A 288358-nucleotide genomic window follows, 5' to 3' on the forward strand; every position below is an offset into this window, starting at 1 on the left:
TTTTAGTCAATTCTCTTATTTTTTCTGTTAATTCTAAGGTTGTCTTTGCTAGTTCTGCTGAATATTCACCATTTATTCTACTTTCTGACTTCCTCTCTACCTTTCTAATGGAATTATTTTTCTCTAAATCTTGGAACTCTGGTTCCGATTTTATGATTCGTAAAGTTTCTTTCATTGGAGCACTTGGTGTTAATATTTCTGGTTCTGGCTGATATGGGGGTGGATTTTTATAGAACATGTCATCAAGAACATCATCTTCTGATTCGTTCACTCCATACCCTCTCGATTCCTCATTATATCTTTTTCTGCGCATTTTCTTCCTCCATTTTCTTCTGCAGTTCTTACGGGAAACAAACCCTCAGTCATACCTGCATTCCGCCACCTTCTCATTCGATCATCATGATTCTCATATCCGTATGATCTACCAAATATGTACCTATATCTTCCGCCACTCCTCTGTCTTTCTCGGTCATGCATCTCATCTTCCCATTCTGTCAATGCTTCAAATTGTGTCGGTCTAGGTCTCGGTTCTAGATTCATCATTTTCTCTCTTAAATTTCTCAAAACTGCTAAATTAAATGAACCATGTTCTGGAAAAGCCAAAACTCTGTCATCTCTAGTGTACTTAACCCAATTGTATAAACCAAATACAGGTGTGATATCCATATTTCGCAACCATAAAGGATGCGGGGGTTTTTGGTGGAGGAACTAATTGTCCTTCTGTAGTCACAATTGGTTTGTCCTTCTTAAACCACTTTTTAATTCTCCCAAACCAGGACTTCTTCTGCTTTTCTGGTGGATCGTAATACATCTTTTCTGTCTTTTCGTGTATCACTAGTCTCTCCTCTCAACTGCACGACTATTCTGACCAATTGTAGCGTGACTCACACTATCGCACCAATCCAGAGCGTCTATGTCACCTTTGCAATTCTCCAATCCCAGCGCGACTCACACTAACGCACCAATCAGGAGCGTCTACGTCACTCTGTGACTCTCCACTCCCAGCGCGGCGTACCCTAACGCACCAATCCGGAGCGTTTACGTCACTCTGTAATTCTCCACTCCTAGCGCGATTTACACTAACGCACCAATCCGGAGCGTTAATGTTTCTAGCTGACTGGCCAATCCCAGCGCGGTCTTTCTGACGTCAGCAGCCGCTGCCGCAGCTGCTGCTCCTGTCTACCCCTCCTTTACAAAATTCACTCTGTAAGTTTTGTTTCAAATTTACAAATCTGTTAGTAACAACACAAAAACACCACCATGGTCCGCTTCGCTAACCAAGGAATAGCAATAGACCTTTCTCACGAGAATTCCGTCTTTCCCGGGAGCAGCGCTTACCTCTGCCCTACTACGGAATCGTTACTTCCGTTAATAAAGTAGCACATCCCTCTACCTTACCCTTCTAACAAGCATTAGCTAATCGTTTCTCCAGAATTAAGACACTTAGTTGGAGACCCAATGCTCCTAAGAAATAAAACCAGAGTTTCACAATTAACCTGAATGCCTTCTCATTCACGCACTTTCACACGGAAAAATGTAGTACATTCACACAGAATTCTGTCTTTCCCGAGAACAGCGAACAGTCTGTCCTACTACAGAATTATGACATACGTTATTAAAGTAGCACTTCCCTCTACTTTATCCTTCTAGCAAGCTTAGGGAGCACCTATTACCTTTCTAGTGATAAGCGTTCTCAAGGCGCCTTTTGCGCTCCCGGTACCTAAGACCAAAATTTCACAGGTGACCTTCGCTACCATACACTTCTTTCATACAGGAGATATCTCTAATGGCAACACACGACGATGTCACCTAATCGAACCCAGACAATGCGTTGTGCAACTTCAATCGTTACACGTTTTCCCTGTGTACCTACAGGGCAACAACAATTCTGTCTTTCCCGAGAACAGCGCTTACCTCTGCTCTACTACGGAACTGTTACAAACTTCCGACTTCCTACATCCCAGAAGCCGTGCAAACAACAAAAAACCTGACGCGACTCAACATAGAGTGTTAATACATAAACCAATACCAATCAATAATCAATAATCGATAAGCAATGTACAAGCAATAATCACCAAACCAAAACAAAAACAACCATCATTCTGCTACCAGAAAAACTGATGCAGCGTGGAATTTTAAATCCTCCCTTCGTCACAGACCAAATATCATACTAGCATATTCACTCAATACATTCATTGGTGGGGCCCATAACACCAACACTCACACTTCATTGATCCGTTCTCACGGGAGAGATACATTTTCCAAACGCTGACATGAAAGGAATACCTTTTCACCTAAAGAACTTAATTTACATGAAGATACATTGAATACCTTTATTAAACTCTACTCTTCGAGGTATTCCCTCCATTTAGTCGATAGATCAGTTAGTTGAAATTGGATATTTGGTGACTCAATTCTTTAATCTACATTTAATCTTATTCTAATCTCTTCAAATAAATCACCCAACACATTTGTTTGTTATAATAATAATTTTGTTTATCTAATTAATCGCAAATTTTATAAATCATAAACCAAACCACGGAACATCATATTTACCTAATCTGGCTATTAGTCGTCCTCTAAGTCAATCAAGTCGTGAAAAGTCTTTAATTCATCAAAGTCAGGCAGCAATTCAGTCTGTCAAAGATTCAGGAAACAGCTGTCCAGCAGTGTCACCGTCCTCTCCGTCAGCATAACATCAAGAATCAGGAAAGATCTGCATCTGTCTCAGTGACTAATCCGCTTTGTCTACCAACTTTTATAATGAAATTAACGTCAAAATGTAACAAAAATCAGCTTTAGGCAGTCCTGATTGGTGGGTTTGGGGTCGTTCGGTGAAGTTCTCACATAGTCTATTTGGTTAGGTCCTCACATTTGCTGGTTCCGGTTTTAAAGACAGTCTTTTGTTTAATAGTCTTGGCAACTCTCCCAGTACGACCTTGATGGGTATATCTTGCATGGGGTCAGGACGAGGCCACTTGTTGCTGGCTGTGGCGCAGGCACACTTCACCTTTCAACGATGTCATCTGGTGCAACTTACAATTACGTCACAAAAGCAACATATATCATGCAATATTCTAATTTTCTACCACTAATATGCGTACATATATTAGTATACAAATTATTTCAGCCATGCAAATGCAAATCCCACGTGTAATTCTTTCATTAATAAAGTTAATTAGATATCACTTCAAACAGATTAATATTATTATAATTAATAGATTACTCGGATTAATATGAACATGCAGAAATGGGGGGAGTATACAAAATTTTGTACTACCCGCTCCATCACTCCTAGTATAGAACTTTCAGGCTGTTCTAACTGATGTCAGCAACTCATTACTCCTCCTACTTGTTGACTGTGCATTTTCTGTATGACCATCTATGTGTGTAACTCTTCTTGTGCGTACTTGTACAGCCTTCTTTTGAGCCCCTGTGTGGGTATATAAGGCCCCTGTTCTCTTTACTCCTTAGAATGCCTCCTACAGTGACTTGAGGGTACTGTGTGACACAATCTCCCTCTTCTGAGGCTTAATAAATGCATTGTTTTTATATTACAGCTTCTGTGCCAATCTCTTCTTTGTTGGTTTAAAAGGACCAGGTGTATCAGTGAAACCCCTGAGAAGGTTTTGATTTCTTCAAAGGGGCCAAGTCCACTATTGCTGTACCCGTTAAGTCTTGCTGAGTCATTTCTGGAGTCACCTCCCCCCCATGTTTGTTTTTCCTCGGGGCTTTTGCTGGTTTCGGTCTCTGCGGCCCCCACCCCTCTTTCTCTTTTGGACGACATCCGTATTATTCTTCACAGGTTTTTTCATGGCTGCCACCCTTGAGGAGACTCTTTGTTGGGTGCCACCCACTGCCACATTGTGGGGTATGAATCCCATGCTTACAGTATCTTCTTTACCCCTATCTAGTGGCGGGGTTTCGCATAGGATGATGTTAGGCTCTGACCCTCTCATTGATAGTCTTTTATGGTTTAGGGTTCCAACGATAATCGGCGTTCTGTTACTTCGATTTCATGTGCCAAAACTGATATTGCCCGGGTCAGGAAAGAGTCCAGAGTCCCTACTATGCTTTTATCCCCTCGTTTACTCATCCCTGCTTGCTGCTATAATCTGAAATATAATTCCAGTGTGCACAGTCAGTGACATGAGGGCAGGCTTTGAAAGCTATTCATAGATAATTATATCAGGTAAACACTGGGTAAATCTCAATCGGGCACTTTACCTTAGCTGCTTTGCTGGATGTTAGAGGGGGGGCCAGCACAGCCTCCTCTGGGCTCCGAGGGGCATGGACGGGGACTCCCTTGGCACGGGCTTTGCCTGGGGGCGGCGCGGGCGCGACCCCGCGCGCGTCCCGAGCCGCGGGTCAGCACCTCGCTTTTCAGCACGACCTCCGCGCTGCTGGTGCTGGGAGTGGTAGTCCCTGGTGCGTTGGCGGTCTCGAGTGCTGCTTTCCCCCCGCTCCTCAGGTCCTGCAAAACAGTAGCCCTTGGACTCCACAAGATGAGGGCAAGTCAGTGTCTCAGGCAAATCCCAGCAGTTGTGGCATTACCTGGTCGTTCGGCCTGGGGGTCCTCCTAAGGCTCATCCTGATTTCTGTTGAGCTTTCCTGGTTCTCCAGCTGTGCCTTGACTCCCTATTGCTTGGTGAGTCCCCTGGACCTTGCTGGTCCACACCGTAACCTGCTTGACCTTCCTGCATGGGTTGCTTTTGCCAAGGCTTGTTGGTACTCCAGCTGGACACCAACCCCTCAGCACTCGACATCCTTCATGGGACAGCTCGCATCTGGCTCCTGCTCATCGTTGCCATCTCCTGGTCCTCGTAGCTGCAGAGTCAAGCATCCCTTCTTCGCACCTGAAGCACCCGACATCAGTGGGCATTCATCTCCCGAGCCCCTGGTCACTCTGAACTGACCCAGACTCTGTCCCCTCTGCTTTCAGGTTCTTTCCTTCCAGAATCCAGGCTTTGATTCCACTGGTCCCTTTTTACCTTCACAGCAGCAGAACGACGCCGGTTTCCGACACCACTCCAGACCTTTGCACCCGGTTCCTCTGGAATAGGTAACTCGGGTACTATGGTATCCACGGGTTGGGTGGCTCTCCAACCTCTTAAGTTCCAAAGGGTTTCCTTGAAGTCCTCCTAGAAGGGTCTTTAAACTATAAAATTGCAACCGCGACTCCCACATAGAATTGTACGGAGCCCGCGGTCCTGTTAGCACACTGCACCCGTCCTCCGTGGTGTCCCGATCTACTCACCTTGGGTGGTTCCTTGGGGTCCCAGCGATTCTACGTGCTCCAGACCTTGTCTTGACCCGAGTCGTGGTTGTTGTACCACTATTTTAGTATATGATTTGGTTTCCGCCTGGAGCCCACTGTGTATTGTGCTACTTACAACTGTTCTATTGATCACGTATTACATGCTTTGTGTTCTATCCTCCTGTTGGGGATACTAGAGAGTGTTATATTAATGAATACATATTTTTATATAACTACTGTGTGGTTCCCCTTTCATTTAGTCAATATAGGTGGTGATATTCTGGTAATACAAACTGCTTTACATTCCTTCAAGATTAAACCTGAAGGCTGCTCTCCACAGCTACCACTAGGATAGCTTTCTAAAGGTTATCTTTGACCTCTTACATCATACGTGTCGTTTGAACTGGTGCAAGGTGCCCACTTTAATTAGTGGACAGCATATACCAGGCCAACTTCTCACAGGGACTCATTAGTGTAATGACACCCATGGCAACACAGCTGGGCAGCTAGCTGGCATGCCCTGCCTGAAAGGGTGAGTGCAGGTAAGGGCTCAATTTTACATATTGGTTTGCTGATCTTATTTCAGGCTACAGTGATGTTTCATTAACTTGTTGACACCAGTGCTGAGAACATTGCTGCATGTCAACAGGGTGCCTGCATTCCCTCTAGCCATCAGTTAGCCCACAGCACTGACCAAGTAAAGGTATTTTGTAATCGATCATATATAATCCTGCACTCTGCCTTTTGCAAAGTACAACACACCAATCTGACTTGCTGTACTGTCTTGCATGCAATTTTTGCTATATTGTTGCCTGCGGGTCATACTTGGCCAACATCCACACTACTCTACACAGCAGACAGCTTTGCTACACAGCAGAAATGTATGAGAGTATGTATTTACTGTATTTTACTTTTTTTGTGTGGAATACAAACAATGTTTCCTATCACACACAGTCTTCTCCAGGGTCCTGGACAGTAGGCATTGAGAACCATCTCTGAAGGGTATAGCCACAGTCACACTTAGGATTATGCAACGGCTCACGTATACTCCATTTCCTCAGAACCCAATGTGTTCGTCTGCAGAGCTGGGCACATGACTTCACTCAGCCCCACTCCCTTGTGCTTGTACATGGCTCCACTGGCAATCATCATTCAGACCCAGGGACTGAACTTCTTCCCACACACTGATGACACCCATATCATACAATGACTCTCAGGAGAAACCAACACCGCAAACATTTGTTTTGATATGCAAGTTCCCAACATACCTACCTGCATGTAAGAGTTGTGGCTCAAACTGTACTTCACAAGGTAGTAGTGATGATATCCTGTCACATGTACCCACCCTGGTTGCCAACATGATTAGGCCCAAACATCTCACCCTCCAACCATTCCAGAAACCTGCGCATTCTCCTCAACACCTATCTCGCCCAGACACTTCACATTTCCTTGATTCACATCCACCTGCTTTCACACATCATTCATAGTCAAACTTTTCTTCTTATGACTCCCTCCTGACACCTGCAGCACCATCACCCAGACCCTCAGGACATGTAGATTGTGGTACATCAGTGACCTCTACCATGGCATCTCTGCACAGCTGTTACACAATTATCAAACTATCATACACAGCAGTGGCTGATATAACTCAGCCTACCTTGCAGCAAACATAACACACCTCGCCTCCTTGAGATACAATAGCTGCCCATTCTGTGACCCTCAGCTACACCTACAAGGCACTACGCTACCAGGGGCCCACCTGGCTCACACACCATGTACGGTTCCAAAACACAACCATGGATGTCTGCTGTCCATAACTAGCACTTTCCCCCACCTCCAATATCCATTTAAGCAAGGCTGGGGGTAGGGTGGTCTCTTACATGGCAGGCAATACCTGTAAAAACTTCACATTGAGCACATCAGGACAGCTGCGTGCAAAATGGTTTAGTGCTAGTGACTGTGCATGATCCTACTTGTAGAGGCGTCACATACTCAGCACTTAGATACCCATTTGGGTGAGGAGTTTACCATCTTGCACACTGCATTCCATTACATTTCACTGTTGGGTGCCTGGCACCTGGACAAGCACACTTTCTTCATGGTGCAAGGGTGCCTGCAATGTCATAGGCATATCTGCAAAGTTTCCAGCCCAAGGTTTTTGCTTGCCATTGTTGGACTTGTAGTCTTGGTCAATCATGTTGTACCAGGATCAGTCCCAGGATTCAAAGGACAACCTTGACTGGACCAGCACATCACACATGACCCGGAGAAACTTGTCAGGTATGGACTGGGCTGAATGAATTATCACTACCCAAGTAAATTACATTTACGTGATGTATTATTTAACACGCGAGACATTCCTGCCCTTTCCCTTGCACACAGGATCGCAAAGTGTGCTGCTGCACTGCATTGCGTAACAGTTTTGGCAATTTGGTCCCTTGTTTTGACTCAACCTGTAGTTCTTCCTGGTCCTCGACCACAACACTGTCCTATTCTTCCACTCCTATCACCAACTCTGTTGGGATGAATGCAGCCACCTACTCCTCATGTGGGTCCAACTTCTCCTGGAGATCGCGTCCTCCTCTGGTCCTCATAGCTGCTGTCAGGCTCTTGGCCAGTTTCTCTTTGGTCCTGCCCTGCTAATCATGCCAGCGGCTTCTTGCACTCCGGCACTGTCCTTTTTGCCTGGCCTACACTGTTGAAAAGGGTCGGCTTCTCCACTAAGGCGGAGAATTGTTGCCCCACTAAGTGGAAAAAGAAAATGATAATAATACAACGTTAATAATTATTTTCTTTTTCTGTAATAAGAGAGCCAGTTTGGGGCGGGGCTGGGCTTGTCACAAGGAGAGGGAGGAGAAGTGGTTGCTCCTGCAACAAGCGCTCATGACGGTTTGGCTGGCCATCTTGGGCCAGCAAAACTGTCATGAACACTCAGCATGTTCTCCACCTGTTGTGTTGTTCAGCCTGAACATGCACAGGCTCTCAGTCCCCATCTGAGCACCGAAACACGGTGCTGAAACCAATCAGCACGCAGCTGTCACGGTGACAGCAGCGTCGTGATTGGCTTAGGGGACCCTTGCAGCTGTCAGGAGAACAGTGAGTACCGAGAAGAGGCTGCAGCTGGTGACCGTCAACAACAAGGTCAATCTTCTGTTTTTTTTCCTGGATCCCCCTCCCCTCCTCACCCCTCGCCACCATTCCCTACAAGCCGCCACTGCTGTTGATGTTATCAACTATGGACTGCCAAAAGGCTTCCTTCTTATCTAATGTCAATTTGGAGGTGACAATGAGAAAGTGTTTATTCTTTGCATCATTTTACAACACACTCCTGTGCTTTCAATATGGCGTGCCATACCATAAATTCCATATCGCACAAAAGTAATGCAATGCAGCGCAACTTTTTATAATGCACCGCTGCCGAAACGCAGCTCTGTTTCATTTCTTGTAAACATGCCCCATAATTAGTGCTCAAACCCATAGTTCAAAGACCCCATCCGGCGTTCTATGTAGCACACACAATTCATTTTTGAGACTATCTGTCACTAAAAAGAGAGAGGAATATGCTATGCGAGACACTCAAACTTCTACTAAAAATTTACATAAAATGTTATTCCATAATGTAACAATTGCCAACACTAATACGCATTTTTAAATTTAGAAACTTACACATACAAAAAATAATATCCACCCTCGTTCATCCTCATTCGCATCTCATTGACATATACATTAAGAAAAACCAAACATTGAAAGTGCTCTACAGTGTATCACACAAACAGAACTTTGCTGAGATTTCAAAATATTCATTTTAACACTATGATTTGGAAGACGTCAGGATAGTCTGGGTTATATTACAATACAAGTTGTGGATCATAAACAAATTCTCTATTTCTGGGGAGACACCTCACTTTATTAAAGTGAACATTTATGCACATTGGTTCCTTAATATTTTTAGTGTACTTTTTGAAATATTTTAATTTAACTGCATGTTTACATCTCTATCAGGTACAAACACCTATCTTTTTTTAAGTGTCCTTGTTTGCACCTTTCCACTCTATGCTCTGCTGTGTCTGTAAAGCGCAATTTAAAGTGGCAGGAACCCGCAAACAGTAGTTTGTTGAGCCTGCAATTAATCAATAAAAGTATGCCCATGATGTCGTTTTTTAATTTATTTATTTATTTATTCACAATTTTGTTAAGTGTGTAAATACCTTGTAAGACGTCCTGGCACTAGGTAGAGACTGAGGGGCAAATTTACAAGCCTGTTGCGCCGACTTTACTCCGCCGTTGCGTCACTTCTGTGACGCAGCGGCGTCATAAACAATGCACCACGCTGCGACATATTTACAACGTGACGCATCTAGGGAGATGCGTCACGTTGTAAAGCCCTGCGCTACATTATACCTGCATCAGGTATAATGTATGCAGGGTGGGCGTTCCGTCGCAAGGAAGCCTTGTAAAAGTGACACAGTGAAATCTACAAGATTTCACTGAGTCACTTTTACGACGCCACTGCATCAAAACCTTGCGCCTGCTTGAAGCAGGCGTGAAGAGTTATGCAGCATGTTAGGAATAGGCATTCCTAATCATTGCTGGAGTTGCGTCGTACTTGCAACATGACTCCAGCAATGCGCTGCCGTTACGCTGACAAGATGCATAACGCATCTGTCTATCCTTGCGCCACGGTGTGCTGCATTGTAAATGCGGCGCATCCATGGTGGTGCAGGGCTATTTTCCAGTCACGCAAATTAAATAGCGCATCCCTGCTAATACGCAGGAATGCGCCAGTTCTTGTAAATCTGCCCCTGAAAATGCAGACAGCTTCTTGCTCTATGAAATGATAGAAAATTCAGATCGGTCCAGGCACTGGAAGAGACAAAAAATGCAAATATTAATGCTGAACCAGCCAGGTTTTCAGGAGCTTTCAAATGATCAGATGTTCAGAAGTAGCACAAACTGACTGAGGTAGAGTTTTCCAAGGAATTACGAATAGACAATCTAAATGTTGTTTTGGGTCTATATTGGTAAGAATAATGCTGTAATTTCAGTGATTCAAAGTTAAGGTAAGCCCTTATTTACAGCAAATATGAAGCCATTCAGGCACTGAAGATAGTGACCCTGGGGTGCTATTGAAAGATCTTATTGCGAGAATGCCAATTGGGTTCTCACACATCTGTAGATTCTTGTGAGTCTATTCAATTAAAGTATTCTGCCTTTACCAGAAGGATCACGAAAGCTACTGCAGTTTCTGATTCAAAATGGATGCCCATATGGATGAATAAACTGGTTAAGCAAGCTATAACCTGGCAACAATCACCCTAGGCCCTGCTGAAAACTGATCCCCTACTGCACTGATAGACTCTTTCCATTGCCTTCATCGTTCACTACTTTCTTTCTCCAGATCGAATAAGTTGCTATGGCTGTAGAACATCATAGTAAGTGTAGTTGCCCTTGAAGCACAGCTGAATCTAATGTCCTATTACTTACTGGTAATCTTCATTACTCCTGGTCCCATTGTCCTCATCCCCTTCAATATAACAAGTGAGATAATCCTATCTCACCAACAGAAAAAAAGAACAAAGGAATACTGGTACTACCCCCCCTCCCTCTGGGAGTACATAACCGTACCCTTCCCAACATTCCCCCTGAACCACCAAAACCCAGATGAAGGCCAGTAAGTCTGGGAGGGAGGGAGGGATGCAAGGAAGGGGTCAAGGACAACCGAACCAGGAGTAATGAAGATTACCGGTAAGTAATTGGACATTACCCCCAGTTACCTCCTGTCCTCATCCCTTTCATTATAACAAGTGAGAATACCCAAGCAGCAACCAGCCATCATCCCACAACAAACCACCAGAACACAGGACAACCATCAAAACCAGTGATTTATTGAAAACCAAACAGAAAACAAGGGAAATCAGGAGCAGACAGCCTGAAGAACCCCGAAACCAAAATTTGCATCATCCCCTAGAACATTTTGAATGTGATAATGGCTCACAATGGTATTAGAAGAAGCCCAGGTAGCTGCCCTACAGATCTCAGACAGGTACACACCACGAACCTCAGCCCAAGAGGCCGCCATCCCATGAGTAGAACGCCCCTGAATCCCATCCGGATGAGGGAAGCCAGAAAGGGAGTTGGCCAACATGATAACCTGCTTCAGCCAGTGACCAATCGATGAAGAAGAAGCCCTGCACCCACAAGAGGAAACACCAAAAGACACAAAAAAGGGAGTCAGACTTCCAAAAAGGATGTTTGTGGCCCAAATAGATCCGTAACACCCGGCAAACATCCAGCAAAGCCCACGGGAGATCACCATCCGCCACCTGCTCTGAGCACAAAGCTGGCAGCACTAGCTCCTAAGAGCGATGAAATTGAAACGGAACTTTGTGAACAATCCAACCGCAGGACCACTCCATCATCAGTATAGGACAAAAAAGGCTCATGAGCCATCAAGGCCACCAGTTCCCCAAGGCACCAGGCCAAAGTAATGGCCACCAAATAGACAATCTCGAAAGTAACACATTTCATATCCACATCCGACGAAGGCTGAAAAGGAGAAGCCACCAAAGCCCGCAACACCAAGGGGAGGTCCCAAAGAGGAAAAGAAGGAGTCAGACAAACCCTTCTCAAACCCCTCCTAGAGAATGTGAAGGACATCAGGCAGGGGACAAAGCAGAGGAGACAACGCCAAAGCCTGACACAAACGCTGGAAATTACCCCAATGACGATCATAGGATTTGAGAGCAGACAGCTTCCTGGACTGCTGAATGGCCAAAGCTAAATGTTAGTGGAGACTCCGACATCTCCACCCCTGCCTCTCAACTTCCAGACCGGCAGACCGACAGACAAAGCTGTTAGAGGGACAACATCGGTGATGACCGCAGGGTAGACGTAAGCAAAGGGAACAACTAAGGGCCCTGAACAGCCAACAACCAAAGATTGGGAAATCAGGAACACCAGGGCCAAAAGGGCAACACCATCTCCCGATCCTCCAACATCAGATGCGACAGAAACCTGGGGATCAGAGCAAGGGAGGAAATGGCATACAGCAGGCGAGACGGCCAAGGAATGGTCAGAGGATCCACCCCCAAAACCCCCTCATGATGGACCCGGGAGCAGAAGCAGGGAAGCTGAGCATTGTGCTGGGAAGCAAAGAGGTAGAGAAAAGGAAGACCAAACCTCTCAAACACAAGATGAAAGGCCACTGGAGTCAGAGACAACTCCAGGGAGGCGGGAACAAAATGACTGAGGGCATCCTCCACCCCATTGTCCAGCCCCCGGATGTGAACAGTCGATAGAGACAACAGGTGCCCCTCCGCCCAAAAAAACAACAGGAACACTACTGCTTTCAGGGACTTGGACCATATACCGCCCTGATAATTCAGATAGGCCACCATTACCATGTTGTCCGAACAAACCACCAGATTGTGATTCAACAACCGATCCCAGAACCCCATGACAGCCCGACAACTCGCGCCAATTCGAAGACCTTCTCCCTTCCAAAAGGGACCAATGACCTTGAAGGGATTTTGTCCCCAAAGTTGTCCCCCACCCCAAAGCACTGGCATATGTTGTGAGGACAACCGGAGGAGAGGGTTGCATAGGCAGACCCCGGGCAAGATTGCCTGACACTGTCCACAAGCGCAGGGCACGAACTAGAGGGACTAATTGCGAGACTAAGGATCCCAAAGAGACAACAGATGTCATCAAAGAGCCTGCAGATGAAACCGTGCCCAAGGCACCAGAAAATCTGTTGCAGCCATAAGAGCCAGAAGCTGTAACCAGAGATGTACCAGGAAGGAACACCCCTCCAGAAATCAACGAGCAAGGGGACACAAGGTCATCGACCGAGACACAGGAAGGAAAACCCGATTCAGATTGGCGTGGAAATTAGCCCCTATGAATGTCAAGTCCTGGGAAGGCACCAGCTGACATTTGGGGAGATTCAGCAGAAGCCCATGGTCCCTCAAAACTCAATACACCAACTGATCCTTCAAAAACAGATCCCGGGAGAGAGCATGGATCAGCCAATCATCCAGGTTAGGACAAATCAGGACACCCTGAAGATGAAAGAAAGCCGCCAATTGTGCCACAACCTTGGTGAAAACCATTGGAGCTGTTCTCAGGCCAACGTAGCCTGGATCCCCAGACATAGCTCTGATCTCTTGCTCAGACAAGATAGCCAGGGAGTCGGGCGGACACCAGAGTCCGAAGGAGGCTCAGAGAATTTGATGAGATGCTGCAGTCTCACAATGTATGGGAAACACATATCGGAATAGGATTGCACCCAAGATAGGAGAAAGTGCCGAAGCCGACCTCCAACCAAGAATCCGGCATCAGCTGCCAGATAGTCAGGAAACAGGCTTCGCAGGTGGAGACTTAGCCTTCTTGTCCCTGCCCCTACAAAAAGAAAATCTCCCACGGCCACGAGAAAACTGCCTCCTAGAGGGGGGTTGGAAGAAGGACTTGGGTTTAGAAGGAACTGAAATAGAAGATGACTGCTTAAAAGAGGAGGAATGCCTCTGTTCCTTAAAATGTCTATGCAGTTTGCCCTCCAACTCCTCACTAAACATCATGGTACCCTGAAAGGGCAACCAAAGGGCCGAGGACTTCTGGGCCGAATCTGTCTTCTAATCCTTCAGAAGCAAATTGCGGCGAGCCGGCACACAAGCCCCCCCAGCAAGGGCCGACAATCTCACCACGTCGAAAGAAACATCAGAAAGAACTCCACCTGTCTTTCAATATGTTCCAAAAGTTGCATGTGGCCCCTGATCAACACCAGCACTGGGCTGCTCTTTACTCAACTCAGGAGTAAAATTAAATAGAAGTTTAATAAACAGGCAAGTTTTTATTTGAATGCTCATGGAAGTAAAAGAAAGGAAGTAACTAGGTTTTCCTACACCACCTAACTCTAGGATCACCTTCATTTTAAAGACATCTTGCAGTGAACAAAGTTAAAAGGTCTCTTCAAAATTCAAAAAGTGTATTTTATTTACATGCAGAACCATTTCTCCTTTGTACATCAGATTATATCAGTGCATAGAGAAGATTATTTGTTTAAAGCGATAGTTTTCAAACATTAATTTAGAACTTGGGGCGAGTACAACTCGCACAAGTCCATGTAGAGTAATTATGCAGAACTACCCAGGAATTCCACGAGATTACACTGAATTATGCAAGAAGAGTGATTCTGCGTTTATCACTATTTCGAAGATCAAAAATGCCCCTTCACATCCAAAGTGAAAGCATTTTGAGCTAGGAAAAAGTGCTAAATGCGACAGAACACAAATAGATGGCATGAGCAGCCACTTGAGCTCGCTATATGTGCTCATGGGGTAGAATTTTCCCCAGACTTACTCCCAACATTTAGCAATATTTTCTTGTTGCAGAATTCACACTTGCATCCAAAATGGGCAGGAGGTTGCATTTTGTGCTAAGAAACATCACTAAATGCAGCAGATCAGAAATAACAGTGCAAACAGCTGCTCACTACACGTGTTCTTGTAGTGGGATTTTCCCCCACAAATGAATCTTTATTAATTTAGGAGGAGTAATTGCATAATTATTGGTAATTCTGCATCAAAGAGTAATGCAAATCTACTAGAATTACTAAAATTACTCTGTCATAATTGAAATTCTGCCCAGTCCTATACTTAGAAACATTAATTATTCCCCCAACCCTGACAACAATGCCAATGGTGAACCAAGAGCAAAGTCAGTTGTTATGTGCACTCTTAGGGTGTCTTGGCCTCCTATTATATATGAACAACATTATAGTTTATTAAATCGAAACACAGAAGAAGGTTTTGTACAACACACATACTTAAGTCATGTATTTCCAGGTACTCTTGTATGTGATAATTAAGAAAAAGGAATCAAAGTGAAATACAACAATTGCCTAGGATCACACACTTTAGTAAAGTGGGGAAGCTGAGATTAATCCCAGGTTTTCTGGTTTCATATTGTGCAATTCAGCCACTACATAGATATGCTTTGCTTCCTCTGCACCCACCTTACCGCCCATCGGGCAAACCTCCCCCTCTCCAGCCCACACCGCCACACTGCTGGCATCGATGTGGCCCTTGGTCACAACACAGGGTAAACTTTGGCGCCCCAGGGAAAATATTTGTGAGTACCCATGTTTATGAAGACAGATCAGTAGGTACCCTCTCTGTGTGCAACTCTTTGTATCCTGTCCCTCAATTCCCCTGAACTCTGCCCTGAGCCCTGCATAATTCTTTCAGGAAAAAAGAGCAACATAGAACATAATTATAGAACAATCAGGACTTTCTTAAGAGAGTAAGCGAAAGAAACACCCTGGCTCCTGTCCATGCCAGATTTTATTCACAGGGAAAAGTCTGGCAGTAAAATAGGTAGGGAGATATTTACTAAGAAGTGACAGAGTGCAGAGTTAGCCTTCCTGGCTTAACACTGCATTCCGACACTTCTGAAATGGGGGGCTGCACCATATTTACAGCTACATGGTGCAGCCCTGTGTTTCCCCCCGCGCTGGTGCTAACTTTAGCAGCTTAGCGCCAACGCAGACACCTTTGCACCATAGTGCAAGGGTGTTTGTGTTGAGGGGAATTATTTGCAGGAAGGTCTCCCTTCCTCTACATAAACAACCTTTAAATGGCATTTTGTAACTTCTATGTGTGATGCAGCATACATAGAAATTGCAATACGTCATTTATGTTTTTTTAAATGATTGTTTATGTGTAGAAAGGGACACCTTCCTGCACATCAAAAATCAATGGTGTCTTGCTAGTTTCTATGTGTGCTGCACAATGCAGCACACAAGGAAACAGCAAAAACGAGGAGAAATTAAACATTTCTCCTCGTTTCGCCAGGTTAAGACCAGGTTTTTCCTAGTCTTAATTTTGGCACTGCCTCTTATTTACGCCGCTCAGCGCCAAAATCAATAGCCTTGTGAATAGGGCGAAGCCCCTAGTGCCGCTGCAACGTCCTGAAAAGTCACGCTTCTGTGGCTATAGGGGCTTGTAAATATGCCGGGAGACATCGTTTGCAATGAATGCGCTGCAACGCATTCTATTACAACGTGGTCATTACAACAACCGCGTTGTTACAACACAAACTATTATATCGCAAGTCGTTACAACGACTTGAAGTAGGGGGCAGAAGGTGTTGGATTTACAATCCAACACATTCCCTGCTGTTGTACAAACTAGAGTAGGAATAGTAAATTATACTATTTCTAAGTCCAGCTCGCCCCTACAGCTAATTGTTGTAAAGACTTGCGATGTAATGGTTTGCGTTGTAACAATGCAGTCGTTGTAATGACCGCATTATAATGGAATGCGTTGCGCATTCGTTGTAAAGAGATATATTCAAATATGCCCCGTAGTTTCTTCTTGAAGTATACCCCTCGTCTTCTCTCCTGCAAGGTGGGGGAATTATTCTCACCTCGGGCCGTTTGCTCCTTCCTATCCGACCCTTGCGCTTCCTAACTTGCCCCCTGATTGGGGGGTGCTCTCTTTGTCTATGGGGGCCAATCCTGGCCCTCTCCGGCCCAGCCGGCATGCTAATAGAGACGGGGGTGGGCTCCCACCTCCAGCCGGCATTCTACCCGGCCCCTTTCGGGTCTGGCTTCGCCTTCCCAGCCCGGGTCCAAACCAATCCTAGCAGGCGTCGAGCCTTCCCATCGACGCTAACGTTATGGAGGTCGCATGTGGGCAGCAAAAGCAAGTGGCGTAGCTAGGGTGGGGCGGTGGGGGCGGTCCGCCCCAGGCGGCACTATTTTGGGGCCAAAGGCATTCAGATAAGGCTCGGCTTGCTTTCGTGGACGTTCGGGGACGGGCAGAGAAGGAATAGGACTCGGGCAATGTCCTCTTCTTTTTTGTGCTGGCAGCTGTCCCCCCCTCTCTTCCTATTATTCCCTCTCTTTCTGTCTTGCTGCTCACTTACTGAAAACCGTGACTTGAAGCAACGGTTCACAACCTCTCTTTCCTTCTTTCATTTAGTTGCTTCCCTGTGAAATGGATCCAAAAAAGAAAAACACTCTTGTGAGACATGCCCTTTTTCTGACATTTTTCTATTCCAAAGTGCAGCGGGATGGAGAGAAATAGAAGGTTTTAAATATGAAAAATAAATACATAACTAAATAAAGCAAGACAGAGTGGTTGCAAAGTGGCCAGATTGGTTTTATTTACATCCAAATCCATCAGCATCACTTTACAGAGTTTGCCAGTGAAGCGCTACTTTTGTTTTCTCGTCTTTCTTTGAACTGCATTGTTGTTCCCAGGTGGGAAAGTGTACCATTCCTGGAGGTACTGCAATACCTGGTTGATGGGTGGATTGGAAAACAAAATGTGTACCATGGCTCTGTGTTTATGGATGTAGTCTTTTTAAACCATACTGCTTACGTTTTGTAAGAATATAAGCAATGGACATTGAAACGGTTCCCTTCAGCGCCCTCTAGTCATGTCCTTAACTTTTCAGGTAAAACCACTCGCTGATTTCTGAATAGTGAGTGAGAGATCGTTAAAGCAACCATGTTGTTTCTACTTACATTTCACATGCTTTACTTAATCTTGCATTCCCTATGAGTGGTTGCTTTTACTTTTTTTTTAGGCAGCATATTACTCTTATGAAGTGCATAATTTGAATTGAGCCACATCCAAGTGTTTATAGCGGGCACAATTAGGTTACAGCTGAAGGCAGTGCGAGTTTCAGTGGGCAAGTATGGTGTTCAGTGGGGGAGAGGATGTGGCACTATGGCCAGAGCTGTCCAATTTGGAACTGGGGAACCGGGTTCAGCCTTCATGACCAGTCCACCAGACCACTCTACTGAGGGAGCACATTCCCATGCTAGACCCTAGAAGGCACCACTAGACCTTAGAAGGCTTGATGTCTTAACACAAGCAGGTGTACCCTAGTAGTGTCAATTGTGGGTTAACCTTGAAGGCCTGTCCACCACAATCCATACTGAAGTTCATCTCCAGTCTTTTGGGCAGGCCTATGAAGCAGCACACCCTAGAGCAACAGTGATCCAGTCGCTGTGACCCTGTCACTGAGGTCACATGAACCTTGAGCAGGTTAGTGCGATGCGAACGGTGTGACCGCACTGGGTACCTATTTCGCGTGGGTGCATAGTGTTTGAAAGTATATTATGGTTTAAAAATACCTTGCTGCCTCCTTCCTGGCCTCCAGCAATTTTCAGAAACAATAAAAATGTCATGATAACTTCGGTGATTAATGTTCTTCCTAGAGAGAGATCTGAGTTTTGTCTAGTGGAAGGGTTGACTCCTGGAAAGATAGCACAGAGGGTTAATGTGCCTGCTACAAAGAACATGTACCATGCAGATCACAAAGTGCACTGCTTTAATGGGGGGACCATGATGAATGGTCATTTGATGTCAGCTGTAGATGATGGATCCCTGAACAGTGTCATGTATGTGCATGTTTGCATTGTGCTGAGGGGATTACCAGGTAATTATTCACGCAGCTCTCTGATGGATGTCACATGCGGTTTTTCTGAGTCCCCAGATAGATCATGCAGTCTGTGTGTTCTCTTTTGTACTGCCAGTCACCGGTGTTTACAACTGTGTAGCCTTGGACCGTGTCATGTATGTGCATTTAACTTGCACGATCGAGGTAGCTATTAGCAGCGATACTACGTGTCTCTCGGACCTCTTTCAAGTGCTCGCCGTCCTTTTTCCCCAGCAACCCCCCTCCCCAGGGACGGTAATCTGAGGGATAGCCCCGGGCGCCACAAGCTCTAGCTACGCCTCTGGCAAAAGCTCATCTGAAAGGTCAAGTTCCACTGGGCAGAAGTCATGGACATTATAGATGGCTTACTGTGTGCAGCAGTGCTGATTTTATTTTCCATTTATAGTAAATGCATGACTTTGGTCGTTGACACTTTGTAACGTCGGTTGTTGCTCTACGCTGCTTCACGTATACCGGGGCTAGTCAGAAGTTGAGCGTCATTCTCCTTCTCCCCTTTTTCCGAAAACAGCTCTCTGCTCCCTGTCCCTGTCCTCCTACCATTTGCTTTCCTCTTCTCTCCGTCAGCCTCTTCCCTTCGCCCCTCACCGCTGTTATGCCCTCTCTTTCCAACCCTCTTCTTTGTCCACCTCACCTTCTTTCCACTCTGCTTTTCTCCTCCCTCTTTGTTACCCTTTTTTTATCTCTTCTTTTCCTCCTAAATGCTGTCTTTTCTCCCTCTCTTTGTTGCACCATCTTCCCTTTCCTTCTGTTCTTTTGTTTCCTTGTCTCTTTTCTTCATTTTCTCACTCTCCCTTTGCCTAGTCTTTCCCCTTCCCTCCCTCTCTTTTTCTCTCGCTCTTCCACACACACACACACACACACACACACACACACAGGTTGATACATACGATGTCGGGACACACATGCACTTCCCCAGGCACACTCTGCTCTGTATTTCTGCCCAATTACTGACACGTTGTGCAGAAGTCCATCACGTGTTGGTCGCTTTGTTTTGTCGGATTCCAAACCCAGGGGACCTGGCCCATTTCCAAGCTCGTGACAGTATTTTACTCGAGAACAGCACTGTAACTTAACCAAGGAGCATGGCTATAACTCACTGTTTACGTCCTGTGTAAAGATGTCAGTATAGTTTCCTACATGCCTAGGAGCACATTCTCAGAAAAAGAAAGGACATACAGAGCGGGCGGGTTGTTCAATCCATTGAGCATCCCCAGAGACTCGCACGAGTCCTGCCTGCCTGTTTCAATATACAAACAGGCGACCTGCTGAATCCCTGATTAAAACCAAATAAGGACCCCCAATTGCCCTCGTCCCCTACAATCCCCCACAGCATTTTCTGTGGTGGTGAGGGAGGGGGAGGTATGCATCCATTTACCTGGAATGCAAGCAGAATGCAGCCCCCTCGAATGCGACAGTCCAGGAAGAGATTCTAAAATGTGCTGGAGTCTGGTCCCACCTAATGAGAGAGGCCTAGGGTTGAATGGGCTCACAGGTTGACCCTATCCCTGAGGGTCTGAATACAAACATCAACATGTGCCCCAAATATTCAGAAGAAGCTGATCTGGTGCACACCAAATGGTGCTAGGGCTGCATGGCACTAAAAATTCACCATTCAAAAGACATATTCATATATTTTGACGGACATGGCAATGTGGCTGATTGTTTAAGGTGAGTGGATGTATTAAGTTCCCGGTAGTCAACCATGATCAAAGTACAGCTTTAGTCACAATATATGGAAGCACCTATCAATTAACATCCCATGCCAGGGGTGGAACTGGGCAGCATGCTTCCTAAGAAAAATGTTGGCTACCTGCACTTGTCTTCTTTTAATACATATTAAGCTCTGCTCCTGTGCAGCACTACATTGCCTTGTAGCTAGATTTGCTCTATAGAAAAGTAGCCAATGTAGGTACATATCAATGGGATGTGTGGTGAGGCTGCCCTAGTCATTACCAAAGGAAACTCCCAAAACACTACTTACTCACAGCGCCTGGTCCCTTCATTGTTTGACCTCAGACGGATGCTTCCTGGCAGACCAGTATCTGAAAGTCCTGTAGACTCGAGGCCGAGTCAGTGGTATGTGAGGCACCCTGGAAAGTTGGATTACAGTGTTGCTTATGTTTCTTATTCACCTAACAACCATTGGCACATCCAATAGTCCTGGCTTCTTGTAGGTGTAATGTTAGTGGTTGTATTTCTGGATGTAATCACAGAAGTAGCAAAATACCAGTCTGCGGCACTATGCTAATCAAAGATTTTAGTTTAACTCTTTTTAAGCCACGCCCTGCATTACGTCAGCCGCGCCACAGTCTTTTTCATCGAGGTTTCCAGGGCTTTAAGTGGGGCCGGGTCCTGCCAGTCCTCAGCACCAACAGTTCTAAAAAATCTTAACTCTGCAGCAGTGCCACCCTTCACTGCGTTTGATGTTACTTCAAAGAGACTCGTTATAGTTCTTTCAGTCTCATCATTTCAAAACGTAAGCATTTTCAAAGCTCTATACAACGAAGCCATAGTTGTTGCATATCTATCTTAGACAACGAACAACCATTGACAATGCTGTTGTGGCTTGTTGTAGGTGTATTGTTACTTGTTTTATTATATATCTGACAGAGGCAGCAAACTACCAGGTGGGTGGGACACTATGCTAAGCACAGATTTTTAACTTAGGTATTTTTAAGCCACGCCCTTCTTACACCAGCCACGGCCCTTGGTGAGACCCCTACCCCCCTCCGTCCCCTCCGTCCCCCACCCGCCAGTTGTGTTTTTTATTCCATTCAATGCCCAGGGGTATCTAGTATTGAAATGGTGACATCCCCATGTATTTCCAGCCTTCTATCTGTTCGGCACTGGAGACGTGTCTGTACAATGACTGGTGAAGTCGTGCAGATATGACCGCTGAGTACTGACAGGAGCCACGGACGGCCCTTTTGCGCATGTCGGCCCTCAGCTTCCTACCGAGCGCGAAATAAATAATGAGGTGGCGATGGCATGCGAGCGAAATCCATATTGTCAGGGAAAATGAACTGAGAGAGCAGTCTTTGTGAGTACACTCGTGTGTGCTGGAACATATACATCCATAGTACCGCGCGCACAACGTCCAGGCACTTTCACACTTAACCAGTGCGCGCGGGTACACCCACAGGCACACTTCACTTTCTCATATCCAAGCTTGGGCTTGGAAACACCCCCGTTGTATATAAACAGCCGCTCGCGTGCAGCCAGCATGCAGAGTTGCGTAGACAGAACACTGTCCTCTCCAGCAAGCACACTCCCTGGTTTGGAAGTAAAAAAACAGCCACTAATTTGGGACGTGGTCCCCTATTACCGTGGAACCCGGTGCCACGGCACTTATTGCACTATTGATAGCTACTCTTTTGTGCACGCACACTAAACGCACAAACATATAACCCTTCCCACCACAGGCACACAAAAACCTCGGACTCGTCTTCAGAACACACACGTGACTAGCCTGTCTTCAGCTCCATCGAGGAGCACCAAAGAGCTATGTGGGCATTACGACCCAAATAGCGCCTGAAGTGAGGGTTATAGGTCGCTGCTGTACCACATAAATTATCGATGGAGTTCAGATGGAGAAGTGACAATGAAGAGGCGTACCTTCATTTCAGACTGTCGGGTGATGGGCAACTTCGAGTGACTAAATACAGCTAACCTTTTGTAATAGGAGAGTCGCGTTTACTGTTCCTTTCTCACTGCACGCTTAGGGTATTTTGTACTTGTAACTAGTGGCACGCTTCCGGGGTGCAGGTGAAAGGAGAATGCCACGGCTTCCCACAAGTTGTCTAACACACAGGCAAATAAAGAGGGGTTGTTTAGGAAGTGCATATATCTTGATATGTATATATCAGCTGCGCAGGAAGAGCAATCAAGGCACTTAGGTCAAGTGACGTCGAAGGCCAGCACTCCAACTCTGAAAATGTTATCAGCACCGCTGGCAGCCTTCCCCATGCAATTACAACGTGTTCTGCTGTGACTCGCTGTAATAACCCTCGGCCCTCACCCCACCCACACACAATAATATTTACCAGTCAGCCTTGCCACTGTGTGTCCTGGATAATAACTGACACGTGGGGCTATAAAAGGTCTGCCTTGCAGAGAGTGCTGCTGGGGTTTTCGGTTTCTAGAGAGGGGCTCATCTTTTCCAGGTCCTCCGCGGCATTATTCCGCTTCCCAGAGATGCAGCTATAAAAAAGTGCAGCTGGTGCAGCGGTACCGCGGCCCAGGGGTCCCGCTACACCTCAATTATAGCTGCTCTTACTACCAAACCAGGGGATAGGAGGGTATCCGTTGCTTGCACGTGCGCAGTTTGACTCTTCGTTCGTTCCTGGCGCTTCCCTTGTGCTTGTCTGCAGCAGTAGGTAGGGTTTGTGGTTGGGGATGGGACGAGCTCACTGCGGGGAGGGGGCGCCCGTGCATCAGTTGCTATCTGACCAGGCTGCTTGCTTATTCTGTGCCTGCAGGCAACGCAGGCTGCAGTGAGAGTGGGGCATTCTCCAGGACGCCGCCTGTAACCGGGATGGGACCTAGTTAGCAATTCTTTTTTGTGATTGCCGGGGTTGCCATGTCCTTGGGGGCATCGCTGCCCACCTTGCTTGCGTATTCGCATTGGGCTAACGTTTTGGGTTAAATGCACACTTTGTCCCTAAATGCTCTGATCATCGCCAGGGCTGATGCTGGGGTGTAGCAACTCCCTCCCCTCTCCTGTCTAGTCCCCGCAGCCTCCCTACAGCTATTTAGTTACCATCCGATGAGTCGCCTGCTTCCAGCTGCGTCCGGGGCTCCTCTCAGAGAGACGCAGGCAGGTGAAGCCGGAGGCTGGTGACACAGGGGCTCTCCGTGTGAGCCTAGAAGACAGTAGATGGGCTCCGAACACTTTAACAGTGTGGACCAGCGTCACCTACCGGGGGATATCTGTGAATGACCCAGTGCGTCAAGAGCCTCTCTGCCTACCTGTGTGCGAGGAGCGCTAAGGAACCAAGCTGCCAACTTTCGCCAACTTCTCCCCTCTGCCGCTCACTTTAAAGGAAGGATTGAGAGTACATTCTTCGATGACTCGGACGCCCAGCTGCAGCCACATCCCAGCTGCTGCTTTTGTGGCAGAGACGTGGGGTGGCCCGCATCTGCGGATGCCAACCACCGACGCTGGCCGCGAGGACCACACGCAGCTCTAGCAGGTACTGTGACACGACTTCCAGAGTACTGACCCTTCTCTCATGTGGTGTACATGGCAATTAAGTCCAAACTTAAGTACATGCTAAACAGTTTCATATATTCAGATATATATTAGCACTTTGTTGATAAGCCACTGGCACCTTAATACCCAAATGACGCACATCGAATGAGTAGGTCCCAGGGTATGCAACCAGAACCGTCTCCAGTCTCTGACGATTTTTGGTAGAGAACAGATCGGCTGCAAAGGAGAGGAATTGATTTGCTCAAGATCATACTATTTTGCGCAGAGGGTAACGCCAATTCAACCAATAACTCCCTAAGGTGCCACGTGATACCTGCACAAATGCCATCCTGGCGTGGAGCGGGCTTGCATGTTGTTTGTGGTCGCTAGAAAGGGCATGGATCGGGGAGGACGTGGGGCAGGAGTAGAAATGACGAGGAGAAAGAATATTGGAGCAGTTTAAATAAGAATAGGGTAGTGAATGTTAGCCGAGGGACACATGCTTTCCCCAAATATGCTAAACGCGCACCCTGACTGGGGCTCACTCTGACGCTTCTGTTTTGATAACACGATGCGCAGGCGGCTGCACGGGTTGGAACAATCCGCCTTCGTGCGCATATTTTACCAATCCTTTTATAGACCGTAGTACAAAAAACAGGATAAACAACATACAGAGCTGGAAGGGTTCCACGCCACCACCCTGGTAATATCCGGCTGGAACTTCCTGGCATCGGTCTAATGGAAGCCACTAATACGGAGATTAATAACTCACTGCACCTTCAGAGAGAGCGGACCCCAAACCCCGTTCTCAACAGCATCACGGGCGCCTATTTGAAATGCCAATGCCACAGTGTATTCCATTTTAGTAGCGGTTATGTTAACATTAATATTAACCTTGAATCTAAGAACAGTGGTGTTGAGTGTCTCCAGTCACTATGGGGTGCTCTGCTGGAAACCTATGTTAGATCCTGATGTCCATACTCCAAGTAGTGTCATCTGAAGGATTTTGGGGACCCAGGCAAGACATATTTTGAGGGCTCCTGTTAGGAACAGATTTGGACTTTATCACCCATTTTAGATAATTCAAGCTCTCTGTTACCTAACACTTGTTATCTATGGCTTAAAGAGTTAAGCTATATAGGATAACTCTCAACTCTCGTAAAGCCCTGTCTCAAGGCAAAAGCTTGAGTGCTCTTTATTCCGCCACAGGGAGAAGACACTTTGCTTTTTTACTCGAGGTTTATACGGCAAAAATTCCTTCAACCCTCCTATATGGAATAGAATTGGTTGACTTAAAACACTGGGGCTTTCTACATATGATTGAAGGAAAACTATTAAGGTCTTTAACCACTCTGAATTCCGCTTGCTCTACAGCTGCTCTTAAACTTGAATTTGGTCTACGTAGCAGTTGGGTACAGGGCCTGTCTGCTTTAGTACGTTGGGTTGCCAGCCTGGCTAGAGGAGAAATGGGGACGCTGAGATCCCTTCTCAAGAGAGAACTATTGGGAAGTTTTAAAGAACACTCTCAAATCGTTAGGAATTTCAGAAAGGCTGTGGCACTACTTGAATTAGATGAGAGTTCTATCTTTACTATTTCTTCTTCCCAACTAATATCTCTTTTGAAACAGGCTTCCCGGACTCTTTGCTTCATGCTGGACAAAGAATCCATGACAGCTAAGAGGCGAAGCGTCCTTTTGTTGAATACATATTCAAGGAAGCTTGTTCAACCTTACGTATTTTGGAATTTACCACACGGCATTCGGAGATTTTGGTTTCTCTTGAGGCAAGATCTATTGCCGCTTAATTCTCTCTTGGCTAAATGGTATGGGTCTTCCCCCTTATGTAATTTTTGTAATATGTCTGCACAGGATTGTACTCACGTATTGTTTATTTGTCCTGCATTGCGTTCATTGCGTTTAAAGTGGCTACGATCAATTTGTTTACAATTGGGAATTCTTGATGCGAATTCTTTTTTAAAGGCTTTATATACTCCTCCCAATGAAATGTTTTGCTTCAATATTTTTAACTTTTTTAAAGGTTTTTTAGATATTTATTGATGAAATAAGGAGGACTGTGTCGTAGTATGTCCTTTTTAATGGAGAGTGTTGTAATTGTTTTCTTTTCTTTTTTATGATGGAATATGTAAATGTATTTTGTGCATTTTGTTTATGTGGCCTTCTTCGGAGTGCCAAAACATAATAAATAATTGAAATAAATTGAAAATATATAGGATAACGTACCCCTGCTGTACATTATAAGGATACTGCTAGTCACAGAGGAGTTCTATGAGCATAGAGAGAAACAAGTCTAAGGCTGAATTCCTTAATAAGGTTGTGGCACTCCAAAGCAACTTGCAGTAGTATCCTTATCATGTACAGCAGGGGGTACTTTATTCCTTCTAATACATAATCACACCATCACATTTTCCTCAAACCACTTACATCCTTTTTGCATAGCTCTTTCATATGAAAGAGAGAGTATATTTGCAATTATGAATAATAAAAATGGAAACTCAAGTTCAAACTTAAACAAATCAAAAAGCTGTTAGATATTTGTTACAAAAAGATATAAAAATCAGGTAAATGCAACTAATTATTTCCCAAAAAGGATCAGTTGCTCTAAATGTGTTTTAAAATTCTAGCTTTTAATAATGATATGCTAAAAAAAAATGTAGCCATGAATATCTCCCATAGAGCTAGAAAAACAGAGCAGAAGAAAGAAAAGCAGCGCTTGGTGTTGTTCCTTCATTAGTGCTTTAATTATGCTCCTTGCTGCTGGCTCCGGCATCAGGCATTGGGGCGTCAGAAATCAACTGCGATAAGATATTACAGTTGAGTTCTCCTGTCATGTCTTTAAAACACTTGAATGGGGTCATTTCAAATCACCTGTTATAAAGAAACAAGAGACAGGTTTTTATACAGCGAGTGCAGATTCCCATGAGTTATACACACATATACAGAAGTGAGATAGAGAAAGAATTCACATTCACAGGGGGCTCTTTGGAGGTGGGGGCAAATGCCCACTTTGCCCATGCCATAAAATGTCTCTGGCTCCAAGTCAATTCTCTGATATATGTCAAATGTGAAATATTTACTGTTCTTCAAAAACAATTATTGGAACTAGGATGTCTCTTTCTTTGTCTACGTTTCTGAAAGATCCTCAAGAGACCGAGACTGGGTGTTAACCAAGCCACTCATGGCTGTAATTGACAGGGAGAATTGTAATTTGTTGTCTGCAAGTTCATTTTGTGTCAAGGGCCGAAAGCCTCCCCTTGGCACTGATTTATCTTCCTGTCAATTGGAAATACGTACAGCAACAATCACGGGATCGATGCTTCTCAATGCAGTCAGGATTCTCATTTAATAGGGAACCAAACACCTCATCCAGGCACAGTCATTGCTCTGTCCAGGTTCACACTTTCGGTTTGATTTGCCATTTATCCAGTTACAGTAAGAACATTTAACGTAGCAACAAGATGGGCTCACGCTGACAAGACAACTGGAATCGTCTGCCTTTAACAGTTTGCTCTTGTACTGCTTTGTAGGGACTCTCCTTTCCAGGCCTTCAGAACAGAGAGCAGAGGCCGAAGGCGCCGGATTTAGGCAGCAACTGAGGGCCAAATTATGTGGCGGGTGAACCCAACTGTGCAACGGGCAGAGGCGGCTCCTCCTCTAAGGCGGAGGAGCATCGCCCCACTGAGCAGGCGAGAAAGGAAAGAATAAAATGATAATAACTCAATGTTATCATTTTTTTTCCGTCCTAGCTCAGCTGGGTAGGGGTAGAGCAGGGCTGCTTTGCTCACAGAGCAGGGAAGAAGTGGCTTGCCCACTCAAAGTGCGCAGGACGCTTTGTCCGGCCATCTTGGGCCGGCCAACCATCATGCGTACTGTGCATGTTCTGCACCAGGTTGTATTACAAACTGGGTGCAGAACATGCCCAGCCTCCCATTCCCTGGCTGAGCACCGAACCACAGTGCTCAGACCAATCACAATGCTGCAAAGCAGCATTGTGATTGACTATGGATAGCCTTGGAGCCAGGTGCTTCCTGCTTCCTGCTCTGGAAGTGGGCGAAGAGGACTGAGAGGCAGCAGCGGCAACAGGTAAGTGTTATCATTTTTTTCATTCCCTTCTCCTCCCCTCAACCCACAACCTGCCCCCCCACCGCCGTTAAACACCAGCCGCCGCTGGCAACGAGAAAGGCCAATTATGTAAAAAGCATACAGAATATCCTGCAAGAGTATTAATTTACAATCTTGTCATTTGAACACAGACCATTAATGTGAGGGCCAGAGTTTCACCCTATTAGCACCAGTTTAACCCCAGAATCCAACAACAAAAAGGTGACCGGTTACAAAGGGTCTGTCTCTGCATTGTACCACTTGTGGTGGTTATTTAGTAGCTTTTGTTCCGCTTCATCAAGAAAAAAAAAGTTTTCGGTTACAATTTCAAATTATACAGAAGATTGCAGCCTATATAGCAAGTTCAGAAAATCTATAACATTATGTGGTAAACGCTACAGTTAGAGAATTGCATAATCCCAGTATCTTGATTATACCCACACCAAAACCGGATAGCTCCAGAAGACCTCCCAATATCCAATCTAGGCTTTGCACTGAGCACTTTCTGGCTACGAACTCTTGCACCTGGTAGCCAGTCCAGACTGTCTTGGTCACTGCTCCAACAGAAGTAGCGGCTGAGCACCTTGCACTTTCGAACCATGAACTCCTGCTTCTTTTGCACTTGGGATTTGATCTCAAGTCGGACAAGCGTCTCTGGTTCCCACCTTATGCGAAGCAGCACATGAACCCCTTGATTTCAACCCTCAGCATTTGAACATAGCATTTTCTGCTTGTGAACTGTTGCACCTGCCCCATATAGCCTCAAAGGGGTCATTTGATATTTTGGGCACTTTCACATTTGGCACTTTGGCTGCAAGAAAGACTTCTATTTGTGGCAGTGCAAAATATTTTTTAATACTGACATGTATGGTTTTATGTTTAGTGCTGCTATTACAATGATTTTTTAGTAATTGTAACTGGTTATAGTATTCGAGAATGATTTTGTTCTGACATATGTGTAACACAGTGTTAGAAGTGGGGGGTCTAGTTGGTAGTGGTTTGCACCCAGTCCAAGTATGGATCCTTCCTTCTAGTCAAGGTAATGGGATTTTACAGCTAAGATAACCCCTGCTCACCCCCTTGGTAGCTTGAAATGAACAGTTAGGTCTATCTCAGAGGCAATGTGTAAAACATTTGTACATCAACACACAGTAACACAGTGAAAACACTACAAATGGCACCACACCATTTAAGAAAAATAACCAAACTTTATTTAAATGAAATAAGACCAAAATGACAAAAATCCAACATACACAAGCACAGATATCACTATTAAAAGATTTAAAATAGTTCAGTCATATAAAACTGTGGATGCATCACTTTTAGCACAAAGCACCTGGGATACGTCAATATCAAAGATGAAAACAGGCACATGGGAGGTGAGGCACCCGATAAGCAAAATTATGCATCAGTTTTTTACTCTCAGGAAGGTGATGCATCGGTTCCTTGCTCCTAGGGTAGGTGATGCTTTGGTTCCTTACTGATAGGCAGGGGAGGTGATGCATCAGTTTCCTACTGTGAGAAGAGGTAATGTGTCAGTTTCCCACTGTGAGGGAAGCTGCTGCATCAGTTTCTTCCTGCGAGGAGAGGTGATGCATCGGTGCTCTGGATACACAGCCTTGGTTCCTCTACTGAAGCCCAGCGTCGATGCAGACTTGGCGCAGAGGTGTGATGCATGGAAAATTCAGGCACGCTGAGGTCGATACGGTGGTGATGAAACAGGCCCTCGATTTTCCAAGCTGTGTGCAGGTGATGCGTCAAATCTTCAACCGCACAGCAGGGCCTTTGTTGAAGCCAGAGCGGGGGTCTCAGACATCGGAGACACGGTGCTCAGGACTGAGGCTGCGACGATTTATGTGCCGCATGGCAGGTGCTTCATCGATTCTTCGGCCACACTTCAGAGATGCATTGGTTTTTCAATCGCATGGCAAGCTCGAATTAAAAAAAAACACAGGTGCTGAAGATCAGTGTATGGATTTTCTATTTTTCTTGCAGCAAAACCCACCTCCAAGGGCCCAGAACTGGAATTGACACCACTTCGCACATCAGAACTTACAGCAGAAGAGTTCAGGGGCTGCAGGTGAAGTCTTTGATGGCCCTGAGACTTCCTACCAGGAGGCAAGCAAACACAAGCCCTTGGAGAACCTTGGTAAGCAGGATGATGAAAATAAAGTCCAGTCCTTTCACTCTCCAAGACAGAAGCAGCAGGCAAGCACAACACAGCGACAAGCAGAGTAGCAGTTTCCCTCCTTCAGCTTCTCCAGCTCTTCTTGGCAGAATCTCCTCTTAGTCCAGAAGTGTTCTAAACATGTGGTGTCACAGGTCCAGCACTTATACCCCTTTCTGCCTTTGAAGTAGGCATACTCCAAAGGATATTCTTTGTAGTGCACAGATCCTACCTTGACCTGACCTGGCTACAGACACACTACAGGGGTGTGGAGACAGCTTTGTGTAAGGACAGGCAAAGCCCTATTTAGGTGTCAGTGACAACTCCTCCTACCACTATACCTCAGGAAGACCCATTAGCCTGGCGATGCGCAATCAGGATATGCAGGGCACATCTCAGTTCCCTTTGTGTGACTGTCTAGAGTGAATGCACAAACAGCCTAACTGTCAGTCTAAACCAGACATGGATTTCACAGGAAAACAGAGGTACAGAATGATAAAGGAAAAAAATGCCTACTTTCTAAAAGTGGCATTTTCAAACACACAATTTAAAAACCACCTTCACAGAACAATGTGTTTTTACATTTTGAGTATACTACACCCTTGCCTTGAGGCCTACCTTAGGGGGGCCTGACATGTAGAAAAAGGGAAGGGTTGGGCCTGGCAAGTGAGTGGGTGCACTTGCCAGGTCAACATGGCAGTTCAAAATCGCACACACAGACACTGCAGTGGCAGGCTTGAGACATGGCTGCAGGGCTACTCATGTGGGTGGCACAATCAGTGTTGCAGGCCCACTAGTAGCATTTGAATTACAGGAGCCTTCGAACATTACCTTTGTTGTGCCTGGATTGCCAGCTAACAGCCCGCTAACAGCTGATCGCCGGATCGCCGGATTGACATTTTCAGCGTGTGGGGTCTGAAACTGCATTTCCCTGCAAACCTCACGGCGCGCACGCGGACAATGCCGAGGAGAGCGCCAGGAGGCGTTCAAATAGATGATAGGGCTCCCGCACTCCGGGACTCGCGTGGGCGTGCCTGGGCCGCACCCAGGCAAAGTCCGGGCAGGGCCGTCTGTGCCCGTCAGCTGCCGAAAGAGGCTGGGTTGGGCCATCCCCTTGACAGTTGGTCATCGCCTCTAGATTATGCCACCTAGGCTACAGGTACTGATTCACATACTTGTATTATTTTCTATTTGTCTGAGACTAGTATTTGTGCTGCATCATCATATTGTGTGGAGGTTACCGAACTATTCAAGGCTCTTATTTCCAACATGAGTAAGAGCAAGAGCAAGCGCAAAGGAGTAGCGGGCACTTTAGACGCATTTATTGTTAGGGCAGAATCGCTGTTGTCTCATGAAATCGAAATGACAGAGCGGCGTCTTTCATCAGATCCATCAATATTACAGAGACGCTCATCATTAGGTATCCCCAACTTGGTGGCCTTATCACAACCGCTTCTGCCAGTTACATGGCAAAACATGCCCATGACTTCTCCTGTGCCAGTTTTGGACATACCTTCAATATCTCCAATAGCTATATCAAATTGGTCAAATCGGCCAAGTATAGCTACCAGAACACGGGTCTCTAAGCCACCAGAGGAGATTAAGGGGAGAGAACCCCCAGTCAAACAAAAGCGGGGCGCTGGCCCTCAAAAGACCATGAGCACAAAAGGAACTCAACCCGCTGACCAAGCAATAGCTCACGTAGCTGATCCAGTAGTTCCGTTGACCAACTCTGCCAGCACACAGACAGATGTAGGTCTGTTTTCCTCTTCGTTACTAAGACAAGAGAGTATTGGGGACTCTGCCCTTGCTTCTGCGGTGGAGTCTGCTCTGGAAACTGTGTTAGCTCACATTAAAGAACTAGTTGACAAGAACTTTACTCTGCTAAGGGAAAAGTTAGAATGGTTGAATATTGGTATGGACAATCTAAGTGGCAGTATTGTAAAATTACACTCTGATGTTGCTGAAGGGGAGGGCTCATCAACTCCAGTAGATGTGAAATTAATTGCTAATTCAGTTACTCTTGGAGATTACATAGAGTAACCCAAATAAAGTCACTATAGACGGCCCAAAGAAAAACTGTCCAAAACCAAACACTGATGTTCTGAGTTTATCTCCAGCCGCTTGTCCTTACATACTAATTTTGGCTGGTGTCTCTGTCCTTAATGGTGACCAGAAGGAGTCTTGGGCCAATCTACGTAACAACAAGGTGGATTGGTTGAAAAAATACAAAAGATTCCGCCCATCGAATATGAAAGAGATCCTTATGGTCCGCAGAGTTGGGTGGGTTGGCCAATCCCCTAAGAGCATTGGTGGCGACTGCGTAGTGATTAATTTTCACAGGCCACAGATGGTCCGTTGTTTATTAAGTTTAAGTGAGCAAACATTTACCCAAAGCTCCAGTATTTGTGCTCTTCCTCTAGGTTATTTTTATAAACCACCATTTAGGAATATTGTACATGGTTGTGTCCCTACCCCTTTATCAAATAGGTTTCAGGCCCTATCAGATTTAGATGCCCTGGAATGACAATCATTCATAGTAGAACATGAATTATATTCTCTTGATAAGTCTCAGGCTCCCATATCTCCTTCCCCTACTGATATGCCTGATGATCGGTTAGCCTTATTCAAAACCAAGGCAGGCATAGATGCATGTATTTCGAGTGAGAGCTCAGAAGGTTCTCATGTGAGGAATGGCGACACAGATCAACTATACTTATTAAATAAACAAGGCATAGCCAGACCTCATGAGTCCTTAAATACACCATTGGTGTCGGGCCCAGCGAACAAGTGGTCGTATCTGAGTCATATCCGTTGTTTCACAAAAATATAATATTCCCCCTCGATTTGGTCACTGAACCCCATGTAGTTCATGAAACTCAGACTGAGTTGGACACTGTACTGAATCTGGGAATAAGAGAAAAAGAACAACTGGATACTATACTGAATCTGAGAACAAGGTAAAAAGAGCAACTGGAAATACGACTCACTTCATGGAATATTGGGGGGCTGAAAAGGAACCTAAGGGATGCAGAATGGCAGGAGTATATAGAACAAAGCAATATATGTATTTTGCAAGAGGCCTGGGCTCTAGAAACCCCCCATAAGGTTGGGTACAAAACATATAGTGTTAATGCTATCCTCTCAGTTAGAGGTAGGCCCTTCGGTGGCCTTGTTATAGGGGTAAAAATCACCCTTGGTATTAATATAATCTAGTTGTACATTTCATTGCAGGATATAGTTGGTGTGAAGATTTGTACATGGGATAAAACTGAAATATATCTATTAAATATCTATAATAGACCAAGTCCATCTACCAAGGAATCTTTGGTGCTAGATCAGCTTGATCTTTTTTTAGCTCCAATTGACTCGAGGGCAATGGTAATTGTGGGGGGTGACCTAAATTGCAAATTTGAGCCAGTTGTGGGTCTTGAAAATGTCTTCGAAGAAGAAGACATGGCAAATAATATCCCCCTTTTAGAAAGCGGTCCGTCAGTTCAGTTGCTCAAATGATGAGACTTGTGTCAGGGCACAGACTCAGAGCCTGCAATGGTCAATTACCCTCAGATAGCCCAAATGTCACCACATTTAACAGGGGAAATTGTAAGAGTAGCATTGTTAGATTTGGGGGTCTCTAGTGGGCAGAGGTAGGTACCTTTGACCAAATAGGGACCCTTGCGTCTAGTCAGGGTAAGGGGCTACACTCTCAGAGGCAGAGTGTAAAGCATTTGTGAACACATACAGTAATACAGTGACAACACTACTTATGGACACCACATAGGTTGTATTATAAAAATAAGTAGACCAAACGACAAAAATCCACAATACTGTACTCAAAAATAGACTTTAAAATGGTAAGAAATAGCTCAGTTCTCTTAAGATTGTAAATGCGACATTTTACTCTCAAAGTACCTTGGATGCGTAATGCAATTCAAACAAAAGGGTTCCAGGGAAGGTGATGCGTCGGTTCCGTACACTCAGGGGAGTGGATGTGTCGGTTCCTTACTGCTGTGCAGGGGAGTTGATGCTCGCTTCCTTACTGTGTGGGGAGGTGATGCGTCGGTTTTTTACTGCTCTCCGGTACGATGTGACAAGATGGTGCGTCGATGTGATACTTCTCTCCGGTGCGATGCCACAAAATGGAGTCTTGGTTATGATGCGACAACATTGATGCGATGCATGCACGCCCAACGGCGACTCAATGATCTTTGGAGCCGCGACAGGCCCTGTGACACGCTTCTCCGGTGATGCAACGGCAACCTCTGCGGCAGCGGCACGCTTCTCCGGTGATGCACCACGCTTCGGCGATGTGATGGCTACAGCGGCAGCGGCGACAGGCTTCCTTGGTGATGCGACAGCAACTGCTGCGGTGGCGACACGCTTCTCGTCGTTGAGTCGCGCTTCCAGCTCCCAGCGACACACAGTCTTTCAAAAGGCCCAGCACAATAGAAAGCACTTCAATTCCCAGCAAGGGAATTCAGGGGGGAGCTGGGTGGTGAAGTCTTGTATCCCTGAGACTTCAGGCAGGAGGCAAGCTCAAAGTTCAAGCCCTTGGAGATTCTTCTTCAAGTTGATGAAAAGCACACTCATTCCTCTTCTCCCTTCTTTGGCAATGAAGCAACCAACCCCCAAACACACAGCACAGGGGTAGTCTCCTCCTTCAGCTTCCTGGTTCTTCTCCTCAGCAAAGGGTCGCCTTGATTCCCAGAAGTGATCTAAAGTTCTGGGGTCTGGGTCCCCCCTTTTATACACCAAAGTCCTTTATCTCTGAAGGAAGAGTCCAAACCAGTTCTGTGCAGTCCTGGAGCACTTTGTTTACAGGACTCCTTCTTTCCTTTGACAGTGTGGGCCAGGGTCATCAGACACACCACAGGAGGTGGAGCCAGCATTGTGGAAGGCAGGCACAGCCCTATTCAGGCCCAGGTGTTACTCCTCCCACCACTCCTCATGGAGATATGTCTATTCAGCCTTGTGCTGACTCACCCTGTCTCCTGAAGCCCCCCAGCCCCTGTCACTCAGAAACCAGACATGGAATACACAACCTAGTAGAGGCAGGCTTGGATAGTTAGGCAAGAAATACCTAATTTCTAAAAGTGGTATTTTCAAACACTGAATGTTAAAACCAACTTCACTAAAAGATGTATTTTATCATTCTGAGTTCAGGCATACTAAACTCGAATTTCTACCCTGTTCCCGGGGTCAGTTATGATTATAAGGTGTTATAATCAAACTGCCCATTCTGGCCTATGGGAGCAGGTAGCCTTGCAATAGTGAAAAACAAAAATGGCTGTAATTCACTATTAGTACATGCCATACACATGAGGGCATGTCATACCTTTTACCTACAATGCACCCTGCCCTTGGGCCTACCTTAGGGGTGTCTGATATGTGGGAAAGGGAAGGTTTGGGAACTGGCAAGTGGGTGCACCTGCCAAGTCAACATGGCAGTACCAGACTGAACACAGGCTCTGCAATGGCAGGCCTGAGACACACTTTACAAGCTGCTCCAGTGGGTGGCACAATCAGTGCTGCACTGTACTAGGGTCTGACAGGTAAACCTAATAAGTCAATCATGGAGTCACTAATCCATACATCAATTTACAATAGGGAGAGCATATGCACTTTAGCACTGATCAACAGTGGTAAAGTGCCCAGAGTCATAAAACCAACAAAAACAGGTCAGAAAAAATACAGGAGGAAGGCAAAAAGTTCAGAGATGACCCTGCAAAAAGCATCAAGTCCAACAAGCATAGACTACATTTGACATCCATCGGGTTCTGGCCAAATGTACATGACTTAGTAGTTAATGCCAGAACTGGTAGTGACTATTACCCCCCACATCTGACATTAGCAGCTCATCCTTTTCAACCAACTTCTTGGAGCAATAGAGATATTAATACTATCCCAGAGGAACCCCTAGTAAGTAACAAACTTAGAGCTTTAAAATGGCCACTCATAGTGGGTAATAACGAGGCCATGATGCCGATTTATGACACCTTTACAGATGTCATCTCTTCATACATTGATCTACCTGCCGCAGAATTCCCAATATTGACTGTACACCACGTATTGGTAAAGGCACTAAAACCTATTTTGAGCAGAATCCCTAAAGAGTGTAGCGGGGGAAAACCGATAAAGTAATTTAGTTAAACCCTGATACAATAAGGAGTGCCGTGAGGCTAAAACTGAGCTTATATCGCCAACAAAAAAATAACAATGTTACGGCCTTAAGGGAGAAAAGGATTAAATATAAGAGACTACTTGTACAAACAAAGAAAAATTGGGATGATAACATCTAGACGGAATTAATTAGTACAGTAAAAATCAAAGATCACGCTGGTTTTTGGCGATTGATAGCAAAAGGTAATAAAACAGGAAGATGTAGTAAAGACCTCCTTCTAGACACCAATACCTGGGTTAATCACTTTTCCTGCCTGTATTCTGCAACCTAATTGAAACAACACGTAACTAGCAAGATTGTGTAATCATCCCTACTACAGTTCACCTGCACTTTAGTTTGGAAAATACGCTGGCAGCAATTGAAGCAGTAAAACCTGGAAAAGCACCAGGTTCTGACAAGATACCAGGAGATTTACTGAGGCATGACAGAAGTGTTTGCGGCCCTTATATTAATTTTCTTTGTAACTCAATAGCTGCGGGTGCACCAATCCCCGAATCATGGAAAGGGGCAGAGATAAGTACTATTTAAAAAAAAAGTAACCGCCAAGACCCTTCAAATTATCGACCAATTAGTTTAATTGATATTTTACAAAAAAAAATTGCTAGGCAAATTTTAACAAAGCTAAATGACTGGATTGAGGAGAACTGTATTCTCTCAAAGTTCCAGGCTGGATTTAGAGCTAGAACCAGCACTATCGACCAGGTCTTTAGATTCCTTTGTATGAGCTGGAAATATACAACCTTAAAAAAAGGCCATCTGTATATTGCCTTTGTCAACCTGAAGGCCGCATTTGACCTTATCCCTCGAAATTTTCTATGGAAATCATTAAAAGATCAAGGGGTGCTAGGTGAACTCCTCGTGAAAATAATAAGATTGCACAAGGAAAACTATGCAACAGTCAGATGGGGTCCGAGTGGCGAACTTACTGAGGCAATTCCAGTAAAAAGAGGTGTAAGGCAAGGGTGCGTGCTGGCGCAGACCCTATTTTCATTATATGTTAACAATATTCCAGAATATTTAATGGGTTGTGCACATGATTCACCCAAGTTAGGGGGGGCCAGTACCAGCCCTATTATTCGCAGATGATACCATTCTAATATCCCAAACCCCAAAAGGTCTACAATGTTTATTGGGCTCTTTTTGTGCATACTGCGATATTAAGGGCCTAAAAATAAATTCCAGCAAAACCAAATATATGGCAATTGACGCGGACAGATCTTTTAAAAAGAATATAATGGTCAAAAACCAAAAGCTAGAATACTTGCTAAATTTTAATTATTTCGGTATAACTTTGGACACAAAAATGACCTGGAAACCGCAAATGGAGAAAAGTAAGACTGTCTTGCTCCAAAATTCCCTACCCATAGTGAAGAAACACGGGAGTAGTACTTCTAAGGCTGTGTCCCCTGCCCTTGAGGTATACAAATACAGGGCACAATCTGTTTCCCTTTATGTGGCAGAATTATTAGGGCCCTCAAGTAAGAATACCTTTGCGGTAGGAGAAAACAATTTTTTCAGAAAGCTATATGACTTCCAGTGCGTACACCCCTAATCCCCATTGTTATGGACCTAAATAATAAACGTATAGATCACCAAGCCATATTGAGACAATTACTATTTTGGGTGCGACTGTGGTCCACAATAGAACTTGCCCATTACAAAGATGGCCTAGAAGAAAGGTTTGATTACAGTACGAGTCTCCAGTGGCTTAAGCATGTTTCTTATTGGTTTGGTAAACTAGGGCTAAAGCACTTCTGGGAAGAACCAACCCAATTGACACTGGCTTCTAAGAAAATATTAAAATTTACCTTCTGGGCGTTCATCTAAATTAGTGTGTCCCACAACTCTGCTATTGGCACACCAACAACCCAGTTTCTTCATATGAAGCTAATAGTGAGCTTTGAGTAATTTGGGATGAAGTGCAGCCACAGTTAGCAAAATCACTATACATGAAATTTCAATATGGTGTTCTGCAAACCAACTTGAACACATCGAAATGGGTCAGTAAACAAGGGGAAAATAATAGCGAGTGCTGTGTATTATGCCAAACTGATACTCAAGAAAATTACCTACATATAATATTCTTTTGCCCCGCTCATGTTAAACCAAGGAAGAAATGGATCAAACCCATTTGCCGACACATGGGCATTAGGTCCTGTTTGGCGACTGAAAGAATATTGAAAACTGACACTTCTCAAATAATTGTCTTTAGTGTTAGTAGCTATCTGTTTAATGTGGGTATAATAAGAGTAAAAGTAGGCTTGGAATGTTAATGATTTATGCAAACATGTATCTGGAATTATGGTTTTAACAAGCTACGCACTTGCACTTTAGAAATTAATGATAGACCCCAAGGAATGCCCAGTTAGTTATATTATCGCTCTCAAAGAATCTGCACTTTTTCGATTAAAATTTCACCTGAAAGTTGTACTCAAGGAATGTATAGACAGTCATCCACAGCCATGGCTATTTAAAAGCACTTGCACTTTTTGAATAGATCCATTCCAGGAAGTTGTACTTAAAGGACGCAGAGATACTCAAGTTTTTGTCGATTATTGTAAGGGTAATTGATTCAAGTACTCCTCAAATGCCTTTTATACATTTAATTATGCCTAGCTTGTTAATGTATTTATTATATTTATATATTTTAAACTGTCATACAGATAAGTCTTGTCTATAACGAACCCTTTCCCTCTTTGTCGAAAATGGTCTAAAGCAGCACCTTTGGAAGGCTCAAATGTATCATATGTATTTTATTAATATGGAATGTGATTAATTATTGTGTATCTTTTATGGTTTAAACTAAAACCGAAATAAAGAATTGAATTGAATTGAATTGAATTACAGGCCCTGGACACACACAGTGCACTTTACTAGGGACTTGTCAGTAAATCAAATATGCCAATCCTGGATAATCCAATCACCATTACAATTTAGAGAGAGAGCATATGCACTTTAGCACTGATCAGCAGTGGTAAAGTGCCCAGAGTACTAAAGCCAACAAAAACAGGTCTGCAAAAAGGAGAAAGAAGGAAAAAAGCTTGGAGATAACCCTGCAAAAAGGGCCAGGTTCAACAAACAGCATTATATATATATTCAAGGTTTTATTGTTTGGTGTTATATTTCAATGGATTAAAGTAAGTATGCAAATAAATTAAACTTGATACTCGAAACAAACCGGATAGCACTATTTAGAGCATGGATGAAAACATCCTCATCATGTGATTGATTTGTGGATTTGTGGAAAATGTGTTGGCCCTGCAAGTGTTTGTGCAAAGCTGTGAAGTTTTTCTTCTGAAAACTTCATGGGGTGTTTTTCAATCTTTGCATCCTTTCTTGAAAGTTAAAACTAAATTGTGAAGCAAAAACTCAGCAAATTTCAGATTTGCAGAAACGATCTCGAAAAACATTCTCTTTTAGTGAAAGATTTCATCTGCAACGTAAGATTTACAAAGTTTACAAAATGTAACAATGTTTGCAAAATTTGCAAACTTTTCAAAAATTTGCATGCAGAATATCGCCCAACACGATTGATAAATTGAGAATTCCCACCTTAAAAGAGTTTAATCCAGGTATCCATTAAAGTAAATTAGCATTGAGAAAAGCCATAAAACATTCAATGCCAGAGTTTTAGTCGGGTAACTCTGTATAAGAAAGCTGATTTATAAGGTGATTTGGTTAACTAGTGAGTGAGATTGGTCTCACTGAAGAGAGTTACCTCAGTTAGTCATTTGGAGGTGTTAACATTTCTCCCTCTGAATGAGAGCAGTTGCTGGAGGTGTCTGCAATAGGAGTAATGACCTTGGCCTAACTTTGGAATTATGCAGTGCAACCTACTGTGGCCGGAATTAGATACGGGTTTGTTTTACATAAAGCTTGATCTAAGTCGTAATTCTAATTCAAGTTCCCAGACTTACAAACTCACAATAAAGGTTTTCTTCCAATGTATTATCAATGTTAAAAGTTATATAGAACTACCAACATGTATTCGCTTATTTGAGTTTCTTGTTCTCCGTCTTCTGCATGACACCAGTATAAGTTCAATGCCTCTCCCTCATGCTTGAGGTAGATGTCTCAGATCATCATTTACCTGGTTGACACAGGTCAGATGTTTTCCAACAAATCATGAAGGAACAACCAGACCTTGCCATGCGCATGTAACAGCTGGCTCAAGAGGTGCACTGATGACTCCAGAGGCAGGTGGACCTCTGTCTGGAGCTGAATATTGTGTGAAATACAATGAGTGGTTCAGACTATTTACAAGCATTCCTCCTATCACCTTTTGGGCACTCATCTGACTTCTGCCCAGAGCCTGGAACTAACTGGATCACGGATTCTAGAAACTGCTGAAAGACCCCTCCAGAGTTGACTGATGAACCTGTCTTGAGCTGTTTTAGTTCCCTGCTGACAGGGCCGGACAGATTGTTTATTCTATGGGGCATTTCCCCGGTAGACTCGAGCCATTGCAGACCAGTTTTGAAAGCCATGGTAACTCCTGGTGCCTCTGTCACTTCCCCCAGCCACCCAAGATCTATTGCAGTAGGAAAGAGGAGGCTTCAAGTCAGAGAGACAGAGACAGAAGGGTAAAGTAGAGAGAAAGCAACAAGCAAGAAAGATTGTAGAGAGAAGCAAAGAGAGCGAATGGATGGATGGAAAGATACAGATAGTGTGAGGAGACAAAGGGAGCGTGGTTGGTTTGAGCATTTTTACCAGAGCTTCGGGCCCCCAGTCTGGACTTGCCTGCTGGCATCAAGCCACCACACACTCTTCCCTGATAGTCTCTAATAGTTGGCTTTTAGTGAAGCAGATCAATCAACAAGACACATACCATTGTTGAATCTGGCTTGGTTTGAAGTATTCCAGGGAACCTATTTTGAACCTACTCTTTCCTGGACTCCTGGCATGGGCTTCTGTAATCCTTTCCCTTCAGCGTGTGGGCAGTATTCCTGAGTGATCTGGTTTATGTCCACAGAACCATCAACCTATTCAACGAAACTTGGCTCCAGAATTTCTGGAAGCTTTAAAACCTTTAAATGAACTGTCTGTAAAATTCCCAAAATGAATCACCCTGTATTGGTTGGGGGGAGGATGGGGGAGGAAATGTGAGTTTCACACAAAATAGGTCCCCTAAGAAAGGGCACACCTAGTTGTTGCTATCACCCACATCGCTTTAAGACAGAAGAGGTAATTGGAGAGCAGGATTTCTGTGGCCTGCAAGGCCTCCTAGACTTTTTTCGTTCACACATCACACACACAATCGCACTATATGTTTGGTGAAGTGTAACACAGCTACATGTATTTTAGATTTTTTTCTTATATATGTTTATTTCACAATCGTGGTCTGCTTTTAGGTCATAGATACTTTACAAATGCCATTTAATACCCTTAATGTAATATTACCGTTAATTGCAGAAGAAAAAGGTAAGAACCTTAATTTATGTTGAAGATTCCTAAACCCTGCACTTTAGGTTGAGTAGAACTAAAATGCACGGATGTGGGACTTTATTATAGATTCAAAATCTTAGCACAATTTAAAAACAACGTTTTGGGGGATAAGTGGCACTTATTTTATTTTCTAAATGCATACACTCTGGACAAGACACAACATGGCTGGCCTACTTAAAGAATACTTTCTAGACATGATTTGGTCGACCTGCTTAAGCAGCATGCCTTCCATATTCAGAGCTGTCGTATGTTTTTGCTCTCAGCTGTCCGATTGGACTTTAGAGTGGACCACTTGTTCATATGCAAGAGATAGATTGCGGGGATTTTATTTTTACTTCAGGTTTTGACAAGACACTTTAAAGGAAGGAAGCAAAGAACGAATTGGTGTATTCGTTTAAAATTCTAGGACGCATGCCTTCCATAGCATCAAGTCAGAGCGGAATCTCGCTAGCCCGTGCCAGTGAGTCTCCCTCATTAACACATTATGTGGACAAGCACAGTGGGACTTTCTCAAGCGGTGGTGGGAGGGGGAGTAGTGTGTTTGACGCCCCCCCCCCCATGAAGCAACATATGACAGGAGCAGAAGATGTGTGTTTTCTCATATACCATGATACTTATCTTAGCAGGGAGCAAACCTCACCTTCCTTTTTGGAAGCAATGGTTAATTTAGAAAGCCAGCAGTTCCCTTTATTTTTTATGTTGTATATTTTAGATTTGCTAGCTAAGTTAAACAGACCTGCTGCAGAGAAGTTGCTTCAAATGATTCACAAGACTCTAAGAGCTGATGTTCACAAAATATTAATCAGAAGGGGAGGTGGGTGAGCCATTCGGGCATGGAAGACAACGAGTTGTGATTGAACACAATATTAAATATAGTAATGACCCATTTACCAGGAAACAGGGCTGTAAGTAGGTCTTGCACACGACAGTAATTCAAATCTGACTTTAACACTGATCACTGTCGGGCTCTATATAGATGTGCTTTATAGGGAAAACACTGATTGATTTCTCAATATGGAAATCAAAATAATGACTCATAAAACTATTAAGGAGGTAATACACTTCGGGTGAAGTAGCTCCTGTGTACATTTGACATATTTTACTTTATGTCTGTCCTTAACAGCATTTCATCCGGGGAAGCGGTTTTTCATGCAGGATATTACTCTTGTACCATGTGCACTGAAAACTTGGGTTTCCATAGTGGTCTGTATGAGCTCGGGTTGTGGGTGGATGTTTATAATGGGCCACCTGTGATAGCTCTGACTTTGAGACTGAGGGCAGAGCTAGGTTCGCACAGTGCCTGCCAGTAGGTCATAGAGGTGTTCAGCCAGTTGCGGCTCCTCCGCTAAGGCGGAGGAGCATTATTCCACTGTTTTTCAGCATAGTAAACAAGGAAAAATAAAATGATAATAACACGAGGTTGAAGCAGTTTTGCCGGGCGGGGCTAGGCTGTTCTGCACAGGGGTAGGAGTGGTGAGCACTTATAAGTGCGCATGACTTTTTGGCCGTCCGTCTTTGGTCAGCCAAAAAAACATGCGCACTGTGCATGTTCTCTACCTAGGCTGTATTACAGCCTGGGTGGAGAACATGCCCAGGCTCCCAATACCTGTTGGAGCACCGAACCACGGTGCTCAGACCAATCACAACGCTGCCTTGCAGCATTGTGATTGGCTCAGAGGAGTCTGGGTGCTTCCTGCTTGATTGCGGCCAGAAGAGACCCCGAGATATGACCGAGGAGGGAGCAAATAAGTGAATTTTTATTTTTCTCCCCCCTGCCCTGCCACCCACAATACGTGCCAGCTGTCACTGTTCAGAACACATGCTCAAACAGTCCTTTGCCCCTCTGCACTGCACATAAAGCAATGGTGACATGTGCCACTTGTAGTTGTGACTATATGTGAAAGTTTGCGAAGAAGGTACAAAACTGTTGAACTACTTACAGAGTGAAAGTGAAGTGCTTACAGGTGAATGTGTGTGGGGGAAGTGAAGTGAGGGAGATGCAAGGAACTACATGCAGAATTAAAGAGTAAGGCACTACTTACAAAATTAAAGAGTGAAAGAAGTTTCAAAAGATATGCAGAGGGAATATTTCAAAAAGATGTGGACAGAAAAAGCGTGTAAGTGTCCTACCGAGGTTGGAGAGGAAAGTGGTGTGAAAGGGAGAACAAGAATGATTGCGAAACTTAAGATCACTACCCATTCCACAAACCTAAGTAATGTTTAATTTCGCAGTCTCATGTTTTGAATTCTAATTTGTCACTACGATATCACTGTCACTCATTTATATACAACACCCAGCTCCTCCTTACCTTGGATAAAAACAGACCTGATATACAACTCATCATTTCTGAGGGCATGAAGACCATTGCGGCCTGGATGAGGACCAACTTCCTCCAACTGAACGCCGAGAAATCGGAGATCATGCTGTTTGGACTCCCAGATGGTGGCTGGAGGAGCTGGGCTAGGCCCCTTCTCCTAAGGAAGTGGTCAAGAATTTAGGAATCAGGATTGACCAGAACCTCACACTCGATGCTCACGCCACTACTACTGCTGGCACCTGCTTCCACACACTCAGCTTACTCAGAAGAGTCTTCCCACTGTTACCTTCCTCCACTAAAAAAACATTGATGCAAGCCCTAGTACTAAGCCGTCTGGACTATTGTAACGCACTGTTAGCCTCGGTCAACGAAGCCTCCTTAAATAAGTTACAAATTGTACAGAACACAGCTGCCCGTCTAGTAGCAATGCCCCACCCAGAACGGCTTTTATCCCACTTCTTAATAAACTCCACTGGCTCCCTGTGAGAAAGCGGGTGAAATTTAAGATAGACTGCACTGTTATTAAAGCCCTTAATGGACAGGGGCCTTCCTACTTGTCTGATAAACTTAAGAAGTACACCCCCCACGGCCCCTTCGATCAGGCTCCAAGCTACTCCTTTGCACCCCTAGAATTAAGAAGGCTCGCAAGGGTGGCAAAGCATTTACACACCTTGCCCCTACTTTCTGGAACAAATTGCCCCTCTAGTTTCGTGATTGCCAGTGCCTCTCTCAATTCAGGAATGTTTTAAAAACCATTCTTTTCTGAGTCCCTGGGTCTGGCTGCAGCACACCGTCCTAAGCGCAGAGATACCCCTTTGGGGTGATTCAGCGCTTTAGAAATTATTATTAATAATAATAATAATAATTATAATAATATAATACTGATAACAATTATTGGAAAAGACAATAGATATGGCTTGCTATAGGCACATGTCTGTTATTGTGTGCCTGGATGCAATAACAGAAGAAACACAGAGAAGCACTCAAATACTAGTCAAGTGGTACACAGTGTGAAGCAGAGGATTTTGGTTTACATGTTGTAATCCACTCTTTCACTTACACAGGCCATCCCTCTTGGAAATAATTCATAATCAAGCTTCTTGGCCATGTCCTTTAAGAGCCCTCACAATTTTTCATCCAACTTAAAGCCCTGGCACGTAATAATACTATTTGCATTTAGTGAAAAAATTCTTGACAACTTTTAATATTACTTGTTTATTTATGCAGTTCCAATGCAAACGTAAAGTGCATCAAGTTGTGAATTAGGAGGGACACTCTTGAATAGATGGTGTAGGTTTTCATGTTTAATTGCTGTCATCTAACAACTAATGACTGAAATACAATACAAATTGCATATTAAACCAATTACCATCACACGAGAGACCGAGAGTTAATGCAGCATTTAGCAACAGAGGCAAGAGTGTCAAGAGACAAGTGCTTTCAAGGAAGATAATTGCTCTCATTCCCCAAGAGGAATTAAGGCAGTCCTGATCAGGAATAATTCCTTTATGCATTCAAATTGCAATGAACAGGATGAGTCATCTAATGCAACATATTTCATCTTCAGTTCACATTACACATTTCCAAATTTTATGGTTCAGATATACAGATAGCTGAGCTAATTATAACTTGTGCCCCCACAATGCACTGCTTATGACCTCACATATTATATCAGTCATGACTTTGCAAATGCCCCTCTCGGCACACTACTAATTCGGGGATATAGTACCCATGGCTCCAGAGGGTCCTTGGGGTCCAACAAGTCCTCCTGTTACCTCCAGTATGTCCCACACACTTGGTTTGCAGATAGGTTTTCTGTGGCCACAATGCCTTTCTCCTCCACTTTGCAAACGCGTCTCCTGGCGCACTACTAGTTGGGGGATGAAGTCCCCTTGGCTATTCAGGGTCCTTGGGGGCCAACTAACCCTCCTGTCACCTCCAGTAAGACCCGCACAGTTGCATCATTGAGAGGTCATCAGAGGTCATGCGACCTTTCTCCACCACTCTGCAAACACAGCTCCTGGCGCACTTTAGCCCTGAGGCCCCAGGAGGCAAGTGGACCTCATCCCCCACCAGCAGTGCGCCAAGAAGAGCATATGCAGAGTGGTGGAGAAAGGGGGCGTGGCCTACAATCACCTCTCAGCAATCCCACTGTGTGGGGCATACTGGAGGTAACAGGAGGTCTGGTTGGCTCCTGAGGACCCTCAGCAGCTGAGGGGACCTCATCTCAGGAGGTGCATTTGCAGAGTAGTGAGGAAAGGAAGAGGGCATTCCACGAGTTGACTGGTTTTTTTTCTTTTTTAGGAAGGGGGGCCATGTGGTGGCCCCCCTTCCATAGACCATTTTGGGCTCCGGGGACCCCCGTCCCCTGGGGCCTCAACCTTCTAAAAAAAATCCATACAAAAACAGGAGGGGGCTGCTCGGCTGTCCTCCAGGGACAATTTTGGCCCCGGGGTAAACATCCCTCGGGCCTACCTTTTATTTTAGTTTTATACTTCAGAGGGAGTGGGGCAGAGTTGACCTCTCCTGGGCCATTTTCAGCTCCGGGGACCCCATACCCGACGATATGGCCTTTTAAAAAATGTATTTGTTTAGAACAAAATGGAGGGGGCTATGTGGTCCCCCTCACAAAGCCGATTTCAGCCCCAGGGTCTCCATCACACGGGGCCAGGCCTTCTTTTTTTTAACAGGGGAGGGGGCAGCCAGGCCCCCTCCCCAGATAAACAGCAGCCCGGAGACCCCACCTCCCAGGCCCTGGCCTCTCTGTTGGGGATCACTGGGCAGCCTCAAGGCTCCCAGTGTCCCTGCTGACTCCCCGCCTCCTGCGGAAGCCGGCATTGCTTTTGATAAAGGGAGATGCTAACATGCAGCTCTCTCTGTCCAAAAGCAATTCTGTCTGATCCGTGGAAGCGAGAGCATTTTACATGCTGTGTTCTCTCCTGCCAAGCCATAGCAAAATGTAGTGTGCCAGGGTGGGCACCCCGGGAACATTGCTCGAGCCAGGACTGGGGGGTGGCGCTCCACAGGGCCATGTAGGGCTCCTGGAGGGGAGCAACGCGGCCCCTCTCCTTTATTCAAATTTGGCCTGGGTTGGTGGTGGTCCCTGAGGCCGGGGTCTGCAATGGACCCCCTTGGTTTTTGTATGTTTGTCCTGTGGAGGTGAGGGTCCGCTGGGTTGCGGGAGGGGATATGCCCCCCACATTTTGTGGGTTTATTTTAGCCCCAGGGAGGTGGCGGTCCACGAGGCAGCAGGGGAGTCCTACGGCCATTCCGCATTACTTAAAAAAAAGTGTGCCCCATGGAGGTAGTGGTCCACAAGACCCCAACATATTATTGAAATTAGCCCAGGGGAGGTGGCAGTCCCCAGGGCAGGGAGGGTCCACGAGGCCCCCTCATATTGTTATTGTTGATAAGCCCTAGGAGGGGGGCCTGTGTGCCCCCCTCCTATATTTACATTATGCCTGCAGGACCTGGCCCACTTGGTGGTTATTTAAAAGCAAGCACAGGAGTGTGTGCTTGCTTTTTAAATAAAATGTTTGCTGTGAATTTGCGAATACTGTGGTTTAGCGGCAATTTAAAATAAATGCTTTTATGCTGTGGCAGGGTCCCAGGGGGGACCCAAGACTATGGCTTGGGGGTCAGGTTATTCCTACCCTGCCGTTTTCTTTATTTTCACTTGGGAGGGGACTCGGTGAAGCATTTCCCTGCACAAGCTCGTCTTTTTTTGTGAAGGCTTTGCGACCAGGGATATCACTATCATTTTTAACTTACATTTCTCAAAAATTACTGAACAGATTTACACCAAAAAGCAATAGGTACTTCCTTGAACCAGCATCTACCTCCCTGCCGAATTTGGTATAAGTCCGTTCAGCGGTTCAGGCTCTAACTGTAGCTAAAGGTTCCTATGGAAATTAACATTACAAATGCACCCTTATTGGGAGCCCCAATTTCTCATTCCTCATTGCACTGATCACCCCCAAACCTTCCAAGACACACAGAACCTACCTTGAAACATTTTTGGGAAAATGTTATGAAGACTAGTCAAACGATGCCAAAGTTATAGCCAAGTCAAAAAATGCTTTTCTATAGAAACTAGCTTCCAACTATAACTATCTACTGGCAACCTGAATTTTCTGTAAAATAGATTCCCAGCTATTAATGAGTATGAGAAAAATCAATCATATTTACTGAAATTGGCTTTCATGCACTTTAAAATGTTATTGAATATGATGTGATAATTCTGTAAATGTAGAAGTTGCACATGAGGAGAATTGGGTGCTGAGTATGTCTTTTATGTCATTTGGATGAGGTAATCATGTGACCTTGAGCCCTGCTATTTTAATAGTTACTGGTAAAAGCACATTTGTTGTGTGAGCATGGCAGGAAATGCCGAAACGCGTCATAGCTTTAAACATAAATGAAGAACATATGAACGATCTAAGCCCCTGTGTCAGTGTCCGTTTCTAATTGGGGAGACTGGAACTCGAGTTTTTGTTTGAGCCACTATTGCTGGAAAGCGGCCACACCGACACGCCCTCGATCAGGCACTTCCAGGAATCTAGCAAGATGGCAGACGTATGCAGCGCCTAGCTGGAAGCACCCCCGTAGTACCTGAGGAGATGTAGAATACAACCGTGAGGTAAGGAGTGTCTGGTAGCAGTGGGTTGGAGGACGCCTGTGACCTGGTAAGCCCTTGCCTGATTGAGCGGTTTCCTGTAAACTGAGACGGGTAGAGGAGCTGGGGAGGTTACCTGGTGGAGCTTGATTGTGTCTCTTCATTTCACAAAGCTAATACTTTCTTAGAAACAAGCGTTTCAGTAAATAGTGGATAGTAATGGATACCTGGATTAAAGAGAGAGAGGAAGCGGCAAACTCTGTATTTGATGAAAAGGAGATGGACATAGTGAGTCGCAAGCATAGCTCAGAAACCCCTGCAAATGAAGTGATTCACAAACCCTTATGGGAAAGATAGAAAAGCTCAAACAAACAGAAGTCTCCAAGTGGTGGGAAGTTAAGTCACTGGAGAGGTATCTCGAGGTTGGGAGAGTCCTGCAGGGGATAAGAATACTTATAGCTCCCATGTTTGAAAATCCAGACCCCGAGATGTTAGAGGAGTGGGCGGCCAACAATGTGGACTCCTCGCAAAATATGATGAGGATATTGGTCAAATACACCAAGAGAGATCGAGAGAAGATACAGGAAGAAATTAAGTGTGTGGATATTGAACTGGTAAAGCCTGGAGAAATTTGAGGCTGATTTACAGTGCAGGGTAAAGAAACATGAACAAACGATACGAGAAAGGAAAGCGACTAAATTCTTGAGAGATAGGTTGGATTACCAACAAGGGCAGATCTTCACAATTGCCCGCCGCTTTGATAACATACGGAGACAGTGCGAGTGTGGAAAAAACACGGATTGAGCGACATCATGGAGTTGACAACAGCTCAGACGTGAGCTCCAATATAAGTTCAGAAGTAGAGACTGGATCTGAGGAAGGGACAAGTAGCTCCATTAGCAAAAGGGACCAACATGAGCCTTCATCAGTAATTGAAGAGCTACGTTTTTTACGGCTAGACAGGACTCAGAATATCAGACAGAAAAGGCAGCGAAAAAGAAAAGAATACCTAGGAAGTGCAAATCTTGGCAGGGAGGGAATGGAGCTGCGATCAGGTGCCAAAGTGAAGGCGCCCTATCAATGAAAATAATGGACAATCCTGGCACAGTCATTAATTTGTAGGATTTGAATCTTACTGAAGAAGAAATAAACATACTTTCAATGGGCTTATCATAATATATAAGGACAAATTTTAATTATAGCCAAACCCGCATTGACTTTTTCAAGTTTGTGGGGAAATTAAAATTAAAGAAATTTTAATTTTTTAGAAAACAATCAAGCACCATGCAAGAAGCTCCAGAAGATGCCTTTGATTTATAAGTTGGTGATCTTAACATCCTTCATGAGTAGAACAAACTTGAAAGAGGGTGTGAGGGCTTACCTATCTCAGACTCTTTAAAAAAACGTCTGGTGGATTGGGGCTAGATATTTTTTAGAGTATCCAAACCACATTCTAACCGAAATCGGTCTTCATTCCTAATGTCCTGAATGATTCAATTGACATATTCTCTGAACTAGTCATAAAGGCCTGAAAGATTTGTCTCTAACATCCAGCCAGGGTTTCACAAGAGGCAGCAACCCCAATGACAAAAAATACACAATGGTGATGAATAAAATCAAAAATAGGAAAGACATAGTTGTCTGACAATCGGAAAAAGGAGGAAACATCGTCCTGTGGCCACTTAAAATGTATAATGAAGAAGCCAAGACCCAATTGAGGTATAGTAGATGTTATCTAAAGGTGCCGCAAAGTAACTTCCTAGTGGTAAAGAATACATTTCATAAAGAATTTGCACGATAAAGGGGGTTGGGTTTGCTGTCCCAGGGGGAGTACATGTATTTAGAAGTAGAGTATCCAGTACACCGATTCTGTATCTCATCCCAGAGGTGCACAAAAATAAAGAGGTACCACCCGGCAGGCCCATAATTTCTTCAATTGGAAGTCTTTTTGAACCCACCTCCAGATACTTAGATCGCTTTTTGCAGGAGTTTGGCAAAAAACGTCCTGCATACATACAGGACACAAGAGATTTTTTTAATAAGATTGACTATTTGGTATGAAAAGAGTTGTTCATTCTGATTACGCTCGATTTAACATCTTTGTATACAAGCGCAGCTCATGATGATGGGCCTTGAGGCACTATCTGGACACCCGACTAATCACATTGCACCAGCATTCTGGAATGCTGGTAGAAATGGGGAGATTGTGTTTGGAAAACAACTTCTTTATGTTTGGGGGTGATACTTTCAGACAGATGAGAGGGACTTCGATGGGAACCTGTTTCACCCCCAGCTATGCAAATTTGCATATGGGCTGGTGGGAGGAGCAGGTGCCCATAATTTCTTCAATTGGAAGTCTTTTTGAACCCACCTCCAGATACTTAGATCGCTTTTTGCAGGAGTTTGGCAAAAAACGTCCTGCATACATACAGGACACAAGAGATTTTTTTAATAAGATTGACTATTTGGTATGAAAAGAGTTGTTCATTCTGATTACGCTCGATTTAACATCTTTGTATACAAGCACAGCTCATGATGATGGGCCTTGAGGCACTATCTGGACACCCGACTAATCACATTGCACCAGCATTCTGGAATGCTGGTAGAAATGGGGAGATTGTGTTTGGAAAACAACTTCTTTATGTTTGGGGGTGATACTTTCAGACAGATGAGAGGGACTTCGATGGGAACCTGTTTCGCCCCCAGCTATGCAAATTTGCATATGGGCTGGTGGGAGGAGCAGGTGCTCAAAGTAAAACATGCCAGGGAGTGGAGAGAAAATGTGTTTGTAGTATGGATGAGATTCATCGATGATCTCTTTTTAATCTGGGAGGGGACGTTGGAATCTGTTCAAATTTTCATCATTCAACTTAATGATAATTCATTGAATCTCAAATTCATGGATACTGTTAGCAGATCACAAGTCTCCTTCCTTGATCTAGAAGTGTACATAAAAGACAATACACTACATCCTCGCATATTTAGGAAGTCTATGGCTGGCAATTCCATTCTGCTCGCCAGAAGCTTTCACCCTGTCAAACTCAAGAGTAGCATACCCTACGCTGAACATCTTAGAATGAAGAGAAATTATGGCAGGGGAACAGCACTGAAAGAAGCCCACAAAAGCCTCAATGAGAGATTCACCCAAAGAGGCTACAATGCCCAGATGTTCGCTCAGGCACTTAAGTAAGTAAATGGAATCAGAAGAGAGGAATTACTTAGACCTCATGAACCCAAAATAGTTGACAACAGGCAGGCCAGTGAGGAAATATGGATGATTACTGGATACAGTTCTTACCATACTAGGCTGAGAGACTGTTTGAGTTTTGAGTAAGCACTGGTATCTAGTAAAGAGAGATTCCATCTTGAGTGCTGCGATCCCGTGCAGACCTCAGGTTACATTTAAGAAGGCAAGGTCAATGAGGCAAGACCTGGTGGACTGTAGTCCAGAAATTGGAAGAACAGAGTGTTGGCTGAAAGCAGGCCCTGGCTTCCACAAATGCCTCAAATGTAAGGCCTGTAAGATTGCACAAAATGAAAAGCAGGTTATGTCACCACTAATGAAGAGTCCTTGGAAGATCAGGAGCTTCCTGAATTGTAGCAGTGAATATGTGGTGTACATCTTGCAGTGCTCGTGTCCCGACTCCCAAGATGTACATGGGAAGCACCATTCATTAGGTGCATTTACGAATACTTCACCACTTAAGGGCAGAAAAGAATAATGACAAAAGCTACCCTGTTGCCCGCCATATCAATTAGGAGCATAAAGGCAATATGAACGAGCTTACATATTATGCGATTGACCAAGTGGCAAAAATGCGAAGGGAGGCAATCAAGAGCTTAAATTACGACAGCTAGAATCAAAATATATATTTTTATTTAACACCAAGATCTCGTCAGAATTAAATTCGGAGGAGGATTTACATGTACGTTTAGTGATATCCATGGTCAGGATTTTAGATGTTCGCATGGCTCAATAGGTGAAAAGATACCACAATGGAAAATGTGGAAATTATTTTATATTATGGGAATCAATATATACGATGAGTTTGATGATGTTTAAAAAATCTTTGGAACTTAATCAGGGTCAACTCTGGAGGAGGTGGCTTTGAAGTAAAAGTCCCTCGTGAGTATTTGTCATTAGTCATTTGATTCTCTCAAAAATAGATGGGAGAATCAAGTAATATATTCAGTATGCAGAAAGGAATAAGGCAATGATGATCGTATACCCCAGAATGACCACTTGGAAGAGAATGAGATGCTCTTTGTGTGTTGGCCCATATCTTCCATTGCAATGAGGAAGGATCTAAAAGCACTTGCACTTTATATGGGCTGTTTTGTACACGGATCATATCAACTCAAGTGAAACAGTTTGACAACTGAGTTTATAATTAATCATTAATAGAGCCTTACAATGTTGCACGAGCACTTTATACAACTGCACTTTACTAGTTACTAAGAGAGATAACAGTTGAGAGTGAAGAGAAAAAGAACCAAAAACAGTGTAAGCACTTGCACTTTACATTGTTTTAAATCTTGCACTATTCATAATGTAAATACTTGAGAAGCCATAATTTATTAGTACATTATACAACCGTTTTCCGTTAGCACTTTAATTGTTGAGAGGTATGGGTCTTCATACCAGAGATGCGCAGGTCATGGGATTGGGATGTGGCAGAGCCAAGATCCAATGTGAGAAATTTAAACAACTGACCCATGATTAAGGTATCTTGGTTGCTATCATGATTGGCCTGACTGTGCTGCAAAGTCGATATTTAAGGTATGCAATGACATGAAAATTGGAAACTCTATGTTTACTTATAATTTTTTTTTTAAATGTTCAGTCTAATTATATTGTCACCCTGAGTATTGTGGATATGAGTGAACTTCAAAATGTTAAATTACCCTAGCACTTGCACTTTTGAATATTAACATTTTCTGTAAAATAGAATCCCAGTATTAATGAATTTTTTAGTCAGTAAGTATGTGAAAAATTAATCATATTTACTGAAATTGGCTTTCATGCACTTTAAAATGTTATTGAATATGATGTGGTAATTCAGTAAATGTAGAAGTTGCACATGAGGAGAATCGGGTGCAGAGTGTGTCTTCTAAGTCATTTGGATGAGGTAATCATGTGACCTTGAGCTCTGCTATTTTAATGGTTACTGGTAAAATGACATTTGTTGTGTGAGCAAGGCAGGAAATGCCGAAGTGCATCATAGCTTAAAAAATAATGAAGAACGTATGAACGATCTAAGCCCCTGTGTTGGTGTCTGTTTCTAATTGGGGAGACTGGAACTGGAGTTTATATATATATATATATATCATGCTCCGTGGGGTGTCCGACAAGCGAGCAGCACTCGAAACCACAGACCGCTTTTTCCCCAATAAAAAGCCTTTATTGGTATGAGCAGTACATATTTCAGTCCATTAAAAGCAGCCGACCGCTGCCTGACGCGTTTCGAGATTAACTCTTCCTCATAGGCACTGGCGGTCGAGAGAAGGCAAGGAGGGCTGCCACTTCCTACTTATGCTAAATCGTGGGATCTGATTGGTCCGCTCTGGATGAGCAACACGTTGCAGTCTGGGAAATGCAGTCCTCCGTAGGTCCTCTGATGGATGCCTTCTTGTTAAATGCTCGATAAAGCCCTCAGTGAGCCCTGGAATGCGTCACTGCTCTAGATCCAAGATCTGTGCTCCACAATTGAGTCCCGTGTATCGAGCTCAGTGGCCCCCTGTTTCTGGGATGGTGCTTGCTCGGCGGCAGGACGGCCGCCAATAAATCATGCTCCGTGGGGTGTCCGACAAGCGAGCAGCACTCGAAACCACAGACCGCTTTTTCCCCAATAAAAAGCCTTTATTGGTATGAGCAGTACATATTTCAGTCCATTAAAAGCAGCCGACCGCTGCCTGACGCGTTTCGAGATTAACTCTTCCTCATAGGCACTGGCGGTCGAGAGAAGGCAAGGAGGGCTGCCACTTCCTACTTATGCTAAATCGTGGGATCTGATTGGTCCGCTCTGGATGAGCAACACGTTGCAGTCTGGGAAATGCAGTCCTCCGTAGGTCCTCTGATGGATGCCTTCTTGTTAAATGCTCGATAAAGCCCTCAGTGAGCCCTGGAATGCGTCACTGCTCTAGATCCAAGATCTGTGCTCCACAATTTATTGGCGGCCGTCCTGCCGCCGAGCAAGCACCATCCCAGAAACAGGGGGCCACTGAGCTCGATACACGGGACTCAATTGTGGAGCACAGATCTTGGATCTAGAGCAGTGACGCATTCCAGGGCTCACTGAGGGCTTTATCGAGCATTTAACAAGAAGGCATCCATCAGAGGACCTACGGAGGACTGCATATCCCAGACTGCAACGTGTTGCTCATCCAGAGCGGACCAATCAGATCCCACGATTTAGCATAAGTAGGAAGTGGCAGCCCTCCTTGCCTTCTCTCGACCGCCAGTGCCTATGAGGAAGAGTTAATCTCGAAACGCGTCAGGCAGCGGTCGGCTGCTTTTAATGGACTGAAATGTGTACTGCTCATACCAATAAAGGCTTTTTATTGGGGAAAAAGCGGTCTGTGGTTTCGAGTGCTGCTCGCTTGTCGGACACCCCACGGAGCATGATTTATTGGCGGCCGTCCTGCCGCCGAGCAAGCACCATCCCAGAAACAGGGGGCCACTGAGCTCGATACACGGGACTCAATTGTGGAGCACAGATCTTGGATCTAGAGCAGTGACGCATTCCAGGGCTCACTGAGGGCTTTATCGAGCATTTAACAAGAAGGCATCCATCAGAGGACCTACGGAGGACTGCATTTCCCAGACTGCAACGTGTTGCTCATCCAGAGCGGACCAATCAGATCCCACGATTTAGCATAAGTAGGAAGTGGCAGCCCTCCTTGCCTTCTCTCGACCGCCAGTGCCTATGAGGAAGAGTTAATCTCGAAACGCGTCAGGCAGCGGTCGGCTGCTTTTAATGGACTGAAATGTGTACTGCTCATACCAATAAAGGCTTTTTATTGGGGAAAAAGCGGTCTGTGGTTTCGAGTGCTGCTCGCTTGTCGGACACCCCACGGAGCATGATTTATTGGCGGCCGTCCTGCCGCCGAGCAAGCACCATCCCAGAAACAGGGGGCCACTGAGCTCGATACACGGGACTCAATTGTGGAGCACAGATCTTGGATCTAGAGCAGTGACGCATTCCAGGGCTCACTGAGGGCTTTATCGAGCATTTAACAAGAAGGCATCCATCAGAGGACCTACGGAGGACTGCATTTCCCAGACTGCAACGTGTTGCTCATCCAGAGCGGACCAATCAGATCCCACGATTTAGCATAAGTAGGAAGTGGCAGCCCTCCTTGCCTTCTCTCGACCGCCAGTGCCTATGAGGAAGAGTTAATCTCGAAACGCGTCAGGCAGCGGTCGGCTGCTTTTAATGGACTGAAATGTGTACTGCTCATACCAATAAAGGCTTTTTATTGGGGAAAAAGCGGTCTGTGGTTTCGAGTGCTGCTCGCTTGTCGGACACCCCACGGAGCATGATTTATTGGCGGCCGTCCTGCCGCCGAGCAAGCACCATCCCAGAAACAGGGGGCCACTGAGCTCGATACACGGGACTCAATTGTGGAGCACAGATCTTGGATCTAGAGCAGTGACGCATTCCAGGGCTCACTGAGGGCTTTATCGAGCATTTAACAAGAAGGCATCCATCAGAGGACCTACGGAGGACTGCATTTCCCAGACTGCAACGTGTTGCTCATCCAGAGCGGACCAATCAGATCCCACGATTTAGCATAAGTAGGAAGTGGCAGCCCTCCTTGCCTTCTCTCGACCGCCAGTGCCTATGAGGAAGAGTTAATCTCGAAACGCGTCAGGCAGCGGTCGGCTGCTTTTAATGGACTGAAATGTGTACTGCTCATACCAATAAAGGCTTTTTATTGGGGAAAAAGCGGTCTGTGGTTTCGAGTGCTGCTCGCTTGTCGGACACCCCACGGAGCATGATTTATTGGCGGCCGTCCTGCCGCCGAGCAAGCACCATCCCAGAAACAGGGGGCCACTGAGCTCGATACACGGGACTCAATTGTGGAGCACAGATCTTGGATCTAGAGCAGTGACGCATTCCAGGGCTCACTGAGGGCTTTATCGAGCATTTAACAAGAAGGCATCCATCAGAGGACCTACGGAGGACTGCATTTCCCAGACTGCAACGTGTTGCTCATCCAGAGCGGACCAATCAGATCCCACGATTTAGCATAAGTAGGAAGTGGCAGCCCTCCTTGCCTTCTCTCGACCGCCAGTGCCTATGAGGAAGAGTTAATCTCGAAACGCGTCAGGCAGCGGTCGGCTGCTTTTAATGGACTGAAATGTGTACTGCTCATACCAATAAAGGCTTTTTATTGGGGAAAAAGCGGTCTGTGGTTTCGAGTGCTGCTCGCTTGTCGGACACCCCACGGAGCATGATTTATTGGCGGCCGTCCTGCCGCCGAGCAAGCACCATCCCAGAAACAGGGGGCCACTGAGCTCGATACACGGGACTCAATTGTGGAGCACAGATCTTGGATCTAGAGCAGTGACGCATTCCAGGGCTCACTGAGGGCTTTATCGAGCATTTAACAAGAAGGCATCCATCAGAGGACCTACGGAGGACTGCATTTCCCAGACTGCAACGTGTTGCTCATCCAGAGCGGACCAATCAGATCCCACGATTTAGCATAAGTAGGAAGTGGCAGCCCTCCTTGCCTTCTCTCGACCGCCAGTGCCTATGAGGAAGAGTTAATCTCGAAACGCGTCAGGCAGCGGTCGGCTGCTTTTAATGGACTGAAATGTGTACTGCTCATACCAATAAAGGCTTTTTATTGGGGAAAAAGCGGTCTGTGGTTTCGAGTGCTGCTCGCTTGTCGGACACCCCACGGAGCATGATATATATATATATATATATATATTTTTATATATATATATATATATATATATATATATATATATATATATATATATTTTTATATATATATATATATATATATATATATATATATATATATATATATATATATATATATATATATATATATATATATTACCTACTGGCGGTCGCCAGTAGGTAGTTATAGTTAGGACCACGTTTCCATAGGAAATCCGCAACATTCTATTTTGAATAACTTTGGCGCCGGTTGACGAACCCTCGCGAATTTTTCAAAATAGGTGGGGCGCTATGCTCCGCTCCTACCCTGAAAGTCTCGGGGGGATTCGTCAAGCGGGGGCTGAGATAAAAGGGGGGTCCCAAAACGCGTTTTTCCCATGCATTTTTCCATAGGACCTTTAGACACAGCTACAGCCCGAACGGCTGAACAGAATTACTTGAAATTTGGCAGAGAGGTAGTCCTCAGGTCAAGGAAGTGCCTTTTGTAGGTTTGGTGTAAATCTGTTCAGTAGATTCTGAGAAAATAGCCTTTAAATCAATATATATATCTGAGCCAGCTTACGGTGCGCTTACGGTGCGCTTACCGTACGCGTACGGTGGCGTGTGTGAGCGCGATTCTGATTGGCCCTTAGATCTTAGTAAACATTCGAATCGGTCGAAAGCAGGAAGCGGCGGCCGCCATTTTCTCTCTCGCACTCTGACAGGGGGTTGAAAAACAAAGTGCAAATCATGTAAAGGGGCTGTTTACACAGCTCCCAAGCACCTAGCCATGTCGAGGGAGTCCCCAACGATCCCCCAAGTGAAAAAAGGCAATTTTAATTTTTTCGAAAATTTCGCCGATTACGCTTACCGTACGCGTACGGTAAGAAATAATAAAAAAAAAAAAAATATATCCACATTCTCCCCACCCCGTGTGCAAAAGGTGCCCGAAGGGCACCTTTTGTGCATGGTTCATCAGACAGAAACAAAACATATATTTTACCTGTCACAACGATGCTCATCATATGACCTCCATGTGCGCACGGTGCGCGAAGCGCATCGTGCGTTCATGGCCCATCTAGCGTAACGTGGGCACGCGGTGCGCGAAGCGCACCGCGTGCTCACTGTGCGCGCACGGTGCGCGAAGCGCACCGTGCGCGCACGGAACGAACTGCGTTAAGTGGGCGCGCACGCCACAAATGGGGTAAAGTAACTTAGCATTTAAAAAACCGTACAAATTCACTGAAAAAATCATAGGTTTCACACACGTTATAGTTAGGAATTAGCATTTAAAAAACCTTGCAAATACACTGAAAAAACCATAGGTTTCACACATGTTATAGTTAGCTGGACATTTTACTGATAAAAAACCAATGAAATTCCCCCGTTATAGTTACTGTAAGCAACTATAACTCACGCGACCGTAATCCTCTGCTGATGACATATGTGTCTTTATGAAAAAAAAATATTTGTAATATATGTATAGCTAAAATTTAATGGAAGAAGACATGGGCAAATAAGTGTCTAAATACAGTATTAGCATCAGCAGAGGATTACGGTCGCGTGAGTTATAGTTGCCTACAGTAACTATAACGGGGAAATTTCATTGGTTTTTTATCAGTAAAATGTCCAGCTAACTATAACATGTGTGAAACCTATGGTTTTTTCAGTGTATATATATATATATAGATATATTACCTACTGGCGGTCGCCAGTAGGTAGTTATAGTTAGGACCACGTTTCCATAGGAAATCCGCAACATTCTATTTTGAATAACTTTGGCGCCGGTTGACGAATCCTCGCGAATTTTTCAAAATAGGTGGGGCGCTACGCTCCGCTCCTACCCTGAAAGTCTCGGGGGGATTCGTGGACCTTTAGACACAGCTACAGCCCGAACGGCTGAACAGAATTACTTGAAATTTGGCAGAGAGGTAGTCTTCAGGTCAAGGAAGTGCCTTTTGTAGGTTTGGTGTGAATCTGTTCAGTAGATTCTGAGAAAATAGCCTTTAAATCAATATATATATCTGAGCCAGCGTACGGTGCGCTTACGGTGCGCTTACCGTACGCGTACGGTGGCGTGCGCGAGCGCGATTCTGATTGGCCCTTAGATCTTAGTAAACATTAGAATCGGTCGAAACCAGGAAGCGGCGGCCGCCATTTTCTCTCTCGCACTCTGACAGGGGGTTGAAAAACCAAGTGCAAAAACATGTAAAGGGGCTGTTTACACAGCTCCCAAGCACCTAGCCATGTCGAGGGAGTCCCCAACGATCCCCCAAGTGAAAAAAGGCAATTTTAATTTTTTCAAAAATTTCGCCGATTACGCTTACGGTAAGAAATAATAATAAAAAAAAAAAATATCCACATTCTCCCCACCCCGTGTGCAAAAGGTGCCCGAAGGGCACCTTTTTTGCATGGCTTATTAGAGCTAAACAAAACATATATTTTACTTGTCACAACGATGCTCATCATATGTCCTCCATGTGCGCACGGTGCGCAAAGCGCATCGTGCGTTCATGGCCCATCTAGCGTAACGTGGGCACGCGGTGCGCGAAGCGCACTGCGTGCTCACTGTGCGCGCACGGTGCGGTGTCCACTTAAGAAACGGATACTAGAACACCTAAGAGCTATCCACAATAAAGATTTAACATATTCTATTTCCAAACATCTCCATGTTCAACACAAAACTAATTGGGAAAACATTCGGTATTTTGGAATTGCTACTGTGCCTGCCAATGAAAGAGGCGGGAATCGAACAATGAATCTAAGAAAACTAGAATCACGCCTCATTATTCGCTTCAGAATCAAGACCCCATTTGGCCTAAATGGAGATGAAGAGTTACATGTACATCTGTAAGGCATTGAGTTAATGGGTACTATACCCAATAATAATATCGCACCCTTTGACTCTGCTTTTTGTAATTAAATACCTTGAATGAAAGCAATTAACTAAAATGTATTTAAATAATTGCATTAATATGGTACTATACCTAATATGAGGAGGAGAATTTTCAATAATCAATCATCGCAGAGATTGGGGACAATTAAAATCAGCAATGCCATTTAAAACTCCAACAATTAGCCAATTGTAAAACGAAATAAAGCGATTCCGAAAACTACATATCCCATAATGCCTTGCAAAGGCAAAAGACACTATAAAGGGGTGAAACTGAAATAGGACTCACTGAACCGTGATAAAGAACATTTCTTGTTCGAAACGTTGGTGGTGGTGTTTGGAGGCGAAATTATGCTTAAATAAATACGCTTCATCACATTCTGGAGTGCGGTGTAATCTTTGGCTTAGCACATATATATATATATAAACATTTTTTTCACAAGAAAAAAAAGGTTACAGGGACGTTATAGTTAGGGTCAGATTATACTCATACAAAACCAGAGAAATTCATCCGTATAGTTACCTGAGTTAACTATAACTCACGTCTCGCCAATGCACTGCTTATTACCTCATATGTTACATCACTTATGACATGGTCAGTGACATCAATGATGACATTATTGATGACATCAGTGATGACATCGCCCACAGCATCTCTGATGCACCCACTCACACTCCAATAGAATCTTTTATACACCCACTGCATTTAAATATTTGAGCCCTGGGGTGGTTGCAGTCCCTGGGGCAGAGTGGGGGGGGGGCTGGAGCCCCCCCTCCACATCATATTTTCATATAGCCCCAGGGAGAGGACGGACCTCGGGCAGCAGGTGGCACGTGGCCCCCACCTTTTATTATATTAGCCCTGGGGGGTGGTGGTTACCGTGGCTGCATGGGGAAGCTGGAGCCCCCCACACATTTTAATTTGCATTAACCCCATGTAGGTGGTGGTCTCTGGAGCTGTAGGGGCACGCACGGCCCCAGCATTATTTTTTTAAACTGCCCCTGGGACCTGGCCCACCAGGGGGCCTAATTAAATGAAGCACAGGAGGCCACGCTGAGGGGCAGATTTACAACTTCTGGCGCATCTCTGCAAATCAGCAGGGATGCGCCAGAACAGATGCGTCACATAATCCCCCCCTTGCGCTACCATGGATGCGTCTCATTTACAATGCAGAGCACCAAGGTGCAAGGAGGGGAATATGCGTGACGCTTCTTGTGGCGTACGGGTGGTGCATTACTGGAGTTGCGTTGCAAGCGTGATGCAACTCCTGCAATGCACAGGGGCTGCCCATACTTCACGTGGTGTGTCACTCCTTACGCCTGCTTCAAGCAGGCATAAGGATTTGACACAACAGCGTCGTAAAACTGACTCAGTGAAATCTTGTAGATTTCACTGCGTCACTTTTACGGGGCTTTCCTGTGAGGGAATGCCCACCCTGCGACAGAACGCCCACATGAAACCTGACACAGGTTTCATGTGGAGCAGGGCTTTACAACGTGACGCATCTGCCTAGATGCATCACGTTGTAAATAAGTTGCAACATGGCGCATGGTTTACGCCGCCGCAGCGTCACAAAAGTGACGCAATGGCGGCATAAAAGTGTCGCAAGGGGCTTGTAAATCTGCCCCTTAGTTTTTAAAAAACATTTCGGTTAGATTTGATGATCCACCGCTACTCCAGCTGAATAAAAAAAAATGCTTTTTGGGGCCTGTGTGACCCCGCCCCCTCCCCCCCCCATGAAGCCCAGGGGATCAGGGTGTTTCGACCTTGTCCCTTATCTTTTTTTAAATGTTTTTTCTTGTGACTCAGTCACAATATGGCTGCCAAAACGTCCTGGTTTGAAGTGTTGGCAGTTAATCAGCTCTCAGGCACAAGATCGGGAGGCTTCACAGATCCACCGTAACCACAGTTGAATATCTGAGAAATCTTTACATTTCTCAGAAAGTGCTTTCTGTACCAAGAGCTACCTTTTTCAGAATTTGGTGTAATTCCGTTCAGCAGTCCGGGCTGTAGCCATGTCTAAAGTTTCCAATGAAAATTTACATGGAGAAAATCGTTTTGGGACCCCCCCTTTATCTCGGCACCCACTTGACGGATCACCCCGAAATGTTCAAGACAGGAGCTGAAGTGACTATATATATATATATATATAGGTAGGTATGTATGTAAGTATGTATGTATGTATACATATATATATTTAACTGAAAAAACAAAGGCTGAAGTCATGTACTAGATAGGTAAATATGTCATATTGAAGTGTTTAAATGCACAAAACCACTAAAGTTTACCAGGTATAGTTATCTCAAGTAACTATAACTCGTTCCTTTTGCCTTGCACCGTTGCCTCATCAATAATTTCATTGTAGCTGTGGCAGTGACATTATCAATGTTGTCATAGAAGATGTCATGAGTGATGTAATATGTGGGGTAATTAGCAGTGCATGGTGAGGGCATAAGTTAAAGTTACCTTAAGACACAAGTTATAGTTACTTGAGATAACTATAACTGGTGAATTTCAGTGGTTTGGTACATTCAAAATAGTGAATTTTATCTGACTTCTTCACCTAAGTATAATGTCACTTTGCCTTTGATTTTCCAGTGAATGTCTAGTCTGTTTTTATGTTAAGTACTATTTTATTACCATACATAAAGCCAACCCCAGCTGCGCATGGCCTCTGGCCTTGCGGCATAGAGGAATGGCCGCAGGGTCTGATCTGCGTCCAGGCCCTGCATCCAACCTCCTAGTGGGCAGCCAACCTTCTGCTGTACACGGCCAAAGGTAAAACCTCCACCTCCTCAGGCAATCAACTCCAATATACACAGCAGATCAATAATTGTTCTACAAAACTCACCAATAATTTTAATCAAATGGAAATTCCAATAATACACATGCAAGGTTTATTAATATTGATTACTTAAAACATATGTCATCATGTTTTATTAAACTACCTGTCTGCAACTCTTTCTTTTTACATAGTTTTTATTATTACATTTTGTGAGTGAAAAATGTGAAAATAAATGGTAAGACAAATTAAACAAAAAAAATGTAAACGAACATGTCTCAGAGTCATTGTTTAAACAATTTTCAGCCTAAAAAATGCAGTACACAAAACAGCCACATCTTCTAGCCAAAGAAAACTCATTCATAAGACTAACTCCTAGAGGGCGCTGCACTCCCAGCTGTAGAGTAAAAGCGCCAGTATGAGAAGTTCATTAAAAAATACGATAACTTCTCCTGGGGTCATGGTTTTAATGACCCAGGAGACAAAATCCATTTATTTCTTTGTAATGTTGCTGGCGAGCTGCAGAACTCCCTGCAGCCCACCACAACATGAAAAAAAATAATTGGTGCCTTGCCCATTTTAAGGATATCACCAAAAACAAAAATATATAAATAGCCCTTGCAGGGCATTATAAGGTGCTCCTTGAATGAGAAGTGAATATAAAAAATGGTCTGTGGTTGCTCATTTATTATTCACTTTTCGTGGGGGTTTAAAAAGAAATTCTGACTGTCCCCGTCCCACTATGTTTTTTTTTATGGGGCCACAGGGGGAGCCCCAGGGCCTCTGTGGCCCTGCAATCTCTCTGCAAACGGCCCCATTTATTTGGGTCAAGCAGGAGCCGGCATTGTTTTTTAAATTTAAGGGTTGGCCTAGTGCCCATCCTTGGCATACCTGACCATTATTCTTGTTAAGGGCTGTGAAGGGAGCCCCAGGGCCAACGCAGCCACGTCAGCTCCCTTCTCCTGCAGGAGCTGGCTTTTTTTCTTTTTTGCACCCCACAGCTGCTTTCTCATTGGTGGCTGTGGGAGGAAGCCAAGGGCCCCTGAGCCGTACCTGCTCCCCTGCCTGCACCCATACAGCTGCAGAGGAAGCCACCATCACTCCTGCCCAGCGCTGGCAGTTTTCTTTTGCTCCTGCTTGGTGGGAGCAAATCTGTGTTTTTTTTCTTACCTGAGGGCATGGGCAGTGATAAGTTTTGTTCTCCCACTGGGCGGGAGCCACTGTGTGTTCCCGCCCAGAGGGAGATCATTGCACTTTCCCTGGCCGCACTCTTTGAGAGGGAAATAGATGGTCTCCTGAGGTGGGCTCCTATATTGCAAAGATGTCTGCGTCATGGCTGGCATAGGTTTCATACTGAAAGAATACCACTCCAGTGCAAAATACTAGGCTTAGGCCCTGATTACGAGTGTAGGTGCTATTTAGTGCACGTGATAAATAGCGATACCTGGGGTACGTTATGTATGGGTGTGATAAATAGCACCTATTAAGAGTTCATGGTGAATAACATGCAGATTTTAGTGTTTAACGTACCAAAACCTGCATGGTAAATGCCGTATACTTTTCCCCTGTTAAATTTTGGGAGGTTTGACCTGCCAAAACGTAATGAGCCTTGAGGTATTTAACGCATCTGATAATTATCGGATTTGTTAAATATAACAAAATTCTTAATTGCCACCCATGCTTAAACATAGGTTTATGCATGGTTTGGAATTAACCACTCCACTCATAAGCAGGCAGCTAGACTAACTTCTCTCACTTCGGATGTGTGCTGTACCGTGCAGCACACAACACAAGCAGAGGGGGAACAATTATAAGAAATAAAAGCATTTCTACTTTTTATGGCTACTTAAAAGTGGTCTTAGTTTTTGGTGCAAACCTACTTTTCTATTGTTAGGAGATAGAGTTTTGCATAAAAAATCATGAGTGATTACATGGGAACGCATGTGTACCCTCCACGGAACACCCCCTTGATGCAGAGTAATGCAAAGCACCCCTTTGTGCTGCTTTGTGTTACTTTGAGGCAACTTTCCAGAGTAAAACAAGTTTTTCACTGGATCATAGATCCTCAAAAACATTTTGTGCGGGTTTGCATCACTTTTGTGATGTAAACCCAGAGCAAAATGTTTCTTATCCCTCTTTTAATATCTCACTGTAATGTGCTTAATGATTCTCCCCCAGATCCCAGAAGGGGAGTTGTAGTCACTGTTGGACCTTGCCATTTTTGCAGACTTTTCCCCAAACGTTTTTTATGTAAACTTTATTTATCATTTTATAAACAAAACACATGGATCATGATACATAGAGTTGCAGGTACATTGCTCACAGGCTCGATAAAAAAAACCCCAAGTATAATACAAACAAACATAGATACACAGATACATTCCCTTATCTAACATGTCTGATGGTCATCTTTAAGGGTGTCACATGAATTCCTACTTCCCTGATCCTACGTCCCATTGGCCGGTCTAATGCCTGTGTGTTGCCATAAACAAAACTGTAACCTCATTAAGCTCCGCTACATCACTCCGCTAATTGTGCGCCCTGATTTGCTCCTTGTTCCTCTTGATCTGGTAGTGTGTCCGGTGTCGCCTATAAACTGAGGTATTCCCTAAGGGGTTGCCGTATATCTTTGGGTCGTGAAGTGGGCGGTTGTAGTTCTGTGTATAGTTTGCACGTGGTATCGCAGTATGACATGCTCTGAGACTTTTAGCCAAAGAATCGATGGCTCACACTCTGACTCCACTACAGGCCCTGCTGTGCTGCTGAAGAAATCAACAGAGCAACTGCATCGCTGCTTGGAAATTGACACAGTGCCTGTTCTGCAGCAGCCAACACATCGACCTAGCACATCTGGAATTTCGATGCATTGTACTGGGGCACCAAGTTCTTCATCGACATGGCCAAGCAGTAAGGAACTGAGGCTTTGTATCCGGAGATTGACACAACACCTCCCCTCACAGTAAGGAACCAATGCATCACCTACCCTGACAGTAAGGACCCAATGCATCACCTCCCCTGCGCTGCAGTTAGGAACCGACACATCACCACCCGTGGCAGTAAGGAACCAACACATCACCTCTCCAGGGAGTAAGGAGCAGATACATTGCTTTGCTTTTCCGATGCTTCACCTCCCCTGTGCCTGTTTTCGTCTTTGATTTTGACGCATCCTAGGTACTTAGTGCTAAAAGTGACACATCCAAAGTGATATCTTGATTTTGTATGTTAGAATGTTGTCATTCTGGTCTTGTTTTGTTCAGCTAAATATGAGTTATTTTTCTAAACTGGTGTGGTGTCCTTTTGTAGTGTTTTCACTGTGGTACTGTGCATGTATGTACACATGCTTTACATATTGCCTCTGAGATAAGCCTGACTGCATGTGCCAAGATACCAAGGGTGGGAGGAGGAGCCTAGCGCGCAACCAAGATGGCCGCGTAGGTGCGAGGCTCCCGAGGACCTCCGTGACCTCCTACACATATCCTGCAAATATCCTGTCCTAGATGAGGGGACTGTTTTGGTGAGCCCGAGCTGAGGTGACACCCGTTTTCCGCTTCCAAATTGGACCTCGGACACCGGCGGGAACATCGATCGAGGTTTGCGGCCTTCTCCACGCCGGACCCCGGATTAGATCTGTGGGGCTATCCGGAGACAAAGTGAACAACAGCGGCGGGCAGGGCTCGGCGACTCGCGTACCCCGCACTTTCACTTTCGCTTTTGCACCCTCCTTGCTGTCTTGGCGAGGTTGGGTTGCGGGGCACTGTGAGGTGGTGTGGCCTCGTTGGGGTGCCTTGCCGGCCCGCCGGCTGTGATCCACCCCGCGGGTCTGCGGCGGCCCCCCCCCCGGAGCCCGTGACCCGGCTTGCCTGCCCTTTACGACGTGATTGGCACGATTTGGGGACTGGAACCATGTCCACAAAGCAAGATGGTGACCGGGCAAAGGTGAAATCGACTCGACGTGGCGCAACCCAGCAGTCTAATAGTATGGACCGCTACACCCTCCAGAAGGGATCTCCTGAGGTGCCGCGTAGGTCCCCTGAGGGCCCGGCTGATGCTCCTGCTCTGCCCGCGGATCTGACCCTGCGGGATGTCATGGGTGCTATCGCCGAGATGAAGGCCTCGGTGGGCCAGCGTTTTGATACACTGGCGCAGAAGATAGACTCGGTCCTCGTGGATGTTGGCTTGGTGAGGGCCGATCTATCCAAGACCAATGATCGGGTCGATTCTTTGGCCCACACCACATCGGGCCTCACAACAGATGTGGCGGCCCTCCAAAAGGAGGTGCGCCGGCTGGGCCAGGCGAGTGCGCTGATGGACCGCCGCTTGGAGGATTCCGAGGGTCGGGCCCGGAGGAATAATGTCCGCATTATCGGGGTGCCTGAGGGACGTGAGGAGGCGGCGGCGGACCTATTCGTGGAGGACTTGATTCTCACTCATCTCCAGCCCCGGGGGCTGAGTAAATTCTTTGCGGTGGAATGGGCCCACAGGGTTCCCGGGGGAAGGCCTAAGACCGGAGCCCCTCCGCGGCCTCTTATTGCCCGGATTTTCAACTTTCGGGACAGAGATGCTATTCTGCAATCCTCCAGACTACAGGGACCGGTCAGACTCGACAACATGGACATCAATTTTTATCTGGATTTCACTCCAGCGGTCCAAAAGCAGAGACTGAGCTTTCTCGGAGTCAAACGTCGTCTACGGGACCTTAACCTCAAGTATGCGATGCTTTTCCCAGCTAAGCTGCGGGTGGAGGTGGATGGCCGCACGCACTTTTTTGATCGTCCCGAAGCGGCTGGGGACTGGCTGGATACTTTGTCCGGGGATCGGGCTCGGGGAGGTGGGGGGGGAGCGGTTGGGGGAGAGGGCTCGCCGGATCAGGACTGAGGGACTAATATTAGGCCTCGCTCTGGACAAAATTGATGTCACTTTGGACTGTTCGTCTGTTCGAGTAAGTTCCCCTCCTGTGGAGGTCGTGTGGGGTCTCTTGGGGGTTCTCCCTCCTCCTCTGGGGGCTTAGTTAGTTTAACCATCTATGGGGCGACAGGCACACTGCACTTTGGGGGGGCTGTTTGGGCTCATGCAGGGGTGCAGGGAGGGGGGAGTTCCGTTGGGGTGGGTGGGTTGGGGTGGGGTGTTGTACGTTTATACCACAAGGCAAACCCTTTTTTGTATTGATCTTAAGGTGCTCTCCGGGGGACGAATGATGGCTTTTGTGTGTGATGGGGGGTAGGGACTTGACTTTGTTGTCCTGGAACGTTAATGGACTGGGGGATAGGATCAAACGAGGTGTGGTCCTGCAGTATTTGAAACGAATCTCACCCGACGTAGTCTTTCTGCAGGAGACACACCTTATTGGTAATTCTTTTTGTGCCATGAATCGGCGTGGCTACCGTTTAGTGGCCCACTCGGGCTTCACGTCGGGCTCACGGGGTGTGGGCATCATGGTGAAGAACTCGCTCCCGTTGGAAATCGATGAGGTGCTCCATGATGATAGGGGACGTTACACTGTCTTGGTGGGAAGAATGGAGGGCAAAGTAGTTGTCTTTGTATCAGTATACGTCCCACCGGGGCTACAGTCGACCACTTTTGCAGACCTGGGGCACCTCCTCCTTGGCCTTCCGGGGGGGCTTCTGGTGATTGGGGGGGACTTCAATGCGGTGGTTTCTGGGACTGTGGATCGTCACCCCCCTAGGGACCTCCCCCGGGTACAGGCGTGGCTGTCCGGCCTCTTAGATACACTGGGATTGGTGGACTGCTGGCGCTTAAAACATCCCACGCAGCTGCAGTACACTTTCCACTCCGGGGCCCATGGTAGCCTCTCACGGCTTGATTATGTCCTTGTCCCGGCGGCCTATGTTGGGAGAGTAGGAGAGGTGCGCCATTTGGCGCGGGGTATTTCAGATCACTCCCCGCTCCTGTTACACATTGATGTCTGCCCGAGGGGTGAGGGCAGGGTAGTTCCAATCAACGCTTGGTACTTGCGCGACCCCATCATTCGCGCTGACTTGATTAAATCCTTACAGCGATACTTCGATGAGAATGTGGGGTCCGTCCCTTCGGCTATTTCCCTGTGGGAAGCCTTCAAGACAGTTCTCAGAGGGGAGGCCCTATCCCTTATTTCTCATGCCCGGAGGCGCGAGCGGGAGGAGGTGACCCGGGTGGAGGCCGAAATTGTCGAATTGGAGGGTGATCTAGAGGGTGGGGTGACAGATGCTGCGCTACATGTCCTACAGCTTAGGCAGGCGGCCTACAGGGCCCTCGTCACGGAGGCGGCCAGGGGCCTCAGTAGGGAGCAACAGGGGCGACTGTATGATGTGGGCGATAAGGCTGGTAAACTGCTCGCGTGGTTGGATAAAAAGGAGAGAGCGAATCGTGTGGTCCCGCTGATTGAGAGGATGGATGGTGTGAGTGTAACCGAGCCAGAAGAAATTGTCTCCTGTTTCGCGGATTATTTCCGTGAAGTGTATTCCCCGGTTTCTCCCTGCTCGGAGGAGGATTCCCATGCCCTGCTTAGGGATATCGCGCTCCCTTCCCTTTCGGAGGAGGACAGGGTGTCGTTGGATGCCGCTCCCACCTCCGACGAAATTGCCCTCGCAATACGCTCGGTCGCCTCTGGCAAGGCCATGGGCCCGAATGGCATCCCTATCGAGTTGTATAAGTTGCGACCGGATGCATTGGCACCCCACCTTCGCGCGATGTTCCTGGCGGCCCACTCGCTGGGCTCCCTCCCGCTGGACCAGCGTCTGGCTACAATCGTGGTGATCCACAAGGAAGGGAGACCTCGGGACCGGGTTACATCCTACCGGCCTATCTCGCTCTTGAATGCGGAGCCCAAAATTCTCGCCAAGGTGCTGGCCAATCGGCTGGTCGGCGTGGTGGGCGATCTGGTCCATCAAGACCAGTCCGGCTTTATTCCCCATCGCAACACAGCCCTTAATCTGCGGCGCTTGCACGGGGTGCTCGCACGTGTTCCATTCGTGCGGGAGCCGGCCATACTGGCGTCCTTAGACGCCACCATGGCGTTTGACACGCTTGAGTGGCCATACATTTGGGCGATGCTGGCGAAGTTTGGATTTGGCCCGGGTTTCATCAGTTGGGTCAAATTGTTGTACTCGGGCCCATTGGCGCAGGTGGTGGTAAACGGAAGAGTATCGGCCCCATTCGAACTGGGCCGGGGCACGCGACAGGGCTGTCCCTTGTCGCCGCTCCTGTTTGCGCTGGCCTTGGAGCCCCTGGCGGAGTGGCTGCGGTGGGAGCCTTCCATCCGTGGTCTCCGTTGGACCCCTGAGTACGAGGACCGCGTGTCCCTATACGCTGACGACATCCTTTTGTACCTAGCCTCCCCACGTAAATCACTAATAGTCCTGGTTGATGTTTTACGTTCATTTGGCCGCAACTCAGGCCTTGTCATCAACTGGGCTAAATCATGTGTGTATGTGCTCTCCGGGGAGGCTCCCGTTCTCCCGCGGGGCTGTCCGATCCAGATTGCCGCTCAGGGGTTTAGGTACCTGGGTGTCTACATTACTCTGGACCCGGAGGCCTGCTACGAGCGGAACTTGCTTCCCCCCCTCCAGCGTTTGAGGGAGGACGTCGCGCGCTGGCGGCGCCTGCCGCTTTCGCCGCTCGGCCGGGCGGCGCTGTTTAAAATGATGTCGTTGCCACGCTTCCTGTACGCTCTCCAGAACACTATGGACTTAGTCCCGGCGCGCTACTTCCGTGAGGTGGAGAGTTTACAGCGCCGCCTGTTCTGGGACGGGAGGCCGCGTATTGCCCTGGCGAAGTTGACGCTCCCATGGTACGACGGGGGGATTGCCCTCCCGGATATTAAACGGTATTACTGGGCCTCCCAGTTAGCTGCAATCAACCATGGCCTCTACGGGCCCGCCTTGAACCCGGCATTTGAAATGGACAAGATGCTCCTGCCCGGTGGCGACTACAATCGAGCGCTCTACTCTTGCGTGCCCGACGCTCGCCTGACGGGACCTACGCGTGTCATGGTGCGAGTATGGCACGCGGCTAATGCAGCTATGGGGTGGAAGGACCGTTTGACCCGGGCGTCACCGCTGTACGCATCGGAGAGGTTGGGCTCCCTGTGGACCTCGAAGGGCTTCGAGAAGTGGGACATGATAGGCATCAGTAAAGTCGTGGATCTCTGGACGAGATTAAAACATTCGAGATGCTGCAGACGGAGTTTCAGCTGCAGGACAGTGAATACTTTCGGTACCTGCAGGTCCGTCATGCACTGGGCTCCGTCTTCCCAGACGTTGCCTCCATCCCGGAGTCTTCCCCCCTGGAGGACAGAGTACTAGATGGCCATGTCCCAGACAGCACGATCTCCCTTATTTACAAAAACCTGATCAATGACCGCTCGGGCTTGCTAACTGGCCTCCGAGAGGCCTGGGTTGCCGATGGGCTGGAGTTGGACGACGAGGACTGGACCTCCGCGGTGGCCTCTCCCAAGGAGGTGGCCATACCGGCTCGCCTTCGCTTCGTCCAGCTTAAGATACTCCACCGGGTCTACATGACGGGGCCAAGGCTTCTGCGTATGGGCTATGCTGAGGATGGGCTGTGTAAGCGTGGGTGTGGTGCTTTGGCGACCTTTCTGCATATTTTGTGGGAATGTCCGAAGGTGGAGCGATTTTGGCGTGGTGTGCATGAGGTCCTGCGAGTGGTTACGCGTGTCGCGCTGCTGCCTGAAGCGAGGAGGTGCCTGTTGAATGTGTGGGAACCAACTGACTACTCGGCTCCGCAGATGTGGTGGGTGACTCTGGGATATATGGTAGCTAAGCGTGATATTGCTCAACTGTGGGGATCCCAGAAGCCCCCGGCGGTGTCGGCCTGGAAAGAACACATGGACTGGTGCATGTTTCGAGAAAAGGTGGTGTATGTGGCGAGGGGTAAGCCTGGGACATGGGTGAAAGTATGGGGCCCCTGGAACGCCTATCGTGGGGGTATCTGCGCGCCACCACTGCTGCCTGCTGCCTCACCAGCCCCGTCCCCTTAGCTGACTCTTTCCCCCAGCCCCGGGCACAGGGTTCCCCCAGTCCTTGCTCTGTTCCCCTTCCCCTCTTTAGACTCCTGTGTCTACTTGGGGTCCCCCATTCGGGGAGCACGTGCTGCTACTGTCGATTGCGGGTTGCCTTGTGGGTGTGGTTTTTTCTTGTTGTTTGTATAAAATGAAACCTTATTGTGGGGTCTGACTGATATGGCCCACGGCATTGATACCTCCTGATTATGCTCCTCTGCACACCAAGTGTTTTATGAACGTATGTCATATGCTCCTGTCATCCTAGCGGCCGGCCGGAAGGTTGTAGGCCCATACCTGTATATTCTTGAGATTTGTAATAAACGGTTTAAAAAAAAAAAAAAAAAAAAGTTCAGGGAAAAACTGGAAAGAACAAGTTTTGAAAAAAAATGAAGACTATAGGATGACTCCACATAGTTCAACGGGTCAGTCTCCCTTTGTTCTTTTTAAAGGGAGGGCTCCTTGTACTCGTGTTGAACCCTCATGGGTTAGACGTTTGGAAGACTCTGTTTCTAGCTCTTCATCTAAAAAGAACACTGAAGGGTGGAGGAAAAGAGAAGTGAACAAATGTCTCGATAGGAAAGCCAATTTTGATGCAAGAAAGTCTACTAAACATATGAAAGTAAACATCGGAGACAAGGTAGTTATTAGACTTCCAGGTTCAAAAGTGAATTTCTCTAAACCTATGTATGTTGTTAAAGTATTTAATAATGCTGTAAGAACCAATGATCATAAGATTTGGAATTTAGGAAGAATCTCTTTGTGTTCTGATCTTCATGTGGAGGAGGAGAATACATCAAGAGATAGTAGGGTCTTGTTTGACTCATCACGGAAATCCTCTAGGGTTGTCAGGAAGCCAGAATATTTAAAAGATTATATTTCTTGATCTTGTGTTTTCTTGTATTTTCAATGCTACTTTCTCTTACTTACATGTTTGATTACTCTTGCATTAATTTATTTTATTTTACTGTTAGCGGGGGGAGGTGTGTGGTATTCTGGGTGTCATTGTGATCATGGTGTCATGGTGTTCTTTGGCTGTGGCACCTAGATCTCTATGGCTCCTTGTTATGGCATGGGAATGTTCTATGCCGTGTTTCCTAGGTTTTAGAATGTATCTATTTGAAGTGTCATTCCAACTGGAGAAGCTGTTATAGATTGAGAGCTGGCTGTGGTTTTGGATGGGTCCTAATACTCTTTGGATTAAACCTGCATGTTCCTGTTGAAAAAAAAAAAAAAAAAAAAAAAAAAAGATACCAAGGGTGTAAGCAGGGGTTATCTATGCTGTGTAATCCCTTTACCTTGACTAGAGTGAGGGTCCCTACTTCGACAGGGCGCCTACCACTGCCAAATAGAGCCCTCAATTTCTAACATTGGTGGTCAGTGGTGAGGGTAGGACTTGTGTTTGTACCTTGCATACAGTGATTGGTGTGCACTACTCCATATAGCAGACCACTATGCAACAACATACTGTTTTTGAGGTTCCTCTTCTCTTCAACTCTTGAGTTTGGCCCACAATCATGTCTCAGTCTGGTGATCCATCAGCAGCACCTGCAGAGTTAGTGTTTGAACGGGATATGTTGGTGCCTAAGCTCAAACAAGTCTACAGGGATGCCTAGTGTTCTTTTAAAGATCTCACAAAAGAGGACGAGGATGTGGAAGAGGAGAAACAAAGTTTGGGATAGCTGGAGGAGCAAGCATCACCTGTGTGGCAGGGGGCCAGTCTAAATGGTGTGAGAGCTCCCTCCAGAGCTGGAATCAGTTTTCCCACTCCAGGTCTGTCCTCAGAGAAGCTGGAGGACAGGCAGGAAGCTAGAAAGTACAGACTGGAAACGCTTAAATTGGAGTATAAAAGGGATCTCCAGTTGGAACTAGCTAGACTCAAAAGGGAGGCAGAACAGCATGCCTTGGCAATGGAGGAGAGAAAAAATGCTTTTGCTCATGAACTGAGAGAGTTGAAAGCCAAGAGGGCTGCATCCAGCACAGATGGTGGCTGTGAAATTACCTTTTCCAGTATTGAAGAAGAGGTTCACACACCCAGAGACTTGGTTTCTGGTTTAAAGGAGGGGGGTGGCATACAATAGTGGACTCAGGGTTGTGAGGTAGCTCCAGTCCCTGAGGAGGATTAGGGACCTGGCACAGGGAGTCATATTCCTTGTGATGGGAGGGGCACTCTACTGGCTGCTGGAGGGAGTGACAGGGAAAGGTGTACCCTAAAGGAGGAAACCATGGTTGAGGTGTATGGAGTCACCCTAGAGTAGAGTAGGTTGAGTTTGAAGAGCAGTCTGATACTGCCTCAGCAGATAGGGGATGGTATGGGGTACTTTTTCAAGGCACTGGATGATTGGGTGAAGGGTAGTATGGTTAACACAGGTGAGGGGCTGACAGTTTGATTGCTGGGGAGCAATGTTCAGTCACGATTTTCCAGAGCTATGTCAACACCTAGTGGAATGTGTATTTTCTGACCCCAGGGAGCTTGCAATGGAGGCAGACCTTTTGATGGATGCCAGAGGGTCTGAAGAGGCATTTGGGAGTGATCCTGAAGGGAGTGGCTCAGGTTTTCCCCAGCCAAGGGAGGGGTTGGTTTGCAGTAGCCCAGCTAGGTCCCAGTGTAGTGGTATGGGTAGAGGATCCCATATCCCTTCTCAGGGTAGGAGGAGGGGTGGGAGTGGGCAGATGCCCAGGTTGCCCAAAACTCAGTACCAGAACCTGGATGGCTCCCAGAGGGAGGACCAGGAGTGAGGCCTAGTCTATACTGGGAGGCCATCCACTGAAGGGGACCCCAGACTGTCAGGAAAGCTGGGGGGGGGGCAACTGTCAAAATTGCCCCACCTGTGCTGGTGTCTGGCAGCTTCACTCCAGAAAGGAGGGTGCAGAAGCCCAGATGGAGGGGTGAGAGGGGGAGACAGTCCCCAGTGGGAGGACCAGTGGGTCAGGGTTTGCCAGTTCCGAGGTCAGAGCACCCCAGGACTGACCCTGGTGATGCTACTGCTGGCTTGGGAAGTCCCAGGCTCTGACAGATGGACAGGGGGAAGGAGACAATCACCAGGCAGACTCTTGCACAGCACTACCAATAAGTGTTTCCCTTGGGAAGACAGTTGTACTTCCCTGGAAGTCCTGGAATTTCAGGCACCTGCTCAGTACAGACCCTGGGTTAGGAGACCAGTTGCAGGGAAGCACCCCTGAACTGGTGGAAAAATTGAGCAGTATGCTTGCCACAAATGCCCTGACAATTCTGGCTTCTAGGGCTACCACTCCCAAAAGGAGGGTAGAGTACCTCAGAAGGGAGGACTGGGTGAAGGAGAGCCCACCCCTGTCTCCGGTCCAGCCTAAGGGTGCAGACCCTGGGCTGGAGTAGCAGTCTCAGGATACCACCCCTGAACGAGCGGACAAAGGGGGCCAGTCACCTGGGGCTACTGCTCCTCACTCTGAGAAACCCCAGAGTATGGAGAGCCCTGAAAGGCCTCAGGCCTGGCTCTTGTCATCAACAGCTGTCAGTGGCCACTGTGGCTTACTGTCCTGATGAACAGAGTTGCCCTTGGGTTAGGGACAGGAGTCACACCGCGGGGTGTAATTGGCGACACCAGTGTGTTGGTCATTGTGATACTGTCTGCTTACTGGGAGACATCTGTGAGCAAAGTAAGGTTAGGTGCTGCATAGATGGGATCCACAGGAGAAGAGAATGATTCCCTATTGGTTCCATTTCATTGGGCCCTGAGAGTATGGACAGCGGGATCCAACTGAGTTCGGAAAGGCATAGAACTGGAGTGTGCCCCTGGTGTTGCTGGCCAGGGTCTATGTTCTATCACCCTAAGCAGGGAAGTCCGTCAAGTTATTGATTAGTCTACCATGGCTTTAGGCTGGAAGGAGGTTGTGTTGGACATGGCCCTTTTTGCAGGGTTATCCCCAAACCTTTAGCCTTTTTCCTCTTATTTTTTATGACCTGTTTTTGTTGGTTTTAGGACTCTGGGCACTTTACCACTGCTGATCAGTGCTAAAGTGCATATGTTATCTGCCTAAATTGTAATGGTGATTGGTGTATCCATAATTGGCATATTTGATTTACTGGTAAGTCTCTAGTAAAGTGCACTGTGTGTGTCCAGGGACTGTAAATCAAATGCTACTAGTGGGCCAGAAGCACTGATTGTGCCACCCACATGAGTAGCCCTGAAAAAATGTCTCAGACCTGCCACTGCAATGTCTGTGTGTGCAGTTTTGAAATCCCATTTTGACCTGGCAAGTGCACCCACTTGCAATGCCCAAACCTTCCCTTTTATTGCATATAAGGCACTCCTAAGGTAGACCCAAAGCAGCCCCATGGGCAGGGTGTAGTGTATTTAACCCCTTCTGTGCCACGCCCTTTCCCCCTCCTGTGCCGGGCGTTACATTAGTGGGTGGGGTTCATGACGAGATAGTCTCGTCATGGGCACAGCGCGACCGTACTCCATGACGAGACTATCTTGTCATGGGCACTGAAGAGGTTAAAAGGTAGGACATGTACTGTTGTGTTTTACATGCCCTAATAGCAAAATACTGCTAATTTCGTTTTTCACTGTTTCAAGAACTATCTTTCCCATAGAGTAACAAAGGGATTGACCTGAACTATCTTTTAAGTGTAAGTTCCAATTGGGAACAGATAGAGATTTGGTGTTAGGGGACTCTGAACTCACAATTTAAAAGTCCATCTTTTCGTGAAAGTGGTTTTTAAATTGTGTGTATTCTGTGCTTCTGCCTTTCTGTAAAATCCACGCCTGGGTTAGGATGACTGTTGGGCTCTTGTGCATACATTCTGGACAGTTACGCAAAGGGCGCTGAGGTGTGATTTGCATATCCTGATGGTCCATCACCATGCTGATGGGCCTTCCAGAGCTGGAGTGGTGGAAGGAGTTGTCGCTGATACCTGAATAGGGCTGTGCTTGTCCTCACACAAATCTGTCTCCACCCCGTAGTGTGTCTGGAGCTAGGTCATGGAAATGCAGACGTCTTGTGCACAACAAAGACTTTCCGTAACAGTCTGCCTACTTCAAAGGCAGAAACTGGTTTAAGCACTGGGACTGTTATACCATAACTTCAGAACACTTCTGGACTAAATGAAATTCTGCCAAGAAGAAGATGTGGATACTTTAGGAGGGACTCACACTCTGCTGGTTGCTTTGTTGTGCTGGTCTGCTGCTTGCTGTTTCTGTCCTGAGAGTGAAGGGACTGGGCTTGGCTTTCTACATCCTTCTTTCCAAGGTTCTCCAAGGGCCTGTGCATGTTTTCCTCCTGTTAAGAAGTTCCTGGGCCATCAAAGACTTCCTCCACAGCCCCTGACCTCCTCTGCTGGGATTCTGACCTGCTACGTGGTGAAAATTCCAGTTCTGGGCCACTGGAATTGGTTTTGCTGCTAAGAATATTGAAAATCCATGCATCGACTCTCAGCGCACATTTTTCTGACACAGCACAGCAGTGAGGTTGACAACCCGATGAAGCAACTGAAAGATCACCGCAACCCGTGTTCCCAGCTCCGTGTCACTGATGTCTGTGGTGCACGCTCCAACTCCTGCACAGGTCCTGCTGAGAGGCTGAAGAAATCAACACATCACCTGCTTCGCGGCTGGGAAATCGACACAGTGCTTGTTCTGTTGCTGCCGATTTGACCCAGCGCTTCTGGATTTTCAACGCATCGTTCCGGTGCACCAAGTTCTTCATTGCCATGGCCCAGCAATAGAGTACAGAGGCTTCATGTCCGGAGATCGATGCATCACCTTTCTTCACAGTAAGGAACCAACGCATCAATTTCCCTGACAGTACGGAACCAACGCATCACCTCTCTTGCTGTACAGTAAGGAACCCATGCATCACCTCCCCTGTCAGTAAGGAACTGACGCATCACCTCCCCTGACAGTAATGAATCAACGCATTACTTTGCTTTTCTGGCACCTCACCTCCTCTGCGCCTGTTTTCATCTTTGATTTTGATCCATCCCAGGAACTTTTTTAAAATGATATCTTGGTTTGTTTATGTTGGATTTGTTTCGTTTTGGTATTGTTTTATTCAGATAAATCCTGGTTATTTTTCAAAACGAGTGTGGTGTCCTTTTGTAGTGTTTTAAGTGTGTTACTGTGTAAGTATGTACAAATGCTTTACACATTGCCTCTGAGATAAGCCTGACTGCTGGTGCCAAGCTACCAAGGGAGTGAGCAGGGGTTATTTTAGGTGTGAAGTTCCTTTATCCTGACTAAAAGAAAGGACCCCATTTGGACAGGATGCAAGCCACTGACAACTAGAGACCTCAATTTCTAATAGTAATTCCAGGGGAAATTATTGGTTAATTTTAAGTGACACCCTGAGGGCCATCTGAGAAATGAGATTTGCTATTTATTTATCTATTTCCCCAGGTAATTGTTCATTTCCTTCAATTGTTCTGCTGGAGATTTCTCCTGCATGCCTCAGATGAAATCCCATTATTAAAAACATTGTGTCCATGACAAATGCTTAGTCTTTGTATATCAAATGCAGCCTGTAACCAGAACTACTTTCCCTATTTGACCAATCTGTAATCAGAACGTATATGTGTATAAAGGTTTCTTCAGGGTCATTCCAAGACAATATTAAATGAAACTTGTCATCTACTGGGCAATTAAAACATTTCTACAAGTCAATTCATTCTCAAATACGTTCTCCTGTTTCAGTTCTCTAAGTCTTCTGTGAGTTGTCATAGTACCACAATGTCTTCATGCATCCTATAGAGTTAGAGTGTAATGACTGTCATTTATTTTTTATTCAGTGTCTGGAGGCTGGTAGTTAAAGGGATACGAAAAGGAACAAAGAGGGGAGTAGAGAGGTACCACTCAGCGAGTGGTGGAGGTGGATGCTTCCTCCCAGTCAAGCGTACATAAACATAGGGATCCACGCACGGGTATAGTAGATCAAAAATCTCCCGTTTACACAATATGTATCCCACAGTCGTGGAGAATACACATCAGTTGTTTAAATACCCCTCACACACCAAAAGGGCCCTTGGTGTCATGCTTCATCATAGGGGTCTTCCTGCCCCTCTAGGGGACGGGGCGTGCTACGACCTACGTTTGCGTGGGAGCACTGTTATTACTGAGACAGCTATGTGTGATGCAGGGGTGCGAGAGGAAGGGTCAGGAGTGGATGGAAAGGTGAATAAAAAAATACCTGGCTCTCTGGTCTAGGAAAATTTATTCTGCCTTTTGAGCTGGTATTAGTAAAAGGTGAGGGGGAGGAGGGTGTATGCCTCAATGAGCTATGCCTCCTAGTGGTGTCGACATGTTTTGAAGCTTCCCCATGCTTCTTCGTCAGGACCTTAAGGATCCCTTCCTACAACTCACTGTGATGTGTGAAAACAACAAAATTATGAGTGAATCAATGAAATGGAAGTAAATAACCTCCACAAGGTAATAATGCTTTAATAGGTCTTACATAATCCTATTAACCTAAAAGGAACAAACATAAAAGGGAGATAAAAAAGACATTAATCACGTGGGGAGACGTTCAATCCATCGTGTGAGAACAGTGATCTGAAAAGGAAGTGAGAAATGATCGTCTCTTAACGCTATCCATAACGTTATCACGTGATCTGTGATGAAAGCACTGTGTGACGAATGGACATAAAACATAAGACATAACATACAAAAAACATAAAGCACACACTCTATTCAGAATGGAACTAAGTTCCTGAAATTCCGCAATATTCAAGGGGTTTATCCATGCCAGTAAAACATATCAAAAGTATAACATACTTGCTGAAAAGAGATTAGTAACCTCATGAGCTCAAAAACCGAGTGGTTGGAGTGCCAAATGGGCTACCTAAATGAAGGAAGGAGCAGGAGAGAAAGATGTAGTCCAATCGTCATGTAAATCACACTGCCCGGATATAACCCAGACCAGCCGGCTACGCCGTACTTACGACTTCATGGATCAATGTCCTGCCAAATGGACCACCCCGGTCGGCTCCGTCGATGGAACTGAACTGGAGGGAACGGGGGTTAAATACCTACACCAATTAGGGAACTCGCGCCAAAAAACGGAAGGGGTTCGACCTATGCGAGGAAACCCGCTGACTCTACCTGTGGAGACCCGGAACCGGAAAGTAGAACGGTCGGGTCACAGTGATCGACTAACAGAGCCCAAAGTGAATTGAGAAGGACCCCAGGTGTATAGGTGTCTAAACAATATGCCTGCGTGAAATGATAAATAGAATCTGGAGAGGAAAAATGAAAGAAATAAAGAAAAAAGCAATATGCTGGAGCGTCGACTGCAAGAAATAAACGTGCCTGATAGAAAATGAGAGCTTGCAAATAATGTCCCACCAGCTAAGGGGAGTTGGTCGAGCACAACCACCTGAGCTTAGTAGTGGTAGCGGTAAAGAGCGTAATGTAGAATGGCTCAAAAAAACCAAGAAAGCAAACAATGGCTTGGGCATGCCTCCCCAGAAAGAGGGGCCGTTAAAGTGAGGGGCTCACAGCCAAACAAACAGGGAGAACCTGGTAAGGTACTCTATATGTGCGTAAAGGTTAAAGGGCAACAAGGGGCAGACTGACCTCACAGTGCTAGATTGGCTATTAGGAAAAGCCCCCCCGATGCGAATAGAGGAAACAGAACCACCTCAACATGTTAAGGGGAAGGTAAGCTGGGCTAAAAAAACTTATTGCTGATAACTAATCAGTCTGTAGTTATGACTTTCAAACCTGGAACTGGTTCCATGGTATATCATCATTTAATCCATGAATGTGGGTCCCCAAACGAAAAACCCAACGCTGTTCTTTTTCAAGGAGGCCATGTTCGCTGCCCAATTGTTCAACCACTGTCCACTGTAGATCATCAATGCCATGTCCACTAGAGATATAGTGGTTGGACATTTTGGTAGTACTCCTCCCACATCTGACATTGCTACGATGTTCGCCAACACGTGTCTTGATCGGTCTAGTGGTCATCCCCACATATTCAAGACCACAAGGGCAGGTGATTAAATAGGCAACCTTTTTGCAATTACAATTGGTGAAGCTTCTCTGTTCCCATTCATCGCCATTTTGAAATTTAATACGTTTACTTCTTTTCGTCAGGTGACAAGTGCTACAATTGCCACAGGGGTGATGACCCTGTACTGGAGGTAGCAGACCTAGGATTCTGGGCCGAGACGTGTTCTTGGGTCTAGTGTGGACAAGCATGTCTCTAAGGTTCCGACCCATCTTGTGTGCAAACATAGGTCTAGTGATATTCAAGCCACAACTATTGAGAAGACGCCAATGTTTATTCACTATCTTAGTGATCTTGTTGGAATGTGTGTTATAAGTGGTAACACAGATAGGTCTCTCATCGGTCTGGGTGACCACTTTGTCTTCCAAGAGGGCCTCTCTGTTATTATTCCTTGCTCTCTTGAGGGCTTTATCAATGACTTTCTCAGGGTAGTTCCGCTTAATCAGTTTCAGGCGTAGTTCAGATGCTTGTTTTTTGAACTCTTTTACTTCCGTGCAGTTTCTTCGAAGACGGAGAAATTGACCATATGGTAAGTTTACCCTTAGGTGACGGGGGTGGAAACTATCGAACAGGAGTAAACAGTTCTTTGCTGTTGCCTTGAAATGTGTAGTGGTTTTTAGTCTCCCCTGTTCAGCGTAGATATTGAGGTCCAAGAATACCAGGTTGTGAGCCGATACAGTATGTGTGAATTTCAGAAATGTGTTCTGTTGGTTAAGCCACAGCATAAATGCCTCAGTTGAGTTTATGTCACCGTCCCATATGACCAGGACATCGTCTATATACCTTTTCCAGACTTTGATGTGTGGGAGGTAGGGGTTCGTTGTGTGCAGGATCCTGTTAGTTTCCAGATGGTGTACATAAAGACCTGCTAGACTAGGAGCGAAGGTGCTCCCCATGCTGGTACCGTGTCGTTGTTCATATATATCATCAGCATACATGAAGAAGTTCCGAGTGAGTGCCAATGATACACACTCCATCACTAGATTACGTGGTGTGTGATATTCCCATGGAGCAGAGAACAGTACCTCCTCTATAATAAGCAATGTTTCGTCATGAGGGAGGCTGGTATACAGGCTCTCCACATCAAGTCCCATGAGCAGATTCTTCGTAGGGTCAAACTCAATATCCTGCAGCACTTGCAGGACATTCTTGGTGTCTCGCAGATAGGTGCTGGTACCTTGAACCAAGGGTCGAAGGAACGCGTCCGCGAACCTAGACAGTGGTTCCAAAATAGAATTCCCGCCAGAGACGATGGGTCTACCAGGGGGGGAGGCCAGGTTCTTATGAATTTTGGGTATAGTATAGAAGTAAGGGATCGTAGGATTGGTATTGACCAGAAATTCAGCCTCCTTCTTAGAAATCCAATCATTTGCTAAAGCTTCCTCCACCATCGTGACGATTCTGATCCTAATTGACTCAGTAGGATCTACCTGTAGGATGCCATAATTTCTGCGATCGTCCAGGAGTTTCCTACATTCAGTGTCATAGTTTACTGTAGTTTGTAACACAATGGCTCCCCCCTTGTCTGCGGGTTTGATAGTAATGTCCTGGTTCATGGATAATGCGTGTATAGCCTCCTTTTCCTCCCTTGATGTATTGTGAAAGGTGTTATTATTCACTGTCGGGATACCCTGTATCTCTCCCATCACTGCTTTTTCAAAAGCAAGGATTTCCACAGGTAGTGTGGAATTGGGGGGTACAAAAGTGGATTTGTTGCGGAGACCTGTGTCCTTTCTCATCATCTCAGCGGTCGGTAGGTTATTAAAAAACACTTTCAACTTCAATTTACGAATGAACTCAGTGACCTCAGTGAGGATCTTAAATTTGTCAAACCGATTGGTGGGTACAAAGCCCAGTCCTCTCTCAAGGACCTTGCTTTGTGTCGGTGTAAGGGCCAGGTCAGTGAGATTGACCACTAGGTTTACTTCCGACTCGTTGATGATTGGGGGGGCATGTTGTTGGTCATGCTCCTGGTTGAAACCCGAGGGGTCTCGGTCTCTGATGCGGACCAATGGACGTTGTACCCCCCTCTGTTCCGGGCCCTTCGTGGTCCCTGGCGTGCCCCTAAAAAAGGTTGTGGGGTATAGTTGTAATCAAAGCTTCGAAACATGTCGACACCACTAGGAGGCATAGCTCATTGAGGCATACACCCTCCTCCCCCTCACCTTTTACTAATACCAGCTCAAACGGCAGAATAAATTTTCCTAGACCAGAGAGCCAGGTATTTTTTAATTCACCTTTCCATCCACTCCTGACCCTTCCTCTCACACCCCTGCATCACACATAGCTGTCTCAGTAATAACAGTGCTCCCACGCAAACGTAGGTCGTAGCACGCCCCGTCCCGTAGAGGGGCGGGAAGACCCCTATGATGAAGCATGACACCAAGGGCCCTTTTGGTGTGTGAGGGGTATTTAAACAACTGATGTGTATTCTCCACGACTGTGGGATACATATTGTGTAAACGGGAGATTTTTGATCTACTATACCCGTGGGTGGATCCCTATGTTTAGTTAAAGGGATACTGCAAGGAGGAACTAAAGGTTATGACCCTTAAGAGTTATGTCCACAGGAACAACCCCCAGTAGAATTTGTAATGCCAGAAACCTACATTGTGTCAGAGCCTGATGAGATCACCGTCTGCTGAAATGAGAGTGACTGCATTCCTAGGAATGGAAACACTTTCAGTGAAACATATACATGAAGAAGAGATAGCCCTCTGGGTCTTGAGTGAGTAATGAGATGATGGCGATTGATGTTGTTACATGAAATATGTGAAGGATGCATGAAACTTAAAAAATGAAAATACACACATTCTTTGGTGCAGAACATTCACATTTAATTGATGAGATGATAGCAGTGTATTTATTTACTGCACCAAGAAACCAGCCGGTGAACGTGCACTATATAAAATCTTTAACATAACATAACACAAGACTCTTGGTTGCTCTCAGATAATGTGTTCTATCTCGGTGTGTGCACTGCTTGTGTTCTAGATAATACATTATTATGATGGTGTACTTCCTGAATAAATCTTATAAAAGTGGATCAACTCAAAACCTAAAATGTTGGAATAAGGTGTCCTATAGTGTGGAAAATCAGGTCTAAACATGAGTTCAGGTCGAGATTTATCTTCAGTTTCTATAGGGAAAGTCTCCTCCATAGACAAGGCCTCATTTGTTGGAGCAATCTATGTATCTTAATTTAGTAGGGCCAACTCTGCAGCCTAACTGACTTGTTTGGTAGCTGCCGGTGAACTCAAACTTTTACTCAAACCTTTACTGACAATTCATACAGAGTCATGATGACACATAAACCTTATTATCTTTCTAGAATGCTATTTGGTTTGTGTGTTTTGTTCGGTGTCGTGATGCTAAGATAGTAAATGTATGATCAGTGGTGTTGTAGTTAAAAACCCTTTTGACAGGATGTGGGCCCTAAACCTCAGGGTAGCTAGGACTTGTGAACTATTGGTTTGGCAGAGAGACCTATCTGGGTCTGTTAGATGTTCTCCCAGCTTAAATATTCATTTAGCCTCGCAAGCATATACAGCCTCTTTAATTTTCACCCCACATTATTCTTCTACATAACACAATGTATTCTTCATTATTGTCACAAAGGATGTCTCAACCTGAGTTCTTCCAGGATTATATCAATTACTGGATTCAGCAGAATATTTTGTGTGTAGCCAGATACATTTGGGGACTTAATATTGGTGGTCACAGCTGCTTGATAACCATTTTTATAAATCTGTGTATTTGAGAGTCAACATATTTCCTTCTACCTGTCCTCTTTGTGAAATACCTTCAAAGTTAAATAGAGAATGCCCACAATTTGCTGCATCTTATCTGAAGATAATCTTAAAATAGAGCCTTAGGGAATGTGTCCTTTCAAGGCCGGGCTTTTTGTGAATCAAGTCAACAAACAGTAGAAAAAGATACTCTGGCAGCCTATCAAAAAAGTGTAAATTGCATCTGAGGACAAGGGAGAATTTTGCGGGCCAGAAAGAGTGAAAACAGGGAGAAGGAAGGGTAACACATATGTTTGACTTACAGGGTGAAGCAAGAAATACAACTTGACCTAGTGTTATGTTTGAAAACCCGGTGAAACATTAATATTACCAGTTAATTTAAATATCCAATACAATTTGACTTAGTGTGCCAGAAAAGGATTAGGCCCATTCTGCCAGTCGTTTATAAGGTCAAAGCTTAAAAATCCAAAGTGAATAAAGTCCAGCTGTCCTAACAGAACTCCTAGGATCAAGCAAATTTGTAAGACAAAGTTTGATCTCAGCATTAATGAGGGAGATAGAGCTGTATGCAGCAAAGTAGTATTTCGGTTGAGACAATTTATGGATAGCGACTATTGTTGCCATGCCAAATTCCTCTGGGAAGGCTCCTTTTTTGTAGAGGGTGAGCAAGTGGGGGGAGGGGATATCGGAATTTAGGGTAGGTCTCTAGTGAGAAGCAATCCACGCTAGTGTCTTCTGAGAGTTCACCCCAAGGATTGCTTCATCTATATCCTCTACAGTGAGGGGTGAGTCCAGGGTTGTTCTAGGCACCCTAGAGAGCATGGGGAGAGGGGTCTCTGGAAGCAGAGGTTGGTGCCATTCACAAGGTGGCCTTGGACAGTGGGCATAAAGATAACTGTTAAAGTCAACAAAGACTGCGGCCACTTCAGTGGATCAGGTAATGGTGTGGCCTGCCAAGCCCCGGATCGGCAGGATAATTCTGGAGGTTAAATCTCTAGTAGCTAGCCAATAGGGTAGTTTCCCCGCCTTCTTCCCATACACATAAACCCCATGTCTCAAGGCTCTCCAGCATTGCCGGACCTCATCAAGAGCAAACTGGTGGAGGCAGTTTTTGGCATTATCGAGTTGGTTGTGGAAGTTGTCCATCTCCCCTCTCAGCACAGTCATTCCATTTGTAAAACTTCTCCCAAAATATGGTGAAGTCTGACTTACTCCTGGTTAAGTACAAATCTCTTCCTGACGCTTCTCATGGTGGCTTTACTAGCCACCCATAGCATGCTGGGGAAACTCACTCTGTTTGTGTCAATTGTATCAATTGTATTCTGCTTTCAATCAGTTGCTCCGATTTGTCTCCTGAGGTATTATAAGCACCCATGATCTAAACGAGTATATGCTACTCTAATCTGGCACAAGAGATAGTGTAGTGGGCAGGCCCCACGTGTTCAGGTGACAAAGTAGAAGGAGCCGAGTTGAAGTTGATGTAGTTTATTGAGTCCATAAGTAGATGTTACAGCAAGCCCATAAGTAGAGTAGATACAGAGCATACCCCACCAGGAGCAGCCTCCTAGCTGCTCAGCCCATCTTCCAACTGACACAATCACACACCAGGCACCCAAGCATTCCACTCATGTCACTCACACCAACATTCTACATGGAACACTCACACTGGCTGAGCAGCTAGAGATAAGGTGAATGTGAACATAACAGGATAACATGAGAATACTACAGATAGCATACCTCATTCTCTACTTCAGGTCAAATGTCCCCTCTTTTTTGTGAGTTTAACTTTTAACCCATCTAGGTTGAAGTGAGTGTTATCTTCTCTTTTTACTAGAAAGATCTTGAAATTGTTTCATTATTGTTCATTCAAACTCGGTACCCATGTTCCTAAATGTTTACTCCTTTAATGTTAACATTGATTAAGTAATCAGGGAGGCTTTTAGAACAGAAATGATTTACAGAGCAATATGATGGTATATATGACACAATAGCAGATTGGACAAGAACATTTAGACGTAATGGTGATGGATGTTGGGTGGTAAAAGAGATGGATGGAGATAATTGTATCTATGCAATATAGAAGACATGATGCTTGTTTACATGAGTGGGATGAAGTTTAAGGCTGAGTATGTGGTAGGCTTTTCGATGACATTTGTTAGACATGTTTGTTGCCTTCGTGATGTAGATTTACTTTAAGAGCAGATGTAAATGTTAGGAGAGAGGGAACTGGCCATAAGTTCAGTATGAATGCCAGTTGGCAGGCCTTAGTAAAGGTAAGAATTTCATGTAAAATGGCATTGAGGATCGTTCAGGTACTGCAAGGCAATTGTGGAGATCAGAGGGGGTTTATGACACAGAGATCTACGAGGTGCTCTGATGGCGAGGACGCTATCCAAAGGAGAGGCTGTGTATAATGGCTGGCAAAGTAGAAGTGTCTTACAATAAAGCAGCATGCACATGACCCGAGTGTTAATGAGATATTTGACTGTCTGAAAGGGCAGGTAGGAGCATTACTTTTTAACTTTGGTTATTGATACTTTGCACTCAAAGCAATAGAAGCCATAATGACTCCAGGTCAAATCAAATAGCATGCTGTGATTCCTGGGAATTTATGTTTGAAAGAATTACTATTAAGATGAGCAAAGTCTTACTCCCTAAAAATTAACATTTTATTTATGTTCATTTATAAACTTCTTTATTGTAGATATCAGTGAGATTTTGCTTGGAGACCAGGACTCATCGTTCTATGAAGCTGTTGGAGCACAGTGACCATGCAGGTTAGCCAGGAGTACTAAGGCAATGTGCATGCACTGAATGTGTTAGAAGTGACCACACATTCATGTGTGTGGTAGACCGAGTGCCTGTATGGGGCAAGGAGGAGGGAGGAAGGAATTGGGAATAGTGGTGGAAGAGCGAGCTATAGAGACAGAGAGTGAAAGAGTAAGAGCAGTGCTTAATTTGTGAAGAAATAAGTTCCAAGGCCCTCGTCCGGAGGCAGCTTGCACCAGACCATTTCTCGTGTTAGCACTGCCTAAAACAGAACCAACTACTAACCATGAAAGTGTGGAGAGGATGTGGCATCTTGGCCAGAGCCGCCGACTACGGTGCTTGGGAACCAGGTCCGAGTCTCGGCGTTGGCTCAACAGCCTGTGATTATGGGAAATCACTTAATCTCCCCGCAAATTAATTTGCCCTTAAAGGTGCTAATGAAAAGCGCTGGTGTTGATGAGTAGGTGGCAGTGCTGAGCACCTGAAATACCGGCTCAACTTAAGCAGTGAGTAAGAGTGAAGGAAAGAGAGAGAGGAAGAGTGATAAAAAGAGTGAGAGAAAGAGAGAGAGGGAAATAAAGACTGTCTAACCTAGGAGTTTATGCCCGAATCATTCAGCTATTTGGTCCTATCCACTGAAAGACTAAGGGACTGATTACGATCTTGACGGATGGGTTACTCCGTCACAATGGTGACAGATATCCCATCCACCGAAATATAAATCCCATAGGATATTATCAGATTTATATTTTGGCGTACAGCATATCTGTGACCGTTTTGATGGAGTAACCCATTTGCCAAGATAGTAATCAGGTGCTGAAAGGAGCAACAGCAAATAGGCTTAGTTTCATCCTTAAGAAAGAAAATTATAATGGGGGAATACATAATCTCGCTTGAGGGGTCACAGCCTTCAATAGGTAGGAGACTGAATTGCTGAAGGAACTGGCAGTAGGCTGGCCGGCTCCCTGAGGATTTTCTATCCCAGGCTCTGCATTATATGGTGAATACTAGAGATGAAGAGAAGTCATTTGAAACCTGTTTCATTGAGAAAGTGGACAGCAAGAGTTGCATCATCTCTGTGGGTTATTGTGTGGAACAGGTGGGACCTGGCTCGATGTTCAGTGGTGGCTCTGCCACAGACTTAGCACAGATGCCAAGCCAGAGGAAATGCACAATGGCAAGCTTTAGGAAATGGCTAGGGGCTTCCACGTTATACAAATAAGAAGACCGCAGAAACAGTGCAGGCACACCGACCTGCCACTGGGCCTTGCTTTAGTCTGAACCGAAAGGAAGTAGGCAGCACCCACTTTCCACACTCTGGAGACATTTTGGCACCATGGGGGCCATGTAGGTCCATGCTCTCCTCAGACAGGAGTTTAATATACCATGATCCTTGTCTACTGGTAGTGAATCAGGATGATCCTCCAATGGCCTCTCTTGAGGGAAGATATTTGTAGTCCACCTGGCCACCTGAAACAAAGAAAAGAGCAAGAAAAAGAAGATTGAGGTGGGATGTCCTCTTGGGCAGCACTCAGCCTTCTTCTTACAAACATCATTAGTAGAGCCGTAGAGAGGTGTGGCTCACTGGTTAGAGGCGGCAGACCCGTAAGCAGAGAATTGGCCACGGACCAGGGTTCAATTCCCGACGCGGCAGGTTTGTGGACCAGGGTCAAAACGGACTCGATAATTCTCGCCTCGGTACCTACTCTAACCAGGAACACACTCGGCAACTCTGGGCATTAAGCTTGCCTCATCTCTACAACGGCCCCCCACAGACACTGGGGATGCCTGGTTTCACCTTGGAGATACCCAGAAAGGGACCATCTCACAGGGATAGCCAGGACGGGTTCCCCAGCGGTCTATAGCGCCGGGACACCTCCTCGTGGGGTAGCTGTTTGCGCTTTACAAATATCAGTATTATTATTATTATTATTATAATTCATACACACTAATGTTTGTCAAAGGTCACACCAATGAAAGCTATATGCTAACATATATGAACATTACATTAAATACAAAATATGCATGTGTGAAGTGGCCAATGTTGCCCTGGGAATCTGGCCTTCAATTTACAACTGGTGGTTTGTAGGTAACTTACTGGGTGAAAGTGGGCACCCCAAAAATCTACAGCTCAGCAGCCAGAAGTAAAGGTTAATTTGAAAGACGTATGAGGAGTTACCCCTTCAAATAAAAAGTGTGGAGATCCATGGGGGACCTGCCATCTAAGGGCTCCTCTAGAGGCTGGTTGAATGATTCCTAGCGATAAGGGGGCCCGCTGTCAGTGAAATTACAAAGCACACAGGAACTTCATGGAGCAAAGGAACGAAAACACACAGTGATGCCTGCTGCACAGGGTTATTAGAGACTTCCATCATTACACAAGGGATTTACCTCCTCTGCACGACTGGAAAAAAGCTGTCAATTTTTAGTTTCTCAAGTTAATTTGTATTTAATTTTAGGTGGTCTTCTCAGACTTCGATCTTTTCTGGGTTAAGCTTGAGGAAAATGAAGGGCATCCATTTTTTCAATGTTTGTTTGACAGCATTTGAAATTGAAGATGTCTGCTAATTAGCTGATTTCTAGGTGTAGTTACGTGCCTTCTGCATCTTGGTTTATGGGCATACCGTGGTCCCAGTGTATGTGCTCTGACTCCTGCAAACATGTAGAATTTGCTAATCCAAGATTTTTTCACCTACCTAAAAGTCCCTAGTATATGGTACCCCTTGTACTCGGGCCTGTAAGTTAAATGTCACTGATTGAAGCACCTATTGTTCCACCACCAAAGTGACAATGCAACGCATGTGTTCAGGCCTTCCCCTGCAGCCTGAGTGTGGACTTTTAAAACTACAAATTCGACCTGACTAAATGAACCTTTTGCCAGCCTGTGCATTCCTTTTTTAAGACTGATGTCACCCCTTAGGCAGGCCATAAATTTCACATGTCCTGGCATTGAAAAATCTCTAAAGTCATTTTTTCACTGTGAGAAGGCTTGCTCTCTCATAGAAAAGCACTGGGTTACATTATAGCACCTTATAATTCATAGCTTCAGTTTGGGAATAGCTAAAACCACGGTTCAAAGATCCAAAGTAATAGGAATTCAAAATCAAATCTGATGGTCAAGTCGGGTTTTAAATTACTATATTTAAAATGTCACTTTTAGAAAATTGGCTTTTTCCTTCCTAAAACCTCTAGTAGCCTTTATCGAGTTAATCTCTGAAGGTCATCTGGTAGCCAGCTGGGAGATCTGAATGGCTCCCAGGACAGGGAATAAAAGGGCCTTGGCTGGGAAGAGTTTTGGCCTCCTACTTACCGGAGGGCGTGGAGGATGTGCCCACCAGCTGCACAAGATTCAAAGGGGCAACCCCTGTCACAGGTAGATGTAACTCACACCTTGGCCTGCCACTGCCATCGTTCAAGTAGCCAGAGTGGCACAAGTCCCAGTAGGGGGGAAGCACGTTTCAGAACTGATTTTCTGGGAGAGTTCCTCATTTCCCTTGCCTCACAGTGGGGTGTGCCCAGAGCTCTAACATACTAAGAAAGATTCTGTCATGGTGGCTATAGGCAGAGCAGGGAACAGTGGGTTTGGGTGGTGCCAATACCCCAGGAAGTGGTGTCAAAGTGGGTAGGGTTGCCCCTGGGATTTTTTGTCCCTATCGGACAGGGTGTTTCCCTCACTTGCAAGCTAGTGCAAGGCATAAAAGTGGCACCCCTGTATACCATCTTCAGAACATTGCTGGACCTGAGGAAGACAAATAAAGGACTACACCTGCTGAGCCTTTGGAATTCAGAAAGAGAAAGGCACCTACTCTAACCTGTGAAGAGAAACCCCAGGGCTGGACCTACTCCCACTTGAAACCAGGACAGAAGAGTGGAGTCCAAGGAATGGTTGGCCTCCTATTAAGTTACAGGGGCACACATGCTGCAAGAAGCCACCTTCCTGAAAGGACCAGCTGACCAGTTCCAACTTGACTTGCCCTTGACCCTGCTGATGAGTCCCCTTGGAGTGAGTCCTGACCCACAAGTGGTGTCTCTAAGGTCCTGGGCAATCTAAAAGTGTACTTTTCTTTCCTAAGCATCAAAGCTGAGACCTAGAAACTTTCCAAAGGATTTTTTGCCCAAAGAACCAGAAGCTACCACTGAACTGCCACCAAGAACCTGCTGCCAACATCACACTGCTGGTAGAACTCATCTTGCTGATTTGCCCCATGGAAAGGTGCCTGCCTTCCCCCAAAAGTTTCTAAGTCTAAAAATAGAACTCCTCATGTGGCGAAGTAGCCATAAAATTCCAGCCAGCCAGCACCTTCCTTGGGCACAGAATTTAAATTCCTCCTACTCTCAGGTTTCCCGCTACAAGAGTCAATGGTTCCAATAGGACATCGTCTGATAGCTGTACGGCCCTTGCGAACCCATCTCACCTACTGCCGACTGCCTTGCCCTTTCGACTTCCATTCCAGAGACCAAATCAGAAGGTTAAAATTTCGGTCTTGACAGTGTGCATAATGGGAACAGTTCAACCTAGACTGCCATGCCAGGTCTTCCTTGGACCAGAAAAAATAATCTTGCGACTGGATTCGAGGTAACAGCCCTCATCGCCAGGCTACCTTGAATCCGGTGGCAAAGTGAGCAAGGGACCCACGTCTGGGCATACCTTGCCAACTTAGTGTGAACAAAGCAAACACAAGGAGATGATGGATGGAGCGCTGAAACTTTTCAGACACTCACCCCCAGACACAGATCTGGGTGGAATCCATCATCGTTCTCTAGCTCACTTCCCCACCCCAGTTCAGACCCAGCTACATGCAAATATGTCTTTACCCTGTGCATTATGGAAACAGTCCAGGCTTATCTGCAAAGCCAGGTCTTCTGTGGACCGGAAACAAGCATTATTGGACCGGTTTCGAGGTAACATCGCTCATCAGCCAGGCTAGCTTGAACCCAGTGGCAAAGTTAGCAAGCGACCCATGTCTTGGCATATCATGCTAATTTAAGGTTACTGAAGCAAACTCAAGGAGATGATGAATGGAGTGCTGAAATGTTTCAGACACTCACCCCCAGTCACAGATCTGGGTTGAAACCATCATCGTTCTCTATCTCACTTCACCACACCAGTTCAGACCCCAATATATGCAAATCAGTCTTGACCCTGTGCCTCATGGGAACAGTCCAGCCTGAACTGCCAACTAGGTCTTCCCTAGATCAGAGACAAGCATCCTGGGACCGGTTTCAGTGTAGCACCCCATATCAGCCAGGCTAGCTAAAAATCCAGTGGTAAAGTGAGAAGGGGACCCATGTTTGGGTATACCCAGCCAAATTAAGGTGAACAAAGCAAAAACAAGGAGATGATGGACTGAGCGCTGAAACTTTTCAGACACTCTCCCACCGTCACAGATCTGGGTTGAATCCATCATCGTTCTCCCAGTCAATTTGCCACCCCAGTTCAGACCAATCTATATGCAAATCAGTCTTGACCCTGTGCATTATGGGAACAGTCCAGCCTGAACTACCAAGCCAGGTCTTCCCTGGACCGGAAACAAGCATCCTGGGACCGGATTCAGGGTAACAGCCCTTATCTGCCACGCTAGCATGAATCCAGTGGCAGAGTGAGCAAGCGGCCCACATCTGGGCATACCCTGCCAACTCAGGGTTAATAAAGCAAACCCAAGGTGATGATGGCTGGAGCGCTGAAATGTGTCTGACACTCACCCCTAGTCACAGATGTGGGTTGAATCTATCATCGTTCTCTAGCTCACATCGCCACCCCAGTTCAGACCCAGCTATGTGCAAATCAGACTTGACCCTGTGCATTATGGGAACAGTCCAGTCTGAACAGCCAAGCCAGGCTTTCCCTGGAACTGAAACAAGAATCCTGGGACCGGTGTTAGGGTAACACCCCTCATCAGCTAGGCTAGCTTGAATCCAGTGGCAAAGTGAGCAAGCGTCCCACGTCTGGGCAAATCCTGCCAACTTAGGGTTAATAAAACAAACTCAAGGAGATGATGGATGGAGCACTGAAATGTTTCAGACACTCACTACCGTAACAGATCTGGGTTGAATCTATCATCATTCTCTAGCTCACTTTGCCACCCCAGTTCAGACCCAGCTATATGCACATCGGTCTTGACCCTATGCCTCATGGGAACAGTCCAGCCTGAACTGCCAAGCCAGGTCTTCCCTGACCAGAAACAAACATCCTGGGACCAGTTTTGGGGTAATACCCCTCATCAGTCAGGCTGGCTTGAACCTATTGGCAAAGTGAGGAAGGGGCCCACGTCTGGGCATACCGTGCCGAATTAGGGCGAGCAAAGCAAACAGAAGGAGATGATGGACGGAGCACTGAAACCTTTCAGACACTCACCACCAGCCACAGATCTGGATTGAATCCATCATCGTTCTCTAGCTTACTTCGCAACCCCAGTTAGGACCAAGCTATATGCAAATTAGTCTTGACCCTGCACCTCATGGGAAGAGTTCAGCCCGAACTGTCAAGCCAGGTCTTCCCTGGACTGCACACAAGCATCCATGGACCGGTTTTGGGGTGACACCCCCATCAGCCAGGTTAGCTGGATTCCAGTGTCAAAGTGAGCAAGGGAGCCATGTATGGGCACACGCTGCCAACTTAGGGCAAACAAAGCAAACACAAGTAAATGATGGACGGAGCGGTGAAACATTCGAGACACGCACCCCCAGTGACATATCTGGGTTGAATCCATCATCGTTCTCTAGCTTACTTCACCACCACAGTTCAGACACAGCTATGTGCAAATCAGTATGGACCCTGTGCCTCATGGGAACAGTCCAGCTTGAACTGCCACGTTAGATCCTGCGGGGGAGACACACAACCTTATAGCTTAATCACCACCCCTTTAATATGCAGATCTGAAGCCTTAACATCTTAATAACCTTGTTGAATGCCGGGCAATCTTGTCCTACTTAGAGAATTCTGGTGTGCATAACTGCCTTCTCCAAAAAACACACCTGGTTGTTAGCGACTTTCACAAGATGCACTAGTGGTCTTTCCTGCAACAATTCTTCTCCTCCAGTCCCTCTAAGACCATGGGAGTAGCGATCTTAGTGTTTTGTTCATTACAGGGAAAGCTAGGACCCTAGCAGGCTGAAATCAGGGAAAGATTGCCAGCCCACTTGTTGAGTAATTACAGCTTTACAATGGCAACCATTTACAATCCTAATGAGGAACAAGAACGTTCCCTGTGCTATGCTGTGGTTGAGGTGATATCCACACGGGACCATATGGTGCTCATGGGAGGTATTTCAACCTAATGTTTAACAACGATCTGGATAAATCAACAAGGGGGCAGGGTCAGACAAGGGCTCTTTAAAGAGAGGGGATACTTTGGTTGTGCGAGATGTGTCTGGGGGACATCTGGCTTATGTTACACCCACACACATGTGATTATACCTTCTATTCCCATGCTCATAAGACGTATGCCTGTATATATCACTTTATGGGTATGACAGATCTCCAATCTATGGTCACAGGTTGGGGATAGAACCCTGCTCCCTGTCTGACCATGCAGTGGTGTCTCCCATCTTGACATTTCAACCACTAAAGCCTTCACCTAGGGCCTGTTGAAAGTGGTAAACCCTCCTCGATAGACCTGCAGTGGCCCAGGATATTTATAAGGTGCAGTATAGCAGTATGAATAGATTTGAAAATTATTTTGAATGACAGCATAGAAATAGTGTAAAGTATTATAGGAGATTTCATTATTGTAATGATATCCAACCTCCCCAACCATGAGAGGCATAAGGGGGACTATTTGGTTGGTAGATTATCAATTTTCTTTTTTAATATCCTCCAAATTCAATTTAAACATTTCTAATCTTTTATTCGAGATTCATAAACAATGGTATCTGCTTTTTATGCTACTGCATAGATTATAACCTGTAAACAAACAATACAAGCAAAATGTATTTAGAAGTTATACATTCTGATGTATCTGTTTTGAACTTATATCTAGACACCCTGATTTAAAATTTTAATTAAAAAAGAAAGCAGGCAGTTTAGGCTCAAGTGTGTAACATGTATAAAAAAGTATCAGCTGCAGAAGCAGGTAATTTTAATTCATACTCTTTAAATCAAATGTCTGTGAAATATCTTTGTTTTGTTTAAGGATGGTTATAAATGGGTCAACCGTTTTTAGTGCTCCATCTTGAAGAATAATAAAAAATAATAGCATTGACAATAACCAATGCATTAGGGGAATCATATAGTATAGACACATATTTTAACAACTTAGAACCAAACCCATACCATTTACCCTGCCACAATTCACACTATCAAAGGCCTTTTCTCAATCATGGGTAATTGCTGCCAGCATAGTTGTCAGAGATAAAGCTTTACTAATAATGATAAGACAAAGTCTAGAATTATCTGAAGATAATTGATGTTATTATTAATTCCAACTGTTCAGAATTAATTTGGTCAAAAAGGTTTCATGACAAAAAGGTAATAGTTTAGCATAAATTTCATATCCCTTATAAATCAGGCATATGGGTCTGTAGTAGTTATATTGACAAACATCTTTACCCTCCAGAGGAAAGAGACAGCTCTTCAAAGAAAAATCCCTTTAATGTATAATTGTTCAAAAGTTACATAACTCAAAACATTCTACAGCAAGTATATTAAAAAATTGGAGCTAAACGTCTATAGACAAACAATCAGATACAAAGCTCTCTTTCTTGAGCAGATTAGTTGCTTTTAAAATTGTATATGTCAAATAAATCCTCTTGCAACACAGAAAAATCACAATTGATTAAAAGATTTATCCAGATGCTTGAAAAATAATCTGCAAAGTTCTGGTCTGTTGGATTAATCTCCTGCAAGCACAATTTTTCATTACAGTTCATGAAAGTCTCATTTATATCCTTATTATTTACCCTAATTATCCCTAGACCTCAAATTGCTTTTAGAAATGATATTTTGTTCTTACATTTCAGATAATTACTGAACAGTTTACCCACCTTATTCTTATTTTTCTATAGACCTTTTATTAATTTCCATCTTTCCTTTGACCAAATTCTCTGAGACTCCCTGAGATTTAAATGATATACAACAAAGATGTTTTTGAATTTTCTCAGAATTTTTTTTCATAAATGAGATAAAAATCTTTACAAAATACTGGAAGATACCTTATAAGCATACCAAGCATTTTTCTGCATTTATATGTAATTGGGCTTAGTTTAACAAATTCAACACGAGAATCTAAAATTTGGAAATAAATCTGATACCTTTAAATGATTGTACTACTGAATATTGAGCCCCCAGAATATCATGGTACAATAACATCGAGGACAGAATATCAAGGGGCAAAATATCAAAAGGTAAGTACATATAGGGAAGGATAGATTTACTTTCATAACTCCACATTTACGTACTTCGAAGATATAGGTACCATGTAGATAGAAATACGTGGAGTTGAGCATAAAAAAATCTAGACTTACTTACCTGTCACTATTGTTTTTGCAATATATTCCCCTCGATATTGGTAGCCATCAATATTCTGTGGTCGATCTTCAGAGTGCACACCTCTTTGAGTAAATAGGATTTACATCTCCATTTATCATTCCTTCTTATTATAACATGTTAAATTGGAATCACAGAAGATGGGGGAATGATCCTAGATTCAAATATATCCATTCTCTGACTGTAAAAAACTTAATCGATTTTGGAATTACAACAATGAGCTGATGAGAAACAAAAATAATTCTCTTTTATGTAGATTACATATTCTACATGTGTCAATCATTCTTTTAAAAACATTCTGCATCTTATTGGGTTCATATTTAAAACTAGACCTTCTGTCGATAAAAGGATCTAATGCTAAATTACAGACACCTCCAACAATTGCTTTTTCCAATAGACACTTCTGTAATAAAGTATCCACGTGCTCACAAAATGTATAATCCATATTTGTTGGCCCAAAAAGATTGAAAATGCAAATAGACATACCCTTATTTATAAGATTCACCAGAACCCATCGCCGCTTTGACAATTTATGGCATAAAATTATAACACCATTCCTCTTCTTCCTCGATGGTGAAGCAAAGCATGGGCAATCCATGCCTTCTTTAAATGCACAACCTCCTGGAATGATTAATGGGACTCTGGCTTACCCAGACCTTATACATTTGAAGATATAGCAGTAAGCATATTTCCTAACTATGTAAAGTAATACCGTCTTACATATAAAAACGTTAAGATGAAACAAACATCAAACCTTTCAAAACGAGCAATTAAAGGAGAACAATAGACATATTCATGTTAGACTTGGGGGTCTCTAGTTGGCACAGGTATGCACTTGTGACAAATAGGGACGCTTTCCTCTAGTCAGGGTAAGGGGGTAAACTCATAAAATAACCCCTGCTCACCCGCTTGGTAGCTTGGCACGAGCAGACAGGCTTATCTCAGAGTCAGTGTGTAAAGCATTTGTGAACACATACAGTAACCAAGTGACAACACTACAAATGGACACCACACAGGTTTTATATCAAAAATAAGTATTCTTTATATAGATTTACCACAAGACCATTAAACGACAAAAACACTTTTACCATTGCTGCCCCGGATGCTTGTGATCAGTGTATGGGCTCTATCCTCGGCAACCTTATAGGCAAGAATTTTGCCAATCTTGTCTCCACTTTCATATTGTGAAATCTTGTATTTGTGAATGTTTGCGCTGCTCTTTTGGATGAATTTCTTTTAGCCTCGTTCTTAAGTGAGCAAAGTTTGAGGCTGATCTCTGTAATCCCAGGTGAGTTTGATCGAAGTGCGGAAGCCAAGGTTTCTTCTTGAGATGCAATTTTTGAGATGATCTGTGCCTTGTGCTTTCTGTGTTCGGCATTTTTCCTGATCACATATGCTTGGGTAAAACCCCTAATACCCGCTTTGCAGGCGTCCCAGACCATGAGACAAGAAGCAGTTTCGATGTTAATATACAGAAATTCGGTCAGGTGTGATTTAAGCTGTGACACATATTGTGCGTCTGAAAGTAAGTACCTGGGGAAGGAAAATGGTCTGGGAGGGACCCTGATATGTGGTATAGTGATTGCTAAGATTATTGCGTTGTGATCCGATGAGATTCGAGGACATAGGATCATCGTGCTATGTTTTAGTAGGTTGTCACTAATTAATGCCATGTCCAGCCTAGAGCAAGATCTATGTGGTGCCGAATAATACGTGTATCCTGGTGTGTTCGGATGTAGATATCGCCAAGCATCCTTAATATTGTGAATACGACAGAAGTCATATATGGATGACCTAGTTTTGCGCATCCTATGAAAGCTTCCTGGATAAGTTGAGTCTATTTTATAATTCATTATGCAATTAAAATCCCCCATAATAATGGGTGCCCCGTCCCAATCCAGGAGTTTTATGTTAAGTAAATCGAAGATACTTGGATCATCTGTATTAGAGCCGTATACTACACAAAGGACATATGTATAGTTATCGAAGCGAAGTTGGACCATCGCCAATCTTCCGTCTTGACTATGAAAGGTCTGCAGTGTTTCAGATTTGAATCTTTTGTCTGTGAGGATAGCCACCCCTCTTGTGGAAAGCCCAAAAGTAGAGCAAACCAGAATATGGTAACTCAATTGTTTAAGTAGTTTTTTGTCCATGCTGGCAATGGGCGTTTCTGAGAGTAAGGCAAAATGAGGATTATGCAATTTAAGTTCTTCTGAAATCAACATTCTCTTATTCTTGCTGTTAAGCCCTGCTACGTTCCAAGCCAGTATCTTTATTTCATGCATTTGTGAGTGATTAGATTTTTCAGCCTAAAAACGGGCATCTTTAAGTGTTCGTTGTTACTCGTGTGTGAGGTCATGTATAAGGACCGAAGGGACAGAACTGATTTGTCCTCAAAACACTCTTTCCCAGCAGCCTGAAACATATTCTTAATCAACAGACAGAAATAGTAGAACAATTCGCGGATTACTATAGCACATTATACACTCCAGAAAGCATTCCCAATGTAGAAGCAATCCAGGACTACGTTGATAAGTTCTTAACCAATCCAGAGTCTAACACAATGCAAGAATCGATGTCAGACATTATTACAGGAGCCGAATTACACCAGGCAATAGAACTACTACCAGCAGGGAAAGCTGCAGGGGAGGACACAATCCCTTTGGAGATTTACAAAATTTGCATAGCCGAACTGGGGCCTTTGTTACTGGAGGTTATACAAGCTGTTGGTCGTAATGGAAAGGCCCCAAAATCATGGAACAGGGCAAAAATAATATTCTTTCTTAAAAAGAACAAACCAGAGGAGAGAGGATCATACCGACCTATATCGTTGATCAATACCGATGCCAAAATATTTGCTAAAATACTAGCTATAAGACTGTCTCCCTTCCTGCCTTTAATTGTTAACCCCCAACAACATGGGTTTATAACAGGGAGGGACACAACAGCACATGTAAATATGGCTATTACGGCATTTGACGTAGCAGAGATAGAATCCACTCCGCTCGGCATGATTCTATTAGATGCCGAGAAGGCTTTTGACCGAGTGGGCTGGGACTACCTCTGGTGTGTCCTCTCTAAGCTGGGCTTCGGGGGGCAATTCCTACGAGCTATACAGGCTCTGTATGATAACCCAACAGCCTATACATCCTATGGGGGCCTGTCCTCTCAAGAGTTTCCAATTTTACGAGGTACTCGCCAGGGCTGCCCTCTCTCGCCTCTTTTATTTGCCCTCTCATTGGAACCATTCCTACATGCTCTCCAGTTACAAACCCAAATCGCTCCTTTCAGGTCAGGCACCCAAACACTAAAAATAACTGCATATGCCGACGACATCGCGGTCTACTCACAGGATATTGTGGCGGCACTTCAAGGCATAGCTTCTGAGGCCAAAAAATTCGGGATTGTCTCCGGTTACAAGCTCAACTTACAGAAGACCCAAATCATAACCAACTATACTCCTGCCGTCTCAGTTCCTGAGATTTGTAAAAGCGCCACCTATTTAGGTGTTAAGCTAACGGCTAAAATCCAAGAAATCAACAACATAAACTACAACGTACTAGTTAAATCTACCATTTCACTATTAAAAAAATGGCACAGATTACCACTGAATATTATCGGCAGAATTAACTTAATCAAGATGAAGGTACTACCTAAATTCATGTACTTATTTCGTTCTATTCCGTTGGCCCTAAACAATTTGTTTTTCAAACAGCTAGACGGTGCATTTAGTAGCTTTATATGGGGCTATAAAAAAGCGAGGAGGTCACTGAATTCTTTGAAAAATAACATAAACTTGGGAGGGCTTAATTTTCCCGATTTCAAATTATATTTTTGGTCTGCTTTTGTTTCTCGTATTTGTTCGTTACTAAACCAGGGTGGAGCATCTTTTTTTCATTCTTTTATGTTAAAACAAGATGCTAATATGTTCTTATTACGAGTCAATGACCCCAACTACTTCAAAAGAGTAAAATTCAAGACCGCAAGAGATATAGCAAAGATATGGGATAACATACTTATTTTTTGCAAAACTACTTTTTTTCACTCAAAACTACTGTTGTGGGGCAACCCGGGTCTTCCGGGAATTTTTAACGAACACAACGCTCAAAGCTGGGCAAGATGGGGTATAAGGCATTTAGGGGATTTATACGGCATGCAAGGCTTTTTAGACTTTAATACACTTAAACTACTCTATGGCCTCCCGGAATCTATGAGATATAAACATCGACAGATACATGATTATCTGATGAACAAAAAACGACTATTTGAGATTACTGACTGCGATATCTGGACTCACTTTTACTCCTCAACAACTAAATCAGCAATAAGTAACACGTATAGCCTCTTAACCAACTTCAAACTAAACGACTGTTCTAAATTAGCTGCCAAATGGGGCAGGTTGCTAGGCACAAATGTCACTTTGAAAGACATAGAACGTTCCCTATCTAATATTAACAGCAGTGTCCACTCTTCTAGCCTGAGGCTACAGCAATTTAGAACGACTTGCATGCTATATTACACACCGGAAATCATCTCCAGATGGTCTCTTAACAACACTACGAATGACCATACTAAATGCCCCAAATGCTCAGCCCATGCAGCTGATCTGGTACACATGCTGTTCTCTTGTCCCACTCTTAAGGATTACTGGTCAGACATCCGTAAGGTTCTTGAAATCAGGTCAACCCAGCTCCCCCTATTCTCCGCCTCCTTTGTTCTATTAGATATCAATCCCACTCCTTCTTCACAGGATGCTCTGGCTTCAATTCTCATGTCTAGTGCTAAATTAACTTTGGCCAGAGCCTGGATTCGCCCTGATCCACCATCGGTGTGGGATTGGTGGACATTGGTAACTGAGATTTACTCAATGGAGGCTGCACTAGCCAATCTTAGGGGGACCCGGTCCTTGATGAAACACGAAAAGAATTGGGGTTCATTCATGGAATAGTGCTGCTCCTCTTCTGTGCTTAATTTTGTCTATCGGGTTGGTTTTTTTTTTGTTTTTTTCTCTTTTCCTTCTTTCCTTCCCTCTTGTGAACAAACACATGTATTAATGTATGTTTTACTCACCAGCCTGTTCAATAAAAAAAAAAAAAACGACAAAAACACACAATACTGTTACTTTACATGGTAGAATTTTGCTTAGTTCTCTTAAGTTCTTAAATGCGACACTTTAAGTTAATGTACCTTTTAGATGCGACACGCAGGACAACAAAAGTGTTGCAATGATGTTGATGCGATGAAGTTTTTGGTGCAAAGAAATAAAGACGTGAAGCTCTTCCAGATGCATTACGCTTCTCCGTTGTTGCGAGAAGACTCGACTCGTGCTTCAGCTGCAGCGGCGACACACTTTACGTGATGCTACGACAGCGGCCTTGGCAGCGACACTCTTCTCCGACGTTTGCGAGACGCTTCTGCTCGATGTGATGTTGCAGCGGTGACACCCCTTTACGCGATGCGACGACAGCAGCTCCGACGGTGGCACGCTTCTCCGTGGATGCGAGGCGCTTTCTTGATGCGGTGCAATGCGACAACTACGATGGCTGCGATGGCAACACACTTCTTCCTTGATGCGAGACTCTTCTCTTGATGCGGTGCAATGCGTCAGCTATGATGGCTGGGATGGCGACACGCTTCTTCGGCGTTGCGAGACACTTCCTGGATGATGCGAGACGCTTCCGCGCGATGCGATGCTGCAGCGGCGACACACTTTACGAGATGCGACGACAACAGCTCCGACGGTGGCACGCTTCTCCTTCTTGAGTCGTGCCTCCAGCTCCTTGCAACACGCAGTCCCTCAGAAGGCCCAACAACAGCAGCAGGCACTTCCAAAGAACTCTGGGGAGCTGGGGGTGAAGTCTGTTGTTCCTGAGACTTCAGCAGGAGGCAAGCTCTTTTCCAAGCCCTTGGAGATCCTTCACAAGTTGAGCAAAAGTACACACAAAGTTCCTTTCTCCTCTCTTTGGCAGTAAGGCAACCACTGCAGGCCAATTCCCCAGGTTCAGGGATAGTTTCCTCCTCAGCTTCTTCTGGTTCCTGCCTCAGCAGAGGTTCTTCTTGTTTTCCCAAAGTGATCTAAATTCTTGGGATCAGGGTCCCAATATTTATACCCAGAAATCCTTTGTCCTCTGAAGGCAGAGGGGCCTTGGCCCAGTCCAAACCCGTTCCCGAGCACTCTGTTTACCAGACTTCTCCTTTCCTTTCACAGTTCAGGGCAGAAACATTAGACGCCCCACAGGAGGTGGAGCCAGCATTGTGGAAGGCAAGTACAGCCCTGGAGCACTTTGTTGACAGGATTCCTTCTCTTCATTCACTGTGCAGGGCAGAGACATCAACCGCTCCCCAGGAGGTGGAGCCAGCATTGTGGAGGGAAGGCACAGCCCTATTCAGGTCCCAGGTGCAACTCCTCCCACCCATCTAGGTGCAGATCTCTCCATTCACCACTGGGACACCTCACCCTGTCTCCTGTAATTCCCCAGCCCTGTCACTCAAACTCTAGACAAAGGAATACACAGCCTAGCAGAGGCAGGTTTGAATGGTTAGACAAGAAAATACCTACTTTCTAAAAGTGGCATTTTCAAACACAGAATGTTAAAACCAACTTCACTAATGATGTATTTTATCATCCTGAGTTCAGGCATACTAAATTCGAATTTCTACCATGTTCTCTGAGTCAGTTAAGATTATAAGATGTAATATCCAAACTACCCATTCTGGCCTATGGAGAACAGGTAGCCTTGCAATAGTGAAAAACGAAAATGGCTGTAATTCACTATTAGAACATGTCACACACACCAGGGCATGTCCTACCTTATCCATACGATGCACCCTGCCCATAGGGGTGTCTGATATGAAGAAAAGGGAAGGTCTAGGGACTGGCAAGTGGGTGCACTTGCCCAGTCAGCATGACAGTACCAGACTGCACGCAGGCTCTGCAATGGCAGGCCTTAGACACATGTTTACAGGCTGCTTCTGTGGGTGGCACAACCAGTGCTGCAAGCCCACCAGCAGTATTTGGATTACAAGCCCTGGGCACTCCTAGTGCACTGTACTAGGGTCTGACAGGTAAACCAAACCAACCAATCATAGAATCACAAATTATACATTAATTTACAATAGGGAGCACTTGCACTGTGGCACTGGACAGCAGTGGCATAGTGCCCTGAGCAACTAACACCAGCAAAAACATATGAGGCAACAGCGAAAAATGGAAGGGAGACCCACGCCAATGTGCCAGGTCTAACAATTCATATGACAAATAAAATGGAAAGTTAACAGCTATAAGGAAAAGGCAAAAGTGGAGAGGGGCAACTGACTCACAAGGCACCAGATAAAGACAATAAGACAACAGTCAAGAGCCACTAAGTAAAAACTGAATTAAGAAATTTAGAAGAAAAGAAAACAAAGTAAGTATGATTGAGGACCACTGGAAAGTTGAACATCTCATGTCCAAACCACTCTCCCCACTGCAGCATAAAATCTAATGTTTCTAACCCACTGGGAATAAGTCTGAACACCTAAATTGATACACAAAAAATGAAGATCGCGAAAAAGCTATTGTTTTGATTTATAAGAACAGAGTACATTGGACATAGTTGAAAATATACATCTAATTAGTCACCTAGTGAGAACACAGAAAAAAGTTGGATAGAAGTCAACAACACTAGAAGAACTAGCAAAACAAAATAGACCATCTCTTCACACCTGTTTTATTTCATATAGTCCTTAAGTATAGATGACTTTTCATATGTCACAGATTTGTCATCATGAGTCACTTTAAAGAAGTATGGACATTTAAAACCACAACAAACCTTCATCTACTTCAGAGATGGCAACTTTGAACTCAAGAAATTGCTTAAATATTTCAGCAGTGACCTATTCCACATCTTGAGTAAGAAAGATCTTTTGCCCTGAACAAATTAATTATTTTTTGTCCTTTGATGCCACAGCCCCTTCAGTAAATCTGCATATTCCACAAAAGGCATAATTTTAATCCTAGGCTTTTAGAAATAGGGGTGTTGATTGAGAGGGGTAGAAATTAGAGTACATTTTAATAAATAAAACAATATCAGAATGAGAAACATCCAACTCAGTAGAACTGGACATTTTTTGTGAAAAAAGCACCTAAAAGCAAAAAGCACCTCTCGCAGACATCTGGTTACGCTAGACCGGGGGAAGGTCAGTAGTCCAGGCTGATCACAATTGGAGTGCGGGCTGGATGCAGGGACCAAGTTAGTGTCACTGAAGACTTATCTTCTGAGCCCAGCACAGACAATTCCGTTTGCAGTGGAGGAGTAGGTAGAGCATTGCAGATGTTGTTGCTGTAGCACGAAGAGCAGGTTGGGCCTCTCAGATGGCCTTTGCTGTACCTTTGCATTGATGATCACCATGGGCTGTCGTTGCTCTAGTCCAAAATGCAGCTTTTGCATTGCTGGTTGTTGTTGGTGGTGACTGAGGCACAACGACCAATTCACACAGGATCTTCGCATTGGAGGTCATCATGGGCAGCAGACTATCAGTGTAGACAGGCCCATTCATGGTTGCGAGGAGCCCAAACTTCAGGAATTCCACCTTTTTTGCATAGGAGTACACTCTGATGACCGCCAAGGGTCCAGGACCTGGGAGGCACCTCTTGGGGATAGGGATTTATTCCAGCAAGGCCAGTACGGCTCAGGAAGATCCATTTGCAAGTCCAAGCAGATGGTCCAATTGCAGCAGTTCCGCTTGGCAGTTACCGGTAGGCCTCTGGCACTTGTTGTGTCCCTGTAGTGCACACAGGAGGTCAGCAAAATGACTACTCTGGATAGCCTGTGATGAAGGTAAGCAGGTCCAGACTCCCTTGGACAGCTAGGCAGGTAGCTTCAAGCAGCAGGGCAGTCCTCTGGCAGCAGGGCCTGTTCTTCTTCTGTAACTTTCACAGGTTCTGGAGTATTCGAAGAGTGGCTCTTGAGGTCTAAATTGTATACCTGGCACCAGCCTTTGTGTGGTGGGAATCCCTGTCCGACTTCCGCATATAGTTCTGGAAATTTCTTCCCCTTACCTCGTCAAGATTCCAAACTGTCCAGATGTGACAAAAGGCAGGCAGGCCTGGTGTCGGATTCCTTTTGTGGTTGGGGGCAAAGCCCTTTGAAGTGTAAATGGGACTTGACACAGATCCTCTCAGTCATCCTGCCAGTATGGCCCATCCTGTCCACCCCCATTTCCCCTTTGTGCAACTGTGTGGAAGCAATACACAAACCCCAACAGCAGAGCCATTCAGAGTCATTTGACCTAGGCTACTGGCAGAAAACTCAAATGGTTAAGACAAGAAAATGCATTTTCAGAATAGTTTCTCAAAATCCAACTTTAAGATTAAACAGGATTTAAAATTACAATTCATTGGAGAGTAAACAGCATACCTCTAGCTGCTCACAATCCAAAGTTATCACTTATTAAATGTAATAAAGTAACACAGAGTTAGCCAAGAGAAGAGATAGGCTTTACAACAGTGAAAAATGACTTTAGGAGTTTTTCACTGCCAGGACTTGAAAAACGTAAACACACATGTCCTACTTTTTACACACAATGCACCCTACCCTTTGAGTCTTTAGGGCTTATTTAAGGGGTGACATATATATTAAAAAGGAATGTTGAGGTCTGGCAAGAGGTTTAGTTTGGCAGGTCAAAATCACAGCATAGAACTGCACTATAGGCTGCAGTGGCAAACCTGAGACATGTTTTAAAAGGCTACTTTAGTGGGTGGCACAATGAGTGTGGTAGCCCACTAGTGGCGTTTATTTACAGGCCCTGGGTACATGTAGTGGCATAAACGAGGGACTTACAAGTAAATTAAATTTACCAATCAGGGAGATGCCAGTTGCTCCATTTGTTAGGGGGACAGCAGAATCACTTTACCATGGTTAGCTGGGAAAACATGCACAAAGACCTAATGGCAACAAAAATGGGTTCAGCAGCAGAAGGCCAAAATCCATGCAAAAAGGGTCAGATCCAACATAGGTCTTTCTTGTTTACCAGCCAAGTGAAATAGCTTTCCTAGTTGATGTAGAATTTGGATGTTAAAATCAAGAGATTCTTTCATTCCCAATTTCTTAGGAAATCATTTCTTCACAAAGGTTACCACATCATCTCTTTCAACCCCCTGAGATAATCCACACATGCAAAGAGTATTTCTGCAATTACAATTGTCTCTACCATCATACTGTTTAATCATATCAGAAGCTTGACCTCAGTTTCCAGATGAAAAACCCTGATTAACACATCCTCTGCATCACTACTGAGTTCAGCTAACTTCAGTTAATAACTTGTCCATACTGGACAAACTATTCTCCATATATGGCTTCATTTCTCTGATCTATTGAAGAATCACTTTCAAAGTTAAGCCTGAAACAGCTTTGATAGCTTTGGTAGGTAAAGGTGGGCTTTTTTGGGGTTTCATGTGGGAAATATGGACTCTAGAAACATGGAGTGTTAGCGCTAGATGTTGTTTTCTTGTATATAGTCCCCAAATTGGACTTGCTTAGGTATATTTGATATAGCAGTATTTTCCTTTATATCTCCATGCTGTGAGATATCCATTTCACTTTGGAAACAGCGTCCACCAAATATATGGTATCCGGGGTTCATTTATGAAGAAGTCACAAAGTGCAGCAAGTCACCTTGCTGTGTGACAGGGAAAGGGCAGGAAGGCAATACAGCACATTCCTGTCTTTTCCCATGTGCTGGCGCCCTTGTGGCTGCCTAGCTTCAATGCAGGCACCCTTGCACTTTGATGCAAGGGTGCCTGTGTTAGATGCTAGATTGTTTTTGAACAGGAAGGGGTAGCTTCCTCCACAAAACCAATCTTGGAAGGCATATTTCTCTTTCTTTGTGAGCTGCAGAATGCAGCACACACAGAAAGAGGAGGAAACAAGGAGAAATAAAGATATTTCTCCTTGTTACGCTTCCCCTGGGAAGGCGCGTTTTGGGGGCAATCCCAGATTTATAAGTTCTGGAAAATCTGGGAATGCATCAAAAACCATAGGAGTTGCGTGAGAACTCCAGCACCCCATGGAATGCCTTCCCAGGGCAGAGTAATGCAACGCAGCGATTTGCGCTGCGTTGCTTTACTACAGATTTATGAAGCCACACAGGACCGTACAAAGTAGCTTTGCATGGCTTTATAAATCTTACTTAATGTTTATGCCACACATGTACCATGTTGAGTGGTGCAAACATGACGCAAACCTCCTTATAAATATACCCCCTAGTTTCTTAGATGCAAAGATACCCGACTTAATACTTTGCTCTTCATTATTCTCCCATATAAGTCAGAATATAAGGAGAATGTCACGTATAACTAGACTGGGCTTCAAAATGCACTTGAATTAATGGAAAAAGGCAGGGTTTATGAACCCAAGATGGCGCCTTAAAATGTGTACACAAACTTGAGTATAACTGTGAGGTCAATACTTCTCTGATTAATGTGCAGACTTCATTCAGCAATACATATAAATACCAAGATGCACTATTCAAATGAATAAGTAGTAAATGTCTCCAAAACAGCTTTCAAGAATTAAATGACTGTAACATTTTAAAAAAAAGGAAATTATTTATCAATTCCACATGAAAAGAAACACCAGCTTCAGTGCAGCAAGTTGTTTGTAAAAGTTGAGAGCAAGCAAATAAATATCATCTCCATTCAAAAGTATGACCTTTAATGTCTACTAAAAACATCAGCTTAGTCCGAGATAAAACAAAGAGCAGAGAAAAATATTTCATTTAGGAACTGAGGCTATATTTGAAACCATTTCTCGTCAAAGGCCTTCGCACTCCGCAGCTTCTGTGAAGAAATTTGAAGCAGGCCATAGCAGCAAACATGCACCTTTCAGAAAATAAACACAGCTGTAGTCAGAGCACATAATAAATATACTACTCAGCACCTCCAACTTTCTCCAGCTCAACATTGTAATTAACAATCTTTAGCATTCCCTTTGCTTGCACAAAGGAATGAAAGGGAAAAGAGGGGACACAAGAATCTCAAAACTCTAGAACTGGTGGAAAATCGTTTTTTTAGGCAGATGTTATCCACCCCGGCCAGTACTCCTTAATGGCATAATGGCAGGGCCGGCTCTAGGGATGGGCGATCTGTGCCACCGCTCCGGGCGTTGACTTGGGGTGGGGGATCCCTGTTTGCAAATATATTATGGCTTGAAAACCACTTGCTGCCGCGTTCCTAGCCTCCAGCAATTTTCAGACATCAATAAAAATGTCAACTTAACTCCGGTGATTAATGTTCTTCCTGGAGAGACAGAGGGCAGATTTACAAGCCCCTTGCACCAATTTTGCGTCACATTTCTCATGTTAAACGTGACGCAAAAGTGGCATAAGGGGCTTGTAAATCTGCCCCAGAGTTTGTAAGGTAGCTCACAGGGTTAATATGCCAGCTGCTAAGAAAGTGTTTGCCATGCAGATCACAAAGTGCATGTAATGTTAATATGTCAATGGTTTACTGCTTTTGTCAGAGAGATCTTTATGTTACTTGCAGTTTATAAGTTAAAATCTTAATATAGAACAATGAGCTATTAACTGTCATCGAAGAGCTGCATGTAAATTGCAGGGTGTATATTAGATCTACATGTTTTTTGCCCGGTTTTATCTTAACCTAATCTTGCAAAAAGGGTTAATTTGGGTAGAGATTAATTACTATTATTAAAGAGAACCCCTAACAATTAGTGTTATGTTTTAAATTCTAAATGTGTGCATTTCCAGAAGATTTGATGCTTGCAGTGTGACCAGCGGTCATTTCGGGGTTGCGAGTGGAACGTCCCGGGCTCTCCGCTGCTGGTGTTAGGCGGGGGCGCTGTCGTTCGTTACACAGACGCCATCTTGGGTAGGGGAAGGCTGACGGGCTACTTGCTCCTCCCTCCTGCCCTCCCTTGCTACTTCAGTGCACGATCTTACTCGATCGCTGCATTCATTCGTTTGCTCTCCCCTGAGGCGGAAGCCGGGGGCTCTTGCTCTCCCTTTAGCTGCTATAAATCTATTCAAGCTGTGGATGTTTTTATCGTATGTATATATTTTAACTGGCACTTTTTTAAACTGTGTTACCTACCTGATTTGATGCTTGCAGTGTGACCAGCGGTCATTTCGGGGTTGCGAGTGGAACGTCCCGGGCTCTCCGCTGCTGGTGTTAGGCGGGGGCGCTGTCGTTCGTTACACAGACGCCATCTTGGGTAGGGGAAGGCTGACGGGCTACTTGCTCCTCCCTCCTACCCCTAGTCTCATGGATAAAAACACGGTATCTTCCCGTCCGCGCAGCGGGCGGGCGCAGCGGGCGCGCCGGCGGCGCGCCAAAGGCAAGCCCGTCTGCGCCCGTCCGCGGCCGACCGGGGCCTGGGGCCACAGATCTTGGTTCATCCACACCAACCACTATCAGGTATGACAGACATGCTTTGCTTAATCTCCAACCTGACACGCCTGCTGCTTGTAGGCACGCCATGACTGCCCAGTCGTTAGGTAAATGTACAGGATGTAGCTTTGAACCCATGATCCACATTCCGACTACTAGTGTGGGCCACCCTCTGAAAGCAGCTCTACTCAATTGTAGATCTCTCCGCAAGCACGCCCTCGAAATATTTCATCTACTCGAGGAGCAAAATTTTAACATTCTATTCTTGACGGAGACCTGGCTAGATGAATATTCAGACCCCGACATTATTCAGGCCATGCCCCATGGCTACTCCCTCTCTAGATTGGACAGGAAAGACGGAAGGGGGGGAGGCATAGCCATAGCCACGAAAGCCCCTCTAGTCTGTTCCTTAGCTCCTATACAGATTGACCACAGTGAAGCTGGTTCCTTCACAATTAATACCGGCCCCAACCACTCTGTATCGGGTATCTTGATTTATCGCCCACCTGGCAGAATGTTTGACTTCACTTCCACTTTAATGGAAGCCATTACTCACTTAGCACTTAGAAAGTCAAGACTTCTGGTGCTAGGTGACCTTAATGCTCATTTTGAAGATCCCCTAGACAATGATGCCGTTGAGATTCAAACGCAGCTTCTCTCAGTTCAACTTGTAATGAAAAACAAGGAACCGTCTCATCGACTAGGTCACCTACTGGATCCTATCTTTGGAAACTGGCAGGGAGTTCACACCTCACAGTCTATACCCATACCCTGGTCGGATCACCACATTATTCCGATCACGTTGCAACTGGACAGAACTGAGCATTTGCAACATCAATCTCTGCGGTATAAACGCAGAAAATGGAGGAGCTTCTCTATAGACTCTTTCATTAAAATCACTCAGGATGAGGGCCCTCCCAAAGGGGAAGACTGTGAAGCAGCTAATACTAATTTAAATACTATCGTAACCAAGGCCCTCGATATTACTGCCCCTAGTCGCACCATGACTAATGCTAGGAGACAAAAAAAAACTGCTCCCTGGTTTAGCCAAGAACTGCAGACCATGAGAACCAATTGCAAAAAACTAGAGAGAGCTTGGCGCCTGAACTTCTGCGCAGAAACTAAAATAAAGTATAAGGACTCTCAAAGAGTGTACTATAAATCTGTACGGTTGGCCAAGGCAGAACACTATCATTCCCGTATCACGGAAGCAGGGAATTCCTCGAAGGAATTATTTCAGATCTATAAAGAGATATCTGTAATAAACACTAACTCCTCCATTCACAATGATTCAGTGGAGTCATGTAATGAAGTTGCACAGTACTTTTCAGGTAAAATTAATAAAATATATACTAGTTTTGCCAATCATGTAGAGTCGGCCTTCGACTTCACAGAGAATGACAGTCTTATTAAGACTCTAAAGTGCCTCAAATCTTTTGAAGTTCCCTCATACGAAGCCCTGGCTAAACTATGTAACAAAATCAAATCGGGCTCTCTCCGAGACCCGGCGCCTCCGAAAATTTTAACTGAAGCCTTCCCTGCTCTAGAACCTCACTACAGACATCTGCTTCAGGTTTCATTCTCCACAGCTTGCCTGCCGGCGGACTGGAAACAGGCAGTTGTACTCCCTATCAAGAAAAAGCCGAATGTCAGCCTAGACAGTATGGACAACCTTCGGCCAATTTCCCTGCTACCTTACTTAGCCAAGCTAGCTGAGAAAATTGCCAACATCCAACTCATGGAACATCTAGAAGAACATGATGTTTTCCATTACTCCCAGTCGGGTTTCAGATCCAACTTCTCTACGGAGACGGCTCTCCTCAGGGCCACTGAAACCCTACGCAAGGGAGCAGACGAGGGCAAGACCATGGCCCTCATCATGCTCGACCTTAGTGCCGCGTTTGACACTGTAGCACACTCCATCTTGCTACAGTGTCTAAACAAAGCTGGAGTAACCAACAGAGCTCTGGGATGGCTGAAAGCCTTCTTGATCAATAGAAGCTTCCAAGTCCAAAGAGGGACTTTCCTCTCAGACAGTGTGCGGCTTGAACAGGGGGTGCCTCAGGGATCGGCCTTGAGTCCCACCCTGTTTAATCTATACATGGCCCCCCTGGCTGAAGTGGTGCAATCGTTCGGCGTGGAGCTTGTCTCTTACGCCGACGATACGCAACTTCTAATATCCTTGACGCAAGCCCCTTCCATGGAAGCCGCTAACTTTAACAACTGCATGAGCAAGCTGGCATCTTGGATGACAGAGCACTGTCTAAAACTGAACGGAACTAAAACAGAGGTCATCATCATTGGAGGTGATGAGACCAATTGGACTAAAGAATGGTGGCCTATCTGTCTAGGTCCCTTGCCCCCTCCCAGTCGGGAGGCGAAGAACTTAGGAGTTTGGATCGACAACAAGCTATCTTTTGATAGCCACATAAAGAAAACGGTTGGCAAGTGCTTCGGAGTGATGAAGACTCTCAACCGTACCCTTGACTTACTGCCCCTCAATTCCAGACGGACTATGACGCAGGCACTAATTACCTCCCGGATTGACTACGGGAATGTTTTACTCTTAGGCACATCGGAGAAAAACATAAAGAAATTACAGGTCATACAAAATTCGGCAGCACGCCTAGTATTAAGACTGCCCCGCAGAGCCCCTTCTCGACCCTCATTGGTAACTCTCCATTGGCTGCCTATCAAGCAGAGGATAACTTTCAAAGCTCTGCTATGGTGTCACAAGATCCTCCATAACAAGGCACCTGCCTATATGTCGGATCTGGCCTCGCCATATGAACCTAACAGAACCCTTAGATCCAAAGGCACAGGGCTGCTCAGAAGTGCCCGTCCTAAAAAGGCCAGAATGGGAGGCAGATCTTTCCGCACAGTGGCAGCGAAGTCCTGGAACCTCTTGCCCATGGACATCAGGTTAGAGGTGAATGAGACCTCTTTTAGGAAGAAACTGAAAACTTTCCTCTTCGATCTGTGATAGGCTCTTCTTTTCTACTCATTTCACTCTCTCTTCAGCGCGGGGACACGCCGGGAGGCGTCACCAGGCGCTTTACAAGCTCCTTTAAACTAAACTAAACTAAAGATATGACTCTTAAACTATACTGCCTACCAGTATGGATGATACATGACTCCTATATCTTGTAATCATCTGTCTTACACACTGATTTACACATGTGATTGTCTCTGTTAAATGTATGTATGATGTAAAGTGCTCTGACACCTCACACTGGTATGAGTGACGCTATAAAAATAAATGAATCTGAGATACTGGTTGTGGATTTTGAGAGGTGCTGTTAAATGGTGGTAGTGAGGGAATCTGTGGCAGCAGTAGTCATTGAGGGGCGCAAAAAAATATTGTCGCAAAGGCTAAAGTGCTAAAGCATAATGGTATTGAGGAAATCCTCAGACATCCTGCGGCTGTTGATTTCCCGTGGATTAGTTATATTACAGCTATGTTTTTGAAACTGGGTTTACCCAATATATGGAAAGACCTGGGGGGTCAGTTGCTGCTCTATTTCAGCTAAGGAATTGAAAATATTGTTTAGATCTTATAGGCTAAATAAACTCCTAACTTCATCGACGTTGGGTACTTTAACAGGTGCTTTTATAATGATAAAGGTTTTTTTATTGAATAGAATCTTTTTTAGACAATATTGAGCCAAAGTTGGCCAGGAAACTTTACCTACACTTTAGATACGGTACCTTGCCACTTTGTACTTTCACCTCAAGATGGCCGAAGTCATCAGACCTAGTTGTAATAGGATGTCCATCCCGTGGATATGAAAAGTAAACTGCAGCCCATATGTAGTTATTTTGACCGACCTATGATAGTGCCAGGGCTAGGTGGATAGTTCCAATATGTAGACGCTTAGGAGTTGCTAGACACCAGGAAGCATGCAGAATTTTACAAACAGATTTTACACCCCCACTGGCGTTTACAGTTTCCATGTTTTTAATGAGTATGTGGCAAGTCAGGAGGAAAAATGGAGGAGTTTCCTAGATTATTTAATCTGGTATTTTCTCTATTGATCTCGGATAATGATTTATTGAAGCAAAGATTTCAAAGTCTACCGTATCCACTATGGGAAACTGGGCATCTTGTTTTTATTTATTTATTCTATTTTAGATTATGATCTGTATTTTTGAGCCCTTACTGTAGTGCTTACTGTTTTATATTACTATTGTATTTGAAAAGAGAAGGCCAGGAGCTCTTTGATGGAACGTCCATTCTACTTGGCCTCTCATGAACGTCCCTGAAATGAATTGACCAATAGAAGAAAGTTGGGCTTCTGTTAGTTTTGTGGAGATGGGTCAGCTTCAATATCCAGTACATGCAGAATACTTTATTTTCCAATTTAGAAAAGTAGACTTATCTCTAGCTTCGAAGTAACGTAACAACTGTGTTTGTGCACGACATTTAAGTCATCATTACTAGCTCTTCAGATACAGGGTGTCAGTGCCAGAGTTAATTAATTCATTAATTCTTGGGGTGTGGAAATAATGAGGATTCTAGGTTGCATTATGAGAATTGACTGAGTAGTGAGGAATTGTCGGGCTATTTGTAATTCAGGGACCGATACCCCTATAATTTCTCATTTTCTCACATGTTTTGAAAACCTGAAATCTGTGGGGAAACTGAGAACTCAGTGGTAACTCCACAGACCTCATAATTCTTCATGGGACTAGTGATCCCAGATGATCATCGCATAAACGGACATGATGGGTGGGAAGCAGTCTGTTTCTTATGATGAACCACTACCATCTTCACCATGCTTTTAATGTGATCTATTAAGATTCCACATGTGTTCAACTTGTTAGAAAAAACGGTAATTAGGTGGGAGAGAGCACCATGCACTTGTGGGGTGTGAAGGTGATGTGAGTAATTGGTCTCACCCCTATGCTCATGGATGTGGGTGGGCTACTAGGGCAGGCGGTTGGTGGGACATAAGGTGGCAAAAAACAGCCAATGAGATAAGTGTAAATATTTTAGAATGGCAATTATACTTTTCTAACATCTGTGTTTTAGATTTATCTGGCAGAACTATCCTTTCATTCAGTGTGTGAGAATACCTCTTGATAACTTAAATATATCATTACAGTACATTAATGATCTTAACCTCATATCAAAAACAAAACAAATCCATAAAATCAGAACCCTCAACATGTAATCTGCATGTTCATTGAAGACTTCGATATGTTTTAAAGGACTGACAATGGACTGTGCCAAGTAAATAATCTGCAACCCACAGATACACTCTAACGGTGGTGTGGCTGCACTAATCATGAATTTATCAATACAAATATGTTCAAAGGCATATGCAAGGCATAAAGATTAGTGCTTGTAAAAAGGACTGGCATTTCTAACCTTACGTTCATGGTAAGGTTACATCCCTCCCATGGAAAATGCTTCTTTCTTTCCTGAACTAGAATTTGAAGTAATACTTTGGTATCAAAAGGTATTTCTGTATGAAATATATTCACTTACTAACACTCTGATGAAACGCCACTGAATTCCTTTTTGGGTACACACTATCTGGAAAACAAGCACCATCAATTACAAGGCAGTCACAACCAACACCCCTGCCAATGGCGGCATCTCTCATGTACATTGGCACACCCTCAGAAATGGAACCATCTGAGTGCAGAGAAAGAAGTGCAAGACAGAAGAAATAAGACAACTGCCCTTTTCAGCTGTGCACCAAAGATCTACAAAAACATCCCTGTATTAATCAGGACTGTTCCAACTTTGGCTTTAATTTCAGGAAAGAGCTTAAGACATGGCTTGTTAGGATCACTACATCATGATGCACAATGCACTATTCTGGGTTAAATCCAACATAACAAAACTCTTCTGTTGTCTCAGCCAGTGATGTGCCTAGAAAAATGAGTAGTCTCCCCCTTCTCAATCACTCTAAACTGATTCTGGGACCGGTTCTCCCTCCCACTGGGCTGCTGCCAAGCTGGCTACACTCAATCAATCAGTTGACTTCTAGTGCACTGCTTGTCACCCGTAACGGTGTTCAGACACTGGCGGGGTCAAGCGGTTCAATTGAAAAATCAGGGTTTCAATGATTTACGGAACTCTGGTAGTAAGGGGCGATCGAGAGGTGTAGAGGGAGATCATTCCATGTCTTTGCTGTGATGTAGGGGAAGGAGCGTCCACCCCTTCAGCGACGGCGGATGAGGGGGTGAAAGCGAATGCAAGGGAGGCGGAGCAGAGGTGTCTGGTGGCTGGTGCTCAAGCCCAGCTCTTTCCTCTCTTCCCCATGAATAGATTTGCATCTCTCTGTTGGTTTCTGAGCCTTTCCCAATGCTTGTTTTGTGTCTCTCTCTGCCCACATTTGTGCCTTTTCCAGTGCTTGCTTTGTGTCTCTCTGCCTGTATCTGTGCTTTTCATCAGGAGCTTCTATTGTATTACTTTGGCAGTTTCTGTGCCTTTCTGTTTGTGCCATTTTTCCATTTGCTTCAGCCCGAGGCCACATCCACCTTTTTCCACTCCTGCCACCCTCCAGCTCTCCCATGCCCCACCCTTCACACCTCCCAGGGCCTACTTAAGGGAGGCCACAGTGCGACCTCATTGATCAGGTGCCCATGCCCCAGCTCTCTTCTCTCTTCCTGTTGAATCATTCTGGTCTCTCTGTCAGTTTCTGTGCCTTTCCCAATTCTCGTTTTGTGTCACTCTGCCCATTTCTGTGCCTTTCCCAGTGCTTGTTTGTGCTGTTTTTTCTGCTAGCTTCTGCCCAGGGCATCTCCTGCCTTTCCCCACTCCTACCACCCTCCTGTTCTCCCATGCCCACCACATCTCTCACCTCCGGGGGCCTACTTAATTGAGGCTGCATTGTGACCCCATTGAGCAGATGCCCAGGTCCCAGCTCTCTCCTCTCTTCCTTTTGAATAGTTCTGCTCCTCTGAGCTTGTTTCTGTGCCTTTGCTGTGCTTGTTTTTTGTCTCTCTGCCAGTTTCTGTGGTTTTCTCATTGCTTGTTTTGTGTCTCTCTGTCTGCGTCTGTGCATTTTCCAATGCTTGTTTTGTGTCTTTCTGTCCATTTTATTGTGCATTTCTGTGCCTTTCTCCAGTGCTTGTTTTGTATCTCTCTGCTCTTTTTGGTACCTTTCTGTGCCTCTCCCAGGGCTTGTTTGTGACGTTTATCCTCTTGCTTATGCCCAGGGCTGCTTTTGCCTTTTCCTGCTCCAGCCACCCTCCTGCTCTCGCCCATGCCCCGTCACTGCACCCCTCCCACCTCCCGGGGCCTTCTTAATGGCGGCTGCAGTGTGGCCGTGCAGCGGGTGTGCTAAAAGCGCACCAAAGTCAAGTCTGTGTGCACCCATACATGTCTGGACCATGCCCAGCACCAGGAACCCTGATCCCCCAACCCCCAAAGCTGCACAACAGCTGACCTCATTGCCCTCAACCCTGGACTCAGCAAGCACTGCTGCTGTGCCAACCCACATGCTACAAAAGGCACCTTCGCCAGCACACAATGCTGCTTCTCCAGTCTAAACACGATTGCCAGCACAATACCCACCCACACAACTCTTTAGCCCATTCCAGCGGGACAACACTAGCTTTCATGCATACTAGTTAACACCTCGTCACTAGGTAAACACTCAGCTGTGGGAATTTATCATCAGCCTCACCCCAGATGTTGTCTCCCTCACAGAGGCATGGCTTAACCCAGCTTTCCCCTCTGACATTGCCACCGCAAGATCGCCACCGCAACTGCACTAACAAACCAGGTAGAGGGATCGTCATCATCCACAAGGACACCATCCATTGCACCACTCTCAGGGATAACATCACATCGGCCATGGAGCACCTCAGCTTCAAAATCCAAACAGACTACAAGTCTACCATAAGGGGCACCCTCATCTACATACCACCGTAACCAAGATCAAGTTTCTGCAACTTCATCACAAATGTCATCGCCCCCACTTGCCACAGACTCCAATGACTACAAGCTCCTCGGTTACCTCAACTTTCAACTTGGCAACCTCAAGAACACCAACACCTCCACCCTCCTCGACAACAGGAACAACATAGGCCCCCGCCAACTCGTCCTCTGCCCCACACCACAGGCCACATACTGGACCCTATCTTGACCTTCTGCAACCGCATCACATACAGCCACATCATCAACCTAACCTGGTCCGACCACTCCATCATCCACTGCTTTGTCACCAGTCCATTGGCCCCACTCGGGCACTACCCAGTACCCCACATCCCAGATGGAGCAAAATCCCAGAAACTACATGGACTGATGCCCTCAACACCACCCACTGCAATGCATTCATCAACCTAAACCAAGACGTCAGACACTTCCAGCACTGGATCACTAACTGCACAGACATCCCCCCATCAGCAACAATAACCACAAAAGAGCCACCAAACATTCAAGTGGATACACCAAAGACCTCAGGACTGCCCAACGCCACTGCAAACAACTAAAAAGAAGATGACGCACTAGCAAAGACACCACTGACAGGAAATCCTTCAAAGCATTCCTCAGTATGTACCACAGGCAGCTACAGCAGACCAAGAAAAAAAGCACAAGCCACACAAGTCAAAAACAGCTCTAACAACAGTAAAGAACTTTTCAAACTCGTCAAAGAATTCTCCAACCCTGTGACCACAGTGAACAAAATCACGCCCTATGAGGAACTCTGCAAAAATCCCACCAATTTCTTCCATGATAAGATCACCTAGCTCTGCAAGAACTTCGAATCCCAGCCCTAGCCTACTGACTTCTTCAACCAATTCATCCAAACCATAATCACCAAAAGTAACCGGCTAACTGCATGGAATCAACTCACCCCCCAGGAAACCACTTCCATCATGAACACTGTCCACTAAAGGGCTGCCACCAACCCGTGCCAACACCACATCTTCAAATTAGGAGTCATCAGGATGAGCCATAAACTCACATCCCTATACAACATACCTATTGTCACTAGTACCTTCCCCAAGGACTGGAAACATGCTGAGGTCAATGCACTGCTAAACAAACCTTCTGCAGACCCCCAACAAACTAAGGAACTATCATCCCATCTCCTTGCTCCCTTTCCCTGTCAAAGTCCAGTACACTGTACCCCGGGATCAAAGGGCTTCCCTTTCTTTCCTAGGTCTCCATTTACTCATAACTTTGAAAGGCCAGGCCTCACCCAAGTAGCTTTCAAGTTAATAAGGTTCCGGAACCCTCCCCAACTGCTCTTCCTGAGAGAGGATGAGTCACATGTGTCATGCCCAGGTCTTCTAGACAAATGGCCAATACATTGTTTTTGAACTAGAAGCAGATTTCAAACCTCTTTAAGGGGAAAGCACTGACAAATGGAAGCTATTGGTAGGCTAATGCTAAATAGCCTGCTGGAGCTTCAGGAAGACAAAGTCTAACTTTTTTAAAAGTTATTTTCCCTAAATATTTATCAAAAATCTGATTCCACCCAATAAATGGATGTTTTAAAAGATATTTAAAAAGTGGTTGAATCATTTCTGTAGCTTATCCCAAACGAAGGTTAGCAAAAATAATATTTTAATTGTACTTAATTTTTCCTCATAGGATCAGCTACAATCCTTTGCACTGAAAATAGCTTTTGGGGGCTAGTGACTGCGAAAACATGCTGAACCCTTTTGAATACTAGGTACCCTGTGTTGTGAGTGACAAGGCCTACGTAGAGGTGACTTAAAGTAGGATTCCCTCCTGTCAAGAAGGGATTATTTTGAAAATTTGACCTGTAGGTTTAAAGGTGCAGCAGACATGTGCAGTCCTGAAGCCTTGTTTCCTTGTCAGCCTAGCAGATGACACAATATTTTTTTTGCAGTACACAGATGAAATTCAAGTCTGTATGCCAACTGTGTATTTTCCTGAAGTATATACTGTGATCTTACTCAAAAGTGAATTATGTTAATTCATTTGGGGATTAGCCAGTTTTACTATACCTTGCTCTTATGGATTAATTTTAACCCTGTTTCTTCTAATGTTATTTTTTCTAACTATTTAATAGCTGACCAGGGCATTTATAATTGATGAACATTATGAATGGGATAATCATTTCTAGATAGGTGAGGCCGGGGTACTCAACATGGTGAACCACGTTATGGCAGAGTTGTAGGCTATCATGGAGGTTTATGTTGATAGTGATAATTGCTTTCCATGAAGTTCCCTACAAGGCTCATCCCATTGACCATTGTTCATCACAATGTTTTTATTTTTTACTTGTTTATTATGCTCTATTTATTATAATTTATTATTGCAATTGCACTTTTATGGTCTCTTGACTGAAATACAGTATATTAGTAGTAGTAGTAGTAGTAGTATTAATTAGTTTGATTATTATTGGTCTAAATATTGTGAGGTCGTAAGTTCTGCTTTTGGTGTGACAATTATGGTTTGCCTGGCTGTTGTGTGAGTATAGATTGTGCTCCTAAACATAATTTGTGAATTTTAGAGGTTCCTTTGTTTAATTCGTGACCCTAACTGCACTTTAACTGTAGTTTGCAGGTGAATTTTTCAAGTTTTTGTAAAGATACATTGAGGTGTTACAACCAACTCTAACGCTAACTTCAATTTTCGGATCTTGTACAATATCCAAAAGTTGCCTGCACCCAAGCATCCATGGGTGGCCATCTCCAGCTGTGCATAGCCTTTAGACATGCACAGTGGGCAGTCGGTTGCAGGGCCTGGTCTCCACCTGTACCTCTAGTGTTATATCATGGTCTAATCTGAATCACAGATTTTCAAATGAAGGAAGGGTATTCCCCAGGGAAAATGTCTGAGTATAGCGTCCCAGGTGTCATTTCTGCCAACCTTTTTATCACCTCAGTTGGCATAAGGAGATTCTCCATCATGCACTTAAAATTATCCATCAGACATTTCTGAAGCTATGCCACAGTACAATCTTGATAATAGTCCAACAAAGCTCAAGATCCCAATGACACTGTTGTAGGATCAAAACTTGCAGACATTGGAGCAAAAGAGGAGGACTGGAGGTTAGCTGAAGATAACTAAAGATGGGCATGCTAAAATAATGGGGTTGTTTTTTTTTGGAGGAGTGTGAAGAGAGAACAAGAATGAAGCTTGAGTTAACTATGATGTCACTTGGTTCTCTCAGGTCCCACCTTCCCACCCTTATCCCAGTATTTAAAAAAAAGACATCACTCTCTAAACACTCCCAACCTTAAACAATCCAGCATTCTAAAAAATGCACCTGATGTCTTGACATCCTCCAACATGACCCTCGGGAAACCCTTTCAATCCCATTCAAATAATAAAAAACAGTGTCTGGCATCAAGTGACCAAACTCACCATTCATAAAATGCCCTTCCCATAGTACTCCAATATTAAAAAGAAAACCAATAACTGGCATCATGTCAATCACCTCTACCATCCTCTGTTCCTTCCAGACTCCATAAGCTCAGTCATGCCAACACCGGGTCTCTGAGAGTAGCATTTGTACTGCTTGACATTCCCTGTCATCATCAATGTGTAGGGAAATCGGCTTACAGTAGAGATGGTGGTTAGCAGCAGGAAAGGGCCACCTGAATATTCCTCTCTCCTCTGGTTTTGGGAAACCTGGGTGAGAAAGGAGACTGCTGGTGATACCGACTGCCACCATGCTCAATTGTCTGTCTCCTAGTGACATTACAGTAGTGGAAAACCAACTTTTGTTTTTCCACTGCTGTGACAGAGTAGAAGTGAATAACTAGATTAAGGGCCTGATTACGAGTTCTGCGGTTCATTGTACTGCCAAACCCGTGATGTCGGTCCAACCACCGTATTACAAATATGGCAGTAGGGTCACCACAGGCCAGCCACCACGGCCGGGGATCAGGGATCCCGCGACAGTGGCGCGGTGGTGAGAAGCTCTAATATGCTGGTGGTGCCGCTGCGGTACCACCAAGCATATTAGGAGTTTTCTCAATGCCACAGTTTTCATGGCGGTGATGCCGCTCTGAAAACTGTGGTGCTGATGAAACAAAGGTGGCCCTATAGGGCCCCCTGTTGCCTTAGGGCCATGGTGTGCCTGCAGGGAGTAGTCACATGTTGTGCCCCCCTGTGTACAGTCACCCCCTTTCTGCACGGCATGAACTTTAATGGATTTTACGGACTTTAGCAGAAACAAGCCAGCAGGCAGTGATTGGAAGGTGATGGACTAGGATTGTTCCTGGTCCCTTTCCTTCCAATCTCCACTTCATGATTCAGTTTCATACAGCTCCGAGGCAGTTGGGTGTCTGTGGCCCAGAAAAGATTCAAACACTGGATTTTTTTACCCTAAGAAAAATATCAAACCACGCACAACTCCTCATTGGGACACAGACAAGATTCTTATTTTAAACGCAGGTCCTCCAAGATGGCATTTAACTTTCAGCTGCCTTCCAAATTTTCAAAATGCACTGCACCCAGTTTATCAACTATGGACACCCTGAACTCATAGAAAACCCCTACTTGTCTCATAACCACACCCTCAATCGAGCCAGAGAAACATAATTTGGTGGTCAAGTCTTGGCAGGTTTAGGTTCTTTAGTGAGTGAGCCTTGAGAGAATTTCCATTTTCTTGGAAACAAAGCAAAAAATCTGACAAAATCATATTCAGTGTGATCTCTCAGCCAGCCAATCAAGAAGAGGACCGTCGGCAATCAAAACCTTGGGCTCACAGATGGTAAAAATATGTTTGAGGCATGTTTTCATACAGTTCAGAAGTGATATTGATGACAAAGAGACAGATATCCTTAATCTGCATTTCGCTTGCTGCTGATTTCTAAATTTCTAGGATGCACTCCCCCCAGTTTATCGCCTACAGACACCTAAAACCCATAGAAAACCTATTTCTGGTACCCACCTGCTCAGGTGACATAAAAAAAACAAGTTTAAGTTCAAACCTTAATAGGCATATATTTCTGCCTGGGGGAAATAAAGGGGAATTACCATGTATTGGAAAACAAATATTAAAATCTGACAAACTTCATGTTCAAAGTGGTCTATAAGCCAGCCAGGACAAGGGAAGTCTGGCTCGCTCATTTAGAGTCTTCAAGTCAAGCAGAATTAGAAAATATATAGGTTTTATACTTTCCATATGTAGTCCTGAAATTGTATATTTCATTAGCAGTGCACCATAAACATTAGATCTTCTGTACAATTTGTATAATATTAATTGATTTCATGTCTACATTCTCTAGGAAAACTCACATATATTTGGTGTTCTAGGCTCCAGAAATTCATGGCTAATACTTCCTTGATTAGCATTTCAGGATTTATGTTTGTCCATTTCAGAAACACAACAAAATGTAGAGCATGTGTTTTTAAACAAATCAAAACCTCTCCACCCTTTTCAGCATATCTTCAGTCTGCAATGAGATATTGATGCAGGATGTGCACAAATTCATAGTCTTGAGTGTGTCAAAAAATCTAGATCATTTAGGTGTGCAACAAGACGGAAGAAGTATTTATGTTTCAAAAACCTAATACTGATTTAAAAAAGAAAAGAAAGAACTCAATCACAGAATTGCAGCGAAAGGGTTAATTTCATGTAGTGTTGCAGAGGAAGGTACATGATTAGACTTTCAACTAGTTATGCCCCTGCCCATTAGATGTTCTTTGTGGATGGTTTAATGAAATTGAAGGCAGATGGCATAAAAAACATTGTCAACATTTATGAGTGAATATTGCTTGATTTTCAGACAACAGAGCTCGAAATCAGTGGCCTTTAGTTGCCCTCTTTCTGTTTCTGAACTATCAGGCACTAAGTTGTAGTAATTCCCTGTTAGACCCAAAAGCAAGCGCTCTGCTTTGCATGGAGTCACTGCACCTGACACTGCCCCAGTACCCAGTTGTCTTAATTTCACTGTGTTCTCCAATTAAATACATTCAATTTCAAAACGTTGGCATTGATTCAGAATTGGTTATTATCAACTTTGACCAACCCCATTGGGTTAAGGAGATTTTTCATTTATCTTCTCAGTGTAGATCTACAATTTCTGATAGCCTAATTGTCCCACTGGGCTTTTTTTTACCCTCTTGGGTCATTAGTTAGGGTCACTGGAAACCCTTTGATTTATCAAGAGGCCAGTAAACTGAAGGGTGATCCTATACCACTGCAGAATAGATTCAGCCCAGTAAGCTATCTAGATTGCAATGATTGACTTGGGCAGGATCCTGTCCTTGTTGCTTCTACACATTGCTTAAGGGAGACTGCTGCATCTGGGTTACCCACCACTTGTATCCCCTCCAAGGATTTCTATATAAACATTGCTTGCTGGAATGAGGGAGGGTTAGTCAACAAACAATCAGATGCGAAATGGTTGGGTTTTGTAAAGGAGTTTTTCATATTCTAGGGCTCCAAGAAACTTGGAACACGGATACAACCATTTATCAAGATGGGTATTGCCCTTTTTTTTACTGGCTATACCATCACCCAGAGGGAGAGCCAGGGGTAGTCTTATTAGTCTGATTTCTTTGAACATTCCTTGAAATGTGGTTAAGGTTTCCACTGATCTTCCATTCCTTCTTGCAGTCACTCTGACGTTTACACCTAGTTTAACACTGTTAGTTAAAAACTTTTACCACTTTTATTCTCAGGATATTCAGTATGAACATTTGACGGCACTTGATTTATTTTTGGCAGATTTTTTAGAAAAACAATGTGTTTCACTCAGGGACATTGTGTTGAGTGATTTTAATGTTCATTTATGTACGGAGGTTTGTTGTAGGGGGAAGGAGTTGAACTCTGAGGGGAATCTCCATTTTGAACATACAGGTTCCAGGGAGCTCATGGATAATATCATGGCCAACAATAATCTCCATTTCTTAAACTATACTAGGAACGGGACCTCCACCGATACTGTTTTCCCACATTTGCTGGGCGAAGTCACAGTTCCACTGTTGATTTTTTTTTACTTTCTCCTAATTTAATTAATGTTGTTGTAGAGTTTGGTGCGTTGTGGAGCCAATTTAGTGATCATAATACTGTGTGCCTGGCTTTGGCTCGAGATTTTGTGAAGAACATGAGACCCAGCAAAGGTATGGCTGGGAGGGATCTTAGGCCTCTTGACCTGGGGTGACAATTAAAATTGTCCATGGTGGTTCCCCTAAACCTAATGTCAGACATAGGCTCAACCTGTGGACTTGATATTTCACCTTTTCTGAGAGATTCCTCTTTGGCAGAGAGAACACATACATATGTGGTCCCAGCTGTCGCCTCTAGATGGTTTGATAATGCATGTTCCCAAACTCATCAAAATCTACTGCTTGCCCTGAAAAAGAATCCCCATAACACCAAGGAGGTGGCATTGTGCAGGACAAAGTATAAATTGGCGGTGGCTATGAGGAAAAGGACAATTCAGCAGGATGCTTAGAAGCAACTTCTCCAGATTGATGTCCTGAAGAAAAGAGCCCACATTTGGGAAATTGTAGATCATCCATATTTTGTCTGGGCTGCCAACAATAGAAATAATAGCCTGCCATGTCACATTTCCCCTGCAGCTTGTTCTGAGCATTTTAAGGGTTTTTATGGGCTTCAGATGGCCAATGAGTCAGGTCACGATTGGGACCCGCCTCAGGGATGTGCAGCCTGGTCTTCCAAGAAGGAGAAGTTAAGGCAGGCATTGAGGGTATGTCCAGCAATAAAGTGCCTGGCCCCGATGGGGTTCCGGTAGATTTTTTTTAAACTGATCCAGATAATTGGGCTAGACTCTTGACTCCAGGGAGTGTACATAATTGGCAAAATCCATTGTTCTCACACACGTTATGATTTCCACTTTTAGGCGTGTTGAACCATACCATACCCTTGGTTTTTTGTTGCATATTTATATAGTACGAACTCGACCCGAAGGTATTAGAGCGCTTTACATGAGCACCGTATTTACATTACACATTCAGGCATGGGGAGATTAAGTGATTTGCCCAGAATCACAGGATGTGGACGCGACCTCGAGGCTCGAACCCTGGTTTCCTGCACCAAAGTCGGCAGTTTAAGCCGACTGACCACGTCCTCTCCCCAAACCTCTCTGTTACTAACCCTCACCATCGCTTTATGTTAACCCGCTGCAGGCTGAACCAACTGCATTGGTTCCTAGTGGACCCTATCAGTTAGAGTAAAGTTGATTATCTAGATCCATGTATCTGTGATAACTTTTATGACCAAGATACTTTTTATTTTGTATAGTTTTGCGATCTTTATTGTGCTTTTGAAGACAATGAATCTTTCCTTTACTGAACGGAGGGCAGTTTATTCAGGCCAGACCTGCTGTTTTCCTCTTACAAATGTTATTTAATGAATGTGTTTGTTTTAATGTTGCTATATTTTTAAAGTCCTCTGTTAGAATCAGGAAAAAGAAGGGGATGATGGACACTCGGAGTATATTGTATGCTTGCATTGCTATTTTGATGTTACTTTTTAGGCTATTGTGCTCCAGTCTTTATTGGTTCTATTTTAATACTCTGCATCTTTTATGATTTGTGTGTTTTTATCATGTCGATATCAATTCTTTGTGTGAGGTTGTTCACTTTTTGCTGTTTTTATGTGTGTATTGGTTGTTATGAAATGTTTTAATTGTAGGTTTGTATCTTTTACGCTTTTTACTAACCGATTAAAGATCATCTTGACTGACTGATTCAGACTTGCATTGTCAGTTGGTGTTTAGCAAGTGCAGCAGGTTCAATATTAGTTGGTAGCTACCCAATTGCAGTGTTTTATTTTTTACTTTGGCATTATTATGGATGGTGATGCTTGTTACTTCTTGGTAATTTTGTGGATTGTGATACCTGTTACATCTTTATTAGGACAATAAATCAACATTTAGTAATCTATAATACTTTGATATCATTCACTGTAGACTGAGGGAGCTTTCTTGAAGGACATTAATTAGTGGATTAATCAGTCCTATTTACCTGGGAAATTTATTGCTGCCAAGAAAAGTATTTTCAGTGTAATATAGCTATGTAGAAACTTCATCTAATTCTTGGTAGAATATTGCAGTTTTTGCTGGTGACCGTAGAACTATGAATGGGCATAACTCGCATAATTCCATATAGCGTAATCACGCAGGATTACCTAAAATCACAGACAATTACACGAGAAGAGTAATTTTGCATTTGCGCTAAGAAATAGCCCTAAATGCAACAGAACATGAACAGCAAGTGCAAGCAGCCACTTGTGCTCATTAAATGTGCTCCTGGGCTAGGATCCCCCCACCACCCATGTACTCCCGGCATTTACATTTAGCACTAGTGTTTTTTTGCGCAATGGCACTCTTGCATCCGAATGGACACAAAGATGCATTTTATGCTAAGGAAATAGAGTTAAATGCAGAGCAATTCAAGCAATGGCTTACAAAATGTACTCTGGTGGTAGGGTTTCTTTACCCCAAATTAATCTTAATTACCTGAGCTGACGTAGTCACACTTTATCATTAACTCCGTGTCAAAGAGTATGTAACGTAGAATTACCAATATAACTCCTGATTACACTAGCATCATTGAAATTCCACCCAGGCCAACTTAGAACCTCTATTTGATCATCGCAAATCAACGCACAAAAGTTGGATCCTCAGCAAGGATGAACTCTTGAATTCATGAAAGAAGTGAAACATTTGTTAGTCTGATGTAGATGCATCTATGAGTGTACCAATTACTGTATTTTCTTTGTAGATATTACTGCAGCTGGGTTGCAGCAGAGTTGCACTTAGAAGATGCGCTATAAACACAGGAATTTCATTAAAAATTAGAACACAAGATCTGTTCTGTGCCTGGAAGGAGGAACAAAACTTCTTCCTAATATGGTCCCTAGTGTTTAATTAGTACATATTATTTGAAATTCTTGTAGTCAAAAATGTATTTAAATTCATCCCTACAATGGAGCAGCTTATAAAAAGCCTAATCATGCCTAAGTGTTGTTCCTCTAAGAAGGTTTCTGCAGTAAGCATCTAAACACTCGTGGCCATAGCTATCAAATATGCGCGCCCCACCCATGGCACGCCTCCCTGCTGCGGAGTACTGCAAGGCAGCGATTTGAGCTGCCTTGTGTTACTCTACATTTATCAATCCACTCTGGGTCTCACACTGTGGCCTTGCGTGGCTTGGTAAATCTCATCTAGGTTTTGCGTTGCCCTTGAACCCCCTTGTGTGGCGCAAGGGCGATGGAAACCCTAGATAAATATGCCCCTCATGGTGCAATTCAAAAATATATTTTCGCAGGCTCTGACTGGCTGTTTTGTTTCACCGGGCATTTCCCTGGATGGCAGGAGATTTCGAGGCGAGTTCTTAGGACAGGGGCTGCTGCTGGCGACTCCCTGGCTTTCTCCATCTTCCCTCGATATTTGCAGCAAGAATGGGGGTCTTCAGGATAGAGAGAGAGAGGGGAGAGGAAAAGGAGAATAAGAGAGATGAGAATGTGAGGAGGAGGAAGGGAGCAGTGCTGGTTTAAACATTTTTATCTAGGGCTGCTTTTGGTTTCCAGTCTGAGCTTCATTTGCTCACCTACGTTTAGATTAAGTGTGCAAACCGTGCGTTGCTGAGGTAAATCCATGTTTTGGCTGCACAAAACATAAACATAAACTTACACTCACAATTCAGTTTACTCACATTAAATAAATGCAGAACTAAATCGTCATAAGGGAATGTGCAGTGGGAGTCTCTGGGTAGGAATGCCTGAAAAAGTAAGTGAACACCCTTAAAGCTGCAGATTTCTAGGTATTCGGATAGTTTGCACTTAATGTGTCACCCAGAATATGCACCTACATTTAGTCCTGCCAAGGCCAGGAGCATGCATATTGGAGTGTGAATGTGGAAGGGACACTCATAAAATTGTTCAGAGTGTGGAGGGAGGAGTTTCACAAGGGAGGAAAAAGTTTAAAGTACATGTACGGTAAATGTAAACGTGTGAGCGAGTAACTCTATACAATTACAAATGTGTAACCTGTAACTCTAGTGATACCATAGAATCCTTTGTGAATACCAAGGAAGTGGGAAATGTATTACAAATTTGGGAGGAAAAATACAGGAATAAATGTAGGACTACTTTTTGTGAATCGGATCCTAAGTGCTCAATTCAAAAGTTACATGTGCACCAACAGCTGCATTTACTCATGTATATTCACATTTTGAATTAATTACTTGAAATGCGATTTACTCTGACACAATTTTGCACCAATAGAGTGCGCGTGTGGTTTCTGAGTGCAAGGAAGAAGAAATACTTTATTTAGGCAATCAAGCCCATTAAAGTGCGAGGTGTTGGCTAAAAGTACATTAAAAAAAATCAGCAACATAATACACAAGTTAAGTCATGTTTATAGAAGTCCATTAAAGTGCCAAGTGCAGGTAAAAAGTACATTAGAAAAAGATCAGCAGCATAATGCACATATGTAGCCGTGTTGATAAAAGGAAAGTAAAAACATATAATATTCAATATATATCTTTACACTTTAAAAATAAGTTATCAACACCTTGGGAGTGAGAATATTAATAGTGTATCATAATAGTCAGTAGCAGGGCCGGCTTTAGAGCAGGTGGCAACCAGTGCAACAATGTTTTTTAGCGCCCCCCCCCCCCATGACCTTCACCTCAGATTCCCTCACTACCACCCCTCATCTCTCCATAGCCACTCTCTTGCATAAATTTAATTTGTTTTAAAGCGCTGGTAAAGGCTGGATCTACTAATCCACTCAGCTTTCCACTTTAAATACATATCTGTTCTCCGCAGCAGGCATATTAACCCTCTGCGCTACTTTATGGCAAGTCAAAACTGCCACCAGACAAAACCCGGATCTCTCTCTCTAGCAGGAACACTATTCACAAGAGTTATCTTGACATTTGTATTGCTGCCTGAAATCTGGGGGAACAAAGAAGTGTGCATCAGCTACTTTTAAATAATAAGTTATTCCTAAGCACAGTGCCCCCAACTGAGGTCAGTAACCCTGCCACCTCCAGGTCAGCACCCAGTGCGGCCGCACCAGTCGCACTGCCCTAAAGCTGGCCCTGGTCATTACAGATACTTGATGAAGCGGTATACATTTTGGAAATTTCATTCATTAGCCGACAATGAAAGATTTTAACGGTCGGACCTTTACTGTGGGCCATAAAATCTGTTAACTCTAAGGGGGATATTCACAAGGAAGTGGCGGAGAAAGGCATTAGCCTTTTTGGCTTTATGCTTTGCTGAGTCACTTCGGAAATGCATGGCTGCACCATATTCACAAGGATATTGTGCAGCCTTGTGTTTCCTCCTGCAATGGCACTAAGATTAACAACTTAGCGACACCTCAGGCACCCTTGCACCAGAGTGCAAGGGTGTCTGTGTGCTGGGGAGGATTGTTTATGTGTAGGAAGGTGTCCCTTCCTGCAAATAAACAATCCTAAATGCAATTCTCTCACTTTCATGTGAGCTGCTTTAGGATACCTGAATAGCCGACTCAAATTTCACGCACCCCAAAGGACCCTACGATCAGCCCAGCTCTCCTACGCTGTTGCCCTCTGCACCAGAAAGACCAGATCGGGAGACCGCTCCTTCTCCTTCTGCGCGGCCAGAGCCTGGAATGCCCTTCCGCTCCACCTCAGACAGATAACATCGCTCCCCATCTTCGCAAGAAACCTCAAACCTGGCTCTTTGACAGATCCCCTCCTTGATGGACTGGAATTCCCCCCCCCCTCTCAGCTCCCACTCCTCTTCCACGGCACACTATGGGTGGGAGTGACAGAAAGGTTAGAAAAGACAGGGATGGGAAGCACTGACAAAACAGGGCGGAGGACCTGGGCACAGCACAGATGGAACGACAAAGCAGTGCCGGCCTGTGCCCCCACCATAGACATAATCAGATTTACTTAGTCAATCCAGATCCAGGCAGTCCCAAACACACTGCTACTCTGCTTACCTGCTCTTTCGGTCCATGCAGGTGGGGTAAGGTGTAGCGGCATGAGGGGCGGCAATCATTGGTCGGTGGTGCAAGCAGGGCACACCGAGAGGCCTGCAAGCTGCACCCGGCTCTTGTCAGTCCACTTCTGCAGGGATCCTGGGGCACGCACTCTGCGGTGGCTGAGTAAAGCTGCCACACTTGGACAGACTAGACCTTGCTCGCTCGCTGCGAGTGGCAGATTGGCAGATTCAAGCAGACCCGGCTCTAAGTTCGGCTGCGTTCTGCGCTAACCTCGGTGACCTCTCCAGAAACCTGAACAGGAAGCAGGAACAACCAGAAGCCACAAAGTCAGGACAGCGAAGCTCATAGAGGATACGGAAATGAGGCGGAAGAAGTGGTGCTTTGGCCAGTTTGGCACAAGGGCACTGGGTTGGATGGTTTCTGAACACCTGCAAAAGTATGGGGAGCCCAAACCCCAAACACTCAAGAGTTTGTAAGTATGCACATCGCTTTGCAGGCACTTTGCTATGCTGTATATGCTCCTAAACGTACTGTTCACTAAGGCAGTGCTAAGTGCATATCTTGGGTATGAAAGTGGAAGGTACACCTGCAAAATTGGTAGGGGGCTTAAAAGGGGTCTGTCCAGGGAAAAAAGTATTCTCCCCTAGAGAAAAGTAAAAGAATAAATAGTGCAGTTTTTTTAAAGTAAGACATGTGAGTAACATGGAATTCACAAAATGATTCCCGAACTCTTCCTGAGAATCTACCACTGTTGCGTATTCTCATAAGAAGTTGTGGAATCCTGAGTAAGTCCATGAAAGTTGGAATTTGAGCCTACGTATAGGAGAAAACCTACAGAGGTAAATTGCTCATCATTTTTTGTGAATTAGGAACTATGGTCCAATACCGGGGTGTTTCTTAGCAGTATTAGGGGGTGAACTACACATTTCTCAACAAGTAATACAGTGATTCTAACCAACAAAGGCAGGAGATGGACAATAGACTATGGATGCTGGAGGGGTGAAAGGGCTACTTATGGACAAGGCTCACAACATTTATAAAAGCTAGAAATCTGAAATTTCACAAAAGTTAAAAGTGGAAAATAAACTTTGCACACTCCTACCCAAGAACATGCATTACAGTCCATTTGTGTAACAAATGAAAATTAGCTATTGCCATAAGCCAATCATAGGAAACAAAATCATATTTTAAACCCATGTCAGAGTAGGGGCCATTTGGGCATTGGGTACAGTAGCAGGCGGGCATATGTTTTGTGTTATTTTGGTGTAATAGAATAGGGTTGGGTGTAGCCCAGGACAGAAAAAGGTTTTTTAGATCTGTGTGGGGTTCAACTGTCAGGGCAGCATAAATTGATAAAGAAAATGGTGCCTGAGGATAATCAGATGCATTAACATTGGTCGCATTCTGCAATAATATTTAATCTCTTTGGGGGTTCATAAGACGCTGTAAACAGGGTTTATAACCAATCAATCAATCAATCAAGGCATTTGTATAGTGCGCTACTCACCCGGGAGGGTCTCAAGGCACTGGGGGGGAGGGGTCCGTCACTGCTCGAACAGCCAGGTCTTGAGCTGCTTCCTGAAGGAGAGGTGGTCCTGGGTCAGCCGAAGGTGGATGGGGAAGGAGTTCCAAGTCTTGGCTGCCAGGTAGGAGAAGGATCTTCCTCCGGCGGTGGCTCGGCGGATGCGTGGTACGGAGGCGAGGGCGTGGCTGGTCGATCGTAGTTGGCGGGTGGGCGTGTAGAAGGTCAGGCGGTCGTTGAGGTACTTTGGGCCCAGGTCGTGGAGAGCCTTGTGTGCATGGGTGAGGAGCCTGAACGTGATTCTCTTGCTGACGGGGAGCCAGTGCAGGTCTTTCAGGTGGCCGGAGATGTGGTTGTGTCGTGGGATGTCCAGGATGAGTCGTGCGGAGGCGTTCTGGATGCGTTGGAGTCTTTTTTGAAGTTTGGCTGTGGTTCCGGCGTAGAGGGTGTTCCCGTAGTCCAGTCGGCTGGTGACGAGTGCCTGGGTGACGGTCTTCCTGGTTTCGGTGGGGATCCATCGGAAGATCTTGCGGAGCATGCGCAGGGTGTTGAAGCATGAAGAGGAGACGGCGTTGACTTGTCTGGTCATCGAGAGGGAGGAGTCCAGGATGAAGCCGAGGTTGCGTGCGTGGTCCGTTGGTTTGGGAGTGGTGCCCAGGGCGGGGGCCACCAGGAATAGTCCCAGGCGGAGGGCGATGATCCCAGGATGAGGACTTCCGTCTTGTCTGAGTTCAGTTTCAGGCGTCTGTTCTTCATCCACTCGGCGACGTCTTTCATCCCCTCGTGTAGACTGGCTCTGGCGGTGTCGGGGTCGTTGGTGAGGGAGAGGATCAGCTGGGTATCGTCGGCGTAGGGGATGATGTTGAGGTTGTGTTGGCGTGCGATGGCAGCGAGGGGGCTCATGTAGACGTTGAAGAGGGTTGGGCTGAGTGATGATCCTTGTGTTACGCCGCAGATGACTTCGGTGGCTTCGGTTCTGAACGGGGGGAGGCGGACTCTCTGGGTTCTTCCGGTGAGGAACGAGATGATCCACTCCAGTGCCTTCCCTTGGATTACGATGTTGCTGAGGCGCTGCACTAGGGTGCGGTGGCAGACGGTGTCGAACGCTGCGGAGAGGTCCAGGAGGATGAGGGCCGCTGTTTTCCCGTTGTCGAGCAGGGATCTGATGTCATCGGTGGCTGCGATCAGGGCGGTCTCGGTGCTGTGGTTGGCTTGGAAGCCGGACTGTGAGTGGTCGAGGGATCTGTTCGTCTCGAGGAAGGCGGCGAGTTGTCTGTTGATGGTCTTCTCGATGACTTTGGCAGGAAAAGGGAGGAGCGAGATGGGGCGGAAGTTCTTGAGGTCGGTGGGGTCCGCTGTTGGTTTCTTCAGGAGGGCGCTGAGCTCGGCGTGCTTCCAGCTCTCCGGGAAGGTGGCGGTGTGGAAGGAGGCGTTGATGATGTCCCGGAGATGGGGTGCGATGATGGCGTCGGCTTTGTTGAAGACGTGGTGGGGGCAGGGGTCGGTAGGGGATCCGGAGTGGATGGTGTTCATCGCGCGGGTGGTGTCCAATAACAACGACTATGCCCTGATATTTTAATTTATTAAAATGATTTTTGATCTCAACAAAGTTTATTTAATTTATTGATACTGGTGATTTGGGGGGGGGTAGAATTTTGAGTATTTAATGGCACTTGAAGTCATTCTTTTCATTAAGCCCGCACGACGCTGCATGAAATTAATTTTCTTGGTGATCTTCATAAATGGTTTATTAAGGTCTAGAAACAGTAATAAAATCGGATAATATAGAGTGTATTTTTGATGATCTTTTAATCAATATAGGTACGAATTATTTGGGTAGTTTTCTCTTATAAAGTTTCACTCGATATTTTGTGGTCTATTTTGTAGTAAGTGAGAATAAGAGTTTGACCTTTTATGGCTGTCATCAGAATTCCCTCAAAGATGAAGTCTAATTGTATGTAATTAATGCACCTAATAAATTTAGATGTTATCAAATTATCTATCTTGTATGTGTTCTATGTCACTGTTTGATACATAATGTAACTTTTTCTTCTGAATTATTTCCTATTTACAACCTTGCACCGCTCTATGACGCTGCACTTGTGGGTTCCGTCCACTCTCCCACAATGGTCCTAAGGGTCTCTGTTGTCCCTCACTTGTGGCTTTGTCCCTGTATATATGGGGGGGCTCGTAGTTATGCCTGTCCCATCATGCCCTAGTGTTTCTCTCAGCATACAGGTTCCATTTCTTGACTGGCCCTGTAACCCTTCATTCATTTGAGATTCAGCAAAAAGGGTCTATATTTATTTATTTCACCAAGCCTCTCTGTGTGTCTGTATCCCAGGGTTGTAGGTCTTGTTTCCGAATACCTAGGAGTGTTCGTGCACACTGAGGGCCAGGTTTATCAATCTTCCACGCAATGCAGCAAGTCAACTTGCTACACTGCGCTGCGTGAAAGGGCAGGAAAGAGCCATATTTACCAAGATAGGGGTCATTCCTGCTCCCTCCCTTCGCTGGCGCACAATCTTCTGCCTAGTGCCAGAGCAGGCACACTTGTGCTATGTAGCATGGGTGCCTATGTTGCACGCCAAATTGTTTTTGTGCGGAAAGGAACACAATCCTCTGAGGCTTTTCCGTCTTTCTAAGGGAGCTGCAGAATGCAGCACACATAGAAAGAGAAAACAATGAGGAGAAGTAAAAATATTTCTCCTAGTTCCACCTCCACTGGGACGGGCTAGTGTTTTGATTCATTCCCAGGTTTACCAGTCTTGGTAAATCTGGGAATGTGCAAAATCCATGGGTGGATGCGTGGGAACACCCTTGCTCTACCCCTGGGGCGACTTCTCAGAGTAACACAAGGTAGAGACTTGCGCTGCCTTGCGTACCTCTATCTTTACCAAGTAGCGCAGGATCATGCAAGGTGGCTGTGCGTTGCTTGGTAAATCTCACTTTGGTATTGCGTTGCTCGTGCGACGCAAGGGCAATTGAACACTATGATAACTCTAGCTCTGAGTATATGGTTTTCCTGTCCCACAATGTGCTTTTTTGTGTCCCTTATTTATTTCATTTATTTACTTATTTGAAAAGTTTTATATAGTGCAAACAATACCACATGGGATATTAGAGCACTTTACAGATTGGCAGTTATGATGGTACAGGAAGTGGTAACAATAGACCAACCGGACAAAAAGTCATTTTGGGGTAGGAATGGTTTTATTTTCCTTAGGATGCTCAATTAGAAGTTTGCTCCTTTGGTGAGAGCACTAATGTGCTTCTGCATGTCTAGATGCTTATCTATCATTATTGCCAGAGAGCTTGTGGAATCAATGATGTTTGGAGTGCAGTTGAGAGCTGTTGGTTGATGCATCCATTCTTTAATGTCTGGAGACTGTGTGGCTGGGGTGATATGGAGGAATTCTGTTTTGAGATCGTTTAATTTCAGGTGATTAAGTGTTAGCCAACTTTGCATTTTCTGAAGTGCTCAGTTGAGGGACCTGATGTCTTCTGTGGAGATCACTTTCAGGTACATTTGAGTGTCATCAGCATACATGTGATAGTGGATGTTGGACAATTTCAGAATTGTTGTTAGAGACTCCATGAACAGGTTGAAGAGAGTGGGTGAGAGCGTGGACCCCTGTGGCACCCCCAGAGTGAGCGGTGAGGGGTTAGACAGAGACTGACTCACGTTGAGTCTTTGGGTTGTGTTGTGTAGAAATGAGGAAATCCAGTTTAGCACAATCACTGATAGCCCCGTTTTATGCTCCAGTAGATTGATAAGGGTGTCATGTTTGACAGTATCAAAAGCTGACGATAGTTCGAGGAGGATCAAAAGGCATGATTAATTTTGATCCAGCATTCGTAGTGCATCATCAACAGAGCCGGACTGGCCGTAGCGGGCACCGGGCAATCCCCCGGTGCGCCGCACGGGTGGGGGCTGGTTTTGGGCCCCTGGGGGCCGTTTTTGTTACAGGACCGTTTTTGCAGCATAGCTGCAAAATCGGCCCTGTAACAAAATCGGCCGAAAACAGGCCCTGGCAAAGAGCTTGGCGGCACCCTCAAGCCCCTGGAGGGGGGGGGGGGGGGCGGCCGAGCACTTTGCCTGGGCCGGTTTTGGTTCCCAGTCCGGCCCTGATCATCGACAATGTGAGTGAGAGCGGATTCCATGCTATGACCCTGAAGGAAGATGGATTGGAATTGGTTTAGCAGTCGCAATTGTTCAATGTGGCTGCATAACTGGGTGTGGACGCATTTCTCGAGGAGCTTTGCCAGAGTAGGAATGTTGGAAACTGGATGAAAATTGTGAATTGTGTATTATCTGCAGTCGTTTTTTTAAGGATGGGGTAGTGACCTGCCCCGACTTTAGGCAATCGAACCTTGAAGCAGAAAGACATTAACTATCTTAGCTACAATAGAAAGATCCAGACTCGATAGAGAAACGCTACGCGCTGTTTTTTAAGTAAAGGAATCACTCTCCTGTAACGCTCGCATCACGTTTTACTGTCGCTGCTGCGAGGTTAGAAAACGGGGAGCTTACTGTGTTTTTAAAATTGTTAATAAAGTTGGTTTTAGAATTGCTGAAAATCCCTCTCACCCGCACTATAAAACTTCTGCATTCCATCTCGCTAGTTTAGTGGGATTTAGGGAAGACTCACCTTATTAGCGCCATCTTGGTTAGCGGTCTAGTGGCTGGCCGGATTGCTAATCACCTCCCTATTTAGGTAGGGCAATGCAAGCGCGCAGCATGCGCGCGCAGCAGGTGCGCCGATGGCGCGCCAGATGGCGCGCCAGAGGCAAGCCCGTCTGCGCCCGTCCGCGCACTGGCCACGCCTAATGCTAGCAATGCTGTCCGTGTAAATGGTAGGATATGCTACTCTAAAGATCTATTGTTCAGCATTGGTAAGATGGGGCAGGGGGGCATCAAGTGGTTTTAATGTGCGGCCTGATTAACCGCAGATCCCTGATAAAACATCATCAAGAGGTATCAATATTCCAACTGCAGCAACGGCGGGCCCTTCTTGCCGCACCTCACATCAGTTCTCAAAGAAATATAATAATAGTTGTCATGCAATCAACCCCATACGCCAGCCGCTGAGTGGCGCTACTGTGCTCCAGATCAATAAAACATAAACAAATGAAAGAGGGGGTGCACGAATGAGATAGTCCAAGAAGCCAAACGTTGTAACTAAATGTCCTCTTTAATTCAAAATAGATTTGGGTTGGTAAAAAGATGGTCAGCCAACGCGTTTCATTCCCTCGAGGGGAACTTCATCAGGGCTGTAACATGATAAAACAATATATATATTACATATATATTACATATAAATCATAAAGCACAGGACTAACACCACAAAAAGATGACCATACAAAAATTATAAAGACATATTTTAGACAACATAAAAAAATCAAGAGGTATCTAGTCTGCTAGAAGACATGGATCTGGATGTTTTATTTATTACAGAGACCTGGGCTAGTATGGACTCTTCTGTAGAGCTTGGTTTTGCCTGCCCAGAAGGCTATAAAACATTTCATAAACCCAGGGTCTCTGGAAGAGGAGGGGGGTCGGGGTAATATTCAAGGAGAGATGGAACTTTGCACCCTTTCAGGTGAATGAGGTCGCAGGGTTTGAGCTATTGGGTTTCACCGTGCAAGAGCCAAGAGAAAGGTTGCTGACTGGTTTGGTGTGTTATAGACCCCCGGGTCTGGACACTCAGTACCAGGTATTACTTGATACCATCGCTGCCTTGACCTTGGCACACTCCAGAATGGTACTCCTAGGAGATTTTAATGTATGGGACAACGGGAGCCTAGGGAGCCATTTGCGAGATCTGCGACAAATATGTGAGAACTCTGGTCTACACTAGCTAATACAAGAACCAACTCACCGGGGAGGTCACGTGCTGGATCTCATGTTTGCAAATCAGACTGAGACAGAAGTGATCAATATACTGCCCCAAAGTTGGACTGACCACTTCTTAATCCACTTCAGGATCACCATACCCAAGGTCACAAATAATAATAACTGCCAAACGATCTACCGATGGGGAAGAGACTGGGCTAAATTGCCAAAAGATAGAATATATCCACTATTCCCCAACCAGACTCTCTTTGTTCCAGGTGATTCAGTGGACAAGAACTACTGTAACTATATCACCAACATCCTAGATAGACAAGCCCCCATGAAAAGGATTAAGAACAGGAGAATATTTTCAGCCCTTTGGTTTAGCGAGGAGCTGAAATTACTACTTAACACCTGCCGACAGGTTGAGAGGAGGTGGCATAGATCATACTTAGAAACAGATAGGAAGTCGCTGAAATTAGTGCAGGCTCAGTATAAGCAGACCATCACCAGGTCCAAATCACTTTTCTACGCCAGTTCCATTTTACAAGCACCTAATGGTACGAAGGCTCTTTTTAATATCATTAGAGACCTCTCCAGCCCTGCTTGTCTGGCCAATAAAGTGCTGGCATCACAGAATTTATGCGATGAAGTCGCCACTTTCTTTGACGAAAAGATTGCCAAAATTGTTGGGGGGCTCGATCTGGGTATTGCCAGTAGTCAGATATTAGATGAGGAAGCCTGGGCTGAAACATCAATTGAGCGTTTTCAACCTCTCACTGAAGAGCTCTTAAACAGTTTCGCTCAGGATGTGTCCTCTGGGTCCCCCCTACATCCCCTTCCTCACAGGATCTGGAAGGAGTATGGTCCTGAAATATTCCCATGGATGCAACTGATATGTTGCCAATCTCTGGAGGAAGGAGTAGTCCCAGAAGTATGGAAGCAGGCAGTGGTAACTCCCCTGTTAAAGAAGCCTTCCCTGGAACCAAAAATTCCAGCTAATTTTAGGCCTATATCTCTCCTGCCTTATCCTATAAAAATCTTGGAAAAGGCTGTCAGCAAGTCCCTGTCGAGTTACCACGAGGAAAACCATCTTCTGGACAGGGATCAGTTTGGGTTCCGCCCAGGTCATGGGACGGAAACCGCTTTGGCAACCGTGCTGGACAAGTTGTGAATGCGAGCCGACAATGGTGATTCCTCTGTGTTGGTATTACTGGATATGTCGGCCACATTCGACACGGTTAGCCTTGCGGTGCTGATAGGAAGGTTGGAGAGACTGGGGTTGAAAGGCCGTGCCTTGAAATGGATGCAATCGTACTTGTCACATAGACAACAGGTTGTAACCATGGCACCATTTTCCTCCCCTAAGTCCCTGGTTTGCCATGGAGTGCCTCAGGGCTCAGCAATAAGCCTCATCCTTTTTAATATATACTTACGCCCTCTGATTCCCATCATAAAATCATATGGGATTGATTTGGTTAATTACGCCGATGACACCCAACTGGTGTTTTCCCTGGAAGGGAAGCACGGAGTGTCTATGGATACCTTCCAGGAATGTATGCGTTGGGTTTCTGGTTGGCTTAAAGCAAATTCTTTTGTTGCTCAATGGGGGGAAAACGGAGCTGTTATACTGCTCTGCAGCAAGACTGTCAAAGCTCCTACCGTGTGAGTTTAGACTCACGCTGGAGGACGACCCCCTGGTGCCAGCTAAAACAGTACGCAACCTGGGTGTCATGGTGGATGAAGATCTTCAAATGCTGTCACAGGCTAATAAAACAATCAGTGTGTGCTTTGCCTTGCTAAAAGCACTTCGGCAGATTTTACCACTCCTACCCAGCGAGACTAGACCCCTGGTGGTGAAGAGCATAATCCTTAGCAGACTGGACTATTGCAACTCTTTGTATTTGGGTGCCCCTCAATACATCCTGCAGGGGCTGCAAAGAATCCAGTCTACATCAGCTAAACTGGCACTCAATAGGCAGCGCAGCTCCTCTTCCACCTTGGCTCTGAGGGACCTCCACTGGCTGCCCATCAGGGACAGAATTAACTTTAAATCATTGTGTATGGTATACAGAGCACTGCATAGTACAGGTCCAGTATCTATGCAAGAGAGATTTATCTGGTACAAGCCTACTAGACATCTACGCTCTTCTAGTGCAAATTTAGTAACAACTACCAGAGTCAAGAAATCCAGGATGGGAGGTAGGGCTTTTGGCACAGCAGCTTCACGCCTCTGGAATGAGCTACCCCAGAGCATCAGACAAGCAAACTCCCTGCTTGGCTTCAGAAAAAGTCTGAAGACCTGGTTATTTTCCAGGAATGAGAAGTAATGCTTCCTGCTAATAGTCAGGCATGTTTCTGTTGATTTTATCAGTCTAGGTCTTAAAGCACCAGGATACCCGTAGGGTGACAGTTTGCGCTATACAAGTGTGCCATACAATACAATACAATACAATCTTCATCCAAAGAAGGGGTTTGGATGATCTGATTTCATTGAAGAAGTTTGATGGCAAGGGATCACTGAATTGGTTGGATGGTTTCAGTGCAGCCGGAGTTTTGCGAATGGTGCTTTCATCCAAAGTTTTGAATAGGCTCCAGGAAGCATTGTTTTTGGGGGGGGAGAACCAGAGCGGGTGGAGTCACTCCAAACCCAGAGGGAGGGTAGGTGATAGCTAGATTCTCCAAAGCTGACCGTAGTTCCAATTCTATCTCTGTTGTCTTTTCACGGAAGAAGGCAGCAAATACCTCACAATTAGGCTGCAAACAGCGCTCCATTGAGGAAGTGTCAGGATGGCTGTTTGATTGAAGCTTGATGAGTTCAAACAACTTTGTTGGTCAGTTTTTGGCTGGCTATAGCTGTTTTCTGAAGTAACCAGCATTAGAGCATCTGGTGCATTTGTTATATATATTTCTCAGGGATCTCAGCTGAGTGAGATGGTCAAGAGAGGGAGAGGATCACCACAAACATTGCGCCAGTCTCAGATTTCTTCTTTCAGTATTCAGACTACCATTATAAAAAGGTTTGAAGATTTTGGAGGTGTAATTGAGTCCAAGATGTTAGTCATGGAGCGAATATAGTGGTCTGTAAGGTAGCAGACATCAGACATTTCCAGAGGGGGGCAGGATGTTATCACTGGGGTAAGTCAGATCATACAAGTTAATGTGTCTGACTTCTTTGCCAGTGTCTGGGTTTCTTTAGCTGAGCTTTATTGGTTCTCACAGATTCTGTGACGAGGAAGGAGATGCAATGGTCATCCGTCCAGTCACAAGGGGTGATAGATTCAAGTTCAACAGAGTTGATCTTACTGATGACCAGATCTAAGATAACTCCCTTGATGTGAGAAGGGCTCTCACACAGTTTTGAGTGAGGTTGAGGTCTACAAAGAAGGATTGAGGATATTGATTGACAAGTCATTCGTGTCATTCCAATAGAGATTAAAGTCTCCAAGGAAGATCTAGGTGCAGTGACACTCAGCGTTGGGATGATTTACATGACTTGTTCTGTGAAAGGGAGATGATCTCATGGAGGGTGGTAGAGCACATGGAATTTGCATGCTTGCCTGTTTTTACATGAGACCAAGAAGCACAGGTATTAGCACGACGACAAGGAATCCGATTGTAGTTGTCTAACTGATAGATTGTTAAAATGTATACATGTGATGCCTCCACCTTGTCATCCAGATCTATGTAGCCTAATGATGTTGTAGCTAGTGGGCACTGGTATGTCAACAATTGGTGCAGATGAATTGATAAGCAAGGTTTCCGTCAGTACTAAAATGTGTGGATCATGAGCAAGGATGATGGCAGCAATGTCTGCAGCAAGTCGTACTGCTGATCTACATTTAAGAAGCATGCATTTAAGCTGTGGTTTGGGAAGGTCTGAGGAAGGAATAGTGGTGGGGGCTCGAGTGAGGTTGTTTTTATTTTACCCTTGCTTGTCTGAACGGGTCAGAGTAGATTGCTTCAATTTGACACAAATTATCTGGGTTAACAGCATATGATGGGTCATAAGAGAGTAAAAGGGATATAATGTCCTTGTGTTGGAATGGGCCTGTTGGACTTGGCCCTTCTGGCAGGTTCACCCCTGAACTTTTTTTCTTTTTACTGATGACTTGGTGTGGTAATTGTTTGGTCTCTGCGCACTTTCCCTGTGTCCCAGGGTAAAGTGCGTGCGTGCTCTGAGTGCATGTGGTGAGATAGGCCTGCCCTCCCATAGGAATGCATGGGGAATGTATGTGTCCCTAGTAGTTCCTGATGCGTGGGGTGTGCAGGCCCGAGTTTGGTATGTGCGGACTCGTGGGAGTGAATGCTGCGCGATGATGTGTGCGGCGTGCATGTACCTAGTGTGGAAGTGCCACTTCTAGAAGTGGGCACTTCTGTGTGCAGTGTGTCTGTCGCGTGATTGGCTGGTCGTGTCATGTGACGGGCTAGGGATTCCCCAGAGTCAGGATGAGTCACCCAGTGGTGAATGGGGAGATCAGCAGCTAGATGGGTGGGAGGAGTACACCTGGGTCCTGAATAGGACAGGGTTTTCCACACACAATGCTGGCCCCGCCCCCTGTGGTGCGACTGACGACCCTAGCCCTGCCACTGAATAGGGTGAGGGGCTGAGCACATCAAGGGTGCTCCCCAACCAGCTGCGACTGGTTTTCCCCCTCACCCTGAACCCAGAACAAAGGGGTTTGCTGTATAAAAATGAGGCTGTGTCCCCACAGAAACTGTTCACTTCCAGGATCCTGAGGGGGGCTGCTGCTGCTGGAAGCCAGGAGGAACCGCCACTTGGGACTGCCTTCCTGCCCTGGAGGGCCCAGTGAGCTGGCCCCTGGCCCAGCCTTGTCCCCCTGCCTACCTTCCTAGGAACTTTGCTGGACTTGGTGGATTATTTTGCCCTAAAGCGCTGGGAGCGCTTTATCTGTGTCACTAAGCGCCTGGAAGCGCTTTGATTTGCCTTAAGCGCTCAGGAGCGCTTTATTGCTGCTAGCCGGTGCCCACCCGGCGTTTACCCCGCTTATTTAATTATTTAATCAAGCGGGAGCCCACCCCGCATTGTGGTGTGCTTGCGGGTGCCCACCCCGCTTATTTGGTTATTCTTACGGCGGGTGCCCACCCCGCCGTATATTGCATCATGGAGGGAGCCCACCTCTCTTTGCCACCGTAAAGAAAGTCACCGCCGCGGCCCCTGCCGAAACCCAGGAAGTCAGGCAGGCCTTTTGGGACGTGGGCGGGACTGCTAAAACAGGAAGCGGACGGGAGCCTACCCCGCGCTCCTGTGACGGAGATCAGGAGGTGGCGCCAGCGACTCGACGCCGCGCAGGGCTCCCGTGTGTCGAGGGAAGCCCCGCGCCGGGAAGAGGAACGCCGCCGAGAAGAGGTGCGAACAGGAGCAGGCGGGAGCCTACCCCGCGCTCCAGAAGTGCTGCCGGACGAAGAAAGAGCCTTCCCCGACGAGCCCGGTGAGTGAGGGCTCCGAGGGGGGGTCCGGCCTGCATTTCGCTCCCGCCGAGGGGGGGGAGCCAGTAACTGTGTAAAGTGCCAGAGAAGGCACTACGTCTAGAAGTTCTTGGGCGGCCCCGTCTGTTAGCGGGCCGCCCCAGCGGGGGCCTTTCTATTCTCGTCCCAGAGTGGGACTCCAACCTTCCGAGGGCATTTCTATGGTGCGTGGAGCCCACGAGGCTCCCACGCGCCGCAGTGTCTCTGAGCCCCCGCGAGGCTCCAACGAAGGGGCCCGCATTATTTTCTCGAGCACTGGTGTGCTCCAACGACCCGCATTGGTTTGCCCTGAGCCCCGAGAAGGCTCCAACGTTACGGGGCCATTCTTGTTCCAGAGCCTAGAGAGGCTCTAACGACAGGGGCCTAATGGTTCACGGAGCCCCGTGAGGCTCTTATGTGGTGCTTATGTGGTTCCAGAGCCTGTGAGGCTCCAACGTTTGGGCATAGTACTTCCAGAGCCTAGGTGGCTCACGTGCTGCATATTTTTGTTTTGAAAGGCACAGGGGTGCCCCGGCTCCTTGTCCACAGTTGCCCAGCACTTAGTGGGCAACTGCCACGTTTAGGTTGTGCTTTGTGTTCCTGGCTTGCGCAGCCTGCGCAAGTGCGCCCTGACTCTGCTGGACCTAGGGCGTCCTTGCCCCTGAGAGGCCAGGTTGGCCTGGGGACAGTTCTTCTTGTGTTGTGCCCTCCCCAGGGTACCCGATCATTATTCCTTGTGTATTTTTGCGCCTGCGCAATGTATTTAGGCGATGTCTCAGTCTAGTTGGGCCTATGCGTAGGAGAGGGTTTTTCCCGGTGTAGGTTAGGCTGATGTGTCCATGGTCCCCCCCTGCGTGATGTGTACCTAAGGTGTATTAGGATTGCGTAGGGTGTAATTGCCCAATACCAGTAGTTACTGGTTCTGTGATACCTGTGCTATTTTTGTGTGAACAGTAATTTCATATCATATTTCTACAAAGTGCTAATTCCTGACAGTGGTCCATGTGGCCCTGTCCCCTGTATATATAATCCCTTGTAAATTCTGCCCGTGCATGTTGGCACATTGTAAAGTGTGTGTTTTTATCTAATGTGTTGTGTATAATACAAAGGTTATTTTTATATAATACCTTGTGTGGAGTTTCCTTTGTGGTGGGCCTTGGGTGTTGTTGCTGGGTGCGCGCGCAAACGCTTTACACATCGCCTCAGAGATAAGCCGGACTGCTCGTGCCAAGCTACCAATGGGGTGAGCAGGGGTTATCTTTGGCGTGTAACTCCCCAGCCCTGACTAGAGTGGTGGTTTCTGTCTGGCTTTGGCGCAAGCCCTAGCCAACCAGAAATCCCATTTCTAACATTGGTGATCAGCGGTGGGATTTGGACTTGCGTTTGCGCTGTACCGCAGCGGCAACTGGCCGCACTACAAAACTCTGCATTTAGATAAATCACATGGTATAGGGATTATTGTTTTAAAATTGTTTTTAATTGTCATTTCCTTGGAAATGTGTTTTTGTGCACTGTGAGTTAGGTGTCCCTAGCTCGGGAGGGTAGATCATCCCCCTTAGTGCATTGTGTTTTCTGGATTCACCAGAGGGTGGGATCCAGTGGTGGCAGCGTAATAGTGTCCTGTACATTTGTCCCCCGCCCTGCGCCCAGAGTTGGTACCTGTGTCACGTGGTGGTCAGGTTGAGGAATCAGGGGTGGTAGAAACTGCCTTACCAGTCCGAGGGGAGGGTTGTGTGTGGATGAGTGGTGAGTGGCACTAGGCAAGTGAGTGTGAGTTCTCTGGGTTAGAGAGCTTGCTGAATCTTTTTGTGAATTGTGTACTCCTGTTAAACTCAGACCCCTAGGTTCCCTGTGTGATCTTTTCTCTAGAACGTCTGCCAGAATGGAGCCTGCTTTTGACCTCAGTGATCTAGTTTATTACAGTATGCAGGAGTTGGAAAGGTTCTGTAGAGAAAGAAACATAGGGGTGAGAGAGTCAGACACTGTGTACGAATTGAGGAACTACATGATTGGATGGCAAGCAGATGAATGGAAACGTGAGCGCAGTGAGGAAGAAAGGGCCCGGGCCTCACACCTGGAGGGTGGTGGGTCTGTGGGGAGCCCTGAAGACTCAGAAGAAGATGACAGTACCTGGACGCCAGTAGAGAGTGAGGACCCCGTAGGTAGGGAGTCCCTTGCTGGGTCCAGCGTAGAAGATAGCGCCTCACCCCTTTCCCTGTCCCCTGAGCGCAGTGGTAGTTTTCTGGACTCCCCAGTGAGGGTGGAGTCCAGGGGGGGCAGCAATATAAAGTGCAGTATAGAGAGTCCCAGTCCCAGTTCCCCGAGTGTGGTACCTTGTTCCCGAGAGGAGGAATGTAGGTTGAAGTTCAGGGGCAGTAAGAAGCTGTCTCACCAGTCTTGGGAGGAGGCTGTGGAGGAATGTCATGATGCCCTGGTGGACTGGTTGGTGTTTAACCCGGAGCAGGATTTGGATGGAGTACTAAATATGATTATCAAGGAGCAGATGCTCAGTAGTTGTTCTCCAGGGTTGCGCCAACACCTGTTGAGGTATAATTCTTTTTGTCCATTTGAACTTGCAGAGGAAGCAGACCGCTGGGAAAGGGCCAGAGGTTCTCTAGTGTAATTAGTGAGTGATTCCAACAATAGTGGGTCAGAGATCCTCCAGCCCAGCGTGGTGGAGGAGGCTCAGTGTAGCCCAGCTAGGTCCCAGGATAGCGAGGAGGGTGTAGGGGCTCACTGCCTGGCTCAGTGGAGCAGGAGTGAGGGGTGACCGAGGGTCCCCAGACGCCCGAAACCCTGCCTCAGGACTTGGATGGTTTCATGAGGGAACACCAAGTTGGGGACCTAGGCTGTCCTGTTAGTCCACTTGAGGAAGATCTCTTAGTGAGTGGAGGACCTGGAGCACCTGTAACCAGGGCTCCTGTGGTTCTGGAGTCTGGCGGTACCGCTCCGGTAGGGAGGGTACAGGAGTCCAGCGTGAGTGATTGGGGGATGAGTTCCCCAGTGGAAGAGCCGGTGGGTCAGGGACTTCCCAGTTGGGCTAGGTTCCCGTGTAGTGACCAGGGTGACACCACTTCTGTTCTGGGGGATCTCCGCGCACTGTCAGGTGGACAGGGGATGGGAGATCAGCGCCAGACAGACAGTCGCTCGACATACGTGTCATTTGATAGCCTCAGGGGGATGGAGTGGAGATCCCCAGAAGTCCTGGAGTGCCAGGCAATTATTCCACCAAAGGTTCTAGGCCGGAGGTTGCAAGGCCAGGTTCGGGATCAGCCTGACCTGAAGGGTGGGACGTCTGTAATCAGCATCCCGACCAGTTCTTCTTCCAGAGGTACCGCCCCAGTTGGTAGGGAGCAGGGTTCTGGAAGGGGGTGCAGAGGGTGGGAGAGCCCACCTCTGCCCCCGGTACAACCTGAGGGGTTAAACCCTGGGTTGGAATGGCGTTCTAGGTGTACCCCTCGCCAGAGGAGGAGGAACCCTAGGAGAAGAGGTAGGGGGAGGAGAGCCTTCCCTGAGACTCCTGGTCCGCCTGAGGGTGTAGACCCTAGGCTGGAGAACCAGTGGCAGTCTAGTCCTGTCTTTCAGAGAGGAAGAGTGGAGAATGGCCGCTATGTGCCAGGGGTTACTACCCCCCACTCTGTGGTTAGCCAAAGACCAGTGGCACCTGGGTGGCCTAGGGCCTGGTCTTGGCCGCGGACAGCTTGGGAGTACCAGTGGGGTAGCCCAGTTGGTCCAGACAGTGGTGTTAGAAAGAATTCCATGGGTTCACCGTGGCGTAGAACCGGAGGGTGTCCCTGCAGTTGCGGGCCCGCGTCCGTGTTCTATCGCCCCAAGCAGGGAAGTCCATCACGGTGGTGATTGGGCTGCCCTGCGTTTTGGCTGGAAGGGGGTTGTGTTGGACTTGGCCCTTCTGGCAGGTTCACCCCTGAACTTTTTTTCTTTTTACTGATGACTTGGTGTGGCAATTGTTTGGTCTCTGCGCACTTTCCCTGTGTGCCAGGGTAAAGTGCGTGCGTGCTCTGAGTGCATGTGGTGAGATAGGCCTGCCCTCCCATAGGAATGCATGGGGAATGTATGTGTCCCTAGTAGTTCCTGATGCGTGGGGTGTGCAGGCCCGAGTTTGGTATGTGCGGACTCGTGGGAGTGAATGCTGCGCGATGATGTGTGCGGCGTGCATGTACCTAGTGTGGAAGTGCCACTTCTAGAAGTGGGCACTTCTGTGTGCAGTGTGTCTGTCGCGTGATTGGCTGGTCGTGTCATGTGACGGGCTAGGGATTCCCCAGAGTCAGGATGAGTCACCCAGTGGTGAATGGGGAGATCAGCAGCTAGATGGGTGGGAGGAGTACACCTGGGTCCTGAATAGGACAGGGTTTTCCACACACAATGCTGGCCCCGCCCCCTGTGGTGCGACTGACGACCCTAGCCCTGCCACTGAATAGGGTGAGGGGCTGAGCACATCAAGGGTGCTCCCCAACCAGCTGCGACTGGTTTTCCCCCTCACCCTGAACCCAGAACAAAGGGGTTTGCTGTATAAAAATGGGGCTGTGTCCCCACAGAAACTGTTCACTTCCAGGATCCTGAGGGGGGCTGCTGCTGCTGGAAGCCAGGAGGAACCGCCACTTGGGACTGCCTTCCTGCCCTGGAGGGCCCAGTGAGCTGGCCCCTGGCCCAGCCTTGTCCCCCTGCCTACCTTCCTAGGAACTTTGCTGGACTTGGTGGATTATTTTGCCCTAAAGCGCTGGGAGCGCTTTATCTGTGTCACTAAGCGCCTGGAAGCGCTTTGATTTGCCTTAAGCGCTCAGGAGCGCTTTATTGCTGCTAGCCGGTGCCCACCCGGTGTTTACCCCGCTTATTTAATTATTTAATCAAGCGGGAGCCCACCCCGCATTGTGGTGTGCTTGCGGGTGCCCACCCCGCTTATTTGGTTATTCTTACGGCGGGTGCCCACCCCGCCGTATATTGCATCATGGAGGGAGCCCACCCCTCTTTGCCACCGTAAAGAAAGTCACCGCCGCGGCCCCTGCCGAAACCCAGGAAGTCAGGCAGGCCTTTTGGGACGTGGGCGGGACTGCTAAAACAGGAAGCGGACGGGAGCCTACCCCGCGCTCCTGTGACGGAGATCAGGAGGTGGCGCCAGCGACTCGACGCCGCGCAGGGCTCCCGTGTGTCGAGGGAAGCCCCGCGCCGGGAAGAGGAACGCCGCCGAGAAGAGGTGCGAACAGGAGCAGGCGGGAGCCTACCCCGCGCTCCAGAAGTGCTGCCGGACGAAGAAAGAGCCTTCCCCGACGAGCCCGGTGAGTGAGGGCTCCGAGGGGGGGTCCGGCCTGCATTTCGCTCCCGCCGAGGGGGGGGAGCCAGTAACTGTGTAAAGTGCCAGAGAAGGCACTACGTCTAGAAGTTCTTGGGCGGCCCCGTCTGTTAGCGGGCCGCCCCAGCGGGGGCCTTTCTACTCTCGTCCCAGAGTGGGACTCCAACCTTCCGAGGGCATTTCTATGGTGCGTGGAGCCCACGAGGCTCCCACGCGCCGCAGTGTCTCTGAGCCCCCGCGAGGCTCCAACGAAGGGGCCCGCATTATTTTCTCGAGCACTAGTGTGCTCCAACGACCCGCATTGGTTTGCCCTGAGCCCCGAGAAGGCTCCAACGTTACGGGGCCATTCTTGTTCCAGAGCCCAGAGAGGCTCTAACGACAGGGGCCTAATGGTTCACGGAGCCCCGTGAGGCTCTTATGTGGTGCTTATGTGGTTCGAGAGCCTGTGAGGCTCCAACGTTTGGGCATAGTACTTCCAGAGCCTAGGTGGCTCACGTGCTGCATATTTTTGTTTTGAAAGGCACAGGGGTGCCCCGGCTCCTTGTCCACAGTTGCCCAGCACTTAGTGGGCAACTGCCACGTTTAGGTTGTGCTTTGTGTTCCTGGCTTGCGCAGCCTGCGCAAGTGCGCCCTGACTCTGCTGGACCTAGGGCGTCCTTGCCCCTGAGAGGCCAGGTTGGCCTGGGGACAGTTCTTCTTGTGTTGTGCCCTCCCCTAGGGTACCCGATCATTATTCCTTGTGTATTTTTGCGCCTGCGCAATGTATTTAGGCGATGTCTCAGTCTAGTTGGGCCTATGCGTAGGAGAGGGTTTTTCCCGGTGTAGGTTAGGCTGATGTGTCCATGGTCCCCCCCTGCGAGATGTGTACCTAAGGTGTATTAGGATTGCGTAGGGTGTAATTGCCCAATACCAGTAGTTACTGGTTCTGTGATACCTGTGCTATTTTTGTGTGAACAGTAATTTCATATCATATTTCTACAAAGTGCTAATTCCTGACAGTGGTCCATGTGGCCCTGTCCCCTGTATATATAATCCCTTGTATATTCTGCCCGTGCATGTTGGCACATTGTAAAGTGTGTGTTTTTATCTAATGTGTTGTGTATAATACAAAGGTTATTTTTATATAATACCTTGTGTGGAGTTTCCTTTGTGGTGGGCCTTGGGTGTTGTTGCTGGGTGCGCGCGCAAACGCTTTACACATCGCCTCAGAGATAAGCCGGACTGCTCGTGCCAAGCTACCAAGGGGGTGAGCAGGGGTTATCTTTGGCGTGTAACTCCCCAGCCCTGACTAGAGTGGTGGTTTCTGTCTGGCTTTGGCGCAAGCCCTAGCCAACCAGAAATCCCATTTCTAACAGGGCCCTTTACTCTTAAAGGCTGCGAGGAGTCATTAAGGAGAGGTGAGGTTTTCCATCTTTGGTGTGTAGAGGTGACTAGTGGTGAGGTCCCAATGGTTGTAGGACGTGCAGAGAGCCTGGAGCAGGATTTAGAGGGACGTGTGTTGTTGAGGCACTTAGTCTTCATAGACCAACTTAACTTCGTATTATCAGATAACTCAGAGGTGAGGTGTAAAAGGCTTTGGACATCAGCCATGATTTGTTGGAAGGCTAGTGAAATCTCATCCAGTCTGGATTCTAAGGCTGGGTGGGAATGAGTTCCCGGTACTTGGGGACAGGGGCTGTGAGGGGGTGATCTTTGGGAGGGAAGGTTAGAGAGATGCTGGTCAGGCAGGGCCTGCAGAGGCGAGGCAGAGATGAGTAGTGCATTGCGAAGTGGGAAGAGTAGCAGCTGGTTACAAATATGTACTATGGTCTTAGGAGTTACATTGCTGGTGGCCTGGTTAGGGAGATCAGAATATGGGCATGACACTCGTATACCTATGGGGAGAGTCTTGGGCAATATAGCAATGTCTGCAACGATGTGCATGGGGGTCAGGGGTGCAGAAGGGGTGATGGTGTACCATAAGGGCTCTAGAAGAGTGGTGAGCATGCTGACTAGTTTGAGAATGGGGAGGGATGGAGTCTGACCAATCTAATGTCATAGAAGAGTTGCTATTTAGTTTGCAAGCCCCTATGGAGGAGCAAGAAAGGGAAGGGATGGGGTCATCCGAGATGTCGAGGTTGTGAGCGGACACATTTTGTGGATTTTGGGGGTTGTCTGAGGAAATAGGGGGACTTTGGGAGGGTGAGGTTTTATTACTAGACATTGTGTTCTTTATGATAGGGATAATGTTGTCAAAGATGACCAGGTTGTGGTCAGATGATTGTAAAAGGATAGTCCCATTGTTGTAAATGGAGATGGTTGCTTCTATTCCGTAGGTAGGTGAGAGGGCAACCAAAAGTCTAAGTCCATGAGGAGTCTTCTTGGATGTGATGATTTGGACCAGTGAGTAAAAGGCCAACATCCATTGAGCATGTCTTTTTGTAAAGAAGATAAGATCACTTATTGTCACACCTTTTTTTAAGCAGAAGTAGGGATCCGAAATAAGGTTGTCTGGATGTGCTTTCAGGAGTCTATATTTGAAGCTTTTGGATGCATTTTTTGATAGGTTAGGTGGGTATTCAATTGTATAAGCATTATCATTATTGCCAAATACACATTTGTAAGGATAGGACTTAAGGCTTTTGGCTCCATATCCAGGCTTCTAACAGCTGTGATTAAGAGACAGAAAGCATAGACAGATAGGGTCATGGAACCAGGTGATAATGAGTGCAGAGATCTTTGTGTTCCATGTACCTGCAAAAGCGTGCCAGTGTGTAGCGAGGACGTGGTAACTATGCAGTAGTATAATGAAGCAGGCTGTGTCCGCCACTGAGCATTCAGAGGACCAGGCAATGATTCAGGCAAGAGGGTAGATGCAAGGCTCAAAGCGGGAGAAGCTCTTGGGAAATGTCCACCTCTAAGCACTCCTAGTCCTCATAATCACTTTCCACAATAAAGCTCACTCCATTATGAGCTAATAGGATAGGCAACTACTGCTAGAGAGCATGATATTCAATTAACATGAACAGTAGAATGAAGGACATTGTAACTAGAGTAATGTATTATTGTGAATAGGGTTTAGAAAGTGGCTGGCCTATCCAAGATGGCCGCCACTCGAGGAGGATATATCGTTCCTCTTTGCTATTTCATTGACCCTTAGGAGAGATTCAAGTTAAAGAGGAGCAGCGAGTGCCTCTTCCATTTCTAATGTTTTTAGCTCTGTATCTGTAATCATGAATGATTGGACACATAGAAGAGCAGCAAATGCCTCTTCTATGTTTTTTCTTGGGGGTAGTCTAGCTTCTGGCTCTGTTTCTGGGGAGGCACAAAATGGCTGAATTGTGGGAGGGCAAATGGCTGCCAATGAGTTGAATCTGGAAGTGCAGCTCGAAAAATGCGAGACAAAGAACTTGTGGGGTGGCGTTTCAACCCCTATTCCTGCGAACAGTGCAGCCACCCTGCTTAGAGCAAAACCAATGACCAACAATTAACCGGGTCTAGTCAACGTGACGCCATGAAGAGGAGGCAGTGGACAGCTGGATCTTCAGCCTCACTCAATAGACCCTCTAACTCCTCGTAAGCAGGGCCTCCGCCGTGAGCAACAGCAGAAGCAGTGCCCGTATCTCAGGGAATTGAGTCGGCCGACTCCTCAGCACCAGGGTCCCCATGCAGCGAGTGATGAAGGCGGCAGGGCTGTATTACACTGGCCATGGCAGAAGGCAATATGAAGCGGGGGAACCGGGAGTCCCCCGGCGAGGTGAAGTGGGGAAGCAGGGAGTTTCATGAAGGTTCTTGCCTAGCCTGCCTCTCCATAAGTGCCTGTCTGTTGCTGCATACAATAAGGCCCAGACCATGTCACATTTGTGTGTAGAGCATGAGAGAGTGACCAGGGGGAGCTGTAGCAGCCTTACTTATTTAGGCAGGGGCTGGTATCTGACTTTATCTCAGGTGGCAATGGTTGATGGATTGGGACTGTTGAGGGTGCCGTGGAAGCAGCTCTGCTCGATGGATGGTTCCCACTGGCATCTTGCTGACTAGAGCATTGTCTGTCCCATGCTCAATCCACCTTTACAAGTCTGCATGGATCTGCAGGAAAGATGGCGCATTGAGCTTGTCTACTTATCTTTATATGCGACTCAGATACTAGGAGGGACGTAGGCCCCGAGTACCACCATGCAGGCACTTAACACCCGAATTACACAACAGTACATCTGAAGTTCACAGAATAGTTGAGCTGTTGCTGTTTGGATTGCATTCTGAGTGCAGAGAAGCTTCAGCCCTGCTGCAGGGTGTGGGACACTGACCGGCGTTATAGTTGGGAATAGGCCTGCCTCATGTCAGTGTCACGTAGGCCTGCTGACACAAAGTGGTCACCCCACGCGTCTATGATGGTATCCCCCTGATATTGTTCACTGAAAGCAAATGATAATATGACAATGGGATGCTGTTCACCCTAGAGCGGCGGCTGACAACTTGTGGACTTATTTATTTGCACTGCTCAGGCTCGTGTTGTGTCATTGGACTACCATCTATTTTCGAAAGTATGCTTCACATAGGCAGTTACATATAGGACACTGACACAATTCTGGGTCGTGATTCGCTTTTCAGGAAAACAAACCATTTGACAGCGAAAATAGGATACCAAGAATGTCAAACACTAAATATATTTATATTGCACACAAAAAATACAGAAAGTCCATAATGATTTGCCTTCGACCAGTAGAGTCGTATTAGAGCATCCACAGAGGAAATTGACCCAAGTAATTGTGTTCTAAATATGCGCACTTAACAGACCGGTTAGTTTGCTTGTTTTCCATATTGTGAAAAAGCCAAGACTGTTAGTCTTACAGTAACTTTTAATTTGAGTAAGTATTGCCCTTTTATATTCTGTTATTTTGAATGTACTAAGGATATGACTTTGACTTTTTTGTATTTTCAGGGACTTCTTACCAATAGACAGCAAAGACGACCATCAGCATGGGTCTTGTTGGAGTCAACGTGGGATATGTTGAAAACAGGACGGAGGAAACTAAAACTGAACAGAGCACATGGTTCAGTGTACCGGGGCCCACTACATCATTGAATGAAGTGTACAAACCAGAGCTCATTGACAGTACTAAACTGGTTGGTGTGCAGACCGTCCTCATTATTGCTTACAGTTCAATTATCCTTTTAGGAGTCATTGGAAACTCACTTGTCATTTATGTAATCATCAAATATAAAGCAATGCGCACAGTCACCAACTTTTTCATAGCTAATCTGGCTGTAGCAGATTTAATGGTGAATACCCTATGTCTGCCATTCACATTAGTGTACACCCTACTGGATGAATGGAAGTTTGGTACTGTATTATGCCACCTAGTCACCTACGCCCAAGGGCTTGCGGTCCACGTATCCACGGTAACCCTCATGGTCATCGCTTTGGACAGACACAGATGTATTGTCTACCACCTGGAAAGCAAAATCTCCAAGAAAATCAGTTTCGTCATCATTGTCATTACATGGACTTTCAGTGCGATTCTGGCCAGCCCACTTGCCATTTTCCGGGAATATTCCGTGATTGAGATCTCATCAGATTTCAAAATTCAGGCTTGCTCTGAAAGGTGGCCAGTAGGGCTAGTAAGTTATGGCACAATGTACAGTATCTCCATGCTGCTAATTCAGTACATCCTGCCCCTGGCAATTATTTCATATGCCTACATCAGGATATGGACCAAGCTTAAGAACCATGTTAGCCCTGGTGGGGGAAACGATAACTACCATCATCGCCGAAAGAAAACAACCAAAATGTTAGTGGCAGTGGTGGTGGTCTTTGCTGTCAGTTGGCTGCCTTTTTATGCTTTTCAGCTTGCCAGTGACATTGACAGCAATGTTCTGGACCTGAATGAGTACAAACTTATCTACACGCTCTTTCATGTCATCGCTATGTGTTCTGCATTTGCTAATCCCATTCTATATGGCTGGATGAACAACAACTACAGAACTGCTTTCCTAACAGCTTTCAAATGTAAGCCAAGGATGGACTCTAACCACCCTGAAATTTCAGTGGCACTTCAAGCCAAGAAGAAACAATTGGAAGTCAAAGAAAACAACTGCAATTATTCCAACTGCCCAGGGACTATCACACAACCCACCAAAGTTTAGGAAGCCATTACAACCACTTGGAAAGTAAGGTTAAGCACAAACAATTTGATACAAGCACACATACAAATTTATTTTCAAGCTGACACCGGGGAACATCAGCAAACAAAATTTGCAATGTTTGCACATGAGGTATACAGGTCTATATATGTGCATGTGGCCGGAATTTGGTTGACATCTCTGCTGGTGAGGAACCTAATCATCTTCAATAGCAAAAGATCAATAACCTACAGTACATGCACAGTTTCCAGGTCTGGTTCTAGATACTCGGTTGCATTGAACATGTCTACCTAATTTCACTTGCAAATCCCGTTGCATAAAATACACTGTTTAACTTGTTCTGAGAGTTGCTGTTGGTGGGCCCTGGCGCTGATCCTTGGGGATCAGGACTTATTATTCGTCTTCAGACTTTAACCTAGAGCAACATAGGGAAAGACAAAAAAGGGATAAAGAAGGAGGAATGAAAAAAATAGGAAAACCATGAGAAAGATCCTGCAAGAGTGAGATAAAGAGACTGGGAACGTTGGGTAGTGGAAGAAAGAGACGTAACCTTGGATCAAAACAACACAGCCTTGTATTCAGCATCTTCGGCATTCGGCAGTGCCGATGGCCGAACCCTTAGAAAAACTTTGAGCCACTGCAGTTTTTTTGTTTGTTTTTACAATTTAACCACTAATCGCTTGAGTGTTTTTGTTTCGTGCTTACCGTGCTCTTATCAGTCACGCATACCCCTTTGTATTTAGTAATTATTCAATCCTCAGGTGAAATTTGCAAAACCAGTTTCCAACCACGCGTCAGACATCCATTCTCGCAGTATTAGGCAGTCAGCATTTTAAGACGCTTTTTTTAAAATCGAAAGCCAGTGCTTCATTTTGCCGCACACCGTATTTCTGCTCCATAAGGCTGCCAAGCCCTCGTTAGCGAGTATGAATATCTGAGCAGCTACCCGAGGCACTGCAGCCCAGAAAACTGTCTCGAAGATGGCAAGAGAATACCCTCATGGGAGCGCTGTTCTCCATTTTGCTTTAATACATGCACACCTCGAAAGAAAAGCGCATTCTTTAGCAGGAAAACCGCCTAATGAATCTGCACTTCTCTCTCCCTGAGTCTATTGCCCCATATTCAGGGTGTACCACAGAATGCAAGACTCCCCCCCCCCCCCACCCAAGAGAAAATTACGATTTACATTTGTGTCCAAAAATACTCAGCGCTGACAAATGCTACTCCAGCTTTGAGTAACCTTCTTACATGTAATCGAGTTTTGAACCCAAACAAGGCAATTTAGCACTTTCCCTATCCAGGATGCCTGTAGGAATTCGAATGCTCTCTCATATTCAGCAACACATTTATAGCACAGGTCAGGTTTTACTTAGAGGAATTGCCCACCGTTCATTTGGTTAAAGTAGTGTATGTACTATTGATTCAGGGCGACTATTAGTTCTTTATTTGACCGTATGGCTTCTGGAAACAATAGGTATTATACGCTACATTTGTTTAACAAATATTATGTTTTAGTAGGTGTTATCTATTCACAGCCCTGCTTGCTCTGTTTATGTTTGCAAAGATTTCTTAATACTGCATGGTAAAATCATGGTATTTGGGCATTGTCTGGTGAAACCCGTGAATAGCAACAGCAAACATTGTCGGCTACATGAGTAGCATTAGGCTAAGATATTGTAACCCATGGTGGACAAAGTTAACAAATAAAGAAGTCAAAAAAGTATGTACATATTTTCTTCACTTTCCACTGTGCAGGTCCCCATGCTGTATTGGTACGTATACAAAATAGGTCTGGGCTCTTCTTAAGTCACATTTCAATTTGGATATGCTAAGACTAATGAAACAGATTGTTTGAACAAGTTAAACAGAGAGAAAGTGAGAAATTGATCACTAAATGAATTATATTCCATGTTCCATGATTTAAGCATTAGGATTAAAATGCACCCACATTCACCTATATCAAATTGAAGGTATGCACTCTCTAAGTAATGTTTTAATCTGTTATTTTCATACAAAACAACTGCTAACATGTATAGTGCCCAAAAAGTGAGCTAGATAGATCGAATACATACTACGATTTTTGTCTAAAAAAAAGAACTTTTTTAGAAGAAGAGTGATAGTAAAATGACGAAAAATATAAAATAAAGACTAGTTTTAGAATCTCTGCATTATGAATTTGAATTGAAAAGGGCACAGGCTGTACGTGCTTATAACGCTTTAACAGTAAATCATAAAATACACAGTATTCTGTTTTTTCTATTCAGTGTCAATTGTATTCTTTTTTCTGGCAATTCAAACAACCCCCAGTATAAAAAAGAATTATAGTATGGTGTGGTTATGTATATGGAGCTTACTACCACTGATAAGACACCGAAAGACTTAGTGTTCTACACCATGTGTTTGATTTGATATTTTCTGACAACAGTGTTTATTGGCCAAAATAATCTTTGGGGATATGTACAATGAAGTGGGGGAGCGTGTCGTTAGCCTTCTCAGCTAAACAACACTCTCCACCACTTCGGAAACGCAAGGCTGCACCATATTTACAAGAATGTGGTGCAGTCATGCGTTTCTCCCTGCGATGGCGCCAAGTTTAACAACTTAGCGCCAACGCAGGCACCCTTGCACCAGAGTGCAAGGGTGTCTGCGTGCAGGGGAGGATTGTTGTGTAGCAAAGTGTCCCTTCCTGCACATAAACAATCCTAAAATGCAATTCTGTCACGTTCATGTGTGCTGCTTTATGTAGCACACATGAAAGTGACAGAGTTGCATTTTTTAAAGGTTTGTTGATGTACTGGAAGGAGCACCTTCCTGTACATAAACAAACCATGGCATTTTGCTTTTTCCATGAGTGTTGCACAAGGCAGTACACATGGAAAAAGCAAAAACAAGGAGAAATAATGCATTTGTCCTTGTTTCACCAACTTAAGACACAGGGTTTTCCTGGTCTTAATTTTGGCTCTGCCTCCTATGTACACCACCCTTGTACATAGCGTAAAATACAATGGGTGTTGGGATGGGACGCCCACCACAATACTCACTACACTCCCCTTTCACGCTAACCAGTGTGAAAGGGTGCCCTATGAACAAAAAGTGATGTTCCCATGGCGATAGGAGCTTGTACATATGCCCCTTTGAATTTCCCCATTGTTCTTGCGTCAGGACCCACATAGAGCTCACCACGATCAATGCCTTTCAAAGTCTCGGTAGGCCCTTGTCCTGCCCTCTATCCTGAGGATTGATGAATCCAAGCTATACAGATGGTTCTAGGCTAGTCACTCACCTCCAGTCAAATTAACTGCTGACTTCCACTTTTCTGATGGAACATTATAACATATATGACATGGTTTGGCCTTCTTGGATTGAAGAGTTGGTATATGCAGGGGTCCTTCAAGCACAGTAGTCTTTGGTGGGAGAGAGTCAGGAGAGGTAGGTTTTCCAATGTTTATGACTGGTAAAACATGTTGTAGTCATGTCTGCATTTCTTAAGGTTTATTATGTCAAATGTTTGATGTGAACGGATTTAATGTGTTCATCTAAGTATTTGCCTAATAGTTGTTTTGTTACACTGAACCATTTGTGTACTCCTTAAGTCTCCATTCATCTCCAATTGTGTTATGGCCGTCCTGACTCCATTTTATTATTGTCCCAGCAAGGTCTTGCACTGCCTTCTGGCCTGGGCCATGATGAATCCGAACTATTGAAGACGTTCTAGGCAGATGTCCAGGTGCTAGAACCCTGGCCTTGCTGCTAAGCCTCTCCCCTCAACTCTTTCTACAACAGTGTCCAGACAGGGGACAGAGAGGTTAGAAGGACCTTCCCTCTTTGGGCAAGTTAGGGCCATGTATAACCTGGCCCATAATCCTGCTTCACTTAACTCTAACTAAATATTTTGTTGACCCTGCCTATGTTGCTTCCTATCCTATTCTGTAATATAAAGACCTCTCCTCCACATAATCACATAATGCTGCCTTTGAATGCCTTTTAACACCACCCACACTGATGGGTTGTGCTATCACCATTCCTTGGTGGATCTACAGACACACCTATGAGTGGTGTATATGAATTCCTCGAGTGAGCCTATGCTGTTCCTGTGAGTTTTCCTCAGACCATACACTATATGTGTTCGCTCTGCAACTCTTGGGTGGACTTTATAGACCAAATAGCTTAGCATATTGCACAATGCCCATTCCTATGGGATGCTCCTCTGCCATTCCTGTGTGGACACGTCTGAGCATATACTATAGGTTATTGCATGAAGCGCATTAGTATGGGCTATTCAATGTAACTAATGGGTGAACTGCTTACTCACAGGAAGCAATCCTATATATTGCTCCCTGTCACTGCTTTGTGTACTCCTCAGACATATATTGTGGTTGGTCATAACATTTAGATTTCCTCTGTTGCTCAATGGTTGATCCATCAGAGCCTATCCTATGGCTGAATGTAAAATGCCCATTCCTAAGAATGGGCATTTAGGGTGGACTTTTTTGGAGCATGTAACATTGCTGTTTTCATAATGCCTATTCATGTGTTTCTCCTCTTCCATGACTTTGTGAGCTCCAGGACACCTTTCAAGGGTGGCACATGCATATCTGGACACTTCATATGCCCAGTCAATGTGGATTAAACTGTGATAGAGACCTCTGCAAAGATAGTAAGTATCAACAGTCACAATCGTCTACTTTCTCACACAATTCCCCTACACCCATATGTAAGGGCACCTACATGGAGTCTCTGTCTTACAGTCTCCGACTACCATGCTCAGCACCAAAACACCTCCCAAACAGACCGATCTGACTCAGGCACTTTCTATTCATCAACGCACAAGCAATTATTGCATAAGCAGCATGGTTTTCGTTTAACACCAAGTACACACATAGGTGTAGTAACAAAACATGAAAAATAGCACAACCCTGGACTGCATGCATGACACCAAAAGTTCACTAAAATAGTTTACAAGACAAACACACAGTTTAGTTATTCATCAGGGCATGAAGCTGATGCACCGCGGAAAAACCTGGGTAACGGGAATCAAGACAAAAACCCCATACCTCATATATCCTCCCTTCGTCACAGACTAAATATCACATTAACACATTCACTCGTACAATCATTGGTGGGGCCCATAACACCAACATTCACACTCTGCTTCTCACTAGCCTGCACTTACAGGAGGAATATCTGTTTCCAAGCGCTGACATGAAAAGAATATCTTATAACCTATAGAGAGAAAATTATTTACACTTCTAAATCCTAATATCCTTATCACTACACATCATAAACCCTAACATTAAGATACTCCTTTCACATAATCGATGGATCTAATTAGTTGTTTTGTGTTTAATGATATAGTCCAGCAAAAGCATACCCAAAATTCCTAATCTACTCCCTTTCAATAAACCATCAAACACATTTTCTAGTTAATCAATAGTTTAGTTTATCTAAATAATGCAAGAATTTAGTTCCATCTAATAAATTTATTAATCATTATGCAAATCACAGAACACCATATTTACCTATTCTGGCTATCGGTCGTCCTCTAAGTCATCAATTTTAGTCGTCAGCACGATACAGTCCCAAAGATCGGGTCAAGGACCAGAGACATGCAAATATCGATCAGTGCCCATAAATTATCAATCGTCCATAGTTCATCAGGAAATTTGGGCAGCAATTCAGTCTGTCAAAGATTCAGGAACACAGCCGTCACGTCACCTTCGTCTCCGTCAGCAAAGGAAGCACGAGAAAAAAGCATAGTGCACCCACCCTCTCTATTCTGACGTCAATTTATAAGGGAAATAAGGTTCAAGAGATACAAAATAAAGAATTTGGGCTCATCCCATTGGTCAATTGGGATCATCCGGTGAGGTTTCACACAGTTCGGAATATTAGATCATCCTACATGTCCCATCCGGTTTTTATAAATGTCTATTGTCAGAACTCTTGGCAGGCGTCCCGTCGTGACCTTGCTTGGGTACAGAGAGTGTAGGGTCATCTCGGGGCTACTGGTGCGTGCGGTTTGGCACATGCGCACTTGGTCTGGAACTTCGTGGAATGGTTGCCGTCGCGTCGTGTGTGTCAGTAGGCCATCTTGCTTTTAGGCCCAAAGGATAACTTAAGCAAAACAAATACAAAAAGTAATTAAAACATAGAAATAACAAATACAATGTTAAACCCTCACTAATTCCCCTATGTGCTTGTAATTATCTAGCATATGGCGACATTTAAAGCGTTCATATTCACCCAGTGATGTCATCTGGTGCAACATACGATAACATCACAAAGCAACATATATCATGCGGCATTCTAATTTTCTAATATTAGTATGCGTACAGAGATTACAAATTATTTTAGCCATGCAAAATGCAATCCCACATATGTTTCATACTTTAGTAGTGTTGATTAAACTCCACACAAACACATTAATAGTATTATAATTAATAGATTATTCTAATTAGTATGAACATGCAGAATGGGGGGTATACAACATTTTGTACTACCCGATCCATCAAACCCCCTGATTCGTCAAAATACTCCTTTTCTGTGCTATCCACTGGATTTGGAATTCTCAATGTGTGACTTGCATGAACCCAGTTTTTCAGTCCAGCACACTTCACAGCCATTGTTGTGGTCAGTATAACTTGTTGTGGTTTTCCCCGCCTTGGAACCAAACAGTTTCTTCTTCTGTGTACTTTTATTCTCACCCAGTCCCCTGGGCTCAGATCATGGGCTTGCTTCTTTTCAAGGGTGGTGGCATCCGCTCCAACCTTATGAAACACAGAATGAACTGCGTCAGCCAGGCTTTTACAGTAATCCAACACCATGTCATCAGTTATAGGCATCACCTTGTTGACTGGTATGAACACGTCGCATCGCCCTACCCATGATGATTTCATGGGGGCTCAAGCCTGTAGTCCTGTCTGGAATTGATCTAATAGTCATGAGTACCAGAAGCAACACATCAGGCCATTTCATACCTGTGGCTAAACACATTTTCACTATCATGTTTTTGATAGTACCATTCATCTGTTCCACCACACCGGAAGCCTCTGGGCGGTATGCACAATGTAATTTTTGCTGTACATTCAATGCTTCACAAATCAATTTTATGATCTTATTATGGAAATGTCTTCCTCGGTCTGATTCAATTGTTATTGGGAATCCGAATCTAGGGATAAATTCCCTCAAAAGTAACTTTGCCACTGCTATTCCATCATTTCTCCTTGTTGGGAATGCTTCCACCCATCTAGAAAACAGACAGACCATAACTAGAACATACCTCAACCTATTACAGGTAGGCATCTCAATGAAATCCACTTGCATTCTGTTAAAAGGCACTCCTTCTCGACGTATTGTTCCTAGGCTCACTACTGTCTTTCTTACAGGGTTGTATTGCTGACATATTAGGCATCTTTGACAAAGACTTTCTGCTACAAGTCTGAATTTTGCATTGTACCAGGTCTGCTTAAATGACCTGATCAATGCATCTCTCCCTATATGTCCCTGACCATGATACATCCATGCCATGGCAGACATCATGCTATCAGGCATAACTGGTCTTCCATCCCGATAGACCCACACATGATCCTTCTCTCTTGGTGCACATCCTGCTTTTACCCACTGCTTCATTTCTTTATCTCCTGCTTCTTCCTGTAATTGCCTCACTTCCTCCCAGGTACCTACAGTGTTAGTAAACATCAAAGTGCAAGAAATCACCTCTTTCACCTTAGCCCTGTTTATTGAATTCTGATAATGTGCACAATATTGAGCCATATCGTTGGCGTACTTATTGCCAATGGCGATGTAATCACCAGTCTGACTGTGAGCAGCACACTTCCCAACAGCCAATTGCCTAGGCAGCTGTATCGCCTCAAGCAATTTTCCAACCACCTCAGCATTCTTAATGGGAGTTTCTCTTGATGTCAAAAACCCTCTCTGCAGCCATATCTGACCAAAGTCATGCACAACACCGAATCCGTACTGGCTGTCAGTTATCACAGTCACTCTCACACTCTTCCCAATCTTGCATGCTCTAGTCAAAGCAACAAGTTCAGCTACTTGGGCCGATTTTACTCCTTTCAGGTAGGATGCTTCCATTACTGCTTCAACGGTGCATACTGCATATGCTGCACTCAACATTCCATCCTCTGTTCTCAAGCAAGACACATCTACAAACATCACGAAATCACTCTCTGGTAATGGTACATCTTTAATGTCAGGTCGTGGTTTGGTACAGAAATCGAGTACATCCAGACAATCATGATCTGCTTCATCTCTGACTTCCACATTCTCAGCATCAGGCAGTAATGTTGAAGGGTTCACATTCAGGCATCTCACAAGACTTACATTCGTTGCACCTAATATGACTTTCTCATACTTAGTCAGCCGACTATGTGTCATATACTGAGTGCGACTCCTTGTTAAAAGGATTGCCACATCATGAGGTACAAACACTTTCACAGGATATCCCATTACAATTCCTTCACTCTGTTCCAAACTTCGACAGGTAGCAGCCACTTCTTTCAAGCACCCAGGTAAGGCTACAGCTACTGGGTCCAGCATCGATGAGAAGTATGCAATTGGTCTCCTCAGTTATCCATGCTTCTGTATTAGAACAGAAAGTGCACATCCATTTCTCTCACTGCAATACAACTCAAACTCCTTTTCATAATTAGGCATACCTAAGGCAGGTGCTTCACACAACCCATCTCTCAAACGCTTAAAAACTGCCAATTCCTCCTTTTTCAAATCAATGGGATCTTTCACATCACTTCTTGTCAAACGTACCAGAGGCTTTGCAATCAAAGAGAAGTTGCTAATCCACTGACGACAGTATCCAACCATTCCAATAAACATTCTCACCTCTCTTTGGGTCATGGGGGCTCTCATTCCTTTTATGATTCTGATTCTGTCTATTGTTATCTTTCTAAGTCCTTTTTCAATATTATGACCTAAATATTGTACTTCTTTCTTGCAAAATTGTAATTTTGATGGTGACACTTTAAGTCCTCCATCAGCCAGATGTTTCAGCAAGGCTAGGGTGTCTATTTCACATGCTTCACGGGTTTTCGATGCCACAAGAAGGTCGTCGATGTATTGAACTAACACTGAATTCTCGGGCATTTCTAAATTCTCTAGGAATTTCTTCAATATCTGAGTAAATCTTGAGGGGCTTTCTGTATACCCCTGTGGAATTCGGCACCAAGCCAAAATTTGTTCGCCAAAACGAAACGCAAAAATCTGCTGGCTGTCATGGTGCAATGGGATGGAAAAGAAAGCATGGCATAAATCAATCACCATATACCATTCTGCATCATGGGGAATCTGATACAAAATCACAGATGGATTTGGTACAATGGGACAGCAAGATACAACAATTTTGTTTATCTTTCCCAAATCTTGCACTATCCTGAACTTTCCATTAGGCTTTTTCAGTCCCATAATCGGTGAATTACATGGACTACTCATTATTTCTCTCAGAATGCCTTGTTTTATCATCTTTTCAATCACAGGAGTAACTCCTTCAATTATTTCAGGTGTCAATTTATATTGAGGGACATTTGGATAGCTTACTCCTTCTTTCACTGTAATTTTTACTGGATCTACATTTCTCATTAGTCCCACATCCTCTCCTGTGAAATCCCAAATTTCTGCTTTCACGGACTGTTTCAATTCTTTAGGTAATTCATCAGGGTTAAATACAGCATAGGCTTCAGTAAACTCATTCTCCCTGTTTGCCATAGTCATTTTATACAACACGTCTTCATCAGGAGTTTCAAATGCTATCCCATCAGGGGTACAGAATATAGTGCAATTCATTTTACACAGCAAATCCCTACCTAACAAATTCACAGGACTTGTATCGCACACGACAAAGCGGTGCATTTCTGAAAATTTCCCTATGCTAACTTTCACTGGTTCTGTAAGGTAAGTTTTAATCTGTCTGTTGGATACACCAACTACTTGGATCGTTTCATCCGAGAGAGAAAGATTCTTAATATCAGCTGACCTAACAGTTGATCGAGTAGCACCAGTATCGACTAGGAAAGTAATACTTTTGTTATTTATCTTCCCATCCACAAATGGGCCTATCTGGTCTACCTCTAGAGTTGCGCCAAGTACGCACTCTTCTTCCTCCCTTCGTCACCGTCAATAACCTTCTCCTGAATCGCTCTCATCGCGTTGTAGCCAATACTGCGAAACAGCGCTAGCGCGCGGCAGCTTAGTTACCTGTTCTTCGTTGTAGAAGCCTGTCAGTACTGTATTTCTGTGAGTTTTTTCTTTGGGGAAAAGGCGGTTTTGGCACCTGATTCTGTTGGGTAACAACTGTCTGCTGTTGCTGCGGTTGACCACTCACCTCATTCTGCACCTGTGGATTCAATGATGCATTTTCATTGTTAGTACTTGGGGGAAATTTACACTCAGATTTCCAATGCCCTATTCTACCGCAATTATGACACGGAATTTCTTTTTAGCTTCTTCTATATTAAAATTTCCCTTACCTCTCCCAGGAATGAATTTTTGTCTGGGGCCTGTATTATTCGCTTGTTCCGCTAACTGAGCTTCCTACCTCTCTGCTACTTTTACTTGTGCCCACATAGCCTTCTCTTTTAATTTTCGCTGTTTTGCTTCAATCTCATCACTGAAATATTTTGCATGTCTCAATACTTCATCTATTTTCTTATTTTGCCAATCTACAGTATGTTGTTTGATCATCTCACTAATCTCTGGACGTAAACCATATACAAATCTGTATACAAAATGACTCAAATCCTTTTCACTCAAATTTTCATCACCACTGAACTGTTTAAAGGCCAAAATCAGCCTTTCGTAATATGCATGTACTGACTCTTTACTTTCCTGATGAGTTCTGTCAATTTTCACCCAATCTGTCTCTTTAGGAGGTACTTTATTTTTCAGAATGGCAATAACCTGTTCATATTTCTCCATTACCTCAGGGTCTGGGGCTCCCGTCTTTGGATCCCTAGGGTATTCTTGTGTAGGCCAATTAATCATTAATTTGCACTCTGCCCATAAATCTGCTGGTACTATTATGTCAAACAGGCTATTCAGATCAATCCACAATACTTTAGACAATTTCACAAATCTGTCCACTTGCCTATACCACTCGACAGGCTTTTCACGTAGTCGAGGGAAATCGTTTGTAAATTACAAAATATCTTGTCTAGTCTATGGAACATGTATATATCCTCCTCCTGGAATTTCTCTCATGGGGCATTCTGTGGCTACCTTTTCCTTTTCTCTCACCGGGAATGCTGCAAATGTTTTATCTGAGGCATCATCCCATTTTCCGTACCACCTGCTTCTCCATTTATCTACATCTCCCCATTTTCTCAACAAAATAATTATCTCCTTAATCTGACTTATCCGTCCTGTGGTGTTCAAATTTTCAATATCTTTTTCAGGGAAATCAATTCGATATGGTTTTTGTAAATCCTTCACCTTTTCAATATCTATACCCATTTCATTTGCTACTTCTTCTAATGTTTCATGTACATTTTTTGCTCTCCAGGTTACACTTTTACACAAAAATAGTAACTCCTCATCTTCCAGTACCATTCGTAATTTGGCCACATCTATTGATTGAGATTCTTTGTCTTTTCTCTGCAAGCTTCTCAACCATTCACTCAATTCTTCTGAAGATGGACCTACTGGTTTCTCTACATTACTTCTTTCTGAATCCTTTTGTGTCTCTAATATTGACTCCATTGTCATTGTATGTCTTTCTGCTATGTTTGGGCCTATAAATGGGTTATTCGAAACATTTGGTTCGATCATACTCATTGTCTGTCTCCATGGATTTTCATTTTGTCTCTGCTTTGGCTTCTCAGTCTGTTTATTGCTATTATAAGGAACTGTTAAACAATATTCGCTATCTTTCTGTTTATCAAAAATAGGCATCACAGAGTCTATAGTCACTGGAACAGTTACAGCTTCTACATTTTTAGTTAATTCTCTTATCTTTTCAGTTAATTCTAAAGTTGTTTTCGCTAATTCTGCCGAATTTTCACCATTTACCTTACTATCTGACTTTCTCTCTACCTCTCTAATGGAATTATTTTTGTCTAATTCTTGGGACACTGGTTCTGACTTAATGATTCGTAAAGTTTTTCTCATTGGGGCACTTGGTGTCAACATTTCTGATTCTGGTTGATACGGAGGTGGATTTTTATAAAACATGTCATCAAGAACATCATCCTCTGATTCATTCACTCCATACCCTCTTGATTCTACATTATGTCTTTTTTCTGTGCATTTTCTACCTTCAACTTCTTCAGTAGTTCTTACGGGAAACAGACCTTCGGTCATACTCGCATTCTGCCACCTTCTCATTCTATCATCATGAGTGTCATGCCCATATCTGACAAACATGTACTTATATCTTCCGCCACTCCTCTATCTCTCTCTGTCATGCATTTCATCTTCCCATTCGCTCAATGCTTCAAACTGTGTCGGTCTAGGTCTAGGTTCTAGGTTCATCATTCTTTCTCTTAAATTTCTTAAAACTGCTAAATTAAACGAACCATGCTCTGGAAATGCCAAAACTCCGTCATTTTTTGTGTATTTTACCCAATTGTCTAACCAAATACAAGTATGATATCCATATTTCGCAGCCATGAGGATGCAGGCGTTTTCGGTGGAGAAAGCAACTGTCCTTCCCTAGTCACAATCGGTTTGTCCTTTTTAAACCATTTCTTGATTTTCCCAAACCAGGACTTTTTCTCCTTTTCAGGTGGATCATAATACATTATTTTGTCTTTCGTGTAACGCTAGTCTCTCCTTATGACTGTACTGTTGTTTATAACCAATCGGAGCGCGACTCACACTAACGCACCAATCTGGAGCGTCTATGTCACTTCTGCAATTCTCCAATCCCAGCACGACTCACACTAACGCACCAATCCGGAGCGTCTACGTCACCCTGTAATTCTCCACTCCTAGCGCGGCGTACACTAATGCACCAACCAGGAGCGTCTACGTCTCTAGCTGACTGGCCAATCCCAGCGCGGTCTTTCTGATGTCAGCAGTCGCTGCCGCAGCTCCTGCTCCTGTTGACCCCTCTTTTACAAAAATTCTCTCTGTAAGCTTTTTACATTCTTCAAACTCACAAATCTGTTAGTAATGACATAAAAACGCCACCATTGTACGCTTAGCTAACTAAAGAACAGTTAAAGACCTTTTTCACAAGAATTCCGTCTTTCCCGAGAGCAGCGCTTACCTCTGCCCTACTACGGAATCGTTACTTCCGTTGATAAAGTAGCACATCCCTCTACCTTACCCTTCTAACAAGCATTAGCTAACTGTTTCTCCAGAATTAAGACACCTAGTTGGAGACCCAATGCTCCTGAGAAATAAAACCAGAGTTTCACAATTAACCTGAATGCTATTTCATTCATGCACTTTCATACGGAAAGATGTAGTACATTCACACAGAAATCTGTCTTTCCCGAGAACAGCGAACAGTCTGTCCTACTACAGAATTATGACACACGTTAATAAAGTAGCACTTCCCTCTACTTTATCCTTCTAGCAAGCCAAGGGAACACCTATTACCTTTCCAGTGATAAGCGTTATCAGAGTACCTTCTGGACTCCTGGTACCTAAGACCAAAATTTCACAGGTGACCTTCGCTACCATACACGTCTTTCATACTGGGGATATATTTCTAATGGCAACACACGACGATGTCACCGAAACAAACCCAGACAATGCGTCGTGCAACTTCACTTGTTACACGTTTCCCCTGTGTACCTACAGGGCAACAACAATTCTGTCTTTCCCGAGAGCTGCGCTTACCTCTGCTCTACTACGGAACTGTTACAAACTTCCCACTTCCTAAATCCCAGAAGCCGTGCAAATTTCATAGAACCTGACGCGACTCAACATAGAGTGTTAATACATAAACCAATTCCAATCAATAATCAAAATCAATAAGCAATGTCCAAGCAATAATCACCTAAACCAAAACAATAAAAACCATCATCCTGCTACCAGAAAAACTGATGCAGCGTGGAAAAACCTGGGTAACGGGAATCAAGACAAAAACCCTGTACCTCATATATCCTCCCTTCGTCACAGACCAAATATCACATTAACACATTCACTCATACAATCATTGGTGGGGCCCATAACACCAACATTCACACTCTGCTTCTTACTGGCCTGCACTTACAGGAGGAATATCTGTTTCCAAGCGCTGACATGAAAAGAATATCTTATAACCTATATAGAGAAAATTATTTACACTTCTAAATCCTAATACCCTTATCACTACACATCATAAACCCTAACATTAAGATATTCCTTTCATGTAATCGATGGATCAAATTAGTTGTTTTGTGTTTAATGATATAGTCCAGCTAAAGCATACCCAAAATTCCTAATCTACTCCCTTTCAATAAACAATCAAACACATTTTCTGGTTAATCAATAGTTTCGTTTATCTAAATAATGCAAGAATTTAGTTCCATCTAATAAATTTATTAATCATTACGCAAATCACAGAACACCATATTTACCTATTCTGGCTATCGGTCGTCCTCTAAGTCATCAATTTTAGTCGTCAGCACGCTACAGTCCCAAAGATCGGGTCAAGGACCAGAGACGTGCAAATATTGATCAGTGCCCATAAATTATCAATCGTCCATAGTTCATCAGGAAATTTGGGCAGCAATTTAGTCTGTCAAAGATTCAGGAACACAGCCGTCACGTCACCGTCGTCTCCGTCAGCAAAGGAAGTACAAGTAAAAAGCGTAGTGCACCCACCCTCTCTATTCTAACGTCATTTTATAAGGGAAATAAGGTTCAAGAGATACAAAATAAAGAATTTGGGCTCATCCCATTGGTCCATTGGGATCCTCTGGTGAGGTTTCACACAGTTCGGAATATTAGGTCATCCTACATGTCCCATCCGGTTTTTATAAATGTCTATTGTCAGAACTCTTAGCAGGCGTCCCGTCGTGACCTTGCTTAGGTACAGAGAGTGTAGGGTCATCTCGAGGCTACTGGTGCGTGCGGTTTGGCACATGCGCACTTGGTCAGGAACCTCGTGGAATGGTGGTCATCGTGTCGTGTGTGTCAGTCGGCCATCTTGCTTTTAGGCCCAAAGGATAACTTAAGCAAAACAAACACAAACAGTAGTTAAAACATAGAAATAACTAATAAAATGTTAAACCCTCACTAATTCCCCTATGTGCTTGTAATTATCTAGCATATGGCGACATTTAAAGTGTTTATATTCCCCCAGTGATGTCATCTGGTGCAACATACGATAACATCACAAAGCAACATATATCATGCGATATTCTAATTTTCTGATATTAGTATGCGTACAGAGGTTAATTACAAATTATTTTAGCCATGCAAAATGCAATCCCACATATGTTTCATACTTTAGTAGTGTTGATTAAACTCCACATAAACACATTAATAGTATTATAATTAATAGATTATTCTAATTAGTATGAACGTGCAGAATGGGGGCGGGTATACAAAATTTTGTACTACCCGCTCCATCAAAGCACTATTCAAATGCACGGACAAGACAATAGAACATAATGACACCATCAGCCTTTTCCTGGCTTCCAAAAGCTCCCCAGACATGGCTGCCCCTTCCCCTGCATTCCCTGTGATATCAACTCTCCTTTCCAGCAAATGCTGTCTGTACACCCCCCCTTCCAATGTCTACAAACAACCTGATACCAGAGTATCGCCAAAATATTGTGTGACATAGATATTGTGTCCTCAATATCATTTACAAGATTATTTCCCCAAAACGAGTTAATAGAACTTACACCTGGTATTTGCTAAAAGATATTTAGGACACAGTATTTATTTCAGATGATATTTTTGATTACAGTATTTTGACGTACAACTTTGCACTCCTCCAAATCTCTGTGACCTTTTTTAAAGCAGAATTTAGAGGTGGTGCCCTGAAAGGAACATTCACAAAATCATCATCTAACTGCATCTGGCCAGATTACTGGAGTTTTTTCCTTTTTATTATCTCTTCAGTACAAAGTCATTACTGCTTTTCATGTATCTCTTGCCTATTTTCCTGTTTATACAAAGCGCACCCTTATGAACATGGATCTAATCTGTGTATCAACAATATACTTGAAAAGGAGACACACAATTACAGTACATAAAGGAACAATGGCCTGGTGAACAAAAAATTAGTCGCAAAAAGCTGGTTACAAATTGCAACCTGTATTTTTGTGAACAGTGTTGAATTTTGCAAAGTGGCTTATGTACTAATAAATCAGTTTGCAAAATTTCCATTTACAGTGGGATACAATTCAACTTACCAAATGAATATCAATGAAGTAGCTTGCAAATTGCGATTCACTCTGACTGGATGCCTTCACAGGGATCGTGGCCTGTTGGAGTCAGCAGACCATGTCTGTGATCACATTAAAATAAAGAAAACCTTTATTCAGTGCAGTCTGTTTTTCTTTATGGAAACTGTGATGTGTGTGTTATTTATTTACTTACTTTTTTATGGCACAATAGAAGACTCCGTACTTCAATATAATTCATAAGGGTGGATTATACACAATGCTGCACATTCATACATTCATACATGACTACAGCCATAAGGAACATACTTAGTTATCAAATAGCATACAGCAAAAGTCAGAAGTTAGTAGAACATGTGAATACAACAACTTAGTATATACTAAGGAATAACTATATCCCATGGCATACTAGCCATTATAACCGGACATAGGACCTGATTTATATAGACAGACCTGGTCCTGCCATTGTTTCTCTGTCAGATACCCCCTCTGCCTATAGTCACTCTGCCCACTCTATTTCGATACTGTCGGGTCTAAAGACGATAGTCCATCCTACTTCCGCCGTCTTCGCCAGATTTTCCCACCCGCGTCGAAGGCGCCATTGAATAAAGAAACTTTCGGGGGGTCCAGCCTAGATTTCCACCGGGCCAATCATGATGTGCCTACCTGCTGACGTATCTGTGGCGGGGAAACCTCCGCAACTGAGTTGGTGGTTCAAATTAATATAAGGGAGAAACTCTCCTTTTTCACCTTTCCCACTTCCTTTTTCGACATGAACCCAATCGCCCAAGTCCTCCCTTTGCTCCTGCTATTTGACAACAAAGCAAACCAACTCTCTGGTTGCCGGAATCGAAGGAAAGCCTTTTTTTCCTGTTTCCGTTTAAATTGTCTGTTCACAATAGCCATGGACTTGTGCATTTTATAATCTCTTGTAGAAGCAATGTTTCACTAATGTGCAATGCATATGTGTGTAATGTTGGCATTAAGAATTGTAAAAAAAAACACACCTGTATATATTTTTACTTTAAATTTGGTTCATGCTGCATTCATGATAACAAAAACAGCAGAACTGCCAGTACTGATAACTTTTTTTATCTCATTTATTTTCGAGAGGACATGTTAAAGTAAACAACATGTACCACAGACCTCTTTTTCCGTCTGATTAATCCACAAATTTCTTTTGTTTATTTTCCATAATCCATCACCAATAATTTTTAAAACAGTTACACAAAACTACTACCACCTTCTACTACAACAACAATGAATTGCCACTCTTTTTTTGACACCCATACCACCATTTTCATACATCTCCATACATTCTCATTCGCTATTCATGTCATTCACCACATCATCCAGCACACTCACATCACAAATCCTTTCACATATAATTAACGTTTTCTTCAAACTAAAATTGCTTTAAAACAAGCCATAGAAATTTGCTGAACATTGTATCCACTATGTCAAACAATTCAAATAATTCTCAATTCTTCTGGCCTGGAAAGAAAAGGTCTACGCGTTTTAAACCCCCTCCAATCTCGGGGTTCTCATCAGGACCTGCACGATCAGTCGTAGTCTAGATCAGCCGATCTAGAGGATTGAAAAGGAACCAATATTGTGAATTGTCTGGTTGTTCCTCTCTGGTTTAATGATGCTCCCAGTAATTCAATTTTTGGGACATCGTAGGTGTCATTGCTACTCGTCTCGCATCCGTTTTGAAAAAAGGAGCGTTGGCTTTGCGATTCACCAGCTTTTTCTCTTTGTAGGACGAGTATTTAGAGCTCCGCCCTCGGCTTTACTCTGTCAGTTTCCACGATTTCCAGTTACGATGTCATACCAAGGCTTTCCTGGGCTTCCCTGCATGTTTTGAGTTCAATAAGGGAACTATTAATCCCCTACCGGTCCCGTTCTTTATTTATTTTCGTTGTGACATTGGTATGTGATGCACACGGCAGTGGCACACTAAGTTGTATTAAGCAAGGCTAATGCACTTCTATTGTATTCTCTTCTTTTTGCTTTTCTTGTCCTAGGTTCTGATCAGGAACACCACGAAGGGCCTGTCCTGACCTGTACTTTGGGCATATATTTTTATTTCACCTTTCACGTGCACTTCACTACTGTTCTTATATCCTGGTCCTGAAGAAACACCAACGGCCTTAGCGGCAACAAAGGCGTGAAACATGTTGACCGTTTTTATGATACCTAGGCATAATATGCCACCTGGGATGATACTCTAATTAAGAGTTTTTTATTCTGTCAAGAGGGATGTGACACCATTATAACCTTTGGTAGGCTACCCCTTGTCAGGTTTTTACTCACTATGCACGCAATTCTGTTACCCTCAACACAGGACCCATCCTCACCCCACACACCTTCATGCACCATCCGGCATGCCTCAAAAGATCTCTGAAAAAGCAACCCTTCGGGGGACCCGTTGGGAATTGCAGCGCCGGCCCAACGAGGAGCAAATGCCCGATGATGAAGCATGACACCCCTTGGGGTGTGTGAGGGCAACAGGAGGCAAGACTTGTCCTTCCCTTGTTTGTTGGGTCCGCCTCACTTAGGACTCTTTCTCTCCATCCTTTTCCTATCACAAGGCTTTTGGGTCACTTTGTGGACCCGGCCTTTGGAACAGTGTCCTGTTTTTGATGCAATGTATCCCTGGGGAGCTTGGACACTGGACCATTAATCATCTCCCTGGTCCCCCCTTTTTTTGTTTTGATAGAACAGAGTAATGTTAGCCAGCAGAGAAGTCCGCTCCATCTGAAACGTTTGTGTGCTGGAAAACAACAGCGATTCTTCATCCACATATCTAAATGCAGTGGGCAGTGTTCTATTTGCTTGGCAAAATACTTGTAAACTCAGCCACGGAGGGATGACAGGAGTCCGTCCAAGATCTAAATCAGGCCCTAAGTCTCATCTTCCAAATGGCCAAAAAGCCAGATCACCAATTGCTCAGCTGAGATCTGTGTGGTATTGCTTACACAAAACCACCCACAAATGTAATGATCAGTGACATCTGTGATTGGGTTTGAGTCCATGGCCCATTCCAGGCCAATGCAAAGAAGAATGTATACTTGCGGCAGATGTGTGATACTGATTCGTGACAGAGTATTTCTGTCCCATCTTATATAGCATGTATGTAAGAGCTTAAGTGGCACTTTGAGACTAGCCCACAGAGAAGTCATCCATAATGAAGCCTCCTGCACCACAGTCCCAAGGGGCCCAGCAGCTCTAGCCTAGATGAGGAAGTAGTTTTTAATGGTGGCCATATATCCCTAGGGTGTCATGGGGGAGAGTGTCTGCTTAGGCTTCTAGTTGCTTGCCAGTATATTAAATCTGTCAGTGGTCGTGCATGGGCATGCAGCTACTGCCTCAACGCACAGCAATCCACCACTTGGCAAGTAGGAAAGATATTGCCGTAAGGTGTTTGTGCTTGTCAGCATGTCTCTGACTAGACCCAGTAAGCATATTCTAGGATTAGGGTCAATGGAGAGTTCAGTTATCATCACTAGTGTCTTGAGGATCGCGCGATTGTAAGCGCTGATGCAGAGCATGATGATGCATTGTGTAACAAGTAAAGTTTGGGTCTCTGCTTCTAGCACATATAGCATCCTCGCACAGCCTCCTGATCAGCACGAAAAGTGTGGTGTGATATATCCTATGCAGAAATCTGATGTGGATATTGTGTAGTAAGCCTGTCTGTGTGCAGCAGAATTTCCAGTCAGCCGCTGAGAGGGGGGTAGTCATGAATCCATGTGCCCTGGAATGTGGTGTATTGATAAGGGCCTCGGACTGCATGGCAATATATAGTCCTGTGATTATATTCTGAGGTAAAGTGTCAATCAGAAGTGTTGTTAAAGTATTGAGAAAGGGTGGTTCACAGGGGCACTTAGCAAAGGCAGCCCAACAGGTTGTACATAGCCTTTAGTATAGGAGAAAAAAAATAATGGCATTCTTTAGTGTGCCCCAATCACTTCCTGCAGGGACTTGAAAGTGCCCTTCATAAACAGTTCCCCAGATGTGCACAGATTGAGTCCATGCATTAATTGCAATACGTTTCCCTCACCTGTGGGGGTGAGGTTTGGGTGATATAGGATGATACAGTATCGGTAATTCTGAATAGTATAGTGTATTCATTTTGACTCTGTCACCTAGCCTGCTCCAGGCCATTAGAGGGCAACCAACTGTGTTGACCACAGTACACCCACTCAGTGGTTTTCTATTTAACATCTCACTAAGATTAGAGCCACACAGTAACTTTCCACTGTACAGTAGTTGGGGCAGATGATATCCGTAATTTGCATACTACGTTAGCACACAAAGGTAAGTCAATTTTATTTCTGTTGCCATAAAATCAACCTGTTCATTTGGCAAAGTGAAAATATCCCACTTGAGTCTAGAGTGCATACTGGCCTAAACTCTTCTAATCAATAAGAATCTCACAGTAATAAAGAAGGATTGTGGCAGTGGTACAGGAATGTTATTGAACAGGTATAAAAATGTTAGCAAAATAACCATTTCCAATAATGATAGTCTACCTGCCGAGGACAGGAGAAGAGATACATTTTTCCATCTGTTCCCCTATTTTCCTGATCGCAGCATCATAATTTTCCCTAAGTTTAACTTCAGCATCCTTTTGAATTCATAATCCAAGGTATTTTCCTGACTCCAAAGTCCACATGAGAATATATTCCTGTGTACAGCTTTTAGTCACTGTAGTGAGCGGAAATATAAGGGAGTTGCTCCAATTTATTTGCTGGGCAGTAAAGGGCCTACATTTTATATTCCTCCTATGATGGAGGAGAGGTTCTCCAAAAACCCTACCATACAATCTGTATATAGTGATATAAGTCGTTTCCTACCTGCTAAGTTGATAGTGCAGTGGGAAAATTGCTGTCAGAGTCTACATATCATGAGCTCTAGTGCAAGAGCAAAAAGAATGGGAGTGAGTTGTTATCCCTGTCTCCTGCCCTGCAATACAGCCTCTGGTCCAGAAACTAAAACATTAACATATATGCATGCCATGGGGCTTGTGTACAGTAGTCTGATTCCGTGACTGAGTATTGGGAAGAAAAACTCCCACTCTAGTGAGATGAAGGCCTTTGCTGTGTCCAAGAGCATATCTGATTTTGACAACTCGGGGTCCTGCTGGTGTAGAAGATCCAATAGGATCCTTAGATTGTGGGATGTAAGCCTTGCATTGATGAAGCCAGATTAACCAATCCTTACATGATCTGGTGCAAGGGGGAAAAGCTGATGGGCTACAATCTTGACAAGTATTTTTTTATTCATATGAGGGAGTGCAGTTAGTAGGAGTTACACAATTGTGGTGGCTTACCCGAATGTAATAGTCTCACAAGAAGAACCTCACTCATTGTAGGGCAACGAACACTTTTCTCCCTTGCCTCTTAAAATATCACCAGCAGATGTGGGGCCTATGAAGGTATGTAGTTCTTAAACATTTGCTCGGGAAACCATCGGCATGTTTTGAATAAGCATCTTATCTTCCTCTATACTGATCATTTGTGTGGGAAACGTATGTTACCCATTCTCAAGCCATGCCAAGACGATTGTCTCCAGGTAGTTTAGCACCTGTTATTTCGTTGTGTGTGTGGCCTAGTTGAATAAAGGTCAGAGTAATCGCCCTTAAATGTTTGGAGGCTATTTGCGGGGTTATGACAAATTCAGTCCTCTTCCACAGCAATTGCTGTAAGATCTTCTGTGGGCCATGGAAATGTAAGCATTGCAACTAAGCCCCTCCCAGGTCTCTCACTCTATAGGAGTGACTATCATACCCATGGTTAGGTGTTTGATCAACCTGTTATCAATGTCATTGTATTCTGAAATTCTATGCTAGGTAGATGCCATATGTGCTAGATCTGGGTGTTGTGCATAACTCTGATCAAGAATACTGAAGTCTTGCTGTGACCTACGCATGCATGCCTTAAATGCTATGTTATGTAAATGTTATGAGGATCTCATTTTGTGTTGCTATACAGCTGCCCCTTCCCCAATGTACTTACATTGTTAACTGGCCCCATATTATTACTGAAGCACTCTGTTATGTCTGATCAGAGTTCATGCTGGAAGATCCTATCCAACAGTACACTGGGTCACACAAATTGTGGTCTGCTGTCATTCAGAGCACCCAGCTTTAAGAGAACTAATGAGTGGTCTGAAAGTGTCTTAGCTAAAATTGTATAGTTTGCATCTATGTGTTAACACCCTTGAAGGCTAGCCAGTAGTCCAGTTTAGACTAGGAACTTTGCACAGAGGCTGTAATTGTGCCTTTCCTCACTGTCAGGTGCTGAGCTGCAAGGTGTCTACAGTATAAAATATATCCTTGAGGGTCGAGGCGGCGGCTTGTCCATGTCTTTTAGTTGAGTTAGACCAATCCTGCTGAGGGTTTAGAGGGTGTTAAGTCACCCCCCCCCCACAAAGATTACTCTGTGGGGACAGTTTGAGTACCTTGTTCCATGTGTTGATAAAGAAGTTGGGCTCCTTAGTATTGGGACTGTAGGTATTTACTAGGGTCACAAATCTCCTCAAAAGTGTGCCCTCAATGGCCACAAGTCAACAGGGGTCATTCATGACATAACATGTCAGAATGAACACATCGCTCCTTCTTGACTAGGATGCACACCCCGCTGGCGTAGCAAGAGTAGGAGGATATTTAAATTAATGTCCACTGTGGAACAAACAAGCTGCCATATGTTTAGTGAGGTGCGGTTTCTGTTAAAGGGCTATTTCAACCATGTATGCCAAGATCTGGCATGTCTTGAAAGGGTTTTTTAGTTCCTCTAACATTCTAAGGACCTAATTGCGAGTCTGGTGGTCCGAGGACCCCCAGAACCCGCAGGGTGCGGTGGTGGGGGTCCAACAACTGCCGCACTGCTGGTCCAGATGTCCCAATTACAAGTTGGGGGATTGGATCGCCATTGAAATGGCGCAGCAGCCAGGGAACTGGTGTTTCCTGGCCGTCGCGCAGAAGTCAGGGCCTCAGTAATATGCTTGTAATGCTGTTGGGGCCCCCCAATATGCGTTACAAGTTTCAGGACCGCCAGCGGTGTCTTGGAGGTCTTTCTTCCATGAAAAGGCTGACGGTCCTGAAGCAAAGAGGGCACTACAGGGCCCCCTTTGCCCATTTGCATGGGGATGCATGCAGGGGAGAACTACATGTGCCCCCCTGTTTGCATGCTCCCCAGTTCCTATACGGTATGGACTTTAAAGTCCATGCTGAGCAGGAACTGTTTTTTGTGTTCCCATTTGCAGAGGCGCCACTGTGGGACTGCAAACAACAACCACCCAGACACAAGGAAACTTGTAATCTAGCGGGAGGTGTCAGACCAGCATGCACATTAGGTGCTTATATTGACACTGACACTTAGGGGCCTATTATGATGTCAGGCAGACACAAGTCTGCCTAACACCATCTCGGAAATGGAACATTCTGACATTTCCCTATGGGAGCATGTGTTGCGGCCATAAACCGGCCCTAGCACATGCTCCCATAGGGACATGTGAGGTGGTGTTAATCCCTGCACCCAATGGTAGGCACCTCATGGATTAACAGGGGTAGGAGCTCCCTCGGCCACCAAACAGAAGTCACAAAAGAAAGGGGGCCCCTACACCCCCAAACAGGCTTTCCAACAGGGTTACCCTGTTGGAAAGGATGGCACGGAAACCCTGCCGGAAACCATGAATCGCGTAAACCGCTGTCCCTTTGGATTACTGGCCGGTTCCGACTGGCCAAGGGCTCCTTGAGCCCATTGGAAGGCAGCCGGAATGACTGTCCGGTTTCAATTCCGACCAGCTGAATCAAAATCAGCCGAGTGGATGTCGGTCGTAAGGCATACAACCTAAAGTCGGGGCCTTATGACCGACATTGTAATAGGCCCCTTAGCATGTAGAAAAGTAGAAAAGTTCAGATGGTGATAGTTATGTGGAAATAGACATTGTGCATTGAAACAACATGTCTTGTGCGCTACATAAGCAATGAAAAATATTAATTCAAACAACCCATCTACACTAAAACCCTCGTTGCGCCTTTGGATTTGGCCCAATCCCACACCCCCATTGTTGATTCAAAACAGACGTACTAAAATACAGTTGTATAAATGTACTCTTTTATCTCAGACCTACAATATGAGTTTCCTAGGGGGAGGGACATATTGCCAGAGCTCCAGGGAACCACCTCAGTTTTGTGGAAGTGACTAGGAGTGTGCATTAAGCCATATTTGCAATGCTGGGCACATTAAGGTCTGTGGCAACAGCTGACCAAGCAAGGAGATGCAATGTAAAGACATGATTGTTCAGAGCCATAGGGTACTAACCGCCTACAAGGAAACAAAGAGTAAAGTAGTTTCAGGCAACGACGGATAATGCAGGCCGCAACACATTATGACAGTATAATGTATACAGCAACAAGGTCTATTTTACATCACTAGGGGTACTTGCAGTGAAAGATGTACCTGAGCCCCCTGCACATCCATTTCTCAACAATATTTACAAAATTTCGAGTTTTAAATTTCATGCCATATAAACGTAGTCAAAAAAAATATCGTTAATACAAACATATTGTGGTACAGAGTATCCTTGGGAAGAATTTTTTTTTTTTGCTAAAGAATATTGTTGTCAAGAATATAGTTGTGTTGATATCATCTTTTTTACTGCAGTTGTAAAAAATAGGGTCTAATTATAATGATGGTTTGTAGATCTAGGAATCAGTGAGTAGGTGTGTAAGTACTGGTATGGGTCTGTGAATGGGTTTTTGTATGGTTGTGTGTGAGTGGGTGTATGAAAGGTTCTATTGGTGTGTTAGTGATTTTGTGGATGATGTCATGAGTGATGTCATTTGAGATGTCATCAGTGACATCACTGACCATGTCATGAGTGATGTACTATGTGAGGTCATAAGCAGTGCATTGCGGGGGAGCGAGTTATAGTTAGCTAAGCTAACTATAACTGCTGAATTTCACTGGTTTTGTACAAGTGAAACGTGAGCCTAACTATGACGTCCCTGTAACCTTTGTTTTTTTCAGTTAATTTCTGAGTTTTTTTAAATTCTATTTCCTATCTATGATGTCCCTGCAACCTTTGATTTTTCAGTGAATTTCTAGAGTTTTGTAAATGCTAATTCCTGAATATAATGTACCTGTAGCCTTTGTTTTTTTCAATGAATTTCAGTGTTTATTTTAGTAGTGATCACATTTGCAGAGTGGTAAAGAAAGGGAGTGGAACCTCTGACCATCTATCGTGAATCCCGCTGTGTAGAACTAACAGAAAGTACCAAGGACCCTCAGCATCCAAGAGGACTTTTCCTAAAAGTTGTGACTTTTAATCTTTTTCACCCAAAAAGTATGAAAAGAATTGACAGAAGGCCAGGGCCTACCTGCCATCTGAACCCCCCAAGGTGCATCGCTGGTCAGCCTAACTCCACAGCAGCTCCTGATGTGCTCTTCTGTTCAGAAGAATCTTCGAGCGGCTGTTTCCAGCCTCGCTGAGCCCTCTTCAGCCATGACTTGCAACTGCATCCCGCTGCTGGTTTTTAACTTCCTAAAAGCTGTTTAAATCCAAAGGTAAAAATCTTCAATGGGTTTGACGGGGACAGGCACCCCATTGACAACCTTCTAGGCCTGGAAATTCGGCTTCTCCCGACTGGTGTTTTTTCACTCCATCATCAACAGTTTTACCAAGACCTTGTCCAGTGCTCCTCCTCCTCCTCGGACACAGCCTTCAGCCTTGCCCTGTTGATCTCTTCTAAGTCCATAGGTAAGCCAATACTGTGCCCGAACCGTGCTCCATCGCCGTCGACCTTAGCTTTGCCGCATCTCGCATGATCTTTAAGACATTATTTTTCATTAAGAACTTCCTAACTCCAGTTCTATTATTGGATTTAATATTTTTTTGCATCATTTTTTTTTTCTTCTTTTTTCTATTGTTCTAAATTGATGTGGGATTTTTCTTGTTTTGGGGTTTCAAGTGTTGCATAAATACTTAACGCAGTGCCTCTAAGTTAAGCCTGACTGTTTTTGTACGAAGCTACCAGAGGTTTTAGCGTAGGTGAATTTACGGACTTTTGGGATTCACCCTGATTGTGGTTGTTTACTGAGAAGGGTTTACAACCCCCTCAATCAAAATCCTAATTTCTTACATATATTATCTAAAAAAGCATATTAAATATATTAAATAACCAATATGTTATTTTAAATAATGCACTACTCGAAATACATTGCATTAATTTTTATATTTATTTTAAAAAACAAATGTTTTGCCTATTGTAGGTTCCTCCCAGCGATATTTTTAACACAATATTTTTGTCTTTTACATTATAAGAATAGGATCACAATATTTTTGCTTATGATATTTTTGACACATGTTCATGATAATATTTCAGTGATTCTTTCACAGCACCCCTACCTATTTAAAAACATGGCCCCTTGCTGTGATCTAGCGAAGGCATGCTGCTTGCTGCTGATGGTTAACCTTATTCATGCGGGATATAGCATGGTGCAAGTTATTCCAGCTAGCTAAAGCTTCTTTTTTAGCAGTAGACATTCATGCCTATCCTCCTGAACTGCTGTGGTAAAGTCCGGCAAAACAAGAGGGGGCACACCATTGTATGATTGTTCTTTCTTCTCCTGCCAGGTGGAGAACTGTGTCCTTGTTGAGGAAGCAGAGCAATATGGTGATAATGGGGCATGCCAGCACACTTACCGGCAGGCCTGGGGCTAGAGATCTATGAGCATGTTCCAACGTGAAGAACTGGAAAAGATTCTCTGCCAAAAATATTGTAGGCAGTAGGTCCTCAATGCATGTTTCCAGTTTGCCAGTATTTGGGGATTCTGGTATACCAAGAACGAGATGACTTTTGTGTCTGGACACAGCCTCTAAGTCCATGGTATTAGCCCTGAGTGAATCAAGAACTTTCTCTATGTTATGAAGCTTTTTGCCTCTGCCCTGCATGAAATCCTCAATGTTTGAGATACGATGTTCAGCTGTGGACAAGTGTTGCTCCTATTTATCCATTTTGGAGGGCATGAGATCTATTCAGGAAGTTTGGGAATCTATTTCTGAGTGAATGGAGTGAGGGCTCTATTGAGTGGTCTTAAGCATTGTTATCTTGTTGATCTTCATGTACTTGTGTGCCTGGAGCTTGTCCCCTGCTTGCAAGGGTGTCTGTATCCGCTATTCTATGTGACCAACAGGACTCGGACATTAGGTGTGCCTGCCAATGGTCACTTTCCCCCATTGTCTTGTGTTACAATACAGTGCCCGGCTACCGATGTGGGCCACTGGGAGGATTAGGAGGCGTTGCAGTGATATCAGGGATCAATGCTCTGGGCAGTCAGGGGTACCACTGGGGAAGGGCTTCACAGGCCACACATATACAATTTAGTTTGGGCACAGGCACTATTGACACAGACTTTAGCATTCACATGGCCAGGTAGAGAGGCGTGCAGTGGGTTCACGCAAGTCAATCCCTGCACTGTGGCCCACAACAGTATGAGGCATTTAGTAGATGTACTAGATGGCAGGACCATTTATGCTGAGTAGAGATGCCAATTTCATCTAACTTTTCCCAAAAGAAAAGCTCAGCCACTTAATGCCATGTGATGCTCCCACCGAGCACACTCCCTCTGTCCTCCACAAGAAGGACATCATTAAGCTCGGTGGGGGGTTGGTTGCACAGCCACACTCATTTTTAAATTAAAGCCAGGCTGCTGCCCTTAATTGCAACCTTCCTCGGCTACTGGCCCAGCAGACTTGATCCAATCGAGTTTGTGCAGTCCAGTGCAGCACAACACTTCTAAGGGTGACAGGAATTGCCTTTTTTGTATGCTCTTCAATACCCTTATGGAACTGTACCAGCCTGAAAGGGCTGATCTTGCAACACTCACTTAAACATGTATGAACATGTCTGAAAACATGTCCACCACTACTAATAGACTAGCAACCTTAGTCAATGTTGGCTATCGAATAGATTTAAAATCAGACCACGTTGCATTTGAGTCTGAAACAAGTATACACTTTAAATGATGAACCACACTCCTCCCAAAGCTTTTAATTCTCTGGGCCACCTACACTTATATAAACACTAAATAACAGAGGAACACAGAGTATGGCCCAAACTGAATTCAAATAGAACCCAAGTGGTTTCCTTACCTCCATACCTATAAGCAACATTCTCTCTAGGGAATCCAAAATTGGAAGAATCACCTCTTTCTTATTGAATATTTGCTTGACTACTTTCTGAAGCTATAAACTCTATGGAATATACCTGTTAAAAGTATGATAATGGCACCAAGATTATCCTTAAACTGGCGGACCATCAGTCCTTGAGCCTTTGGATATAGGGAAAATGCCGACAGGCAATTAGATACAAAATCTCTCTAAAACTGCTATCTGAAATGATACTAGCACTGGCTACCTGGTGCAAAAAGAATAATTTTCAAAGCACTTTTTTATTGCTCGCAGGGAAATCCACAACATTAACAAATAGATCAAAAGGCGTCAAGCTGGTCTGGCAATGCAGTATTGGGGAATGACAACTCCAACACAAGATGGAGTAGAATTCTAGTTGAGGCCCAATTTGGTGACATAACTGTGGATTATAAAGGGACCATCACATGCAACTTCTATATATAACACTATCAATGTTTAGAGGGCAAGTACCTGCCCTTACACTTTATGCAACAACCATGTTTATGTGCTGTTAGAGCCATATACAACAACTCTACCCTGCCTTCAAATTGCTCACACAGCACCCACATTTTCCAAATAGGCCACGCTACAATCAACACAATTTCAATCATGCGTCTGGCAGGCACCCTGGCAACCGATGAAAATCTAAGTGCTTAAGGGACCTCATCAGGGCTACAAAGCACTAAATAAATTACAAATATGGAGCAGCTACTTAATCGGTAATTAGGAAAGCATTTCATACTTTGCAAGGGGTATGAAAAGTGCTACATATATCTCATTACAGTACCAAAACATGAAACACATTTGGTTATCCATGGAAGACTCCTAGAAAATGGGTTTCTGGTCGGCAGAGGTATGCACCGAGTCCAAGAAGGGACCATAATACTAGTCAATTTAAGTCAGAAACACACTTAAAATTAACCTGTACTCACCCTCTTCTAACTTGGCACAGAGCAGTCAAGCTTAACGTAAAAGGCAATGTGTAAATTATTTTTGCACACAAAACAGACTAACACAGTAAATGACAACAGAAAAAGACTCTATACCAGTTTAAAACTAGAAAATAATTTAACAAATAAAACAAGACCAAATCAACAAGTCAAGATATGAATGTTCAAAGATTAAATGCAAAAATAGCACATAGAAGCAAAGAGCGCCCAAAGAGTTAATTTGCCCCACTGGACCAGGACAAAGTCAAGAGTTCAGGCCTACCAGAGTGGAACGCAAGCCAGCTACAGGACCCATACAGGGCCTGCTGTGTAAAAGTGCCTTAATCCTTGTTGCAGCATGAGATGCATCGATGATCCCCACGCAGTTGGGGTGTTGCACCAGATTTCTCCACGCAACTGCGGCGATACGTTGGTTTCTTTGAGCGAAGTGCAGGTGCCAAGTGCGGCTGTTCCAAATGTAATGCGCCCGGTTAATCCATGCTGTAGGGGTGGTGCGTCGATCTTCTCCATGGAATGGTGGTGATGCGTCGGTTCTTGAGGGGATGGGTTGATTCTGAATATTATGTGTCAATCTGGGCCCTTCAACAGCAGTGATGCGTTGATCCTAATCTCGCAGCAGGAGAAGCATTGGTTTTGATTAAGGGTGGGCGGAATTTGCGAAATTGACTTTCGCAAATTATCGCGAAATTGCACAAAATCTCCGCGAGCATGCGAAACTTTCGCGAAGATGCGGAGATTGCTTTTCCCGCCCGTTTGCGATGTGTTTTTGCGTGCTCGTGGGGAAATTATCGCCAACTTGCCCATGCGGTCGCTAATGGGCACGGCCATCTTGCTCGCGATGCTTATTTCCTGTTTGCGATCGCAATGACGTGTTCGCGATCGCAAACTCTCGCAAGATAGCACGACTGGCTACCAACAATCCAACATCTTGTGGCACGCGCGAACGGATAGGAAAACTCGTCGGCGAACGCAGGGACCGGGTAAGACGCAATCGCGCGCGCGAGAATGCCTTTTTAAAGCGCGAACAAGAAAAATACTTCCGTTTCGCGGCAGGTTGCGAAAGTTTTGACATTTTCGCGCTCTCCGCGGAACGCGAAAATGTCAAAATATCCCAAATTCCGCGAACTGAACAAAATATACCGCCCAGGCCTAGTTTTGATCAGTGCCATAGCATCAATGTGCAGGTTATGGTCCCTGCAACAGTGGTGATGCCTCAATCACAATCTTGCAGCAGGAGATGCGTCAGTTTAGATTGCTGCAATGGCATTGATGTGCAGGTTCTGGCAGATGCAGCACCTCACTTCCAAGGGGGCCCTGAGCTGGATTGGCACCACTGGTCAGAGCAAGACTTACAGTAAATAAAGGACATGTGCTGAGTTGAAGACAAATGTGAAGTCTGATATCTCTGAGATGTCAGAAACAGGCAGCAAGCCAACAAGCCTTTGGGGAGTACTTAGGTTCTGGGATGTAGAGATGCAGGTCCAGTCCTTCTCACTCTAAGGCAAGTTGTAGCAGGCCAACACAGCAAAGCAGTTCAGCAAAGTGGCTGTCCCTCCTGACAGCACAGAAGAATTTCCTCAGTTACAGAAGTGTCCCGATTTGGTGGTTTCAGAAGTCATAGTACTTCAACTTGGGCTTTTCTGTTATAAACCACAGAAGATGTGGCCTTGCAGCTAGAGCTGTCCACCTTGGAACTAGAAAACCACATCTGACCCTTGACTCAACAACTTGTGATTCTGCAAAATCACTTAATCTCGCTGTGCCTAAAAAACAAACATTGGCAAATCCAACTGGTCTAGTCTACGAGAGGTATTGACTTTGTCAATGTTTTTAGCCACTTTGCACAGCAGTGTAGCTTCGGTTCAGCAAGGCTGAAATTTGAAAAAAAAAGTGATATGATGCCGTGAGTGCTGGCTGCATAAAGTAATTCTTTTTTTTATTTATTGCTGGCAGGTAGCATCACGGGGAGGGAGAGCATGCAAGAAAAATGGTGTGGGAGAAAAAAGTACTGTGGAGTGACAAGCATTTCCCACGTCTTGTGCTTCTTTTTTTGTTATGGTAGGTGTGTGGAGGCCAGACATTGACAATGAAAGGAAAGGACGTGCATGACTGATTGTTTTAAAAAGTGCTATGATTTGGCCAGTGCTTTTTAGGTTGAGCATTCAAGACCTCTTGTATATACTTTAGTATATACTTATATGTGTATGTGCTTTGTGGGCTCTGGAGATCAGCCCTAGGACTTGTCTGCTTCCCCTTAGGGACTTTCTTTTCTGTTCAACTGCCTCTATTTAACTGTCTTGATAGAAAACGACCAGTAGAGGTCAGTAAAATACCAGAATGGCTTTCTGCTTGTTCAACTGCCTCTATTTAACTGTCTTGATAGAAAACAACCATTAGAGTTGAGGTCAGTAAAATACCAGAATTGCTTTCTGCTGAGGGACTTTTCTGGCAACTGCTCTATTTAACTTTCTTCATGGAAAACGACCAGTAGAGGTCAGTAAAATACCAGAATCACTTTAGCATTCTCTAAATTACAGTCCATTGAAATTGTCTTCCATGAGCACCCGTAGACAATAATATTTTTTACAACTCTTGTATTTTCAGTGATATGACCACCAAAGGCCCTGGTTTTATATTAAAAAGAGAGTTTTCAATTATTTCATTTCCCGCTGAAAGGCAATATTTCTCTCCATGCATTCCCATACCTGACGTGTCACGCAGTTTGGTGCTTACTTTCCCTTCATGTAGATATTTCAGCACCCGGGCTAGTGTGCTGCATAACTAAAGTCATATAAGGTCCCAAAGGCGAGACCGATTGCATTGCAAATGCTTGTTTTGTAAGGGCAGGTGGGGGGAGCAACACAGACAACATGAGAAACCAGGTAAAAACATGGACAGCGAGAAGGGGAAAGCAACACCATGGACAATGGGTAGGGGACAAGAAACAGCATGGACAGTGGGTGCCAGCTAGCGACAACATAGACAGTAGGTGGGGCATGCAAAAACACAGACAACGGGGGGAAGCAACAACACAGACAGTGGGGAGCAAGCAGTAATACAGATGGTGGGAGGGGCAATCAACAACACAGATGGGGAAGAGGGGGCGAGACAGCAAGCAACAACACAGATAGTGGATGGGGGCACGCAACAACAAGGGCAGCGGTGGGGACAAGCAACAACATGGACTGTGGGAGGAGGGCTGGAGGGAGCAAACAACCACACAGACAGCAAGAGGAGGGTGTGAGTGGGTGAACAACACCACAGACAGTGGGAAGGGGAGGAGAACACAAGGGAGCAGGTTGAAAATATGTAATATGGTAAAGTCCTTAAACCTAAAGAAAAAAAAGGGGTACCTAAAAAAATGATTGGTGGAATGACTCAAGTAATGTATCCATGCTCCAGGGGAGTGACAGACCCATGAAGAAGAAGACATCCTGTAGCAGCTGACAGCAAACAAATGAAAGTGAAAATGAAGTGATCCACTGGTAAGTACTGGAGGGCAGATTTACAAGTCCCTTGCATTGCCAGTACGTCACTTCTTGTGACGCACTGGCAGCACATTTCTTTGCCCCATAATTACAAGGACAGGAAAAGCCACCCTGCGTGGCTTTTCCTGTCCCTGTAAAAATGGCCCCTTTACACGCAGCACTTTGCGTGAAAGGGGCATTACATGGGTGTTGCTGTGGGTGTTCCCACGCAAAACCCATGGAACCAGACACATTTCCAGATTTACAAGAAATCGTAAACCTGGAAATGCATCAATTTGCTACGCCACCCTATGGGTGGCGTAGCCCGGAGCAACGAGTAGAAATGTTTTCATTTCTCCTCGGTTTTTCCTCTTTCAATGCGTACTGCATTCTATAGCACGCATTGGAAGAGGAAAATGCCTGTAGTCATTGTTTTTGTGCATGAAGGTGCCCCTTCCTGCACAAAAACAATCTCTCCATGGTGCAAGGGTGCCTGCGCTGGTGCATGGCAGCTGTTTGTGCGCCAGAGCAGGGGAGAGCACAGGAATGCGACATATCATTGTAGATACGCTGCATTCCTGTGCTCTGAAAGTGCCTCAGCGTGGCGCAGCCAATGTGCTTGCAGTGCCACGCTGCAGCACTTTCTCGTAGATCTGCCCCTGGGTGTACTCCATGCCCATAAAAACAAAAGATCTTGCAAGTAACAGTGTATGCACTATTTTAGGCGAGACCTACAAAAAGGTAACATTTTTGGTGCTCACGTAAAGTGCTTCTAGTTTTGTACTATATAAAATTGACAAAAAATATGTTTCCAGATGTGCTGGTTCAAACCCACGTGAACGAAGATGACAAGTTCCGGACTGCACAAGGTTGATACATGAAAATTCAAATTTCAGCGTATGAATGTGATCAACAGGCATTGAAAAATGTGTTAATTGAAGACAGAAACAACTAAGAATAGCAAGCTCTCAAGTAAAAGTACTTTTTAGTATAATTTTACTGTCATCACTCATGGCTACAGCTAAAATTAAAGGAATGTCTGCAAACTGAAAAAGGAAGACAGAAAAAATAGTCTACGACGAAAAAGAAACAAATTCACTCTTTGTAATGTGTTTATACATATTTAAACTTACAGTACTTTGCTAATTCGATTATATTCTTATCTGTAGCACAGCAAATGCCACAACAGTAGCAGCACACATTAAACAGCCTCCCAAGGTTAGGCGCCATGAATTCTAAACAGATTTAAGAGAGCCAGTTACCCCTGCCATGCGTTGTTTACTTTATTGATGATGCCTGTGTCTTTGTTTATTTTCGTATGAGCTTTCACTGCTTAATTAGCTTATAAATAGCTCTGCAGCTGATCAGCAAATGAGCCTTATGTAATGTGTGCTCCGGAGGGCCCCCGGTGAGGATATAAATGACAATAAGCACAGCTGCACGTTTAGCACTGTTTTTAAGGTGTTCAGCGAGATGATATCCCCGAGGAGAGCGGGAGGGCATTGCAGCAGAGGAGTGCTTAGTAAGACAATATCTAGTATGGTGTTAGAGTGCTGAGATGGTGTTGGATGAGGAAGAAGAAAGGCTGGCTAAGGGTTTAAGCAGCCACAGTGTGAGTAAAGTGGGAAAGGGTTAGCCAATAGAAAAATGTCAGTCTTAAAATGATGAATTAGTGGAGAGCACTCCTCTGGAGTAGGTACAATTTGATTTAGTTATACAAGGTTATGCAAGGAGGGGTAATAAAGGAGGGAACTTTCTCCAGTGGTTGGACTGAATAGGAACAGAACAGAAAAGGAGGTGTAGGAGGATCATGTTAATATAGAATGTGAAAGTATCAATTGAGGCAAAAAAGCTAAAAATGTAAATGTATTTGTAACAGTGGATCCCTGTGTTATGGTTCTAGGCAGAAGATGAAGGGGGCAGATTTACAAGCCCCTTGCGCCACTTTTGCGTCACTTTTCACATAAGAGATGTGCTCTCCATAAAAGGCAAACAGGGACCGATGCCAAATCATTTGAATACACATGGGTAGAATCCTGAACATCAAGTATTTGAGCAACAGGGCCCCCAACAGTATCATTTGGCTAGTTAGAATTATGTACTTATTTTAAATCTCTAACAAGGTGCTAAATTTCTGGATCATTCACACGCTTAAAAAGAGGTATCAGTAAAAGATGAAGATGTTCAAGAAACACACAGCACTAGCTTAGAATTGGGGATCCTACTGAGTTGAGTTTTGAATAGCTTTTTGAAAATATTGGATGCATTCTTTTTAAATCCCTGCATGTAAGGTCTTACAGTAGTTGATGTTTGCTCATAGATTTTCATTGGTGATAGGAAGAAAGAAAGGACAATGCAATTTATTTGATGTTCAAACTGCACAACGTTGGTTTATTGGACGAGGTTGAAAGGTCCAGAAAGATTGGTATGCAGTCCCAAAGACTTTGATGGGTCGTGGCTGTAAAGTTTCAGAAGAGAATTTTATAGGTTTTGATGATGAACACCATAGGTTTTTGGTGATTAAATAATTTTTGATTTTGCTAGAGATTAGAGAAAAGAGCTGGGGAAAAAGATGGAGGGGTGTATGGGTAGGTGTGAAAAAATCCTTATTAGTAAGGGGGTAACTAACACAGTTTTGAAGTAGGTTAGATGGATACCAGCGAGTGTGTACAAGTTTAAAAGCCACAGAAGTTGATGTTGTGTTGAGGAAGGAAACTCAGGAATGGTTGGCTGACTACAGAATGGAGAACATCTCACAAGAATGGTGAGTAGGAATGCAGAAAGGGAGGCTAAGAACAGGTTAGGGTGAGCACGTGTTCCAGATTTCCTGGGACAGTCCCAGTTTGTTATCGTCTGCCTAAACTAATTTAACAGAGGACGGCAGGTTTTCATGTGTTCCAGTGCAGAATTAGTTAACAGATCTCATCAGAAAGCGATTGATTTTTCAATTCTGTTAAGGACACAGATGCTTTTCTATCTTTACTGCAATAAAACCGAGCAGCCAATGAATACTTTAGACTCATCAAAACTACATTTCCCATGAGCATGACAAACTTCTCAGGGGTACTTAAAAAAAGTGGGTTATTGTTTGAGATGGGGTTGTGGAAGCACCACACAGGCAACAACCACAATTCTTCTCACCGTGAACCCCAAACAGTCAATAAATTAACCTGTGCTTAACCTTCTGGTTGCTTTGTACAAAAACAATCAGGAACTTTGAGGCAATGTGTAAAATGTATACAGCACAAAAATAATAATAAAGTGAATACACAACAAAAGACAAATCCCATACAAATTTAGAGAAACAGAGTACATTTTAATAAATAATTATACCAGAACAACAACAAATGCAATCAGTAGAACCGGTGACATTAGTTTTAAAGTGAAAAAATAACCTAAAATGCACAAAGTGTAATTCGTGGGCATTTGGTAATGCCATACCAGGGGGAAATTTACAAGTTCAGGCCCACCAGCAATGGAATGTGGGTCAAATACAGGGACCAGATTAGCCCCGCTGAAAATGTTATCTTCTAAATCCAGCGTGAAGAGTGCTGTTTGTGGTGGAGGAGGTTGCAAGGAGGAGACTGTGTGTCCTAGACGCAGAGCAGTTTGGGTGTCATGGACGGTTATCGCTGTAGCACCTAGAGCAGTCAAGAGTCATGGACGATCATTGCTGTAGCTTCATTGTGACGATCATTGCTGGTCGTCACAGGCTTTGCTGGTGGGCACTGGCCTCAAAAAGAAAGGGTCTTACCTGAACTTTTCATTGGCAGTAGTCGCAGGTGGCAGAGTCTAGGTGGGAACAGTCCCGTTCACAGTCGCAAGGAGCCCAAACTAAATAATTTAGTTCTCTTAGGGGGAGTACACTCTTATGCCAGCCAATAGTGCAAGACCTGGGAAGGCACCTCTTGGGGATCAAGATTTACTCCATCAGACACCAGCCCAGGCAGGTTCAATTGCAGGGTCATGTAAGTCCAGTTGCAGCAGGTTAGATGGGCAGTTTGCAGGGAGGCCTCTGAAGCTTGTTGTGTCCCTATAGCTCACACAGGATGTCAGCCAACTGATTCTTGGTGTCTCCCTGTGTAGCCTGAGATGGAGGCAAGCAACTCCATTCTTCCTTTTCAAACATCAAGGCAGTTCTTCAAACAGCAGGACAGTCCTCTAGCAGCCCTGGAGCACTTTTGTGGTACATTTCACAAGCCCAGGAATGTACTGGTGAGTGGCTCCGTAGGTCCAATATTTATACCTACTACCAGACTTTGATTGGGGAGACTCCATGGATCTGCTTCTGGAAAGTTCTTCCGCTTCACTTATCAAGGCTCCAGACTGTCTGGGGTGACACAAGGTAGTTCAGGACTAGTGATAAGTTCATTTGTTTGTGGAGGAGGCAATGCTCTTTGAAGTTTAAGTGGGACTGGGTATGGCACCTCCTGAGCCATCCTGCCAGAATGGCCCATCCTGTCCACACCTAAGCCCCCTTTGCATTACTGTCTGGAAGCAATACAAAAACCTCAACAGCATGTCATGTGACTCAGGACATTTGCAAAAGGCACATATGGTTGGGATAAGAAAATGCCAACTTTCTAAAAGTGCTATAAAAATAAGATATCTAGCTGACCGTTTGCAATGCTGCCAATTATTTCCACAGACTCAGACCAAAGTCTTTAAGTATGATGGTCTACATCATTTAATTATTCAATGTTTTCAATTAATACTCTTTTTGTAAGTTCACAAGACAGATTTGGACTACATTTCACAATTACATAACATCAAGACAAACTGACAAAAAACATCAAAACAATTTTCAAATGGCAAATCAATGTAAATCAATGTAAACTGTTACCAGCCAAGAGAAACAAGGTAACCCACATTTCAATCAATTACAATTTTATTGAAACAAGCTGGGGTTACCAATCATCGGGGGTAAAACATTTGGCACAACAGAGGGATTGTAGATTTTGAACACATTATTCCCCTTTGTTGCTATGCATATTTTTATGAGAAACTCCTCTAAAAGTGGCATATTCCGAATTGTAACTTAAAACCGGACTTCGCCATTAAAGAGGATATTAAATTACAGTTTATTTCAGAGTAAACAGCATACCTAGCTACATGTTCCTAATCTAAAGTTAACACTTATTAAATATAATGAAGTAACCTAGTGTTAGTTAATGGAGACATAGGCTTTACAACATCAAAAAACGTCTTTGAGAGTTTTTCCATGCCAGGACATGTAAATTTAAGTACTATTTATTAAATACAATGCATCCTGTCCTATGATCCTTTAGGGTCTACCTCAGGGGTGACTTATAAGTATTAAAAATGAGAGTTTAAGCCCCTGGTGAAAGGTTTATTTAGCCAAGTCGAAGTATCAGTTTAAAGCAGCACTACAGGCTGCAGTGTTAGGCCTGAAAATGTTTTGAAAGGCTTCTTTAGTGGGTAGTGCAAGGTGTGCTGTTGTGCATCTGTAGCATTTAATTTATGAGCTCTGGATATAAGTAGCACCATTTACTAGAGACTTACAAGTAAGTTAAATGTACCAATCAGGTATATGCCAATTGTATCATGTTTTATGAGAGAGAGCAAACACACTTTACCACTGGTTACCAGGGAAAAGGTGTACAGAGTTCTAATGGCAACAAATACTGGTTCAGCAACAGGAGGCAAAAATCTGGAGATGACCCTGCAAAAGGGCCAGGTCCAACAATCGAATGACCTGATTAGATCCCATATAGTCCCGAAAGTCCCAGAGTAAACAAGTACCCCGTTCTTTCTTTGCAAATGTAACACCAAAAGAACAGTTAACAGTCTCACTGCAAACAGTGCAGGAATCCTTGTTCCAAAATTTCGGTCTGCATTCATCCATATACATTAAGCATGATAAACACTGCTCTAACCAACAAGTGTCCATCCTTGGAACATCGTTTGGTCTTGCTCCTGTTTATTAGCTGAAATAGAAAATGAAACACAGAAGTAACCAGTGCTGCGACACGTATGATAAACCACAACATGAGGGAGGGTCCTGTAGACAAAACATCAAATTAGTACATAGCATTAAAGCAGAAATCACAAAGTCAGCAGCTGGTGGGATAATTCTTGTCTTTATGGCCTTAATAGAACTGAAAATTCTTGCTCCTTAAGCTAAAAAGGTTTTTATTGTATGCCAGAAACGGAGGTTCAAATTATGCGTATTTAAAGCACTCCCACAACAGCAGAAACAACAACCACAATTGGTTTATGGTAAGTTGTTATAAAAGTAGATTCTGCCAGCTTTCCTTCATGATATCTTCCATACCCGAACCCAAAGAATAGGCTCTAGAGGCCATAGTCACTTTAGTTGAATGAGCTTCAAAATGCAACACTTCAAAATCTGATAATAGCCAACGAACCTATGTGGCCAGGGTGGCAGATGAGACAGGCCAATAAGGTTTTTTGCAAGGCAATGAGCACTTGCCCAGCACCATCCTGTTGTAGATCCCTAGTACATGCCTCATAAACCTTTAAGCATCTGACAACACACAACTTAGGATTTTCAGGACAAGCAGGGGAAGAAATACAGCCTGAATTTGTCTTCGTATAGTTTGAAATTTTAAGACTCCAGTTGGGGAAAATACTGTACCTTTTAAATCTGATACTCTTCTGACTCAAATCAGGGAAAACGAAATCGTCAAATTGGCAGACAACTGTTTCCTTGATAAACCCTCATGATCCAGCAACTTCTCCAAAAATCTCACAACTATGTTGACATACCATGGAACAGTATACTAAGGTATTGGGGGTGCACAAATCTAAATTTAAAATATGAAATGTGCAAACCAGAGGGTGTTCACAGAATGGAAATTGTTTACCGACTTGTAAGCCAGTCTGTTCTCTCCCGGTTGTGACAAGAAGTTTACCAACATTGACAAGGTAGTCAAGTAGTCTCCAGGGGATCCACCCCCATTCATTGTACCAACTAACCCATCTCTTCAAGACTGAAGAAGATCTTTTATGTGCATTGACTGAACAAGTCTGCTTGATGTAGAACTTAGGCTGTAGCGAAATACCTGGCACTTTGCAGTGTCTCCTGTTACCCCCGGGCCATAAAGGAGAGTTATCTCGATAGGATTAAGGGATGAGGAAGACCCAGCAGATCCCTCAAAAGGTCTGGGAAGAATGGGAGTCTCATTAGGAAATCACGAGAGAGGTCCAACACGACCGCACACCTAGGTTATGCAATCCAAATCGGAGTCACCGGAATAAATTCCACCCTCTGTTAACGTACCTGAGGCAACACTCTCTGAATCATCACAAATTGGGGGGAAAGCATAATGCAGTCTTCTTGCGCAGTCCTGGAAAAATATATTTGTTGCTTGGGCCATCGGATCCGGTCTCCAATTGAAGAACATACATGATTTAGCCAAAATGCAAACATGGGCCCCAAATGTGATCCAGCATTCTGAAAAGCTGGAGAGCTAATCTCTAGTCACTGTTGTTGTTCAAAAACCTTGAGTTCCAATTGGCGACCAAATTCCTCTGACAGGCAATGTACTCTGCAATAACCGATATCTGGTGTCCTAGCCAGAAATACAAAAAATCTTTGGCTGTCTCCCCTAACAACCCAGATCTCATCCTTCCGAGTCCCTACCCAAAGATGGCCCTGCCATTCCAAGCCATTCCAGCAGGAAAGCTTCGTCCAGTCTTCCACTGTCAGAGGACAAAGGAAAGAAAGAGTACCTGCCACGGGTTGATCACAATGAGGCCCTAAATCAGGGTCCAGGTACTAAGGGACCACAACCAATAGGCAAACCGAACCAAAATAGAATGGAATGGAGACAAACAGACAGAGTCTAAAATAATTTGAGTATTTTTAAAGAAAAGTCTTTTTTATTTTATTTCATCATTAGTGTTTGTGTTAGATATGAAAATCATTTGTTTTATAAAGATTGTAAAAAATTAGACAGAATAAATCAGAGAAAGTAATCAAACAAAATATCCAACAAATACAATTTCAATGTAGCGAATTACTAAACAGTCCCACAAATGCTCCTTCAAACGGACAATCATTCATACTATCACATATCCGACAACAACATCAAACGACATGTAACATTAATACATATTCGTAAAAACACATAACAGGTTGAAATAGTCGTTTAACAACTGAAGTTTAAGGAATGGACTTAGAACAGTCCATGCGGCTAAAAGGCACCAATGAGCACGTTTATGGTAGCCGGGAGTGCGGTTACAGAATGCCAACGCGCGTTTCGGTGAACAAGCCCCAACGGGGGCTGCACCTTCATCAGGGCGAAGGAGAGCAGGGATGGTGGGACAGACACACCTAAAGGTCAGTAGTTTTCCGTGTCGAGGACTCAGCCACGCACTAGCAATCAAGAGTTTTAAACAGCAGCCAACGGTGACGGTAAATCTTCAAAAAGATAGCGGGTATCTAATGGCTGAAGGGAACCTCAAGCGATTCAGAATCCGTCATTTTAGTCGTCCAGTAATAAAGAGGGAAGGTTGTCCTATTACGGGATACTGGATGAGCGTACCAAGCGTCCCTCAGCCAGGTAAACTGATACAAAATTTGGGTAGATGGGAGATGAGAATGGAAGCACCCAATTACACTCGACTAGGAGACGACCACACGGGCTCGAGGCACAGATCTCTATGGAGGCACAGCGAATAGGCGGCTCCCGGGGAAGGACTGTCAGAGGGACTTGCTTTGCATAGGAGATGCATTTATGAAGACATTAAAACCTTGGAAAAATGTCCTGAATGGAGGAAGCCTACAGCTTGCAAATATTGGTAAGGGACCTCAAGGACACAGTCTGTCTGAGCAAAGCTAACCTATTTCATTCTTGATGGTCTTCACTACTGCGTGAGCTTTGCATTGACCTAGTCCACTTGAAATCCTAGATAGTCCATTTATTGTGTTGATTGACTGGAAGACCTTTTTCAATGAAAGTTGCACCTTGTCCAAGGTGGTAAAAGTCTGAATAAAGCAACTGGGGACCTTAAAGAAGGAGTCCCAAACAATAAATATTCAGCAACAGGGCCTGCCTCGGCCGAAGCCGGGTCTGTAAGCTTTCGGATCAATCCGCATAAGAATTAGTTCTTATTTCAAGGAAAGTGGTATTATATTCCTTCCCCAATTGTTGCTCCACATACCTCTTTGGTGAAAGGATCCAATGCCAGTACAAGGGTTCTATTCAAATATTCATGACTCAAATGATTTAGGGCTTCCACAAGCTCCTTCTCCAAGTAAACATCTGAGGGGTCCTCATAGTATTCCCTGCAATCCCCTTCCTCAAAGGGTTGATATTGTGCCTTGCTTGTCAACCCTAAACTAGTGTCTAACCCAAAGTCCATAAGGGGTAGCAATCAAAATAAGCATGAATGATAAACCAAGTAAAACTGTGAAATAGTGGAGGGGGCTGGCCTGAAAGCTCCTAAGCCAAAGCCTAGATCAACTATGTATACAACACCAAACTTCTCCAAAGCCGGGGCATCCACTGGGAGAAAAACAATTTGTATTCCACAATGCTGTGTGCTGCCTGAATACTACTGCTGCGGGCCGGGGTGTGGCCCATATTTTTGAACAGCAAAGGTGGACACACAAGCATGTGTGCCTATGCCTGATAAACAAAGAGGACTGCGCTTGTGGGTTGCAGCCCTCTGAGTGCAGCCTCACTCACAACTAGTGCACGAAGGTCGACAGGCAACCTTGCCTAAAACCTAAACACAAAGAGCCTGCTGAAAAAAACCAAACACTCATATGTAAGGAAATTATGCAACAACAACTGGTAAAACTAAACAGATGGGGTCGCCGATGGTGACTGTCACACAATAATACTGGAAAGCAAATAAATGTCAGTCAGTAGAAGACAAATACAGGAAAAACAAATCAGTGGTACCTAATTTGGCTGATAAACAGCAAAGAAATTGGAGGGTGCTTGTCTACTCTTGTACTTAAGGGACCATGTGGGACCTGGTTAGTTAATATACTCATGATAAAGTTAAAGATGGAGTGGGAAATGTAGTTTTGATGTTGAGCAAAGTTTTCATTGGCTACTGTGTTTTATTGCAGCAAATACAGAGAAGCATAATCAAAGCCTTCAGCCTGTAGTGTTGCATCTTCCATGGCAACCCCAAGTGGGAAGCCTGAGGGAGGGGCAAACAGGACAAATCTCCACGGAAGAAATCACAGTTGGTGTAGTCTGATGTACAAGTGACCCAAACTCACACCCACATGTGCCGACATCTCACCTGCTCTCTCTGGTGGCCCACTGTCTCCCTTGCACCAAAGGGTGATTTCCAGCCTCGTGCGGCTCTCATCTCCCCATGTGCTTGCCAACTAGGCCATGCTCTCCTGCATCGACTTTGCGAGGCTGCTAGCCAGTATCTCCCACCCACTTTGTGTGCTCAGCAGTGAGAAATATCATCAGCGCCTCTGGGCCCACCCGCCTCCCAGCTGATCTCACATACGCTCCAGGCACATTGAAGTGTGAGGTGACACAAAGCGAATCTATACAAAGAAAGGGGGGACCAGGAGCCAGTTCAGGTCCAGTGCCCGTGCTCCTAACGTCAACAGTATTAATCATTTCAGGGGGCACTGTTCCATAAAAGGGGTGCAGGGAGTCACCCACTCACTTGAGAAAGGAAAGTATAGAAATCCTAGGCTTGATGTGGCCCACATGTGGAAGGGAAGACCAAGTCTCATCTCTTGATGCCCTCACACACCCCCGAAAGGTGTCTTGCTTCATCATTGGGCATTTTGCTCCTCGTCGGGCCGGCGCTGCAATGCTCTACGGGTCCCCCGAAGGGTCGCTTTACCGGAGATCTTTTGAGACAAAATGCTGTATGGTGCATGCGGGTGTGTGGTGTGGGTCCTAAAAATGTGGTGCAGTGGTGCGTGCAGAGTGAGTCTAAAACTGTCTAAGGGTTGCCCAAAGGGTACTCTAAGTATAATAATAATAATAATAATAATAATCTTTATTCGGTTATATAAAAACAGTTATAACCATAAAAGCTTTTACACAAAGAAAAACATATCATCCTCAATATACACACAATATGAAATTATTTAGTTTAACACAAATACTTTCAACCCAAATTGGATCTATGATTATAAATGCACTTTAAAAACATAACTACACTTTTTGTAATCAGTGTAGTATTCAGAAATTGCAGGTGCAGCATAGCAGGACGACATCTTCTAAAGCCAAGCTTTCTTAACAACGGGGTCAACCATAAATTGCGATGGACAACATAAAATTTACAAAACAAAACAGTGTGCATAGTTGTTTGTGTTGAAGTTTCATCGCAAGGGCACGCCACTAAAGTTCGTTCCCAGGAGTTACATTTTGGGAAGGCTACAAGCCTATGGAAGACGTTTAATCTGAAACGTGTCAGCAAGAGGCGCTCGAATTGGGACTCAACATAGGTCAAGTATGGTTCAATGGTGAGAGAAGTCTCAACCATCAAAGAATGTTGGACCGATATTTTACTTGACTCTTTTGTGATCCGTAATTCTTCCAGATGAGAGAGGGCTCTTATTTTTAAGTCTTTCTTCGAAATCTCGGACATTAATTCGGGATTATCATAATATTTAATCAAATCTAGATCATTGAAAAACTTTTTTATGTACAGTAGCCATTCTATTTTTCCTGCGTGCTCCAGCGTCATGCAATCTGCTATAATCTCCTTTGTGAATAGATTTTTTGATGACATCCAAATACGGCGCCACAATAGAAGAGGTTGGACTTTAGCCAAGTCTTCAATGTGGGCCATACCAAGTTCGGCATGACAGGAAAACGTAGACACACGTTTTGGGGTCATCAGGAGAAATCTCATGAAAACATTCTCTGCAATTTGGAGTACGTTCGTGCTTTTATGGCCCCACAAACCTGCCCCGTAGAGTGCAATAGAATGGCATTTTGCTGTATAAATACGAAGAAGTTCTACGGGTGGTCTTTTCCCTAGTTTCTGTGAAAATTTTATGAGTGCCATTATTGCGCGCAAAAGATAATGTTTTCTAGCATTGATGGCCGCTTTCCAATTGAGTTTTTCATCAATCAATACTCCAAGGTATGAGTATTGATTAGTGAATTCCAACTTCTCTTTGTTTAGGAATGTTGACTTTCCCCTTTTCCTGTCCTTTCCCGCCACCATTACATAAGTTTTTTTGATGTTTATTTTTAGGTCTAGAGTATCCATAAACTGGGTATACCTGTCAAGGGATTTCTGTAACTCTCGCGGAGTGCGCGCTAAAATTACTGCGTCATCCGCGTAAAGAAGCGCTGGAATAAGGCGGTCTTTTATTCTAGGGAGATCCTGGGCCCCCCTTAACATTGCGACCTCCAGACCGTTGGTATACAGAGAAAAGAGGAAGGGGGCCAGGACACACCCCTGCCTCACACCGCGTTCCACCCGAAATGACTCAGAAACTTCGCCCTGTGTGCCAAAACGGACCCTCGACGTAGGATTAGAGTATAATGCCCGAAGGAGGGTTACAAGGGCTGGATCTATTTCCATGTCAGTTAGGACAGACCAAAGTTTTGAGTGGGAGACGCAATCGAAGGCCGCGGAAAGATCGACATATACCATATACAATCTGCCTTCTTTTGCTGTTACGTATTTCCCCATCAATAGGCTTAAATTCAGTGCCTGTTCTATAGTTCCGAATCCTTCTCGGAAGCCAAACTGAATATTTGATAGTATATTGTGGTCTTCTGCCCAGTCTTGAAGTCGCTGTAAGACCACTCTACCCAGGACTTTACCGAGGGAATCCAGGAGTGATATTGGCCGATAACAGGAGACCTCATCTCTGTTTCCCTTCTTAAAGATCGGGATCATAATTGATTGGGTCCAGGATTCAAATAGCCCATGCCTCATTGTCGCATCAAACACCCTTTTTAAGATAGGTGCCCATAAGTCAAGTTTAAATTTAAAAAAGTCGACTGGGACGCCATCTGGACCGGGGGCTTTTCCTCCTTTACTTGCTTTCACTGCCTTAATTATTTCGTTTAATTCAAAGCTTAGAGGGATCGGAAATAGGATGTCTTGGGGACTATCCTCCTTCTTCTCATCTAGGTCTATTATTTGAGTTTTACTGAACACTTTAGCAAAATGGTTTACCCATGTCGGGCCATCAATCGCTACGTCGATTGAAGGCTGGTCGCTGGAGTCGGACAGGAAGGGAGTCTTCACTATCCTCCAGAACATCTCTCCATTTTTGGACTGAGAGCTCTCGTGCAGTTGATCCCATAGGGAATCTTTTATTTTCCGCTTCCTTAATCTGCAAGCTAGACGGTAAGAGGTCCTTAGCCGGCGAATTTCATCTTGGTTTCTTACAGATTTTGACAGTGCTTTTTTCAAAAGTTTATGAGCTACCGTGCATTCGTGACTAAACCACCCTCTTTTATGACCTTTCTTCCCTTTATTATTACAAGTTAAAAGATTATTTACTTTCTTTAAAATAACACTAAAATTAATTAACAATTCTTTTTGGTTGGTGTTGCTATCTAGACATTTCATAATCGCCGGATAAACGGCTTGGACCACCTTCTTGGTTATTAATTCTGGTTCAATCTTGCCCCAGCTTATGGCGTAGCCATTTTGTTTTGCCAAGCGAATGTTATTTTGGGCAAGAGCAGACATCAGCGAGTATGGTTTAAATTTCCCTGCATCTAGGGTTAGGTTAAAAACCAACGCTGCATGGTCACTTAATGTATTAATTATTAATCTAAAATTCTGTGCTCTACTGCCCAGCGTAGCTGTGATCAAAATATAATCAATTGTTGTCTCCCACCCTCTCCCCAGGTATGTAGCCTGCAATTGTCCTGATATAATATCGGAACTATTTAGGATCATTAGGCCTAGTTCCGACATCATTTCGTTGAGTAGTTCTCCTAACTTTGTATGACTGAAATGGGTCTCGTAGTTATCAGTTTCTTCCCCATCCCCACAAGCGCAACAGTTTGACACATTACAGGGGTGGTGATTAAAATCACCGCCCCACACAATACTAGGGACATCTGTCCCTTGTATTCTACTAATCAATGTAAAAAGTTTGTTACGGATGGTCTCAAGTAGTTCTGGTCTCTCTGATTCTGGAAGGTTGTCGTACGAGTTTACTAGAAAGATAACCCCCTTCCCCTCGAACGAGAGTTTTAGAATCTGATGGTTAATGTGTAATCTCAGGGGAGTGACTTTTAGCCCAGGTATGGTGTTTTTTATAAATATCGTCAAACCCCCCTTCGCCCTGCCATGTAAGCCTGCAATAGCCGGTGAAAAATAAGTTTTGTATCCCAACAGATGTTGTTCGTTGGTAGACCATGTCTCTTGAAGACAGATTACATGGTGGTCTTCAACAAACTTCATGAGAGTCCCATCCAGTACTTTGTCTCGTACACCCGCGATATTCCATGACATGAACTGTACATTGATACAAGCGTTTCTTGGGTCTGAGCTTTTACAAATATTAAGTACTTTGTCTGCAGGCGAAATTTCTACCACTCTTAGATCTGTAACCCCCGCCTGTTCGGGTGATAATTGATGTGACCTCGTTAAAAAAGAATCAGAAAGCCTATGCTGTAGAGGGATTGGTACAGAGGGGGGGGTCCTAATTTCTTTGGATCTAGTTTCCACGGGTTCAGATACATGGTCCGAAGCTTTGGAAGACGGATGGTGAGATGCGATGAATTTTCCAATTTGGGTCTCTTTGATGTTAAGTCAATCTACATCTTCCAAACCGCACAAGGCGGCATAACGATTAGAGGTAGGAATATTAAATCTCTGATATATCTGAGAGTTATTATTCCTTGGAGCCTGGTTTGGAGCTTGGAATAGTTGGTAGTTATTGCTCATAGGTCTACTATTCAGCTGCGGATAGAAAGTATGGTTATGTGCAGCTTGGAAAGAGAAACGATGATCCGTTTTACCCCAATTCATAGGAAGATCTTGTTTAACATCTGGAATGGAGTAGGCGATCAATTCTCTAGGGTAGAAATAGTCAACCAGGTGTGTAGCAATTGCGACCTCCCCTCTAGCCTCGAACCAATCACCTATGCATCTGACCGCTCTGTGATCTCTGAAATTTATGATTATCACATCGCCCTTCTTATCTTTAGGTCTAGTACCTACCTAACATGTACGTCTCACCATAAGAATTTCCCCGTTTATATGCGCAGGGAGGGGTCTATTTAAGTTCAACCAATGCATGGCTTTATTTTTTAACGCATGGAAGTCCTCCCTTGCACCTGGTGTTAATTCTGGGACCCCTGTCATGATGACTGTGTATGGGGCTGATTCGGGCGGTAGGTCCACCCTTCTGCTTACTGGGATATATTGTGGCTGGGTTGACCAATCACGCTTCTCATGATCTGTTACATCCTTTTTCTTCATGGTGGTTGTTTCCGAAGAATGAGTTCTATTTTTACTTTTTTGTTCTTCGGTGTCCTGACTAGTGGCAAATTTCTGTTTATTACCCACCTTATTGACCCCTTCAGTGTCTCTACTATTTGTTATGAGCTGTGTCCTGCCTTGATCTGCGGTATTATTAGATGGTTTATCCGCGGAGTTTGCCTCCGAGATGGTGGGCGAATTTGTCAAGTGATCATCCGTGGGGGGTCGCACTACCATGGGAGGAGGAACATGTTCCTTCACATTGTTTTTAATCTGGGTATTGGTCGATTCAGATATAAGTAAATTATTCATTCCCACTTGTTTACTTAAATCCTCTAGGTGGAGAGTTATTAATCTGGACCTTTCAAGAAGGGGAAGCAAAAGGGATTTGACCATTGTCTCTAGTTTTGCGAGTAGGTCGCTCAAGATATCCGGGCTGGATAACAATCCTAGAGTGTTTGTGCACAAAAGAGGAGTGTTTGTTGCTACGGAACCTACGTGATTCTGTTTTTGTGTGAGCGATTTAGCTTTTTTCTTTTTCATCAAGAGTGGTCTAGTAAGTATGCCTCGTCTCTTTCTTGTTGGTGGTCTATTTACCACAGGGGGGGAGGAGATAGCTAAATTTGGTGAATCCGAGAGCCCCGATAAGGTAAGTGTGATAATATTATCATCAGGCTGAGGGACCTCACCGAGGGAATTAACATATGACGTATTTTTTGTTATTCCAGGTGTTGAGTAGGATCTAGAAGTTCCGGTACCCACGTTCACCACCTCTGGAGATAGAATTTTGCCAATTGTGCCCAGTGAGGAACGCTTGCCTGTTAGAAGGTCTAAAGATAGTCGTTTTTCCGTATCCGCTATCTCCTTCTCCAAGACAGTAGTCACACGCTTGAAGAATTGATCGATAGTGCCAGATACTGGGCCTTTAGAAGTGTTTACAGTTAGGGTACGCGACTTATCAGCACTTTGTGACATGATGTTATGTTGCGGTAGAGCTACAACAACAAAGATATCACAGTGAGTCAGTGTCCACAACAGACGAAGGTTTGAGGCAATTTAGAACAGTATGCAATAGATGCTCTCACCATTAAATGAAGGTTAGGGAGGTGGCCCGTCCCGTCCACGATCGTCCTCGGACGGCCTCAGACGGCCCACCCTTTGCCCAGGCTTCGCCCCAGTCTGCGCCCCGCTCGCGTCCCGCTCACGCGAGGAGGGGCGGGAGTTAAATAGCGGGAGGAGGAGGGTCCGGGAAGAGGGACCAGGTGCGTCCTATGATGGCGAGGCAAGGCACCCTGGGCCTCGCAGTCCCAGCGCGTAGCCACAAGCAGCCTTCAAGCAGTTATTCCGCCGGCAATCTTCCTTCGGCTCCAACCACTTTAAAAATCAGCGTCCTTTAAAATGTCCACGTTCTGCGCCTGCGAGCGGCACCCACGAAGTGGGGGCCGCGAGGCGTTTATGAAGAGAAAGGTTGATGGGAGGAGGGTCCGGGAAGAGGCACCAGGTGCGTCCTATGATGGCGAGGCAAGGCACCCTGGGCCTCGCAGTCCCAGCGCGTAGCCACAAGCAGCCTTCAAGCAGTTATTCCGCCGGCAATCTTCCTTCGGCTCCAACCACTTTAAAAATCAGCGTCCTTTAAAATGTCCACGTTCTGCGCCTGCGAGCGGCACCCCTCTAAGTATAGCAACTCGAGTAACAGCAGCTGGGGAAGGAATACCACCAAACCGGGACTCCTCCCTCCGCCACCAATGCCTCCCATGTATGGGTACCCTCATCAACCATTTCCTACACAAGGCCCGATGTGGTATCCAGCATATCCTGGTCCACACCAGGGATTTCCACAATCCTTCTTCCAAAATGTGCCACCTCCTTTTTAGAACAGAGGCAGGGGGTGAGGAAGAAGAAGAGGACAAAAGCAGGTACGATGGCAGGATCCTGAGGCACAACAGAGAACAACGCGGAGCACGACATACCCAAGACCCTGATCCTGAACTTATCAGGGAGACATCTCAATACAGATGAAACCACTGTCCTCGAGAAGGGCCTGGGGTTTGTACCAACCCCTAAAGAAGACAACTTTCGTATTAATGAAGAACTCCAACAACTATGAATCAAGTCCTTTTTCGGCAATAACCCTACACCTAAACGCCAAGACACAGGACTGAGGCCACCCTCTAGATTCATTCCCTCGGCAGGAATGGTCCCAAGCGAGGTACTAACCTTTGAAAAAGCAGTTCTTAAGGAGCATCAAAAGAAACTCTGTCTATGATAACATGCCCAAAAAACTATGCCACGCTGTACACTCACTCACGAATGATTAAACCATCATCATCAAACCTGCGGACAAGGGGGTGCCACAGTCATCCTTACAGTTGAGGACTATCAGAAGGAATACTCCAGACAACTCAGCAACACCGAATACTACAAAAAACTAGAGACAGATCCCACCGAAAGATTACTCTCACAGATACGGATCCTGGTAAACGAAGTCACTAGTGAGGGTTGGATCTCACCACAAGAGGCGGCATTCCTGGTTAATGGGGACCCTAGGATGCCGTATTTCTATCTTTTACCAAAGATTCACAAAGGTACAATTCCCCCACCAGGACACCCGATCGTTTCTGGCATAGGCTCCTTGTTGGAACCACTGAGTAAGTTCGGTGACTACTTCTTACGCCCTCTGGTCCAGGCAACTCCAGCTTACCTAAAAGACACACGGGCTGTCCTGAATCTAATACAAGAGATCAACGACAACAACACCGAGACCATCAACCTCCTCATGACGTTAGATGTGGAGGCTTTGTATACGAATATCCCCCAGGACGCAACGATTGAAGTAGTCGGACAACTACTCCATGAGACTGATCGCCCTCCTAACACACCTACGGAATTCATCATGGAACGCATCACGGTGGCACTAAAAAACTATTTTTCCATGTACAAAACCACCATCTACCACCAGATACAAGGGACCAGCAAGGGGAGCACTTTTGCGCCGAGCCTGGCAGGATTGTACATGGCACATTTTGAAGCAGATAACATCTTCACGGACAACAACCCCTACAAAGAAAACCTGATCACCTGGAAACGGTACATCGATGATGTGCTCATCCTCTGGAAGGGAGATGTGGACACGAGCAACAAATTTTATGAGTGGATAAACAATCTGAACCTCCACCTACTCTTTAGCAAAACAGCTAATGAGAAGGAGATCCCATTCCTGGATATTCTCATTACTCTGGAGGAAGGACAACTACACACTACTACAGGAAGGCAACCGACCGAAATAGCCTCCTCAGTTTCTGCAGCCACCATCCGAAGGCACTGAGGGAAAATCTACCTTACGGGCAATTTCTGAGAATCCGCCGGAATTGCAGCAACATCCATGAATATGGCATCAAAGCAAGCACCCTGGCAAGAAACCTTCAGGACAGGGACTACCCAGACAAGGTAATCAATAGGGCCCGGAAACGAGCCAGAAACAATAATCGACAGGCACTCCTGGAGGACAGGGTAAAAGAACCTGACAACATCATGACATGCGTGACTACCTTTACACCCATGTCAAATAAAATCAAGAACATTGTGAACCGCAATTGGAAGATCCTGAGCACTGGCACCCTGACTATAGAACGACCACGTTTCGCGTTTAAAAGAACCACAAACTTACGTTACCAACTGATCAACACCAGACAACGAGCCCAAAAAAAAACCAGGAGTCAACCCTATGGGACCTCCCTGCTGTGAAAGGCCATTTCCCCTGCGGGAAATGTAGTGTTTGTCCATTCACACGACACACTAAAACCCTCAACCTGGATGACTTCACATGGGAACAGTGAAAACACACAAACTTCAACACCAGAAATTGTGTCTACCTGTTCACCTGCCCATGTTCACTCCAATACATAAGGATGACCACACGGCCAGTCAAAACCAGGATCAGTGAACATGGGAGTACGATCAGACGGGGCCTCACGGCAACAAGAATGACGAATCAAAACATCTTATCCCCTTACCAGGCTGGATTTCGCCCATGCACTAGTTCGATCGACCAAGTTCTTTTTTTTATCTTACTTTACTGGAGAAATGTGCTGTTAACTAAGGGGTCACTTTATGCAGTGTTTGTAGATCTAAAATCGGCCTTTGATTTAGTCCCCCGCAGCAAACTCTGGTCTGTTCTGGCCGAACAGGGGATGCCGCCCAATCTTTTGACTCTTCTTGTCCGCCTGCATGAGAACAACTACGCGAGAATCAGATGGGGGGCTCAGGGTGAGGTCACAGACGCATTCCCTGTCGAGCGTGGTGTTCGGCAGGGATGTGCCCTGGCTCCCACCCTGTTCTCCTTATATATAAATGGAATAGTTGAACATCTTAGTAGCTCCCCCACTGATGCCCCTATAGTGGCCGGAGCACGCGTGCCTGTTCTCATGTTCGCGGACGACACCCTAATTGTCTCACGAACCCCGAGCGGCCTGCAGAAGGCCGTCAATGCATTCGGAGAGTTCTGTCAATATCGTGGACTTGAGATTAACACCTCAAAGACAAAGTTCATGCCTCTGAACCAGGCCAATTCCTTTAAGGGTAAAATCTTTCTTGATGGAACACCCCTTGAACAGGTTGATTCCTTTGCCTATCTTGGAATCTTGTTACAAACTAATATGGGATGGAATTGTCACATGGATATGGCTTTATTAAAATTCCACCAGCTTGCAGGTGCTTTATCCTCTAAGTCCTCTTTAACAAGGCCAATCACTCCTGCCCTCGTGGTGTATAATATGAAAGTAGTTGATACAGCTCTCTACGGATCTGAACTTTGGGGTTTTACCAAATTGAACCACCTAGTTAAAGCGGAGAATACCTTTTTACGTAACTTGGTTGGTGTGCCCCAAAGTACCCCAACTGTCCCGCTTTTGTTGGATCTAGGTAGCAAAAACATCGCTGATCTAGCCAGGCTGCGTCCATTGTTGTATTGGAGACGTATTTGGACGACCCCTGAATTAACGCATTATGTACAGGGTTTGAAGGATGTGATTCAGGCTGACCAATTTCATAAAATCCAGTGGCTAAAGGAAATTAGGTCCCTTTTATTAAAGTTAGACCTGAGTATCTTATGGGATAAACCGGACCCTTCAATCTTCCCAACAAAAAACATATGAAAGAAAAATATTGGGAAATGGTCCAGTTAGAATCCCATAGAGTTAATATGTCCATGAATTTAACTGGTCGGTTTTTAGATCACAAATTACGCCCAAAATGTGAATCATATTGGGACATCATTGAGAGGCCACAAGACCGGAAGTTATATTTTCAATTTAGAGTAGGTACTCTTTCGGTCAAGTCAATCACAAATAAATGGTCCTCTACTTTGTATGATAGATGTCATAATTGCTTAGACATGCCTGAATCTGTAGAACATGTATTTTTTGTATTTCCTCTTTATGTTGCTCCGCGTCGTAAATGGCTTAGACCTATCTGTCTTAGGTTAGCTACTTGAAGACATATAGAAGCACTAAAGATACTGGGGTCTGACTGTTCACCTTGCATAGCTGTGGCTGTAGCTACATTTTTAAGTTGGACTTGGATAATACGCACTCGAACTTCCATCCAACTTGCTGCTAGTTAGTGTTCTTCATGAGTTAAGTCTTCCCTTTTGTGTTGTTAACTTTTTAGCTATTAATAATGTTTTAACCTTATTATCGACAGTAATCAATTGGATTTAATGTTTTTTTTAAATGTGTGTGGATTGTCCTGTGATATTTGTTCTGTTTGTGTTTAATGTGCCGATGTGCTTTTAAGACTTACTGTCGAATAAGGCTTTTTGAAGTTGAATGACGAATCACTACATTGAAAAAGGACATTCATGTGATGACATAAAATGGACAATACTGGAGAGGAATCAGATGTGGAACAACTCATCCTTACTACACCGTGAATAACAATGGGTACATTGTCTGCGAACACATGAACACGGTCTCAACGATGAGATACCCTGGACAGAACTTTGAACTCTCATACTCATGTTCTATTCCAGTCGCTATAATGTGAACACTCCAGGTTTCACATCCGGTCTCACAACCTCCAAACTACATACCACGATATAGTCACTCTAGTGCTATGGGATCTAATTATATAAGCCATACTATCTTTCTAATAACCCAAATGGTACACCACGCCACATACACCTCTGTGGATATAGGTTTGCTGACCTGGTACTACTTGTATGTTTGGTCCATGACTGAGGGTCACGACTTATAATTCATTAACACAGTGTACAGACTAATTGGGTGGCAACATCGTCCCATTTAACAATGATGAAGATCTCGCAGACATATAATTATTTGGAACTTGGAACACAACCGTTTCATGCTCCAACTGATAACGCAATAACAACAACACACTTATTACGAGATACCGGCAGACGGCTTATACAATGGCCTTCATTAAACTCTGAACCCATTAATGTTTTATTTTATATTACCTCTCGTCTAGCCCGGTAAGGTGCGGGCGCTCGACTCCTAGCCTATGGAGCAACTCTCCCCTCATGTTTAGGTAAGTCTGGATATGATTAGATTCCTATTTCCAGTGATGTGGTATTGCGGATGCAGCAAGGGAGGACTATCCATCCCCTGCATCAGTCACCCTGCATTACAGGCCGTGTAGCACATCAGTGAAACGATTGAGGCACAACTTGGTGACATTATCATTGGTTTTTAAACAAGAGCGCACTGGGAGCAGCGGGTGACTCCTTGAGTGTCAGTGGGACCGCACATGCCAGGGCGCCACCGCTCCCATGACATGTGTGGTACCCTCCTGTCACTCATAGTTGAGATCCCGCATCCCATCTACTCTTGGAAAGGCACGTTATAATTAATTTCTGCTTCGTAATCAGCTTCTTCCTTAGCTTGATTTTAGGACAAGCTCTGGGGTAAGGTTGCCTCCCCCCCCTAGCTTTGATGCAGTGTCCTTCTCTCTTCTTGTCATTTTTTTACCTAAGCAGTATCCAGGAGCGGCCTATATCTAACAAGTTAGACGGCAGAGTATATTTAGACCTTGCACGCCCGGATACACATTGAGGGTAGTATCCCTTAACTCACTTTCACTTACACTTCACGATTTGCTTGGTCCTGAGGAAGTGCCATGGATCCAGTTGGACCACAGGGGCGCGAAACATGTCGACCTCGTTTTAGTTACCTAGGGCCCATTCAGCCTACATAGGTAACGCCTGACCTACGGTGTTTTTTAACCTACAAAGGGTGCCCCTCCTCATTAAATGTACCCTTTGGGCAACCCTTAGACAGTTTTAGACTCAGTCTGCACGCACTACTGCTCCACTTTTTGAGGACCCACACCACACACCCGCATGCACTATACAGCGTTTTGTCTCAATAGATCTCCGCTAAAGTGACCCTTCGGGGGACCCGTAGGGCATTGCAGCGCTGGCCCGACGAGGAGCAAAACACCCAATTATGAAGCATGACACTTTTCGGGGTGTGTGAGGGCATCAAGAGACGAGAATTGCTCTTCCCTTCCACACGTAGGCCACATCAAGCCTAGGATCTTCTATACTTTCCTTTCTCTAGTGAGTGGGTGACTGCCTGCACCTCTTTTATGGAACAGGTGACACAAAACTCCAGCTTGACCCGTCTCTGGCCTACCATATAGTCAGAGGCCTCTGCAAGCCCAGAAACGGCCCAGGTCCAGCAATTACGAGCATGCTAGTTGCCCGATGAGGTGTTCCTGAGACCTTTTAAATGCACGGCCACGAGGGGCAAATCTGCAGCATCCTCTACTTGACCGACCCCCCCCCCCCCCGGTCTACAACTCTCTAGAACACTTCAAAGGCTTGCAAGCAGTGATTTATTTGACAAATCGAAGCTGCAAAACACCTATGCTCTGCCCCTTGAGCCTGCAAATACCCAGTCAATGGGCCATCTCCAGCCACTGCACCTGACCTCCAGCACCTGCCACCATTCCCAAAGTAGGACCCCTACTCAACCTGGGTCAACCAGTCAGCTACACACACAGCTGAGCACCCAGAACATACCAGAGCACACCAAGTGAAAGCATCCAACTACTACAGCCACCCCAGAGATTACTGCCTGCCCCACTCTCATTCTACAACCTTCTAGCCACCTCACATCACCTCATGATGTCCTCCATCTCGTCTCTGGGCCCCTTTATGATCACTAGACCCCCACCTACACAAGTGGCACACTGGAAACATGGGTGGAATGGTTTAGGAACTATTTTGAAGCTGTGGGCCAGAAACTGACTTTGCCCCTCCATCTCAGCAGTGCAGACATCCACAAGATCTCAAAGACTACCAATGAGGCAAGGCCCCTGAGCAACTACATCACCCTGAAGAACGACGTCACGGCACACTTCGAGCTGCACGCCAACCATGATTATGAGTTGTTCCTTCTTCACTAAGCATGACGATGGCCTGATTAGCCTGTTGATGTGTTCTACAGCTGCCTGAATGTACTTGCGAGCACATGCATGCTTCAGACGAAGATGACGAGGTGAGGGCCCAGTTTTTTCAAGGATATGCCTCCTCCAAATTTCAAGAATGGATCCTTCAAGAACCCAATATTTCCATGAGAGATAGCCTGAACATGGGGTGCTCCAAAGAACTCTCCAAAGCCCGTGCTGATGGCTTCTGAGGTATACCATGGCCTCTCTAAGCCTCCGGCCCTATGCCACACAAGAGTACAGGTAAACACATTTAGCTACACCTCAGCACTGCGGCTAAAAGGCATGTTCCAAGCAGACCTCACTCAATACTCCACGTGCCAGAAGGCAACAGTATATGTATCCCAGGAAGGTTCTGGATTCCTCCAAAGCTGCCAGATCCCCCAGGAATTCAACCTAGTACAGTTTGCATTCAGCGTGCATGCCCATGACCTAGACCAACTTTTAAAAGACTTTGCTCCCCTCTTCGACAGCATAGGCTGCCTGGTAGGCTCAGACATCTGCCTGCATATCGATGAATCTGTCACTCCAGTAGTACTTCAACACCAAAAAATCACCTTCCATCTCCACACCAAGGTGGAGAAAGAACTGGAACTCTGAGAAAAGGCTGGCATGATTGAACATGTGAGAGGGCCAACACTGTGGATCTCTACCATTGCAGTGGTGAAAAAATCCAATCAATCTGAAGCTGTATGAATCTGCGTCAACATGAGGGTACCCACCCAATGATCAAATGGGAAAATCATCTAAACCCTACCTTTGATGACATCAAAGGAAAACTGTCAGAGTTAATGTGGTTTTCTAAAATCGACCTCTTGTCTGGTTACCATCACATACCTCTGCACCTGGATTCCCGCCCAGTCACCACCTTCTCCATGCATGTTGGTCTCTACAGGTACAACCGGCTGAATTTTGGAATCTCCAGCTAGCTGAAGTATTTCAACACATTATCAAAAATGTTCAGCATGGTCTGCCACGCAGACTGAACATGAGTGATGATATCCTAGTACATGCCCCACACTCAAAGAACACCTAACTCGCCTGAAATCTGTCTTCATCCAAATTAAGGAGCATGGCTTAACCCTCCAAATGGAGAAACTTGACTTTCTAAGAATTGACAGCGGCTTCTTTGGGCACCGGTTCTCCGACAGAGGAATTGGCCCAGACCCGGAAAAAGTAAAGGACATCCAGAACTGACCAGCTCCCTCCTCTGTTTCCAGCATCTGCAGTTTCCTTGACATGGTGACATACCGCGGTCGCTTCATGCCGAACTTGTCGAACGTCACTGGCCCTCTCAGGAAACTCACCAAAACCTGAAGCCTTTAGGTGTGGGGAGAAGAACAAGAAGTCTTCACCTCAGGCACTCACACCTTTACTGAGCCAAACCAGCCGTGCCAACATGTTCGGTGGACTAACCCTAGCTACATCTAGCTAGATCCACTCCCGAGCTATCTTCCAGGAGAAGTCGAGGGCGGTATCATCTAAGGGCTAACCCAGGACCATTCCAGTAATATATTGATTTTCTAATTGACTGAGCCCACACCAATCTTGGCTTACGTTCCGTGAGAAATCCTTTAGACTCTAATGCAAGTCCTGCCCTTTGACTTTCCTGCAATGTTTTGACAAGTTTATTATGTGTTTTTTTTAAATCTCCTTGGTAACGTAGGAATGTAGTGTTGCGTCAACCACTGCAACACCAAGTGGGACGCCCGAAGGAGGTGTTAACTGGAATTATCCTCATGGGTGTTATCACAGTTGGTGCAGTCTGAAGTTCATTCAGAGGCCCGTGAAAAATGGGTGTGGTCAGTTAGAAGACCATGCATATGACTAACTTGTGTGGGGCAGATTTACAAGCCCCTTGCGCTGATGGTGCATCACGTTGCGTGACGCACCGGTGGCGCAGCCTACTGAGTGATATTTACAAGAACAGGTAAAGTCGCCTTGCGTGACTTAACCTGTGCTTGTAAATATCGCCCCTGCTCATGCAACACTTTGCGTGTTAGGGGCGTGACATGGGTGTTGCTGTGTGTGTTCCCAGGTAACACCCATGTCCACTGATGCATTTCCAGATTGACGAGAAATCGTAAATCAGGAATGCGTCAGAATGCTACGCCATCCTAGGGGTGGCGCAGCGAGATGCATCGAGGAGAAATGTTTTCATTTCTCCTCGTTTATTTCCTCTTTCTACAGCACACATTGAAAGAGGAAATCACCTCAATTTATTGTTTTTTTGCAGGAAGGTGCCCCTTCCTGCACAAAAACATTCTCCCCACAACTCAGGCATGACGCCAGCGCAGGGAGAAGCACCGATCCTGTGCTTCGAAACTAACGCAGCATGGCGCAGCAAAATGACTTGCGGCACCACTCTGCATTAGTTTCTTGTAGATCTGCCCCTGTGTCTCTTTTATGAGCTGCGGCTGCATCACCAGCACAATACACAGTCTTGAAAGAGAATTGTCATTATGTGCCCGCTTGGTACAAAACGGTAGTCCTACGTCTTTGTTAGTGATATGTCCCAATAGTTGTTTTTCTAAATTTGGTCACCCTAGAACAGGGGCATGCGTCTTAGGGATCAGAGAAAAAGAAAGGAGTGGGGAGCTGCATTTGCAGCCTAACCACAGCCATTTTTAGGTCTCGCCTTGGCAGCGCATGCACTGTTTCAGCGAGACCTAAAGTAATCTGTATGTTGGGTGAAATTTCATGTTATTTGTCTTTCCTCTTGCTATTGGCTCAGTGGTGGCACTGATGTTGTAATGTCCGTTTCTGTTTGCTCTTACTGATTTTCTAACTTCCGTGTAGTCCCGATACAGCGGGACCTAGCTACAGTGTTCTATCACTCTGCTTGCACTTCTTTTCATTGTTTTCATTGAAGTGCAGTGTGTTATCTGGTGGTTAGCACTGTGTCGCCAGCCTTTGTAATTGGATTCCTTCGAGCATGCTAGCTATTTAGTTTCGTTTTAACGAGCGAGCCAAAATCCAACAGAGTCTTTTGAGCACGCGGGCTCTCAGCTGCTATAGAGTCTTTTGAGCATGCGGGCTCTCAGCTGTTATTGCAACACTGTATCGGGAGGACTTTTGTTTGCAGGACATTTGAATAACCCGATTACTTACACATTTAGAGCTATTTTGTTTCGTTTTATGAACGATCCCTCAGAGTCTTTTTAGCACGCGGGCTCTCAGCTGTTATTGCAACACTGTATCGAGAGGACTTTTGTTTGCAGGACATTTGAATAACCCGATTTCTTACACATTTAGAGCTATTTAGTTTCGTTTTATGAACGATCCCTCAGAGTCTTTTGAGCACGCGGGCTCTCAGCTGATATTGCAACACTGTATCGGGAGGACTTTTGTTTGCTGGACATTTGAATAATCCCATTTCTTAGACATTTACAGCTATTTAGTTTCGTTTTATTAACGAGATGTAATTTACATTATGTAACATATTTGGAGGCTCTCACTACAGTACAAATTAATAGTTCGGCGGCACACTATGCTACAACCTAAGTTTTTGCGTGATGCATACGTACTTATGTGCATAAATATGCATCAATATGTATAGAAATTAGCACATATATACACAGGCATATACACCCAATTTACAAACACATTTACTTGCACTTACACTAAAGCGAGACCTATTGCATTTCCAATGCTTGTTAAACAGAGTCCTCTAAATCACCAGGGTTCGTTTGACTTTTTGACCAGTTTATTGGTTTGCTGACAAGATAAAATGAATGACAACACTCTAAGGACAATTCACTGATTTATTTCCGAGACTGTCTCCTAATGTTTGTCTGTGTGATCATTTGCCGAATTCCTTGAAATGTGAAGTGTGAATACATACCGTGGTAAGCGTTTTATATTGCTGACACTTTTGAGTGGGCTCCCGCGTACTCTCTCGTGGCTCGACAAACTGAACACAGCACTATAACTATATATGACGTGTTCAACTTTTAAAGAACATTTTGCAGAATTATACTTCTTCCCGGGTTTATTTCTGTCAGCCTGCGTCGCTGGAACCTTTCGTTTTAGGGCACTGAGTGTTGTCAGCTGGTGTGCTGTAGCTGGGACTGATAAAGGTTGCACATACACGGTCTTAATGAAATGGTAATAACAGGAAGCGAGACAGCAAAGTGCAAAGTTATCCCTGACGCTTCAATGTATTTCTCTCCTTAGTGCCTGTATCTCGAACGACGCATGAGGAGGTCGAATACTTTAGCCAGACCCTGACAATCAAGGAGATCTGAGAGAGAGCAGTGGGCGGCTCTTTCTTCTCGCTGAGCATGGTGAAATTAATTATTGCCCACTTGAAGTTTAGATGGAGCAAGCTAAAAGCATTTAATGATTTTTGCAGCCAGAGAAAAACAAGTTCTAATAACTATATTCCTTGTAATGCTTTGTTGCAGCTGCAAAAATACATTTTATAAATGCTTTTAAAAACATTTTATTGTGAATTCCTGTTTTTTACACGATTAAGTATCTGAAATGGCAGCATTCTCAGCACACATTGCAGGACAGCTGATAATGATTCTTGCACTAGTTACAGAATTACAAGCCAACGGCTTCTATCTGTTGTGCAGTTCTCTCCAATGAAAGAAGATGTTCGAATGGAAGCTGCACGATGGATGTGTAAAGAAAGTGCATGTTTCCTACTCAGGCTACATGGAACCGGTAAACCTGTAATATCCATTGCAGCAAAAAGGCAAGTATTGTATTCATATATGTGAAGCAGTAGCACAACGGAGACCATCAAATATTTCCCTTGCAAATAATGTTTTCTCTTTTAGAGCACTTTACTCACATCACCTCACAATGTAAATGTTTGTTGTTTAATTCGCAGGAAGAAAAGGAATAAGCCAAACCAACATTAAAACAAATTCACAAACTATTCAACTGTTGTAAACTTTAAGGGTGCCAAGGCTCACATCAATGACCATTTACTTGGTGGGAGACAGTTCCCACACCATGCTGGCGAGCACGGACTTTGGCAGTCAAAAGTGTGATGCACAGTCTCGACCTTACACTAGATAGAGTTCCATGCGTCTACCTGTTAGCAACTAATAACGTAAATGGTTTAAAACGAGACTGTATTTAACTGTTTCCTGTGTTGTGATGTGTGCTCCAGTTCAAAGTTCTAGTGTTTTTAGCAGGTTTCGATGCACTTGCCACAAAAACTCCGAGGCCCAAAGTGATGCCCATAAACCCTCCCAAAATGGCCAGAAGCCCCCTCCCAAATCTGAGTAACTGAACAGTCGCAAAGGCATTGAATGGGGAAACATCCAGTGGCAGAGTTATCAATGTGTTCCTTGCTCCACGCAAGAGGTGCGCAAGGGCGAAAGTAAGATTTATCAAGCTACGCATGCCCACACTCTGTGGCGCCGGTATGGATTGATCAATCTTTAGCAACGCAAAGCAGCGCAAACTGCTGCCTTGTTTTGATTTGCCCGATGGAGGCATTCCATGCGTGGAGGGTGGGTGTTCCCATGCATTCACTTATGGACAGGGCCGGACTGGGAACAGCGACCAGCCCTGGCGATTGGTGCCCAACCAGCCGTGGCAGCGGGAGTGGAGGGGTGGGTGCTAGAGAAATGCACCGCCCCCCTTTTTTTACAGGGGACAATATTGCAGCACTGCTGCAAAACCGGCCCCCATGGGCACAAAACCGGCCCCCACGGTCAACAAACCGGCCCCCACGGGCACCAAACTGGCCCCCACGGGCACCAAACCGGCCCCTATCCCTCCAGCCCACCAGGGATATGCCCGGTGCCCGCTACGGCTAGTCCGACCCTGCCCATGGTTTTTGGTGCATTACCAGACTTAGCAACACTGGTAAACCTGGGAATGCGTCAAAATACTTCGCCTCCCCAAGGGAGGCGCAACAAGGAGAAATATCTTTATTTCTCCTCGTTGTTTCCTCCTAAGTGTGCTGTGAAAGAAGAAAATGCCTCTGATGATTGCTTTTGTGCAGGATGGTGCCCGTTTCTGCAAAAAACAATCCTGCCTACAAAGCATGTACCCTTGCACTATGGCGCAAAGGTGCCTGCATTGGCGCAAGGCAGCCAAAAAGGCACCAGTGCAAGAAAAGGACAGGAAGTTGCCGTATAATATTAAAGTTGGCGCATTCCTGCCCTTTCTTGCAGTGCAGCACAACAAAGTGGTTTGGTGCGCTTCATGAAAGTTTGATAAATCTGCCCCAGAGTGTCTGGTGTCGAGTTCATAGGCACAATCCGTGGAAGCCCAGTAGCCCAAAGGTTACAGTGTTGTGATATCAGCATGTTCAGGTGTCTCTACACCGGTATCCCCATAGAGCGCACAACATATTTTAAAGCGCATGTATCTTTTGAATGACTGCTCACATTCATAATGTTACAGTGTCAGTCATGCCCAAGGGTCGATTGCCGTGGACTTAATGTTGCTCCTGTCAATACAAAGCTGGATACAATGATTGGGGTTTGAAATGTGTGAATCTACAGATCTGCACAAAAATTTCAGAGGTGCTCAACGGTTCCTGCATCAGAGAGTCATCCTCAAGCTACCTCTCTGACACAGCTAGGCCAGAGAGAGGGTGGAGGGGGTCCTCAGGTCTCCATGAAGACAACTCCAGGGTGTACATAGGATTCTTCTTATTATTATTATTATCAATATTTATTGAGCGCCTGGCTACCCTTAGGCATCCCGCGCTATCAGTGATAAGCAGAGCACGAAGAAGGTGACCTAATTAAGGCAGACTCTGAAAGAGCCAAGTCTTCAGCTGCCTCAGGAGAGATGGTGAATAGTTGCCTGCAGCTGGACGGGAAGAGTATTCCATAATTTAGCAGCGTTGTGAGAAAACGCGCGACTGCCTGATCGTACTCTCTTAATTTTTGGTATCACTGCCAGATACTGACTGGCTGACCGGAAACATCTTGTTGGGTGGTAGAAGGCCATAAGACAGTGGTTTATCTTGGAACCTGTATTCTAATAATGCCGAAACAGGATGCAAATAAATTGATGGCTTGGCTATTAAAATTAAGAGATTTATCTAGCAAAATGCCTAAACATTTAATCTGATCGTTGGGGGTTGGTGATGGACCAAGACATTTATGCCAATTTAGTCCCACTGGTTCCATTTAAGCGCTGTGGTGGTTATCTAAAATCATTAATTCAGTCTTGTCTCCGTTGAGCTTGAGACAAGACTGGTCCATCCAGGTGGCCACCGTTTCCATACAGGATTCAAGATTAATTGGTGTATTCTTTGGATGCTTTAAAGCTACTACCAATTGCGTATCGTCTGTGTTTGTGATGATTTGAATCCCATAAGGTAGTACTAATTCGGGGGGACCTTGTGCTCTCCAAGACAACATTTCCAGGTGTCTTCACTTCTCCTCTGCTCTGGCTGTTTGGCAAGCCAATGTTTCTCTTAATAAAGGCGGACACTACTTCTTATGTTTACAAGCAATAGTCCTCTTCTGCAAGGCAACCCAGCAACTCATCTTCTTGAGTTTAGTGACCAAACCTATTCCCAGCTTTGTGAAGAAGGGCAGCCACTATCAAAGTGTTATCCCTGCAGCACAAGAACACCAAGCCACTCTACACATTAGTGTGTTGGTCCTACTTGGACGAACGATACATCTTTTAACCTCTTACTGGTCAAGTGGACCAGTACATATAGTCAGAGATGATCGATTAGCTGTCCTGCAATGTTCACATTTAAGACTGTATGGCTCTGAAGGATCAGCTCACACAAATGCAGTGGATAGCAGGAGTATCTCCTGAGATTGTTCCGATGGGTTCAGGTGTAATGTTAATTAGGTTCCCGACAGTAGGCCATAGCTCTTGCATATTTAGAACCGGCTGGAAGAGCAGGTAGGCTGTAGGGGGAAATCTAGTTGTAGGGCAAGATGACAGCTGTGTGAGCGGCCGAACGGTTGTTTCTCCCTTACCTTGTCCGATGCCAAAGCGTGGATCATTTCGGCATATTGATGGTGTTCTGACGGCATGAAGCTTCTCTAGCTCCCAATGCCGTTTAGCGAGGGTTTTTTTCGGTGATTAGATTGCAGAGCCTGTAATCGAATACTGTAGTGGGGAATCGAGACTGACGCTACCCACACAGTGGGGGTCCTCTGGCTGCGAGCAGTGCGCAGTGCATATAAAATGCTTCAGGCACTTAGGCAGAGGAGGGGCAGCCTTCGGATTGCTGTGGGCTGGCTGATATTTATGGCTCCCAAGGCGGTGCGAGGTGCCAAAGCCCGGATAGGAGAACCTGCCTCCAGCATCAAACCAACAGCCAGACGGAGTGAGGCTCTCAACAAGGCATCAAATGGGAAAGACGATGTAAGGGCGGCGGAATTGGGCTCGGGCAGCTCAAAGAAAAAAAGTGCAATGACACCCTCAGAGTTCTTTTTAAAAAAAACATCTATGTTGGCCGTCCCCTAAATCACCAGGAAGGAACCACCCCCTGAGATTAATTTACAACAACTCCCAGAGATACAAGACTCAATCGCTGAGGAAACTCAGAATAAGGATCTAACCCAGGGAAGATAGACTGAGGTGGGGGATCAGAGAGTTGGAACCACCTTAATCAACATCGGAAGAACCATGAGTATTGAGGGTACCCCTCACATTGGTAAAAAACACATGACTGATGGGGGCTAATATCGGGGGAGGAATTAGAGAATTAGGGGGGTAGTCCTAAATGTCTGCAACTTAATCCCCCTAGAGGATACGATGTCCAAAAAAATGAGCAATGAGACAGACCAACTTATGTCAATGCGTGAGAACAATTCTGTGGCTCGGTCTGACGCTGATATAGGTGGACTCTATTTTCCCTGTCTGACCACTCTGATGGGAATGAGGAGAACTTGGAGTCACTTTGTGAGTGTTCTGGTAGAAGGGACTCTCAAGAATCAGAGGAGAGTGAGATTAGCAATGAAACCTCACCACCAAATAAAAGCACACAACAGGGGGATGCGCCAAGGGTGAGTGAGAAGTTACCTCACGAGTTACAGTGGGACTATACAGATACTCCAGGCTTAGGAGGAGGAAACTCATCTGGGAAGGACCCAGGGGGTCAGGATATTTAGAAACCTGACACTAGACAAAATCTACCAAAGTATTATGGCGCACCGTGAGGAGACTCGCCTGGAGAGCCAGAAAACTCAGACAGTGAACAGGAAGATTCAGGCACCCATAAGAAAGGTCACAAAGACATGTTCAGAATTCACAGAGCGCATGGTGGAAATGGAGAGTAGTTTCTTGACCCTCGAGAACGAAGTGGATAGTAGTAAAAAAACTACGACCTCCCTCGAAAGCCAGATGACAGAGACTCAGTGGAAGTTGCAAGATCTACAGAACAGGTTAAGAAGGAATAACCCAAGAGTACTGGGTGTACCCAAAGGAATCGAAGGGGGGACTTACAAAGGTACATTATTGAGCTTTTTAAGAGGGCCTTCCCAGAACTACAGGCGTGGAACTGGGAGAACGAGGTCCAGAGAGCCCATAGGCTCCCCTTTAAGCAACAGCGTCAGCATACGCAAGAAGGGGGTAAACCACGAGCTATATTGGTGTTAACGGGGAACTTCCTCCTGCGTCAAGTGATATTTGAAGCTGCCTGGCCGGATAAAAGACGTACATTTAATAATTGCACTTTTTTTGTGAGGCCCAATTTTTGCCATATTCCGGAAGGGCGTAGCTGGCATTTAAGACAAATGATTCAAGTGTTTCAAAATAAGGTGGTCAGGCCTTTCTACTAAGTCCAGCCAAATTGAAGGTGCTGATACAAGATAGAACATATTATTTTAACTCAGAAATGAGGGCAAGAGAATTCCTTGAGACCCTAAAATGATCAGAGGGGGGTCTAGAAAACTTTATGAATGTTGTATAGAGCACAAACTGTGCGAGATAGGCACTTATATTTGGGAGTTCCGGGACTAACTTGCTCCTTAAACATGATAGGATAGACATTGATTGTTTCATGTTTTTTAATAGAGTGTCGGGTGGGTGGGGGGGACCGCGCCATCCATCTAGGACCAAGTTGGTCCAATTGCCTTTTTTGGGTGGTGGGGTGGGAGGGAGTATGGGGGTGGCAAGAGAGAGGAGGGGAGGATTGGGGATGGGAAAGAGAGCATTAATTCAGAGGCCAGTAAACTAAATTTCTATTTGGATAGAATATTACTTAGGTTTTTCTTTTCTTTTTTGTTAGGGACCAGGTGGTCTATCGGTGAACAATGTAATGATAGATGTTAAGATGGAGCTTCAAAGTGCAATGGGGGCATTAAAAAATGTATGCTGCCTTAAGTAAGGTTATGCTGGGTAGGAACTTTGAAAATCAATATGGGGGATAATAAGGTATCAATAGCCACGCTTAATATATGCGGGTTGAATGATAGAGCTAAGAGACATCGGGTGGCATCAATACTTAGGCTTTGGAGGTTTGATATAATTTGACCCCATGAGACCCATGTTCCTTGCGGGCAAGAGACGTATATTATCTGACCTGGGATTGGACCTCCTAGGGTGCAGACAGCAAGGGTTAACCTCAAGAGGGGTTGCTATACTTGGTAGATGATCTAGTAGTATGGTGCTTCGGAAACTTTCACATAAAATGGGAAGGTGGGTCATCATAGATTGTAAGATTGGGGGAGGGCACTTCACACTGTGTTCAGTTTATGGAGCCAATACAGATGAGGTTGAAATGTGGGATTTTCTGTATGTCGAGCTTTCTAAATGGCTGACCCCTCTGATTATGTGTGGAGATTTTAATATACATTTAGGAGTGGATAAGAGATCAGACCTCCCCAGCACTACACAGGAAGGAAACCTAGGGTATTTAAGGCGCTTAGCTGCCTGATTGAAAATCACGGGCTTCATGATCTCTGCGGAAAATGTATGGCTTCTGACGCCGGGTATATGTTTTTTTTCTTCTCTGCATAACAAATTGGCTAGGCTGGATTATTTTTTTATATCTGAAGCACTCAGTAACCGAACTACAATTGAGAAACTGCCAAGGATACTCTCTGATCATAACCCTCTGATTATAACATTTCCAATGAAGGGGGACCATAAACCAAGAGCTAAGTGGATCTTCGATAGGTAACTCCTCTGTAATGAGGAATATTTAGAACATATGCAACACTGGACGCTCAATTCTTGGAGAGTAACAGGGGTTCAACTAAGGAAACAGTGGTCTGGGACACATTAAAAGCAGAGATCCATAGCGAAACCTTGAGTGACATGGTCTCTTACGATAGAAGGAGACGTAAAGAGATCCAAGACCTCCTCAAAGAATTTTCTCATCTCGAAGAGTGCCAGATAAGGGCAATATCTCAGAATCTTGGCAATTCTGAAATCCAGCAAAAAATTATAATCGTTAGAGCCAGGATAATGCATTTTTTTAATCAACAAGTAGCTGCTAAATTCTATTCACGAAAAATGAAGTGCTATGAATACGAGGAAAACATGGGCCACATCTTGGCCTTAAGAAATAGGCAAAGGGAGGTAGCTACAGGGATTGAGGCAATCAAGGATGAGGAAGATGGGAAATGTGAAACACCCTCGGAAATTGTGAAGTTCTTTAAAACTTCTTATGAGAACCTATATACAGAGAGTGGGCAGGATATGGCTGGAGACTATGCTTAGATACTATCATCTATTGAAGGGATTAAACTCAGCTTGGATGATCAGTCCATTTTTGAGCAACCAATTTCATCAGAGAAAGTTGTAATGGCAATAGGCTCATTAGCCACTGGCAAGGCTACGGGGCCTGATACTATTCCTCTGGAGTTATATAGGGTTTGTTAAAACAACTTATTGAGGATATGTTGGTGATATTCCGTAAAGCACAATCAGGGGAAGTATCAGTAACATGAAGGGAAAGGCATATAGTGGTCTTTAAAAAACAAAAACGCAAGTCCAGGATCCTACAGGCTGATAACATTAATTAGTTGAGATGCCAAGCTGTACTCTAAATTCCTGGCAACTCTTCTCAGTAATGTAATCGCTAAATTAGTATCTATTAGACAGCATGGGTTTATACTCGGCCATGGGACAGTAGACCATATTAAAAAAGTAATTACGCTTTTTGACATTACTGAGGCTACCCAGGGGAAAATGGCTCTGATCGTACTAGATGCATTCAACTAGGTGTTGTGGCCTTTTTTATGGGCAGTGTTGGAACAATATGGCATTGGCCTAAGGTATATCAGGGCGATTAAATCATGGTATCTAGACCCTAGGGCTAAATTGCGGATCACGGGGCTAGAATGTGAAGAGATTTTTATCTCTAGGGGAACAAGGTAAGGCTGCCCATGCTCACCACTACTATTTGCCTTACATATTAACCCCCTGATAGTCAAATTGGGAGGTAATAGCCAGATCAACCTGGTAGTAGCAGGACAAGTAGAATATAAAGTATTAGCTTAAGTGGATGACATCGCAATTGTAACAACAACCCCCCAACAATCTCCGGTTGAGATTGAGCCAATAGCAATCAAATTCGGACGCTGCTCTGGATATGAGTTGAATTAGGGGAAAACGCAATTAGTTTGCACTAGCAATATTGGGAACTTTGACCCGCGGGTGGTGAAAGAGGCAATTTACCTGGGGATACACATTTCCTCAGCAGTAGAAGATATAGTAGATCTACATTTGAACCATCTACTGCAGTCATTAGAACAAGATGTTAGAAGACTCAATCATCTCTTCCTGTAATTGGTGGGAAGGGGGAATTAAATAAAAATTACGTTGTTGCCAAAATTGTTATATTTATTCAGAGCTATCCCGCTAGAAATCAACTGTAGATGGCTAACAAGGATAGAAAGTCTGTGGTATGGTAATTGGGGATTTAAAAACGAGAAGGGCCTCGAAATTTATCGCACTGCCTAAGGATCGGGGTTTGGGGGCACCAAATATAATGCTGTATTATTGGGCTTGAGTTCTACAAAATATGGGAATCCTAATTACCGGGGACACACATCTGCTTAGTGAAGTAGAATCCCTGTCAATCTATGAACTTATAATGGGTGATGGTGTCAAAGGTCTATTGTTAAAAATTCTCGAACCTAGCTACTACGAAAAAACAAAATTCAAGGTTCTCTTAGGAGCATATAGAGTTTGGCGACAGTGTATACAGAAAATAAAACTATCTAAATAAAACTTTTATACGCCATTTTAGGGCAAACCCAGCTTACCAGTAATATTCCACAGTCCGGTAGTAAGAAAATGGTCCCAAAAAGGAATCTCTTGGCTGGGAGATTTCTTTTTGGGGGAAAATATATGCTCATTTGGGGATTTTCAGGAGAAATTCAGGATCACTACTCAACAATTTTTTAAATATCTCCAAATTAGGGAGTTTTTGATAAGGCTGGGGAAGATTGCTGGGCCAACCACTCAGGTGCCCATTATCGAGGCAATAGGAAAGAGAGCCAAGATTGGTGTCATTTATAACTTATTGATGCAAAACCTACCTGACGATCCACAGTCTCAGAACGCTAAATGGGAAGGTTGATTGGGGATAGGTGGTCCAGTCTTGCAAGAATCCATAGGGATTGGGGATAAGGCATTATTAACAGCAGGTCTTAAGAGTCAAAATTTTAAAACGCTGTTCGACTTGTATTTTACACCAGAAAAACGTCATACATGGGATAAGAGAATTGACGACCGTTGTCCTCGATGTGGGGATTCGGGAGCTGAAATAATCCATATGTTTTTTCTTTGCCTAAAATTAGGTCCTCTTTTTATGATCTGGGTACATTTCTAGAACAGATTATCGGAGGACAAATAATAATCAACTCTACTATGGCGGTTCTTAGAGGTGTAGAGGACCTAGTGGGTGATGAGACAGAAAAAAGAGGGCTATATCTTATTTATTGCTATGGCCGTCGCACCCATGTGGATTGCCACTGGCTGGCTTAATTTAATTCCGAATCCCCCACTTTTCATCAGTGGAGATCTAGATTTCTGGCTATCTATAATAAGGAGATAAAATTATATGAGTGTTAGGGACGGAAAGCCCAAAAATGGGGAAGTCTGATATGGAGGTCCCTATCACATTGGCTGAATCATGATGAATTACACCTTTAAAGTAACATAGTTTCAAAAGTAGAATACCCAACTGTGTCTTGTATTATGTTAATGGGATTGTACATCAGAAGACTGTAGCTTTTTAACATGCAATCTGATTTATTGGGCATTGCACAAGCACTTTATTAATATTGTAATTGCATTAACTTAGGTTTGGTAAGGTTAACTTGTATAACCTCTATTCTCTTTCTTATGTTATATTGATTTATATAATTGTTTCGGCACCGGGCATGTCTTGCGTTACATGCTGTAATGATAAACTTTGCTACGCAGTTGGGCCTCTGGTGTATGCTCCTTTTCACGTGTTTTAAATGTAAAGAAAAAATATATAAAAAAGGAAGAGAGGGAAGGCTGGAAGTATTTTGAAATATTCACTGCGGCAAGCTATATAGTAAAGTGGCCTTGACACTACTGTGCTCTGCAACACTGTAATGCCTTACAGCAGAAAATAGGACATGGGATGAAAATGGGAATGCAGAGCAGAAGGACTCCGATGAAAGCTATGACATGGGTACCCTCACACTAAGACCACCATCGTCCTAGTATTCAACACACATTTAAAATCGAAAATGGATCTCACCATCCTCTGTAATTAGCGTGAACATAGTCCTCACACTGAACCCTCACAAATAAATCCTGTATACCTCGGGCCTCATTTACAACAAAATGATGCAGCGCATTTTAAAAGCACGAGGATGCAAAATATTTACAACTATATGATGCATTCCTGTGCTTCCCCCTACGCTGGCACACGATTTGCTGCCATGCACCAACACAGTTACTCATGCACTATGGTGCAAGGGTGCCTGTATTGCGGGGATGATTATTGTTGTGTAGGATAGGACACCTTCCTGCACAAAAATAATCACTGATGGTGATTTCCTCTTTCTATGTGTGCTGCAGAATGCATCAGAATCCTACACCTCCCCAAGTGTAGGATTATGGGTAGGTGTCGGATTCTGATGCATTCCAAGGTTTACAAAACGTGTGTATCTCTGGGAATGCGGCAGAATTTATGGGTGTTGCGTGGCAACACCCATGGCATGGCACACCCCTTTCAAGCAATGTGATGCATGAAAAGGGACCGTATTTATAAGGCTATGAAAAGTCACGCAGGGTAGCTTTGCATGGCCTTGTAAATATTGGCTAGCATACTATGCCACTGGTGCGTCCAAAAAAGTGACGCACCGGCAGTGCAAGGCGCTTGTAAATAAGCCCCCTAGAGTTGTAGAAACTTTACACAGGGAAGGCCAGTATGCATCTGTCACTGAAGAAAAGAATGAAAAAGACCTGTCTTTCCACTATCAATCATACTGTCTCTACTGCCAGTTCCACTAAACCTAGATAGACTTTTTTGAAGAGGGGTGCACCTCTGTTGCCCCTCACCATCACAGCACAACTTAGGAGTCTAAGGGCAGAAAACGTGGAGAACCCTCCAAAAGCTTAAATGATTGGCCAACACAGTGAGGGAAAAAAATCAAAGGACAAACGAGAATACAGTTGAACAGCCTGTTCTCCAAAACCACTTAATGTTCCAACTCACCCATAACCTTATTTCCCCCACACCCCATCAACCCAACTTTCACTAAACTCCCTCATTCCATTGCTCTTTGCCGATTTTATGACAGAGGCATGCATGGCTAAACCACGTGTGCCCTCTATTATGCGACCCCAACAACGAATGCATCTGAACAACGCATTCCTTTACCACACACACCTTTACCATGCAATTTCATTGTATATGCATGACTGGTAAAGGGATGTGTGGTAGAGATCGCACCACACAACCTGCCATGAGCCTTAAAAACTACCGACCTCCCTGAGCCCTAAAAATTACCCCACCCAAGCCCTAAACGCTAACCCAACCCCCTAGCCGTAAACACTACCTGACCCCCCTGAGCCCTAAAAACGATTCTACACACTGAGCCCTAAAAATTACCCCACCGAGCTTTAAACACTACAACGACCCCTAAACACTAACCTGACTCCCCAAGCCCAAACACTACCCCAACCCCCTGAGCCCTAAACACAACATGACCCGAGCCCTAAACATTACCCTAATCCCCCCTGAGCCCTAAACACTACCCCATCCCCGAGCACTTAAGACTACCCAACCCCCTGAGCCCTAAAAAAGCCTGGAACCCTAAAAACAACCCCGACCATCCTGACCCTAAATACTACACTAACCCAGAGCCCTAAACATTACCCCAACCCCCAAGCCCTATAAATTACCCCGACCCCCAAATCCTAAAAACTACCCTGACCCCTGAGAAATAAAAACTACCCCACCCTTAAAAACTATCCCCAGCCCCCCAAAACTCGACCCCAGCCCTACTTACCAGTTTTCCTCCTCTCCAGATACTTCCTCTTCCTGTGCCCGCCCATCCCGCATCTAGACCGCACACTGCCTTAACTATGCATATGCGTGGTTAAGGCATATGCATGGTTAATGTATGTGTGATTGAGCTTGTGGGGAAACGGCACGCATGGCTTTGCTCCCGTTGTAAAGGCCGTTTCCCCTTTTTGCCTTCTAATTAGCATTGATTTTTACAAGGGGGAAGCCCCTGTTCACCCTGGTCTACAGACACTGCCTTCAATACATATCCCTTCATCCTCCCTACACATACCCCAATCATCCCACTTCCAGACTCTCACTTCTCTTCTCTGTAGGTAACTACAGCATCTTTGCCTCTGAGTCTCCTGAAAGGAAGTGGATACTGTTGCATGCTTAGAAATAGGTGACATGAATGCACTTGAAGATCTAGGTTGTATCATAAAATACAAATGTGCTTTATTAAGTTTACCATTTATCATTATTACTAAGTTATGTCCATCTTTTTATTAAAGTGTCTTCACTTTTGATGTTGCTATGTGGAACCTTTTTTTTTTTTATTGTATTGAAACATGCATTTTATCATTTTTTTGCCATTGACATTCCATAGCCTTTCTTTCAAAGTGGAGCACTTTAAAAATATAACCATAGATTTTCTTTCAAATTACCTGTCATGAATATTAAAGAGGTTTTCTCTCTGGCACTTGAGAGAAGGGCTGCCTCCTTGAGTGCATTTTGAGGGGCCACCTTCAGTTTGACACCACAGCAGGCACTATTCTGTGGAAATGAGGGCCTTCAAAATGGTGTTGCATATAGAGGTGCTGGTCCGCCTTCTCTGTCTTTTTCTGCACTCTAAATGAGATAAGGAACACGGAGAGGGTGGAGGGGGGTCATGTGTTGTGTTCGTTGGATTCTCTTTTACCACTCGTCTTGCAAGGAGATCCTTTTTGACACTTTGCAGTACTATTATGATAAGTGTCATTCCTCCACATGGATACACTGATCTCTATTTTTGTATTAGTAACTATAAGGGTTTAGGCTCACTGTGCCAGTGTTTTATTGTTTAGAGTTTATGACATAGTGCTGAAAAACTTTATTCAGGAATCACAACTCCTTTGCATGGTGATTTCAATGCTTTCATATCAGCAGACAATCAGGTTCTTTTTTTAGTTATGTTTTAGTTCATAATACTTATGTCATCACATTCTGTCTCTGTGTACAGCTATAGTGTTGTACAATTCTTACGTTTCATGTGTCAAGACACTGCATGTAATCTCAGTCCACTCTTGGATCCATCTGTGACCCCATGAAGGTAGCCTCTGCTCCAGTAGGATTAAGTCAAGAACAACAGACAGCTATATTTCCTTTTTTGCTGTGTGAACATGCATCCTTTGTGAACAGTCTACTTAAAATATCTTCATGCTCCCCTGTCTGCCTTATAGGATCTCACCTTGCTATGCACTTTCCAGTCCTTTGCAATCTGTATTTGACTACCATTTTAGCTATTGTGCAGTCCCTCGCGCACAAGAACTCACACAAGATCCAGAAACCAGTAGAACCTAGATTTATGATACTTTTGTGGAATGTACCAAGGTTCTGATACCGAGTCCCACTATCTTAATAAATCAGACATCAGTGGGGTGATGTCTCAATGACCATGCTTGAAGAGTTTATATTTAACACAGGTCCATGCTTTGTAGATGCTTTCATACTTTACTTTTCATGGAGCTAGCAAAGGGCCAATGTCTAAATGTTCAACAAAAGACATGCAAGACCAGTCCTAGGTTTTAACAAATTTTTGTTCAACTAATGTCAGAACTGAGAATATAGAATGTAAAACAGTACAGAGAAATTTAATGGAATCGGATAGAGTAAATTTTATTGTCTCTTTTGTTAATAATTGTCTTTATATGTATTGTACGTATCAAAAACTGACTCCTGTAAAAATATAGACTAAAGAGGGTTGGAAAAATATTGACATTGTTCCACATAGTTTCTCCCTTCCACTTATCCTTGCAAAGTCTATTAGATAGAAAGAAAGTGGGGACGCAAATGGTGCATTCACATAGCAACATTATCCCTTGCACCAATCGTGAATGAAGGAATTTAGAAATATGGAAAAAAGATGAGGTATGAATGAGACAGCCTTGTTCAACGACAACTAATCCCCTAAGGCCTAGGGAACAGGAGGAGATTACATTAAAATCTTCCAAGCTGACAGATGAGTATGCGTGTTAAAGAACAATGACTATTGAATGAAAGCAGAACATGTCTTCCCTGCTTATGAGTGGAAAGTACTCTGGGCTTAATGAAAAGCACCTCACTCAGTCACTGGGGTATATTCTGTCACTCTAACATTTGGTAGACCAGTCCACATAGTTACCTCAGTGGATGGTTAGTTAAGAGCTAAATATCCCAAATACACCAAAGAAGTGAAAAAGATTAAAGTATATTCTAACACCAAGATGTATGCAAAGGAAAACACTGTGGCCTCGATCATAAGAGACCCATATTTTTATGATTTCTACAAAATCAACAATTTGTATAGGTATATCAGTTACTACATGTCATAAGTTTACAGTACTCTGCTATTACGTGCTGAAATAAACTCTTCACCCCGGAGAAAGTTTGACAGGACCAACCTACTGTCATGTACAGGTGGAAAAATCCAAAATTACTGCGAAAAGCTGATCTTAGTTAAGTAAATACTGAAATCAACATTGTGATCCATTTTCTGTTCAGAACTCATCAAAAGGTCTAATTTATCACAGTGGATATGTTCCAAATCCAAGAGTGTCTGATTTTGTAGGATGCAATAAATATCTCATCCCACATCAGGACACTTTAAATGGAAGTCTTTATGTCAAGGAGACTGGTGGCTAGTCCGGCAACAATGGAAAAAGAAGTCCAAAAGCCTGTATGAAATTAAAGTTCCTGACTGTCTCTGAAAGAATAAAAAATGATCAGGGTAACCAGGTCATGGAGAGCCATCACAGAAAACAATTCAAACTTCAAGCCCCCTTCAAGACCGTATCAGCCAGATGAAGAAGAGAAAAAAGAAGATATCAATCTTAAAATTCACTATTGATGAGATCTAACTTCTCCAATAAAAACTCCACCACCCCAGCACCACTGACCAGAATGAATCATAACAAAACCACGGTGACTCAAAGAGGATAGGTAGCAAAAGCATCTTTCATCTTTTAACCCCTTCGGTGCTCATGACGGAACGGTTCCGTCATGAGCCACGGTTGAGCTGTGCTCATGACGGAACCGTTCCGTCATGACCACGCCCGCGCAAGATTCCGTCAGCACAGCGGCGGAATCTGCGCAGCATGGAAGGGGTTAAGTTTTAAAAGAATATTTATTCATCATAAGATATCATACAGTGGAATAATACAAAGCAATTAAACAAGAGATACAGAAAATGCAGAAGAAAAGTAAGAAAAACGAAAAGGGTATACATTGTATAAAAACAGAATATTACTGTCTGATTATTTATCAACTTTACAAACTTGAGGGAGTATTAGGGGATATTTGATATTAACAAGTATCAAAATCTTGAGGGGAAAGTCAGGGAGGTTTTAGAACTTCCTGAAGAAGAGGTGAGGGGCAAAAGATGTGATAGCGGAGTAATCAAGAAATTGAGTAACAGGTGTCCAAAGGGCCTTTCGTTTTAACACAAGAGAGAAAGGGTGCATATACGCAGTATCTAATCGGTGGTTGTGACAAACTGCATATCACCACACCTTAAAAGACAATTGTGTAAAATCATTCCAATTACAAGTTATTTGTTGGAAAGCAAGTGCTAACAACAAATCTAGCATCGGCATATGAAAAGGAACATTAACCCAAACTTCAGATGCACTACCTAAAAACACATTGGGGATAGAGAAAGATAAGCTACTCTGAAAAATGAGATTAATTTGGCACCAAACTTGTAACCAGAATGGAGAAACTGGAGGACAAGTGAAAAGTAAATGTTTCAAATCAGCAAGTCCATCAAGTGTCTGGAATATCATGGTTAATCTTGTGAAGGGTATCAGGTGTAATAAAGAGTCTGTTGTAAATGAACTAAAGTGTTTGTTTTGTGCTAGCTGCCCGAGAGGACATCCTGATTTTAATCCATATTCGTTTCCAGGAAGATATAGATAGTGTTGGTGAAAGATCTTCCTCCCACTTAAGTGTTAGACTTGGATCTCAAAGTGGGAGGTTCAAGTAAATGAGAATAAATAAGGGAAGCGTTGGGACATGTAGGTAGATTGTCAGCTATATTTGCGGATGGTGAAGTATCAGTGAGTGAAATAGATTTTAAATAGTTATATGCTTGAACCATAGCCACCTGTGGAAGAAGAGATTTGGCTAGGAAAGTAGACGGAAGGCTAAAGAGATTCTGAACTTGAGGAAAAGTACAAATTGTATCCCGATCAAATAATTGATAAACCCAGATCAAGCCTTTAATTCACCAGGAATGCCAATAAATAGGATGTTCTCTCACCCTAATAAATGGGTTATTCCATATCGTAGAATTAAGAAAGGAGTCAAGATCTGTCGGTAAAAGACGAACTACAGAGGATAATAATTTGCAAGTATTATTGAGAATAGGGTAGGACATTTTTCGAGGTTTCCTTATAAAAGAAAAAGAATATGGAGACAAAAAAACTTGTTCTAAATCAACCCACGATGAAGTATATAGTGAGGGGGTGCAATCCAATGAGAATATTTCCGCAAAAGGAAAGACTTGTGATATTTCAGGAAATCAGGGAAGTGTACTCCACCTTAAACTTTCGGCTATTTCAACTTTGCTAGAGACATACGCAGCTTATTTTTACTCCAAAGTAAAGCGGATAGTAATGAATTAAGTTTCTTATAATGCTTAGGAGGAACATGTAGTGGAATATTAGAAAGAGTAAAAAGAATAACAGGAACCAGAATCATCTTAATTGTGTCCAGACAGCCTCACCAAGACAAATAAAGACAATGCCATTTGCTAGTTAGAGAGGTGATTATCTGAATACAGTTGTCCATATTAATTGTAATACAAGACGAGATGGAGGGAGAGAATTGAAGACCGAGATGTTTAAGTTGTTTGGATTCTCACATGAATTGAGAGGAAGAAAAATCATTACTAAAAGTAAATTTATTAAGGGGTAGAATTTCGCATTTGTCAGTATTTAGCTTATAGCCGGAGACAGATGAATAAGAAGCGTCTTTTGACACGAAAACAGGAAGCGAAAAATTAGGTTGAGAGATAAATAATCAAATGTCGACAGCGTATGCAGCCAACTTAACCTGTTGTGAGCCATGGATGAAACCATGAATGTTAACATTCTGGCGGATCCAAGATAAAAATGGCTTCAATGCTAGATTAAAAAGGAAGGGGGAAAGGGGACAACCATGTCGAACCCCTCTGTGTAGGTTAAAAAAAGAATCTATGAGAGCATTGGCGCAGATAGCCGCCTTAGGGGAAGTATAAAAAAGAGAAATGAGAGGCATGTACTTCGGACCGCAAACAAACCATGTTAAAGTTTGAAATATGAAGGACCAAATGACAGGATCAAAAGCCTTCTCGGCATCTAAAGCAATGGCCGCTTGAGAATTACAGATCTAGAAATAATATAAAAAAATACACAGGTATTCTCTGAGAGAAATCTACCCTTGACAAAGCCATATTGTTCCTTGCCTAAAAGATCAGGGAGAAGCACTTCTAGCCATAAAGCCAATGCCTTGGGGCACATTTCATAATCTAAATTAACTAAAGAGATGGAACGATAGTTTTGACAAAAGTGCAGATCATTGCCCACTTTCTGAATTAAGCATATATAGGCATCTAGAAATGAGCCAAAGGAGGTAGCCAAATTAAGAAAAGAATGAATTAACAAACAGAGGGCCAGATGTACGACCAGTAAAATGATGCCTTGCAAATTGCAACTCATTTGTAAGTCGCAATTTGCGAGGCGCAATTTGCCATGTACAACAGTGTGTTTAACACTGTTTGCGATACCCAATGGGGTCGCAAATTGTGAGGCTCATTAATATTAATGAGCCTCTCGCAGTTTGCGAGCCCATTGGGAACGACAGGCCCTCCCAGGTAAGGTGGCCTGCTGATCTCAGCAGACTACCATGTCTGGGACTGCTTTTTTTAAATAAAGCAGTTTTTTTTTTAAATGCACCCTATTTTCCTTAAAGGAAAACGAGATGCATTTAAAAAGAAAAAAAATGAATTTTTTTGTTTAATTCTTTAAGGGCAGGTAATGATCCCTGGGGCCAATGCCTGCCCTTAAGAAAATATTTTTAGAAACAGTCACAAAGAGGAAAGGGTCCCCTGGGGACCCCTTCCAAATTGCGACTGCATTACCACCCTCTTAAAAAGGGCTGTAATTTGTGAGTGTTTTGCGACCGCAATTGCGGTGGCAAAACATTCATAAATGTATTTTCAGTCGCTATTAGGAAGGGAACACCCCTTCCTAATAGTGACTCTCAATTCCTAAATAGCGAGTCGCAAATAAATTGTGACTCGCTATTTAGGAATTGTACATGGCTCTGGTTCATTTTGCATGCTCAAACGGGTCACAAACCCGTTTGCGCATGCAAAGTAGGGTCATAAATCTGGCCCAGAGTTTAGGAAGAAGCAATTTGGAAAAATGTGTATAAAACTTAGCTGTAACACAATCTGGCTCTGGAACATTGTCTTTTTTAAGGGAAAACAATGCAAGTTGAAGTTCTGTTTGAGTTATATACGTCTCTAGGGAAGAGAAGTCAACTTGACAATAAGACTGTTTTGAAATAGTGGAAAGATAACTTAAAATTGTAGGATCAGAGGGTGAGTACTCCTGCGTGTAAAGATCTGTATAAAATTGTTGGAACTGAGTTAGAATATCTTGATCACGGTGATTGGAGGAACCATTCCCATTAATAATTGATTCAATTAATAATTTATTTTGTTGAATTTTCACAAAATTAGCTAGAAGTTTTCCAGCTCTATTTTGACATCCATAATACTTAGTGCTAGATTTGAGAAGATAAGAAGCAGCGTTATCAGTGGAAACTTTAATAAAATTAAGGGGCTCATTATGATGTCGTGACGTTCCCCACTGCCGAGCCGGAGGTGGCGACCGTCACGACATCGTAATTAGGGAAACCCCCTGCCATATTATAATGGTGGGGGGTTTTGTGGTGGATGCAACATGCGTCTGCCGCTTTCCCACCCGTCGGCAATCATTCCGATTGGCAGCCGGGCGGAATTGGCCCCTAATATGGTGGCGGTGCCTAGCAGGCACCGCCATCCATATTAGTATGGTGTGTTGTGAAGGCCTTTCCATGGCGGCAAAGGCTGGCGGGGATGTCCTTTGGGGACCCTATGCAGACCCCGGGTGGTGTGGGGTTAGGGGGGTGGGGATACTCTTGGGGGTACCTTTGCATGCACAAGGTGGCAGGCACCGCATGGTGCCTGCCACATTGTGCATGCGAATGCACAACATGCCATTTTGGCATTGCGTCGGGTGCTGCTGTAAGCAGCACCCGCCGCAATGTCAAATATGCAGGATACGACCGCCAGAGTGGCGGTCGCATCCTAATTAGCGGTGCGGGACCGCCACGCGTCTGGCAGCCGGTCCCAACACTGCGAGGATGGGGGGGGACTCAGTTCTGCCCTGCTCATCCTAATGGGCCCCTGTGTTTGGCTTTAATTAACTGATTTAGAACTTGTGAGGGATTGGACTTATAGTAGGAATGTTCTAAAAGTTTTATTTCATTAAGAAGTAGTTTAGGCTGGGATTGTGACAGACGTCTTTTTTTAGAAACAAAGTTCATTATATAATCTCAAGCTGAGGCCTTGAATGCATTTCAAATTGTATGAAAAAGAATGTCTTCCATTTGATTAAGGAGTAAAACGACTTGGGCAAAAGCTGTAAAAGATGAGGTGAAACAGGAATCCAATAGTAGTGAGTTGTTAAATCTCCATCTTTTAGGAAGAGTAGAATTGGGTATAATGTCTAAATACACAGAAAGTGGGGCATGATCGAATACCTGATTGCAGCCTGATTGGTGCCAATATTCGCTGAAAATAAGGATTGAGTAAGGTGATGTGAAACAAAAACATAATCAAATTGAGATTTTGTATGGTGTACTAGAAAGAAATATGTGTATTCCCTTAGGGTTGGGTTGCATAAGTGCTAAGCATCAGTTAGATCACGTCTCTGAATAGCTTGTGTGAAAGTTTTCTGTGATTTATTTAGAATGTAGTGCGATGCAGAGTATCTGTCTAAAAAGGGATCAACAAGTAAATTACAATCTCCTGCTAGAACCAGAATGTCGTCTGGATATTGCAAAAGCTTCTGAGAAATTAAATACCACAATTTACAATCAGGTGCATTAGGCCCATATAGGTTTAACAAAACGATTGGTGTTTTATCACAGTACATTTTAATTATTAGCCATCTCCCCTCTTTTCCTGAGAAATCAATTGGACTTTCAAAGACTTATGACAAAGTATTGCAACACCATACTTTTTCCCCAGAGTAGGTGAATAGAAAACTTCGCCCACCCAACCTCTTCTCAGTTTTATCCATTCAGTATCCAAAAAAAGAGTTTCCTGCAGAAAAGCTATGCGAGCATTATGTTTTGCTAAATGGGTGAGAACACAATATCTTTTAATCGCAGAATTTAAACCTCTGACATTTCAGGAAGCCATTGTCAAGACCATTGTGAACAGACAAAATGGAGAAAGCAATCAGACCTTGATCGATAGAAAATACAACAAAGCCGTAGAAGATGTAGAAGAAGGGATCTTCTGCAAAGAATAAGATAAGTCATAATGTTTAAAATAAGAGAGAAAATAAATTATATAAAGGAGGAGAAAAAGGAGATAGTAACCCCGTAACAGGAGAGAAAAAACATTGAACAATAATATAATACAGACAGGTTAAGCAGAAAAACAAGAAGAAGAATATACATAACAAAAACCTTATGAAGGTGGTGAAGGGACCACACGCAGAAGACGGTAACTAGACATAATATCGAAAAAAAAATATCGAGTAGCCAGAATATCGAGTTTTTAATATCGAATGGACAGAATATCGACTTGCAAAAATATAGTGGTGAAGAATATCGAAAAACAGGTAAGAAATATCGATTGCAATAATATAGAAGTAAGTAATATCGACAGTCATAATATAGTTGTTAAAAATATCGAATTTTTTATAGTGTTTTAAGTGTTAGTATATGTGTTAAAAGTATGTATTAATATTGGAATGTATGTTAGAATATTTTTAAATTAATGAATTTTATGTTTTTTTATTTTTTTGTAATTTAATTCCGTAGCGGGTTGTGGGTTTATAGGGGAGTAGGGTGGGAAGTAATTTAATTATAGTACATTAAATAATAATTTATAGGAATTATTAATTATTTTTAATTTAATTTTGCGTTTTACTTCTGCAGCGGGTTGTGGGTTTATAGGGGAATAGGGTGGGAAGTAATTTAATTGTTATTAGTTAATTATTAATTGGTATTGCAAAATAATTGGTTGTTGATTAATTATTAATTGGTAAATAATTAGTATTAATTGGTAATTAATTAGTATTAATAGTTTAATTGATAATTATGTTAATTGTATTTAATTAATATTTGTAGCGGGTATTGTGTTTATAGGGGAATATGGTGGGAAGTAATATAATTGGAAAAAAATAATTATTTAAATAATTTGTGTATATCCTTAATTAATATATTATAAATTAATTATTAATTGGTATTATTTGCATTTATTAATGTTTGTTATTGAAAAACAATTGTTTGTTAATTAATTATTAATAGTTAATTAATTAAACAAAAATGTATTGGTATTTATAAATAATCAATTCTTGTGTGATTGGTAATTAATTGTAATACTTGTTTTTGTATTAATAATTAATTAATTTAAAAAAAATATACATTTATTATTTTCTCTACTATTGCACTTACTTGAGTGGGAATATTTTGCTTGATTTGTTGAGGATATTAGCGGAGGTCTGCATTACCAACTGTTGGCTTACCTATCACTTACTTGGCGCCCTACCACCACTCGGCGCACCCGCTTTGCGGGTGCCCCTTCTCCCGTCCAGAGGAGAGGTCCGTAATTGACGCGTGGGAGGAGTCCTGAGGAGTTACAGCGGCATTAGGCGTGTGGTTGCAGCGGGGCTGCGAGCGTGCGGGGACTTCATTTCCCAGAAGTCCCTGCCAGACCGACGACGAGCTTCCGGTCCGCTCTCCCTGCTGCCCCGCCCCCCGCCCTCCTGAGGCTTTAAAACACCTGATTGCCTTGAAACAAGCGGGACATTTTGCTTGATTTGTTGAGGATATTAGCGGAGGTCTGCATTACCAACTGTTGGCTTACCTATCACTTACTTGGCGCCCTACCACCACTCGGCGCACCCGCTTTGCGGGTGCCCCTTCTCCCGTCCAGAGGAGAGGTCCGTAATTGACGCGTGGGAGGAGTCCTGAGGAGTTACAGCGGCATTAGGCGTGTGGTTGCAGCGGGGCTGCGAGCGTGCGGGGACTTCATTTCCCAGAAGTCCCTGCCAGACCGACGACGAGCTTCCGGTCCGCTCTCCCTGCTGCCCCGCCCCCCGCCCTCCTGAGGCTTTAAATCTACATTTTACTCCCGCAGCGCGGGACGCAGCCCGGGCTAAGACTGGGCAAAGACAGGGCCGTTTGAGGCCGTTCGTGGTCGGTCGTGGTCGGGGCGGGCCACCTCCCTTAAACCTGCCACCATACATGAACTATTTATTTTGCTGGCGCAGTGAGTATAATCGCATTTGCTGTCTGGTGAACTGTTTTACAGCATTGGTGGCCCATATTTTGCCCTTAACCAATGAAATGAGTTCTGGACATATCTAGTCAATTTAATTTTGTTGTAACCATTGGAGGTTTATCCGTTTTCCACATTCTGAGTTTGTTTGTTTGTTTGTTCTTTCCCTAAACCATGACCTCTTTAAGGTCTGGCAGGATGGTGGCCCGGGGCAGTATAGGGGGTCAAATAACAGGGACCCTAGACAACTTTATTACTAGAGCTGCTCGTGTTCTTGAACACGAGATTATATTAACAGAAAAAAGATTGTCCCTGGAACTATCTGCTAAAAGATCATCCCTTGGCAACATTATGACAGCGGTCTCGCCTGACAATAGCCAGTCCCAACTTCCCTCTAATATGTCAGGTAATACTTCAAATGTACCTCCAGTCACTGTTGATTCTTGCTCGTCGGTGGACTTCCATGAGACAATAAGTACCCCAGTTACTAGTGGCATCCAAACCATCGATGGCACTTGTATCCAACAGTCCACCTTCGACCAGCCTTCTGCTGGTGCGACGACTCAGGTCCACAAGCCCAGGTACATTTCGAGTAAAAGGAAACGTACGGGAGCCCCTCCCAAGGGGAAACGTGTTAAAACCTCTAAAGTGTCTAACCCTCATAAATTTGTAACTACCGGCGAAGCTCCCAACCCTGCTACGCCTGCTAGTTCCCAGTCGGCATCTGTTAGCTCAAAGTCCCCGCACCCTCCCTCTGTTCATCCCAATGTAGACTCTTTTACCTCCGACTTTCTCAAGCCTGTAGAGAAGCTATTTAAATCACTACTCCTCCCACTATTAGAGCGAGTTACTCGTCTCGCTACGTCGCTTGGGAAGTTAGAGGGTATGGTATTAGCCAATACGTCTTTACTGGAAAAGATTGCAGTGTCTCCTACTGATCATGTAACCTCTTCTAACTTAGAAATTGCTGACAAATCTAGACTTGCTTCCACGGCCATTACATCTTTGGACGGAGCTTTACCTAATAACCCGGCTCTTAATGTCCAGGTGGTGGATGTTCCTCGTCCCCAGGCCCATACCGAGGTCCCGAGAGAAACAGATCGCCACACTAATACTGCCATCAATTCTAATATTATTTCTACCAGTAAGTCCAACTTAGAGGAAGCTGATTCCCCCCAAAATTTTCCATCTATTAATCTTCCACCCGAGTCCCAGCCTTACACTGTCATAATGGTGGGTGTTCCTCGGCTCCCCCAGCCAAAGTTCGAGTGTCATAGTGAGCTGAAGAACAAAGTCTCACACTGGTTAAATACCAACAGGCCTTTACCAGCTGGTCTAGGGGCTGAAATAATGACTGTTCGTAGGGTATGTTGGTTGGGCAGTAGTGTTAAACAGGTGGAGGGTGATTGTGTGATTATTAACTTCCGTGACCCCAGGGCTGTCAGGCATATTTGTTCCTTTCCCAATATTTTGAGAGGGACCGGCATATCCACAGTGGACTTGTCATACTTTTATCCACAAAAACCCTTTGCCACAATACGTGACATGTCTCTTGCTTGGGAAAGGGTCAATGGGACTTCCCACCGTCTGATAAGGCCGGATTTTCATCTCCCACTGTCAAATTATTATGCACCCCTGAATTCATTAGAAGGGGTTGATTGACAGTTATCTTATCAGGATAATTCTAGTTTTTCGTGGGAAGGCTGCCTTGGCCCAATTAACTTAGTGCACAAGGGGAGTGGTGGCTCTCGGGGTGGTCAAGTTGGTTTGGTTGCTTTCTTTCCCAGCACCCCGCCTCCTCAACCAATTAGTTTACCTTCCCCTCTCACTGATTCTTGTCTACCCGAAAGTGAGACTAGGGGCCCCATTGATATTGTATTAACACCAGTCACTAATGGTCCCGTCTCTGCAGCACTATGTGCCATGCCATCTAGTTCCATGCCTTTGACCCTGGTTTCGTGGAATGTTGCGGGCCTTAGTAGTAGGGTAACTTCTGAAGAATGGGTAGGCTGGGTAAACACCCACGACATCCTGGTTTTCCAGGAAACCTGGGCGGTGGATCCGATCTATCTTTCTGGGTTTGTAAACTTTTCTAAGGGGGCCATTCGTGGCATCAGGGGCCGTCCGTCCGGCGGGCTCTGTATATGGGTTAAGCAATCCCTTGGGTATTCACTCAAGGAACTAGCTATTGACAGCCCCGACATATTAATTATCTCCTTGCAACATAACAACGATCCCGCAGTTTTAATTATAAATGTTTATAACAGAGGCCTCCCTGGTGGACGTGGTACTAACACCTTTTTATTATTAGATGGGTTTCTGGACACCATTAATATTTACACCAATGTCTATATTGTGGGCGATCTAAATTGCTGTTTCGAACCCCTGCTTTCTACTCTAGACCCACTAACTGGGGAAGTGGATGCGATTTTAAATATTCCCCCTCTTGATCTCCCTCCCATCAAGAGGTGGACTGAGTCTGCCACCCAGTGGATGGGATTATGCATGGAGCGGGGATTTAGGGCCGCAAATGGGAGGACCACCTCCGATAAGGGTGGAAAGATGACTTTCTCAGATGGCCGACGTTGTAACAGCAGAATTGATTATGCCCTTGTTAAAATCGAGTTCTGGTCAACACTAAGTGATATGGCGGTATTAGACCGTCCAGAGAGTGACCACAACCCGTTGGTCTTAAGTCTCTTACTTTGCCCGGCACATAGATCCAAACCCACCGAAATAGCGACCGCGGAAGCCGTTTTAGCTAATGATCGACGGCGCGTTCGCTGGGACAAGGCTGCAATTGATGTCGAATTACTGTCAGTGATTAGCTCCAAGGTATCCGGTGCTCTGGCTGATTTACAGTCTTTCCAGAGTATCGAGGATGTTGTTGGTAAAACCACATGTGTTCATGACCATCTTTTCACTGGCCTCAAATCTCTTTTCTCCAAGCCTTGTAAGGCTAAGAAATCTGCCACTTTAAAGCCATTATCCTGGTATAACAAAGAGTGCCGTGAATCTTTTAGCAATTTAAAATCTGCTATTGCTAATAACGATCCAGTTAATACCAGACTGGCTAGGAAAACCTACAATAAGGCTAAAGCCAAGGCCAAACAAGAGTGGGACAACGACCACTGGAATAATCTTTTGGCTGCTAGCAAGCACCGGAATCTAACCCTCTTCTGGCATATTGTCAAGTGGGGTAACTCCCAGAACAGTCAGGTCCCGACCAATCACGTCCCTCCGGACGCCTGGGTGACTCATTTTGAATCCCAGTTCTCGGTTTCCCCACTGGTTGAGGGTTTTGCTCCAGCCACAACTAGGGATCTTCCCTTCCACTCGACTTTGACTTTTGACAGTGCCGAAGTTGAAAAGGCCTTAAGTAAGATCCCAAGTGGTAAGGCGCCTGGTATGGATTGCGTACCTACGGATCTTTTTAAATCTGATCCAGGGAATTGGGTGCCTTATATTGTACACCTTGCCAACGCTGTAGCCAGAGGGGCTGATATTCCTGACTCCTGGGGGGGGGCTGAGATTCTTCCCATCTTCAAAAAAGGTGACCGCTCATGCCCGGGGAACTACCGCCCAATCAGCCTTATTGACTCGGTCCAGAAAATTATCGCTAGAATGATCTTGGCACGAATACAGGCTTGGATTGAGCAGGAGGATATCATCTCTCCCCTCCAAGCTGGCTTCAGACCGTGTACCAGTACCATCGACCAGGCATTTAAATTCCAACTAATTGTCTGGAAAACGGTCTATCTGTGTGGCGGTACTTTATACGCTGCCTTTGTAGACCTTCGGTCAGCATTTGACCTAGTCAATAGGACGAAACTCTGGAGCGTATTGGCTGAGCTAGGGCTTCCTCCCGATCTCCTGAATATCATCATTAGGCTCCACGACAACAACTTTGCACAAGTTCGCTGGGGGAAACAGGGCCAGGTTACGGACCGGTTCAGGGTCAATCGGGGTGTCAGACAGGGGTGCGTCCTTGCTCCTACTTTGTTTCTTTTGTTTATTAATGGTGTTGTTAAGTATTATTCTAACACATCGACGGACGCCCCAACGTTGGGAGGTACTAAAATACCCCTCCTTATGTTTGCCGATGACACCCTTCTCCTTTCCCAGACCCTGTCTGGATTACAGGTGGCACTCAACGTCTTCACGAAATTCTGCCTTGATTTTGATCTGTCTGTCAATGTGTCCAAAACCAAATACATGGTTTTTAATAAAGGGAGAGGAATAAAGGGCCATGTATGTATGGACAAAGCCTTGCTGGAACGTACTAATGTTATGACCTATTTAGGGGTAGTTTTTGAAAACAAGTTGGATTGGAGGCCGCAAATTGACGTTCTATCGCTAAAATTTGCTCAGCTTTCAGGTTGCCTAGTTAAAGAACATAAGCAATCCCAGTCGAGAATGATAGGTCCCCCCATTAAAATCTACAATGTAAGGATCAACTCGGCGATCCTTTACGGCGCCGAACTTTGGGGCTTCGCAGATCTTTCTCCTCTGGTTAAGGCGCAATATAAATTCCTCAGATTGCTCACGGGGCTTCCTTGTTCTACCCCTGTCAAACCCCTCCTGTTGGACCTTGGTTGTCACTCGTTTGATGATATTGCAAGGTTCAAACCATTGGCTTTCTGGAGGCGTTTATGGACAGTCCCTGAGTTGGACCTTTATGCTAAGGCTTTTCTCGATGTGCGAGCCATCTTGGGGGCTGGCAACATTCCCTGGTTCAAACAGACCAAACAACTCCTGGAATCTATGGGGTTGGGCAACCTATGGTCCGATCCAGCCAATAAACCCTTTCCCTCTAAGAAAGATTTTAAGAGCCTTTATTGGTCAATGGTACAGCAGAAACATTTTAACACAGCTACCGCAGAGTCCTTGTCAGGAAGGTTCCTAGCCCAAAAAAGAATTCCACTCCTCGAAGCTTACTGGGACACCATCACCAGACCTTATGACAGGAAACTATACCACCAATTCAGGGTAGGCACACTTCCGACCAACTCTTTCACCAAAAAATGGAAGGGCATGACCAGCGACTCCTGCAAAAATTGTTTTGATTGTATAGACTCTGTCGGACACATTTTTTTTGTTTGTCCTGCCTACGCTGCACCCCGAGCAAAATGGCTCAAACCATTATGTCAAATTTTGGGCACCAGACGAGGGTCTGAAGCACTTGAAATGTTGAGATTTGAGCCTAGCGAATATGTTGCTATCGCTGTTGCCAAATTTATGGCTTGGGTTTGGTTTATCAGAACCAAGAGGCATTAGGGTACTGAAATTTGTTTATGTATATTGCTCATGTTCTTCTTTTTAATCTATGTATTTTTAAAATTATGTTTTTCTTTTATGTATTGTAATTGTCTTTCATGATGTAATACATCGATAATAAAGACTAATGAAAGAGAAAGAGAAGAGTGGGAATAGTAATTTTTACCCCTACGCTATCCAATACTTTCCCTATTATTGCACTCTCTGGAGTGTGAATATTAATTTTTACCCTCCCGCTATCCAACACTTTCCCTTCTGTTGCATTCTCTGGAGTGGGAATATTACTTTTTACCCTACCGCTATCCAACGCTTTCTCTAGTGTTGCACTCACTGGAGTGGGAATAGTAAATTTGACCCTCCCGCTATCCAACCCTTTCCCTACTGTTGCACTCTCTGGAGTGGGAATAGTAATTTTTACCCCTACGCTATCCAACGCTTTCCCTACTGTTGCACTCTCTGGAGTGGGAATAGTAATTTTTACCCTACCGCTATCCAACGCTTTCCCTACTGTTGCAGTCACTGGAGTGGGAATAGTAAATTTGACCCTCCCCCTATCCAACGCTTTCCCTACTGTTGCACTCTCTGGAGTGGGAATAGTAATTTTTACCCCTACGCTATCCAATGCTTTCCCTACTGTTGCACTCTCTGGAGTGGGAATAGTAATTTTTACCCCTACGCTATCCAACGCTTTCCCTACTGTTGCACTCACTGGAGTGGGAATAGTAAATGTTACCCTCCCGCTATCCAACGCTTTCCCTACTGTTGCACTCTCTGGAGTGCGAATAGTAATTTTTACCCCTACGCTATCCAACGCTTTCCCTACTGTTGCACTCACTGGAGTGGGAATAGTAAATGTTACCCTCCCGCTATCCAACGCTTTCCCTACTGTTGCACTCTCTGGAGTGTGAATATTAATTTTTACCCTCCCGCTATCCAACACTTTCCCTACTGTTGCATTCTCTGGAGTGGGAATATTAATTTTTACCCTACCGCTATCCAACGCTTTCTCTAGTGTTGCACTCACTGGAGTGGGAATAGTAAATTTGACCCTCCCGCTATCCAACCCTTTCCCTACTGTTGCACTCTCTGGAGTGGGAATAGTAATTTTTACCCCTACGCTATCCAACGCTTTCCCTACTGTTGCACTCTCTGGAGTGGGAATAGTAATTTTTACCCTACCGCTATCCAACGCTTTCCCTACTGTTGCAGTCACTGGAGTGGGAATAGTAAATTTGACCCTCCCCCTATCCAACGCTTTCCCTACTGTTGCACTCTCTGGAGTGGGAATAGTAATTTTTACCCCTACGCTATCCAATGCTTTCCCTACTGTTGCACTCTCTGGAGTGGGAATAGTAATTTTTACCCCTACGCTATCCAACGCTTTCCCTACTGTTGCACTCACTGGAGTGGGAATAGTAAATGTTACCCTCCCGCTATCCAACGCTTTCCCTACTGTTGCACTCTCTGGAGTGGGAATAGTAATTTTTACCCCTACGCTATCCAACGCTTTCCCTACTGTTGCACTCACTGGAGTGGGAATAGTAAATGTTACCCTCCCGCTATCCAACGCTTTCCCTACTGTTGCACTCTCTGGAGTGGGAATAGTAATTTTTACCCCTATGCTATCCAACACTTTCCCTACTGTTGCACTCACTGGAGTGGGAATAGTAAATGTTACCCTCCCGCAATCCAACGCTTTCCCTACTGTTGCACTCTCTGGAGTGGGAATAGTAATTTTTACCCTCCCGCTATCCAACGCTTTCCCTACTGTTGCACTCTCTGGAGTGGGAATAGTAATTTTTACCCCTACGCTATCCAACGCTTTCCCTACTGTTGCACTCACTGGAGTGGGAATAGTAAATGTTACCCTCTCGCTATCCAACGCTTTCCCTACTGTTGCACTCTCTGGAGTGGGAATAGTAATTATTACCACTACGCTATCCAATGTTTTCCCTATTATTGCACTCTCTGGAGTGGGAATAGTAATTTTTACCCTCCCGCTATCCAACGCTTTCCCTACTATTGCACTTACTGGAGTGGTAATAGTAAATTTTACGCGCCCGCTATCCTACACAGAAAATATTGAATATTTTTAATTAATATTACGTTAAGATATATGTATTAATTTTATTTTTTTTACTTTAATTATTCATTAAGTTTACTGTTATTTAAGTATTTTTAAGTATGTGTCAGTTAATTATATGTATTATTTAATTAATTTAACATTACTTTTAAAACATTTAAAAAATGCGATATTTTGACTAACTATATTATTTACAACGATATTTTGGATTCGATATTTTTGTAATTTCCTGTTTGGAGATAGGACTTCGATATTTTGGTATTCTATATTTTTGCATCGATATTTTTGTAAGTCTATATTTTTGTAGTCGATATTATGTCAGTGATCCGCAGAAGACATCATGTCCGATCCAGAGGGAGTTGCATGACGCGGGAGGGGGAAGTTTCAACAAATAATAGGGAACAAAGACATCCACGACATATAAGAAATCATCTGTAGGATAAAAAAGAACAATATAAAAAGTTAATAAAAAAAACTTTAGATTGTTACACAAGAATGGCATAGTATATTCAGAAAAGCGGTAACGACTAAACTTAGCAACAAAAAGCACTCACTTTATAGATACTGAGGGAGCAACGTCTATGACATCAGCTCTGCATGACACAAGATAGTCCCGCACACAAGAAAGATCTTCATAAGTCATAGTTTTATTATTATGAGTGACTTTGAAAAAACATGGGTGAAAAGACCTAACGGCTCCAATGGGCAGGTCTCATGCTCAGAAAGTTTCTTCTCCTGTGTGCCGTAGCTTTGGCATAGTCTTGAGAGAAATATACGGCATTTCCAGACCAGGTGAGTCTTCTAAGGCGACGCTCAGCCAATATAACCTGCATTAAATCTGTGTACTCTAATAAGTAAAGAATGACACCTCTCGGTCTTTTAGGGGGTGAAGCAGCCAAAGGAGGGCAGCCCAATCTGTGAGCTCTCTGGATGTTTAGTTGTGGACTTTCCGGTAACTGTAAGACCTGAGGTAAAAAAGATTTGAAAAAAGAAATAATGTCCACCCCTTCCGTACCTTTGGGATGACCATAAATGCATAGGTTATTTAGTCGATTATGATTTTCAAGGTCTTTGACCTGTCTCTGTAGAGAAGAAACTTGTACCTGTAAGGAGTTTACTTTGAGAGATGTGTCATTATGGTGCAGGATTTGTTGTTCCGCTGAAGACAAATGCTCCTCCATGAGTGACCAACTCTCAGTGAGAGTTTGCAATTTAGCATTAGTGTCCTTGATAAAAGGGCGCAGAGACCTGATTTCTTCCAAGAAAAGGTCAACAGAGGCTGCAGGCGCAGATATTGTAGGTGAAGGTGGGTCTTTTTTAAGCCGCTTAACTTGTGATTTATTGACCTGAGCTTGAGATGACCCTGCAGGTGAGATATGAGAAGAGGCCACATTTGACCCTGCGCTTGAAGTAAGATTTTCCATTGCGGTAGAGACAGCTGAGGCCGGCAAACATCTTTGTATTTTTCCTACCGGAGACTGAGTTGTAGAATGAAGAGCTTTTGACCTGCCCATGTATTAAAGTCACACAGAAATGTGCATAACACGTATCCAGTGTAGCAAAATTATTACTGTTCCACAGATATTCCAACAACTGCTGCAGGGGTTAGAAATTTCAGAACGAGCATGCCATTAAAGAGGAAATGCAGAGCATAAACTGAAAGTCTCCACAAAATTCTTAGAACAAAATGCAGCTAGAAACCTGTTACTGGTGATGCAGTGCTCCAGTTCTGGCAACAGCTTGAGAGAAGAAAAAAGTCCTTTAGAAATTGTCAGAAAGCCATTGAGCTACAGAAACATTTCTTGCCAGAGACAATGCCCTTACAAATATAGGAAACTCCAATGTAGAAAATGTCTTTAAAAGTATGAACAGCCGTCAAGGAAGGAGCTTGCCAAACATTTACTCAGAGGGTAGAGCTGGTTCCTTTCATGATCAAAATGGCGGCCAGCTCTGAGGGAGGGAGACAGGTCACTTCAAACCTGACTTGTGGGCCCCCGCAACCCAATAAACACACAAAATGCAACCACTGTGCATGCCCTATCAAAAACGGGTTACACAGTGACCAATGAAGCAGGGGGGCCGCCGCCGCACAGCCGACATTTGCGCCAATCTCCGGAGCCTCACCGAGACGCTGCCATCTTCAGCATGAGGAAAGCCATGCCCCCAGCATCTTTCATCTTGAAGAAACAGAATGGGCAAGAGTGAGCTAAGACCATCTTGCTGAATCACGGACAGAACACCCCTACCTTCCAGTACAATGACCACTTGATGGAGAAAAAGAGAACATGAAGAGGCTGGAAGAAACACTTGAAATTAGGATAGCAAAAGGCTCCTTGGGGAGAGATTAGCTCATTATATAGTGAGGGAATACTTGTAAAACAGGTACTTTGTAGTAAACACTAGGGGGTTCAAACTACCTGTGTCCTGTTGTCTTTTGGGTGCATGCATTCTCTCTTGTAACTATTGAAATTAACTCAACACAAGTGAATCTTGAAAAATAATGGAGAAAAGAGTAGGAAGAATCTGGCAGTTCTAACCTGTATGGCTTACAATAACCTAGAACCCTCAGATTTAGAGCCAATCTCATATTAGGCAAAGGTGAAATAGTAAGGATGAAGATTAGTTGGAAGGAGAGGAGCTAGGACAGAACTCTTAATATGTGGCTAATGACCACTTGCCTATAACATTTTGTCATAAACAAATCTGGTCATGACCTCAAAGAAGTTACTTGTATACAATTGTTAGGGTAAGCAATACAAATGTAGGTAATGTAGGTAATGTAGATAATGTAACAAAGTATAATCTGAATTCATGTTGTAGCCTTTATGACCTTTTTTCATTGGCAGTACTAGAAGATAAAATAACATAATTCCTTTCTGAAAAGACGAACATCTTACTCAATAAACATAATAAAGTCAAAGGACATAATTATGGGTGTGGTGGAGGAGTAGGTGTTATTTATCAGACCCAATAAAATCTGTCTTGCCTAAAATAGGGATAAACTATAGTACCACAGAAAGCATACAGTTGAGGGCACTACCTTTTTTAAAGATATGAACGATCATCATACAGACAACAATTTGACTCCAAACAGAGGGACTTAGCGCATACCGAAGTCTGGAGTAAACATCTTTCCCAGCAGGATATCAAGAATTTGACATTCTCCACGGCCACAAAAATAATGTAACTACAACATGAGGCAGCTTTGTGCAAACGCGCCCACATGTGGTCAGTCATGAATTTGTACTGTTCAAGAAAACAACAGAACTACATAACCAGTACTTATCCAATATGGATCAAAGCTCAGCTCGTGGCTCTAAGAATGGGCGAGTGGAGCTTTCTACATCATATTCTGTCTTGGCTCTCTGGTGCCAACCACTACACTAGCTGCCGCCTATGAGGCCACGAAAGAGAAACTCTAATTCATGTTTTAGGTAATTGTCCTCAGCTACTGCAGCAAAGGAAATGTCTTCTCAGAACCAACTTCATCAGGTCAGGCATGCGCACATGCCAGCAGGTTGTAATCGCCACCTTGATCCTGCAAAATTCTCAATTAAATATCAAAACTGTTAAATTTCTTCGGATAGCAGCCATCAAAATAGGCTCCGCAAGCTCTTACGAGGATGCAGCTGTACAGCCTTAAACGCAGCCACCATTGCCCATAGTGCATACACTTGTTCGAACTTCTCCAAAACGCTGAGCTCAAACAGTTCCAGATGAATCATCAATTCTGATGTCGTCAGCTCCCTATTTTTGCAGACAGCTTCATGTATATATAGCCCTTACTCTGTGATCTCAGTCTGTGACCGGACCTTTACATAATCTATCATCCGGATTATACTTGGAACTCTAACACCAGTTACAGCTTCCAAATCTTTGCAAAAACGCAGGCTCAGCTCATTGCAAGTCGGCATACCCTGCACAGAGCTCAAAAAATATTGTTAGGTCTGCACTAGATCAGCTTTACAGGACCAATTACAAAATCCATTGTCCGGACTCCATCAGGCAAGTAACTGGAAACTAGATGTCACTGTTTCACTCTGGTCGACAGTCCACACCAAGAATCTTGGCCTGTGAAACATGTATCTAGTGCACTAAACTTGATGGAACACAATTAGGCTCGGGACTAGCAAAATTTGCACACGGCTCTACACTCTCAGATCTTACGCACTGTTTGTACCTTTATGCTGGTCCGTTCTGGGTCAACAAACTCAAAACGCTCCTACCAAATGTACCGGGTCAGGCTTGAGCATGGAACTGGACATCCAGCCTTACTGCCCACTTTCAAACAATGGACTGTTTGAAACTTTGCTAACAAGCACGATGCTACGCACTAACTGTAATTTTATACTGGCTCGACCTGTGTAGCCGAACACGCACCGGGCTAGTCTCAAGCAAGAGAATCTCTGGCTTTCTCCTAACTACCTACATTTAGGCTTGAACTCCGGAAAAGTTGCACATGGTCTGTAATTCTTCGGAGTTCCAAGTTATGCTCTATCCGCTGGTTTTATCTGCTTTTATCATGGGATAATCATATTGCTTTTTTTTTTATAGATCTCTGTACTCTAATACCTGCTACTATTTGTAAAGGTTTTTATGAGCTACACAATTAAATTGACTATGACTATGGGTTGTGTAAGTAACACATTACACCCAATCAGCAGACTTTGACACTTCTACTCAGATAAGTAATGAGCATTAGGAGAAATGTGATCGTGAAACTCAACTTTTGTATTTGGAGAAGACATGCTACTAGCAATAAGTTTGCAATTCAGGTTCAAAAGTTCTTCATGACAAAAAGGTGATCACTGTCATTTATAAAAAAAATAGGCAATTTCTCAATTATTCTGTTTATTGAAAGGCATAAAGTGTTACGGACTGAGTAAACCCCTTCCTGCATTTTTTCACTAGAGTCAGTCAGTGATGATCAAGGATACCTTCAACACACCAATATACCCCAGGCAAAGGAGTGAAATGATTTACTTCTACAGAGTCTTTGAGATGACTCTTCTATTGTGAATAGCTGATGTGGTAGTTATCCATTAGTCGGTAAGGAATTCATACACTTAAAACATTTACAAGTACCCATTTGGTAGAAGGTGTGATTAGTATGTTTAACTAGTGTTTCATTCAAAAACTCCTCAGGATACCATCCTCTACAGACAAAGCTGAGTGAAAAGGTAACTCAGGGTCCAAATAACCTTCCATTCTTTACTGTAGACAAACATAACAAAGGATGGTCTCTGTCCTGCTGGGATGCTACTTCATCAAAGAAACACAATGTTGGACACTTAATGTACATGCGCACGCAATATTTGTTATGTAACTATGACATTAATTTAGCCCTTGATGAGCTGGACTCAGGCAGAAGGGGAGATGGAGGCCCTGACAATAAAGACCCAGTGAAAGCTGATTCACTATATCCAAAGCTCCCTGCAATGCTTGCTGGTAATATTTGTCATAAGTTATCCCACCAATATGTTAGGAGGATCTTTAGTGAAATTGCCATGCCGAGGTGGCCAATGGCACCACATTTTCATAAACAAACTGCCAAAGAATGGTGGTTGTTTCTAAAAACCAAACAGAAAATGTTACTGAGGTGCACAGTGTTTTCTCTCAGTGTGTGTGAGGGATAAAAAAGTAGATTTCCCATATATAAGGAGTATCGGACCTTTATTATGTTAGCATGATGCATCTATATATACGCTGCCTGTTTGATATATATGCTTTTGCTTGGAGGAAACTCGTTTATTTCCTCCCTGTATATCTATTCCTAAAAGAGTAGGCCGAGAACCATACAGACGCCATCTTCTGAACATATGCTCGAGCACGGGCTGTGATCACGTGTTGATCACGTGCAGTTGTCAGGCCCCAGTTCATTTGAGTTACTGGTAGCAGCTGAAGGTAGGCTGTTTATTTCATTGTTCTAAGACTCAAGGTCGCATCTGGCTTTGGGTGTGATAAGCACATTCCCGGAGGCGCCGTGTCTACACTCCCAGGCACGAAGACGAAAGGGAGTCACCCCTCCTGACCTGATCAGTAATAGATAGTCAAGCCTTTGTACTGGTCTGATGTGTGCCATATATGATCATTTCCTGGAGCTCGAGGGCCAACTGGTGTTTTTCCTTTTACAGTGATTGTATGTGTTGAACTGAAAAGTATATATCCTCATGTTTGAATACGAGCCAACAGTCTTCTCGGCGCACCTGATGAGTGAGGTTCGGAGAGGCTCCTCTATAGTGTATTTTTGTCTAATAAACGATTGAACCTTCTTCACTGCCAACTGACTGATTATTGGGTAAAGGTATTGGGACTATTGGTAGGAACAGTCCTTCGGTTTATTTTTATGGTACATCATGTGGGTGACAAATTGGCATCATTCCTAACTACAGGCAAAATACTCAGTGCTTTGCATGGTGGTTCGAAGCAGAAACAAGCATTGGCAAAGCCGATAGATCTGGCGTTGGCTGCCAGCCTTTCAGCAATTCTTCTTTTGTTTTGTCATGGTGTTTGTAAAACTTTATTGCTTGGGAGCTGCTGGGTCCGTTACAAATAAAAAAAAAAACATTGGCTAAAGGCAAAAAGAAATTTTGGTCACCAAAATGTACACTTTACCACAGTAATCCCTGGCACTAAAAGGAACTTCGGGGCATATTATCAAGGACGACGTTAAAATTATCGCCGCTTTAGCGGCAGAAAACTGCTGCTAAAAGCGGCAATAATGGGCTTGAAAATATGCCACAGAGACTTCCAATAGTAGCCCATGTTCCAGTGTGAACATGGGCCTTCTATTGGAATTCTCTGCGGCATATTATCAAGCCCATTATCGCCGCTTTAGCGGCAGTTTCCTGCCGCTAAAGCGGCGATAATTTTAACGCCGTCCTTGATAATATGCCCCTTCTTTGTTTGTGGATGTGTTCCTTTTAAAAGGAAAAATGTGAATACAATTGCGATTCTCCTATTACCATGAGTAGAGACTCTGGATTTCATTTAAGACACGGAGACTAACATTACGCATAATACTTTTAATGCAGTCTCCAAGCTGCCGCATACATCACAAAGTAAAAGATTCCAGAACAGAACATTAGGAGCATACAATAGGCATGAGCCATCAACAATCTGCCTCTTTTAAATGTGGTGGAGAAGATAATAAGTCCCAAATGTTAGTCTTCCACACACTTGTCTAAGACCAAACGCAAAATGAAGGCCGAAGAAGAACGAGGAAGGAACCAAAAGACCAAACTTCTCAAAATTATGAAAGGTTAACTGAAAAGAAAGAGAAATATAAGCATTTCCAGAAAGGATAGAACGACAAGCAAAGCACAATGCAACTTAAATGATATAATGAAATTATTAAAACAACTATTTCCTAATAATAATCTTTAAAACATTAGAAAACATTTTCCATCAAAGGTATTAGAGATTTAGAGAAATATATAAAGTAAGCTTTAGCCTTCAAAGGGAAGAGATGGGTGGGATAATGTTAGACTCTTTAATGAAATCCAGATTCTCTAGTCATGGAAATAGTAGAATCGCAATTTCATTACAAGAATGGAGGCTACATTATGCATGTTAGTAGCTTTGTATGACTACATCAGATATGTGTTAGATTGGTTTACAGTAATGTCGTGAGAAAGTGCTAGTATTAGACCAGTCGGCAGCTTTGAGAATGTTGTCTAACTTACCACCAGACCAGAAAGATTTACTGGCCATAGCACCTCTAAGAGAGTGAGCTTGGAATTTCTTTAAATCAATACCTGCTAAATTCATGACAGTTTTAACCCATCTGGCAATGGCGGTAGAAGTTATACCTCTATGAGGTTTAACAAAAGATATAAGTAACTGATTCACATCGAGAGCATGAAGACCATTCATTCTGCGATCGTTCTCTCTCATGCAGTCTACCACACACAGTTTAGGGAATAAATCAAACCATGGATAAAAAATTGAATCAGACATCGTCTTGGTTCTCCTAATTAGTTCAAATTTGACACCAAACATATTATAGGATCTATTGGTGATATCAAGAGTTTTGACATCAGAAACTCTTCGACAAGAAATTAAACATAGCAGTGTTGCGATCTTGATGGATAGTGATTTCCTATTCAACTGAGTATTACCAGGCCAATTTGAGAAAAGATCCAGAATTAACTTAACGTCCCAGAGAGACTCATATTTGGGTATAGGGGGTCTCCTTAGTCGAATACTCTTCATTACTCTACAAACAATGACATTCTTACCTACGGTTTTACAGTTAACGAGGGTATGGCCTGCAGAGATAGCCGATCTGTAGCAATTGATAGTTCTAGAGCTGAGACCTCTTTCAAACTTTTCTACAAGGAAGTTTACTTTCTCAACAATAGGTGCCTCCACGGAATCCAGGTTCCTTTCCAGGCACCAACGTGCCCAGCATCTCCATATGTTGTTGTACCTCTAGTGAGTGCCTGGGGCCCAGGACTCTCCGAGGAGAGTTGAAGCTGTCGACGAAAGTCCTGAGACTTCATTGGATCTCCTGACACACTCCAGGCAAGAAGGTTGAAACTCCCGCTCTGAATTAGGGGGTGATCTCCTCCATCTATGTCTGTTAGAAGATTCAGTTGTGCCTTATCCAGGGCTGTAAATGTCGAGACGTAACTCCCTGATGACTTTGTAAGGTCTTCGCCGAAGAGTAACCCTTTGGGGTTCTGAGAGGGTTCTCTGTCTGCCATATCACTCAGCTTTGCGTTAATTTTCGTCAGTATGACCCACCTTCTTTCTTGAGGCTGGCGTTGGCATTGCCCAGCAGTAACAATGCTCTCTGGCTCCATCCCCTAATTAAATCTGTGTCCAGGGGTGTGCCATTAACGTGGCTTTCCTCGGCAGTGTCATTGATCCTGGCTAGAGGTCCCAGGACATCAAGGAGACGGTCTTGACATCCTTTGAGGATCTTTCCACCCCTTTTCTCGGATCTCTGCCGAGCTTAAAGATGAATTTGATTAACTCCGGGTCTAGGTTAGGAGTTTGCCAGGTCTTGTCCTGTATTGAGGGTCTAGAGCATTCAGCTCTGAGTATATTACGGGTGTCGTTTTCTAAAAGATTTCTGAGCCATTTCTTTTTAAATTTGGCCACATGTTCCTGTGGCCACCATTCCCAGCTTCTCGGATGCTTGATGTTAATCGTTGAGGGTGCTGTATTTCGACGAGGATGGGAGTTCCTCCTCGGTCAGTTGGCTGTAAAACTCTTGGTCGTCATCCTCGTCCAAGTCTAGGACATATTCCTTGAGTATGTCCAAAGCCTCATCATCTTGAAAATCATTATCTCCCATTTCATATTGAGCAGCAAGGAGTTTTGTACTGCTAGAAGGATAGGTTGTGCTGCTAAGGACACCCAGGGAGTTTGAGGTGCAAGGACCTCCGTTAATTGTTGAGGTGCTAAGACCTCCTGAGTTAGTTGAGGTGCTAGGACCTCCCATTGTGCTCTTGGGGATTGGTTGTTCAATATTTTTATTTTGTCTTTTTCCCCTTCTTTCAGTGAGGTCCTTAGAGGTATGGGAGCCCTGGTTCCCTATAAATTTGTGCTCCTCAGTAGGGAAGGACCTAATTACAGATTAATGTATAAAGCCTGTCTGAAAACCCCTACAAGAAACTATGTTACACACACTTCAATCAATAGTTCTTGACTAACATAGGCTCAAAAATGTCAGTGGCTCTGGTTTTGGCTGCCTGCCTCTTGCTTTTGAAAAAAAGGACAAGAAAGAAGATAGGAAGGAAGGAAGAAAGGCAAACAAAAAGGGAAGGGCGAAGAGCAGAAAAGGAAGGAAGGAGGCATGGAAGGCAAGGGAGGAAAAACAGCAAAACAGGAATGAAGGACAGCAACAGAGAAGTTAGGATGAAGGAGAGGAAGAAAAGAAGGAGAGAAAGAAAGAAAGAAAGAAAGAAAGAAAGAAAGAAAGAAAGAAAGAAAGAAAGAAAGAAAGAAAGAAAGAAGGAAAGAAAGAAAGAAAGAAAGAAAGAAAGAAAGAGAGGAGGCAAAAAGGAAGAAAGGCAAGAAAAATGTAAATGGAAAAAAGAAACAGAAAGAAAGGAAGTAGGAAAAAAGAAAGAAGAAACAGAAGTAAAAAAGGAAGAAGGCAAAAAATAAAGGAAAGAAAAAAGAAGGAAAAGGGAATGAAAGAAGACAAAAAAGAAATAAAGAAAGGAGAAAAAAAGGAAGGAAAAAGGAAAGAAGGCAATATAGAAAAAGTCAAGAAAGAAGTAAAGATATCAAAAATGAAAGATTGAAGAGAACTAGGTAAAAAGAATAAAGTGAAGAAAGAATGGAAAGCTAAATGTAAAAAGGGCAAAACAGAAAGGTGTAATAAAAGATGGTGAGAAAGAAAGAAAGACAAAAAAAGAAGGCAAGAACGAAATAGAAGGAAAGAAAATGAAAGAAGGAAATAAAAAAGAGAGATAAAGGGAAAGAAGGCAAAAAGAAAGAAAGGAAAGATGGAACGACAAATTAAAAAAGAATAAATGAAAGCAACAAACAAGAAAAGAAGCAAGGCAAAAAAGAAAGAAAGAAAGAAGTCAAAAAAGAAAAGAAGGAGCGCAAAAGAGAAAGAAGGAAAGAAAGAAAGAAGGAAAGATGACAAAAACAAAAGGAAAGAAGATAGGCAAAAGGAAAGAATTAATGAAGTCAAAAAGGAAAGAGACTGAAAGAAAGAAGGAAAGGATAAAATGAAGAAGACAAAAAGGAGGAAGGAAACAAGGCAAAAAGCAGGAAACAATGAAAGAAGCAAAGAAGGAAAAAAAAGGATACAGTCAGAGAAAAAGGGAAAGAAGGCAAAAAAGAAAGAAAGAAGGAAGGAATGAAGAAACAAAAAATGAAAGAAATCAAAAACGAAAAAAGATAAGAAGGAAACACAGAAAAAAAGGAAAGAAGTAGAAAAACAAAGAAAGCAAAAAGGAAAGGAAGAAGGGAAGAAAGAAGGCAAAAAGAAGGAAAGAAAAAAGAAAATGAAAAGAAGGAAAGGACGAGGGTTCACGGTATAAAATATTAAATACTAAAACCCAAATTATACTCCACTTATGTTTGAATGAAAGAGTCACAAGTATGTTGCAAAAGAAACACAATGTAGTTTGTTTTTCTTCCTGCGGAAAGTTTACTAAAGAACCATTGGTGAAACAGAGTCCTGGAACACAATATGTTATGCTGTGAAATAGCAGCTTTCGATTAGCAAAGGCCAATTCCAAACAAATGTACAACAGCATTGGCAGGAGACAGGAACTGATAAAGCTGAAATATGTCCTGCATTCATACGAAGAGCTGGTAGAAATCATCCTGCTATCACAAATGCAAAAGGAAAGTAACAATAAAGTGAAAACAAAAACATTGACACTGGAGGAAACTACCTTGTGTGTGGTTCTGCTCTTTGTGAAAGAGCAACATGCAGTTACTTAAAGTGTAGCTAACCTTAATTAGGGTCACCCCTTGCCCCATGCAGCATGCTGTAGAAGAAGAAAGCAAAATGTAAATTACGCAACAACAGACCAATGGGTGAAGAGAACTGGCTGAAACCCCCCTTAAGAAAGTAGGTTATACATATTTTGGTAAAATCAAAAGGTGTTGGCTAGCTCCAGACCTACGAAATGGCAATGGAAAGCCTGTCCTGAAAAGCACAGACCTTTTGATGCCATTTAGTTGGTGTCCTGTGGAACATGGACACCAGCAATTGATTACCGAAAGCAGTCAGTTGAGTCCTTTCTGTCTGAAACGCAGCGGCTTTTCCCCTTCACATGAGGAGTGAATTTGATATCCCTTCTAGCAGATGGCCTATTACAGCTGATCTATAAATAAGCCCCAACAGCTTTATATAAGGGAATGTTCTGCTCCATTCACTAAGGTTGCAAAGATGACAATGGTGAGTCTCCATAACCAGAAGTAAACTCATATGGTAAGCTATTTATGAATGCTAAAAGTAGAGAATGAACATATGTAAGTTTATTCTAGGATTTCAGGTATTCTGGTCTCTGCATGAAGAACTTGGTTAGTATATCCTCCGTTCCTCCATCTCCCTGTTGCTGCCCAATTCATACTTCAATTGTCTCCCAATATTTCCTCTGCTCTCCATCCTTTGTTTTACCATCATTCTTTATTTTACACACCTGCTCGTTGACAGCAATCTGTTGCCTCAAAGCTGCATTGGACCTACATACATTTATATATACACATACATGCATTTTTCTACAAAATGGTTTCACTGGCTGAAACTGCAATTGTATGATGACTCAACCAATTGTCATTTCCTAATATTCATTTCAGATATAATATTATCATTATTATTATTATTATTATTATTATTATTATTATTATTATTATTATAAAGTGTCCTTCTTGCCAGCTTACATCAGTGGACTTCAAATAATTGTAACCTACATAAACTCTCCATGGTCAATGCATTCCATCTCATTTCTCTCACACTACAAATGGTTACCTCTCTTTTTTCTTCTTGAGCATTCTTTTAACTTCAAGCATGGTGTAAGTTTAATGTTGACTCAATCATCCTATATCATCCTAAAAACCACCTCCATAAAGGATAACATTGTGCCTATAATATCTTACTGCTCTTTTTAGGTTGCCAATGAAGATAACTTTTACTGGGCTACCACGAAGAATGAAACTTCTGCTATCAGTATGTTAATCAATCTTACTTAAGGGCTCCAGTTTTTGTTAAAACCTATTTTAATGATGTGAACAGCATAGGGGAAAAACCCAAGGCTTTGGCACAGTAGCCGAGTTTGTGCAGAGGAGAAATTGAGGTTATGGTCACAGTGCAATACCACACAATGACAAAACTGAATCTGTTGGGGAGCTTAAGAGAAAGGAGAGTAAGGATGACATTATGACAGTGGTGAACAATAAAGATGCATCAGGAAAAACCATGGTGGCTTATGAGGATGATTTAAGAAATCTATGTCACCTGAACTTCAAGATGTTTTGCAAGGGCCATCCAGGTATAAAATCTGTATTCCTGTGTTCATGATATCATAGATTTTCTATGCAATAGCTTCAAAAACCTGCTATTTATTATTTAAGGCATTGTAATCAGGTCCATCCTATATGCAACTCTACAAATCAAGTGGATAATCTAGTGGTGTGGGACCAGTCCAGCATGTCAAAATAATTTCCAGTCTGATCCCCCAAAAAAGGCCTTCTGAGGCCATTGTCTTATGAACAGAGTGAGCTATGAAACAAACTGAAATATAAATGCTAGCGTAGCTCATGGTCTCTGAAGTCTAATGGTACATGATGGAGAAATAAACAAGCAGGTGGGATTTCCCCTTGTGAGATAGGGATTCAAAGCTGTGGCCATGCCCAATAGGGTAGAACAACAGTGGCATTTCAGTTGAGGAAGTAATGAGGGTGTACAGTTTGTGGCAGAATTCTTTCATGGCATGGCATGGTATCGCAAACCAAAGGATATTGAGCAAGGATCAAGAATAGGGACATGCACTTCTACGAAACCCACAAAAGGTGATGGGAGGCTGCTTGCACTAAGTTTAATCACTGGCAATAGCTCGGGTAGCACTCCAAACCATTGTTCTTTTGCTCACCATGTCTCCTCAGTTTGGACCCAGCCGTAAATCAGTCTTTACCCTGTTTGTCATGGGAACAGTCCAACTCAAACAGCCAAGCCAGGTCCTCCACACAACAAAACGTCAGAGCAGTAAACATTACTGGTATTATAAGGTAGGATTTTAGCATTTTCAAGATTCAATATGAAGTTTACATGGGTAAAACAAAATATAATCACCAAGTTAATTTATAGGCATATTTGGTTCCAGGGGCTCAGGACTAATCGATGATCACAACAGCATTTTGCAGAGCCTTGGAGACTTACCATGGCAACAGCTTGATCTTGCCCAGAAGGACCAGACTCTAGGAAGGCCTTACAGAGTCAAGAGAATTAGGTCAGAATCAAGTACAGAAAGAGTAGGGCATGTTCAGGAGAGATGGACAGCAGACAATTAGGACCAATCTGGTAGGACTACATTGAGTCAGGTCTTGTACCTCCTCCTGTGGAAAAATACCAGCAGAAAGGAGGAGAAACATGCACAGAGTAGAGACCAGTCAGCTAAGATGGTGTAGACACGAACGTATGTTTTTTGAGGTTCAAGGTTGATGTGAAAAATGAATAGGTTCACTCATAAAGACCCCTACAGGTAATTCACTGGTATAAAGACATGTGGATCCAGTATTTAGCCACTAGAAGCCATAAGTTACCCAACCAGAATGTGTTTATTTAACACTATCTGAAGATATCCACAATGACAAAAACAGCTTTGGCATTTCAGACCTACATTTGGGCTAAACACCATTGCAGTTTAACTTAAAAGTTTAACTTAAAACAGCTTTATGGGAGCACACCTTGTGTATGACAGGTCCCAACTGAGCAGGTATATTTTTTCAGAGATATATGAACCATTAGTGAAAGGGGGTTGGGAATATCACTTTAGATGAAGCAGTTGTAATGCCTATCCCCATGATTAGGCTCTTGAATGGGAAGAGAGTATCCTTGAAGGACCAGATTCACTTTCCTCCACATGAAGGCACTTTACTTATATCACAGCTTGAGAGTACATGAAATTTGCAACCTGTGCAACAATACAAGTGTGAGAACCCGAGGTTGTAGAGGAGGGAGGCAGCCATTTTTAAGTTCTAGACGAGCTTCACTGGGTACCGATGCATCAGAAGGATATCATCTAGATAACTTTTAGGTGAACCCCTTTGCAGCCAAAGTTTTAGAACAGTTTGAGAGGGAAGCAGTGAAACTGCCAGTATTCACTTTCCACTGTAAAGTCATGGAGTGATGGTGCCCCATAGAGATCAAAATTGAGAAGTAAGCATCCTTGAGTTTAAGCCTGAACTATCAGCTCCCGGGCATCAGAATATCTCAATAGAAGTAAATCCCTTTGTAAGATGCCTGTAGAGTACCCACTAATTTAGGGAAGTAATTTTTTTTATTTATGTTTATTGAGCTTTGCAATAAACAATAAGCCAGTTACAGAACACTCGCTAATGCAAATGCTGTAATAAGCAGAACAAGTGTAGCACCTCAAAATAGGTGTCCAACTCGGGCCACAGGACTGAATCGATCAGGTGGCTCATGGATAGGCATGGCAAAGTATGACATGCCTACATGAAATTACTAGAAATTACAACACTTTAACATCTGACATGAGCTTATGGAGTGGAAAACAGTGTAAGAGGAACTGAATATCTCACAGGCAGATAGTATGGTATGGCCAATGACCCTATACAGATATTCAACAGAAAGCAGACGTTCTGTGCCTCCTCTTTGAACAGGATACCAATATATGTTATCAAGGACTGGATAGAACTATAAACAATGTGCCAGGGTCCGGATGGGAAGTCTGATTGTCTCTCCGGTAGTAGGGCATCTAGACACTAGAAGGAGTCATTAAAGAAAGATTCCCCAGAATCTGTCAAACATGCGCAGCTGATCATTTAATTATAAATCACTCTGTCATGTGATGCTGTGTCCACCATGGTAGTCGACCATTCCTCCATTGTCGACGATGTTGCCTTCTTACAATTTCTTAGTATTCATATCATGGTCACAGCCAAACAAAAGTCTAGCCACCATTTTTGGTGGCTAGAGATACCTTAGATGTTAGTGTGTAGAAGTTCCAGATCAAGTGATGGTGGTAGTTGTAGGTTAGTAGTGCCTTGAAGGACATCTAACAGCTAATTCCATTAGGATAAAATAGGCAGGAATTCCCAAAGAAGATGAGTTGAATCTAGCCACACTGCCAGAACTGTGTAGTGGCAGCCAAATTTGGTCTATGGAGCTTGAAGGGTGAGCAATGCCTCTTGTGAAAAATCTTTAAAAGCTGAATTCAAATCTAGCTTCTAGGCTTTTGTAATGTGAGTGCAGGGTGTCATGTCAGTCTGTCTCATCCAGGGATTCTTAAAAGTAGGGCTTCCAACGCTTTTAGCGATAACCCAACTTGTTTTCAAGTGCAAGTGATTGATAGATTGCAAGTTTCATAGAGGCTTTTATAGGTCCCCCCCCTTGGCCAAATAACATCCACCTAGCTTTTAGAATATTCTAGACTTAAATTGCTGTTAACATAGAAATAGAGTCGATTCTAGATGAAATCCGAGTTGAAGATCAAGAAATGTTACAAATATTTCATTGTGTATTAAGTAATCCAGTGTTAAGGTACCCTTCCTAGACCATTGTGGTCGGACAATCAGTGTGCCTTCTAATGTGAATCCTGCATTGTCCCAAATAGGGGCCGGAGAATATAGAAAGCCATTTCGTTTCAGGGGTTTATGGCTTTATTTCCAGATCTTCAATGAACCCAGGAGGATAGGGTCAGCAAATGATGAGACTGCAGTATGTTTTATATGCAGCATCAAGATGCTTTTTGAAGTTCTCTGGTTGTGTTTCTTCAGAGAACTCCAGTGAGGGGCTTTAAGGGATGGCTAAAAATAGCAAGTAAGCTGGGAGACAGATATAGCCATATGATAAAGTTAAAAGCTTGGTAGGAGTAGTCCTCCAGCTGTACTGTTAGCATGTAATTTTGCTGCAGAGAGTCTCGGGGTCATATGCGTCATCTGATCTGGGAGTCAATTTGATTTGACGCATACCTAAGACGCGGTTGAAATGAGGTGGTACCACAATTTTTATCATTTCCACTCCCCAAAGAGAAATTTGTAAATGCTGCCATTTCACAAAGTTCCACTGTATTTGATCAATGAAGACCTTGATGTTATCAATCACCATGGGATGGAGGTTGCTATTAATAAGAATACCAAGGTATTTCATTCTCACTGGCATCCATTCAAACAGCAAGACATTCAGACTGTTTGTCATTGTGAAATGTGACATAGGCAGTCCCTCACTCTGACCAATTGATTCGGGAGGTCCTTGAAAAATGTAAGTTCCGGCACAGCATCTCATGGTTCTTTTGAGGTGTATAGCATGGTATATTATGCTGCAAATTCCGACAGTTTGTCATTGAAGCATCTGATCAGTCTGACATCTCTTCCAAAGAGCTCCAGTATGGTGGATTGTGTTGTCCTATTTTACACTTGGAAGGCAAGTAGTCTGCCTGCCTTCTCTCTACGCTCAGGGCCGCCCTTTAATGCTCTGGATGGCTTTTTTCTGCAGCTCCTGTAAGCGGCAAGTTGAGCTCAGCTCTTTGGCTGTGAGAAGACAAAGATTCACCATTGTAGGGTCACAGCTGAAGATGTGACTCAGATCTCCAATTTCACCTTCCTAAGTGATTCTCCATCAATTACAGTTTTTTCGGCCATTTCTGGTACTATTTAAGCCTGGCCGGATATTGTGTAGTGGTATTTTAACTCTGCAGTGCTACACGGAGTTCCGTGAGTGAGTGGAGTTGCTTGTTCTGCACATTTGCGAGACGTTTCTGCAGTACAGCAATGCAGATTGCGTGTTCGGGGGGAAATATCACGCAAACTTCACCATGCAGTAGCTCACGGGCGCAGTCTTCATGTTTTTCTACTCTTGTTATGGTTCTGGGGACTGTTGTGAATCCTCCCAAAATCTTTCCAATCCTTTGTTCCCAAAACTTTTTTTTCTGATCTTTTTTAAATAATATCTATCCCTCTCTCTTCTTAAGTGTTTATTTTCCGTTTTTTTCTATTTTTTGTGTTGTATTTTACTGCGTTTTGTTCTGTTTTTCTATATTACTGCTTTTTCATTTTTTTTACTTCCTTTCTTCTTCCCCTCCCTTACTGTTTTACTTTCTACATTTTCTTTCCCCCCCCACTCCCCCAGCATCATGGCAGAGAGTGTGACCCGAGGAGAGAGGCGCCCAGAAGGGGTGCAGCCCCAGGCCTTGTTTTTGGAGGTAGAGGTGGCGGCTCTTGTTTTTTTCATGCAGGGCACTTCCTCTCCACCCTAGCAGCAGGAGGAAGGCCTGGGTCCACGTACGGCCTCTGGGCGCGTCATCAGCGGTAGGCGAGGGTGTGCCGGGCAATGTATCACTGCTCTGGAGTCCGGCGCACCCATAACCAAGTGAGGCACCGGAGGTCTGATATCCTGGACTGAGTGCAGGACCTGCTGGGCCTTCTAGGAGTTGAGGTCACGGGACTTGGTGAGTAGCTAATTATTATTATTGTGTGTTCTATGTTGCTGTGAATATAATTTTTTTCCCAAACAGCAAGAATGCTGCTGCTTACATGCAGGTAAATTACGTTTGAAAATCGTATATTATATGACCGTTATTCTTCTAGACAAGTGCTCGGCGCTACTAATCGTACTTGGAGTTGTTTGCATCTTTGCCCTAACTTGGCCGTATTATGTAAGAGAAGTTAGAGAACTTAAGTAAGGTAATGCGGACTAGAGAGACTCCTTTCCTTTGTACTGTCACTAAGATACTGGTAGTTAGTTAGTTACTTAGTATTAGTTAGTAATTTAGAGGCCTGCGTGATGCGTCCTCTTACATGACTTCAGTCCTTGACTACTCAGTCCTTAATAGAACCTTTTTTGTACTTTATATAGTGAGTGAATAGCAACCAACCAATTTGGTGTATGCAATATGCATGCGTCCATCTATGCATTTAAGAAAACTAAAGGCAGACTTAGCAAATTGGCCAATCAAACGGTGTTGAGATGATTGTGAATGAGATTGGAGATTTGGAACTTAGAAGCAAATATTATTTTTTTGCAATTCATTTCAAAGTCTTTGGAATAGGTGGGCTAGGTAGGTTTAGGATTCAGGAATCTGAATGGAACTGTGGAATGATAAAGATAGAACGGTCCGTGACCGTGATACTAGCCTACTACTGGGCGATCTTATTTAGGAAAGGTCAATGTTATTGCAATTGCCATCTCCCATCACAAAATGTCTTTGGAGTGATTATTTAATATTTATTTAACACCAATATTTTTGTTTTCTCTAATTATGTCTTACATGATCATCAGCATCCATGGTAACCCTGGGTGGAGTTCGCGGAATTACACTAGGCAAAGCTACGCGAAGTGCAAAAAAACTCCACCGCACAACGCGGAGATCCGCAAGCGGTGGAGTATGGTAGAAAAATGCTGTTTGCAGTGATTGCGCAGTGCTGGATGCTTGTCCACACTGTGCAATCAATGCAAATAAAACCATGCACAGTGCAAGCTTACCTTTTCTGCCGCTCGAGTAGATTTTTACTCGAGGAGCTGCTTTCTCAACGCGAACAGGCAGTTTCTCAAAACGGGCGGTCACGAGCATACGCGACCACTCGCAATGAGAAATCTGACAACCCCGCGTTGAGAAATCTCGCTGGGAGGTTTATTTTCCACTCTCTGGCTCGCCCACTTGATGTTGGCGATTGCAAACGAGGAAAAATCTCGCCGGAATGTGGATTTTCCTCGCTCGCGCTCGGCAACTTGACGTTGGTGAATGCGAGCGAGGAAAAAAACTTCACTCCGCTGCACGAAGAAGAGTTTTTCAGAGGTCCGCATAGCGCGGAGTACGGGAAACTGCAAACTCCACATGCGCCCAGGCCTAATCCATGGGCGAAAATACGAAAAGGTCTTCCAAGGTGGGTGCAGGAGCTGGAGGGGTCTCCCAGGGGCAGGAACGCTCCTCAGAAGATGGCTCTCCTTGCCCCAGTAAGTCCTCTGTCCTGCTGGTAATATTATATATATTTCTCTAACTTTTACCGCTCCTTATTTTGAACTATTATTCCGTTTCCTAATTTAATTTTTTCCCAACTCCTCTTTGATCTATCGGTTTCTAAATTCCTGTTATCCCTGCATTAACTACTTTAGTTATTTATATATTTCTAGAGTCCGTTTTTTTTAAATCTTAAACTACCTCTGACTCTGAATTATCTGTTTGTAGCCTGCTTTCTTCTGGTTTTTCAGTCAGCTTTCCCTCTCCCCTTATATATTTTGTGGACTGCCTAGTGATAGTACTGTAAGACTCAGAGAACCCATTGGTCCTTACTCCTACTATTACTAGTCTGCTGTGCAGCTTGCATGCCCAAGTAAGGTAATCTACGTATGTTTGTTGAGATGAGAAGGCTTTCTTTTACTTTCTCTTGCTAAATCAGTAAATGATGGTCACATTGGACACCCCAAAGTTGTGTCTTCTCCTCGTCTAGGCCTAGTATTATTAGCAGCAGTTGATGGTAAACTGATTACCATGCACCATGGCAGGAAGGAAGTATGAGGAGTGCAGCGATGTGTGTGGTGTTTATACTGTATTTTCAATCTTGCTAGTGAAAAAAATAAATAGGGGGAGGCATATATGGCATCTAAAAAAAGTGTAATGTTTTTTCTAGGCATGCTGAGCACCAGTGCCAAGGCCAGCAGGGAAGTCGATGCCAGCCAGGAGGCAGCAGATGCGGCAGCTGCAGGGGGTGAGCCAGCAGCAGTGGTGGGCGGTGTTAAGTCATATTCCTTGCTTATTGACAATTACATTTATACACACACTGAAAGGGTGTACAGTCACTGTACTGTTCAGACCAAGTTGTGAACAGTGAAGAAGACACCCTTTACTTAGCATTAGCGGGAGTTGATGGCCTCTTCTCTTCACCTCAGCTGAGAAAATTTTATGAAGAAGACTAAGAGTCAGACCTTGATGCTTTGATGGGAAAGGGAAAGGATGGAAAGATGCAGGACGGATGACGTAATACATGACTGGCAGATAAGGATACATGGTCGAAGGGGGCCCTGGATCCATATAGGTGACTGATAGGATGCATGGGTAGTTGAAAGATGGGTGAAGGTGAAAGAAAGAATGTCTGCCTGGGTGGGTAGAACTGTATGGGTGAAAGGAATCCTCTGGGGGTTCGATGGGACAAACTTCAAGGCAAGCAAGGATGCATGGGTGGTTAAATGACAAATGTATATTGGTGAAAGGTTTGTTAAGAATGCTAGCCCTGTTTGGATGGATGGATGCCTGGATGGTATTCAATCATAGGTGAAGACTGTATGAAGAGAATATAAAAGATAATTAAACCATGTTAGAGTAGCAAAGCCAAGGGTGAAGTATAAAAATAATGCTAGAAGAAAAATGCAATGATAAATGGAAAAATCCCTGGGTAGAAGAATAAACAAGGAATTCTATTTCCAAGGTTTTTCCAAGGTTTTTGATTCAAAGGTTTGAGGTTGTATTTCCGACTACACCCTTGACTCACAGTAGTTTGCAAGCACAACAATATATATTATATATATACCCACCCATCATCAATCGCCTCCCTCCGACTTGGAGGCCCACTCCCTCCCTACCCATATCATAATTTCAACAGTGCCAGCCATGGGTGGCCTATCAGCTAAATGTTGGTTACAATAGTAGTGCTTTACGTCACATGAAGTTGTGACATATATCATCATTCATATAATCATATCATCTGCCTTGAAATTGAGCATTTGCTATTGATTTACCAGAGTAGCCATAATAGAAAAAGAGATAATTGTGTAGTACAGCTGCCCCACCTGCAGACAGTAGTAAAGAAACGCAAGTCTGCAACATGAGTGTGTCTGTCTAGGGCGCAAGCCTACAACTACAAGATTAGTTTAGCAAATCAAGAGAGAGAGAATGCGTGTCTACTCCATAGTGCCTAATGCCTGAAACTCTTATCTCATCCAAATCTTAGGGGCCGAAGAATAGAGGATACCACAAATGTTATGTACTTCTTGTGCTACTGTGTCACTATATAATAATTGTATGTGCTACTGTTTTGCTAAGAGTACTGTTTAGAATTTATCTTTTTTATTTCTTGATATAGATACCTCTGCCAAACAAATATCTGACAGGTGGGAGAGAGCTGCCAGGACCCGGCAAAGAAAGCTGGAGGGCATAAGGACCAAATATTGGTGGCTGGTGGTCCTGGAGGAGGAGGAGGAAGAGGCATCAGCTTCAGCCTCCAATGCACCGGGCCCCAGCGAGGCCCCAGTAGTACCTCCAGTGGTACGGTGCCGTGGTAAGGAAGCCACTTTGATGCATACAGGCCCCAGCTAGGCCCGCAGGACACAAGGGTTCGCTCTCCTGCAATGGAATCTATAAGGAAGTTGGCACGGAAACTGCAAAGTACAAAGACAAAGTTTATTAACCCTTAAGGGTGGTCCTACAATACATACAACACCCTTCAGTATTGCATAGAGTAGCACAAAGAACTTGCGTACACGGTCCCCTTTTATACACAACAGAGGGGCTCATAAGTGGGTGGATACAACATGAGGCAAAGAATATTACCTTTTATGGTCATTTTCGATACAGAATCAATATATGGGCGGAGCTGACACACTCCTTGAGCCCGCGAAAACATGGTCAAGCAAGGACTAACTGATAACAGATGTGGTCAAGTCTGGGCATGCGCCAGACGGACAAAGGAGCTATTTATAGACTGTTACTAGGCAGATTGCAAGAGCAACTAACACGAAGATAGGACTCTTCTCGTGCTACGCACGTGGAGGCATGACAATACAAAATGGAGTCCAGACTTTAGTCAACATAACGAAAGAGACTTGGTCCTAAAGGGGAATTCATGTCTTTAGTGAATGCTTAATCACACCGTCGTTTCAATTTACAACAGACGACCCTTTCAGCATTTACTGAAGACATCCGGTTTGTTAGGATAATCATCGTATATGTCAATTGTCATCATTTCTTCTACTTCTTTAGCTAAATGTTTCTGATAAGTGACATCGGCAATAGCTTTCTTATCAGGAATACAGAATGATACACATAAGGAACAGAGCAAAGGACCACATTGGACACAAATGCAACAAGAAAACAGAACTGCTACAATAATACAGAAACCAGTTAAGACCTTCCACCCCCAAGCAGTGATCAATGCCCAAAACCATCCAGAAAAGGTCCAAGTGCCGTTTTCTGTATGGATTTCAGCTGCAATTTTAGGCAGTTTATTAATAGCATTATAAACTGACGGCGTGTGGTCAGGGATAAACACACAACAACTACTTCCGATAATTTTACAAGCTCCACCTCGGTCAGCTAACATAACATCTAACACCATACGATTCTGCAATGCAACAATTCTAGTAATCTGTAATTCTTCCGTAAGATTCCCAAGAGCAGCAGCGGTTTGGTTTGTCACAGCCTCTACCACTCTTGTTAACCTTCGAACTTTCCTACTATTTAGGGCAGCTCCAACAAAGACAAACAATCCTAAATTAAAATCAATATACTGCTGCAGACTAGTGTCAGTCTGATCCACGTCATCAATTGATAGAGTACGTTTATACCTATTTACAGTCACATTATTTAACAACTTCAAATCCTTATGATAAGATGCAGGTGCTAAGAATACAGGGGGCAATAGAAACGCCACATAACATACTCCAGACCAACCGGCTGGCAAACGGTAATAACCTTTATATCCACATACGAAATATGTATTATGGGATGCTAAGAAGGTACTGTTATTCAATCCGTCGATATTTAGAATAGTGATGCAATCACTAACACCAACAAGAATATAACCCACACTCTGGACACACAGGTCCGCTTGAGCTTGTGCCACTTGAATCACAAATCGGTCTTTCACCACAGTGTCTCTGGTGTTCGTGAAAATATAAGGAATCGATTCATTGTCTGGTCGATACTCTTCCCATTCCCAAATTGTCCCATTCGCTTGCGGGTATCCATCTTTATCCTGATGACATTCCCTATTAAGTCTGAAGAGTAATCGTCCCACTGTAGGTTTCCGGGTGGCAAAAAGCAAAGTGTACCATACTCTACAAGAGCCATTATGAGAGAAAGGAAGAGGTATGAATGGCGTTCCTCCTTTCTTCTGATGAGCTGGCATCATACCGCATATCCAACAGTTCGTGGCATTCGTGGCAACGTGGGTATGATGCAACATCTGGATGAAAGTGTTATTCAAATAAGACTGACGATGTTTCAATTCTTGATACGGAAGGGTATAAAAGTAGTGCTCCTCAGGCACTGGAGTAGTCAACACAAGTAACTTTCGAGCAGTCACATCCTCCACAAACCATGTGGCTATCCCAACAATAGCTACTGTAAGCATAAAACCTGTTGCACAAAGGATTTTCGTTTTCTCCATGTCAGAATAAAGAATCAATATCTTCCTGAAACTAAAAGGTTTGTCAGAACTCTTCCCCTTGGGCAGCGGTCGATTTCTTCACCAGCGGGCCAAGACGGGTGTCGCTACACTAATGCAGGGCTGATCCCCCCCCCTTGCCTCATTGGCTCTCCGTTTCACTAACCCAAGGGCCGTTCTGACAACATGTCCTGATACTGGAGAATTCACTTCCTTGGCCTCAGATGATATCGCTTTCCTCCAGGAGTCGCGTGGTCCGGGAAGAGCTCCTCAGTGTCGTTCGGTTCCACAGCACGGCCTTTCTCTGCAGTCAGAATTTCCCGTTGATCAGTCAATACAGCAGGCTCCACCAATCCAGGCGGTACTTTGCGACAGTGCAGGGAATGGATCCAATTCTTTCTGTTGGAAACCCGCACAGCCATCCTCATTGCAAGCAGGACCTGCTCAGGACCAACCCATCTCGACTCCAAGCTGTTCGTCCTTTCAAAAATCTTCACCATAACATAGTCTCCAGGCCGGAGACTATGTCCTTCGCCGGTGGACCGATCAGGGAGCGCCTCCCGGACCTGTTGATGAATAGAAACCAAGTTATCCGTTAACTGTGCCAGATAATCATTCATCATTACACAAGGTACATCATACACAGCCTTAGGTCTTGGTGGACCCCAAATATTCATTGGGCGTCCGAAAATAATCTCGTACGGTGTAAGACCGGTTCGAGAGTGCGGTATCGATCTAATTGACAATAATGCCAGTGGTAAAGCATCTGGCCAAGTCAAAGATGTCGAAGCTTGGATTTTAGCGATCTTGAGCTTCAGTGTACCATTATACTTCTCGACTAGTCCTGCAGACTGAGGGTGAAACACTGCGTGGAACTTCTGGGTGATGCCCAGACCCTTCAGAACATACTTTATAACATCCGCTATAAAGTGGGGTCCGTTATCACTCCACAGAAGTCTACAAACGCCATACCGAGGGAAGAACTCCTTCAATAGCATCTTGGCGGTAGTCATTGCAGTATTGTCTTTCGTAGGGTATGCCTCAACCCATTTGCTAAAGGCACAAACCACTACTAGAACATACTTCAAATTGTTACAGTGCTCAAGCTGGATGTAATCCATCTGCAAAACCTCAAAGGGTGCAGTAGGTGTCACAAATCCTCCTGCTGGAGTTCGAGTACCCTTTCCTGGGTTGGCCCTCAGGCAAATCATACAAGTCTGCACCACCCTCTTTGCCGTGCTAGCAATCTCTGGATGCTCCCAGACTTGGGTAAGCAATTTTACAATTGCGGAAGCTCCAACATGTGCTAGCTCATGTGCCATCTGAACCATAGGTTGTACAAAAGCCGTGGGTAACTTCCATCTATCCATCTGCTTATTTCTCCAGCAACCCTCATCATCCAATTCTCCCTCACTGGACCATTGCTCCCGTTCTTTATCAGAAGCGGTCCTCTGTATTTCTCGCACTTCTTCCTTCGCATCGTGCCATCTTTCTTCCTGCGACTTCACTACATACATGGCAGTAGCACCGGGCTGCATCGCAGTCTCCCGTGCCACCCGGTCTGCTAACGCATTCCCTTCTCCAACTTTATCAACTACTTTCTTATGGGCACTACATTTAATGATAGCAATTTTCCTCGGATATGTCAATGCAGTCAAAAGGTTGTGAACTAACTCTCCATGCATTATTTGTACTCCATGCGACGTTAGAAACCCTCTCTCCTTCCAGAGTAGGCCGAAATCGTGCGCTACTCCGAAAGCATAGCGGCTGTCTGTATAAACATTCACACACAATCCTGTACTGAGCTCACATGCTCGTGTTAATGCTATCAGTTCCGCTGCTTGAGCTGATTTCTGTGGTATGCGTGCTGTCTCCACTATTGTTTGCAGTGTGGTAATTGCATACGCTGCTGAAGTCGTACCGTCTGGTAGCTTCAGGCATGATCCGTCCACCCACAGTTCTCCATCTACATCTGGAAAGGGCGTATCCTGGAGATCAATACGACCCTTTGTTTGTTCCTCAGTCACAAGAATACAATCATGTGCTTTCCGTGCTTCAGACTGAGTCTCGGGGTATGGCAACAATGTGGCCGGATTTAACGTTACGCACCTCTTTAACGTAATATGAGGAGCCAAAAGCGTCAGCTCATATCCCGTTAAACGGGCACTGGTCAAATGCTGCGTCTTTGTCTGATTAAGCAGGGCATCAACAGCATGGGGGACTAATACCAACAGCTTATGCGATAACACAATTCCCTCGCTTTGGCGTATTGACACAGCTGTCGCCGCAACCGAGCGAAAACAACCAGGCAATGCTCGGGCAACAGGATCAAGTACAGCCGAAAAATATGCACAAGGGCGCTGCTTGTCGCCGTGCATCTGCACTAAAACTGATAATGCACATCCATCTTTCTCATGCACATACAGCGAAAAAGGTTTTGTATAATCAGGGGTCCCTAACACTGGTGCTGAACAAAGGGCCTGTCGTAATTGCTGGAAAGCAGCGTCACACTCATTTGACCAAGGAAGCGGAATAGGTGTGTCTTTTGTCAAAAGGGCTAATAATGGCTTGGCTATGTGTGAGAACCCTAATATCCATTGCCTACAAAAAAAAACAAGACCCAAAAATGCACGCACGTCCTTCTGCGTGGAAGGCACTGGCGTGTCCAAAATTACTTGAATACGATCTGGTGTGAGTGCACGCCCCTCCTTAGACAAAAGGTGACCCAGATAAGTCACCTTTGGTCTACAGAACTGCAATTTCTTCCGAGATACTTTGTGATTGTGGGATGCCAAAAAGGAAAGCAAGGACAACGTACTCTTCTCACACAACTCCGGAGTGTCAGCCGCCAACAAGATGTCATCGACATATTGAATGAGGGCGACACCCTCGGGCAGAACAAAGGAGTCCAATTGTCTTTTCAAAGCTTGACTATAAATGCTAGGGCTTTCTGTGTAGCCCTGAGGAACTCTACAAAATCGATAAGACCTATTATTCAGAGTGAAACCAAAAAGGTATCGACTATCGGGATGAATAGGAATCGAAAAGAAAGCCTTTTTCAAATCAATGACTGAAAACGTCGTCGCCGTAGGCGGGACCAAAGTAAGCAACGTCGTGATATCAGAAACCACTGGGTATTGAGGTATCACGATCTTGTTCACTTCTCTCAAATCAATGATAAACCGATAAACTTTGGCATCCGTATCCTTTTTCAAAATGGGTAGAATCGGACTGTTACAGACGTTCCTCCACTACTCCCACTTTAATCAAATCCTGCACAATCTGTATAAGGACCTCCTCCCCCTCCTGGGAAATACGATACTGCGGGAGGCGTGGTAACATCGCCCCCTCCCTGACACTAATATAGACAGGCGGAATCACCATCTGTCCTACATCGGTATCCGAAACGGCCCACAAAGTACGGGGAAGAGTTGCTAACACGGTATCCTCTGCAACCACACACATCCGTTCAGACAAAGGGTGATTATCATTTAATATCACACGCACACCGGCGGGGGAGCAGCGGATCGTAGCTCTGAAGTGCTTTAGCATATCAAGACCCATAATGTTGTCCGGCGTGTTCGGGGCAAGCAAAAACGGACAGGGTGCAGAAAAAGAATCAACCTGAAATGTGAGGGGCCGAGAAAGAGGGCTTCGGGAGAGTGTACCATCAAACCCTACCGATGTAACCATTAAGCCAGATGGGGGAGCCCTCGGAACCAATTGTTTAGACAGCGCACTACGAGTCGCTCCTGTATCTACTAGGAACTGATCAGTAGAACCCAAAACCTCAGCTGATACATAAGGACCCTTCTGATCAACCGGCACCTCAACTGATTCTAACCCCCATCCAACGCATTCCTATGCATGCTGAAAATCATGGTACCCAGAGCGGTCAATCCCTGACACTTGATACTGGTTTTGCCGATCAAAAACATTAGGTCTATGTCGGTGCTGCCCGGCAGGGTCAAAACGAGCGTGATCGTTAGAATTCCCCCTAAGATTGGAGAAACCCCCTCTACCTCTTGGGCCACCCTGATTATGTCCCTGACGCGAAGCATGCAACGCCGGGCAATCTCTGGCCCAGTGTCCCACTTGTTTACAATATGCACATTGATTCCTATTCAAATCAGATCGGCCCGAGGGAGGACCATAAAATCCTCCCCTACCTCTATTGACACCCCGACGGGGCGGACCATACACTTGCGCTAACATCACCTTCGTTTTTAAATCTTTCGACTTCTTCTCCTCCTGCCCCTTCGCTTCTTGCTCCTGACGCTCATAATACTGAGCTATAGTCAGGAGGGCTGTCGGAGACGCCGTCGACCAAGAACTTTCACTCGCCTTTAGGCGGGCCGCTATTGCCGGTAATAAATTCGCCACATATTTATCAGCAAAAAGGTGCCGACCCGTATCATCCGTAAGGGACTGACCACTAAAATCATGAAACGTCTCCTCAAAGCGCGTAAAGAAATCTGCAACTGATTAATCGGCTTTCTGCTTACACGAGGCTAACATATTCCAGTCAATCTTTTTAGGGGGATGATTGTCTTCAACTTAGTCAGAATAGCAGCGGGGAGATCTAAGATAATCTGAGGTGGTTTCTGCGCGGGCTTCCTCTCCCTATCCTCATCCTCAAGCTCAGACCACCGAGCCTTAAAAGCGGCAACATCATCCACCTTCCGCACAGATAGCCACATATCTGGTGGTAAAATAAGCCCAAAGAACAGATCTATATCTGCTAAGGTCATAGTACAAGAATTCAAGGCCCCCTCGACTTCTTCGTAAAAGGCCGCTGGATTCTTGCGGGGATCAGGCAACGCATTCTTTAATGCCATGACGTCAGCCCTATGCCAGGGAGTATAAACCCAATTGTACACAAAATATCCCTTAGCATCGGCGGAGGTAATATCCGAACTAGTTCCCGCTCCCTTAGGAGGGACATACAAAGGTGCCGCCTCTCGCATTGGTTTAGCATGCACTAGGTCGCTCTTATCTGAGTGGGAGGTAGATGATTGGTCATCACCGACACGTGAAGCCGACTGCTTTTCCTCCTCTGCTTCTAGGCGCGCTCTCTCTTTAAGGTCATTCGCCGCGTCCCGTAATGCAAACAGCCGTCGAACCGCATCAGGCGCCTTAGAGGGAGAGAAAACACCATTACGCAATGCTTTAGCATCTGATACCACATCAGCAGGCTCAAAGACGCTGGAATATTTCCGGAAAGCAGCAATCACTTCATCAGAAAAGTGGCCCAAAAAATACAACTTCTCTCTATCCTGCCACTTCTCCCAAGAATTCAACAACTCAGCAAGGGATAACTTGCCATTAAGTGCACGATAGGAAACTTGCCGAAGCTCACCCATTCGGTCAACCGATAACATGGACCGGGTGTCTACCTTACCCGAAGCCGATCCAGAATCCTGTGGCCCCGGGGCAGACGCGCCAACATAAGGGGGCGGAGAGCGATCTAGTAAATAAAAATCATCGTCAGGATTATTAAGGACAGGATAAAGTGACCGACGGACAGCATATTGACCCGAGACTTGCAACCTACGCTCTTTCTCTTGTCTCTCCGCCTGTTCTCTTTCCTCCCGACGCTTCGCTTCCTGTGCTCGCACATGATCATTCTTCCGTTGCTCTTTATCAAACAGCGCTTTCTCACGTTTCTCTCGCTCACGCACTTCCTTCACCCATAATCGCACACATTCAAACATGTCTTGAGGAGCACGCCGTTTACACATACACTGTTCCACATACTCAATCTTACGCATATCAAACGACCCATACAAAGGCCATTGTAACTCAGGATCCTTTCTGGTGTATTTCCTCCATACTGTGCTGTACATTATGGAAGAAAGACCATGCTTCATATACATATCCCTATTAGGAGTCCCCTCCGGGGGAGCTGGAGCAGATTCCTCGAGGTTTAACCGGTTTCCAAAGCAGCAGCACCACTTACGGAGTGCGCTAAAAGCAGGCATGCTCAAAAATATTGCAAAATATGCAGTATTATCAAAAAATGACACTTAAACGTTGTGCCGTTCAAAGTTACACAGCTCCGGAGAAATATCTCCACATTACCTGCCTATATGTGTTGCAACGCATATATTCTCACAATAATCAATACAAGATATGACCGGTCATCACAAATCAAACTCAAATAGCCAAACCAGGCTTCAAAAACTCGGAGCAAGTACCGTACAACGGTTCTTACCAATCAAGAGTCCAGATTCCAACTGCCAAGCTCCAAAATTCGCCCAAACGGCTGTCACGGCAGGACCGACAGAAGAGGTCTCAGTCGAGGACCGGCGCCACCCAGATGGTCAGCTCGGAAGGGAAGGAAGAAAACCTCGGGATGCCAGGACTAAAGTGCCTCTGGCAGTGATCACATCCCCGGCCAAATTCCTCACCTTCGTCACGACCAATCCTTCGAGCATCCGAGTCGCCGATGAGCCCCACGTTGGGCACCAATTGATGAATATAGGCCCCAGCTAGGCCCGCAGGACACAAGGGTTCGCTCTCCTGCAATGGAATCTATAAGGAAGTTGGCACGGAAACTGCAAAGTACAAAGACAAAGTTTATTAACCCTTAAGGGTGGTCCTACAATCCATACAACACCCTTCAGTATTGCATAGAGTAGCACAAAGAACTTGCGTACACGGTCCCCTTTTATACACAACAGAGGGGCTCATAAGTGGGTGGATACAACATGAGGCAAAGAATATTACCTTTTATGGTCATTTTCGATACAGAATCAATATATGGGCGGAGCTGACACACTCCTTGAGCCCGCGAAAACATGGTCAAGCAAGGACTAACTGATAACAGATGTGGTCAAGTCTGGGCATGCGCCAGACGGACAAAGGAGCTATTTATAGACTGTTACTAGGCAGATTGCAAGAGCAACTAACACGAAGATAGGACTCTTCTCGTGCTACGCACGTGGAGGCATGACAATACAAAATGGAGTCCAGACTTTAGTCAACATAACGAAAGAGACTTGGTCCTAAAGGGGAATTCATGTCTTTAGTGAATGCTTAATCACACCGTCGTTTCAATTTACAACAACTTGCCGCCACTCATCTTCTACTGCTGCTACCCCCTTGACAATGAGAGTGAGAGCATTTGAGCGCCTCATGCGCCTTAGGATGGCACACCTTGAAAGCTGCATAGAAGGGCGTTTCGACAGCCTAGAGAGGAAGATCTGACTACTCCTAACCCTAGCCCACCGCTAGGCCTCTCTCTTACCCCTTTTTTAATGTTTTGTTTGGTGGGTGGGACCTGGGGGGAGAGGGTGGGATGTAGGAGTTGTGGAAATTGGATTGGGGTTACGAACAATTAGATTTTGAACTCTCGTTGGATATTGCTTGGGGTTAGGGTTGGGGTGGGTCAGGTGTTGTGGGCTTTTCTAGCTTTATATTTGTTAGGGGAATACAATTTAAGTTTTACAATACATATGATGTAAATCTTTTTTTGGTAGATGGTTTAATATTTTCCTTCACACTATTTCCTTTGCAACAGGGCCGCAGCCAGTTTTTTAAATCTGCTGATATAGTGTAGCACACCAACAGATAGATGTGGTCCACTCAATTTTTCTACTATTTTCTCCTCCTAGTTTATGCAGTCTACAACTGTATACATTTATATAACCCCCATGGGCTACGAAGGAGTGTGAGTGAGTGAATAAATTAATTTCCATAGTATAAAGATTATTATTGCATCTTCAATGATTCCCCCACACTTCTTGTCTTACCTGTGATTAATTAGGCAAAGCAATGGCTGCATGGTTATGGTTCGGTTTCCCAAGATGCCATGGTGGTGGTAGAAGCAGTATACAGTAGCGGTTGCAAAAAAGAAAATGAGAGAGTCACCTAAGGGAGACTAGGGAACAATTATTCGAAGTACAGTACACAAGAAGAAGAATGCCAAACGAAAAACAATGATGATAAGCAATGCTAAAGTAAAATAAAACAGAATGGTGGGCTAGCCTAGTACAAGTTACAAACTGAAGTCGACTCGAGCTATGAAGTGGACAAGCGTAACCTTTGGTGCTGGAAGGATGATGAGGCTGGAAATTAATTCTGATGGATTATGTTTCTCAGGAAAAAAAAATTATATTGAATACTGTACATGGGTAGGCAATATAATCTATATATTGCAAGTGTTTGCTACATATATATACACTTAGAGCAGAAGAAGATCCTCGGCCTGCCTTGAGTTGGTGTTGCTTTCACGACATCCGCCCCAGCAAGTGTGTGATCAATTATTGGAGTAAATCTAATTTATTCACACCTCAATAAATCACACAGCTCGGGGAAAGAGGGTTAGGGGTTCAATGAATGGATGTGAAGGGGGAATTAAGGGAAATTTTGACAAAGATAAACACTACACATGGACAACACATTCATCCATCATAAATCTGTTATGGGAAGAAAAGGAAATGCATGCATGATGATGAGTAGTCTTCCATCACCAATTGACTGTTTTTTTGAGATGGGGTTTGTGCTTGCATCTGACAATCTACAGTCCTTATTTTAGGCTGTTCTTTAATCAATATAGAACGGAGTGGTCCCAGTACTATTACATCAATACACTGTAAATAGAAACAATAAAGATAAATCAAAAACAATGAATCAAAAAAAGAGTTAAATGGTGCTCAAGTGTTATTTACTCACACTGAACACACGACGCAAATTCTTCAAGGAAACATTTTACAGAAAACATTAAAAACCATCATTGGTGTGCCCGACCGAGTGGAAGGGGAGGGAGGAAAGTGATTTAAGTGAGGTAGTGAGGCAAGTGACAAAAAATACTAGTGAGTATCACAATCAAATTGTTGGGCATGCTAATCAATGCCACACATTCCTAACACAGTCCATATCAGATAGATTACAATCAATTACGTAGCCATGTAAAGTAGAAAGTCACAGTGCGACTTGCGCTGTTTGCAATACTGGCATCAGTAACATGTCGACGTTTCGACCCCTGAAACTATGTAGGGTTTTTCGAATCCTTACTGGCGAGGTCTTCCTCAGTAAAAATGTGGGAGTGAAGGGGGAGGGGCACCTAAAGATGAAATGAAAGGACGGATTGTCAGGTCCAAAATTACTTAAGACGATGACATAAGCAGGTATGAATCACTATATTTACCGTATCTGATTAAAGGAGAAGCCATGTAGGCACAATGTGTCGTCAAGAACGAATGGGATTCAGAAGCTCCGAGAAACGTAGGATGGGGGAGAGAGTGATGAGCACCTGTAGAAATAAGGCATCTGTCAGTAGGCCGTAAATGAATCAAAGGTCACTATATTTGGGGGCACAAATTGGTTGAAAGGCAAACTTACTCAAATCAGGGAGATGAACTCCATACAACTCTTCCAAAAAAGTGTGAATACTGCTAGGAAAACCGTGGCCAACAAACCATCGATCAAGAGGTGAATACAATCACGGATTACTTCAAAGATTAGATTCTGTTATTCTAAAAAGAAAGCGATGGAGGAGAAAAACAATCAGTGCTAAGAGTATTTAGCTGAGATCAATACTGTTGATTTTGAAACGCAGAGCGCGTAGTGACACTCCCAGGGTGCATGATTAAAAGAGCCGATCTTATCGACGACACTTTAAAAGCAGAAATCAGTGTAAACATCCGAAAGTTCATAACTTGAGAGGTGAAGTGCTCTTGTGAGATGCCATTGCATGCACTAAGGAAACGCAACGCGTGGTTGGTTAAAAAAGCATATTTATCGCCAACAAACTAAAAGCAGAAATCAGTGTAAACATCCGAAAGTGTATGACCGGAGAGACGAAGTGCTCTCGTGAGATGACATTGCACGCACTTAGGAAACACAGTGTGTGGTGCTTGTGAAGATATCAAGTTGGAAAACGATATGCTCTTGCTTCTAGGGGCAGGGTGTGCGAGGTATGAATGTCGTGGTAAGATGCATACCTGGTGAAGCCCGCTGGATGATAATGTGTCATAGCGAAGAAAGCGCGGTGCCGCAGAGTAATTAATCGTGCTTACAAGGAGCTATGAAAGTATGCCTAGTGATTAATCAACGTCTGGGAAAAACGGTACTTGAACGCATTAAAATATTCTGTTTGCAGGAAGGAAGTATCACAATGGAATAGGTAGCACTCACCCTCGTTTATCAATCGTGCTCCATAGAATAAAGAGAGCGCGCCACCTATGCGTGTGCCATGTTTAAGTCTAAGTTCCGCGGAAGACGCCGGGAGCCGCGTGACGTCCAGCGTGGTGCAGCCGCTAGATGCCGGTATGCATACGAGTCTGAACTCGCAGGAAACGGAAGAAAGACTTGCTGTCTTTAGTCTAGGGATATTGAGTATATGTCTGGTGCAGAGGTAAATTCAATTCTAGTCAAGCGCACAGCTATACTGGATCAGGAAATGCATACATCAAAATCATCGTGCTGAACAATAGCACTAAATGTACACAATAGAACATGCCTCCTTAAGTGCATAAACACTTTCTAACAAAAACATAGTAAATGCAATGACATAGTCGGCATTGAAAATGTAAAATTGATTTGAGCGAATATGCATATATGTAAGCCCATGGGTTAAGTAACAGATAGCGATTCTTACAAACAGACAGGCCAATGTTGTAGAAATGATTGTCCATTAAACAGAGTCTTAATGGACACTCCTATAAAGTCATCTTTCACAATCACATTAGAAGGAAGAACCATTCTCTGAAAGGAAAGTATACACAAGACCACACATCAACCAGTTGGGTGAATTTAGTCATGTGCAGTAATTAAGCCCTCATGGTCCTTATTGGTAAGATTAAGTATTGAGGCATGCCAGTTGGGCATTGCTGGGATCCAGTTCGTTCAGCCCGTTAGCAATGGTATCCAGACATACCATACATTTTGATTCTCGGACATTTAAGATTGAGGAAATGTTGCCCCCTCATGGTCCCAGTTCCGCTTTCTCTATCACCAGCCACTGCAATTGGTACGGATTGTGTGCCATCCTTGCAAAATGTTTGACTAATTGTGCCCCTACGACAGAGCACCGGATTCTACTCTGATGTTGCAGTATCCTGGCCTTGATCTTCTGATGTGTTTGGCCCACATAGAGTGACCCACATAGACAGATTATGCCGTAAATCACATTCATGGAGTTACAATTGGTGAAAGAATGCAGTGTAATAGTATGTTGTTTGTAGATAAACTTCTTAGTTGGAATTGTGGTATCGCACGCTTTGCAGTGTCCACATTTGTAGTGACCTTTTACCAGTGGTAGATTCCAGAGTGATTGGATTGTAGGTTGTGTCACGTTTTCCAGGAAGGAATGGACCACATGATTTTTGACACTCATCGCTTTCTTGAAGGAGTGCATAGGTAGGTTTGGTTGGTCAATGTCATCCGACACTAGGTTCCAATGTTCATTGATTACCTTTTTAATGGCATTGCTTCTGGTTCGAAAATGTTGTGACGCAGATTATTCTTTGTGACGATATGTCATTCTTCTCCCTAGGGATCAGTATGGGTGCCCGTGGGTTGAACCAGGCCCTTTTCTGAGCTCTATTCACCAATCTTATTCGATATCCTCTCGTCATCAAGCGGATGCTCAAATCTTCAGACTCGGACATGTAGTCTGCCCTCTTTGTGCAGTTCCTGCAAATCTGTAGAAACTGCCCCACCGGAAGGTTGTCCCTCAGGCCACGTGGGTGGTGACTATTGTATCTGAGGAGGCAGTTGCGTTCGACAGATTACCGGTATAGTGTGGTGTAAAGCTTATTGTCTTCACAGCAAATTTTGATGTCTAGGAAGGTTATCTCGTTGGCATCTGATTGTATAGTGAATTTTATATCCAGGTCACATTGATTTAGCCATTCATGGAAGAGGCCCAACTCAGTTGTATCTCCATTCCAGATAATCAGTATATCATCAATATACCGTTTCCACAAATTCACCCGGTGATGGAAGGGGTTGTTGTTAAATACAAACAATCTCTCAAAATTGTCCATATAGATAATAGACAGATCTGTGGCGAAGGCTGCTCCCATTGCCACACCCTTTGTTTGTACATAGTGGCACCCTTGTAAAAAGAAGAAGTTTTTCTTCATCGCTATGGTCAGTAAGGTGATGATAAATTCCGTAGGGACTGCCATCGGTGCTGGTCGCTTGTTCAAGACATCTTTGATAACCTCCAATGCTGGTTCTTGTGGGATGCTTGTATACAAAGATACCACGTCACATGTCACAAGCAATTGGTCGTTCGGGTTGAAAGGCTGTTGGTCTATCAGGGTGATAGTTTGCATAGTGTCTCTTAAGTATGCTTCATTCTTCTCAGCAATCGGTTTCAAGAAAAAGTCTATATATTTACATAGGGGTTCTAGTAATGATCCACAAACAGATACGATTGGGCGACCGGGTGGGTTCAGCATGTCCTTATGGATTTTTGGCAAAGTATAGATGATAGGCACCCGTGGGTGTTTCTGGTTGAGGTAATCAAATTCGACTTTACTCAAAAACCCTTGTTCTTGGGCTTCAGACATACCATATACCATACTTTCATATGCCAAGAACAAGGGTTTTTGTGGCAACATTGCCTCGATCTTAAATGTCCGAGAATCAAATTGGATGGTACGTCTGGATACCATTGCTAACGGGCTGAACTAACTGGATCCCAGCAATGCCCAACTGGCATGCCTCACTACTTAATCTTACCAATAAGAACCGTAAGGGCTTAATTACTGCACATAACTAAATTCACCCAACTGGTTGATGTGTGGTCTTGTGTATACTTTCCTTTCAGAAAATGGTCCTTCCTTCTAATGTGATTGTGAAATATGACTTTCTAGGAGTGTCCATTATGACACTGTTTCATGGACAATAATTTCTACAACATTGGCCTGTCTCTTTGTAAGAATCGCTATATGTTACTTAATCCATGGGCTTACATATATGCATATTCGCTAAAATCAATTTTACGTGTTCATTGCCGACTATGTCATTGCATTTACTATGTTTTGTTAGTGATTGTTTATGTACTTAAGGAGGCCTGTTCTATTGTGTACATTTAGTGCCATTGTTCAGCACGATGATTTTGATGTATTCATTCCCTTATCCAGTATAGCTGTGCGCTTGACTAGAATTGAATTTACCTCTGCACCAGACATATACTCGATATCCCTAGACTAAAGACATCAAGTCTTTCTTCCGTTTCCTGCGAGTTCAGAGTCGCATGCATACCGCCATCTATCGGCTGCACCACGCTGGACGCCATGCGGCTCCAGGCGTCTTCCGCGGCACTCAGACTTAAATATGGCACACGCATAGGCGGCGCGCTCTCTTCATTCTATTGACCACGATTGGTAAACGAGGGTGAGTGCTACCTATTCCATTGTGATACTTCCTTCCTGCAAACAGAATATTTTAATGCGTTCAAGTACCGTTTTTCCCAGACTTTGATTAATCACTAGGCGTACTTTCATAGCTCCTTGTAAGCACGATTAATTACTCTGCGGTATCGCGCTTTCTTCGCTATGACACATTATCATCCAGCGGGCTTCACCAGGTATGCATCTTACCACGACATTCAGACCTCGCACACCCTGCCCCTAGAAACAAGAGCATATCATTTTCCAACTTGATATCTTCGCAAGCACCACGCGCTGTGTTTCCTTATTGCATGCAATGTCATCTCACAAGAGCACTTCGCCTCTCCGGTCATACACTTTTGGATGTTTACACTTATTTCTGCTTTTAGTTTGTTGGCGATAAATATGCTTTTTTAATCAACCACGCGTTGCATTTCCTTAGAGCATACAATGGCATCTCACAAGAGCACTTCGCCTCTCCGGTTATGCACTTTTGGATGTTTACACTGATTTCTGCTTTTAAAGTGTCGGCCATAAAATAGGCTTTTTTAGTCATGCACCCTGGGAGATTCACTACGCGCTCTGCGTTTCAAAATCAACAGTATTGATCTTGGCTAAATACTCAACCCGGGTCCTAGCACTGATTGTTTTTCTCCTCCATCGCTTTCTTTTTAGAATAACAGAATGAAATCTTTGAAGTAATCCATGATTGTATTCACCTCTTGATCGATGGTTTGTTGGCCACGGTTTTCCTAGAAGTATTCACACTGTTTTGGAGGAGTTGTATGGAGTTCATCTCCCTGATTTGAGTAAGTTTGCCCTTCAACCAATTTGGGCCCCCAAATATAGTGACCTTTGATTCATTTAAGGCCTACTGACAGACGCCATATTTCTACAGGTGCTCATCACTCTCTCCCACATCCTATGTTTCTCGGAGCTTCTGAAGCCTGTTCGTCCTTGATGACACATTGTGCATACATGGCTTCTCCTTTAATCAGATACGGTAAATATAGTGATTCATACCTGCATATGTCATCGTCTTAATTAATTTTGGACCTGACAATCCGTCCTTTCATTTCATCTTTAGGTGTCCCTTCCCCTTCACTCCCACATTTGTCCTGAGGAAGACCCCGCCAGTAAGGATTCAAAGAAACCTACATAGTTTCAGGAGTTGAAACGTCGACATGTTACTGATGCCAGTATTGCCAACAGCGGATGTCGCACTGTGACTTTCTAGTTTACATGGCTACGTAATTGATTGTAATCTATCTGATATGGACTGTGTTAGGAATGTGTGGCATTGATTAGCATGCCCAACAATTTGATTGTGACACTCACTAGTATTTTTGTCACTTGCCTCACTACCTCACTTAAATCACTTTCCTCCCTCCCCTTCCACTCAGTCAGGCACACCAATGATGGTTTTTAATGTTTTCTGTAAAATGTTTCCTTGAAAAATTTGCATCATGTGTTCAGTGTGAATAAATAACACTTGAGCACCATTTAACTCTTTTTTTGATTCATAGTTTTTGATTTATCTTTATTGTTTCTATTTACAGTGTATTGATGTAATAGTACTGGGACCACTCCGTTCTATACTGTTCTACACCCAGGTCCCAGTGATTTTGGGTATACCCTTCTTTATGACGGTTCTTTAATCAATGTCAGATAAGTGTCATCACGGTTTTTTGATCAGCACACGGTCACAGATTGGTAATTGGCTCTTTCACTTTGTTGTCACAAATGTTTTCCTCCATCACCAATCAGCAGGTGATCAGGGATGTCCCTTTTTAACGCTCTGTAGTTTGGCTCAATAGTTAGGTTGGGTCCTTGATTGGCATGCGTGTCATGTTCATTTGTTCTACCTTGTGCTTGTTTATCACATGTTTCTCCTTAGAGGTGTAGAATTATACTTCTAGACATGGGGAACTTCTAATGTGATAATGTACAGCAGTGTATGTATGGTGTTACATCGGTCTTTTGCTTCTGTTTATACAGCCTTGAGAAAGTCGTGGGATGATTTCCCAGTGTATGCAACGAAACAAGTGTCAGCTGAAGAGAAACTATAAGAATAAAGAAAGAAAGCAAGAAACTCAAAATACTGTGTTAAAATGTATGCATACAATGTGCAGATAAATGTTTAGATACACTACAGACGTGTGCTGAGGATTTCCTTTGTGTATTCAGTGGCGCCTTTTCACCTAGCTCAATACCACTGTCCGTTCAAAGATCATGATGATGAGTAGTACTAGACTAGTACATGGCAGTATATTAATTATCCAATTGTCTGTCTGCCCCCAGAGAGACACATGTTACACACATTATGCTTTGTTGTACCGGGATTTGAAAGATAGCAAATACAATTAAAATATCTGTAGGAGTCAAATAAGCAAACATAAGCAACACACACACTCGTAATGACTGAAGAGTAAAAAAATGATACTGTATACTAAATTGAGAGTTGCATTTCTGCCTTCCTCTTGGATTGTCCGTCCATCAATTCTGGGTGCCTTGTGGATGCGGTTTGGTAAGGTAATTGTGAGTTGTATTTCCAGTATGGCGCAGGGTAAAGGGCCTATAAAGGGTATTAAAAAATCAAGGAGAGACGTTAAACTGTATAAGGAGTGCAACAAGAAGAGTTTCAGAGGCAGCATGGCTAAATCATGCCTGTTTCTGGCAGTAACCTCCAGCATCAGCCCCCCACCCAACCTCCAATTAGCTTCGAATTTGATCTCAGTCACACCACACTCATCATCACCACCACTACACAGACATGTAGGTTGTGGTTTACCTTTAGTCCACTTCAAAGTCATCATCATCATCCATATCAGTTGGTTTCAGTGAATTTGAAAACTTCCATCTTCTTCTGGTAGCATTTTTTGAAGTATTCACGCTCACGCCCACACCCTGAGTCATTCCATCATTCATTTATGATCCGCCTGACTCTCACTCCGAGTATGGTGCCCAACTCCGTACCAACAGTGTCCCGAGTGAGTCCAGGCTCATCCCGAATCAAAATGCAATGGATTGGCCTGTAGTAGTACAATTTTGTTATTGACCGACAAGAAGGGAAAGATTCACTAGAGTCACTTTTTTGTGTGTAGAATATATTAGACATCTTTCACAACAAACAAAAATCACTCAGCGTGCAATGCATGCCAATATTTACCTGTTCTTCCGGGGCAGTCCCTCTAGGCTAGATAGTTAATCAAGGCCCAAGGTTGGAGGCAATCACATATTTGTTTGTTTGTATTCTCCATCCAATGTCTGGCTGGAGGGAAATGGCTTTAGGGCGAGTCTGGACTCTGGAGTCGGGCCTTATTTCTTCACTGACTGCACACAGTTGCAACTCCAATCCTGCAATAAAAGAGTAAGACGGGGGATGGATTTGTGAACCAGAGACAGACACACACAAATAATAATGTATATGATGTTCCTTAGCTGTTTCTTTTTTGGGGTTTTCTTTGGGAGTCAAACAAAGAAAGAAAGTAACTAGAGAAACGAAAGCCTAGTTGTCAGGAAAGTAGAGCTCGTCCTCAAACTCTGGTGGTTCGCCCAGAAGTAGGTCACCTAATACACTACTTCCATGACCTGAGTTGTCATCATCTTCCTGCTGTGCTACTTCAGGTATGGTGTAATCCGGTGGTATAAAGTGCTGATTCATTTTGATCATGGTTAACCTCTCCACATTTTGGTGAGAGAGACTGGTCCTTCTCACTGTCAGAACGGAACCAGCAACATTAAAAACACGCTCAGCAGAAACACTTGCAACGGGGCAAGCAAGATAGTTTATCGC

General features: G+C 44.3%; 1 protein-coding gene across 1 annotated transcript; it reads left to right on the top strand.

The window, feature by feature from the left end:
• The first annotated feature begins 23210 nt into the window (after positions 1–23210).
• On the top strand, positions 23211–158031 carry NPY2R (neuropeptide Y receptor Y2). The gene is made up of 2 exons (XM_085641704.1): positions 23211–23919; positions 154644–158031. The coding sequence occupies exon 2, from the start codon at positions 154682–154684 to the stop codon at positions 155846–155848; it is 1167 nt and encodes a 388-aa protein (XP_085497830.1). The 5' UTR covers positions 23211–23919; positions 154644–154681; the 3' UTR covers positions 155849–158031.
• Positions 158032–288358: the final 130327 nt, after the last annotated feature.

This window comes from Triturus cristatus, chromosome 2_2 (genome assembly GCF_964204655.1).
Source record: "Triturus cristatus chromosome 2_2, aTriCri1.1, whole genome shotgun sequence".
Taxonomy (NCBI): domain Eukaryota; kingdom Metazoa; phylum Chordata; class Amphibia; order Caudata; family Salamandridae; genus Triturus; species Triturus cristatus.

Excerpts from the sequence above, each read along its gene's own strand:
- NPY2R (XM_085641704.1), top strand. The coding sequence starts at position 154,682 with ATGGGTCTTGTTGGAGTCAACGTGGGATATGTTGAAAACAGGACGGAG.